General features: G+C 38.7%; 21 protein-coding genes and 2 non-coding genes across 33 annotated transcripts in view; 13 read left to right on the top strand and 10 right to left on the bottom strand.

Annotated features, from left to right (window-relative positions):
• The window catches only part of LOC117305343 (tyrosine kinase receptor Cad96Ca-like), a 15,352-nt gene extending 6,798 nt beyond the window's left edge, over positions 1-8,554 (bottom strand). The window contains exons 1-8 of the mRNA XM_033790206.1: positions 8,512-8,554; positions 8,225-8,256; positions 6,047-6,319; positions 5,441-5,749; positions 4,942-5,156; positions 3,690-3,873; positions 3,180-3,290; positions 1,358-1,542 (exon numbers count right to left, since the gene is read on the bottom strand). Coding sequence (XP_033646097.1) covers positions 1,358-1,542; positions 3,180-3,290; positions 3,690-3,873; positions 4,942-5,156; positions 5,441-5,749; positions 6,047-6,305 — 1,263 coding nt within the window. The 5' untranslated portion in view covers positions 6,306-6,319; positions 8,225-8,256; positions 8,512-8,554. The remainder of the gene's footprint in view (positions 1-1,357; positions 1,543-3,179; positions 3,291-3,689; positions 3,874-4,941; positions 5,157-5,440; positions 5,750-6,046; positions 6,320-8,224; positions 8,257-8,511) is intronic.
• A 40-nt stretch (positions 8,555-8,594) lies between these two features.
• LOC117305389 (monocarboxylate transporter 12-like) lies at positions 8,595-11,709 on the bottom strand. Its single transcript, XM_033790260.1, has 4 exons — positions 11,505-11,709; positions 9,956-10,099; positions 8,787-9,336; positions 8,595-8,679 (listed from the first exon to the last, which is right to left on the bottom strand). Exons 1-4 carry the CDS (start codon positions 11,707-11,709, stop codon positions 8,595-8,597), a joined length of 984 nt encoding a protein of 327 aa, XP_033646151.1.
• A 1,800-nt stretch (positions 11,710-13,509) lies between these two features.
• On the top strand, positions 13,510-20,826 carry LOC117305355. 2 transcript variants are annotated; one of them, XM_033790223.1, is made up of 6 exons: positions 13,510-13,579; positions 15,455-15,910; positions 16,171-16,524; positions 17,413-17,583; positions 18,114-18,179; positions 19,393-20,826. In XM_033790223.1, exons 2-6 carry the CDS (start codon positions 15,517-15,519, stop codon positions 20,259-20,261), a joined length of 1,854 nt encoding a protein of 617 aa, XP_033646114.1. In that variant the 5' UTR covers positions 13,510-13,579; positions 15,455-15,516; the 3' UTR covers positions 20,262-20,826. The 2 variants fall into 2 exon arrangements, with proteins under 2 accessions (XP_033646114.1, XP_033646115.1); XM_033790224.1 differs by lacking the exon at positions 13,510-13,579 and adding an exon at positions 15,141-15,250.
• Positions 20,827-22,945: 2,119 nt separating this feature from the next.
• On the top strand, positions 22,946-35,285 carry LOC117305207 (fibroblast growth factor receptor 3-like). Its single transcript, XM_033790025.1, has 15 exons — positions 22,946-23,175; positions 24,824-24,868; positions 25,798-25,948; positions 26,767-26,894; positions 27,528-27,719; positions 28,518-28,673; positions 29,494-29,651; positions 30,473-30,668; positions 30,833-30,943; positions 31,526-31,695; positions 32,290-32,412; positions 33,115-33,226; positions 33,932-34,028; positions 34,332-34,431; positions 34,537-35,285. The coding sequence occupies exons 1-15, from the start codon at positions 23,130-23,132 to the stop codon at positions 34,579-34,581; spliced, it is 1,830 nt and encodes a 609-aa protein (XP_033645916.1). The 5' UTR covers positions 22,946-23,129; the 3' UTR covers positions 34,582-35,285.
• A 327-nt stretch (positions 35,286-35,612) lies between these two features.
• LOC117305277 lies at positions 35,613-51,516 on the top strand. The gene is made up of 13 exons (XM_033790119.1): positions 35,613-35,711; positions 37,651-37,906; positions 40,567-40,905; positions 41,633-41,980; positions 42,561-42,917; positions 43,852-44,097; positions 45,069-45,131; positions 45,696-45,758; positions 46,918-47,118; positions 47,809-48,177; positions 48,552-48,881; positions 49,878-50,692; positions 51,372-51,516. The coding sequence occupies exons 2-12, from the start codon at positions 37,708-37,710 to the stop codon at positions 50,117-50,119; spliced, it is 2,757 nt and encodes a 918-aa protein (XP_033646010.1). The 5' UTR covers positions 35,613-35,711; positions 37,651-37,707; the 3' UTR covers positions 50,120-50,692; positions 51,372-51,516.
• An 8,910-nt stretch (positions 51,517-60,426) lies between these two features.
• Positions 60,427-67,760, top strand: LOC117305303 (putative ammonium transporter 1). Its single transcript, XM_033790153.1, has 11 exons — positions 60,427-60,460; positions 61,543-61,632; positions 62,768-62,995; positions 63,657-63,745; positions 64,710-64,844; positions 65,345-65,572; positions 65,906-66,044; positions 66,455-66,549; positions 66,657-66,783; positions 67,030-67,197; positions 67,500-67,760. Exons 1-11 carry the CDS (start codon positions 60,442-60,444, stop codon positions 67,625-67,627), a joined length of 1,446 nt encoding a protein of 481 aa, XP_033646044.1. The 5' UTR covers positions 60,427-60,441; the 3' UTR covers positions 67,628-67,760.
• A 2,432-nt stretch (positions 67,761-70,192) lies between these two features.
• Positions 70,193-85,913, bottom strand: LOC117305285. 3 transcript variants are annotated; one of them, XM_033790128.1, is made up of 15 exons: positions 85,758-85,913; positions 83,054-83,216; positions 82,211-82,540; positions 81,578-81,925; positions 80,783-81,130; positions 79,718-80,071; positions 78,532-78,768; positions 77,527-77,589; positions 77,119-77,181; positions 75,901-76,101; positions 74,842-75,210; positions 74,092-74,421; positions 72,280-73,095; positions 71,481-71,600; positions 70,193-70,732 (listed from the first exon to the last, which is right to left on the bottom strand). In XM_033790128.1, exons 2-15 carry the CDS (start codon positions 83,157-83,159, stop codon positions 70,689-70,691), a joined length of 3,729 nt encoding a protein of 1,242 aa, XP_033646019.1. In that variant the 5' UTR covers positions 83,160-83,216; positions 85,758-85,913; the 3' UTR covers positions 70,193-70,688. The 3 variants fall into 3 exon arrangements, with proteins under 3 accessions (XP_033646019.1, XP_033646021.1, XP_033646022.1); XM_033790130.1 differs by having other exon boundaries at positions 75,901-76,095; XM_033790131.1 differs by lacking the exon at positions 79,718-80,071.
• Positions 85,914-89,234: 3,321 nt separating this feature from the next.
• LOC117305108 (ephrin type-B receptor 3-like) lies at positions 89,235-97,464 on the bottom strand. Its single transcript, XM_033789855.1, has 12 exons — positions 97,403-97,464; positions 96,581-96,862; positions 95,639-95,947; positions 94,873-95,468; positions 94,418-94,601; positions 93,622-93,732; positions 93,172-93,356; positions 91,422-91,544; positions 90,762-90,873; positions 90,181-90,277; positions 89,650-89,749; positions 89,235-89,468 (listed from the first exon to the last, which is right to left on the bottom strand). Exons 1-12 carry the CDS (start codon positions 97,458-97,460, stop codon positions 89,421-89,423), a joined length of 2,205 nt encoding a protein of 734 aa, XP_033645746.1. The 5' UTR covers positions 97,461-97,464; the 3' UTR covers positions 89,235-89,420.
• A 740-nt stretch (positions 97,465-98,204) lies between these two features.
• On the top strand, positions 98,205-125,331 carry LOC117305107 (cubilin-like). Its single transcript, XM_033789854.1, has 33 exons — positions 98,205-98,377; positions 99,591-99,687; positions 100,066-100,194; positions 100,678-100,934; positions 101,226-101,394; positions 101,955-102,124; positions 103,025-103,208; positions 104,317-104,525; positions 105,142-105,307; positions 106,135-106,322; positions 106,574-106,754; positions 107,176-107,363; positions 107,865-108,039; positions 112,695-112,867; positions 113,254-113,455; positions 114,011-114,234; positions 115,009-115,171; positions 115,318-115,499; positions 115,867-116,029; positions 116,641-116,819; positions 117,101-117,266; positions 118,519-118,709; positions 119,452-119,614; positions 120,149-120,339; positions 120,488-120,659; positions 121,016-121,206; positions 121,487-121,655; positions 122,402-122,583; positions 123,086-123,257; positions 123,589-123,770; positions 124,095-124,290; positions 124,633-124,820; positions 125,087-125,331. The coding sequence occupies exons 1-33, from the start codon at positions 98,288-98,290 to the stop codon at positions 125,246-125,248; spliced, it is 5,814 nt and encodes a 1,937-aa protein (XP_033645745.1). The 5' UTR covers positions 98,205-98,287; the 3' UTR covers positions 125,249-125,331.
• Positions 108,072-111,828, bottom strand: LOC117305106 (transmembrane protein 79-like). 3 transcript variants are annotated; one of them, XM_033789851.1, is made up of 4 exons: positions 111,609-111,828; positions 110,594-110,803; positions 109,679-110,084; positions 108,072-108,205 (listed from the first exon to the last, which is right to left on the bottom strand). In XM_033789851.1, the coding sequence occupies exons 2-3, from the start codon at positions 110,795-110,797 to the stop codon at positions 109,713-109,715; spliced, it is 576 nt and encodes a 191-aa protein (XP_033645742.1). In that variant the 5' UTR covers positions 110,798-110,803; positions 111,609-111,828; the 3' UTR covers positions 108,072-108,205; positions 109,679-109,712. The 3 variants fall into 3 exon arrangements, with proteins under 3 accessions (XP_033645742.1, XP_033645743.1, XP_033645741.1); XM_033789852.1 differs by lacking the exon at positions 108,072-108,205 and having other exon boundaries at positions 109,632-110,084; positions 110,594-110,823; XM_033789850.1 differs by lacking the exon at positions 108,072-108,205 and having other exon boundaries at positions 109,632-110,084.
• An 834-nt stretch (positions 125,332-126,165) lies between the features above and the next one.
• On the bottom strand, positions 126,166-132,254 carry LOC117305377 (ethanolamine kinase 1-like). Its single transcript, XM_033790248.1, has 7 exons — positions 132,066-132,254; positions 130,608-130,867; positions 129,892-130,032; positions 129,302-129,444; positions 128,345-128,589; positions 128,045-128,118; positions 126,166-127,188 (listed from the first exon to the last, which is right to left on the bottom strand). The coding sequence occupies exons 1-7, from the start codon at positions 132,189-132,191 to the stop codon at positions 127,116-127,118; spliced, it is 1,062 nt and encodes a 353-aa protein (XP_033646139.1). The 5' UTR covers positions 132,192-132,254; the 3' UTR covers positions 126,166-127,115.
• Positions 132,255-140,781: 8,527 nt separating this feature from the next.
• On the top strand, positions 140,782-156,607 carry LOC117305388 (RNA polymerase-associated protein CTR9 homolog). The gene is made up of 22 exons (XM_033790259.1): positions 140,782-140,839; positions 142,017-142,115; positions 142,364-142,603; positions 143,025-143,142; positions 143,433-143,522; positions 144,006-144,262; positions 144,804-144,911; positions 145,724-145,843; positions 146,029-146,235; positions 147,194-147,322; positions 147,526-147,709; positions 148,568-148,656; positions 148,914-149,099; positions 149,428-149,571; positions 150,663-150,755; positions 151,752-151,868; positions 152,916-153,133; positions 153,748-153,883; positions 154,654-154,794; positions 154,968-155,107; positions 155,558-155,764; positions 155,917-156,607. Exons 1-22 carry the CDS (start codon positions 140,786-140,788, stop codon positions 156,605-156,607), a joined length of 3,768 nt encoding a protein of 1,255 aa, XP_033646150.1. The 5' UTR covers positions 140,782-140,785.
• Positions 156,608-159,079: 2,472 nt separating this feature from the next.
• LOC117305167 (aryl hydrocarbon receptor nuclear translocator-like protein 1) lies at positions 159,080-174,108 on the bottom strand. 3 transcript variants are annotated; one of them, XM_033789966.1, is made up of 16 exons: positions 173,842-174,108; positions 171,588-171,758; positions 168,680-168,736; positions 167,637-167,794; positions 167,044-167,126; positions 166,733-166,825; positions 166,287-166,404; positions 165,505-165,666; positions 165,052-165,185; positions 163,934-164,040; positions 163,459-163,565; positions 162,987-163,137; positions 162,327-162,400; positions 161,136-161,244; positions 160,309-160,406; positions 159,080-159,486 (listed from the first exon to the last, which is right to left on the bottom strand). In XM_033789966.1, the coding sequence occupies exons 2-16, from the start codon at positions 171,608-171,610 to the stop codon at positions 159,164-159,166; spliced, it is 1,797 nt and encodes a 598-aa protein (XP_033645857.1). In that variant the 5' UTR covers positions 171,611-171,758; positions 173,842-174,108; the 3' UTR covers positions 159,080-159,163. The 3 variants fall into 3 exon arrangements, with proteins under 3 accessions (XP_033645857.1, XP_033645859.1, XP_033645858.1); XM_033789968.1 differs by having other exon boundaries at positions 161,136-161,241; XM_033789967.1 differs by having other exon boundaries at positions 167,044-167,123.
• A 136-nt stretch (positions 174,109-174,244) lies between these two features.
• On the top strand, positions 174,245-181,393 carry LOC117305065 (KRR1 small subunit processome component homolog). Its single transcript, XM_033789778.1, has 7 exons — positions 174,245-174,310; positions 175,931-176,118; positions 176,696-176,830; positions 177,140-177,406; positions 178,197-178,445; positions 179,804-179,959; positions 180,171-181,393. Exons 1-7 carry the CDS (start codon positions 174,280-174,282, stop codon positions 180,267-180,269), a joined length of 1,125 nt encoding a protein of 374 aa, XP_033645669.1. The 5' UTR covers positions 174,245-174,279; the 3' UTR covers positions 180,270-181,393.
• LOC117305064 (NADH dehydrogenase [ubiquinone] 1 alpha subcomplex subunit 9, mitochondrial-like) lies at positions 180,855-187,248 on the bottom strand. The gene is made up of 10 exons (XM_033789777.1): positions 187,163-187,248; positions 186,299-186,472; positions 185,756-185,853; positions 185,077-185,168; positions 184,200-184,341; positions 183,744-183,846; positions 183,346-183,413; positions 183,120-183,196; positions 182,620-182,782; positions 180,855-182,161 (listed from the first exon to the last, which is right to left on the bottom strand). Exons 1-10 carry the CDS (start codon positions 187,206-187,208, stop codon positions 181,994-181,996), a joined length of 1,131 nt encoding a protein of 376 aa, XP_033645668.1. The 5' UTR covers positions 187,209-187,248; the 3' UTR covers positions 180,855-181,993.
• A 150-nt stretch (positions 187,249-187,398) lies between these two features.
• On the top strand, positions 187,399-189,302 carry LOC117305066 (thioredoxin-like protein 4A). Its single transcript, XM_033789780.1, has 2 exons — positions 187,399-187,572; positions 188,082-189,302. The coding sequence occupies exon 2, from the start codon at positions 188,163-188,165 to the stop codon at positions 188,589-188,591; it is 429 nt and encodes a 142-aa protein (XP_033645671.1). The 5' UTR covers positions 187,399-187,572; positions 188,082-188,162; the 3' UTR covers positions 188,592-189,302.
• A 215-nt stretch (positions 189,303-189,517) lies between these two features.
• Positions 189,518-192,392, bottom strand: LOC117305149 (transmembrane protein 246-like). Its single transcript, XM_033789935.1, has 2 exons — positions 192,193-192,392; positions 189,518-191,522 (listed from the first exon to the last, which is right to left on the bottom strand). Exons 1-2 carry the CDS (start codon positions 192,223-192,225, stop codon positions 190,311-190,313), a joined length of 1,245 nt encoding a protein of 414 aa, XP_033645826.1. The 5' UTR covers positions 192,226-192,392; the 3' UTR covers positions 189,518-190,310.
• A 966-nt stretch (positions 192,393-193,358) lies between these two features.
• Positions 193,359-245,530, top strand: LOC117304937 (cytoskeleton-associated protein 5-A-like). Of its 4 annotated transcripts, XM_033789580.1 has the most exons (46): positions 193,359-193,435; positions 203,234-203,341; positions 203,823-204,016; positions 205,520-205,646; positions 206,084-206,335; positions 206,895-207,024; positions 208,168-208,268; positions 208,747-208,860; positions 209,659-209,763; positions 210,195-210,284; positions 211,113-211,277; positions 211,506-211,634; positions 212,299-212,457; positions 212,860-212,955; positions 213,634-213,744; positions 214,115-214,207; positions 214,580-214,765; positions 215,847-215,944; positions 216,402-216,585; positions 216,922-217,167; positions 217,478-217,576; positions 217,932-218,045; positions 218,508-218,636; positions 219,473-219,667; positions 220,069-220,266; positions 221,815-221,934; positions 223,952-224,059; positions 224,639-224,788; positions 225,550-225,753; positions 226,296-226,431; positions 226,663-226,856; positions 227,721-227,863; positions 230,148-230,171; positions 232,031-232,240; positions 232,827-232,926; positions 233,866-234,042; positions 234,502-234,689; positions 235,729-235,804; positions 235,903-236,091; positions 236,734-236,895; positions 237,472-237,570; positions 237,878-238,070; positions 238,254-238,420; positions 239,684-239,725; positions 241,576-241,608; positions 244,662-245,530. In XM_033789580.1, the coding sequence occupies exons 2-46, from the start codon at positions 203,285-203,287 to the stop codon at positions 244,782-244,784; spliced, it is 6,210 nt and encodes a 2,069-aa protein (XP_033645471.1). In that variant the 5' UTR covers positions 193,359-193,435; positions 203,234-203,284; the 3' UTR covers positions 244,785-245,530. The 4 variants fall into 4 exon arrangements, with proteins under 4 accessions (XP_033645471.1, XP_033645474.1, XP_033645472.1 ...); XM_033789583.1 differs by lacking the exon at positions 221,815-221,934; XM_033789581.1 differs by lacking the exon at positions 239,684-239,725.
• Positions 245,531-248,685: 3,155 nt separating this feature from the next.
• On the top strand, positions 248,686-253,816 carry LOC117305270 (collagen alpha-1(X) chain-like). The gene is made up of 6 exons (XM_033790104.1): positions 248,686-248,885; positions 249,358-249,759; positions 250,057-250,218; positions 250,938-251,201; positions 251,378-251,452; positions 253,105-253,816. The coding sequence occupies exons 2-6, from the start codon at positions 249,363-249,365 to the stop codon at positions 253,287-253,289; spliced, it is 1,083 nt and encodes a 360-aa protein (XP_033645995.1). The 5' UTR covers positions 248,686-248,885; positions 249,358-249,362; the 3' UTR covers positions 253,290-253,816.
• On the top strand, positions 250,541-250,612 carry Trnad-guc. The gene has a single exon. It is a non-coding gene; the product is annotated as a tRNA-Asp (tRNA).
• On the top strand, positions 252,672-252,743 carry Trnad-guc. The gene has a single exon. It is a non-coding gene; the product is annotated as a tRNA-Asp (tRNA).
• Positions 253,817-254,745: 929 nt separating the features above from the next.
• LOC117305010 (protein SPT2 homolog) lies at positions 254,746-260,311 on the bottom strand. Its single transcript, XM_033789689.1, has 6 exons — positions 260,130-260,311; positions 259,353-259,476; positions 258,016-259,017; positions 257,397-257,559; positions 256,664-256,741; positions 254,746-256,227 (listed from the first exon to the last, which is right to left on the bottom strand). Exons 1-6 carry the CDS (start codon positions 260,187-260,189, stop codon positions 256,134-256,136), a joined length of 1,521 nt encoding a protein of 506 aa, XP_033645580.1. The 5' UTR covers positions 260,190-260,311; the 3' UTR covers positions 254,746-256,133.
• A 22-nt stretch (positions 260,312-260,333) lies between these two features.
• On the top strand, positions 260,334-274,886 carry LOC117305008 (protein lin-9 homolog). The gene is made up of 14 exons (XM_033789688.1): positions 260,334-260,451; positions 262,092-262,189; positions 262,597-262,707; positions 262,931-263,148; positions 263,560-263,685; positions 264,281-264,444; positions 264,980-265,113; positions 265,568-265,650; positions 266,024-266,156; positions 266,664-266,744; positions 267,204-267,329; positions 272,285-272,464; positions 273,626-273,720; positions 274,466-274,886. The coding sequence occupies exons 1-14, from the start codon at positions 260,427-260,429 to the stop codon at positions 274,566-274,568; spliced, it is 1,677 nt and encodes a 558-aa protein (XP_033645579.1). The 5' UTR covers positions 260,334-260,426; the 3' UTR covers positions 274,569-274,886.
• Positions 274,887-276,178: the final 1,292 nt, after the last annotated feature.

Below are 276,178 nucleotides of genomic sequence, written 5' to 3'. Positions count from 1 at the left end.
TAACTCTTTGTTAAATCCACCCATGGGGTAATATAATGCTTGAGCGACTTCCCCACCAGCTGGAAAAATTATTGGGATGGCGTCATGTTTTAGAAGAAGAATTTTTCTCTTCATGTCAAAATGTGTAGTGTATTCCGGATTCTCAAAGCACGACGGCTCGAAGTGTTTGCTGCACAGCGCTGGAAAAGACGTCGGACCGGACAACTTGGCAAACTTACCAGCAGCAATACACCTGGTCGACATTGCCGGAAAAATGCAAAAAAATACTGTTTCAAAACGTACAAACTCACGACTAGGACTTGAATGTACTTGCACGTACGTGTGTTCGATGTTCGATCGAGGCAACGTCTTCCTCGATTGACATCACAAAAGGGGTAGGCGGAGTCACCCCCACACAACTTTATCTAATCTTTTAAACATATAAATCGTTAAAAACAATTACTCAAAAAATTATTTTATTGTTCAGGAACGAATACTCTAATGTTTGAAGAAAATAAATTATATTTCCAGGTGCCTTTGAAACGAGTTATGAATTGAAACAGAGAGTTGCACTATTACCAGAAACAAATTGCATAGGGAAACTAAAACAAGGAAGAACATTTTCTTTTAAGACATGTACAGTGTATAGGCCTTTACAAAAAGTCATATTATTTTTAAAAGTACGTTTAGTCCTACATAATTTAAAGGGTATGTAAACGTTTGATAATGACTTGGAAACTTGGATAGTATAATTAAAGCACTTTGAGAAATGATTCACTTCGAAGAAGTGTTGTTATGAAAAAAATATCACTTTTTATCCCCCAATATTTGAATCTGAGAAGCGTTACCGTGGTTACCAACAGCTAATTACTAGTCACAAGCATTGTATAATGGCATGCAATTTTGGCCAATAACATGTGAAAGTAAGCAAGCTTTTTTACTCAAAATAATTATTAGCATAAAACCTTTCTCGGTAACGAGTAATGGGGAGAGGTTGAAAGTATAAAACATTGTGAGAAACAGGTCCCCCTGAAGTGACGTAGTTTTCGAGAAAGAAGTAATTTTCCACGAATTTGATTTCGAGACCTCAGATTCAGAATTTGAGATCTCGAAATCAAGCATCTGAAAGCACACAACTTCGTGTGACAAGAGTGTTTTTTCTGTCATTATTATCTCGCAACTTCGACGACCGATTGAGCTCAAATTTTCACAGGTTTGTTATATTTTTATGCATATGTTGAGATACACAAACTGTGAAGACTGGTCTTTGACAATTACCAATAGTGTCCAGTGTCTTTTTATAAGAAGCTCTATGAAATTGGCCCCTGCTCACAGATACAAAATCACAAGACTAGTAACAGTTTATTTTTCTACGTACCCCCACGCACGATAAGTAATCCATGCCATTTGCTATCTGAGATGCAAACGTGAGGAGCTGGAAGGGAGAAATCGGTTCAACATCAAGGTCATCCTCTATTGACTCCTTCCAAGATAACTTATTCTTCTTCAGGAAGTCTTGAAGATTTCCTCCAGGAAGGAATTCAAGAATCAAGTAGAAAGGATCTTAGATGAGGAGGGCACGAAAAAGAAAACACGATAAAAATGTGATTTTTAATTTCGTGGTTAGCGGTGATAGAATGCAATTAGACTTGATTCAAGTCCCGTACTCGTTCTTATAAGCATATCGCGCCAACTACACGACTAGAAAACAAGTCATTATGGCAGTGAGCGCTCACCGTCAATGTGGTCCCAAGAATGGAAGAAGTTGGGGAATGCAGAGCATCACAAAACAATAGTTTTCTTGCGATGGCATGTGAATGGGACTTGAGTCAAGTCTAGAATGCAATAGACCTTTGCACTTGATGTTATACCAGTAGGGCGCCCTCACCTTGAGGAAAAAAGGAGGTTGTTCATTGGCCAATACTGTGTGCCACGCCTACAAATCTGTGCGTTTCGATTGTTTCGTCATCATTTTATACCTCTAAGATGGCGGCTGGATGACGTAAATGCATAAGGTCCATTGATCTCTACTATATTGACAATAGATATCAATGATAAGGTCTGTACAGATTATTACTACAATTTTAATGATGTAATTGGACTGAGTCTATGTGTGACGTATATTTAGTTAGCAGACGATCAGCAAGTACTTTGTAGAAACAGACATGGAGCAAGTCTTTAAGTGAGTTTGTGCGTAAGTGTAAAAAGCCTATGAACAGTGAGTCGACTTGCATCAAGTCTATGAAAAATTGCTATGACTTGCAGTAAGTTTATGGTTGCTTCGCACGCGACTTTCCAATGAAAAATAAGAGGAAGTTGAACGAAAATGAAAGTGGGCATAGGCCTATACGAATAAATTACAAGAGTTCAAATGTACGACAAATATTTCGACAATAATTGCATGAACAGTTGGAGAAGAAATTGGGCTACAACCTTTTTAAAGGTTTCGAAATTTTACTGGGGATTTGTTTTGTTTCCTAGGCAAGATTTAATTTAAAGGCAGTGGACACTATTGGTAAATACTCAAAATAATGATTAGCATAAAACCTTACTTGGTAGTGAGCAATCGGGAGAAGTTGATAGTATAAAACATTGTGAAAAACGGCTCCCTCTGAAGTAACGTAGTTTTCGAGAAAGAAGTAATTTTCCACGAATTTGGTTTCGAGACCTCTTAGAATTTGAGGTCTCGAAAAAAAGCATCTGAAAGCACACAACTTCGTGTGACAAGGGTGTTTTTTCTTTAATAGTAAACTCGCAACTTCGACGGCCAATTGAGCTCAAATTTTCACAGGTTTGTTATTTTATGCATAAGTTGAGATACACCAATTGAGAAGACTAGTTTTTGGCAATTACCAATAGTGTGCAGTGTCTTAATGAACAAGGGAAATTAGAAATTAGAAATACCAGCTAACTTATACCCAATTCAAGACATTCGTTAAAGCTCACCTGTTCAAGCAAGCTTCCTTGACCATTAGCTGTGCATCGGTGCCTTAGAACAAACTTATAGCGCTCTATACATGACTTTTATTGAGTGATTGATTGACTGATTGTTTGTTTGTTTGTTTGTTTGTTTGTTTGTTTGTTTGTTTGTTTGTTTGTTTGTTTGTTTGTTTGTTTGTTTGTTTGTTTGTTTGTTTGTTTGTTTGTTTGTTTGTTTGTTTGTTTGTTTGTTTGATTGATTGATTAATTGAACAAAATACCTGTTTCTATACAGTATCCCAACATGGAGACGACATTTGGATGGGCGGTCAGGGTTTCGTGGACTGTAATTTCCTTCTTGAAATCTGCCTCCACATCAGTAACAGATGACCCTGAAACGAGAACAATTCAAAGATGGTCACGATGAACCTGTAAACATGAGACCTGTGATACTGGGATCCTGTGACCCAAGGCCCAAGTAACCCTATGCACGAGGTAAGTTTCGTATGCATAGACGTTTGGACGCATTTAACCCATCCTAAGTTAGGATGAATTACTCGTGCTAACTCGAGATAGGATTACTCCTAATAGCGTTTCTTGAAATCGGCTGCTGGGATCCTGGGATCATGGGAGCCTTGAATCTCAGGCCACAGTGTCCCCTTAGACAGAGGGATCCCAACCGTCGATTTCACCAAACTCTCCCTATGTTAAGGGCCCTTTTAGAAACCACGGCTTCGGCTTTGGATTCGGCTTCAAGCTCCAAAATGTCATATTAAAGTTCGAAAGCTTACTTTTCAGAATCTTGACTGCTACGGGTGTTGTGATTCCGACTTCAAGAATGTCCTTAGCGATGGCCTTGTACACCTGTCCAAAGTTCCCACAACCCAGAACCTCGAGGAGCTCGATGTTCTCGCGAGGGAACGAGAAGTCAACCTCAGGATGCTGTAATCTACTCTCCTCGAATTCAATGGTTCCCTGAAATAAAGGCTTAGCAAATTGTATTTATTGAATTCAGAAGAGGAAATGTATTTCCTTCCTTAAAGACACTGTACACTATTGGTTATTGTTGGTTATTGTCAAAGACCAGTATTCTCACTTGGTGTATCTCAAAATATGCAGAAAACAACAAACCTGTGAAAAATTTGAACTCATTGGTCGTCGAGTTGCGAGAGAATAAAGGAAGTAAAAACACCCCTGGTCACACGAAGTTATGTGCTGTCAGATGCTTGATTTCGGGAACTCAAAATCTAATTATGTGGTCTCGAAATCAAAGTCTTGGAAAATTAATTCTTTCTCGAAAACTAAGTTACTTCAGAGGGAGCCGTTTCTCACAATGTTATACTATCAACCCCTCCCCATTGTTACCAAGTAAGGTTATATGTTAATAATTATTTTTAATAATATTAAAATAATGAATAGGGTAGATGGCCTTAGCTTTCGATCCAATCCGGACCTTCTTCAGAGGCATAAGACAAGTACAAACAAATACATATCCATTTATAGAAAAAGAGAGGGGGAAAGGGATTAAGGAAAGGATCCAGAAAGAAGCGGGAAAATAACAGCCAATCAAAGTTCCTATTTCAGAAACAATATTAGGGGCTATGAACCAATAGGAGTGAAGTGGCGAGGACAAAGGATGTTTAGAATGAAAGGAAGGGTTACTGGAATAATTATTTTTGATATTTTGATTATTTTTATAATTACTTTTGATAATTACTCAAAATGGAGTGATAATGTAGTATAAAACATTGTGAAAAACGGCTCCCTCTGAAAGTAAATGTAGTTTTCGAGAAAGAAGTAATTTTCCACTAAAATGTTTGAATTTGATTTCGAGACCTCAGAATTAGAATTTGAGGTCCCGAATCAAGCATCTGAAAGCACACAAGTGTGTTTTTTTCTTCTTTTAATATCTCGCAACTTCGACGAACTATTGAGTTCAAATTTTCAGAGACACACCAGGTGAGAAGACTGATCTTTGAAAATATTACCAAGTAGTCCAGTTTTTTAAGAAAAAATTGCAAAATCAATAATAGCCTATCGTACCCAAGATGAAAACTCGCTGTCTTGGTTAACTGTTGGAATCTCCTGAGGGGGTTTTGGTTGGCGAGCGACTCTCCAAACAATCATTACGGCGAAACAGAGACATACGGCAACAGAAACGGTAACGATGACGTAGACTTTTACGTAAGTCGATTTATCCGTTGATGTTGTTCCTTTACCGGGCTGCGTAGTTGATGCTTCTGGTATGAAACTTGTATCTGAAAAACAATTTGAGGTTGTTAGTGCTGAGAAAAAAACATGGACTCTTCTTGCTGTTGCTTGTTGCTGTTGCGGGAGGAAGTGGTAATGACGTAATCGTTTACGTTAATTGAATTATCCGTGTTTCTTTACCGGGCTGCTTTGTCATAACGTTAATGAAATTGCCTTTAATTTTTCTGTAATCAAAGTCGTACCCGAGCTAGCAATTTGAGATTGTTGGCTGAGAAATCATTTACCACTTTGCTCTTGGTTTTTTTGTGAAACTGCAATAATAGAGGCTTACCTTTATCGATCGGATCCAACGGAAGCTCTCTCACGACGTAACTATCATTGTCTAAAAATGACGTCATGCATCTGACGCCCTCAACGTCCACTATAGTGCTCGTGTGCAGTGTTAGGCAACTTGAGGTCGTCCACATGTATGGGGCTGTACTTCTAGACAAGGAAACGATATCTTTGCGGCTCTGCACATCACTTATGTTAAGCAACCACGTGATCTTCACAGCTGGATTTGCTCCCGATGCAGTGCAGTTGAACTTATAAATCAAACCGGAAGTTAAATTAGCATCAAGGGTCACTACATCCGGTGGATCTGGAAGTGGGGAAGAAATATGACTGGTTACATAGCGACTAAAAACTTAAAATGGTTTTTGAAGCTTTGCATGGTGTAAAGAATAAGAAGTAACTATAAATACTAAATAGTAAACTTGCGGGCAACCATGTATAATTGTTGGCTCTGACGTTTCGCACAGTATACTCTGCTGGTCTTCAGGAGAATGCTGGATACTGGTGGTGGTTGAGCTTAAGTATGTCTTGAGGGATGTCTCAAATATTACTTTGATCTGGCATTTTTCTATGCTTGGAATGCATGTACGATTAATTTACTTACGTAATACGTTCAGTTGAAGTGTTTTGTTGACGTTTGCAAGTACCCCGAACGTAAGACAGTTGAGAGTCAAGCCGGAGTAATTTCTGTACAGCGTTTTATTAAGGTATATTTGTTTGTGGGAATCCGCACCCCGTAGGTCCAATGGTTTGTCGTTCAGAAACCACTCCAGGTACCCATATTCTCCCAGTTCATCAACAGTACATGAGAACGAGGTTGTTTCTCCCTCGATCTCGTGAGGCGTGGTTCTTGTCAAATTCATCTCGAGAGAGTGAACTACAACGAGGATTAGAATAAGAGAAAAAGAAGGTCTTTCGTGTTTTTAGGGTCTGAGTTTACTTTGCTTCTCAATGACATGTGTCCCAGTTTTTAAGCCGGTAATGTTGGTTCTATTACCATTCGTTTTTATAACAAATACAAATACAAAAGAAGAAAAAAAAAACTTAAAGGCAGTGGACACTATTGGTAATTGTCAAAGACTAGCCTTCACAGTTGGTGTATCTCAACATAAGCATAAAATAACAAACCTGTGAAAATTTGAGCTCAATCGGTCATCGAACTTGCGAGATAATAATGAAAGAAAAAACACCCTTTGTCACACAAGTTATAAATCTGAGGTCTCGAAATCAAATTCGTGGAAAATTACTTCTTTCCCGAAAATTATGGCACTTCAGAGGGAGCCGCTTCTCAAAATGTTTTATACCATCAACCTCTCCTCATTACTCGTCACCAAGAAAGGTTTAATGCTAAAAATTATTTTGAGTAATTACCAACAGTGTTCACTGCCTTTAAGGCAAACGTACAATACAAACATACACAAAATATTAAGAAACTGTTTAACACCACGATTTAGTCAGTTTAAAATAAGCAACAAAATATGGCATCACTTTTGATTGATTGCCTTTAAACACAGGTGTTTAACTTTAACTGGTTGTTGTATATTTCTATAGTATTATACTATTATAAATACTCACCGACAAAACTGGTTCTTATAGAAAAGACAACGAGCAGCAGGAAATAATATCTCGCAGCCATCTTTGATTCGAAATGAATGAAAGCAAACTCTGACATATAAAACTTGTTTCCTTATTAATCATTCGTTTGTATCCCTTCGTTCTCAAACCAGTACTGTCTAAACCACTGACGCTATGGAATAAATATTCAGTTTAGATTGAACTCTTCGATTTAGGTTTCGAGACTGAAGTGAAAATAGAGTTCACAGAATATCCTGCCACACCGGTGACCAAACTAAAAATGTTATCAGCCAATCAATCACTCAGTTTATTTCCACAGTGACTAAATCGAAATCAATCTCAAATCAAAGGCAATGTAAATTTGAAGTTTGGAGATAAAAAGTTGTTTGATAAGATTAATTAAATAAAGATTAAGCATGGTCATTTATGAACCTGTAGTCTTGGTGCAAGACGTTTCTCGTTTCCCTTTTCACGCACACCGCGGCCAATTCACCAACAGCGCCCGCACCGTGAGTCGGTGCGGATTGAGTCGGTGCGGGCGCTGTTGGTGAATTGGCCGCGGTGTGCGTGAAAAGGGAAACGAGAAACGTCTTGCACCAAGACTAATGAACCTGTGAAGGGACCCATTAAGAAGCAAAGCTTGGTTCCCTGAGCATGCGTGTGCATTGAGCCGATAATTATTTGATGTCTTGTGGAAGACACCACTCCAGGTAGGAAAAATGTTCTTGAAAGGACAGGTGTATTCAAGATGGCTCAATGCTTTTAAGCAGCTCTATGACATTTAAAAAGTAGCTGAAGCACACAAACATTATGCTTAAAACATTTAGGAAACTAAACTACCATGACATGTGTACAATCTGTGGCTGGTATCCTGTTCATATAAATTTTAAGCGTTTTTTCTTCTTCAGCAACAATGAAATTGGGCCAAGATCAATGGTGAACCATTCTGAATGGTGTAATGACCTCATTATAATGCATGTCCTTTAGGATAGCTCGAATAAGTTGAACGTTTATGAATTCGTTCCTATGACCCTTGACCCTATTCTCTCTGTGATGACTTCTATGCGGAAGTGACCTTTGAGAAGACAGTGACCTCATGTTGTTGACAAGCTTATTTGGCTGACTTCTTATAGTTGGTGTAAACATAGTACAGTATGATACTAATTCCCGTTACTAGCATTGTGCCGCTATACACAAAGAAGGTAACCTTGAAGTCTCCAGTTATCTCGAACAGATATCCTGTAAAACGAGAAAATGCGTTATTTAAACTATGAATGTTCATTGGGTTGGTGTTTTGATCATTTCAACGGGCCTTCAATTATACGCCTTTTCAAGACACTAGATTATACCAAGTTTCCTCGTGACTTTCAGCAGCTGGATACCAGTATCAAGCAATATGCAAAAAATGAAAATTTGGTTGGTAATCCTACTTTGAACAAAGATGAAATGTCATGCTAAGCAAATGTTTGTGCTTAGCATGAATGAATATCTCACCTGATACAAATCCAGAGACGGGGTAAGACAGTCCTGTGATGAAGTTTTGCCACGTGTAAAGAAAGACCACTCTGTTATCAGCATTAGTCAGGTACCGGGTTAATATAATGGAGACTAGGAACAGACTCTCTGTCCCGGCCCCTATAATGGCAGTCACGACCATCTGCCCTACAAAGGATGCGATAAAAGGATCCAGCACATATCCAATGACAGCTAGACTTGTCCCAATCCCCATCACTGAACATTCGGATAGCACTTTTGTGTGCATCACCAACGTAGCGAAGGAGAGCCCGAGAAGGTTGCCAATTCCCCACGCTGTTGTATCGAAGGAGGACTGGTGCGCGTCTAGCCCTAGAGACAACGCGTTCGGAACCATGTAGATGACAATCCCAGCATAGCCGAATCCGCTGAACAGCTTTATCATAGTTATAAGTATGAACCGTACGTCTTTAAATACAGCTAATCCCATGGTTGAGATTAACTGACTGCAGCAATAATAAAGCCTCCTATCTTCCTCATCTAACCTGTCCAAGTCTTGATAATCCGACATCCTTAGGGCAACAGAGGGCGCTCGTTTGAATCTTGAGCTTGATGAGCGGCAAATGAGCAAACCGCATACCGTGAGATTGAAGCTCAGCCCGGCGAGGATGAGCAGAGCTCCACGCCAACCGTAGTATTCAGTCAGTGCTTGCGTTGCTGGACCGTAGACCATCATTCCGAACGGGGCACCCATCTTAGCAAGGAATGATACGAAGGCGTACTTCTCGTGAAAGTAGAGGGCCATCTGGGAAAACAGTGGTTCCTTCACACACGCTGCACCCGTACCTGATCAATCAAAGAGCCAGATTAATAGTTGAAGAAATCAAACACAAACACTTTCGGAAAAGATAACATTCAATGGGAGACTTTGGAACGCTAGGTGGCAGCAGACTTACCAGGTAAATTTCAATTGTTTACGTAGTTCTGAGCACACGCACATTACCGAGAACAATTGATTTTACCTGGTAAGTCTGCTGCCACCAAGCGTCCCAAAAGTCTCCCATTAGATAGAGTCTTAAAGCAAAATGGAGACTTTAACTACCAGCTCTTAAAAACATTCCTGTGAAGTGAATAGTTAAATTGTTAAGTAGGATTTGAAACTTTGCATGGTGGAAATAAGATATAGAAGAGTTTGCGGTAACACCATGTAATAACAATCTCTAAATGAGTTGGGGTGGTTCTGAAAAGAACCGTTGGATTAACTCGACGTTTCGATCAGTATGCTCTGATCGTCGGTGACAGCTTATAAATGATATTAAAATATCAGTTAATATGCTGCCACCTAGCGTCAAGATTACCCATTTTAAAGGAAAGGAGAACTACAGTAGCCGTAACTGTAGCCGAAGACTCCGTTTCGGACACGGCCTTTTTGTGAGTTTTTGAGTTAAATATTATTTTTGTTTACCTGCAAGTGCAACCATGGCAACAGCTAAGACGGGGACACTGTGACTCTGCGATGCGATGGCGAGTCCAAGACCACTCAAGATACCACCAGTTACAATGACTGGACGGACACCGACCCGATGGGAGACGGCCACAGGAAATGGTGCTGAATAAAACAAAAATACTTTCTTTAAAACAACAATAAAACCCTTTTCACATTACTACTCCTGGGGTTGCCCCCTGGAAATAACGGTCACCCTTTTCACACTGTGATTGCTTTACCCCTGGTCTGCCCTCTGTCTGCCCGGGGAATAGCCACCCACCCCTACTCCTGACAAAAAAAACCTCTATAAGTGTTCTTGGAACGTGCGACCAGAACCCCGTGAAATAGGGATACAGTGTGAAAGTAAGTGCGTCGGGGTAAACCATGGGGTAAAAAAGACCCGAGGCATCACCGGGGATGTATTCCACGGGGATACAGTGTGAAAAGGGCTTAACATAGACGATGTGACCTATGTTTACATTCAAACCGCCCTCTGTTGACAAAACACTATATTATACGTCATGTTTCGCCGGGCACCGAGTTGCGTAGTCGATCATTGTAAGATTGCGTACTCTTTCTAGCTGGCTGCCAAAACACAAAGGTTTTGCCCGGCGGTATGCGCGCGAATCATGTTATGGTTTTCGTGTGACGTCAGAGGTCACTACGTCTATAGTGGCGTCTTATCACTCCGTGGCGATGTACTGCTGGATCCACTGGGCGCGGTCGGAAGGCAGATTGTTTTACGGGTAAACTGTGTTTGGGCGGCACAGTTCTTATTTTTGAATAATGGTCTGAGAAAAGAATATGACGAGGTTTTCCCAGCCGACGATTTCACCAAACTCTTTCTAGCTTTAGATTTAATCTTTGGACAAGTTCAGTTCTGCATCCATAGACGTAGGACGCATTGAACCCATCTTAAATTATGACGGGTTACTCGTCCTAGCCCGAGATTAATCCTAGCGTTTCGTGAGTCGGCTGCTTGACCCACACCCTAATGATTAAAGCATTCTGAAAAAGTACACACAATGACAAATTATTTGTAGTTAAAAAAAAAAAGTAAGAAAATAAAAGTAGCTGTTGCAAACAACTTGCCGACCAAATATAATGGGCCGATGGTATAAATGAAAATTTAAAAAAAATAAAAAAATTCTTTCTCCAAGGCTTAAGACAGCAATAACAAAACATGCACAACAAAATTAATACACAATATTCAAATACAACCAACGGTTCTTTTCAGAACCACCCCAACTCATTTATAGATCACTGTAAAAAAATATATAAAAATAAAAAAAAAAACGTAAAAATTAAGGTGCTTTACCTGGCAACTAGGTAAAGTGCAGTAAATTTCACAGTGGAAGTTTTGCAAACAACCCCTTCAAGGCACAAGTTACAAAACTTCCACTGCACTGTACCTGGCACCATATAGCTTGCCAGTAAGCACCTTAAATTTTACGGGTTTTTTTTTATTTTTTTTTTTACAGTGTAGCCATTAAACATGGTGTTACCGCAAACCTTTCCAAAAACTTACACAGTAAAAACTGCATCGCATAATAGAGTGAATTAATCAGACCAATCGTCCACAGACTGGTTTTGTAATCCTGGTGGATATGAGTGATGAGAACACCGGTTGCTTTGAGGTTTCCGTAGAGTATAAACTGGGACAGGAAGACGGAAAATACAACGGGCCAACCCCAGCCTCCCTCCCGGTAGCCTTTCGTCTCCGTCACGCTCATTTTTCAAGAGCGTCGTAAAACCTTGATGATCAGCTTTCGAGGTCGCGACTTTAAGAGGAACAATACTCCGAGACGAGCTGCACCAATGATGGTTTTCTGCTGATGGTGAGTAAATGACTCCACTGCTCAAGAACCCTTATCTTGATCACTAGGGATTTTCTCCGTATTCGGTCACTTTGTGCATAACTCTCTCGGTTACGTTAATATCAAATCCAACGGAAACCAAGTTTCAAAGTCAGCATTCCAGGTAAAAATGTTATTCCCGGCCGGATGTGAGCCCCACACAGCTACAAATTTTCCATTTGAGGGCGACACTGAAGTTACTTTTTGTCAAAATTTGACAACGATTCAGATGTCTTATAAATATAAGTATTAACTCTTTTTATGAAAGACTGTCACACGTTGTGCATCGATTAGGAACCCGACCTAAAGTGTAACTCATACCAGTATAGCGATACATCCTATACCCATGTGTCGTCATCCTCGTGATCAGTGTTTGCATTCTAGGTGTTCGAACCCGCGGTGTCGGGTCTCGTTTGGGGAGGAGGTAACGCTTGAAAAACAATACCTTGCCGTATGGCGAGGAGGTGAGCCGGGGGTGGATGTTGGTTACTTTTTATAACCCTGACATAAAAGGAGGTCTTAGGTTTCTTTAAAGTATGTTTCAGAAATAAGTTTTTAAATTTTCATTTCTTGTTATGATTTCAGTCCAGAGGGCCCAATGCTGGAATCTCTTGAACGACCCTTCAAGTGTGTCCAAGGCCAAAAATTTTCGAATTATATTTCTTGTAGGAAGACAAAGGATATACCGACTGTTGTTTTGTGTTTTTCAACTTTAACTAGGGGAGAAATCTTCAAATTCGATCGGAGAACGTAGGTGACTTTTTATAGATTTTGTGTGAGTTCATAACTTCCCCCAACAAAAGAAAACAAACAATCAAACAAATACCCCAATACATAAGCAAAAAAACCAACACCTCAACAACTGAACAAGCATAAACAAACACTCAGTTAAATAGTTAAACAAAAACATAAAAACAACATAAAAAAAAAAAAATTAACATAAAATAAACACCCCATCAGCACCTAAACAAACACCCCATCAGCACGTAAACACACAAACAACCGTCAGACACCTATACGCAACACCCCAATAAAATTAGTATAAAAACAAACCCTCTTTTATTTGTAGACTGTGTAAACCAAAGTTTTCAACGGACACTGACAGTCAGCAAAATTGTCATCAGGGCCAAGGAAACAACCCCCAACTCCATTCCAACACTGCTAACTGGAACAGGACCAAATAGAGCTGCTAAGCACAAACATTTGCTTAGCATGACATTTGTTCCTTGATAAAAACAGGATTAACAACCAAATTTTCAGTTGTTGCATATTGCTTGTTACTGGTGTTCAGCTTTCGTTTGCTTATCCTGACAATCACGTGAAAATTTGGTTGGTAATTCTGTTTTTATCGAGGCAAAAATTTCATGCTAAGCAGCTCTATGAAATTGGGCCCTGGTCATTTGTCTGTAGTGAGAAATTGACAGAAGGCTGTATATTTATTTAAAGTGGTGACATTTATCAAAACATGTCACCGTACTTTTTGCCAGATGAGGCGTCTCATACAAAATTGACTATCCATACAGACATTTAATATCATGCACAAGTTTGACCTTTCGCCCTCGACCGGTTTACGTGTAGATCTGTATACTGTTTATGCACAGGCAGATATCCATGTGCAAGTTAATGTAGGCAGCTATACATGTACTTCTATTATTGTACATGTTCAGTACATGTTATTCATGGTTTGCAGTGCAACATTACGGCGTAGGCGTACGGCAACCATTTAAAAAGAGGCGTGGTGCTAAAGGTAGGTTCATATAATGACTCGATGATAATTTGCAGGGATATTTTCAGTTACTAGTGTTTGTATCAACAAAAGGTCATGTTGCCGAACTCTTTAATCTGAACGTTTATGCAGAATGCACAATAACAAGTTTTTTTCTGTCTGCGTATTTGTAGTAACCGTAGAAAGTATAAGCGTAGAAAGTCACTCATAACATGGAGCAAGAAATAAAATAGTACGGTGTTCAATTCAGTCATGAACATGTATCACAACAGTGTGTTATAATATAAGTTCGTTCTAGCACACATAAGAGTATGAGGTATGAGGTATGCAATTGTAGAAGACTGAAATATGTATCCATGTGGATTGTTATTTTCCCTTTGTCACAGTAAGCTGTACTGAACATTTTCCCCGTATAGACTTTGTACACATTTTCTTTGTGCAGGATCCCAATCTTTACAAAGTCTCTTATGGACAATCTTTTAGTTTTTGCCATTTTTAAAAATATGTCCACATGGTATCGAAAATATTTCTACATGGTCTCCAGGGAAAAGATGCAAGTGCTCCGAATTGCCGAATACAGTTACGGCTACGTCTGTTGCTAAGTTTGTGGATAAGGAAGTACTTTATACTATAACGCATGATGACGCGGGAAGCCGTAGTCGTTGATGTAAGCCGCTAATTCATACAGCCTACCAGCACTAAGTAAATATTGCACATCTGGGAAATCCCAGGTTTTTCCCAATACGTACATGTACACAGTGTTGACGCATGCGCGGGTGTGTCATTGTATCTGTTTAGTTCAGGCCATAGGGCCGGCTAGGGGTTAGAGCACAGATTCATCGAGCTGAAAGTCATGTCCGTTGGTTTGCACGAATTGAACACGACACTCACGAAATCTCTGCAGGGTCAGTTTCATTTTATCATTTTTTTATTAGACTACAATCATACTCATAGGCAATTTCTTTCTTCTAAAAAATCGGGAAAATTCGAAACAAGACCCAATCACAAAGCAGAGAAGTGCGAAATCCCAATCGTGTCATCGTATCATCGGGGACTAATAGTATTTCGTTATTATTATGAACTTGGTTTCAACTAAAAACAAATTTAAACACACCACATCTTCACAACCTGTGAATACAAGATTCTTGAAACTAGGCAAGGGCCAATGTTAATAAAAAAAATTAAAAAATAAAAAAAGAACATGGAAGTGGTATATGCAATTTGCGACAGATCCTTGATGAATTGGCAAGATTTCAAATACACATTAGCACATGACCAATGATTCAAAACCACAGTAATGGGCACGCAAGTTCACGGATGTAGCCTACCCGGAACAAAGTCACAAACAACAAAATAATACAGGCAGCCGTCAGAGTGCAAAACAGAATCTATAGCATTTATAATAACGTTTGGTCTACACTATTAAAAAGCACACCACAATGACACTCTGACTGTGCATGAAGGCACTGTAGTATTTCATGTTTTAAATTCAAGCTGCCCCGTCGATCGCCAACTAACTTTCCAACAAACAGGGCCCAATTTCATAGAGCTGCTAAGCACGAGTTTTGCTAAGAATGAAATTTCTCCCTTGATAAAAAACAGGATTACCAACCAATTTTCCGTTTGTAGCACATTGCTTGCTACTGGTATTCAGTTGTTGTTTGCTTGTCCTGAAAATCACGTGGAAATGTGGTTGGTAATCTTGTTTGTATTAAGGCAAAGAAATCATGCTAAGTAAATTTGTGTGCGTTGCAGCTCCATGAAATTGAGCCCTGTTCTTGTCAATCATAATTGTGTGTCAATTGCCGACCATGCCAATTAGAAAGGCTAATTGGACTAAGACCAAAGGGAAGAGTAAGTTAACAACTCATCTTTAATAACCCTTTTCCTCCGCAGTAATACTTCCACAGTTCCCGCCCTTTTGTTCTTCAGCAAGTATAGTTCATCAGAGAGTCAGGATGGCAATTTTACTTGCTTTCTGGGCCGCGTGTTTCCTTTCTATAACAAGCCATGGAAGGGTGGCTGCTGCCGAAAACCAACACATCTTACTTTCTAAGAACAGCAGCCATGTTCCCATCCCATGTGTTGGTCTCCCACCGGCCGAGAGACCGAGTCTTCTGTACTGGTTTATCGGTGAGACGTGGGAGGTAGCAAAGGAATCGCTGGTACTACGCTACTCAGCTCCGAGCGCCGGCCAGAACTTTACAGAGAGTGACCGCTACTCGGTCTCACATGGCTTTGGCCTGGTCATTGGACAACTCGACACGACCGACAGTGGACGATACTGGTGCCGAGTTATCCGGTCAGGTGCGGAGAGCATTGAATCAGTTGACGTCACAGTTGTTGTTAAAGGTAAAGACTTGTGTTCCGACTCTCAGACATGAAAGCACAAAATACTATGCAACTATTAAAGGTGTTTTTTCTTCTAATGATTGTTTTGCAACTTCGATGACCAAAAATAGACAAATGTTTACAGGTCGCCATTGTGTGCTTGTGTTGAGTCACATCAAGTGAGGTAACTGGTTTCTTGACAATAAAAATAATAATATAAAAAAACCTGCCTAGGCCTATAAGTAGTCTTTTACTCGATTTTAATAAATTTTAATTTTCAGATTTGCGTTCCGGTCCAGTGATATGGTGGAACCCTTCAACAAAAGCTTCAGTTTCCGAAGTCGATATAAAGAAACAACAGATACTAAACTGTTCGGTCGATGACGTTTACCCGAACCCTGATTTAACATGGTCTTTCATTGGTTGCTGTTGTAGTAATCAGTCAATGGAATTATTCACGTCCAATCAGCGGTCGACCTACGACGTATTCTCCAAAACTTATCGAGTGACGAAAAGGGCGCATTTTGGCGCCTTGGATCTGAAGTTGGACGATAAATGTGAGTTCAAGTGCGTTGCTAAGGGAGTAGCAATCCACAACGGGTCGTCCGCTACCGCTGTTGAAATCTTTGCCACAGGTGAGTTGAAGTGAAATACGGTGACTCAGAATAAAGGGCGCCACCTAGCGTTTGCCAATGGCGAGTTATATAAAACGTTGACTGATTTCACTGTCATCGCACATGGAACTTATCGCAAATACTCGGTACGCGCACAATAGACGTGGAATGAGGTGCATGCTGGTCTAGCTAGCTACCAAGTTGGTCGCTAGCTAGACCAGCATGCACCTCATTCAATAGTTGGCGCTTGCGCAATGGTATTTGCGAAAAGGTCTATGGAGGTGTTGTTGTCTTCTCTTAATTTTAATTTTGATTTCCTTATGACCTCGTATTGCATTCTCTGTTATGTTCCAATCTTGTTTTCGTATTTAACGTTTTTAATGTGTTCATGTACAAAAAGTTTTTATTCGGCCTTTGGCCGCGACTACATTTTTTAATTGTGAATTAACCGGAAATCACTGTGAAATGTTTCTGTTCATACCATGACCGAATTTCAAAGCGCTGCCAAGCACAAAATGTGCTTAGCTTGAAATTTCACCCTTGATAAAAACATGATTACCAACCAAATTTCCACGTGATTTTCACGACAAGCAAACAACAGCTGAAAACCAGTAAGAAGCAACATGCAACAAATTAGAATTTGGTTGGTAATCCTGTTTTTATCAAGGAAGAAATTTTAGGCTAAGCAAATTTTTAATTTTTTTTTTTTTTTACCCAAACACCCGATGTGTGTTAGCACTGTGTACTCAGTAGGTTCCCGAGTCATGTAAAGAAAAAGAAAAAAACAGTGCTAACACACATCGGTGTATGGGTAAAAAAATATATATATATATTCTTTATCCCCGATGAAAATTTAACATTTATTATAAAGCAAACTTTTGTTTGAAATTGGGCCCATGTCATTTATAGCTCAGCAGCCAGAATCCAAGTCGACCAGTACAACCACAATTTTCATCATTCTAGCGGTCATCTTGTTGGTATGCTTTATAGCATTAGCATACTTCGTGTGCAGAGTGTTTCTACCTCAACGACGCATCGTCAAGTACAAAGGACATGAACTACTGAGAAACCAACCCACAGGTAAACATAGATTCTGGTTTTGTCGATTTGTTTTAATTAAAAAAAGCTTTAAAGGGGCACTTGGATTGGACAAGTTGGCAGTATAAAAAACATTTGTAACCGTTTGTTATGCATATGGTTGGAAAGATGTTTTAGAAGTAGAATACAATGATCCACACAAATTTGCCTTAAAATTGCGTGGTTTTCCTTTTGCTTTGCGAACTAAAACTGTCGGCCATTTATGGGAGTAAATTTTGACTCCCATAAATGACCGACCGTGTTAATCGATGAGGTAAGAGGAAAACCACGCAATTTCGAGGCATAATATTGTGTGGATTACTGTATTCTACTTTTAAAACATGTTTCCAACCATGTGCATTTTATAGCCAATGGTTACAAACGCTTTTCAAAGACCAACTCGACCGATCCAATGCAACGTGTTCCTTTAATTCTTCCTGGTTTGTTTACTGTCTGTTATTTTACCGAATAAAATGAACCTTTTAAGTTGTTACCCTTTTAAACGATGTTGGTGTTACCCCCTCTCCTAATAGGTACACCGGACGAGAAGACGGGACTCTTCATGGAAATTAACCCAAAAGAAATGGAAGATATCACAGGTAAGGGTCCTGGGGTGGATTTCACAAAGGTAGTCCTAACTTAGGACCAGTCCTAGGTAATGCTAAGAGATAGGACCAGTCCTAAGTTATGATGAGTTACTAGTCCTAACTTAGGACCAGTCCTATCTCTTAGCATTGCCTCTATTTTTAAGTGAGATACCGTTAAGTCCGGACGTGTCGATCGGTGTGCTTTGTGTGTCTTCAAGAAAACAGAGCACACGTTTTGAAACGTATCTCTCACTTCCCGATCGTCTTAGAAACACCTTGTTCAATTTACCATTTATGTATCAGCTTTAATGCTTAATCTTTAGTTTTTGTTGAATATAAGCAAAGCGCGATTTTCACAAAAATACGTAATTTAACTCGGTCCTCTTGTGTTCGTTTCTGGTTTCAAAACACAAATTGTCAGGAAGTTTGAACAGAATTCTATTCCGCTTTTCCTCATTGTTTTTTTCTCATTTCGTCTCCCTTACTTTTGCTATACACTGTTATTCTGCTTGTTTAAGGCACTGGAGACCTCTGACAATTGTCAAAGACCAGATTCCAACTTAGTGTGTATCCAAACATATGCATAAATTAACAAACCTGTGAAAACTTAGGCTGGTCATCAATATTGGTCATCGAATTTGCAAGAGAATAATGAAAGAAAAAACACCATTGTTATATAAATTTCAGATGCATAATAAAAAGGCTTCAGTTGAAGTATTTTAATATTCGAGTGAGAAATCACCTCTTTCTCAAAAACTACATTACTTCAGAGGGAGCCGTTTCCTACAATGCTTAATACTATCAACAGCTCTCCATTACTCGTTACCAATTAAGTTTTTATGCTAACAATTATTTTCTGTAACTACCAAGAGTGTCAATGCAAAGCGCAGTGATACAGCTTTGTATAAAGAGCACTATATATATTTTCTTTTGTATTGTATTGACCTTGGCCCAATTTCATACAGCCTGGTATTAGGTAAGCACACAAATTTGCTCAGCATTAACATGAAATTTCTTCCTTCGATAAAAACAGGATTACCAACCAAATTGCCACGTGACTTTCAGGATAAGCAAACAACAGCTGAATACCAGTATCACGCAATATGCAGCAAATGGAAATTTGGTTGGTAATCCAGTTTTAAATCCAAATTGTTGTGCTTACAGGCTTTACGAAATTGGGCCCTTATAGCTCGTCTTTCATAACTTTCATTTCATTTCTTTTCAGCTGAGGGAAATACTCAATGGTCTTCAAGACGTAGCCTCGAAGACTACAGCGGTTTATTCCAAGGATCCGAACAAACAGGAGACATTGTGGGGGTGGTTGGTAGTGATAGTCAGGGCCTTTTACTTGCAACATCGAAAGCAGTCGTCCGCTACCCAAACAAACAGGAAGCTAGACCAGAAATCTTCACGAAAGACAAGTTTTCAGGAAATGTGACGAACATAGTCTTACACCCTCAAAGCGAAACTTTAATAGTGGTTTTAAAAACAACTGACAAAAAAGTCAAAACAAGTTTGCTATATGTTGACATGAACTCTGGCAATTACGGAGAGCCGGTCGAGTTGACTAAGTTCACCTCCCCAAAGGTCACCGTTGATGGCGCTGGTGCTATCTTTGTGGGCGAACTCGATGGTAAAAGATTGCTGATGTATGAAATACACAACAAAACCCGCGCAGAGTACACATTAGATATCGATAAAGAGCTGCAAAATATCGCGGCATACGGTTGGAAACATCTCTTTGTCGTGAACGGAAAAGACACCATAAATAAGTACACCTTTAAAAGAACTCCTGGTTGTCTCAACATGTTGAAAATCCGAGATTGCATAACAATTTCTCCTGCTCAAGAAACAGGGCTGGGTGAAATCGTAATGCACAACCACCAACTCTACGTGGTGAACGGTGTTCAAATACTCGCATACGATGTCGAGGTATTTGAAAAGCTTCATACATTCGAGACTGGCTTCCAAGATCTGCAAGGTTTATGCTTCTTCGGGTTGAATGGTGTGACTTTGTATAGCGATAAGCGTGTCCAGGTTTATGAGATTGAGAAGAAAAAGGAAGAAAATGGACATTCAAGTGCCACGGTGTGAGATTAAACACAGATAATTTGTTGACAATTTGTTGACTATTATCCAAAACAGTACAAGTTCATGTCACATTGACATCCTTTATGACAATTAATACCTTTTGGACACTTCGTAAACCCTGTAAGGTACTTGTAAATTTGTGAACTTTTTTTTTTCTGTTCCGAAAGTGTATAATGGCTTTAAGACAATTTGTTTAAGGAAAATTAAAATAAATAAACAATATTACCTGTTTATAGTAAGATAAGCTTACAACTAACTTTACACACTTGACTGAAAAACAAAAGCTCTTTATGATTTCAACATGTATAAAGCAATGTAAAGCATCTACAGAATTGGTAGGGTAACAAACTAGTAGAATAAAGAAAGACAATTCTCTATTAGAGAACAAACTCTACCTGGCAAGTAGATACACGCATGATGTAATACCGCAAACCAAATATTCATTGATTTCCTCAAATCCTCCGTACCAAACTTCGTTGTTTAGTTTTAGTCTTAAAGGAAGTGGACAGTATTGGTAATTACTCAAAATAATTAGACTTGGTAAGGAGTAATGGGAGATATTGATAGTATAAAACATCGTGAGAAACGGCTCCCTCTGAAGTAACGTAGTTTTCGAGAAAGAAGTAAATTTCCACGAATTCGATTTCGAGACCTCAAATTTACAATTTTGGGTCTCGAAATCGGCATCTGAAAGCACACTGAATACCAAATTCGTGTGACAAGGGTATTTTTTCTTTCATTATTATCTCGCAACTTCAATGACCAATTGAGCTCAAAATGTTCACCGGTTTGTTATTTTATGCATATGTTGAGATACACCAAGGGAGAAGACTGGTCTTTGACAATTACCAATAGTGTCCAGTATCTTTAAAGCCTTTTTTATTATGAAGTTCATACCATAACCATTTTTTCTGAGAAAGTATTTCCATCTGAATTGAAGTCATAGTAAGCCTTTTTAAACATGCAACAACTGGTTTTGGTTGTTCCAAACTGTTTTTAAATGCAAGCAATCTGATCAACTTATTGTACTACTGCGAATGTTGCATATTATTTTACAAAAACAATTGTTTTGTGTTTTTTCCCTTCCCCTTATCGTCGTCTCGAATTCTTGCCAAATAATTACTGAAATAATGATCGTCTTGTAGCCACTTTGTTTTTGTACATTCAACTCAGTCACAGAAACTGAGGTCGGAAGGACCCGAAGGAACTGTATTATAACGAGCATCTCACAATACTTTGTTATCAAAATAACCGTTACCCTTGAACTTTTTTTTCTTTGACCTTTTTACTCGGTTAAATACCGACTAAAAGCATTTGTACTAAATTCCCAACATAATTGATCGATTTGCTTTTTTAATACTGGTATTTGGCCTAGCCGTTATATTACTTAATACTTACCTTACCTACTCGTCTATGTTTTCTAATATGTATTGTTTGTATAATTGCTGTCCCTTTGTTTACTTCGCATACATGTTCTGCTTCAGAGTAATAATATATACATTGTTTAACCATGGTTAAGGCAGTGGACACCGTTGGTAATTACTCAAAATAATTACTAGCATAAAAACGTACTTGGTAATGAGTAATGGGGAGAAGTTGATAGTATTAAGCATTGTTAGAAACGGCTCCCTCTGAAGTGGAGTAGTTATCAAGAAAGAGGTAATTTTCCACGAATTTGATTTCGAGACCTCAGATTTAGAACTTGAGGTCTCGAGATCAACCATCTAAACGCACACAACTTCGTGTGACAAGGGTGTTTTTTCTTTCATTATGATCTCGCAACTTCGACGACCTATTGACATTTTCACAGCTTTGTTATTTTATGCATATGTTGAGATACACCAACTGTGAAGACTGGTCTTTGACAATTACCAAGTGTCCACTGCCTTTAACCATGGTTAAACCTCTACGTAGTTAGCTAGCGTAGCAGTTAGTATTTTTTATTTATTCGTCTATTTAGTGCTGTTATCCTGTTTTGTTCTGTAATCTTGTAACGGGCACATCCGCCACAAGCCTCGGCTTTTAGGATGATGCCTCCATGTGATATGAATGTGGAAATACATGTATTATTGATTGATTGAAGTTTCTCTTAATTGAACATAAAACATATTTCTTGTAATATCTGGACTTAGCGAGATTCATTTTGTTTACTCAAGGAAATTAAAACGATGAAAACATCAACAAATACATGTGCCTTTGTTTCAGTGGACTAGTTTAAAGACCCATGACACTATTGGTAATTGTCAAAGACTAGCCTTCACAGTTGGTCTATTACAGAAAAATTGGAGAGCCCAAAAAAATAGATATAGTGAAAATGGTCTCGAAACCAAATTAAAAATAATTAGTAAAAAAAATTACTTCTTTCTCGAAAACTTCATTACTTCAGAGGTAGCCGTTTTTCAGTGTCCTATACCCTCAACAGCTCTCTATTACTCATTACCTAGTAGGTTTTTATGCTAAGAATTATTTCGAATAATTACCAAAAGTGTCCACTGCCTTTAAAGCCAGTGTCCCTGACTGTACAACCAGAATAAATGAAACCAAACAAAAACCTTCCTCACCGAGGCTTTTTTCGACCAAAGAAACTCGACCTCGCGAAAATTTGATCCACCACTTTCGATGCAAGTCAAGTTTATAATTTCACTTCTAATTTAATATTTTCCCTCACTTCCTCGAGTGCTGTTTTACTTTCTTCTCTCTTTCTGTATTAATTATCAACAGAAAATGAAACAAAGTTTCTTTTTAGCTGTATTTGTTTTTCCAACATGGTTTTTGATACAAAAAATAACAAACGACGTAAATTCAACGGTACAACTTATTACAACAACTGCGTAAAAAGACCATTTCAAACAGTTTGACTCCGGAGGTAAGATGACCAATCACGGAAAACTGTTTCTCGTTTTGGCGGTTTCAATAGGTGAGTAGAAACTATACATGTGGGTGTGTTTAATGTCCGTTGTTGTACTTGATGTCCACAAAAGGGCAGTGGGCACTATTGGTAATTACTCAAAATAATTATTGGCATAAATACTTCCTTGGTGACGAGTAATGGGGAGAAGTTGATGGTATAAAACATTGTGAGAAACGGCTCCCTCTGAAGTGCCATAGTTTTCGAGAAAGAAGTAATTTTCCACGAATTTGATTTCGAGACCTCAGATTTAGAACTTGAGGAGGTCTCGAAATCAACCATGTAAACACACAACTTCGTGTGACAAGGGTGTTTTTTCTTTCATTATTATCTCGCAACTTCAATAATCGATTGAGCTCAAATTTTCACAGGTTGGTTATTTTATGCATATGAGATACACCAACTGTGAAGGCTAGTCTTTGACAATTACCAATAGTGCCCACTGCCTTTAAAGTCTAGTAAAAACAAATTCCCATCTTAGTCAGAGCTGGTTTTTCCTTTGCATTTAGGCCTTTGTTCAGGACTACGTGTACGTTACAGTACATGGCACTGGACACTGTTGCTAACTGTCAAAGACCAGTCTTCTTACTTGGTGTATCTCAACATATGCGTAACATAACAAACCTGTGAACATTGTAGCTCAATTGGTCATCGAAGTTGCAAGAAAATAATGAAAGAAAAAAAACACCCTTGTTACAAAATTGTCAGTGCCTTCAGATGTCTGAGAAAGGCCTGAAGTCTTTCTCAAATTCAAAAAGTTTAGTGAGAAAATATCTCTTTTCAAAAACTACGTTACTTCATAGTGAGTCGTTTTTTTGAAAGTTGTAAAGTTGTATAACTATCATCAGCTCTCCGATGCTTGTCATTTGTTGTGCCAATGTATATTTTCGTCAATAAAACCAGTAAATTAACCTGTGTTTAAAGCCTACCACCATTTGAAAAATCTTAAAGTGGGTAATGACCCCATTATCACAGTTAGCATGTGGATGTACGTAGATGATATGATATATGTTAAATTTGTATCGGGGATAAAGAATATTAATTTTGGTTTTTACCCATACACCGATGTGTGTTAGCACTGTATACTCAGTACTTTCCCGAGTCCTGTGAAAAAAATATCACAGGCATGTTACTCGGATGGGATTCGAACCCACGACCCTTGCAATTCTAGAGCAATGTCATACCATCATGATATGGAGAACTAAAGCGGGAGGTGTTTTTTCCATGTACATAATTGTACAACCACGTGGATTAATTTTGTCTAACAAGTCTTATAAAAAGGATATGGGTAATTTTTGTAACATAAAACACAATGTCCTCAGATGTACATTAAACTCACACAGTTTGAAGATAATGATGTTAGAAGGCTCCTCTAAAATATATTACTTGCTGGTAGATGTAGTTTTTGAGAAATGAGTAAACAATGTCACTAAAATACGTTTTCAGACTAAAATAGTTTTCGTGACTTGTTTTACTCATTTCTCAAAAACTACAGCACCTCAGAAAGTGATTTTAAGGGAAGCTTTCTACCATCATTATCTTCAAACCGTGTCAGTCTAATGTGAATCGGTAGACATTGTGTTTTTGTCCTACAAAAAAGAAATCAGACCCTTCAATTATGACGACAGAAACCCCTTTTTTTTCTTTTTCTTTTCAGGACTCATTGTTCAGCAATCCCATGGACAAAGGCCGAATCTCACAGGTATTTTTTTTGCTTTTTTGCTTTTTTATTTTGTAACTAATAAGTTTATTGAGAGATGTAACGTGTCAATTTTATTTTTAATGAAGTATTTTTTGTAAAGAGTTCTAGTACTTTTGCCCTCGAGAAAGACTTTGCTTGGGTCGAAACGTCAGGCCATTAACTATTTTTTGAGTTCTAGTACTATCAGTCAAATATGACTATATTTTTTAAATCGACAAATTGAGATTCATTCGAGGAGCAAAGTCAACATGAAAAACAAAGCAATCGAAAATGAACAATTCCTGTTTTCCAAAAATCTGTTCAAGGAAGTACATCTGTTGTGGTTCTGCTTAGTTTTTTTTCTTTCTATCATAATCCAACCTCGATTTTTTATATGAGGAAGGTCTATATAACACGGCATTGCAAACAACAGATTTCCAGCAAGATTTGCTAACTTCATACTAGCTAGTTTTAACCAAAGTTTTACAAACATTATAACACCCACCCACACACACAAAAAGATGGAAGTTGAAACTTCAGCTGAAATTATGCTTTCGTATTATTACACAAACTTAATTAATAATTTAAGGTTGAATGGCCGGACTATAACTGGCACCCCATTAGAACAATTTGACAAACATAGAGCACAAATGACATGTCATGTTTACAACTTGTGACTTGTATCCTGGGTCCAGTTTCATAGAGCTGCTAAGCACAAAAATTTGCTTATAGAATGCAATTTCTTCCTTGATAAAAACAAAATTACCAACCAATTTCAGACAACTGTTGAGCAATATTTCTGCTGACGCAGCTCTGTATAAATGGGCCCAGGTCAATTCCGTATGATAAATGAGTTTTCGGATGGAAAGAAATCAACTTGTCCTTTTGACAATTATTCATTGACTAAAAGTACTATTTTCTATGTGTGTGTTCTCTTTAATTTAACTCAGACCCATGCAGTGAGTTGCAGTTGACGATGAACACTTCGGTGTTGGAAGAGGGTCTACCTGTGCGGTTCTTTTGTAGCAGCGAGGGGTGTACCGGTTCAAAGATTTTGTACATTGATGGGGAAATACAATCATCGAACCAGCCAGATTCTCAGTGAGTGCCATGTTGAAAATTTACCCCCGGGAATTTGGTGGTGGGGCTTGGCCGGTCTTATTTCAGCTAGATGTCTTATTTAAGTAGATGTAGTGTTTGAGAAAAATGGAATCTCTCACTAAAATATTCGGACCTGAAGTCTTTTATTTAGGCATCTGCAAGCACACAGATTTGTCCGACAATGGCTTTTTTTTCTCATTATTTTCTTGCAACTTCGATGACCGATTGAGCCCAAATTTTGTATGTGATAGGAGTTTCACGAGTTCCCTTGATGGGAAGACCATCTTAACACACAAACAAACAACATTTTGTCAATCACGTGGTGAAAATAGCATATACATCTGTGGCCAGGATGAGGAGCCTCAAAGTTGGTAGAAAAAAACTCATGGCTTGTTTGTAACATTATCTCCCATTATGTATCTTAGCTTCCCATCCTATGTAATTGAACCACATCCATCTATTCAGTACTTGTCTTATTTATTTTCAGCTTGAACATTTTGTCGCTTTTATTACGAACTCGCTGTGTCATGTCTTATGTTCATCTGTCCTTTTGTCTGTTTGTCTGTCTGTCTGGTTGTCTTGTTTTCTTGTCTGTCTGGCTGTTTTTTACAATCTCATGCTTACCAAAACGGCCCCGTATAGAGTATACTCTATTCATTTATATGTATTATAAAGTGTTACTTAAAGATATGTGTTGCTTTTAGTCCGTAATAACTGTCGTTATTCTTTTATGAGAGTATGGAAAGAAATGTATTTTTGTAATCTTGAATTCTTCATCTTTGCATTTCACTGTTTTTTTTTTTTTACTCTCTCGACAGAGATAGTGAAACAGTTTCCCTTGATCTGATTCCAACTCGAAATCAATCTGGATCAGTGCTTGAGTGTAGACTGTTATCATTCATTGGCAGTCACCTCGGTAGTGCCAACCTCACTTTGAACATCAACTGTAAGTTTGAACCCTCCAGTTGTTTTTTCTCAATCAGTAGTAGCAAAAATAAGTCACTCTCAATTGTCAGTGCATGCTATTTTATTTTGATCATCATCATCATTCGGCAAAGACTTGCGTCCTCCAAATAAAACTGAAAGAAAAATGATGAGCCTTTCCGTCGGTTATCTTGAAAATGTGCCGTTTCTTTAGGTGTACGTGGCTGAACGGAGCCTGTAAGGCTTGGCCCAAAAGGAACTCACCGCTTTGAAAAAGCCCTAAACCTTCATCTGTACACACAACTCGACACAAAATACTCATTATTTTAAGTCATTAATGCTGAGAACTGACAACTGTCTGGTACGTTTTTGAGTCACTTAAGTGCTATTCACACGGCATCAATTTAACTGGGGTCCCTTGCTTCAATTTAGCATGGTTGTAAAATGTAGCAATGTTTAGCGGGATTTTGCAGAGCACTTGGACAGTGTAGGCTAAGTTGTTGTCCTTTCACACGAGGTACATTTGCAAAATCTTACAACCATGCTACAATTTAGCAAGGGACCTTTGCTAAATTACTCTCATGTGAAAGAACTTTTAGGCACGCGTCAGTGTAGACAAGCTGAAATATTTATAATTTGTTTCACTTTTTACTAGATCCGCCTGAAACCGTTTTCATGACGACAGAGTCTGGTGCCTGCAGGGGTACAACTTGTGGCATGACAATTGTCTTATGGGGGGTCTACAGTTTCACCTGCCAGTCTCTGTCGTCGAGTCAGGCTTACGGGTTCCGATGGGCCATAACCTCCAAAGATGGCGACGTGATTGACATTCCAGATTCAACACAGGGTAAGTAGGATTTGAAATTTTGGATGGTGGAAATATGATTAACATAAGGTTTGCGGCAACACCGCATGTACATAAGTAGGATTTGAAATTTTGCATGGTGGACATACGATATAGTAAGGTTTGCAGTAACACCATGTACATGAGTAGGATTTGAAACTTTGCATGGGGGAGATACAATCTAGTAAGGTTTGCAGTAACACCATGTACATGAGTAGGATTTGAAACTTTGCATGGGGGAGATACAATCTAGTAAGGTTTGCAGTAACACCATGTACATGAGTAGGATTTGAAACTTTGCATGGGGGATATACAATCTAGTAAGGTTTGCAGTAACACCATGTACATGAGTAGGATTTGAAACTTTGCATGGGGGAGATACAATCTAGTAAGGTTTGCAGTAACACCATGTACATGAGTAGGATTTGAAACTTTGCATGGGGGAGATACAATCTAGTAAGGTTTGCAGTAACACCATGTACATGAGTAGGATTTGAAACTGCACGGTGGACATACGATATAGTAAGGTTTGCACTAACACCACGTACATGGATTTGAAACTTTGCATAGTGGTAATACGATATGGTAAGGTTTGCAGTAACACCACGAACACGGATTTCAAACTTTGCATGGTGGCAATACGATAAAGTAAAGTTTGCAGTAACACATGTACATAAGTAGAATTTGAAACTTTGCACAGTGGTAATACGATAGAGAAAGGTTTGCAGTAACACATGTACATTCTGAGTAGAATTTGAAACTTTGCATGGTGGAGATACAATGTAATGTTCTTAATTACAGAATCACAATCTGAGCATGACGGGGGTTGGAACGGAGTGAGCAGAATCACACTCAGGGCACAGGCTAATTACAATGGGAAACGACTGGTGTGCAGCGTATTGTACCCTGACAACAAAACGTACCAGAAGTTAACAGTCACTGTTGCCGTAGAAAGGAGTGAGTGTAGGACTGTTCAACCTTGTTCCCATTTGTTTTTTTCGTAATCGGCGGGCACGACATGGCGCGCTGCCATATTCTGAACGAGGGTGAAAATCTTGGTAGTTATCCAAAACATCGAATACGTTATAGAAAAGCATCTACACCACCAGACATGTTGTCAATAACTATTTAGTTTCAATCGATTGTTGTCAAACCAACAACTTTCCAAAATCTCTCCTCTCTGACACACTAAACAACCTCGTACCCAAACAAGGACACATCCCCAGCACTGCTCATTAGTCAGCGGGTGTAATGGCAACAAGCCACTTCGGAATGTCAGTGGCGCATGTATGTTACTGCTGACTACGGGTTTCGTCTATCTCACGCAACCTTTTGACAATACCCGCTGGTGTTGTCAAAAGGTTATTGGAGATAGACAACATGCGTTGTCAGCAGTAACAGACATGCGCAGCTGGAACTCCGAAGTGGCTTATTGGGTAGGGTTGTTTATAACAGAAAAGTGGGACTTTGCACCATCCCAGGCCATAATCTCAAACCTAAAATCTTGGAGGTTCGAATCCCGCACTAGCCAAATATATTTCTGTTGGTAAAGCACTTTCACCACAATGCCAAATTCAGAGGTTCGACTGCACTTTCTTTCAATGGGAGACTTTCTGGGACGATAGAGGGCAGCAGACTTACCGGGTAAATCCATTGTTCTCAGAATTATGCGCATGTTCAGAACTACGTAAACAATGGAAATTTACCCGGTATGTCTGCTGCCACCTAGTGTTGGAAAGTCTCCTATTGGTTTTTCAACTCATGTTAACCTTTACAGGTATTTTGATACTACTCTCTGTGGCGGCAATACTAGCCCTGGCCGTTTTCTTAATTTGCGCATTCGCTGTATACGGTGCATGCAAGACCATCAAATTCAAATGGAGCCCTGCCCGTGACGTCACAGATCTGAGTCGTCTAAGCGTCATATCAAAAAAGGTAGGGATTCTCTTTTGGAGATATCGGGTTATGTTAATAGCTTAATCTAGTCTCAATATTTGTCAGATTACTACTACGCTTCCCATTTTTGATACTTTCCGCGTAAACAAAAACTGCCAGCCAGTCAAAACAAATTACAAAAAACATTTTCCATTTTTCAAATCCCGGTCTCACTCATCGACACACAAAATACACTTGAGCAGTCTGAGTGATGTTTCAAGCTTTGCATGGTATTTAGTGGGGAGTAACTTGTACAACTTGTTGATAAACATTGTGTTTAAAGGAACACCTTGCCTTGGATCGGTCGAGTTGGTCTTTGAAAAGCGTTTGTAACCGTTTGTTATAAAATGCATATGGTTAGAAAGATGTTTAAAAAGTAGAATACAATCATCCACACACATTTGCCTCGAAATTGTGTGGTTTTCCTTTTACTTTGGGAACTAACAATTGACTCCCATAAATGGCCGACCGTGTATATGTCGACGAGGTAAAAGGAAAACCACGCAGTTTCGAGTGATACTTGTGTGGATCATTATATTCTACTTTTAAAATATCTTTCTAATCATATGGATTCCATAAAAAACGGTTCCAATCGCTTTTCAACGACCAACTCGACCGATCCAAGGCAACGTGTTCCTTTAATCTAGAGCTCCTTTAAAATGACTTACTCTGAAAGCAACGGTAGGTATAGTCTTAAAGTTTAAAACCTTGCTCGTCTTAAGTATAGTCCTGGAGCAAATTGTTGTGGAAATGTGAGGTAGTCGTAGCGATCTGAAAACTCGATCACAAGTTTGAGTCTCTTTATTTTTTACCGATTTTAGAGGCTGTCGAAGAAATGTTCGGTGTCACTGGACATTCTCAACCAACCCAAGACGTTTAGGGACAACTTTCCCCGGGAGCGAATCAAGATGCTGAATGTTCTTGGCGAGGGGTCGTTTGGTGTGGTGTACATGGCGATTGCAGATGGCATCTTAGAAGATGGCAAGAAACACACTGTAGCTGTGAAGATGCTTAAAGGTAGGGCTCAATACACTCTCAAAACTCAATACTCAACACTTGTCATTTTATGATTCAAAGGAGGGCGCTATCAGAAGAAGTTGATAAGATCCCAATTCTTATCATCTTTCTTCTTGAAATCAACAGTATCATTCTAATATAGAATTTACAAACTGCTTCCACAGCTTCGGTGTCATCTAATGACGTGTCAGGTTTCATGAAGGAACTGGATGTGTGTAAGACGCTTGAACAGCACCCACACATCATAGAGTTGCTGGGTTGCTGTACGGATAAAGGTAATTTGTATTTTATCAGATTGTGGTTAAGTCGTCTCTGACATAAGTCTCAAGTTCTTAAAGCAATAGTCATTGAAAGGTGGGCTCGAATCTCATATGTTTGTGCGCTCGTCCATCAGACCTAACCATAAGTTGCTTCCCTTCATCCAGGTGTATTATAATGCAGATCTTTGCACAGGGTGAGAGGGGAACCCATTTAGTGCTTACATCATGTCGTGGCCGAGCGGTCAAGCGCACTTGTCTCAAGCTCTGGTATTCTGGGGTGGATTTCACAAAGGTAGTCCTAACTTAGGACTAGTCCTGGGCAATGCTAAGAGATAGGACCAGTCCTAAGTTAGGACCAGTAACTCATCCTAACTTAAGACTGGTCCTATCTCTTAGCATTGCCTAGGGCTAGTCCTAAGTTCTGTGAAATCCACCCCTGACTAGCAGAGTGTGGGTTCGAGTCCCAGTGGTGAAACATGTGTCTTTAAGCCATACTGTTAAAACCACGATGCTTCGTCCTTCGGGTGAAACGTAAAGTCGTTGGCTCCGGGTGTTGTGTAACATTCTTTTCATAATCTTTATCGCTTAATCTCAAAGAGCCTTTCTGCTTGATCTTCGAGTTCGCATCCAAAGGAAACCTTCAGAGTTTTTTACGAGATAAGAGAAAGTCCTGGTCTGCTTCCTCGCCCTGTGATTTGACCTCTGACCTCATTCTGAAGTTTGCTCATCAGATAGCTAGTGGCATGGAGTATCTATCGTCCATGCAGGTGAGTCGGGGACTTTTGGTCGCATTCCTAGTTTCACGTTTTGAGCATAAACAAAGTGAGGGGACCAGACCAGTTTTCTGGTATGTTTAAAAAAAAAACAGTTTGTATTTCTCTTGAATGGAACGTCGCATTGCCAGTTACAATAGTATGAGCTTTGACAGGAAGTTACAAACTTGCAAGCATGGGGCCTGATTATTTTGCAAACAAAATTATTTTCTACAAAGTCACACATTTTTTAGGAAACTCCATCTGCTTTGTCAGAATTGGGTAAACATTTCTCCTGACGATGACTAGAGCACGTCGAAACGTTGAGACCAATTCAAGAACTGACTCCGCGGTAGTACGGTTAATCACGATCCTATACGCTAAAATAGTAGTCCCAGCGGATTTTCTGTTCCTTCGATCCGCCCGGGTAGTAGTTAAAAGGCAGGACAGTTCTTTTCAGAACTGAGAAGTCTCCCGAACATCCGAACATCTACTCCGCGGTAGTAGAATAAAGCAAGACAGTTCTGTAAGAACGAACTCTACCTGGCAAGTATATACACACATTGTGTTACCGCAATTATATAACATTTTTTGTTCGTCTTCCTTTAGATTATCCACAGGGATTTAGCGACACGTAACATCCTACTGACTGAGGATCTGACTTGCAAATTGTCAGATTTCGGATTTTCACGAGACGTTCTTTTCGAGAACCTATATGAAATGTCCTCAAATGTGAGTAAACGTCTAAAGATTAAGTACAGATGACCGAATAAATGTTGGAAAAAAATGTCCATCCTCGAAAAAAATATTGTGTCTGAATTATACAAAAGACCCCAAAATAGTCTAGGTTGTTTCGACCGCAATAAGTACCGACCCAGACCACTCTATACGCCTCGCTTAATATGTATGCATGATGTACGTCACAATGCAAATTCAAAACGAGGCGATGGGCGCAGCCACTGCAAGTGATGGGGGACGTGCGCCCATAGCCTCATTTTGGGTAAGAATTATGACGTCATGCATAAATATTAAGAGAGGCGCATGCTCAGATGCACAAACGACCTCTGTGCAGTGTGAGACTTGTGGACGGTTCTTTTTCACAGTTCTCGTCAGTATAGTACGCGAGCAATTTGAACGTGAAAAAAAATGTGTCATTTCTAGGCGACGTCATCACTTTGGGCTTATTTCATGCTCACGTATGATGTCTGCACATACGTACCTATCGTGAGAAAAGGTAATTTTACGTATGCTTACAACGTGAGATTTTTACAGCAAATTGTTTTGACGTTCACGTTCTTGCTCAGATAACGCGCGGCCAAACCTCCCTAAAACTGGGCATGTGTGCGCACGCTCCGAGCCGCATAAAGGACCGTAAGTCTCCCATTGGTTAAAGCTAACAATGTGTTATTCTTTGACATTCCCCATCCATGCCAGGGTGATGTCCCGATCCGTTGGATGGCCATCGAGTCCATCGTAGAGAACAAGTATACAACAATGTCAGACGTATGGTCCTATGGAGTATTACTGTGGGAAATATTCACCCTGGGTAAGTTACCGAAAGGTCAAAGTTTACTCTAATTTATGAGTCCATAAGATCCAAGGGGTTACGGCTCAGTGTTGTGTTTAGATAGACTGAGTCAACAATTATCAACTTCCAAACAGTTGCAGTCTCACACAGCCAACGTCGGTCCAAAGGACACTCCCAGTGAGATCGACCCCACTATCGTCACTACGTTAGAAATGTGCTATCAATGTCTCCTCAGGGGTCGATTTTACAAAGGGTTAACTTAGGACATAGTCCTAGGAGATGTTTAAAACTTAAGGCTAGTCCTAAGTTAGGAAGAGTAAACTCGTCCTAACTTGAGATAATACCAGTCTTAACTCTTTGTGAAATCCAACCCAGGCACCTTTTGGGGGTCAGTATAGAATTGACGGTGCTTCAGAACAGCCATTGATCTTTAATACAGTTTTTAAAAGTATATACAATTATTTTATTTTTATTTTATGTTATTACCTTCCACAAAAACATAAAAAATTACATTGGTGCAAAAGGGAAACCCCGAACAGGCACACAGGCCCACTAAATCGGGACCCTTGTTTACTACACATCAAAACCGAAAGACAAGGGACAAGCACAACTACAGGCAAGCAACCGAAGAAAACAAAGAAAATAATACTATAAAAAGCAAAATTCTGCGCAATTTGCTAAGATATTTCTTTTTTTCTCCCCCTCCCCCAATTGTTGTGACAGGTTCACATCCCTACCCGGGAATGGACGTCAATAACGTCATCAGAGCTGTACAGGATGGGCTCCGCCTACCAAAACCATCTCATTGCAGTGATAAACTGTAAGTTTCGTTCACTCTAAAAACTCCTTGGCTCAGAATAATTGACCCGAACGGCGATGGCGGGATCTTTCCATATTATTTAGTATACTTTCTCATATTTTGGAAAGTGCTTCAGAGTGACATATCATCCCAATGAGAATGAGAAATTATCTTAGTTATTCCTCAAAATAATTTGTTGCATACACAACACTGGGTGAGAATACTGGTTCTTGACGATATGTACAAACGTGTATATTGCCTTTAATGGTTAAGAATGTTTAGCACTGTTTTAAAAACCATATTTTTATGATTGTTTAATTAAAGGTACGATTTGATGAAGAGTTGCTGGTCACCAGAACCCTCCGACAGGCCAGACTTCTTCAAGTTATTGGAGATGACGCAAAAAATGGCAACTTCTGCTCATGTGAGTTCAGTATATTATTTCGCCCACAAATAAATTATAAAATTACTACTCACAAATAGAAACTGAAAAATAATTTGAGGTTTGTCTGTTTTTTTTCTTTTATAGAGCTTTCTTCAGATGTCGAAGTTTGTTCCAGATCAATACGAATGAGGCTTCTAGAAATCCCCCCCCCCAACAGAAAAAAAAAGTTTTGCATTTTGATATGCCTTGTTCTTTGGCTGATGTATAATATAAGTATGATGAAACTTTGCATGTTGGAAATACGATAAAGAAAGGTTTTCTGTAACACCATGTAATGATTATCTGTAAATGTGTTTTTTTTTTTTTTTTTCTTCTTTTTTTTCCTGTAGTCAGGGTATTATAGGCTCAGCGTTCAGGTAGAAAACAGGAAAGGCCAAAAACACTTGTTCGTTATAAAATATTGGTCAGAATTATATGTAAAAATTAGGACAAAACCTTTGTATTAAAAAAACATATGGTGGGCCTTTGTTAGTGACTCAGCCATTTGCAACAGAAAGTATGTCGTTCCTTTAATAATTGATTTTCCCTTTAAACCAATATGAACAAATTGGATCTTGCTTTACTGAAAACAAACTATATCAAATAAACTTGGTCATTTTACAAGACCTGGGATGCCCTGGCTAACATTGGGTATTATTATAAGTTGCCGCGCTCCGAAATATAATGTTAATAATAACAAACGATATAATAATCAACATAAAAGCAGTATCTATAAGTAATCATTTAGTGTCATTTACGTGGGCGCCTCCCTTGCTCATTAATAACATGTAAAATGTATATTAATTTATGATAATGTATAATAATATTATCAGTGGTTATAGCGCCCTCATACAACCCGATTTTGTTTTTCACTCTGCATTTCTTTCTTTTTAATATTTATAGTCATACAATTATTATTAAAACCATTGGACACTTTCGGTAAACAGTATTGTCCAAGGCCCACACTTCGTGTATCACGACTTATATATAAAATAACAAACCTGTGAAAATTAAGGCTCAATCCGTCATCGGAGTCGGGAGAAAATAACGGGGAAACCCACCCTTGTTTCCGCACGTTTCGCCGTGTCATGACATGTGTTTAAAAAAAAACTGTGCACGCCAAAGTCGACGCTTGGTGGCTCTTTTGTGTGCGGTCACAGGCTAGGTCATTTTAGGCGGAATTACATGTAAGGGGAATTCCCGCAGCCGCACTGAACATTGATCTCAACGAAATGCACGATAAAAAGACGAGTCTCGACATGAGTTTCAATACGATAAGGGTACGTGTTTTTGAATTTATTATAATTTAAATGAATTTGCTCCCTCAGTGGTATAAGTTTTAACTCTCTGTAAAAAAAACTTGTATTCGACTGAAACTCAACAGTGTTGTATTCATCATTGACACAGACACGTTAGTTAGATATAAATACCACGGATATAACTGCTACGGAAATGGTTTTCATTTTCAAACGGGTGTTTATCAAAATGAACATGAATGTATACCCGCATGACTGTGAATGTACACACGCATATTCCATTGTAGCTAGCTCAGTACTACCTCAACCGTTGTCGCCATGTCGTGTAGTCCTTAGACTTGGTTCAAAGGCCGTGTCCGAAACGACGACTTCGGCTACAGCTACGTCTAGATCAGCGCGTCTACCAGTGTTGAAGAATAGGCAGACGCGGGCGATCTAGCCGTAGCTGTAGCCTTAGTCGCCATTTCGGACACGGCTTGCAAATTAACCTCCGTCGTCATTGGCCAACGATTGCGAGTTAGAGCGTGCGTGTGGGGGTGATAGCAAATCTGCGGGGGAATTCTGCGTGGCTGATGCAGAGAAATAAACCGCAGTTTCAGACTTGAATTCAAGTCTAAATAGAGCTATATGTACAAAAACGTGGGGTGAAAATGCAATTGCGACTGTTATAGTGTTTTTGACCTTTGTGTAAATGGATATAGTTTTAGTAGCAAATACAATTTCTAATAACAGTGGCGTGCCCCTCTTTGAATACAACACTAGAGGAATGGACGATTATACGATAGGCTTTCCAAAAAGAGGCAAAATAGGCCTATGACCAAAATGGTTTGATTAAATAAAGTCTTAAAATCGACATATGGAATAATCGGGGGGGGGGGGGGGGTGGGGGCGTAGGCCAGCAACAACAAAACATTTGGCAATGATTGTTTTTAACTGGTATGCCTTCGTTTTTGTTTTGTTTTTGTTTTTTTTGGGGGGGGGTTTGGGTTTTGTTTGGTTTTTTTTTGTTTTGTTTTTTTGGGGGGGGGGGCGTGGTGTGGGGGTGACGGGGGTGTACGGTTTTGTGATGCAGTTCCACAAGTTTGCCCAGTTATAGGCTATACCATGTAACATAGTTACTATTTGATTGCAACTAAGATTTTTACGTAGAGTTTTGGAAACATAAGTTCAGGGTCATAGTGTTGTTACATCTATCTGAACAAGTATAACACTTGCCCCCCCCCCCCCCCCCCCCCCCCCCCCCCATTCCCCAATAATACACCTTCGTTTGGTAGTTTATTATTTAGCATTTATTCAAAACAAAAAGTAACATTATTTAAACAATGTCCACTGTGTAACTTTCCCGAGTTCTGTGGAAATCCCACAGACAAGTCACTCGGTGGAATTCGAACCCACGACCTTTGCATTGCCGGAGCAGATGTCTTACCACTTGACCAGCCCTGTTGCTAAGTGGCAGTTCGATTCATGTGTTAACAACAGGTACAACAACGATTTAAATAAAAATCTAATAAATAATTTAAACACCCCCCCCCCCCAAAAAAAAAGAGGACTTTGTAAAGACCCGTTTTTAGGGAGATGGGTACTTTTTGTAACACAAAACACAATTTCCACAGATTTGTATTAAACTTACACCGTTTGAATATAATGTAGATAGCTTCCCTTAAAATATTACTTGCTGAGGTGCTGTAGTTTTTGAGAAAATTAGTAAAACAATGTCATGAATGTCATGAACTATTTTCGTGACTTCTTTTACTCATTTCTCAAAAACTGCAGCACCTCAGCAAGGTATTTTAAGGGAAGCTTTCTACCTTAATTATCTTCAAACTGTGTGTGTTTAATGTAAATCTTTGGACATTGTGTTTTGTGTCCTTCAAAAAGTATCCCTACCCTTTAAGTAACGTGTCACACAAGTTTTGCAACATCTCATGCAACTCAAATAATATTGTTCTTTCTCTTTTTGCAGGATATCAGCCAGATTACGGTTGCATAAATCTAGCTCTGAACAGGCCTACTCAAAGACATGAAAGTGGTTTTATTTTGTCTCATCACCCTACCGCTGACAATGGTAGTGGTGTGCTGTGCTTCAATTTCAACTGTGGATGTGACAAATGACATAGTGGAACAGTGGAAGAGTGGCAATGACAAAGGACAGGAGCAGAGGGATCAACCTTTAATGGAGAGGTATCTGTCGGTTGGTCGTCGGCGAAAGAAAAGAAACGGTGGGTCATTTCTTTCTCAATGCGTCGTTTGAAACATCATTACTCACATACATTCATCCGTCACTTCGGTGATATAGCATACATAATGAGTATTTTGTGTGACGTCACACAATGTTGATTTATTTATAATATCAAGCGAACTATTCGCCAGTGGGTTCATATTCGGACTAGGACACAAATTTTTCACAAAGTCAAAAGAAAATACAACATACACAACAGAATTAGCAGTTATGAAAGTGAAAACAAAAACTGCAGAAGATTTCACGAAACGTTAGGATTAATCCTATCTCAATTTAGGACGAGTAACTCGTTTTAAACTCGTTACTTTCCCCCTCGTCCTTTCGACATATCAGTCACAATAAATCAACCGTCATATCAATGATTTAATAAGAAGAAACGATAAATAAATAGTAAACTTGCGGGTACAACCATGTGTAAATCTCTTAGGGTGAGTGTTGGCTTAGAAAAGAGCCGTTTTGGTCTCGATGTTTCGAACAGCTCGTCTTCGGGAGAAGAATGATACAATGTTGACATAGTCAGACCTGCATGCTTCGTTTTTGAAAGGGCAAGGGCACCAAGGCATTTTCTTCTTGGTTAAATGGTACCCTATGAGGAAATTTGAAATTTTCTTTGTAGTATTTTAAGGGCACCAAGGCAATTTGACCAGGGGGCAAGCGCCTTCATTGCCTCCGTGAAGTATCAGGCTTGGTAAGGATTAACTTTTTTGGGGCTCGATGTACTTTCATGCATGAAATTAATATAATGTGCTACATTATGTTCAGTCACCCGTTTCAATGCTGCCTAGTTGTTTTGCCAAAAATACATTAACAACGGTGAATACTGGGTCGTGCAAGTTAATCGACTATTACCATGGAAACCCAATTAGCTCTTTTGAGGTTTGGTGGACACAGCAGGAGTGCATTGTTTGGTTTGGGTGTACAGACAAATTGACCAAAACCTAGTGTCATGTGTATAATGGCTTATTGTGTTGTTGCCAATTTACAAAGTACAGGACACAAAAGACATGCATTAATGAAAGTGAAATATTATAATGTGGTGCATGAGTTTACTATTTCGTTAAAACAAACTCATGTCCAGCTCTGGCCTTCTTTGACAAAGCAAATCAATCCACAACCGGAAAAAGGTAAAATAAATGTTTACAATCTGCCGACCTTGGTGCAATGGAGAGGAAAGGGAATTCCCCATTAATTAACCTTTGCTGTATGGCGCGCCAAAGTATATATATGTGATATTACATCAATCGTCTTTTATTTATTTATTTTTGATTGCGCTTAGACAAAAGACAGGAACAATGAATTCACGCAAATACTAAAGGTGTTTTGTATTTTATCTGTTTGTTTATGAAGTGTATTTAACAATTGTTAGTATTTAAAGAAGAAAAAAACGACGGATACAAACAGTTCTATTGACATAGTGACCTCTGACGTCACTCGAAAACCATAACACGATTCGCGCACACACCGTGTTTTGGCAGCCAGCTAGAAAGTGTATGCAATCTTACCATGACTGCTACGCGTAGTTTTGCCCGGCGATACATGACGTATACAGTGTTTTGTCAACAGAGGGCGGTTTGAATGTAAACATAGGTCACATCGTCAATAGAGTGAAATTTATAAATTTGACTGTGCTGTAGCAGGGTGGTTCAGTACCCCATGTGGAAACCGAGTACTACACAAAACAAGATGAAATAAAACGCCCAACAGCGGAATTCTCAAGACTAAAAGTGCTTGACTCGAAATTTTGTGAACTAAAAACTAAACCATAACAACACAAATAAAATCGAAAGTCAACCCTAGCAGTGTGAAAGTTTGCTGTTTTCACATGCACAAAACTAAATAATGTGCTTTCATTTGCAGTCACCTTTTTCAATGCTGCCGATAGTTATGCCGATAGTTATGCCGAAAGTAAATTTAAAATGGTGATAAAAACTAAATCGTGCAAATTCCGTTATCATGTATATTTGGAACATTATTGTGGGGTCACATACGAAATATAAAAATTAAAAAACAGTTCTTTTCAGAACCACCCCAACTCATTAGAGATAGTCATTACATGGTGTTACCTCAAACCTTTCTATATCGTATTTCCACCATGCAAAGTTTCAAATCCTACTTATACGAAATATTGTCAAGGAAAAAAAACAGTAAAAAGACCAAGGAAGAATGATCAGTAGCGCCTATACGCTTTATCAGGTCCAACCATGCCAATAATTGTATGCAAGAGGTTTCTATTTGTAGAAGCAATACATGAACAAAAGACATGAAACAAGGAAAGGAAAATAAAACTATTTATATTATAATTTGCATATTGAGTTTGCTTTCTTTGAAACAATCATTTCTCAACCCACGGCAGGAAGAAGATGTTTACATGACTGATTGCGTGCTATAATAACAAATGGACTTCCCCATGACGTCATCCTTCTCTAGTTCACAATCTTTAGCACACAAGTATGGCGCGCCGCTTGTGTAAAAAAAAAAAAAAAAATCAAAGATCGTCATGTTTGTTTTATTATTTTTTTAAATATTTTTTAAATTGTTAGTTTTTGAAAACAATGTTTACAATGAACCTACCTTAATTATTAAGCTCTTTTGCATTTATTTTTATTTTTATAGTCTTGTCTCTCGGTGTTCATTTTACAGGTGATATCACACACTCATACAAAGACGCCCTCTTTACCAGCCCCAAAACGGCATACTTCCAGAAGAACCAAACGCAATACCTGCGATGTCCAACTTGGCGACTTGGGGAAAGACTAAGCTCAGTCTTCTGGTACAGGAGACCAACCCTTGTAGCTAAGTTCTCAGCACCGAATGAACCGGGGAAAAACTTCACAGCTGAACGGTACCAGTTGATGGATGATCAATCGGGCCTCATCATTTACAACGTTACTGATGACGATGGAGGACTTTACGATTGCCGAGTCGTACCAACAGCTACGAAGAGAGAAAGGCAGGGCCTGGTTAATGTCGAGATCCTCGGTAAGAGATCTTCGTAAGAGTCTTCGTTTTACTATTTCAAAAGTTTCTTTTACTCATAGATAAACAGCTGGTTATGGTTGCCGAGTCGTACCTATACATAGAGTTATATATAAGAACTAGAGAGCGCACTGGCCTATATACGCGCCCCGGTATGCGAGCAGGCGGTCATTTTCTAAGTTGACAAAATAGCTGTCTCACAGCGTATGTTTGTGCGGCCATTTTGTAAGTTGAACAAACAGCATCGCTAGAGCATTCAATAAAAAAAAACTCAAACGTGTATTTCATATTCAACGCGCGTGCAGAATGACGCGCTTGTCATCTTGCGGTCCCGTGGCGTTTGTGCACGAAGCATCACTCGTGCGCCCTCTAGTTCTTATATATAACTCTATGTACCTATACAGCTAAGAAAAAGGAAAGGCATGGCCTGGTTACTGTCAAGATCCTCAGTAAGAGATAGTCTTCGTTTTACTATTTCAAAAGTTTCTTTTACACATAGATAAACAGCTGTTTATGGTTGCCGAGTCGTACCTATACAGCTAAGAAAAAGGAAAGGCATGGCCTGGTTACTGTCAAGGTCCTCAGTAAGAACAAGTCTTCATTTAACTTTTTCAATTTTTGTTACTCATATAAAATAAACACCCTTTTCTACACTCCCGAGGAATAAAGTGCAGAAATCTTGTTTGCACATTATCAATTTCTTGTTTTTGTGTTTCCTCCATCTCTCCAGACTCTACATTTCCAGCAGATGCCGTTACCATGGACTCAATAAACATGGCGTTGTTGTCACAGAACGTCGACCGACAAAATGGCGGTCGAATCAAATGTCCCCATTCAACCACAGATGCCTCCGCAACCTACTGGTCCCTTGATAAAGGAGAAGGAGTCGATACTGATATAATTGGTGCCGAATACTCGAATGAAGACACCTTGGTACTTGATAAATATAAAGGTGACTACCAGATCGTGAATGGCGGAGACTTGCAGATACTGTCATTACAGCTTCCTCACCGTCGATTTTGGTGTCATCGTTTTCTTAACGGCCTGGCAGTAGGACACGTTGACGTCACTGGAGTAGGTAAAAATCTTCAGGTATTTTCGAAACTGTTATAATGCCACTACGGGCTCCATCCTTATTTATTGGAAGCCCATACTGAAAACGCACGTTTTGAAGAATGCCGACGGGAGCTTGGGCAGCAGCCGAATTCGTTTCGCCATCAATTCGAAAGGGCACAGTCTCGAGATAAGTTTTAAATATAGCACTTAGGCCTAAACGTGAAAAGGTAAAAGTGCTCAAAATGAAATTGGTAATAATCTAATATTATCTCATTTTGTTGTTTGCAAATAAAAACCTCCTTTATGTAGTTTGTGTAGCACTGAGGCGATAACGTCTTTATGAGTAAAATGCAATTGATTGAATTTTGACATCCTTATTAGTTACTGACGAGAAAAGTCAGAAGAAATCTTTCAACTAGTATTTTCTTATTTTTCTCAAACATCTCTTACAGAAAGCTAGTGTTTGTAACTTGCTTTTTCAACTGTACCTACTTTCCTACGTTCGTTACTTTCCTTTACTTTCAACGCAAGTGATTTTTGAAAGTGAATGCAAAAGTTCGTCTATGGTTAAAATAAATAATCATTTCTTTTTCTCTTCGTAGTCTCCACAAATAATCAAGACCGGCCGATTATAACCGGCTGTGAACCGCTGCCTGGAGATGGATGTCAAGTGAACTTTAACCCTGATAATGATCTTCAACTCAAATGCAGCGTACTCAATGTCTACCCCAAGATAACCTTGCATTGGCAAGACGTCTCTACGTGCGATATAAACTTTAAGGAGGAGTCTTTGGAGAGTTTTGATGATGATGCCAAGACGTTCAACCAGTACCAGCAGCTCACCGTCAAAGCAGGGAGCTTCTCTGATGATTGCCTGCCGAAGTTTGTTTGTAATGCGATCGGTGCAGCCATCCCACTTCAACCTTTCGGTGCAGAGGTCGCTCTACAAGTTGTATCAGGTACAATAAGTAGGCAAGCATGCAGTCACCATGCCTACTACATTAGCTTGACAGATTAAAGGATACTTTAAAGCCAATATTTCACTTGAAAATTCTACAAAGTAAATTTCAGGTTTTTTTCATCGGTATTTTATTCTTCTTCCATGGTTTGAATGTATTGTTCTTTCCTTCACAATATTTCGTCTGTAATAGCACAATGGTTTCCACATTACATGATATAAATAAATTTGCACGAATTGGTTTTCTGGGGTTGAACAAAGAATTGACTAGAGTGGGATTCGAACCAACGACCTCCGGATTAAAGTGCCGGCGCTCTACCAACTGAGCTATCTAGCCCTATATTGGCGGTGTCCCTATTTTGTCAATATCTTTGTGTGGGGGTGCCAGTCAGAAGCCATACAACCGTTAACTGCCGTGTAGCCGGGGATCACACCCAAATTACGATACAACCTGGGAAGCGGCAGCCAGGGGATCACCTTTAGGGGATGCGACTTTTTGTTTCAGATATCAATATAAACCACAAGGGAAACTGACTGGGTAAATCTTGAAATGATTTTTTGGGGTTGAACAAAGAATTGACTAGAGTGGGATTCGAACCAACGACCTCCGGATTAACGTGCCGGTTTTCATTACAATTTTGTATTTACTTACGATTAAATCAAGCAATTCTGCCGTCTGTTAAAGGGTCTATGTAGTAGGTACTTTTTCCTAACACAAAACACATCGCCCGAGTTATGCATTAACCTTGCACAGTTTGAAGACTATGATAGTAGAAAGTTTCCCTTGAAATTTGTCTTACTGAGGTGCTGTAGGTTTTTGAGAAATGAGTAAAACAAATAATTTATGAAATAACGTTGTCTTTAGGAAAAAACTTTGTTAGCCTCATTATTTTTATTTTTTTTATCTATAATTCTGTTTTATTATTATCTTACAGGTGCGACATGGATCATCTTTATCTTGTTATTTTTTTTCGCAGTAGGTCTGTCTTTGATTATCATGCTTATTTTAGTAATAAGGAGACGTAACTTTCTTAGAAAGATCGTGAGATCTCCAAACGTCGAAGCTTATACAGTGGAGTCTGATGACTCAAAATGCCAATCACCTACATTTACCGAAAAGACTGAGATCGAGGTTGAGATCGAACCAGAAGACAAAGGATGCTACTTTGTAACACTTCAAGGTACCGTAGTAGTTCATTTTATTAGTGCCTGTTCACTTGCAATATGGAGTTAGGCCACTAAAGCGAGGCTTGATGGTCTAATTAGTCAGGTCCCCTATGTTCCTATAGTGCCATATATATATGTAACATAAAAAGAACCAGACTGCACATCAAGTCACATCGGCTGCGTCGATGTTCATGACTGTGTTTCCTTTATATGTTTGAAGAGCAAAGCATTTTGGGAAACAAGACTCGCATCTTTCAAATCGTACTCTTTTAATGGTTCAGTAACTTTCAAAACCGTTATTTTTTTTTCTAAATGGGTTATTGAATAATTTTCAGATGTGGCCTGACAAATCAAAACCTATAGCAGAGTCGACTCTTCTTAAGACTCTGCTTAAATACTCTGCTAGAGTCGAACATTTAATATCATGCCATTATCTCATACCTTTGGATTGGTAAGCGGTTTGCAACAGCTAAATTTATTTATTTATTTTTTTTTTTTTTTCTGTTATAGAATCTTTAACTTGGTTTATTTTCTTTTTCTTTTTGTGTTATTATTACAAATAAGTGTAGGTTTGGCTTTAAATTACAGGGCAGCTAACTTATTGACTGTTCTAATTGTCTTCATGTTTACTAATTGTCTTCATGTTTACAAAGGGTGGGACGGCTGTGGAAAATACCACACAAATTCAACAAAGTCGTCAGGACACGTTTTATTTGCTTCTTTTTGAATATAAATTTTTGTAGTTTTTTATATTTTGTCGATTTTGTTTTATACAACCTGAAATTGTCTCGTTTCCTGTTAATTTATTTTGTATTGGTCTATGGGCTCCCAACCCATAAACCAACTTATAGGCCGGCCTGAAAAGCACAAAAAGTAACAACATGCAACGGCCTAAACCAATAACAACTCTGACTGCATTAGTCTATTTGTACAAGCACCAATTGATACAATTTTGTTCGATTTGTTATTTCCTATTTCAACACAGACGAGAGGCAAACTATTAAAGACAAAGCATCACAATCTGAAGGTAAAAAACTAGTCGAAAATGGTAAGTGAGCAAATGATCTTCAAACAAAGTTGAATTATCGATTATGATTGGTCGATTATTAGAAACAAAAGTTAGAAATAAACCAGTATAAAACGGCCTATTCCATTTTCGTTTGTCTTACAAAACTAACAATACAACATCTTACTGCACATTTAACAACAAAAAACGGTGGAAAATAGTACTGCTTTGTTTTTGGTTTTGTTTTTATTTGCAAGATGCCTACACTTCCATTAACTATAATTGCTCGACAATTCTTTTGCAGAAATAGGGATACTCTGTTTCAATCTATGATTCGTTAAAGAAGTGGACCTGTTTGTGGCTGAAAATTATGTTGTTATTTTGAACCCCCAACTGAACCCCAAAACAAATTAATTTAACTTCTGAATTTTAAATATTTTTGTTTTATAACTTGATCCATTTTCGGCTTCTGGGCTATATATGACGCAATACAATGCGAAATGAGGCAGACACAATTATAAATTTCAGGTGCATGTTTAAAGCAATAGTGTTCTACAAGTGTGAAATAAAAATAATGCTCTCTGTTTTATTCTAATTTCTTTAAAGATGAAAGCCAAACGTTAATGCCCCAAACATCGCAAACTCAAGAACTGAATCTAGACGATCATGGTAAGTAGAGGAATTGTTTGTCTGATCTAAGTATAAAAAATGAGAGCATAGAGCTGGCCATAATAATCTTTAAGGGAAGGTACACGTTTGGTGATTACTCAAAACAAATATTAACTTAAAAAATGACTTGGTAACGGACATTGGAGAGCTGCTGATGGTAGTATGAAACATTGTCAGAAACGGCTCCCTCTGAAGTAGCATAGATTTTTAGAAAGAGGTAAATTCTCACTAAAACAATAAAAGACTTCTAGCTAGAAGTCTTTTATTCCTATCTGAGAACACACAAAATCGTCCAACAAGGGGGGTTTGTCATTCATCATTTTCTCGCAACTTCGATGACCAATTGAGCCTTAAGTCCCACAGGCCTGTTATATTATGATGGGGGACACCAAGTGAGAACACTTGTCTTTGACATTAACCAAACGTGTACAGTGTCTTTAAAGCAAGACTTATTTCCGAAACAGCAAAACATTTGCAGTTGTGGCCCGAACTATGTTATTGAAACGTAATAGTGAATTGTTTCGCACGACATTGAAATAACAATTGTGTTCACATAACTTACATGGTATGAGGATGGACTTTGTGGAAAACTTCACCAAACTTGCAATTTGTCTGAGAAAAATTAGTACAAAATCTTGATGATATCGCAAAACTAAAACGTACTTACTGGGGTCTGTTACAATTTGTGTACATCTTTTCACTTTTGATTTTTTTTTGGAAGAGTGCCTTCATTCCAATCCTCTAGTTTTCAAGAAACATTGTCATAACAAGGGATGGTTACATCCTTGGTTAGAGTAAAATCAATTCATATCCTCTGGCTTTTTATCAAGAAACATACCATTGGGACGGTATATCATTTATATTGGAAGAGTACATTTCTGTTCCAATCCACTAGTTTTCAAGAAACAGTGTCATAACAATAAATTTTTACACCATTGGTTTTGGATGAGTACACTTAATAGGAGACTTTCCAACGCTAGGTGGCAGCAGACATACTGGGTAAATTTCCATTGTTTACGTAGTTCTGAACATGCGCATAATTCTGAGAACAATGGACTTACCCGGTAAGTCTGCTGCCCTCTATCGTCCCAGAAAGTCTCCCATTCCAATTCTCTTCTTTTTCAATAAACATTTTTTTATCATTTTCATTCTCTCTCAGTGACAGAACATGTTGAGATCCACCCGTCAGGTTCTAGTAGTTTCTCCCCCCGTCGAATGCTAATCCAAGCCCAAAATATTGTTGTTAACATTCACAATCATGTCATTAATAAAACACCCACAAAGCGGAATCGAAGAAAACCAAAGCAGAAGAAAGACGGAAAGGGGGGCGCATCCTATCAAACAATTTCCGTGGAAGCTGGTGAGTAAATACTTTGTAAATTATAATTAAAACATTTTGGTTTTTTTACGGACGGCTCCTAAAGTGGAAGATACTATAAATAAATGGTAAACTTGCGGGTACAACCAAGTGTCAATCTCTTTAGTTTGAGTGTTGGCTGAGCCGGTTTGGTCTCAAATAATGTTTTCATTTTAAACTCGTGTGACCCTTAAGCCTGGTTCATACTTCCTGCGAATGCGAATGCGAAGCGAATTTGACGTGAAATTGACGTCACACCCTCCTTTCGCAGCGATTATCGCAAGGGGGTAGAGCAGAAGGCAACGGCTGCGAATTGTTCGTTGCGAATTTGTGACGTCAAGATTCGCTTCACATTCGCAGGAAGTATGAACCGGGCTTAAGGCCATGTCTTAGCGAAGCATCGACTGTTTTATCACTTTAATAGTTCTTCTTTACTGTTCACCAATTCTGATCTTCAAACAAAGATAAACATTACTCAAGGAGTGCATTTTGGCGACCCCAGTCAGAGACATTGGTCATCGGTTGAGCGTTTTCGCGAGTTGCGTGTTCGGTTGAGCGCGGTGACGATGCTGTTCAGACCAACCGCTAACCGACTTGTGGACTCAGTTTGGGCTTTGGTTAGGGTCGCCAAAACGCACTCAACGTTGCCATCTTCCGTGACCGTGAAAATAATTTTTCTTTTAACAATTTCAGTTCCAGAGTCATCTCCATCTGATCAACATAACTTGGAAGTTGAGATGCACGAGAACTCACTTACAAGTCCACGGCAATTAAACATGGCGGATTCAACACTTCAAGAAGGGTACGAAGCTGATGAGTCAAATCTTCAAGACGTTTCTGTTATTCAGGAGACTCCGGATACTCGTGATGACCCTCAAGAGCATTCCGATCAACAGACGTCCCCCAAAGAGGTTACTTGTGAACCTCTGCAGAAAGTAGAACCCCATCACAACATAAATGAAGCTAATTCTGAGCCTCATCTGACCGAAGATAATGCGAACCTTCAAAGAGAGGATCCTCCAGAGATATCAGTTACTGAAGATGAAGCTGCTTGCCCAACAGGTATTGTAGTTATAAGTGGGGATTCTAATTATTAAGAGCTCGTGACAGTTGTCGTCAAATGTCTCCCACTGAACCCAAAAAACTGTAGATATTCTTAGGCCCTTTTTGAAACCACGGGTTTGGCGTTGGATTTGGCTTCAGGCTCCGTCCTCTCGTCTGAAGCCCTGTACGCAAAACACGCTCAATATTGTCAAAACAACTGCGGGGCCAAGCTAGCTTGAGTCATAGTCGTAGACATAACTGCTTGTATTCGCCAAATTGGGACATTTGGCCTCATTCTTGAGTCTTGAAGTGTGACGTCAGATATTCAGGCTAATTATGATGCTTTAATATTATTGAATTTATAAATTCATAAAAATCTAAATTTTTTCCAGATGCATTTAATGGAGCATCATCTGAAATACAGACAAGCACAGCCTCGGATAACACATCTTCACAGAAACAAAATGACGTAATACAAGACGAGAACCAACAGAGCAAAGCACCTGAGCAATCACCAGCTGGCTATGGAAAGATCGCTCCGAAACGTAAAAAAACTCATGGAAAGACGCCTTATCAAAAGTCAAAGAATGTTCAAAGTGAGATCAAAGATTCTTTGAAACCAAAAGGAGTGGTCAATCAAGCTGCGGGAAATTCTAAGCATACAACGGGAAGAGATACTGGCAACGTAACTGATGAAGAAACAGAGCTTCGATTAACTCCAGGTAAGCATGCACATTAACAAAATAATTCCCCTTGCATGTAACGGGTGATAAGATTAAAAAGTTAATTTCATGAAGCCTGTAAAACCCAGACTGTGGTTTTTTTTTCCTTCAGAGTTTGCTACTAGTTTGCCCAATTCCATAGATCTGCTAAGCACCAAAATTTGCTAGCGTTAAATTTCTTCCTTGATAAAAACAGGATCATACCAATCAAATTTCCACGTGATTTTCAGAATAAGCAAACAACAGCTGAATACCAGTAACAAGCAATATGCAACAAATGGAAATTTGGTTGGTAATAGATAGATAGAATGGTATATTACAAACAATTCCTCACAGCACAAAGGCTGAATTACAAAAAAATTACATTAATTTAAAAATTGAAATAAAATCGGAGGCAAATTGGTAAAAAAAAAATATGTGGAATAGTTAGCCATTACCTTAAATCAACACATTGCATATTGCACATTGAAACTGAATTAATTTAACTCAATTTCCCTTTTTTTTTTACAAGGAAGAAATTTCATGCCAAGCAAATTTGTGTGCTCAGCAGCGGCTCTATGAAATTGGACCCTCGGCAGGACTGCATTAAAGTGTCAAAAAAAATTGCACACGTTTCTGCCTGATTAATAAAGAACTCCCCCAAAAAAATATTGCTTTCTAGAAAAACAGTTTCACAGAAATTAATAATTCAATATTTTTAACTGCTGTAAGTCTAGCTTTCATTCGCTTGTATTAAAGGAACATTATGGAAACAAGTTTTTGCTAACAAAACAGGTGCTGGCAGTGTAAGCACTTTATGTAATCCACCATACTGACAAACCTGTAGAAGTTTGAGATAGTTCGGCCATATGGGTCACAAGAAAATAGTGAAAACCCGAAATGTAGATCTGTGATCTTAGACAAGTTTTGATTTCTTACCAGTTCTATAACATTCCTTTAAAAACTCTGGAGAATTTTTGTATTGATATGTGTATTGTGACTGGTTTTTATCTCCAGATTCCGGTTATTCGGGCAGTGCACATTGTGGTCCTGATGGTAATGATGATGCTGTTGCTCCTGAAGAAAGCTCCGAAGAACAATCTGCTAAGCCACAAGTCCCCCAACCCGCTCTTAATAACGACTTCAATACTGAGTCAAGTCCTACAGATCCACTCCTCGATCCAACTGTCAATCCAAACTCCGAAGATGTTCAACATCCACATAAAAAGATCCAACTCAACAACCTGAACCAATCATGAAACAGCCGTCACCTCATCCCAATCCTTTTCCAAACGTTACCCCTCAAGAACCCTCTAGTGACAACCCGTCTCAGAAAGAACAAGACGCTCCTCCTCTTTCATTACCTTACAACGCCCAGATTCAAAGTGACCCATATTACCCTTCCCCGGGTTCGAACACGATAACTCGCTGGCTTGATGACACACCCAAAGCTGGCATCCCTGAACCATCGCTCCAAACAAGCCCTCAAGCTCCTCTTGCAGACCAAGATGATGCACCAAAAACTGGCATCCCTGGATCAACGCTTCCAAGTCCCCAAGCTGACCAAGACGGTCATGTTCGCGCCCAAAGACCGGTAGTCTCTCCCCAATCTGACTACTGTGAACCATCTCCTGGTGTTGGTCCAGAATCAAATGGAAGCAGATACCCAGATCGCTTTTCAAGCGACGATGAATCCATGGTTTCCGAAAGCGGTAATGAGGTAGCGGATGACACGCCGCATAATGGCGTCAGTGATGACGTAGGTTACGATCAGCAGCACGAAACGCCCTCAGTGGAGATGGATGAAGGAACTGCTGATGACATTTCACAGGGTTGGTATCAATTCAATTTAATAACATTATCTGGAATAATCGTATCTAATGGAAGTGAGGCACTATAGGGATTTGAAAAGTGCTTAAATGTCACCTACTTAAATGTGTGTCACATTCAACTTTGTTTTATACTAGACTGAGTGTGTGAATTGAATGTTTAAAGGCAGTGGACACTATTGGTAACTGTCAAAGACCAGTCTTCTCACTTGGTGTATCTCAACATATGCATAAAGTAACAAACATGTGAAAATTTGAGCTCAATTGGTCGTCGAAGTTGGGAGATAAGAATGAAAGAAAAAACACCCTTGTCCAACGAAGTTGTGTGCTTTCAGATTCTTGACTTCGAGACCTCAAAATCTAATTCTGAGGTCTCGAAATCAAATTCGTGGAAAATAACTTCTTTCTCGAAAACTTCGTTACTTCAGAGGGAGCTGTTTCTCACAATGTTTTATACTATCAACAGCTCCCCATTACTCGAATACCAAGTAAGTTCTTATACTAATAATTATTTTGAGAAATAACCAATAGTGTCCACTGCATATCTTTAACAATGTAATTTGTTTCTTTCGCACGACCTTTTCATTTTTACTGACGATTTAATTTGATGAGCTAGGTTCGATATCTCATTTTTCCGTATTCGTTGGTCCCATATACTTAATTTTGTTTCCCTAAAATACAGCTTCTCCTCCAGATATAGAAATGAAAGAAGACGAAATTGTTGAACGTCCAAAACGTGACCCCAAGGAGCGACAGTCAAAGACCAAGGTTTTGCTGAGCAAACAAAACCCTCTTAAAACTGGCAAGTTGTTTGAAATGTTTTGTACAGCTGCTGTTATATCTTTTAGTTTGGTAGCAGTTCGTATAGACCTTTATCACGGTGTGGGCATCTTGATTTTACTCCATTCCAACTCATTGTAACCAAACTGAGGCTGGACGAAATAATAGTCTGGTGCCATGTTTGCGCAATGACTGTTAGGATTCATTACTGTTATTGGAAACAGGGAACATGACCAAGATGGTGACAGCGTGATAAAGGTCTAGTAGATAAGTTGTTAAATCAGCCATAAGCCATAGCCGAGCAGACAGACTAAAGCTGGACCAGCAGGGGGAAAAGATAAACTCATTTGTTTGCCTAAAGTTGAAATAAGCGGGGCACAGTGAACAATACATGTTATTTTGACTGGTAGCCTTTCGTGTTGACAAGTTTGTGCGCTTCAGGTTTATAAAATTTGACACAAGTCATGTCATTATCACTTTTTGCTCAGCTATCTTTTGGATAACATTTGCCGCACAAACTAACAGATTGAAGTGTTTAACATTCAATGCAATGGTTGGATGCATTAGTTTCGCGCTCCATACCTATGTGGGGCGTATATAAAAGCAGCATTGAGGATCATGTTTTGTGTGTGTTTTCTCTTTTAATCACAACATATTTTACTGAAGTGGTATCTTTCTTCCTCTTCTTTCTTTTTCCAGAAAACTTAAATGCCAAAAGACCGAAAATTTCTACCGGTTATTGATCATGGTGTTTGACAAGGGCTGTTTTTGTTAAAATAAAACAACGGATGAGCTATGAGTTCTTTACCAAACGGTTCGCGGTACCTCATGGGAAGCAGTCAGCTAAAGGTTACACTTCGTGAAAGATGCGAGTCAGAGACCAGACACGTCCTGTATGACGTCACAACGGGAATTGACATAAACTTGTATGGTTATAGATATCCTCTTGTCATTGCTTGCATTTTAAAAATTACTGATTTTTTAAGGAACGTTACAGAATTGGTAAGAAACAAAAATCGTGAAGTTCACAGATTTACCTTAAACTTACACGGTCTAATGATGATGATAGTTGAAAACATCCCTGATATATTTCTGTCTGAAACGTCATATTTGATGAGAAATAAATAATCTAACTTCGCGTTTGGAGTTTATCGCTCAGTGAGCGTTTTATTCATTTTTATTTTGGCATCGATGCAATGCAAAATTTGTAATCGTTTTTTCACTGTCCTCTCGTGACCCAGATGGCCGATCGATTTCAAACTTCTACAGGTTTGTCAGTTTATGTGTATGGTGGATTACATCAAGTGCTTACACAGCCAGCAACTGTTTTGTTAGCAAAAAAAACAATTCTGTAATGTTCCTTTAAGTAGTTTTATCCACACATTGTGCTTTGTTGTATTGCATGCCTAATGTTGGTGTGATGCACCTCGATACAGATTTTGCGCCATATAGAACGTGTTTTCTATTATCATTATTTAATAAACTTGGACATGATTGAACAATTACTAATCGTACATTATAAAAAGTTTTTGATCCTATGTAATATTATTAACCAACTTGACTTTCATCGCATGTGAAGTATACTGTTAACAAAAATGATCTAATAATGGTGGTTCTTAATGGAATTGAGAATTCCTTAAAGGGTCAAAGACAAGAGTTACTTATGGCTTTGGAGTTCTTAAATGGGCAAAGTGGTCAGCGTCATCGATGGAGGGGTTTGGCTTACAGTCTACGATGATGATCTAAGAATGGTGGTTCTTCATGAAATTGTGAATTCCTAAATGGCCACAAGGCAAGAGATCATTATGGTTTGAGAATTTCTTAAAGACCACTTTTCTGTCAGTAAATAAGTTTGAAACTAAAATAGGGTTGCTAATTGAAATAGTAATCTGCTTTTAATTGACTATAATTATCTACCGTAGTTGCAGCTGGTTATTTTTAGTATGGTAATTATGCCCCCTTTTTATAGGCGTTGTGCAATATATCGGTCAATGAAATGTGAAGTGAAGCATTTCATGGAACAATATTTCAAGACAAGTATTTCACCATTACCTTCTGTAATTTCTGTAGTTTCTGTAAATCTGTGAACTTTTTTTTGTACCGTAAGTGTCCAATGGCTCTAAAGAGACAAACAGTTTTATAAACAATTAAAAACTTTTAAAAAGGGAATTGCTACATATTATTTGTAAACACTTCTCTTAAGAGAAAAAAAAGAAAACCTTTTCCAAAGGGAAAGGTAAACTTGTGTAAATAGACAAAAACTGAAACCCCTTCCAAAGGGAAAGTTACATTTTTGTAAATACTTCTCTTTAAAGACAAAAACTGAAATCTTTTCTTTGCGAGACCACGACTCTGGGCTTGAGTTGCGGCTTAGGCTTCGTCAGTCGTCTCCATTGGTATATGGAGCTTCAGACAGACGTACAAAGCCAGAGCCGGGGCCCAAAGCCGTGTTCACGAAAAGGGCTTATGCTTGTCTGACTTACTGACTGTAGTGTTATGAAGTTAATGTGTAGTTGTAGTTGCCGTGGTATTGCCATTACACGGAAAGGGCTTATGCTTGTCTGACTTACTGACTGTAGTGTTATGAAGTTATTGTGTAGTTGTAGTTGCCGTGGTATTGCCATCACTTTATGCACGAGTACAGCACTTATTAACCTCGCCTCATTGCCTTTTCGAAAACATGATTTCAGCTTCGGCTCAGGCTCTGTCCGCCTGTTCGAAGCCCCAATGCTGAAAAGTACCGTTTTTCAAAAGTACTCGTGGGCTTGAGCTGAATTCGAAGTTTCGTTAGGGCTATTGTTACCAACGAAGAAGTAAAAAATTTAGCTGCATTTCCTCCACTTTTACCAAAAAATTGCTTGAATTATATATTTTTGATAGACTATATTATTACTGTATGCTATAATTAAGCGCCCTTTCCGACTGAAATATCTTAGGTATTATAATGATAACGTTTTGAGTTAAAGTTCCATTATTATAACGGATACATGAACAATTATTATGAAGTTTAAATAAAATTATAATTATTACAAAGAAACTTTATGCTAATCATAAAATCATCACACAAAAATGTTTTATTGCAGCTATTTATACTACAAATATTTATTTGGTCCTAAATTCTGAGCAGTTTGGCCAAAATCATTCAACGCATCTAAATCGTGAAAAGAATAGAATATACAGCAATGGGAGACTTTTTGGGACGATAGAGGGCAGCAGACTTACCGGGTAAATCCATTGTTGTCAGAATTATGCGCATGTTCAGAACTACGTAAACAATGGAAATTTACCCGGTATGTCTGCTGCCACCTAGCGTTGGAAAGTCTCCTATTGTACTTAAGGTGATCGGAACGGCTGCAAATTGCAGTATTTTATTATTATTGCGGTTTTAGCATAACACCATCGGTGTAACCACAGTGTATCACTAGTAAGAAAAAAAAGTAACACCAAAATATATATTATTTATCCCGATGCAGTCTGTCTTGACCAAAACCAAAACATCTTTTAAGCAGATCTCCAGCTGTCTGGTAACCAGACGTCTGGATGCAGCATGAAATGTTCCGAGAACAAAATAAAATACAAAGTAAAACATTTGATGTGAAATTTTGTGTGAAGTTGAAATAATAATGTACAAAGCAAAATGTTCGTTCCATTGTTGAATAAACTTTTTTGAAGAATGCTCTCATATTTATACACAGTCATTTGAAACCTCAGAAGATCTTTCCTTCTAAGTTATCAATGTTGTAAAGTATTTCAAGGTAGTGTCTTACACTTGTAAATTGGTGATGTTCTTTGCAGTAGATCATATTAAAGCTTTGACTCAAAAGTCAGAACATTATCTTCTTGAGTATTTGTAAGTTTTTTTTTTTTTAACCAGAGACTTTACCCAGTCCTTCTGTTGTTTGTCTTAGTAGAAAGATGGGGAGAGTACATCTTCTGGAACTTATACTTTACTTCCATACCTCATGGCTATTAATAACCATAGATGAAACCAGTGAATGTGTTGTTTTATCTCTATGGAAACAAACCTGCCAGCATCAGATGTGACTGCCCAAACCATGGAGCAGTTGTGGAGCAGGCCGAGTCCACTGACCCTACGTTAGGACAGATGGGTGGCGTTTTTTACTTGCACTTTTTTCACTTATAGAGGATGTTGTGTTCCTGATCGCGCACGTTGCACCTTACAGTACGACCATATAAATAGAACATAAGCACATGTAAACAAAAATGAAAAGTTTGAAGCCGTCAACCTTATACTTTACCGCTGACACATCAGAGCTACATATAAACAACCGTGGATGAAACCAAAAATTGTTGTTTTATCTCTATGAATACAAAAAGGACATTAGCACCTGTAAACAAAAATGGAAAGTTAGAAGCTGTCACCCTTATACTTGACCTTTGAAACCTCAGGACTACCTATAAATAACCATGAATGAAACCACTGAACCGGTTGTTTTATCTGTATGAAAACATAAAGAAACATTAGCATTAGATACCTTGCCTAAACATACCACAGTGACTGTCTTCGCATTCTATCTATAATAAAAACTAAAAGAAACATTAGCAACTGTGGGGAAGAATGGTTAAGCTGTGAAAAAATGGTTAGCTGGTCTGACCTTACCCATAATCCTTTACCTTGATACTTAACCTAATATACTTTACGGCAGGCAATGTACTTCCAGTGGTGTCACCTCTTCCTGAGCCCATCTGCCCAAAGGTCAAGTACCAAAGCCACCAGCAGTAGCTTTGTATGCAGGAGTGTGCTTAAGATCCAATATTATTAATAAGTTAAGCATGTTTTACCACGAGTTTCTTTATTACAATATATAAGTTAACATGACAACATCAGTTCGTCAGCTTCAACTTCCCAGAAATTGCCATAGAATAAAAAATAAGAAAAAAGCATCACTGGCCACGACCAACATGCTCAAAGAAACAAGAGACCATCAGTTACAGTCACCATGGAAAACTAAAGGACAACATCGACAAGAACCTGCACAAGAAGGGGCGGGGCTTGATGGGGGAGGAAACGGGTTAGATGGTCTCTCACCTTTAAGATGTCCCCAAGATCTTGTCCTACATTTGTAGATCACCACATCGTCAGAAAAACCAATACCACACACTCCAAAGAAACCTTCAACTTCACGGACAGCCAGAATCTTCATTACCACACAATCCATAGACACCTTCCTTCAACACGTTGAGCAGAGATGTTTAGAAGAAAAGCCTGCAAAGTGCAAAAATGGGTAATTCTGGTTACTATAAATTGTTTTCCAAATTAAACTTCATAAGAAAGTTAGAAAACTATAAATGATATGTTGTTCCATATAAATAAACTTTGTTTATTTGTGTTAAGATCGAGTTGTATTTATAGTTGACAAAATATGGGGGGGGGATAATATACGCTCCTGAATTGCAAAAAATTGTGGATAAAATTACAAATGGCTTTTTTACAGAGAGGTTGGATCTTTGAGTGAGATTTGAAAGAAAAACTGTTTTGAAAAGAAAGAAAAATTGTCACACAAACTTAAATCTACCTTTTTGGTTTGTATTTTAGTTTGACTCGCAACAGTATGGGATTTTTGTTAAAATCATATTCCATGAGGCTGTATCAACCTTTTTTGTGGGAAGGATGTGAACAATATCCACTTAATCCCTGGTCTGTACCAAAATGTCAAACATGCTAACCCATGCAACAGAGAAAACGATATTATTAAAATACAATTCTATTGATTCCACTCAAACCAGCCCTTGCCTAACAAAAATATTGAAGAAGAATTTGTGTATCTTGTTATCGTTGTTTCACTCATTTTTAACAAAAGGAATGTCTCATTTGAGTATTAGATACTTATCTGTTTTTACGATAGAATAAAATAATAGGTGGCAGGGTGCGGAAATTGCTCAAAAATTGTCATTATTTTTTTTTTTTTTTTTTTTTTGCTGCCCCGCATATGGCGTCCGGTCGTTTGACTATGCATGATTTTAAACCAGAAAAATAACATTGAAGTCAGCAATACTTCCAAGGAAATAAAATAAAAATGCAAGGTCTAAATATTCTAATAGTTTTATTGCCAAACCCGGGCAAACGGCTTTCACCACATACCACCCTCCACACAACACTCATCCCGACCACCGTCGCCACACCCCCATGAAAAACACAAACAAAAGACACATGTCATACCTAAGTAAAATTCGGGCCAGGTAATAAGTTATACTTCTATTTTCAAGTAACTCATTAAGCAGTGTTTATTTAAACAAAGTTTATCTTACCTCGAGCTCGGAGGCGGTGGGCGGTGTCCCTCGTTGGGGTCCATCAGCAGAGGCTGTGGGCGGTGGTCCCTCGCTGGGGTCCTTCAGTACAAACCCTGCTGTGCTCACCCCGGTCCAAGACCTCTCAACAACTACCACAACTTCTTCGACAAAGTGTCATAAAATGAGTTAAATATTATTGCCTCTTTAGGTATGGTTCAACTCTATTGTCCCATGACATGAAGTATTGGAATGAAGTTGTATCCAGTTGGAGAAATGCGAGTTATTGTGTGAGGAAAGCGACGTCCAAATCCAACAAGATGAAGGGCCCGGCCATGTTGTTCGTCAATCAATTAACACACTGCATGCTACACGTACAAAAAGCACATCGTACGACTTACTGTATGTTGTATGTAGCGCGTTCGAATAACTGCGCCTGAAATGTAACTCATTTGCATATCAATAGAAACCTTCGCAAAGTTAAGGTGCAAATAAGCCCCGCCCATTTGCTCTGCCAGACCGTGCACTGATAACAGCGCCCGCTTGTGTTGTTAGGGTTCGTGTATGTGGTGTGTGTATTTTGGGTGGAAGACTTTGGCGCCAAGCTGGTATTTTAATACCAACTTTACATGTGAATAAATATTTCAGATTGCTTTTAAAACAATTAGTGACAACACAAAGTTATATAATTGTTCTATTCATTGCTTTCTTCAAATCAAGGCTCAACACACAATTAATGGCTAACCGTGCAAATGGCAAAAAAACAAACACTTCCATAGGCCAACTGAGAACTCTGCGTCAACCGGGTAATCACTTGAGACTACGATTTCGAAAGTTCACCACAAAAATGGTAGTAAGTTTTGAGTAAATTGCGAACAAACATTGTATAAAATTGGGCGCAATTCGCGCTGTGTGCCATTAATTTTTGTTAATAGGTAGCAAACTTTGTTTCCTTGTAGGGTAATGAAATATGAAGACAAAAATTGTGAAATATAATTTTTGTGTGAAAAGAATTAACATTGAGGTTTAAAAGATAAATAAGTTCGATGTAGCGTTCTGCTAGTTCTTAAAGCCATTGGACCCTTTCAGTACAGAAAGGGAAAAAATTTTTACAGATTTACAAATAACTTAAAGGGTCTAATTTAGGCGGCAGCTGAGATTGGATGAAGTTGCTAATTAAAGTTTCAAGGCATTTCATAACAATTGAAGTTAGAGCTACAGGGCGGTAGTCATTAAGGCAAGTAACTGGTGAACGTTTTGGCACAGGAATGATGGTCGATTTTTTAAAGACATTTGGAACATGGCAAGTTTTCAAAGACCAATTGAATAATTTACATAAAATATTGCATAAAAAGTCATTACAAGATCTGAGAAGTCGTGGGGTGATGCCGTCTGGTCCAGGTGCCTTGTTGAGTTTTAGCTGACGTAGGACACGACGAGTGTCTGTGAGTGTTATTTCAAATGGGGGAGGTAGCGTTTCACTCATATCCGGTTAAAACCAAGAAGAAAAGAAATGAGATAATGGTTTACAACAACAAAAACATCTTCCCTCTCCTCAATGGGTAGGATAGGGGTACAATGCACCCATGAGATAAGACCACGCTAGCACCCAAAGAAAACTTGAAGAGGGCCACGACTACACCACGCATGTCTTTCATGGTAACGGAACATTCAACTGCACACAAAGGGGTGATTTCTCACTGCAGGGTTCCCGGAAACTACTATTAACTGCCAATGTATCATAGATGGTCAGAGTGGCACAATGTAAAACGGCCCGTCTTTAAACTAGAAACCCCTGTGGAATAAGTGGACCATCCAATCTTGTTCAGCTGCCTTAAAAACAAATAAGAAAGCTGAATTATAGCAGAATTATTCCTGCACATTATCGCGGGTGAATATCGCGCAAACAGGGTCATTGAGAAAAACATCTTGCAGTGAGCTGGTAGGAAACTTGAACTGTGCTCTCTTTTTTTCGTAGGTTTTTAAGCTTTAAAGGTAAGCCTTTTAACTTCTATTATTTGTATGCTCATTAACAATTGACAATGTACTCAATCAGTTTCCCTAAACTAAAAAATTGCATCCCCTTATCGGTTGTTTTATCTCTCTGCTGCCACTTCCCAGATTGTATCAAAAACTTGGGTGTGAAAAAAAGGGAGACCGTCAAGATTAAGGCTAAAAATAAATAATAATAGCTCAGTTTGTAGATTCCCGTTGTTGCGGGAGATTCCGTGACCCCCCAACCCCGCCCCCCCCCCCCAATCCAACTCCCCGGGAGGTTGACCCCCCAACCCCCCCCCCCCCCCCCCCCAATCCAACTCCCCGGGAGGTTAGAACTACCTCCATGCCGTGTTCGAAACCCGTTCGAAACGACTACCGGCTACAGCGCTACGGCATAGATCAAACTTATTCAGATAGCACGCCCTCTTTTCAAGTCAACGGTAATATTAATTCAAGAATTTTTTGTCCTGTTTGGCCAACTTTAAAATATGAGCTCTGGTGTGCAATTAACCTGTGAACATATGCAATCTTTACCAATGTTGTGCACTGGGTTTGGTGAGTTTGGCAAAAAGGCAATTTATTCGTGTTTTTTGTTATTATGTGATAGTATGGGCGAGGTTTTTGTGAACTTGTCTGGTCCAGCCATGGAGGATCACGCCCTCATCGATCTCAAGTCATCACTTGACTCTTTAGTGGCCAACTCGGATACTTTCTTTCTTCTGGTGATGGCGTGTCTCATCTTCTGTAAGTTTAAACTTTATTTTTCATCACAAAAAGTGTTTTCATTTTAAAGCCATTATACACTTTCGGTACAGAAAAAAAAAAGGTCACAGATTTACAAATAATTTACAGGGTTTACAGAAGGTAATGGTGAAAGACTTCTCTTGAAGCATTGTTCCATAAAATGCTTTACTTTTTGAGAAAACATTAAAACAATATAAATTCTCGTCAGCGAGAATTACGGATTTATTTTAAACACGTGTCATATGACACGGCGAACCGCGCGGAAACAAGAATGGGTTTTCCCGTTATTTTCTCCTGACTCCATGACCGATTGAGCCTAAATTTTCACAGGTTTGTTACTTTCAATATTCATCAACAAAGAGATTTAAAATATCGTTCGTTTCGCAATAAATAGAACTGAATATGTCAATCGCTATTTTATGTAACTTTTCAAACAGTGACCTTGTACAAGTTTTCACTCAGAAAACAGCTTTCAGTGATCATTAAAAAACAAAACTTTTAAATTTAAAAACAAGTGGAGTAAAACTCATTTCATAAAAACCTTTAATACGCCTTTCTTAATATTCATGCATGACGTCACCAATCTCACCCAAAATGAGGCCGTCGGCGCAGCCACTACACTGGTGGTGGCGTGACGCGCGCGATGGCCTCATTTTGGGGGTTAGAATGGGAGACTTTCTGGGACGATAGAGGGCAGCAGACTTACCGGGTAAATCCATTGTTCTCAGAATTATGCGCATGTTCAGAACTACGTAAACAATGGAAATTTACCCGGTATGTCTGCTGCCACCTAGCGTTGGAAAGTCTCCTATTGTGACGTCATGCTTGAATACTTTTAGAGGCGTATAAGTTAAAGAAAAAATGACAATTAGACAGAAATTTTTCTTGTTATTGATTCATGTTTAAAAGAAATGTTTTAGGGGGGAAAGAACCAAGTTATCATTTTGATTTCTTAACAGTCAATGATCTGCCCTGTGCTTTTACACTCTTTGAGTTTAAGTAATAATGTATCAATGCAAACAACAATATAAAATGTAATTTTTGCAAATTAATTCATTTGATTTGATGTGATTTGTTGACAGTTATGCAATGCGGTTTCGCTTTCTTGGAGGCCGGGTCTGTCCGCAGTAAGAACACCACCAATATTCTCATCAAAAATCTACTGGATGTCTGTAAGTTTCAGTCATAAACCATTGAGTAGGTTATTTAAGGATATTTTACGGAGAGAGTGCACTCTGGTTTATTTTAATAAACTCTTTATATGAAGAAAAGTGGCACTCTTTCACAACTCTTAGGTAAAGTTCCCGTTCATGACACGTAAGTTATATCGCCTGACAGGAGACACAAAATCTGATCCTATTTATAATTATAAATATTGCACTGTTTTTATAACTTTTGTTTGCTTTTGAGTTCATTTCGAAACTCTTGAATTCATGTGGAAGTTATGACACACATTCCCAATCCAAGAACTGACTCCGCGGTTGTACAGTTAATTACGATCCTATAGACGATGTGACCTACGTTTACCTTAAAACCGCCCTCTGTTGACAAAACACTGTATTCGTCATGTTTCGCCGGGCAAAAAGACGCGTAGTCATGGTAAGATTGCATACACTTTCTAGCTGGCTGCCTAAACAGAAAGGTTTTGCCCGGCGGTACGCGAATCATGTTATGGTTTTTCGAGTGACGTCAGAGGTCACATCGTCTATAAGCTAAAGTAGTAGTCCTAGCCAATTTGTATATATTCCGCCCGGGTAGTAGTTAAAAGCAGGACAGTTCTTTTCTTTACAAAACTGAGAAGTCTCCCGAACATCCGATAAATCTACTCCGCGGTAGTAGAATAAAGAAAGACAGTTCTCTACTAAGAAAAAACTCTACCTGGCAAGTAGCTACACACAATGGTGTTACCGCAAACCAAATATAATGATATTGATACCTCACCATGCAATGCCTCAAATCATATAAAACATTCCAGTTAAAGGCAGTGGCACTATTGGTAGTTGTCAAAGACTAGCATTCACAGTTGGTGTATCTCAACGTATGCATAAAATAAAAAACCTGTGAAAATTTGAGCTCAATCGGTCATCGAAGTTGCTAGATAACAATGAAAGAAAAATAACCCTTGTCACACGAAGTTGTGTGCGTTTAGATGGTTTCTCACAATGTTTTATACCATCAACCTCTCCCCATTATTCGTCACCAAGAAAGGTTTTATGCCAATAATTATTTTGAGCAATTACCAATAGTGTCCACTGCCTTTAATTATCCAGTTCCTGTATAAAACATGACCCCCGCTCCCTTTTCCAGGTATCGGTGCCGTGGCGTACTGGGCTGTGGGTTACGCCTTCGCCTTTGGTCCCGGCAATGCCCTCCTCGGTCACCGCTACTTCTTCTTTGAGAACATGCCTTCAAGTTTGTACTCTCACTGGTTTTTCCACTTCGTCTTTGCGGCAACTGCTACGACAATAGTCTCAGGAGCCATGGCAGAGAGAACTGAATTCGGCGCGTACCTCATTTACAGCTGCATCATTACTGGTAGGCCTGGTCTTGTTCCTCATATCAAATAACAATAATGAATGCTAATAATATAAAAAAACATACCCGAGTTTTGGCATCAAATGGCGACCAAAGACATGTACAAGATACAAGGGCACACATTTTGAAATAATCCCATCCCTTTACAACACGCTATTTTCCCAGTTTTTTCCTCTTTCTGACACAGAAATAAACTCAACCCTAAAATCCCTCTAAAAGCATACCCGAGTTTTGGCATCAAATGGCGACCAAAGACATGTACAAGATACAAGGGCACACATTTTGAAATAATCCCATCCCTTTACAACACGCTATTTTCCCAGTATTTTCCTCTTTCTGACACAGAAATAAACCCAACCCTAAAATCCCTCTAAAAGCATACCCGAGTTTGGACACCAGAGACCTTATCGCAAATACCAATGCGCAAGCGCAGACTGTTGAATGAGGTGCATTGTGGGATAGATATGGATCAAATTTGGATACCAGCTAGACCACAATGCATCAATTTCAAGCTTTACGCGCGCGCCCCAGTATTTGCGAAAAGGTCTATGTACACGATGCAGGGGCACACTTTTTGAAAATAAAAGTTCATGGTATATTCTAAACTTTAACGACCATGGCCAACAATATCAAGTTTTCGTTTATAATTTCTACCCTACAGGATTCATCTATCCTATTGTTAGTCACTGGGCGTGGTCAGCGGAGGGGTGGCTTGGTGCTGGGCCTGGCCAAGAAGGAATAACGTATCAGGTAAGTTTACAAATAAAAACATGATTTCGAAAAAATGTTTCTCAATTGCAATATTTGGGGTACCCTGGTTTACCTTCGCTCGGCCCCAGCGGCCAATCCAGGCCCGCTTGGTAATCAGTTTCAGCACGGATTCTTGTTCAGGAAGTACGTCATGCGTGAAGAGTGAGTGTGATGCATGACGGAACTGGGCCCAATTTCATGGCTCTGCTTACCGCCGAATTTTGCGCTTACGATCACGATTCCCCGCTTACGTGCAAGGGCCGAATTTCTGCGCGAGCCTTGTAAGCGTAGAATGCCTAGTAAAGTGGAGAACGCACGCGCAGAAGCCCAAATTCGCCGCTAACCCGTGAAATACGCTTGCCGTAAGCACAGAATTCCCTGCTTCCGTCAGTGCCGATTCAGTGCTTACGGTAAGCAGAGCCATGAAATTGGGCCCTGATCATTTTCTTTCTTAACCAATGAACGTGTTTTATATGTTTGCACATCCCAGCGCCTTTTGATAAGGCAAGGCGCTGGGGCCGAGCGATTGGTTTACACTGGTGAATTGTACCATAATCATAAAGTTTCATAATCATAAAGTTTCACAGTGTGAAGAAAACAAATCACGCTCTTTAACGCGGTATTTGGCTCCATCTTTTTCAAAAAGGTAGTTATCATGCTCAGTAAGAGATGTCTTCAAGTCCAAATTTAACTTTTTGGCCCTTTATTATGGTAGTATGGTTTTCATTCGAGTTGTTGTGCATACAAAATCGAACTCCTAATTTAGTTTAAATAGACAAGAGTTTTAACGTGTGAATTAATAAAATCGCGCTCTTTCACGATTTGTCACTGACAGTTTTATCTTAAAAAGTAGATAATTATCATGGTCAGTAATAGATGTTTTTTGTATTGGTATGATGGTGGATTTCTTTTAATTTGTGCAAATAAAATAAACTATGAAGCTCTTTTTATATTTTTCTTCTAGGACTTTGCCGGGAGTGGAGTGGTTCACATGGTGGGGGGAATGGCTGCTCTGGTCGGCGCAGCTATGGTTGGTCCGCGTCATGGTCGGTTCGACAAGGACGGACAAGCAGTGACTATATATGGCCACACCGTCCCGGTAAGAACTGTCCATATATTTGATTCATTATTTTTCATTTGTAATTATGGCAGCTCGGCTGTAGGTACACATAATTTCAGTAGCAACAACTTACGATGACGTTTGGCTGGCAAACAAACTGTCCTTTGTCCATGCTTAGCAAATTGTTTATAAGTGTACCTGATTATATTGCATGCTTTTTCACAACACACGGTACCAACGGCTTTATGTCTCATCCGAAGAACGATAGTTTGGCTTGTAATACATGCAAACCTTCAAACATTACTGAAGCCCGGTTCATACTTCCTGCGACTGGGATAATGTTGACATTACAATTGAATTTGATGCATTGTGGTCTAGCTGGTATCCAAATTTGATCCATATCTATCCCACAATGCACCTCATTCAACTGTCTGCGCTTGCGCATTGGTATTTGCCATGAGGTCTATTGTATTTGCAGGCAATATGAACTGGGCTTTAGTCACTTTTCCCCTTTTTGTTTTTGCATCTTTTTTATACAGCTCGCAGCTCTGGGTGGCTTTATTCTCTTCTTTGGCTTCTTTGCTTTCAATGGCGGCTCCCAGGCGAGTATCTCCCAGCCTGGAGACGGTGAGGTTGTGGCAATCTCTATTGTCAACACCATCATTAGCGGTGGGCATGGTGCTCTGGTAGCCATGCTCATTAAAAAACTTGGTTTCAATGGACAGTGGAGTTTGTTAATTACACTCAATGGTGGACTGACTGGAATGGTAAGAGAGTCTTCATGTCGTGCTTGTTATGTGGTGACTTTATGGTGTTATGGAAATCTCAGGAAATCTTAAGTGGGTTATGTTTTGCAACAGACTGACGACTCCCTTAAAGTCACTGGACGCGTCTGGTAATTGTCAAAGACCAGTATCAAAGACCACTTGGTATATCCGAACATGACTACAATAACAAACATGTGAACATGTTGGCTCAATTATTCGTTATCGAAGTTTCAAGAGAATACCAAAAGAAGAAAAAAACCTTGTGGCATATGCTTTCATGTGTTTTTATTGTTTGTCTTTTTACCTTTTTGTCTATTGTTAATTCGAAAATAGGTGGCGATATGTGCTGGCTGTAACGCACTAGCACCGTGGGGCGCCGCCATCGTTGGCGTAGTGTCAGGCGTTGTCTATGTCGTCTGGAGCTATGCCGTGTGCAAGCTAAAGATCGATGACCCTTTGGACGCTGTAGCAGGTAAGGACGAACCAAAGGTCACAGAAGTTGAAAGGTCATGCTTTATACAGCGTCTCAAACATTAACACGTATTTGTTACTCCACTGACATTGTTTTAACTTTGTGTTACTTTGCTTTTTTGAAGAAAACTTGTTCTCGTGAAAGGAGGAACAGACATTCAGGAAATAATATTGTTGAATGATCCAGTCTAGGGTATCAAGGAATATAACTCACCGGGACGTTACACCTGTACTTAATTAATAATTTTTAGGTTTGATTGATTGGAACTTCCCTTTTTATACATTTGGTTTTTCCCTAGACTACTCCTGGTCAAGATTGTTTTAGTGTCCGAAGATTTAAGTAACAACTTTTCTAAATTCTCAACAAATTGTTCCGGTTATATTTTTCTTTGTTTGTGTTTTGATCTGCAGTTCATCTTGGAGGAGGCTTATGGGGGGTGTTTTCCGTACCAATTTTTCGATTCGGAGAAGGTGTCGTTTTTACATGGAGTCAAGACGCATTTGTTGTAAGTTCAACTTGATTTGAAAAACACCTTTTGGTAAAGTTTAAAATAAAACAAAAAAGATTGGTGGAATATAATGTTTCCTTTTTTTCACTGATTGATGTTTGCAGGCTTTGGGTTGGAATGCTTTGGGTGCTCTGGTCATCATGGCGTGGACTGGAGTACTGACAACCATTTTGTTTGGAACTATGAGGATCTTTGGCATTTTGCGAGTGTCGCCGGAAATAGAGGCCAAAGGTGAGGACAATAATTCGAGACTTTGGAACGCTAGGTGGCAACAGACTTATCATGTAGCTTTCAATTTCAGGGCAAGCGCACGAAACCGAAAATGATGGACTCACCTTGTAAGTCTGCTGCCACCTAGTGTCAGTAAAAAGTCTCCGATTTTGTGGAGGTGTGAGCTTTTAGAAAATGGTTGTCGAAGACAACAATGCACCTGCAATTAGACTCTTACCAAGTCGTCTGTTTTTCTTTTCTCGAAAGGTCTCGATATTGCCAAACATGGCGAGTCTGCATATCCACTTTCAAGCTACGGTCACGGCTGGTCATCGGAGGCTGATCTCATTGAGGTCAAAGTTCGTGGAGCGGATAACAATGGGAACCTAAACGAATCACCAACAGCAAGCTCTAGCAAAGGCTCGCCAGCTTCAAGTAAGTTCATGTTTTCATTTGAGGACGAGGTTGATCTTCCCTCAGCTCTATCTCATGTTTACAGAATTCTTGCAGATTTTAGTTTTATTTAGTAGAAATTATTTGAACTTTGAAGAACAAAACTTCTGATTTACATGCTATTTGGGAGCTGTGTTTCAAAATATTATATCTAGCTTGGCTGAAGATTTTTTAGTGGTGCCAGATTAAAACAAATAATAATAATAAATAAATAAATAAATAAATAAATAACAAATATCGCCACTTTGTTTCAATTTCATTTTTTTATCATTTGTTTATTTCAGGTGAGCGTGATATTAGGAAAGAAAGCAGCATTAGCGGTGTTTTACCGGTCCAAGTATTTCAACTTCAGCCCAAGGAGCAAGAACTTCCCGTCGAAGAGGTTGACAATAAGAATAGCGATGCCAAATAAAATCTGTTAGTAACGTATGCATGTATTTCGTTTGAGCGGGTCACATAATGACCCCTTGCGTAATGACGTTAATAGTGGGTGCATTCGTTTAGCTTCCCTGGGTCGACCCCGGTGTGTGGCGGTTTTTTTTCTTCCCAGGACGAACGTGGGTTACTATCTACACACGTTCGTCTTGGGGAAAAAAACCCGTCACACACCGGGGTCGACCCAGGGAAGCTAAACGAACGCACCCAAACAAACACCCTTGGTTGGCATGGCCGGCCGAATGTTCGTAAAACACTCAATCTTGTTAACAGATGTTTTAACAAAGTTCAACATTTTCTGCAAACTTTCAATCAAATAAAATACCTTGAACATTTTTTGTAATAGTAGCGATCTACAGTATTTGGGGGATTTTAATTTATGGCTTTCCATAGTTTTCCAAGCTCGGGCTGTAACACTGCAAATTAAGATGTCTATCATTGACATTAAGATGTCTACCAAGAAGTGTGCGTGCACATTACTATTGCTTTACCTTTTGGTGATGAGTTTTCAAGGGGCATAACAAAAAGAACTGTATGTGACATTTTTGGAACAGCCATTATTTTTTTATTTTTTTTTACCATTTCCACCTGATGTTTGTATGTTTTGCTTTGTCGTTGCTGTTCTTGTCAATTTTTGTATTTTTTTTATTTTTTATAATTTAATATTTTACACTTATCCTATTTTGTAAGGCGCATTAGGGAATATGTAGTTCTTAATAATGATAACTATTGTTTATTACCTTTTTCGAGCCATTTATGCATTTTAGAATGCCTTGCACTGTCCAATTTTGTCAGGGCATTGGAAACAAACGTCTTTTTATTATACGTTTGTAAATTTTAGATGCTGTTTATCTTACAAAGACTAAATTTACCTTTTCTTAAATATTTAGCCTTAAAGAAAGACTCTGCTAGGGTCGAAACGTCCGGCTATTAACTTTTTGGGGCTTTTAGAAAATACATGTAAAGTCTAAAGAAAAATATAAAAATCATAGAAGTCTTTAATGTCTTCAGTTCCTGCATTTTTTATTCTTTACCCTAATTCTTAAGCGCCCACAACTTTAAAAGATCTGGGTACTTTTGTAAGACACAAAACACAATGTCCAAAGATTTACATTAAACTTACACAGTTTGAAGATATTAATGAATAGAAAGCTTCCAAATAAACTGTACATTGTACATGTATTACTTGCCGAGGTGCTAACAAATTATACGAAAATTATTTTAGCATTTAAAACGCATTAGCCAGTTATGGTAGTTATGTATACGTACATGTACATTGATCGTTTAGAGAAATGAGCAAAACAATTTCACGGATATACATGTAATTGTCAAATTAACCAGTTGTGGTATACATGTACATGTAGATAAATACAGTCAATTAACAGCAGATTGCTATTTCAATTAACAACCCTATTTCTCAAACCTATTTGCTGATGTAACCCGGAAAAAGGGTACACTTGGAAAATAAATGAATAAAACTACACGTACATGTAAATAAAAATGCTAACTCTGGGGGCACTCACTTGAACAAATGACATAAACCAAGATCGGATAGGGCTAAGATGCGAGGAGATGCAAAAAAATAGGAACAGTGACTCAAAATGTAGGTTTCTCAACAAAATAATAAAAAATAGCTTTATTTACTATAAATCAATCAACAAAAACAGTATTAAACAATAAAAACCTCTAGACCAAAACGAATGGACTTGGACCTCGCACTTTAAAATTACTCTGTTTGAAACCTCAACTTAAACAAAGGAAACCTAAACCAAGAACTATTAAAAAACTCAACTAAACCAAAACTAAAATACAAACACAGTTAAACCAGATTAAAACTAAAAACCAGTGCCAAAGAAAAGTTACAAATTAAAATCAAAATGGCGTTAGGATACCGAGTCCAGAATAGCAGAAAATACTTGAAACAGGCAAAATTACATGGTGAAGAAATCAAAACTTGAAGAAGAGAGCTAGAACACATCCCTGCGCTGCCAGGCTGCTATCTGATTATAATTATATACAGTGCACTGTATGGGTGAATACACTACCAAAGGATTAAGAAACTGTTTACCAACATGTAACAAAAGACTTCTAAGAAATAACAACCTACATGTACAGGGGTGCAATAAAACAGCTGAAGGGACAATGTAAACAGGAAAGGGCAATTAACTAGAACCTGGAATTAACTAACTTGAATAATAACACAATGAATTTTCTACCCCTACTACTGTACATGTACACTGACAAAAGTGGTCTTCAAGGAATACCTACACTGGATCTCTTGCACTTACTTTGCCCATTTAGGAATTCACAATTCCATGAAGAACCACCATTATTCGATCATCATTGTAGACTGTAAGCCAAACCCCTCCATCGATGACGCTGACCACTTTGCCCATACGTAGCTCTTGTCTTTGTCCATTTAATCTCTTAATGGAAAAGAAAGACATTCACTCTCTTGTTGTGTCAGTTTTGCTCTTTTGAGAGTGAAAGTCAGTCTGTGTCACTCTTTTTGGGTGTGTAAGAACGAACTTTACTCTAAATCGAGTTGAAAGTACCCGTCTTTCACTCCAAAAAGAGTTGTCCGCCATATGGCCCATTGCAAGAGGGTTATGGCGGACAAACAAGTGGTTGTTCACTCCTTTACATTGAGAGAGTAAGAATTCCATGAAGAACCATTATTATTGTGAACAGCATACTGTAAACAGTAAGGCGCTTCACATCGTACAAAATTTTAAAAAGTGCACAATGTAAGGATCAAACTTCTAAAGAGTTTTAACTTTAAAAACATATACTTAAAAAATAAGTAGTTTGTAAAATACAAGCAATGACAAGAGGATATCTATAACGAGTGAAGTTTATATACTTCAAGTCCCGTTGTGACGTCGTACACGACAAGTCTGGTCTCTGACTCGCATCTTTCACGAAGTGTAACCTTTAGCTGACTGCTTCCCATGAGGTACCGCGAACTGTTTGGTAAAGAACTCAGAGCTCATCCGTTGTTTTATTTTAACAAAAACCGCCCTTGTCAAACACCATGATCAATAACCGGTAGAATTTTTCAGTCTTTGGGCTACAAAGTTATCTGGAAAAAGAAATAAGAGGAAGAAAGATACCACTTCAGTAAAATATTTTGTGATAAAAGAAAAAACACACACAAAACATGATCCTCAATGCTGCTTTTATATACGCCACACATGGGTATGGAGCGCGAAACTAATGCATCCAACCATTGCATTGAATGTTAAACACTTCAATCTGTTAGTTTGTGCGGCAAATGTTATCCAAAAGATAGCTGAGCAAAAAGTGATAATGACATGACTTGTGTCAAACTTTATAAACCTGAAGCGCACAAACTAACTTGTCAACACGAAAGGCTACCAGTCAAAATAACATGTATTGTTCACTGTGCCCCGCTTATTTCAACTTTAGGCAAACAAATGAGTTTATCTTTTTCCCCTGCTGGTCCAGCTTTAGTCTGTCTGCTCGGCTATGGCTTATGGCTGATTTAAGTTTATCTTTTTCCCCTGCTGGTCCAGCTTTAGTCTGTCTGCTCGGCTATGGCTTATGGCTGATTTAAGAACTTATCTACTAGACCTTTATCACGCTGTCACCATCTTGGTCATGTTCCCTGTTTCCAATAACAGTAATGAATGCTAACATTCATTGCGCAAACATGGCACCAGACTATTATTTTGTCCAGCCTCAGTTTGGTTACAATGAGTTGGAATGGAGTAAAATCAAGATGCCCACACCGTGATAAAGGTCTATACGAACTGCTACCAAACTAAAAGATATAACAGCAGCTGTACAAAACATTTCAAACGACTTGCCAATTTTAAGAGGGTTTTGTTTCCTCAGCAAATCCTTGGTCTTTGACTGTCGCTCCTTGGGGTCACGTTTTGGACGTTCAACAATTTCGTCTTCTTTCATTTCTATATCTGGAGGAGAAGCTGTATTTTACGAAAACAAAATTAAGTATATGGGACCAACGAATACGGAAAAATGAGATATCGAACCTAGCTCATCAAATTAAATCGTCAGTAAAAATGAAAAGGTCGTGCGAAAGAAAAAATTTACATTGTTAAAGGCATGCAGTGGACATTATTGGTAATTTCTCAAAATAATTATTAGTATAAGAACTTACTTGGTATTCGAGTAATGGGGAGCTGTTGATAGTATAAAACATTGTGAGAAACAGCTCCCTCTGAAGTAACGTAGTTTTCGAGAAAGAAGTTATTTTCCACGAATTTGATTTCGAGACCTCAGAATTAGATTTTGAGGTCTCGAAGTCAAGAATCTGAAAGCACACAACTTCGTTGGACAAGGGTGTTTTTTCTTTCATTCTTATCTCGCAACTTCGACGACCAATTGAGCTCAAATTTTCACATGTTTGTTATTTCATGCATATGTTGAGACACACCAAGTGAGAAGACTGGTCTTTGACAGTTACCAATAGTGTCCACTGCCTTTAAACATTCAATTCACACACTCAGTCTAGTATAAAACAAAGTTGAATGTGACACACATTTAAGTAGGTGACATTTAAGCACTTTTCAAATCCCTATAGTGCCTCACTTCCATTAGATACGATTATTCCAGATAATGTTATTAAATTGAATTGATACCAACCCTGTGAAATGTCATCAGCAGTTCCTTCATCCATCTCCACTGAGGGCGTTTCGTGCTGCTGATCGTAACCTACGTCATCACTGACGCCATTATGCGGCGTGTCATCCGCTACCTCATTACCGCTTTCGGAAACCATGGATTCATCGTCGCTTGAAAAGCGATCTGGGTATCTGCTTCCATTTGATTCTGGACCAACACCAGGAGATGGTTCACAGTAGTCAGATTGGGGAGAGACTACCGGTCTTTGGGCGCGAACATGACCGTCTTGGTCAGCTTGGGGACTTGGAAGCGTTGATCCAGGGATGCCAGTTTTTGGTGCATCATCTTGGTCTGCAAGAGGAGCTTGAGGGCTTGTTTGGAGCGATGGTTCAGGGATGCCAGCTTTGGGTGTGTCATCAAGCCAGCGATTTATCGTGTTCGAACCCGGGGAAGGGTAATATGGGTCACTTTGAATCTGGGCGTTGTAAGGTAATGAAAGAGGAGGAGCGTCTTGTTCTTTCTGAGACGGGTTGTCACTAGAGGGTTCTTGAGGGGTAACGTTTGGAAAAGGATTGGGATGAGGTGACGGCTGTTTCATGATTGATTCAGGTTGTTGAGTTGGATCTTTTTTATGTGGATGTTGAACATCTTCGGAGTTTGGATTGACAGTTGGATCGAGGAGTGGATCTGTAGGACTTGACTCAGTATTGAAGTCGTTATTAAGAGCGGGTTGGGTGACTTGTGGCTTAGCAGATTGTTCTTCGGAGCTTTCTTCAGGAGCAACAGCATCATCATTACCATCAGGACCACAATGTGCACTGCCCGAATAACCGGAATCTGGAGATAAAAACCAGTCACAATACACATATCAATACAAAAATTCTCCAGAGTTTTTAAAGGAATGTTATAGAACTGGTAAGAAATCAAAACTTGTCTAAGATCACAGATCTACATTTCGGGTTTTCACTATTTTCTTGTGACCCATATGGCCGAACTATCTCAAACTTCTACAGGTTTGTCAGTATGGTGGATTACATAAAGTGCTTACACTGCCAGCACCTGTTTTGTTAGCAAAAACTTGTTTCCATAATGTTCCTTTAATACAAGCGAATGAAAGCTAGACTTACAGCAGTTAAAAATATTGAATTATTAATTTCTGTGAAACTGTTTTTCCAGAAAGCAATATTTTTTGGGGGGAGTTCTTTATTAATCAGGCAGAAACGTGTGCAATTTTTTTTGACACTTTAATGCAGTCCTGCCGAGGGTCCAATTTCATAGAGCCGCTGCTGAGCACACAAATTTGCTTGGCATGAAATTTCTTCCTTGTAAAAAAAAAAGGGAAATTGAGTTAAATTAATTCAGTTTCAATGTGCAATATGCAATGTGTTGATTTAAGGTAATGGCTAACTATTCCACATATTTTTTTTTTACCAATTTGCCTCCGATTTTATTTCAATTTTTAAATTAATGTAATTTTTTTGTAATTCAGCCTTTGTGCTGTGAGGAATTGTTTGTAATATACCATTCTATCTATCTATTACCAACCAAATTTCTATTTGTTGCATATTGCTTGTTACTGGTATTCAGCTGTTGTTTGCTTATTCTGAAAATCACGTGGAAATTTGATTGGTATGATCCTGTTTTTATCAAGGAAGAAATTTAACGCTAGCAAATTTTGGTGCTTAGCAGATCTATGGAATTGGGCAAACTAGTAGCAAACTCTGAAGGAAAAAAAAACCACAGTCTGGGTTTTACAGGCTTCATGAAATTAACTTTTTAATCTTATCACCCGTTACATGCAAGGGGAATTATTTTGTCAATGTGCATGCTTACCTGGAGTTAATCGAAGCTCTGTTTCTTCATCAGTTACGTTGCCAGTATCTCTTCCCGTTGCATGCTTAGAATTTCCCGCAGCTTGATTGACCACTCCTTTTGGTTTCAAAGAATCTTTGATCTCACTTTGAACATTCTTTGACTTTTGATAAGGCGTCTTTCCATGAGTTTTTTTACGTTTCGGAGGGATCTTTCCATAGGCAGCTGGTGATTGCTCAGGTGCTTTGCTCTGTTGGTTCTCGTCTTGTATTACGTCATTTTGTTTCTGTGAAGATGTGTTATCCGAGGCTGTGCTTGTCTGTATTTCAGATGATGCTCCATTAAATGCATCTGGAAAAAATTTGGATTTTTGTGAATTTATAAATTCAATAATATTAAAGCATCATAATTAGCCTGAATATCTGACGTCACACTTCAAGACTCAAAAATGAGGCCAAATGTCCCAATTTGGCGAATACACGCAGTTATGGCTACGACTACGACTCAAGCTAGCTTGGCCCCGCAGTTGTTTTGACAATATTGAGCGTGCTTTGCGTACAGGGCTTCAGACGAGAGGACGGAGCCTGAAGCCAAATCCGAAGCCAAATCCAACGCCAAACCCGTGGTTTCAAAAAGGGCCTAAGGATATCTACAGTTTTTTGGGTTCAGTGGGAGACATTTGACTACAACTGTCACTAGAGGGCAGCAGACATACCGGTCCTTTGCTCGCGAGCTCTTAATAATTATAATCCACACTTATAACTACAATACCTGTTGGGCAAGCAGCTTCATCCTCAGTAACTGATATCTCTGAAGGATCCTCTCTTTGAAGGTTCGCCTTATCTTCGGTCAGATGAGGCTCAGAATTAGCTTCATTTATGTTGTGACGGGGTTCTACTTTCTGCAGAGGTTCACAAGTAACCTCTTTGGGGGACGTCTGTTGATCGGAATGCTCTTGAGGGTCATCACGAGTATCCGGAGTCTCCTGAATAACAGAAACGTCTTGAAGATTTGTCTCATCAGCTTCGTACCCTTCTTGAAGTGTTGAATCCGCCATGTTTAATTGCCGTGGACTTGTAAGTGAGTTCTCGTGCATCTCAACTTCCAAGTTATGTTGATCAGATGGAGATGACTCTGGAACTGAAATTGTTAAAAGAAAAATTATTTTCACGGTCACGGAAGATGGCAACGTTGAGTGCGTTTTGGCGACCCTAACCAAAGCCCAAACAGAGTCCACAAGTCGGTTAGCGGTTGGTCTGAACAGCATCGTCACCGCGCTCAACCGAACACGCAACTCGCGAAAACGCTCAACCGATGACCAATGTCTCTGACTGGGGTCGCCAAAATGCACTCCTTGAGTAATGTTTATCTTTGTTTGAAGATCAGAATTGGTGAACAGTAAAGAAGAACTATTAAAGTGATAAAACAGTCGATGCTTCGCTAAGACATGGCCTTAAGCCCGGTTCATACTTCCTGCGAATGTGAAGCAAATCTTGACGTCACAAATTCGCAACGAACAATTCGCAGCCGTTGCCTTCTGCTCTACCCCCTTGCGATAATCGCTGCGAAAGGAGGGTGTGACGTCAATTTCACGTCAAATTCGCTTCGCATTCGCATTCGCAGGAAGTATGAACCAGGCTTAAGGGTCACACGAGTTTAAAATGAAAACATTATTTGAGACCAAACCGGCTCAGCCAACACTCAAACTAAAGAGATTGACACAGGGTTGTACCTGCAAGTTTACCATTTATTTATAGTATCTTCCACTTTAGGAGCCGTCCGTAAAAAAAACAAAATGTTTTAATTATAATTTACAAAGTATTTACTCACCAGCTTCCACGGAAATTGTTTGATAGGATGCGCCCCCCTTTCCGTCTTTCTTCTGCTTTGGTTTTCTTCGATTCCGCTTTGTGGGTGTTTTATTAATGACATGATTGTGAATGTTAACAACAATATTTTGGGCTTGGGTTAGCATTCGACGGAGGAAGAAACTACTAGAACCTGATGGGTGGATCTCAACATGTTCTGTCATTGAGAGAGAATGAAAATGAGATAAAAATGTTTATTGAAAAAGAAGAGAATTGGAATTAAGTGTACTCATCCAAAAACCAATGGTGTAATAATTCATTGTTATGACAATGTTTCTTGAAACTAGTGGATTGGAACAGAAATGTACTCTTCCAGTATAAATGATATACCGTCCCAATGGTATGTTTCTTGATAAAAAGCCAGAGGATATGAATTGATTTTACTCTAACCAAGGATGTAACCATCCCTTGTTATGACAATGTTTCTTGAAAACTAGAGGATTGGAATGAAGGCACTCTTCCAAAAAAAAATCAACAGTGAAAAGATGTACACAAATTGTGACAGACCCCAGTAAGTACGTTTTAGTTTTGCGATATCATCGAGATTTAGTACTAATTTTTTTCAGACAAATTGCAAGTTTGGTGAAGTTTTCCACAAAGTCCATCCTCATATACCATGTAAGTTTTGTGAACACAATTGTTATTTCAATGTCGTGCGAAACAATTCACTATCAGTTTCAATAACATAATTCGGGCCACAACTGCAAATGTTTTGCTGTTTCGGAAATAAGTCTTGCTTTAAAGACACTGTACACGTTTGGTTATTGTCAAAAAATAGTGTTCTCACTTGGTGTATCCCATCATAAAATAACAGGCCTGTGGAAATTTAGGCTCAATTGGTCATCGAAGTTGCGAGAAAATGATGAATGAAAAAAAAACCCTTGTTGGACGATTTTGTGTGTTCTCAGATAGGAATAAAAGACTTCTAGCTAGAAGTCTTTTATTGTTTTAGTGAGAATTTACCTCTTTCTAAAAATCTATGCTACTTCAGAGGGAGCCGTTTCTGACAATGTTTTATACTACCATCAGCAGCTCTCCAATGTCCGTTACCAAGTCATTTTTTAAGTTAATATTTGTTTTGAGTAATCACCAAACGTGTACCTTCCCTTAAAGATAAACATGGCCAGCTCTATGCTCTCATTTTTTATACTTAGATCGGACAAACAATTCCTCTACTTACCATGATCGTCTAGATTCAGTTCTTGAATTTGCGATGTTTGGGGCATTAACGTTTGGCTTTCATCTTTAAAGAAATTAGAATAAAACGGAGAGCATTATTTTTATTTCACACTTGTAGAACACTATTGCTTTAAACACAGTATCCCTATTTCTGGAAAAAAATTGTCGAGCAATTATAGTTAATGGAAGTGTAGGCATCTTGCAAATAAAAACAAAACCACAAACAAAGCAGTACTATTTTCCCCCGTTTTTTGTTTTTAAATGTGCAGTAAGATGTTGTACTGTTAGTTTTGTAAGACAAACGAAAATGGAATAGGCCGTTTTATACTGGTTTATTTCTAACTTTTGTTGCTAATAATCGACCAATCATAATCGATAATTCAACTTAGTTTGAAGATCATTTGCTCACCATTTTCGACTAGTTTAAGCTCTTCAGATTGTGATGCTTTGTCTTTAATAGTTTGCCTCTCGTCTGTGTTGAAATAGGATATAACAAATCGAAAAAAATTGTATCAATTGGTGCTTGTACAAATAGACTAATGCATTCAGAGTCGTTATTGGTTTAGGCCGTTGCATGTTGTTACTTTTTGTGCTTTTCAGGCCGGCCTATAAGTTGGTTTATGGATTGGGAGCCCATAGACCAATACAAAATAAATTAACATGAAACGAGACGATTTCCGGTTGTATAAAACAAAATCAACAAAATATTAAAAATTAAAAAAATTTATATTCAAAAAGAAGCAAATAAAACGTGTCCTGACGACTTTGTTGAATTTGTGTGGTATTTTCCACAGCCGTCCCACCCTTTGTAAACACGAAGACAATTAAGAACAGTCAATAAATTAGCTGCCCTGTAATTTAAAGCCAAACTTACACTTATTTGTAATAATAACACAAAAAGAAAAAGAAAATAAACCAAGTTAAAGATTCTGTAAATGAAAAAATCAAATCAATTTAGCTGTTGCAAACCGCTTACCAATCCAAAGGTATGAGATAATGGCATGATATTAAATGTTTGACTCTAGCAGAGTATTTAAGCAGAGTCTTAAGCAGAGTCGACTCTGCTATAGGTTTTGAATTGTCGGGCCACATCTGAAAATTATTCAATTACCCATTTAGAAGAAAAAAATAACGGTTTCGAAAGTTACTGAACCATTAAAAGAGTACCATTTGAAAGATGCGAGTCTTGTTTCCCAAAATGCTTTGCTCTTCAAACATGTAAAGGAAACACAGTCATGAACATCGACGCAGCCAACGTGACTTGATGTGCAGTCTGGTTCTTTTTATGTTACATATACATATGACACTATAGGAACATAGGGGACCTGACTAATTAGACCATCAAGCCTCGCTTTAGTGGCCTAACTCCATATTGCAAGTGAACAGGCACTAATAAAATGAACTACTACGGTACCTTGAAGTGTTACAAAGTAGCATCCTTTGTCTTCTGGTTCGATCTCAACCTCGATCTCAGTCTTTTCGGTAGATGTAGGTGATTGGTATTTTGAGTCATCAGACTCCATCGTATTAGCTTCGACGTTTGGAGATCTCACGATCTTTCTAAGAAAGGTACGTCTCCTTATTACTAAAATAAGCATGATAATCAAAGACAGACCTAAAAATAACAAGATAAAGATGATCCATGTCGCACCTGTAAGATAATAATAAAACAGAATTATAGATAATGAAAATTAAAAATATGGAGGCTAACAATGTTTTTTCCTTAAGAAAACGTTATCTCATAAATTATTTGTTTTACTCATTTCTCAAAAACCTACAGCACCTCAGTAAGACAAATTTCCAAGGTAAACTTTCTACTATCATAGTCTTCAAACTGTGTAAGGTTAGGGTTAGGGTTAGGGTATAACTCGGGCGATGTGTTTTGTGTTAGGAAAAAGTACTTATTACCTAGACCCTTTAACAGATGGCAGAATTGCTTGATTTAATCGTAAGTAAATAAAAAATTGTAATGAAAACCGGCACGTTAATCCGGAGGTCGTTGGTTCGAATCCCACTCTTGTCAATTCTTTGTTCAACCCCAAAAAAATCATTTCAAAATTTACCCAGTCAGTTTCCCTTGTGGTTTATATTGATATCTGAAACAAAAAGTCGCATCCCCTAAAGGTGATCCCCTGGCTGCCGCTTCCCAGGTTGTATCGTAATTTGGGTGTGATCCCCGGCTACACGGCAGTTAACGGTTGTATGGCTTCTGACTGGCACCCCCACACAAAGATATTGACAAAATAGGGACACCGCCAATATAGGGCTAGATAGCTCAGTTGGTAGAGCGCCGGCACTTTAATCCGGAGGTCGTTGGTTCGAATCCCACTCTAGTCAATTCTTTGTTCAACCCCAGAAAACCAATTCGTGCAAATTTATTTATATCATGTAATGTGGAAACCATTGTGCTATTACAGACGAAATATTGTGAAAGAAAGAACAATACATTCAAACCATGGAAGAAGAATAAAACACCGATGAAAAAAACCTGAAATTTACTTTGTAGAATTTTCAAGTGAAATATTTGCTTTAAAGTATCCTTTAATCTGTCAAGCTAATGTAGTAGGCATGGTGACTGCATGCTTGCCTATTTATTGTACCTGATACAACTTGTAGAGCGACCTCTGCACCGAAAGGTTGAAGTGGGATGGCTGCACCGGTCGCATTACAAACAAACTTCGGCAAGCAATCATCAGAGAAGCTCCCTGCTTTGACGGTGAGCTGCTGGTACTGGTTGAACAACTTGGCATCATCATCAAAACTCTCCAAAGACTCCTCCTTAAAGTTTGTATCACACTTAGAGACGTCATTCCAATACAAGGTTACCTTGGGGTAGACATTGAGTACGCTGCATTTGAGTTGAAGATCTTTATCAGGGTTAAAGTTCACTTGACATCCATCTCCAGGCAGCGGTTCACAGCCTGTTATAATCGGCCTCTCTTGATTTGTGAGGACTAAGAAGAGAAAATGAACTTATTATTTATTTTAACCATAGCGACTTTTTGCATTCATTTACAAAATTCACTTGCGTTGAAAGTATTCGTATAGTGGGAAAAGCACGTTACAAACACTAGCTTACTGTAACAGGTGTGAGAAAAATCAGAAAATACTAGTTGAAAGATTGCTTCTGACTTTTTCCTCAGTAAAATAATAAGGATGTCAAAACTTAACCAATTGCATTTCACTTTGTTTTACTCATTTCTCAAAAACCTACAGCACCTCAGTAATTTGGGTGTGATCCCCGGCTACACGGCAGTTAACGGTTGTATGGCTTCTGACTGGCACCCCCACACAAAGATATTGACAAAATAGGGACACCGCCAATATAGGGCTAGATAGCTCAGTTGGTAGAGCGCCGGCACTTTAATCCGGAGGTCGTTGGTTCGAATCCCACTCTAGTCAATTCTTTGTTCAACCCCAGAAAACCAATTCGTGCAAATTTATTTATATCATGTAATGTGGAAACCATTGTGCTATTACAGACGAAATATTGTGAAAGAAAGAACAATACATTCAAACCATGGAAGAAGAATAAAACACCGATGAAAAAAACCTGAAATTTACTTTGTAGAATTTTCAAGTGAAATATTTGCTTTAAAGTATCCTTTAATCTGTCAAGCTAATGTAGTAGGCATGGTGACTGCATGCTTGCCTATTTATTGTACCTGATACAACTTGTAGAGTGACCTCTGCACTGAAAGGTTGAACTGGGATGGCTGCACCGATCGCGTTACAAACAAACTTCGGCAGGCAATCATCAGAGAAGCTCCCTGCTTTGACGGTGAGCAGCTGGGTCTGGTTGAACGTCTTGGCATCATCATCAAAACTCTCCAAAGACTCCTCCTTAAAGTTTGTATCACACTTAGAGACGTCATTCCAATACAAGGTTACCTTGGGGTAGACATTGAGTACGCTGCATTTGAGTTGAAGATCTTTATCAGGGTTTACTTGACATCCATCCCCAGGCGGAGGTTCACAGCCTGTTATAATCGGCCTCTCTTGATTTGTGAGGACTAAGAAGAGAAAATGAACTTATTATTTATTTTAACCATAGCGACTTTTTGCATTCATTTACAAAATTCACTTGCGTTGAAAGTATTCGTATAGTGGGAAAAGCACGTTACAAACACTAGCTTACTGTAACAGGTGTGAGAAAAATCAGAAAATACTAGTTGAAAGATTGCTTCTGACTTTTTCCTCAGTAAAACAATAAGGATGTCAAAACTTAACCAATTGCATTTCACTCCTTCCTCAAAGACGCTATCGCCTCAGTGCTACACAAACTACACAAAGGAAGTTTTTATTTGCATTATTTACATAATAAAAGAATTTAGATTATCATTAACTTCGTTATGAGCACTTTCACCGTTTCCTGTTAAGTGCTGTATTTAAAAATTATCTCGAGACTGTGCCCGGCTCCCGTCAGCATCTACCAAACCGTGCATTTTCCGTATTCTTACCTACTCCAGTGACATTAACGAGTCCTACTGCCATGCCGTTCAGAAAGCGATGACACCAAAATCGCCGGTGAGGGCGCTGTAATGACAGTATCTGCAAGTCTCCGCCATTCACGATCTGATAGTCACCTTTATATTTATCAAGTACCAAGGTGTCTTCATTCGAGTATTCGGCACCAATTATATCAGTATCGACTCCTTCTCCTTTATCAAGGGACCAGTAGGTTGCGGAGGCATCTATGGTTGAATGGGGACATTTGATTCGACCGCCATTTTGTCGGTCGACATTCTGTGACAACAATGCCATGTTTATTGAGTCCATGGAAACAGCATCTGCTGGAAATGTAGAGTCTGGAGAGATGGAGGAAACACAAAAACAAGAAATTGATAATGTGCAAACAAGATTTCTGCACTTTATTCCTCGGGAGTGCAGAAAAAGGTGTTCAATTTGTGAGTAACACAAATTGAAAAAGTTAAATGAAGACTTCTTACTGAGGATCTTGACAGTAACCAGGCCATGCCTTTCTTTTTTCTTAGCTGTATAGGTACGACTCGGCAACCATAACCAGCTGTTTATCTATGAGTAAAAGAAACTTTTGAAATAGTAAAACGAAGACTCTTACGAAGATCTCTTACCGAGGATCTCGACATTAACCAGGCCCTGCCTTTCTCTCTTCGTAGCTGTTGGTACGACTCGGCAATCGTAAAGTCCTCCATCGTCATCAGTGACGTTGTAAATTATGAGGCCCGATTGATCATCCATCAACTGGTACCGTTCAGCTCTGATGTTTTCCAGCTGATCAGATAACCTGATCACAAGGGTTTCACCCCTATACCAGAACACTGAGCTTAGTCTTTCCCCAAATCGCCAAGTTGTACATCGCAGGTAGTGCGTTTGGTTCTTCTGGAAGTATGCCGTTTTGGGGCTGGTAAAGAGGGCGTCTTTGTATAAGGGTGTGTGATCACCTGTAAAATGAACACCGAGAGATAAGTATGTAGTTTCGAAAAGGAGTTGTTTGCATTGCAAGGTGCGCCAGTGCTTTTCATAACCAAAACCAAATTTAAAACAGGCGAGAGAATTTTATGTGAACATACAGTTGAAGTTTTAAATGTCAGCTTTACAGAATATTGTTTGAATCGTTTGTCTGATTAAAGTTGGATAAAATATACTTCTTCCCTTTTGTGCAAAGTTCATAAATAAACTGTTTTTCACTTTAGTGGCTGCTTCTGTTACAATAGTGATTTGCATTATGTCGTGTTGTCAACTGCTAGGGTCGCAACGAGACGCCCAGGAAAATTGTGTTTGCTCAATTATTAAAACATTATCTGCATCTCATTATAAATCAACATTGTATCAAGCCACAAAAATTAATTATTATGTAAACTTTGTACAACTAGGTGAATTAGATTTATTGTGATCAAAATATAAAATAAAAAAAAATAAAAATGTATTTGTGTGAATAATATTTATTGCCTCACCGTTTCGTTTCTTTCGATCATTTGTCACATCCACAGTTTTTGGAGCACAGCACACCACTACCATTGTCAGCGGTAGGGTGATAAGACAAAATAAAACTACTTTCATGTCTTTGAGTAGGCCTATTCAGAGCTAGATTTATGCAACCGTAATGTGGCTGAATTTCTGCAAAAAGAGAAAGAACAGTACAGTATTATTTGAGTTGCATGAGACGTTGCAAAGCCTGTGTGTTATGTCAGTTATATATCCATGTCATTTATATATCAACTAACAATTCTGTGTCAATTGTGTTGAGAACTGTTGAATACAAGATTAACTAGAGATTGAGAGGTGTTCGGTTTCAGCATGGAGGAATTAATTTATTCCTCCATGGTTTCAGGGAGTAAAAGCCTGGATTAAAAAACAAATATTACACCTTGCTTTGTTCTCCAGATTTGTAATAAATGATTCAAGTTGCAAAAACTGTCAAAACAACATGATTACGTCATCTAGTAAAAGTGTATGTTTGGTGACGTCATCGGTTATATTTTTTAAAGCCAGACCTTTGCCAGACTTGTATGCTGTGATGGTCAAGCATCAAAGGATGTATATTTCAACCTAAAAGGTAATAAATAACGCCTTTTCAAATCATTTTACTGTCACTCCCGGTTTGAACAGGTTCAAAGGTAAACAAAAGTTCACCAACATATCCATTTTTGTAAAGTACGGAAGCTCTTTCATTTGATGTATAGATTGTCAAAATAGCTTGTGTGGTTTAGGAATTGTGAACTTATGAAATATTGACGAATGTAGAAGAGATTTACCTTAAGTAAGGGGCATGTATGATTTAAACGCCTTGAACGAAGACTATTCTACATTAAGCTTTTTCGCGCTCTATGGACGGTCCCTGGAGCGCGACTCTGCTGCACCGCTAACACTACACGTTGTGTGTATGCCTACGTGCAATGTTTATGCACATACCAATGGGGGATTTACAATGTTCTTTAGACGTGAATTTTGACATTTCCAACCTCTCTTTTGAGCCGGAAGACAAAATAAAAATGGGGTCATGTCTGTGAGACGTTTATGGAGTTTTTCAATTAATATTCTGATGATGTATTGATTGTAATAATCCCTCGTGTAGATCAAAAGTTATAATTATTTGAAATAATAAAGTTTGAATTTTCATAACTCAAGAACAAATGACGTCATCAAGGCATCACTTCAACAGTTTCTTCTCCTAATGAATATCTAACTATGTGTACAGTTTCAAATTCATACGATCTTTGGATAGATGTTTCTGTTATAGGGGACAAGGGACGTACAGAAGAAGAAGAAGAAGAAGTATCAATAAAAATTAAAAAACGAACAAAAATAAGAGGTGTTCCGGGCTGTTGGCCCGAACACCTAATAATAACGCACTTCAATTCATATCGAGTCAGTGTTGTTAATTTTTGTGTTTGTTTGTTTTTTGGTCTGTGGCTGTGCACATTCCGGTTTGAAAATCCAATGTTATAAAATTTTAATATAATACAGTGATTATTAACACTTAAGGGGCCTTCCATACCGTCGTCGAGATCATTGATAACTACTCCTAGAACTATGAGTTTCGTTCCGCTATCGTCTCCACGATTCCCCCCCATGAACCTCATTCATAATTATATATAGAGGTAGCCCCACTTGTGTGGCCAAGGCTAGCTAAATCCTAAGAATAAGGATTCAGCTAGCCTTGGCCACACAAGTGGTGCTAATATAGAGGGTGAATCTCACAAGACACGCAAATCATTTTGCCATTTAAAAGGTCTATTAGCCCACCTTGTTGAGCTGTTAATGGCTCCGCTTGGTCTCATCACTGTCACCATTACAGCCCACCTTCGATACATGTCTTAAAGTTTTCAAAGGTCGCAAAATGCGTGGTAGTTTGATTGCAAATTTGTCCCATTTAAAAAAGTCCTATACTACTCCAACATACCTCATTTTATTCCTTACATTTGTGGAATTACTATGACACATAACAGGTCTCACTAAACGATGACTTTGTCCAGATGTAATGATTTAAAAATTGGTCCAAAAAAACGTGTAAAAAAATTACATTTAACATGACATGTGTTCTTGGGCGCCGCCATGTTTTAATGATTCTCTTCTTGTTTGACGTGAGAAGTCAGGGCACCAGGCAAATCTTGCAAGTCATGAATATCCAAGAGGTAATGTCACGTGACGCGGTATGGCTACGCTGATTTATCAATTTGCGTGGTGTACAAGGTAAATATGAATATGTAAGAGGTGACGTTGCGCGGTGGTAGTTTCCATAATATAGCTCATCTCTACGTCACACGCACATGCCTAGCGATCATGACGTCACGATCAACAGGAGCCTTTAACAGCTAGCTCAACAAGGTGGGCTAAGTAGGCTAGGTACGACCCGTGCTGAGATCAGACCGATAAGCGGAGCCATTAACATTATTAACAGCGCAAAAGGTGGCCTAAAAGTCTATGTACTTTTTTCTAACACAATTTCACAAAACACAATGGACGGCTTATCATTAAACTTCACAGTTTGAAGATAATGATAGTAAAAAGCTTACTGAGGTGCTGTGGTTCTTTAGAAATGTTAAAAAATGATAAATGATTTTTGTTTTTTATCAAATTAATTATGATGATCGTAAGTGAAGTCATATTATTGTGACGAAAATGTCCCCAAAAATTTGTGAATTTCGTCAGTCTTACCTTTGAGCTACTCTACTTAAGATGTACTATATTTTCAGCATTTTTTCCATCACTTTTACTGGATTTATTTCCGATGTAAACATCCACTGGTGGTGTGTAGCGATGACATTTTATCCACGTGTGCTATGTTTGTACACATGTCAGATTATGTCAGATTCATGGCGAGCTCCGCTCATACGCCGTTGCTGCTTCTAGTCTAGCATGTTCTAGAAGCTTCTCTTCTAGTCTTGGTTCCAAGACCATGGGGTTGCGTGGTCACACACAACCAACGTTCCCATTATGCACGGCAAAAACTGTACACGCTTGTAATGAACGAACGCTAGCGGGCGCTCTGTTTCTCTGAGATCCGGAAATAGACCTTTTCGCAAATACTGGGGCGCGCGCGTAAAGCTTGGAATTAGGTGCATTGTGGTCTAGCTGGTATCCAAATTTGATCCATATCTATCCCACAATGCACCTCATTCCACAGTCTGCGCTTGCGCATTGGTATTTGCGATAAGGCCTGAGAGAAACAGAGCGCCCGCTAGCGTTCGTTCATTACAAGCGTGTACAGTTTTTGCTGTGCATAATCGGCACGTTGGTTGTGTGTGACCGCGCGACACCAATAGTCTTGGAACCAAGACTACTTCTCTTGTAGACCTTTTCGCATTGCGCAAGTGCAGACTGTTAAATGAGGTGCATTGTGGGATAGATATGGATAAAATTTGATAACCAGCTAGACCACAATGCACCACGCGCCCCAGTATTTGCGAAAAGGTGTGCATAGGCGGAGCTTGATGCTCACGTTTTGATCACATGCACAGATCTTGGGCATAGCGTAGAGCTCTGGGGCCAATTTCATAGAGCTGCTTAAAGGATCACGTTGCCTTGGATCGGTCGAGTTGGTCTTAGAAAATCGTTCTGTAACCGTTTGTTGTAAAATGTATATGGTTAGAAAGATATTGTAAAAGTAGAATACAATGATCTACACGGCCGTGATAGTTCGCGACGTAAAAGGGAAACCGTGCAGTTTCGAGTGATACTTGTGTGGATCATTATATTCTACTTATGGCTGCTATATATAAGCTTACTCTATGTATATAAGCCACATAAACACCTTATTTTATGAGTGTAAATTTACAGTTTTTTGTACTGATCAAGCTTTTATGGTTTTGGTGCACATTGGAATGAAACTTTTCCGGTGGTTAAATGAAGTAGAAAAACGAGGCAGATTATCGTCTGCACATTCAGTAAGGCTCATTAATATTCATGAGATGATGTCATACTAAACTGCTCACAAAAAGTAAGGAAACTTTTTTCAATCCGGTATATTTGTTATTATTTATTACTCTCTTTGTATATGGTATAAAGATATATCAATGCAAAGCTGAACTGTTCCTCTTTAAGATGATACCACAGTTGCAATGATTACATGTTGCTGGACTTGACCACGTTAATGAGAATGAGACAAAGTCACAAATCAAATGTGCCAAAATTAGCAATTTTGTGTTACTGTGTGAACAATCAAATTGACACTGTAATTCAAACAAGCAAGACAACATACTGATCTTAATCCACTTTATTGAGACAAGAAGTTTGGTATAGAGCAAGACAACTTACTGATCTTAATACACTTTCTTGATACAAGAAGTTTAGTAACGAGTGGATGATCCGAAGGCGTTGATGACAGCCTGGCACCTTCTTCTCATGCTGCACACAGGTCTTGTGATGCGCTGACGTTGAGGGATCGCGCCAGAACCACCAACACATCAACTGTGGCTGACCTCAAACTTGTCCCACAGATGTTCCATGGGATTCAGGTCTGGACTGTTGTTAGCAGGCCAATCCATCCGGTGCACCCCAACATTTTTGCAGGTATAGTCAGTCACCAGCAGTCGGGCTCGAATGGTGCGAGCGTTGTCATCTTGAAAGATGGCATTTGGTCCAAGAGTCTGCAAGTATGGGACTGCATTCGGCTGTAGAATATCGTTTTGCAAATCAAACAAGGTGTTTTTCATTAGATGAGGGTTAATTGTGTCCGATGAGCTCACTGATGCAAATCATTGCAAATCATTGTGTAAACCATTAATGGTTCTGAAAAGCTTGAACGATTCGATTATTGAGCATTACCTATTGACCATTCACAGACAACGGTAATTTTGGCACATTTGATTTGTGACTTTGCCTCATTAGTATTCGTGTAACCAAGTCCAGCAACATGTAATCATTGCAAATATGGTATCATTTTAAAAAGGAACAGTTCAGCTTTGCATTGATATATACCATATACAAAGAGAGTATAAAATAATAACAAATATACTGGATTGAAAAAAGTTTTTTACTTTTTGTGAGCAGTTTATACTTATCACTGAAAATAAGGTTTGTTTAAATGCATTCTCGATCTTTGTGAATGGATTTCTTAGGAACTAAGTTTGCTTAATTAGTAATTCTTTTATTTAATGGAAAGGACAAATATCAGAGAATATTTTGGCACTTTCATTCAGAGTCAAACTGATAAATATGTGATTCTGAGCTGTTTTGTAACAGTGATGTTGTGTAAACCATAAAGCTATATGTAGGTTTATAACACCCCTTACAAGTATTCTGCCTGCTCATTGGTTTAGAGCACGTCACATGACATGTCTTAGTTTTGCTAGACGACGGCCGTGTGATAGTGCGTCGGTTTGCCGTGCGCTAGTCCGAAGACTAGCACACGGCGTGCAGTACCCAAACGTCCGTTGCGTGTACGAGGATGATAAATTAATAGTCTGTAACATTTCGGATTGCACGACACTACATGCAGAGCACAGTAAAAGATTGTGCAATCTGTATTCGCGTCATCCGTGGATTGTAGCATTCAGGTCTGTAACTTAATAATAATAGTACAATATTTATAAATGTTTGGGGTGTTATCAAACAAATATTGACTGCTTTTACTCGTGCAATGGTTAAAACTATGACTCCCTTGGTGATCCCCGTAGCGTTCTATTTTCTAAAATAGAACGCTCCAGGGATCACCTCGGGAGTCATAGTTTTAACCATGGCACTCGAAGCAGTCAATATTTGTATAATATGGTGTAGAGCTATATATATAGCTCTATGGTGTGAACCAGTTTTGTTCTCGCTGAATTTTTGGGGCGTGGCGTAATTACTATGCGTGAGAACTTTTAATTCTGTGCATAATATATAACCATTTAAAGGCAGCGGACACTATTGGTAATTACTCAAATAACTGTTGGCATAAAAACTTACTTGGTAACAAGCAATGGAGAGCTAATTAATGTCTTAAACATTGCAAGAAACGGCTCCCTCTGGAGTAACGGTATAGTTTTCGAGAAAGAAGTAATTTTCCACGAATTTGATTTCGAGACCTCAGAATTAGATTCTGAGGTCCCGAAATCAAGCATCTGAAAGCACACAATTTCGTGGTTTTTTCTTCCATAATTATCTTGCAACTTCGACGACCGATTGAGCTCAAATTTGCACAGGTTTGTTATTTTATGCATGTTGAGATTCACCAAGTGAGAAGACTGGTCTTTGACAATTACCAATAGTGTCCAGTGCACCACATACAATTATTATCTCAGCACACTGTACATAGTGACAATTAAAAATCTTATGGAAGGTATCCATCCATGTTGACAGTTTAAAACTAAGATTTGTTGTAGATTCTGTCACTGGAGCTCATGTTATGTACTTGTCGGGTTGAAAGTTTGACATGTTCACGTACACCTGCGAGGAGAAAAAAAATATTACATAACAACAATTTGAAATGGGACACATTTTTACTTAGAAAACTATCCAGCATATAAAACACTATTATTTGCCATGTATTTCATTAAAATCAAACTTGACTTTTTTTTACAGAATAATCGATAGTGCCCTTTAAGTAAAACGTAATTGATGACGTTACCGGTGCGTCTTCGATCATCACGTCCAGAGTTCTCTTGAGGCTGAGGAACGTTGGACGTGTACGAGGGACTTCTCGCCAGCACTCCTTCATGATCGAAAATCTGTCAATTTATAACAGAAAGTATAAAATCCACAATTATTTCGCTGTAATAGAACATAGAAAAAAGGACAACCAATTAGGGAACCGGTGGCTTACGATTCAACCTTTCGATCAGTATAGTCTGATGGTCTTCTGGAGAATCAATCAATCAATCAATCAATTAATCAATCAATCAATCAACCAATCAATCAACCAATCAGTTTATTTATCAAAATCACAATCATTACCAACTCAAAGGCAATGTAAATTGGAAGTTAAGAGATAAACAGTTGTTTAATACGATTAATTAAATGAATAATAACCAGGACATTCATGAAACTGTTGAGGGACCCATTAAGAAGCAAAGCTTGGTTCCCTGAGCTAGCAAATTCATTGAGCCGATAATTACTTTGCTGTTTTGTGGAAGATACTAATCCAGATGCTTAGACTTACAACTGTTTACTGCAATGTCTTGGCTGTGGTAACCTGTGACCCTCAACTAAGCAATCGATGATGTCATTGTACGACATACCACGGTAGGGATGAGCACCTGTTTACGAAGGAGGACACAATGTCAGGCTTTGGAACGCTAGGTGGCAGCAGACTTGCCACGTAGTTCTGAGCATGAGCACATTACGAGAACAATGGATTTACCTGGTAAGTCGGCTGCCACCTAGCGGCCCAAAAGTTATCCATTAGGTAGCATCGATCATCTTCAACTTATAACTGCATGTTTATTTATCACAACAAGGAAGACACTGAGAGATGCGAAGTAAAAACCATGCAAATCATTAAGTTGTGACATTGTGGAGGGACCCTTTACTTGTTAAATAGGAAATTGTTGCGGCTATAGATGTTGCAGTTTTTGTTTGTTCTATTATGCTGCTGCTCTGCTGCTGTTGACTGCTGTTGGTTTGCTTGTGATCTAATTGCTGCTTCTTTTGCTGTATAAATATTGCTGTTGCTTGCTTTACCGAGTTAAAAATGTTGCTGTAAAAGTTGTTGAGAGCATGATGACACGACAAACTACTTACCCAATGTCACAATCTCCCACAGCAGGACCCCAAATGACCACACATCGCTCATCGTGGTGTATGTGTTGTCCACGAGGCACTCCATAGCTAACCAACGGACTGGCACCAGTCCCTTCGCAGAATAAATAAAAACAAGTAAATCGAGAATTCAGTGTTGTAGTTTTAAAATTAAAAATTATGGCGACATAATTATGGACTTGGATGAAACGGGGCCAGTCCCTGTCTGCATGGGGTGGGGGGGGGGGGGGTACGCCCTAAGTGAGTGACGTAAACAAGTGAATAACTAGACATTTCCATCATACAGCCTTTGAGTGGATTTCATCGAGAAGGGCACGAGTTAGACTGGTCCCCTGTCTTTATCCGCAAGACACTGGTACTTGCTTTTCAGAACCAGTGATTTCATTTGATACAATCATTTCATTAGGTAAACGCAGTGACGTAAGCTATATCTGTGTTTTGATTGGTCCGAGGTGACGTTTGGCAGCATGCACTTGCGGTCGTGGTCTGCAGTATGGATCTAGGTGAAAGGTGAAATGGACGGGGAATGACCTAGGCTAGAGGCTACCCTCTGGCGTTATTCACGAGCCTCGAAGTGTGACGTCAGATGTTCAGGCTAGGCACCGGGGATGAGGCAACCGTTGAGGGCGCAGTTGATCTTACCTTTGACGCCATTTCATACTGCTCTGTCGCCGACACGTCACGTGCCAGTCCAAAATCAGACAGCTTGCACACCAAGTCAGTAGTCAGTAGAATATTACGAGAAGCCAGGTCGCGGTGAATGCACTACAAGAAAAACAATAATCAAACAAAAATAGAACTCTCTGAAATGGCGGGAAAAATCTTAGAAATGGCGGGAAATATTCTTAGAATTGGCGGGAAATGTAACGCCAGATCGCGATGAATGCACTACAAGAAAACAATCATAACAAGAACGGATCTCTCAGAAATGGCGGGAAATATACTCTTAAAAATTGGCGGGAAATATTCTTACAATTGGCGGGAAATGTAACGCCTGATCGCGGTGAATGCACTACAGGAAAACAATTCTTTACCAAGAATGAACCTCTGAGAATTGGCGGGAACTTTTCTTATAAAAAGCGATATGTAACACAACTAAAAGCAGACACTTGTTCCCAACTCAAAACTCATCTCAAAACACATCTATTTCGGAAACAATAGCCTTCAAACTTGTGGTTGTCTTGTGTCATTGTGTATCAGCAGAGTTCTTGTTTTGGCGCCAGGAGTGTCATCATTGACAGACATGGCGCACTAGAAAATGATCAACATTATTATTATATTTGGTTATTCCATCTACACATGTTTTCAATCAAAAACTTAACCCTATCCAGGGAGGGGCTTCTTTTTTATTTACAGTAAATTGGAGGAGGGGATTGGAGGAGCGACACACTTTTTTACCACTAAATGAGATTTATTTGTAGCGTTGTTTAGATTTGATGTCAAAATAAAAATATCATACTTTTTTAATGATTCATTTCGAAATATTTCAAAACTATGCAAAAACGTACGGGAAAAAAATATAATGTTTGGCACATTGTGCCTGGGTGCACCCTTCCAGTCCAGGTAGGGTTAAGGAACATTTTTTATGAAAACATGGTGTGCCTTTTTTACCTTGGGTAAAATACTTAATTAGCTGTTCCGACATTAGTTATATTTGTCATTTCAATATTGTATTATCTTTGTGTGAGAGTATTTTCTTTCTCGGTGAATGTATAGCGCGTGATTTGTTTCGTTTTTGTTTTCCACTCGAGGTTTTCGAAACTATTTTGATTTTTCTCTCATTTCATGTGAATGCCGAACGCTCTGCAGGCTTAAAACAAATAGCACATTTCCCTTTCATTGATTTTGATTAACAAAAGTGCACATGTGAACGATTGGACTTTGAAAGATCAAAACAAGGAAGAACATTTTTTAGTTTCACGTTCAATGTGGATTTGCCTTTAAAAACAAAACAATCTATGCACGTATCGGCCTACATCAGAGCAATGGGTGAAGCGAACCATCATGAAGACTGTATGGGCGTTCACAAAGAAACGTTTACCCATTCTAGTATAGGATTTTTCAGCTTGCTAGTTGGTTTTGCTATAACGACACTAGTGCATTGTAATACACCATAATTACCTTAATTTTTTATCATACAGGATTTATGATTTTTACTCGACTGCTTTTTTTTCTCGGTCAATACTGCTCAGATCGTTCTACATCAATCCCTTTGTTCCATACTTTGTCAAGATGGTCTCGGGTAATCCATGAGTGTCAGGGTTATCCTGATTCCTTTTAATATAGTAATGATGTGGTTTGATCTTCTCCATTTTTTGAGGGTTTTGTACCTAGGTTTTGTCGAAATAATAAATGAAAACAATTACTGCTAGTAAACAAAATTCTGTATTACCCCCTTAAACGATAAGTAATCCATGCCGTTGGCGATCTGAGATGCAAACGTGAGGAGCTGGAAGGGAGATGCTGGTTCAACATTAAAGTCAACTTGTCTTGACTCCTTCCAAGATAACTTCTTCTTCTTCAGGAAGTCTTGAAGGTTTCCTCCAGGGAGGAATTCAAGAACCAAGTAGAAAGGATCTGAGATGAGAACAACATATGGATGTTATAATATTCATAAAGTATAATAACAAGGACCTAGGGTTGGATGGGTGCGTTCGATTAGCTTCCCAGGGTCGACCCCGGTGTGGCAACCCCAAGTGACCCGATCCACACGCGGGGCACTCGGGGCTGGCCCGAGGTGCACTGACGTCAAAATGAAAATGAAAATGAAACATGTACAAACTACACTTTATTTTATCATGTCCATAAAAATATAAAAAGAAGGAACAAGACAATGCAATACCTCTGTCTGTGCAGTAACCCAACATGGATACCACATTGGAGTGCTTGGTCAGAGTTTTGTGAACCGAGATTTCCTTCTCGAAATCCGCCAAAAGATGGCAAGAAGATGACTCTGAAACGTGAAAAATCGAAGTGACTCAGAAATCAAAAGAAGACCTTGGGAACATGGGATCCTGGGACTTTGGGACTCTGCATAATAATAGGATTCAGGTTCCCTGTGACTCTTAGGTCCTGGGCAAAGGTCCTGGGATTCTGAGACTCTAGGCGTTGGGACCGTAGGGCTTTTCAACTTTTGGATTCTTGGACCCTCGTGATTCTTGGACCCTGCGAATTTTTTATTCTGGGGCATTAGGACTCTTGGACCTTTGACTCTTGGACCTAGGATTTTGGGACCGTGAGTCTTACACCTTTGGATTATTGGACCCTGTGATTGACCCTGCGACATTGGGACTCTTGGATCCTAGGCCTGTTGGACATTGGGATGATTAGACCCCTGACTTTGGGACCCTGTGACTCTGGGAACATGGGACTCTTGGACCCTGGGGCTCGTGGAACCTATATGACCACGGGACGCTCGGACCCTTGGACGTGGATCTCTTTTTGATCCTGAGACGTGTGACTCTTGGACCCTGTGATTACTGGACGATTTGACCCAGGGACTCTTGGACCTTGGTACTCTAAAACCTTGGGGCTCTAGATGGACTTTTGGACCCTGTGACTCTTGCCCCCCGGGATTCGTCAAACCTGTAATCATGGGACGCTCAAACCCTGAGACTCCTTTTATTTCAAAAGCTTACTTTTCAAAATCTTAACTGCAACAAGTGTTTTGGTTCCCACGTCCAGCAGGTCCTTAGCGATGGCCTTGTGCACCTGTCCAAAGTTCCCACACCCTAGAACCTCAAGAAGCTGGATGTTCTCACGAGGAAAGGAGTAGTCAACATCGGGAAGCTGAAAACCAGTCTCCTCTAATTCCACACATTCCTGAGATTTTGGGAAATAAATGATATCATTGATTTTCGGAAGTGTACATTCTATTAGTTCTTCCGACCATTTTGATAAATACTAGCTTCTTGGTCGTTGTGAAAGATATTTTTGATTGCCAAAATTTGTCTGCGTTTGATACCGAATTAACTTTATGATCTATCCGAAAAAGCCCTTATGGGGAATGGTCGATCACTCGATTCCAAACCATGGATGCTGACATGAAATATTAGTTATAAATCAAAAAAGAAAAACTGATAATAGTACGAACCGCTGACGTCCACTTGGTGGCTTTGTTTATTTGTGGTGGAGGTTGCCGAGGTTTTGGTTTGTGATGGTACCTCCAAAAAATCACTATGGCAACAAAGAGACATACGATGACGGAAATGGTAACAATGACGTAAACTTTGACGTCAACTGAACTATCTGTTGATGTTTCTTCATCAGGCCGAGAAGTTGATGTTCTTCCATCAGGCCACGTGGTTGATGTTCCTTCATCGGGCAGAGTAGTTGATGTTCCTTCATCGGGCAGAGTAGTTGATGTTCCTTCATCGAGCCGAGTAGCTGATGTTCCTTCATCGGGCAGAGTAGTTGATGTTCTTTGAATGAGCCGTGTAGTTGATGTTCCTTCATCGGGCAGAGTAGTTGATGTTCCTTCATCGAGCCGAGTAGATGATGTTCCTTCATCGGGCAGAGTAGTTGATGTTCTTTGAATGAGCCGTGTAGTTGATGTTCCTTCATCGGGCAGAGTAGTTGATGTTCCTTCATCGGGCAGAGTAGTTGATGTTCCTTCATCGAGCCGAGTAGTTGATGTTCTTTCGTCGGGTTCAGGCTGCGTAGTTAATGTTTCTGCAATAAAATTTGTACCTGAAAAAAAAATTGAGAACGTTGGTGCTGAGATTTATAAATACTCACGCTGTTTTGTTTTGGCTCTGCATGGCTTAAGCTCCTTCCCATATAATATGTAGGAAGGCAGTCACATCTTAAGCCGTAGCCAATGTCGTAGTGTAGTGCAACATAGCAACAAAGGGACGTACCTTTAATAGTATTCGCATTCAGCAGAAATTCTCTCACCACGTAACTATCATTGTCTAAAAATGACGTCATGCATCTGACGCCCCCATCGTCCGCTATTGTGTTTGCGTACAATGTTATGCAACTTGAGGTCGTCCACATGTACGGGGCCGGACTATGCCGCGAAACGATAACTTCGCGGCTCTGCACATCATTTATGTTAACCAACCACGTGATCTTCACAGCTGGGTTTGCTCCTGAGGCAGTACAGTTGAACTTGTAAATCAAACCGGAAGTCGTGTTAGCCTCGAGGGTCACGACATCCGGTGGATCTGGGAGTAAGAACGATTCATAGACAATAGTTGCATGAAAATGAAAACGTGAAAAACACTATACAAATTCCGTTGGTTTTAACCATGTACCTAATATGTTGGGTAGGGTAGCCTAAACTCTGTACCTACTGTTAGTTTTTATGCTATAAACTATTTCGAGTAATTACCAATACAAGGGGAGACTTTTGGGACGCTTGGTGGCAGCAGACTTACCAGGTATAATCCATTGTTCTCGGTCATGTGCGCACGCTCAGAACTACGTAAACAATGGAAATTTACCTGTTGGTAAGTCTGCTGCCACCTAGCGTCCCAAAGTCTCCCATTAGTGTTGCACTCAATAATAAAGTTGGAAAGTTAGTTGTATTTTTTGTTTTTACCCATGTAAGCACTGTATACTCAGTACTTTCCTGAGTCAAGTGAAAAAATAACACAGGCATGTTATTTGGGTGGGACTCGAACCCACAAACCGTGGGAGCAGAGTCTTACCAACTAGACTACCGAGATTGGCCGGTAGCTAGAGACAGTTCGAATCCTATGTTTTGGCAACAGGTACCGCAACGATATATAATAGATGTTAAATTACGATAATATAATAGATTTTGCATTGTGTTCAACGAAGTGCAGGTAGCTTACGAAGTGCGTTCAGCCGCAGTGTTGTATCGGTGTTTGTATATTCCCCAACCGATGTGCATGTTAGAGTCTTGCCAGAGTTATTTCTGTACAGCGTAAGATCAAGGCATATTAAACGAATCCTGTCTTGTGAACCAGAGCAGGGCGTCGAGTCCAGGGGTGTGCCGTCCAGAATCCACTGCAGGAATCCATACCCCAATCCATCAGCGGTACACGTGAACGAGGTTGTTTCTCCCTCGATCTCGTGAGGCGTCGTTCTTGTCACGTTTATCTTGAGAGAGTGAACTGCAACGAGGAGAGAGGGAAACAAGAAAATCATTTATCTGCACCTCATAAATTACTTTATCCACGGTTTGGAGTTATAGTTTCCTGAAAACAAAAAGTTAAAGACACTGAACACTATTGGTAACTGTCAAAGACCAGTCTTCTTACTTAATGTATCTCAACATATTATGCATAAAATAACAAACCTGTGAAAATTTTAGCTCATCAATTGGTCGTCGAAGTGGCGAGTAATATGAAAGAACAAAATCCTTGCTACACGAAGTTGTGTGCTTTCAGATGCTTGATTTCGAGACCTAAAATTCTAAAGCTGAGGTCTCGAAATCAAATTCGTGGACAAATACTTCTTTCTCAAAAACTACGTTACTTCAGAGGGAGCCGTTTCTCACAATGTTTTATACTATCAACCTCTGCCTATTACTCGAAAGTAAGGTTTTATGCTTATAATTATTTTGAGTAATTACCAAGTGTCCACTGCCTTTAAAGAAAGATGTTAACATTCTCGTAGAATGCATTCTCATGGTTTAAATTAAACAAACTCACCGATGAAACGAGTGCGTAGTGCAAAGCAAACGAGCAGCAGCAAACATCTAGCAGCCATTCTTGAATCGAATTGAATTAAGACAAGCTCTGAAAAACTATGTTGTTTTTATTAAATGTCGATTTTACCACTTAGATTATAGCTGAGTAGGTAGAATTACTTACATTTGAGCACCTGACACATTATTTAGTAGGTTTGGAAAGTGAAACAATGGTTGCAACACCTTGATGCGCTTAAAACAGCCAGCCACTTTAAACAAACAAAAAACACAGTTGCTGTAGCCTTGTGAACAAGTCGTTATGTCGCGATAATAGCGTTCTGACTCTCTCCGCCATCTCACAACACTATGTTCTCGCGAGATTGCTGGCCCCGCAAGACGCAAAAATTCCCACAGATTTTGCAAGGGAAACCAGAACAGAATCTCCGGCCATTTAAACCTGGCAGTTTCCTGTCAGATGTACCTTTGACCTCATGTGAGTTGGGAACCATTTTTACAAGTCTACAAAGGTGTGAATTGCATCCCCGTTAGAGAAAGTGCAAAATCTCCATTCCTAATGCATAGTCTCCCATTCTACCCCAACCCCCACCCCCAACTCTCCCCGCCCCCTCCAATCCTCCTCGTCAGCGAAGTCGACAAGCTCTCTTTTGAATACAATTATGACAATGATGATGGTCCACGGGGGAGGGGGGGGGTAGTTCGATTCCAGGGCTAGAGATTCCTTTTGTTGTATGTTGTCCTTTCAAAGGCTTTGTCAACACAAACAATGACTACCGAAAGAATGTTCGGGGTTCACATACCTGGAACGTCCCGATGCATGGTGGCTAGAGAGAAGCACTATTAAAGAAGACTGTCCGCCGTGAGCAGCAGGTCCAAGCATAGAGCGATAATGGGGGTAGCAGAGAGGAGCGTTGGACGGTATACCATCCTCGCAATCATCACCATCATGACGCTTGTAGGTACGGCGTCTACGGCGAAGGTAAGCTAGGTTATGGGAACTGCTACAAAATGATGGAATAATATTTTCATATCCTACCTGTCACTTAATCACTACATTTAAAACAAAAGGAATATCACTCTAAAAAATGTGAAGCTTTTTTATTTCAAGCCATGCGATGTCAGCAACGGAGGAATACGACCTGGTCTATTTTATTTTGTAACGGATGAAAACGTGGTGGCAGGGGACAGAAACATTTAAAATGGACTTGAGCCAAAGGTTCTTTTGAGCAAAATGTTTTCATTAACACCAAAAACGGATAACTTTCCGTATGGCGCCACCACTTTTTCACTCATTTTTAGAAAAAGTGATATCTCATTGAGGTAAATTAGATACTATATTATTTCATATCGAATGAAAAAGTGGTGGCGCCATACGGAAACTTTTCCCCAAAAACTAGCGCACTTTATTTGTCGAGCTCATGTGCATGCTCTTCACAATGCGCTACGGGATCGGGAAGCTAGTGACAACTGGTTATTATGGGGGGAAATCTCGGAATGGAAACGTGGGTTGGTATTCGAATAATTATTCTTTTGGGCCTATGTATTTATTTCCACCTAGCTTAACTGTATTCTTGGAACATGTGCATAAAGTTATTATTATTGCATGTATAACAATAATTTACTGTTAAAAAAAATAAACATTTAAACCTTGAACAAAGGAATGTCCACAGAGTGAGCAGGCGTAGAGCCAAAAACCGGAGTGAATCTAGCGTATTGGCATTAATTGTTTGGGGGCTATAGGGAAGGGGTTTGTTAAGACCAAAGTGAGGGACGCAACAAAATCTCGGGTGACTATTGACTTTTTAATTGACCATTAGCTATAGACGGTAGTGCAATGGTGTCATTTTCGGACGACTTCAGGTAATTAGCAGTAACTTTGAATAGTTCTGATTTGATTAATTACACATCGTCATTGATTGTGAAAGAATTTGTAAACGAATACAAGAATCTTAAATACAATCCTCTGTTTAATTGGTAACCAATGAAGCGATCTTAGAAGAGGCATGGCATTAGTAATATTACTACCTTAACTCTCCATGCACGTCGAACTAGACAGGTAAAACAAAAATCAAAGTTATAGGAAATAATTTCAGTCGGATACAGAGCATTTCAAGAACCAAAACGAAGTTAACTAAGCCTACGAAAGTGTAGTTTTGTTTGAAGTATTAATTATCTGGGTTTTTTTTTAACAGAGTATAGGAAATACTAAGCGATTGTTTTCCCCGAGCCATGACGTCACTTGGGATGTGGAATGGGGAGAGTGTGGTCGACAATGTGGACTCCATAGAGGTAGTTTAAAAGTTCTAAAAATCAAAATAATGTTAGTTCATCTGTTAAAAAAATAAACAAAACCTAAACAAAACAAACTTTAAAACAAATTTTCACTCCTCATAAAATTAACAATATTCCACAGAAACTGTTCAGAAACTGTCTATAGAGGGCGCTCGAAAACTTGATACACAAAAATAAACTACTTGCAGTTCATGTCAGATTATTCTCAAGCAGTTGATGGTAACCTGGGAGTCTCGCTCCCTTTCCTATCACTCTGTTTATTGTAATGTGTATCTACAACTCCTCTAAGCACCAGACTAAACCTGCGGGTAAATTTGATTTTTAATTTTCATGTTGGAAACATAAATTTTGTGATTGTTTTTGTGTGTTTTTAAGGGGAGGTAAAGGCACGGGCTGTTTGTGTGTCGGAGTTGAACAATCATGAGTTGGGGAAGGCAGCCTGTCATGGCGTTCAGAAACCAGTATTACCAGAAAAGAGACAGTGCAACGTTCGTGAGTGCGAGAGTAAGTTCTTCGTCGAATTGAATGTAAAGGCAGGTGGATGAGCAGAGGGCCTTTTTATTTTCTGTTTGTTATTTCTTTCGAAGGTGGGCCGCCAAGCATTTTAATTCAAATTGGCCAAAAACAAGGAAAAATTTCCGTATGGCGCCACCACTTTTTCATTCGAAATAAAATAATATAGTATCTAATTTACCTGATTGATATATCCCTTTTTGTAAAAATAATTGAAAAGGTGGTGGCGCCATATGGAAAGTTATCAAAAAATAATTCTTCAGTTTAAAGTCGCCACTTACTTTAGTTACACGTTCTTAAAAGAAAGATAAGTTAATCTTGAAAGTTGAAATACACCGAAAATTGTTGTCTTTTTGATAAAAATAGTTGAAAAAAGGATGTGGCCTCAATTCAAAAAAGGATGAGGGAGGGGATGGTTAACTTGTATTTTGTTTTATTTGGCCTAATGTATCTGACTTGAACTTGTTTCCCAAGGATTTGTATCTAAGCGAGTGTTTGAGAACTCAGTGGAAAATTCAACGGCGAAGGAAGCGTTTTCACCAAAGCATTGCGATCGAGTTATCCAGGCTGAGACCGGTGAAGTTACCTCTCCAAATTGGCCCAGGAAATCTATTCAATTCCTCCAGTGCCAACTGACGATCTTGCTTCCTCGGGACAAAAGGCCGAGGCTGACGTTCGGCTCTTTTACCCTTGAGGGTGGAATGGAGTGTACTGAAAATAACTATGTTGAGGTAGGTTGGGGGATTTGTTTGTTGGTTGTGTTTGTGTTTAATTTTGGTTTGCTTAGCAGCCATACAAAAATGTGGGGGGGGGGGGTTCCCAAAAGTGCAATTAAAACGAAACCATGCCATGAAATTAAAAGAAACTGATACTAACTAATTTAAAAATAAGGTAGGGGGGTCGTATCGCACCTGTCACATTGAAACTTCAAAATTCAAATAACTGAACACAATTGAATGATTTTTGAATCACAAATTTAGTAGGAGAATAACATGCTTAGTTGGGTTCTTCATTTATTTCAGATTTTTGACACTGGAACAAATCGTTCAGAGGCACTTTGTGGTGATCAACCAACTTTCACATGGACGGCCGATTCAAACGAGGTCAAGATCCGATTTAGTGCAGAGTCGGAAGAGGTCTTCAACCGCTTCCATGCCACCTACGTCACCATCCCAAAAGCACCCCAAACAGGTCACTTTAGCTTTTGTTCAGTTACGGGCTGGGTACTTTTTGTAGATCACAAAAACACATTGTCCACATATTAACATTAAGCTTACACCATTTAAAGATAATGAAGACAGATAGCTGTCCTTTCTTGCTGAGGTGCTGAAGTTTTTGAGAAATGAGTAAAACAACTTCACGAAAATTATTTTAGCAAGTACAATGGATTTACGTGACTCCTGGAAAATATATTGCTCTGTGATTTTCACTTTTTGTTCCCAAAAACTTGAAGGCTGATGAAGCTGAAACTTCTTCTACGGGTAAATTATGTTATTTCCCCCTTGGGGGTTGAACAAAAAATTGAAGAGAGTGGGATTCGAATCAACGACCTCCGGATTAACGTTTTCGCGCTCTACCAACTGAGCTATCTAGCCCTATGTTGGCGGTGTCCCTATTTCATCAATACCTTTGTTCGGGGGTGCCAAATAATATTACATACATCAAAAACCTCGACTTATTTTACTCTGCAAACTCTGCTCAGTATTTTATTTAAGGTATAACAAAAATTTAACAACTTTTTTGCTTTTTAGATTGTTCGTCTGTATTTACCGGTCGAATGGGTCGATACTTCTCCAGCGAGTTCCCCTCAAGCAACAACGCCCAGTCGTCGGAATGTGAGGTTCTGTTTCACACCAGCCCGAGTAACAGGGTCAGCTTATCCTTCCTGTTTTTCACAGTTCCATGCGAGGAATATGTAACTGTAAGTTTCTCCTAAGACAAAGGCTTGGTTACTATCGGGGTACGGGAAGGGGGGGGGGGTTCCTACTACCGGTAGTCGTGTTCTTCTCTGGAAGTCTGATGCTCTTATCCTAGAGGTCATCCTAACGTGACCAGTCCTAGGAACCGCGTCGGCTTATCCTTCCTGTTTATCACAGTGCCGTGCGAGGAATATGTAACTGTATATATCTCCTAAGACAAAGTAGAAGAGTGTTGGAAGGGGGGGGGGGGGTCCTACTAGTCATGTTCTTCTTTGGAAGCCTGATGCCCTTATCCTAGAGGTCATCCTAACATGACCTTGACATCTTTTACTGAGGCTGACACTGGTCCAAGTGGTCCATTTCTCTCCAACACTATGCTTGACAGGTGGGCGCAACTCTACTAGACAGTTGTGTTTACTGCCATAGTGAGCCATCTAATTGTGCCCTTTTCTGGATGCCAGATGCCCCGATGCCCTCAACGTGACCTTGAAATCATCCATCAAATTAAATTGAAAACTGGAGGATGGGAATGTTTGTCTTCTCCAAAAACAAATTATGTGAAATTATTATTTCCTCTGACATCAGTTTTATGGTATTTTTTGGTCATCCCTCCAAAATCATATTTTTCTTCTTGACGCACAAGTTTAAGTGTTGTAAATGTATCTCGCTAAAAGTTCCTGGATGAAGACGCAAAACCTTCGCTGCTGATATGCATCATTTTGCGCAGAACTTATCTCTTGTGAGAAACACAGGATGCAACAATAGAACAGTATTTTTTTAAACAATAAAAACATGTGATACAATGTTTCAGTACGGACATGACAATTTGTTGAAAAATAGAACATTGCGCTCTTTGTGGCAACTTTAATCTTACTTTCACCTTTGACCTTTGTTATGATTAGCTGAAGAATACGCTCACAGATGATTCGAAGAGTTTCTGCGGTGCTTACGAACATTTCTCTTGGACGTCTTCTGGGAACGAGGCCGTCTTGATTTATGAGAAATCAAGGAGCGATGAGGAGTTTGTGATTGACTTTGAGTATGAACCACTCGAAGTTGAAACTCATGGATTCACAGAAATCATAAGTATGTTTAATTGGCCAAGTTTTTATTATTATTTTTTTACCCTAACACTGATATGTGTGTGAGCACTGTATGCTCAGTACTTTTCCAAGTTCTGTGAACAAAATCACAGCTAGTTAACCCACGACATTTACCAATCAAGAGCAGGTTCCAATTTCATAGAGCTGCTAAGCACAAAAATTTGCTTAGCATGAAATTTTTGCCTTGATAAAAACAAGATTACCAACCAAATTTCCACATGATTTTTCAGGATAAGCAAACATCAGCTGAATACCAGTAACAAGCAATATCCAACAAATGGAAATTTGGTTGGTCATCCTGTTTTCATCAAGGAAGAAATTTCATGCTAAGCAAATTTTTGTGCTTAGCAGCTCTACGAAATTGGGCAAAGATGTCTAAACCAACTAGTCCACCGATGTGGCTTGGCTTCCAAATACCCGCTGGCAGTTAAGCTTTTCAACTGTGAGTAAAGCCCGCATCATACTTCCTGCGAATGCTCTGTTTTCACTGCGAATAAGTTGAGCACATCTCAACTGTTATGAAAATAACGTTGCGGTACCCGCTGCCAAAGCATAGGAACTGCCTCTAGCTACCGGGCAACCTTGATAGTCTAGTTGGTAAGACACTGCTCTAGAATTGCAAGGGTCGTGGGTTCGAATCCCACCCGAGTAACACGCCTGTGATATTTTTTCACAGGACTTGGTAAAGTACTGAGTATACAGTGCTAACACACGTTGGTGTATGGGTAAAAACCGAAATGAATATGTAATGAAAATGTTCATTGAGAATTTGTGACATAAAGAAAAAACACTTTGGATTCCCAGGGGGTAGGCTTATGAACTAGGCTTTAGGATGATTAGTCTCCCAAATTATGAGTATTATATGATTTTTGACCTATTCTAAGCAAGAACTCCAACAGTGTTCTAGCCTTCGAACAGGCTCTCAAGACCAACCTTTTCCCCTAGTCTTAGCTCTGGCCAACAGCGTCTTTGTTCTCTCTTGTTTTTCTTCTTTCTTCAGCGCCTTGTATCCTTTGACAATCCTTTGGCGCTTTATAAGTACAGTTTTTATGATTATTTTATTATCTCTGTGATTATTTGCGTTATTTCAGACTGTACTCGTACCATCACTGGGGTGACACGGGGTACCATCACCTCCCCCGGTTACCCAGAGGCTTACCCTGATGATGCCGACTGCCACACCCTCATAGTGGGCGAGCCCGGCCAGGTTGTCACAATCTCATTTCTGGATTTTATGCTGGAGCCTTCAAATGATGTCAATGGCGAGCCAATGGAATCCTGCCAATTTGATCATGTGATGGTAGGTTCTGCACAATCATTTGATTAATGTTCATAAATGCATCACTGTTCCATGAAATTGAAAGACCTTTCATAATCAGGGATGTGATTTCTCCATTTTTAAACAAAATTCCCTTTTGTTTTGCCATCCAAAAAAGAAATATCCGTCTTTGTTTATCCCCCCCCCAAAAAAAAAATCAGCCTATCACATCCCTGCATAATGCTGAAACCAACTTTCGACCTACACCCCCACCCTTTAAAACTTTAAACACCTCAAGCCATCACAATCCAACTGCATGTTTTGTTTGAGAACTGCAGTAGTAAACTGATCATGCTTTACATGGGATCGCGCATACCACCATAATCAGAGTCCAACAGTTTGGGTGTTGAGTTACTGAATGGTGTTGGACCGAGGACTGCACTAGTAAACTGAACCCAAAACCTTATGACTAGACCCTCAGAACTTGAGTTCAATGGACTTTACCACCTCGCCACGACACACCACAACAAGGGTAAACTATTTTACAAATCCCATCCCCCTTTCCTCCCCTTCCCCACCCCTTCCCTTTCCCCCAGCTCTTTCCCTAATAAAAGTACATCATCGCAATCATTTTTGGTACTTAAATTATCACTTTCAGATTGTTGATATAACGACGGATAAGACAAATCTTTATTGCGGTTTGCATCAGCCATTCTCCTGGACCTCGGATTCTAACCAGGTGCTTATTCTCCTAAACACTGACGACTCGGAGTCGTACACGGGTTACCATGCTGAGTTCCTGATATACGATGAACCAGTACCAGGTAGGTGTCGCTTTCGAGACCTCGAGCACAAATAAATATTGTTCCCGGCGCACATCAACCATAACTGGGAATTTTTCAAACGAAATAAAAAAACTATACCTGATTCTGGAGTGTCTTCGCCTAGCGATCAAGTCAGCTAAAATCAAGCTCTGGTGTTTTGGATCAGAAGAGTTAGTGTGGGTTTGAGTCCCAATCTTGACACTTGTGTCCTCAAGCAAGACACTTAACCATTCCTGCTTTGGTGCTTCGGATTGGTCAGAATGCCATAGGTCCTGAGTGTTGTGTAATGTCCATTTAAGAACCCAGTTGAACTTATCACTAAGAGAAGGGGTTTTCCCCAATGCTTCCAACAACGGCTGCTGAGTGATCTGCAGCATCTTATTAAAGGTAGTGGACACTATTGGTAATTACTCAAAATAATTATTAGCATAAAACCTTGCTTGGTAACGAGTAATGGAGAAAGAAGTAATTTTCCACGAATTTGATTTTGAGACCTCAAGTTTAGAATTTGAGGTCTCGAAATCAAGCATCTGAACACACAGGTTGGTTATTTTATGTATATGTTGAAATACACCAAGTAAGAAGACTGGTCTTTGACAATTACCAATAGTGTCCACTGTCTTTAACAGTACGAGGTGTTGCTTCATGTGTCTCACAATTCAAAAACTTTTCAAAACAACTGTCTGGAAATAAATAATGATAATCAGGTTGAGACGCCTATAGATAAGGACCTATATTAAAAAATATTATGACTTTTTATTACAAAAATGTTTATTATTCTCACTGTAGAATACTTTGCCTTTTTGTTTCCCTTTAAATTGTTTCAGATTGTGTGGATATTACAGTGACTAACGACACATCAACCCAAGTTAGCTCCCTCCTTCATCCCAACTCGTATCCTAGCAGCAAAGAATGCTCTATGAATATTCATCAGAAGCCTGACTTGTTTTTCATATTTGACCTTCTGACCTTTGACCTGGAGGAATCAGACAACTGTGAGAAGGACGCCCTTCAGGTATTAAAACAATTGCTTTTCCTATAAACCCAAATCTTAACCTCACAGGTGCAGCTTAAAAAAAGTTATTTTTTTTTAAACTTATCTTGAGGGCTGCCATACGTTATCTTGATTCATAGAGTGTAAGCCAACCAAGACAGTTAAACCATACAGACAATAATACACCTGTTATTCATTTAAGTGATGTGCCTGCACTGCATCATTGGAAAGAAAAAAAATCTGAAGAGGGGAATTTCTTTTTCATTTTCTAGCTGATGGATTTAACGACCAAGAGGACGGATCGATTCTGCGGACAACTATCATCATTTTCCTGGACATCGGATAGCAATGAGGTACAACTCTCCTTCAGCAGTGATGAGATGATCCAAAGAACTGGTTTTCAGATATCCAGCCGGACCATGGAGCTACCGCAAAAGAATTCACCAGAAAGAGGTACTTACAGTTGGTGTATTTTCCAACATAAGCATAAAATAACAAACCTGTGGAAATTTGGACTCAATTGGTCGTCGAAGTTGCGAGAGAATAATGAAAGAAAAACACCCTTGTCACACAAGATGGGTGATTTCAGATGCTTGAATTCGAGACCTCAGCTAAGGTCTCAAATTCAATTCAAAATTGAAGTGAGCAATTACCTCTGTTTTTCTCCTCCCACATCTAAAAACTGAAACTTTGTTCTTTTCATTTTGCGCTATATAAATACTGTTTTACTATTATATTATTGTCTTCTTCTAATGGGGTTCTTGGCTAGTATAGTGATTAAGTTTTTTTTTTTTTTAGAATCCTTAGATTCACAACCGGAAGTAATAAATGAAATGAAATCAACACTTTTGTGAATGGATTTACTGCTTTCCAGATTGCAGACAGCGTCTCACCAAGTCCAGAGATTTTATCCGGCTCCCCGTTTCCCCCGGTATCCCACCTCTTGGTAGAGCAGATTGTTTCCTTCTCATTAGCGTCCAGCCGACCGATCGAATCATTCTAAAAGTTGACACTTTCGCCATTGAGCCACCACCTACAGGCCAGGAGGCTGACTCTGTTCAGGTAGGTTACCTTTTTTCTTTAAAGGCACTGGACACGAAAGAGATTTTAAGATCTTAAGAGATTTGCAAGGGGTTCCCAAGAAGTTCCAAAGCATTGGACATTATTGGTAACTACTCAAAACAAGTATTAACTTAAAAACTTACTTGGTTACAAGCAATGGAGAGCTGTTTATAGTATAAAATATTGTGAGAAACGGCTCCCTCTGAAGTAGCGTAGTTTTTGAGAAAGTAGTAATTTCTCACTAAAATATTTGAATTGAATTCGAGACCTCAGCTGAGGTCTCGAACTCAAGGCATCTGAAACCACAAGAACAATCTCCTCCCACACAGGTACACATGTACTCCTGGATGAAGTGAAGCAATTATAGTCAAGTGTCTTGACTGGGATTTGAACCCACACTGGTTTTAACCACAGTCCGATGTTCTAGACTGCTCAGCCACACAACATTTAAAACGTCTTCACCCAACTAAAAGATTTGTCCAAAACGTCTTAATTTATTAGATACAAGATATTTCGTTACAACAAGCTCATGAGGAAAGATTAGAAGGAGAACTGCCGTCATTTACTTGGACCAGCTCAAGGAATGAGCTGCTTATTCTAGCGACACAGCACAGCAGCGATATAGCCTCAGTCCGCCTCCATGGGACCTACCATACTACTCCAAGACCACTGCAGGGTAAGAACCAGGCTAGTTTATAGTTTAAGCCCAGTGCATGCTTCTTAAAAAGAGCGAATGAGCAGAAAATTTGTGTGAATCATTTTCTTGCCTTGTTGGCATCAGAATTGTTTAGTTTTATTTTATATGAGAGATCCCCTAAAAAAACATCACATTGAGTAATTACCAACAACGTGTTAGCTAGCGAGCCGTGCACGTCGTGTTAGCACGGCCAGTTGGGCTGAAAACACGGGCAAAAATTTGATGCACGGCTTGGATGAAGCCGTGCTGTCTAATAATTTCAGTGAAAATTACTGAACTTCTTTTATTATTTTTTTGTTGTTGAACAGTTTAAACAGCAGTGAGTAAAATTAAATTTGGTTTTACCAGATTTCCTTCTTCTTTGTGATAAAAAAATGAAAACGACGCAACCATAAAACAATCACTCAAAGTTGCCTCAAAAACGCTGACCACATTGCGACCACACAAAACACAACGCACAAACCACACACAACTCGACGGCGGCAAACATGACGATCTTTTTTCCTTCTAGAAATTCAAGGGCACATCGTTTGTTCGTTGTAGAGTTTATTTGAAACATCAAGACTTTTTTTTATTTCAATGTTTGCATCTCTTGGGTGTTAATGCAGTTGACGAAACGATGTTTATTTTCCGCTCGAAAGGTTCAAAAACTGGTTCATGTTTCTTTTCAAATCTCAAGTCGGTTTTGCTGTAGGGGGGTATAGACCTCCCAAATTTATTTTTAAATGCATGGTACGTTTTTTTTGGCCCAGTGGAACTACTTAAATGGCACTGTCTTTCGTAACTGTTTGTTCTTTATTCTCCGCAGACTGTTTACAAATTGCCTTTGACCCAGTTTCAACAATTAAACAACCTACATGTATAAGACTTAAACCTTATGAAACCTAAACACATACTAAGGAAAATATTAATTACCATGATCAGTCAGTTTAAATTGAGCAAAACAATTATGGTACATGTAAATCACTCTTGGCATTTTGATTGGTTGCAAATACTTGTGTGAATCATTATTTTACATTTATTAATTGATTTGTTTAAATTATACAAAAGTTATTATCAGCTTCTTGACCTTAGGCCTATAGTTCTGAAATCAAATGGACAAGAATGGATAGAAAATTAACATTAGTAAATGATGACTCTTAATTTCTTCAATACCTCTTTATTTTTTTTTAGTCTTTAAGCAAAAATTTGTATCAAGAGTAACACATGGCAAAAAATATTTTGTTGACAGCAAACTTGTACTGCATTATTTGATCGCTTTTAAATCATTTCAGGCTAAATGGGTCCAAGCGCAGCTCCATGGTCCAAGTAACTGCTTTGAACTGGCCTATTGACCCAGACACATTTTATAGAGTTTAATAATGTATAGTGGACGTCGATCACCTTTACAATATCTGTGCTTTAAAGCCTCTCAAAATAGTTTACTTGTAACAGAAATAGGTACCAGAAATGCCTCCAGGGCCCTTAAAGAGGGGTGGGGGGGGGTGAGACAGACTTGGCGCTCGTGTTGTGTGCTATGCACTCAATGTTTCTATTTTTTGTAGTGATTTTAGGTTGCACTCCCACTTTTTCAGTTTGCACTCCCACTTTCCAAATTCCTGGCTAAGACACTGATTACCAATAGTGTACAATGCCTTTAAATACTGTATAGATCATTCAACAGTCAACCCATAACTTGCTCCGTATACAACCAAACAGTACGTGCAATACATAAGAGATGACATGTTCACCCACATCGTCAACGCATAACCAAACGCTCGACCGAAATGGTCTCCTACAGTCAGGTACCCGATGTAAAATATCGCCCTGGCAGTTACAAACATGCAGATGAGTATTGGTATGATCTTGAGGTGACTGGGATCCAGATGGGTGCTCAGGACGAGCGTGACGGCAACGTGGACTGACGTCTGCTCCAGGGTATTCTGGAGGGCTCGTTGGTTTAAACGAACTAACTCCTCAGCGTGTTTTGAGGTCGTTTGAACGCCCGCTGTGTCCATGTTGGTATAACGAATATTGCCAACGAGCTATTAAGAATGAACAAACAAAATTAGCATTTAGATCATTGTTTCTAAAGGTTTTTACGAAGTAGTTAAGTACTTTATTAATTCTATAATATAAAAAATGTAAATATGTATTTTAATTCAGTCTTTGGACTGCGACAAACAGATGTTTTTTACAATAAACCAGTTATAATAATAATAATAACAATAATAATAATAATAATTGTTATGCCACCGTAAAATGTATTAAATTCTTTATAAGTCATAAAACTTTTTTTTTTTTTTTACAATTTGTAAATCATTCTTAGAGATATTAAACAGCAGCTAGCGCTGAAAACAAACAATGTTCATGTTGTGTGTGATCAACCAAACATGAAACAACAAACCTGTGAAAACCTTGGCTCAATCCGTTTTGTGAGTCAGGAGAAAATAGTCCAAAACCAGGCACATTTAGCAAGCAAACACGTATTTTTTTAAGTATTTATTCACTTTTCTTAAATATGTTACAGATTAAACATTTGAATAAAACTTACTTGAACACCAACCACAGTTGGTAAGAGAGAAAGCACCAGCCATCTGAGAGTGAAGGCTAGTCGATTGGTCAAGGTTGGGTCAAAGGTCACATCAAAGAGGTCATATTGCCACAAGATGTAGGTCATAGCGACCAAGAAAATACCGGCGATGAAAACACGACGAACCACCTCCGCTTGGAGATCAGCCTTGTCTTTGGACGTCATTGTGACCTATAAAAAAAAAAAAGAGTCTGCTTTTAATTATTTTAAAGGGAAGTGTCTTTTGGGTTCTTGAACCATGCAACTTTGTTTTAATCCTATATACATGAAGAGGCATAACAAGTGAAAATTACGTGTTCAAAGGTTGGTCGCATTTTTGAGATATAGGTGAACTCCAGAGCGAATATTTCCATGCAGGAAGAATAGACCCTATAGGAATACATGTACATTAAAGGCAGTGGACACTATTGGTAATTACTCAAAATAGTTACTAGCATAAATCCTTACTTTGTAACGAGTAATTGGGAGAGGTTGATGGTATAAAACATTGTGAGAAACGGCTCCCTCTGAAGTGACGTAGTTTTCAAAAGAGAGAAGTAATTTTCCGGGAATTTGATTTCGAGACCTCTGATTTAGAATTTGAGGTCTCGAAATCAAGCATCTGAAAGCACACAACGTTGTGTGACAAGATGTTTTTCTTTCATCATTATCTCGCAACTTCGACGACCAATTGAGCTCAGGTTTGTTATTGTATGCATACATGTATGTTAGATACACCAAGTGAGAAGACTGGTCTTTGACAATTACCAATAGTGTCCAGGGTCTTCAAGGAGAGTTTTCTGCTAGACACAGGTTTACGAAACTGGGCCCTGGGAAAGGACTCTGGTTTAATCAAGAATCAGAGTGGTAAAAAAAAACTTTCACACTCACAGTATAAACAGTGGCTGTGCTAAAGTGCGGGCCACTCCATAAAAACTGAACACTTTTGCTAACAAACTTTATACAAATTAGACCATGGTTTTTTAAGACTAACTACCTTTTTAAGGTACTCCTTCCAAACAAACTGCTTTCATAGACTGCCCTTCAAACCACACACCAAACTGACCGAGTCTTAGAGCTGGGTCATGGTATACAACAGGGTCTTTGTATGTGATCCTGTAGTGATATAACAGTACAGTGGATAAAGTACACTATTTATTTTCTATGGAGCCAAGTATTTGAGCAAACACGAAGCTGGGTGTTCGGCCAACCATGGTTCTGGGTATGTGGAGCTGGAGGTCAAAAGGGCATTTCGGTTACAAAGTTCACTGAAGCAGTATGCTGAAGTTGTGGTTTTTAAAACTTAATCCTTTACTCTTTTTTTGATGGGGGGGGGGTCTTTTTTCTAAGACTATATTTTATTTCTGATAAATATGTTTTATTCGTGGACATTAATAGTTTGTTTAAATGTGGTGGAATTGAAGCGTTGGCAATCTTTGTGATCAAGTTTGTGTGAATGTTAAGTTGGAGTTTGAAACTATAAAACCAAGTTATACAATTCAGAATTGTATGAAAACAAACAAATAAAAACGTCCCCACTGGCCTTAGGGGACTGGGCTCAAGGGGGAACTGGGTTCGATGGGGCGATGGGGAACTGGGCTCGATGGGGAACTGGGCTCGATGGGGAACTGGGCTCAAGGGGGAACTGAATGGGCTCAATGGGGAACATGGGCTCAATGGGGAACTGGGCTCAAGGGGGAGCTGGGCTCAATGGGGAACTGGGCTCGAGGGGGAGCTGGGCTCAATGGGGAACTGGGCTCGATGGGGAACTGGGCTTGATGGGGAACTTAGCTCAAGGGGGAGCTGGGCTCGATGGGGAATTGGGCTCAATTGGGAACTGGGCTCAATGGGGAACTTGGCTCAAGGGGGAACTTGGCTCAAGGGGGAACTTGGCTCAAGGGGGAACTGAATGGGCTCAAGGGGGAACTGGGCTCAATGGGGAACTGGGCTCAAGGGGGAGCTGGGCTCAATGGGGAACTGGGCTCGAGGGGGAGCTGGGCTCAATGGGGAACTGGGCTGAAAAGGAACTGGGTCCCCCAAAAATGTTATCAAACAAATTTATCATTTCTTTTTTCTTCCGCAGCCTGCAGCCGAACTATCCTTGAAGATGAAGGGGTTGTTCAATGGCCGGATGACTTCTCGTCTGATTCCACCGACTGTGAGCTTACCTTCCATACGCATCCATTGAAACGTGTCATCCTAACATTCGACAAACTTCAGGCCCCAGGAATTGACTGCTCAGACTTCAAAATCGAGGTAAGTGTGTCCGAGCGAGGCTATTTGCAGAACATCCCCGGCTCATTTTAAACAAACAAACTAACAATTTATTTGCTTAGTGAGATAGCAGAGGACCAGTCATTAACAATAACCATGGTATTTTTGTTGGTAACCAATCTGCTTGGCAATATTTTTTTCTTTTTTTTCTTTTTCTTCAAATTATTAAGCTGAGGGGGGGGAGGGGGCAATAATATTTTATTTATTTGCTGTTAATTTATTATTTAATATTATTTGGGGGGGGGGGGCAGGGGGTGGGTGGAAGGTGGAAATCTCACTCCCAGCGTTCTCTTGATGAAGTCCAATGTATCACCAAGTATATCAGATCAAAAAATAGTAAATCTAATGATTTTGTTTTTTATGTGCAGATTTTTGACGTTGAGCCGAGTCGCACCCTGAGCTACTGCGAGACTCAGTTTGAGCCATTTTCTATCATCTCAACGTCCAATGAGATACGGCTTCAGTTCAAATGGACCAATAGTAGGCCTCTGTCCATTTTGAGACGACAAGTACTTGATAACGTGGTTGTCATGGTGAGACACTTTGTGATGGAACGACCCCTACAAGCTGGTGAGTTATAAACAGAAATGCACCATTTATTGTAAAAAGGGTCCCTTTTTCCAATTCTGAAAACTAGGGTCATGCAATCTTTATTTTTTATTATAAAACTATTTTTTAAAAGGTATTTAATGTGGTCGCTAGCGACCCATCTTTGCATGAACAAGTTAAAAGAGAACACTAATGACTTAAAATACTGTTTTCTTTTTTAGTTGAGCATGTTGAGCACCGGTTGCTAGTGACACGTCGTTGCTTGCAAGAGCTAAGATAAAACACTAGTGGCTTATTAAATACTGTTTTCTTTTTTAGTTGAACACCGAGCACTAGCGACCGGTCGGCGCATGAAAGAGTTACATGTAAGAGAGAACACTATATTTCTAGTGGCTTATTAAATACTGTGGTTTGTTTTTTTGAGCACCGAGCACTTGCGACCGGTCGGCGCATGAACGAGTTAAGAGAGAACACTAGTGACTTGTATCCTTTGGCAATTTGGTGCTTTATAAATACTGTTATTATTATTATTATTATTATTATTATTATTTATAAAAAAAACGTTTTCTTTTTCAGTTGAGCATGTCGCAGAGTACCACAGGGTTTATCGACAGCTTGAGGGTGAGTTCTCGTCTCTAGATCACGGCCGAGCAGTTTGGATGCTCGGGAACTGCTCAGTCCTCATCGAAGTTCCGTCTGACATGCAGGTCTTGATACACCTCCAGGATTTCTTGATTGGAGGGCAGCATAAAGTGTTCGACGACAAGACATCGAAAAAATGCAATCCGGAGTTTGTGCTGGTAAGGAGAAGATTCAAATGTTGGTTTTTCTTTTTGTTTTTTTTTTGGTTTTTCTTTGTTATTCAGTCATAATTTGTTTTTCTTTCTTCCTTATATAAACTTGCCATGCCTTATATAAGCTTTGCAAGTACAACTACAATAATGTGAGATAAGCCTAGTTACTGGATTAATGGGGTGCCCTAATTCGACCAGCATAAATGCGTGACGCAGCTCACTTGATGTTACATGGTCATTCTTTCATCATGTAGTGTTTCAGCTCCTTTTTTAAAGGTCGTTTGGGTTCATGGGGTTACTTCTCCCAAGCAGTGATCATAAAAAACTTACTTGGTAAAATGGGCACTAGAGAGCTAATGATTTTGTAAAAGATTGTCAGAAACAACATGCTTTGCAGAATTTTATTTTTATGAGAATTGCTTCAGACATGAAGGTTTTTTCTTAGGCAAGCACACAATCTTTGCAGCAAGGGTTTTTTTTTTCTTAAATTTTTTTTCCTGCAATTTTGTTGCCAATTGATTCAAAATGTTCTGCAAAATGTTATTTAATTTTCTTCTATTTTAATTGTCTGCTTCTGTTTTAAGCCCGGTTCATACTTCCTGCGAATGCGATGCGAATTTGACGTTACAACCTTTCGCTATATTCGTAAGTGAGTTGAGCAGAGTTGAACTGCTGCGAATTATTCGTTGCAAATTTGTGGCGTCAACATTCGCTTTGCATTCGCATTCGCAGGAAGTGTGAACCAGGCTTTATTCGATGTTCATTTTCTCTTTTAATAAGATCGAGGATGTTAGCAACGGCCGTGAGAATATCTACTGCGGAAACTTCAAGTCTTTCTCGTGGCTGTCGGATACCAACGCTGTCCTGGTTACCTTCTTCACAAACCCAGTCGTTGTGTACCACGGGTTTAGGGCCAAATACGAGGCTGTTCAGAGAGTGGACGGTAAGTCATCCATTGAAAAAATTGTGACTTTGTTTTTGAAAAGTCGGCAGGTTTCAATCAAAGTTGAAACCAACTATTCTTTAAGGTGTTACCGCAAGCAAACCTTTTAATTCAAATTCTGCAAATCCGTTTTTTTTTTTTTCAAGGTCCAACTGATCATTTTTCTGAAGACACCGGTAGATTTACCTCAACAAATTTCCCTGATCAGTACCCTTCTAACTTGGAGCACAGCTGGGTAATCCACAGTACTCCAGACCACATCGTGTCGTTGGTTTTTGATTCGTTCCAGCTGGAGGACTCTGATGACTGTAGCAAGGACTTTGTCAAGGTATGTTGGGTGTCATGGCCGAGCACGGAACTCAAGCTTTGCTATTTCTGTTCAGCAGAACGTGGGTTGAATCCCGGCTGTTTTTTTTTTCTTTAGGAAAAATAAGTTTGTTTTTTTTATTAAAAAAAATAAGGATTAAGAAAAAAAGGGGATTTTCTGGGTTTTTTTTTTAAATCTTTTTCTTTTCCAAAAAAAACAATACTTTTTAATGATCTCGGAATTTTTTTTCTTTTTTTCTCCAGCTTTAAAATGTGTCAGGTTGCCATTTAAAGGCCCCCTCCTCCCTTTTTGTTCGAAATGCAGGATTTTTTTAGTTGACCTTCTAAAAATAATTCTAAAAATAATTCTTTGCTTCTTCATTTAACAGATCGAAGACATGTCAAGTGGATTCAGCTCAGTCCTCTGTGGGACTCATGGTCTCTTTGCTTGGACTTCGTCTGGCAATGAGGTCATCGTTACCATAGAAACAGATGATGACATCCCAGCATCCGGGATTTCGGTGGAGCACACGTGGGTGGATGTTTCCGAAGGTAAATGGAGACTACCTTTGCGGGTGCATTATCAGTTTTAAAAGAAGTTATATTTAGCTTAGCAGGAATAAATTGGGAGGAATAAACAGTAAGCAAAGGCATTTTAATTGCATAGCCAATTTTTGTATTTGCTCATTTTGTGATGATGTTCTTTAATATCCATGGGGGGCATGGTTGGCTTGTGCGTAATGCGCTCGCCTCTCACCAAGGTGACCCCGGTTCGATTCCCGGCCTGGGCCATATGTGAGTTGAGTTGTGCGTTGGTTCTCTGCTGTGCCACAAGGGTTTTCCAGAACATCCGTCAGGAAAAATCAAACACTTTTGATCTTGGCTGTGCCCCGTGGTCATAATGGGTTGATGTGGCTGGCTGCCAAAGCACCCTTGCATGCCTGCTTCTCGAACATGTTGTAGCCGCATCCTTCGCAATTCAGCTCTTAGCTGCGAGTAAGGATGCTTAGCCTCCCAAATTATTATTATAACTATTATTATTACAATAGACCAATGCATGTCCCAATGCGCATGATCTGTAGGCTTCCACGTTTCATCAACGATGGCGGCCAGTGCAAGCGGTCCGTTAATTATGACTGACAATTTCAAACATTTTGCGGCAGGTTGTTTTCTGCTCCTGAGGGGTGAGTCAGGGACCATCAAGTCTTCAGAATTCTTGGAGGAGCATGAACATTGGGAGGGGTCGTGTCAACTCGTCATCCACACCTCTCCAGACAAACGTCTAAGCATTTTGGTGGAGGGGATGGTCATTGAGAATGACTGCGGGAATGCCGGTTTGACTGTGAGTATGATGTTGGTCGGTGTATAGTGTAGTCACTTTAAGTCGCGACTGCCACTTTAAGACTTGCGCCCACCCTATTCAGTTGTTGTTATGTGTTGGAGAAGTTCAGGTGTCACAATCCAGTTAGTTCCAGATTGGAGCATTGAAGTTTTGAAAAAAAAATGTTTAGAACCCGTTCTTCTGCATAATGTCTGTGTGGGATAGGACATAACAGTCTGTTTCCGTTTGATCAATAAAAATTGTATGTATTTATATATTTGTTTTGCTTGCTTCCTGTCTAGGTCGTCGACATTGCAACCTTGCGCAGAAAGGTCATCTGCGAGGTCAACAATAATTTTGTTTTCACGACCGACTCAAACGAGGTCGCGATCGGTTACATCAACTACCAGACGACACCTCCAGACTTTACCATCAGTTGGCATTCCCTACATCGTGACGTTGTACCTGGTACGTTAATCTCCGAAAAGTAGACCATCGTATATAGCTGGGTTTTATTCATACAAGAAAAATATTAACGTGCAAATAATCCCTGACATACTGTAAACCAGTTTAAACAATTTTCACAAGTTTTTCATTTTATGTTTGAATGGTTGATCTTCCCTTGGTTTTTCTTTTCCTGGGGCCAATTTCATAGAGCTGCTTAAGCAAAATATTTGCTTAAGCACGAAAATAGCTCCCTTATTTTACACATGTTACTGGCCAAAATTTCCTGCCATAAACATTGCTTATGACTAGTATTAAGCTATTGTTTACTTAGCATTACAATTGAGTGGAGTCTTGGCCGGTAATCCGATTTTACTAAGCAATGAATTTTTTGCTTAAGCAACAATTGCTCTATGAAATAGGGCCCTGTTGTTTTCTGTTTTGCTATCCATCGCAAAGGAACTTTAGCAATGATATGCGCTATACAAATGCGGTTTATTATTATTATCTATTATCACACAAAATATAAACACTGTCTCCTACTATTTTGTGAGCTCTACCAATGCTGTGTTACCTTTAAAGAAAAGGTTGTTGATCTTTTACCCTAGTTGTCTCTGAACTTTTCGAAATTTCAGCAGAGTGAACCAACATCGTCCATGTGCCAGCTCTGGCCATTTCTTTGACCGAAGCATTTGCATGTTCTACGAGAAGTTCCATAGTTAGACAGATATGAGTAAAGACAAAAGTGTTTTATCACTTGTTAATATCTTTAACTTTTCAAATTTCAGCGGAGTGTACCAACATCGCCCTTGTGCCAACCCTTGCCATATCTCTGACGGAGCGTTTGCGTGTTCTACGATTAGTCCTATATATAGTTAGACAGATATGTGTTGTTAACTTGTAGAGTGTCACGGCCGAGTGGTTAAGAGCATCGAATTCAAGTTCTGGTGCTAATTCACCGGAGTGTGGGTTCGAATCCCGGTCGTGACACTTGTGTCCTTGAGCAAGATACTTTACTATAATTGTTTCTCTTCACCCAGGGGTATAAATGGGTACCTGCGAGGGTAGAGGTTGATATTGTGAATGACAAGCTTTCGGAGCGCCACGGCAGCTCGGGGCTGTATACTCCCTAATGGGAGCTGAGAAAGATTAAAGGGATGTTTATTGGCCCAATGACCAGGGGACTAATGTAAAGCGCATTGATACGGTTTATTGTGAAATGCGCTAGTTAAGAATTTGTTGTTATTATTATTATTATTAACTTTTCAAATTTCAGCGGAGTGTACCAACATCTTCCATGTGCCAGCCCTTGCCATATCTCTGACGGACGGCTTACCCACATTACCCGTCCTACCGGCAGACAGTGGCTGTCAGATCCTCTTCACTCTCCCACCAGTACAGACTGTACTTCTTGTCATTCATGAGCTCTCGATACCCGATGCCGACTGTGAGAAACATTATTTTGAGGTATATTATAAATTTATTTATGTTTATTTCATAAAACAACATTCAAACGATTGTACAGTTTGGCAACCAGTAGATTGAATTGCACTGGTACAAATACATGAAATTACTTTTAAAAGTAGCTTAAACTGGATACAAAATTATGCAATCAAAGGTACTTGTTTTTGATTGAAAACCATCATTCAAAATCCATTCATAGCAAGCAGGGTGTTGGGCAGGTACATTTCATCAAGTAAATGTTGGAGATTAATTCAGATATTTCTGGATTGTTTAAGACTAGCGATTATGCGCACAGTGAAGGCGCTAGGGGGCAGCAGACATTACCATTATTATGGCGTGTCATGGCCAAGTGGTTTGGTTCATCGGCCCAAGCTGTGGTATTGTTAGCAGCAGATAGTGGGTTCGTATCCTGGTGATGACACTTGTGCCTTTGAGCAAGGCACTTAACCATGATTGCTTCAGAAAAAAGTTGAGAAGGTACTGCACTCTGCTCTGAAAGCCAGGCTCTTAGTGGACGATTCCCATGCCTACATCCTTACAAAGTAAAGGGAATAACCCTGTCTCCTAATTTCAACAAATCAAAATGGAAACTTAGTTCTGAAGGTCAGTTTTCTATGGCATTATTTTTAAATAAACAAAATATTAAGTTGACGGTAAATCAAAGAATCTGGTTTTAAAAAAAAATGCTTTAATTGTGGTGTTTTTCAAAAAAAAAAATCTCCTCTTCTCTTTCCACATTCTACAGATTGAAGATTTGGCCACCCTGCGCTACGATCGTTACTGTGAGGTAAATCGTACTTTCTCGTGGAAAGCCGACAGCAACGAAGTCATTGTGAAATTCTCAAAGACTTCTTCGACGATCCGTATTGTCTTGGACTTTAACAGTATCAGATACCCCAAAACATCAGGTGAGATGAAATTTGTTTGCTTTCATTGAAATACCTGCAGGGGTAGCAGAAAACTTTGACACAATTTGAAGGCACTGGACACTATAGGTAATTGACCCCAAAATATCGTAGCATAGAAACTTACTTGGTAACAGGCAATTGGAAGCTGTTGATAGTATAAAACATTGTGATAAACGGCTCCCTCTGAAGTAACATAGTTTTCGAGAAATAAGTAACTTTCCACTAAAATGATTGAATTTGATTTCGAGACCTCAGGCATAGACTTTGAGGTTCTGAAATCAAGCATCTGAAAGCACACAACTTTGTGTGACGAGGGTTATTTTTTTTTCCATTATTATCTTGCAACTTGTAGAAGACCAATTATGTTCAAGTTTTCACAGGTTTGTTTTGTGCATATGTTGAGATACACCAAGTGAGAAGACTGATCTTTGATAACTAGGTGTCCAGTGTCTTTAAAAAATAAATAAAATTGTATCAGGTTACCAACCATTATACCACATTGTATGTAATGTTTTAACTGGTTCCCTGGTTCAGATTGCAGTAAGGTCCTGACCGCTGTCGAAGGTGACATCCAGTCTGTCGGCTTCCCTTCGGACTACCCACTAGACATGGAGTGTCAGACGCTGATACACGCCCAGCCAGACGCCAGGGTTCAGATTGTCTTCAGTGAGTTTGAGTTGGAGGAACCAACTGAGGCGGGAAGCTGTTCAACCGACTACCTCAAGGTTTGACAGTCTCCCTTTAAGATTTTAGCATCAACTGAAATACTTTCAAATATTTTCTTTTTGTCCACTTCTTAAAATTGTTTTTTTATTTTTTTTATCTTCAAATATACATTTTTGACTATTCTTGATTTGATTCTCTACCTTACAGCTGAGTGATTTGACGACAGGTGAGAATCTGACCCTGTGTGGCCAACTTGGTCCGTTCATATGGTCCTCCATCGGGAGTGAAGTCCTTCTGGAGTTCGTCTCCGATGAATCAAACACGTTCCCAGGATACGCTGCGTATTACACCGTGTTGCCATGGATACCCGACGCTCCAGGTTTGTTTAGGAGCGGACGTTGACAAATAATAGTACTGGGTTCTTCTATAGCCCTCTATCACAGCCCTATGGCAGAACTGCCTCTCCTTGAATCTGCAGAAAGTTCCCCGAATATAAACCAATATTTCCATGTGCTGATGAACAAGTTTGAAAATCTCTCTGATTATGGAAACATGTTCCCTTAATTATGTTGAATGAAATGCTAAGCAACAAAAATGCTAAATGTAAAATAAACATGCTAAGCAGAATTAGGTTACCAGCGAAAATGTTATAGTTAAGGTTGTTACGACTGGTACCTACTCATACTGTACTTAGCATCACTGTGATAGTCAGTTTCTTTGTTCTCTGTCATCAAGGTTGTAACGTAACGCTGACATCAGAGACTGGAATCATCCAATCACCGAACAACGCCTCCAGTATCGTATTATATGACAACGCCCTCAATTGCTATCAATGGATCGTGGTCGAACCGTCTCAGTACGTGATTCTTTCGTTCAGTGTACTCAAGCTCGAATCCGATCCACAATGCTCAAAGGATTTCATTGAGGTAAGACGATGATTAGAGCAACTGTAGAAACGTTAAATGCAGTTCAAGAATTGACTCCGCCGTAGTGCAGATAATTACGATCCTATAAGCTAAAGTAGTAGTCCCAGCCAATTTTTTTAGGGTCGTGGGGGACAGACCGCTGCAGGCCCCCACGACAAACATGTGTATTTTTGTTGTTATTGGAGTTTGAGTTTAATGATACAAACTTGTTGTCATTCCAAAAACATTGAAATTGCAACCTTACTCCCCTGACCTGACGAAATCTTTATTTTCTATCCAGATTCGTGACGTGATCACCCAAGATGTGTCTGTCTTTTGCGGCAACAAGAATCCTTTCACTTGGATCTCGGAGGGAAATGAAGTCATCGTGAAATTCCAAACTGATGACGAGAATCGTTTCCAAGGTTACAGGGCAACATTTAGAGCTCTAGAGAAAGAGATATTTTCCTGTAAGTATTTTGAGGGAAAAAAAACAATCATGAGGGTCATAGGGGGATCAGGTCGGCTCAGTATTTACTACCCTGCCTTTTCTTTCCCTGCATTTTACCTCAATGGACCCGGTTCGAAACCCATCTTACACCGGAGCTTTGCGTGTTGATTGGGGTTTTCAGTTCTTACCTGAGGGTGTGGGTTTTCCCCTTTGGGGTTTCCTTCAACGTCTAAAACTGAACATTTTTTTCTTGTTTTCTTTTCACCCTGCTACTGGTGGGCTGTTGGATTTGTAATGCAACAAAGAGTCCCTAAAAGCAACACTCGGGGAATTTCATAGACTTCATCTCCAATGCCAAATTTCATTGCGATGCGTAACCAGAAAATATTCCTTTTAAGAATTTCCTGCTTTTTTAGCAGAAATGAGCAGGATACCAGTCACAAATTGTACATGTAACATAGCAGTTTGGCTGGTAACCTTTTTCTTGTAAGCACAACAATTTTTATGCAGCTCTATGAAATTGATTGATTGCAATAGGCGTCATCGGCCGCCATATTTGGTGAATTGTGCACGCCTGAAGAGCTACACATGTACCATTGGCTCTTTTCCCTTGTTAATACATCAAAGATTGCAGTCGATGACGTGTATTGCAACCAATCTATTCGGCTCTGGCCAAGGAGATTCGCCCATTTTCAGGATTTGTCACTTTTACGATCGGATTCTTGGGGTAAAAATAATCAGGCCTCAATCTGTTTCTTATCTTAGCGTGTGACTCGACGCTGACGTCACCAGATGGGAGCATCTCATCCCCCGGCTTCCCGTCACGGTACGACAACGACGTCCACTGCATTACTAAGATCATCGTCGAAGACCACGCCCTGATCAAGTTTGTCTTCTGGACGTTTGAAGTTGAAGAGTGGCCGGATTGTTCCTATGATTACTTAGAAGTAGGTTAAAGGGTATGGGTACTTTTTGTAGGTGACACGAAACACAAATGTCCACAGACTTACATTAAACTTACACGGTTCAAAGAAAAACTTACTTGCTGAGATGCTGTATTTTTTTTTTATAAATAGGTAAAAAAAATTCACTAAAATAATTTTAGAAATGTTGTTAAGCTTAGCTACTTTTTGTGATCAAGCAGCAGTATGAAATTGGACACCAGGAAGTGGCAACGAAGGGATCACCCAAAGTCACACATCTCAATGTCTTTCCAGCTCATTTCCAGCTGTCCCCGGGATCCCAGGAACCCGCACCATGACAAGCTATGGCGATCGTGCTTTTTCATTCATAGCTCCTTTGGAACAAGATACCCACCCACGTTCAAGCAGCTCCTTCATTGGACACCTTTAAAACATTACTTAATTAAGTTATAGCGCTTAGAAAATATTGTAATTAGCGCTGTAGAAATGTTGCAATTATTATTATTATTTTGTTATACTTTTCTAGCTGAGGACGCAGGGTCTCGGTGCCCCACAAACATTCTGTGGGAGCAAGTCGCCATTTTCCTGGCTGTCCGCTGGTAATATCGCCATAGTAACCTTCCATAGCGATCACATCATAACGAGCGGAGGTTTCAAGGCGGACTACGAAACGATATCGAAACTGGATCAGCTCAAAGGTCAGTGTTTTGAAACCATATTCTAAAGATTGCTTGATGATGTTTATAAAAAAATATATATTGCAGATCTTGTGTCTTTTTTAATTATTTTTTTATTTTATTTTTGTACAATTGATAATGTAAAACCTCTGATTATTCAATATTTGATTAAGTTATTATATGCTACTTAAACAATTTTCTCAGTATTTTATCTTATGTATCAATTTTATTGTATGTAAATGGTTTTATCAAATATTATTTTCAATAAATCATTTTGATTCAATATAGGTTACTGTAAAGTTGGCTCCTGAAATGTTTATCTTAATCGTTTCCAAAATTGTTATTTTGACAGCTTGTGATGAGAGTCTGTTTGCACGAAATGGTTCCCTGTCTTCTCCCCACTTCCCTAAGCCGTACCCAGGCAATAAGGACTGTCGAATAACCATCACGGCGGAGCCAGACTATGTTGTCCAGATATACTTCACTGAGTTTGAAGTGGAATTCCATGAGGAATGCAAATACGACTATGTATTGGTGAGTACTGACCATGTGACGCATGACATCACAAAAAAGACTGCGACTGATTTCACGAAACAGCGATTTCACGTAAAAGCACTCGCCTCTCACCAAGGTGACCCTGGTTCGATTCCCGGTCGGGGCCATATTTGAGTTGAGTTGTGCGTTGGTTCTCTGCTGTGCCACAAGGGTTTGTGCCTTGCATGCCTGCTTCTCACGTTGTAGCCGCGTCCTTTTGCAATTCAGCTCTAGCTGTAAGGACGATTAGCCCCCTAAATTATTGTTATTATTATTATTATTATATGGGTTCCTTTTTAAAGTATACCCACTTTTACTCTTCAGATCAAGAACTTACCAGACGGAGTGCAGGACAAATATTGCGGAACCTTAAACCCATTCACCTGGGTGTCAGAAGGCAACGAGGTTGTAGTGGAGTTCCACAGCGATGCTAGTACAATGATGAAAGGATTCTCAGCCCATTACGTCACGTTCCCAGCACCCATTCTACCCGAAGATACAATCAACCAACCAGCTAAAGGTACGCCACTCAAGTTTAACTTCACAATTATTATAACCAATTAATAAAACACAAGGGCAACTGACTAGGTATGTTTTTAATGATTTCGTGGTGGAATAAAGAAAAATTACTAATTTTAAAATAGTTAACCCGCAGGTTTAAGTCACCTTCTAGTATTTTTCTTTGTTGAGCCAAAGTTTATTAAGAAACATTTAGAACCCAACTGCAAGTTCCAAACTAACACTTTGCCAGTTTCAAGACGAATGTATATTCCGACCTTCTACTTTCTCAAGTCTTCTCTGTAGCTTTTCTTTTGTTGTAGCCTTGCAAATTATTTGACTATGTTTTGTTTTTCCTTCGCAGTTTCCAAGTGTAACTCAGAGATGTCAGCACAAGAGGGCGTCCTAACCTCCCCGAATTTCCCGTACAAATACGACAACGATCAGATGTGCCGTACGGAAATTGAGACGGAGGTCGGCACACGTATAAATGTGACTTTCCACTTCATGGATATTGAGGAACATCGTGGGTGCCAATGGGATCATGTAGAGGTGAGTGGAGGGGAACTTTGGGTTTGACTGGGTAAGGGGTACAAATGTGGCTAAGGACTGAGGGTGCAAATGGGATCATGAAGTGGTGAGTGATGGGAAATGTTGGGTTTTACTGGGTAAGAGGTACACGTGTGGGTAAGAGCTTAGGGTGCCAATGGGGTCATGAAGTGGTGAGTGAAGGGAAATGTTAGGTTTGACTGGGTAAGAGGTACATGTGTGGGTAAGAGCAATTAACAGAACGTTCTCCTTTCTTGTCCCTTTCTCAGATATTAGACGTTAATTCTGGGCGGAAGTCGGAGCCATTTTGCGGAAGTCTCTTCGGTCAAGTCAAATCCTGGCAGTCGGACTCCAACCACATCGTCGTCATCTTCGTTAGTGATGACATCGTGACTCGAATCGGATTCTACGCAACTTATACAGTGAAGTAAATGACTTAAGAAACTTAAAGGAACGTTACAGAATTGTTAAGAAACCAAAATCATGAAGATCACATATTTACATCAAACTTACCACGTCTAATGATGATGATAGTAGAAAACATCCCTTCAAATATTTCTGTCTGAATTCAATGAGAAATAAATAATCTAATTTCGCATTTTGAGTTTATCGCTCAGTGAGCGTTTTATTCATTCTTGTTTTGGCATCGAAGCAATGCAAAATTTGTAATTGGTTTTTCACTATTCTCTCGTGACCCAGATGGCCGATTGATCTCAAACTTCTAAAGGTTTGTCAGTTTATGTGTATGGTGAACTACATAAAGCGCTTACACTGCCAGCAACTGTTTTGTCAGCAAAAACCAATTCTGTAATGTTCCTTTAAAGAAAGATTAACCTTAACTGATCATAGACTGTGAAACAGTTTCTTGTCGTAATTTAACTCTACATAGTACTCATTCCACTAAGTTATTTTCTTGTGATAAGAATCTTCAAGATTCATTTATTTATCTTTATATTGTTCCTGCAATAAAAATATAAATGAAATTGAAAGTTCATGGTGTGTACAGATTGTTTAATTCTTCATAACTACAAAAGGATTACCACTTAAAGACAGTGGACACTATTGGAAGTTTTCAAAGACTAGCCTTCACAGTTGGTGTTTGTCAACATATGCATAAAATAACAAACCTGTGAAAAATTTGAGCTCAATCGGTCATTGAAGTTGCGTGATATAATAATGAAAGAACAATAACCCTTGTCACACGAAATTGTGTGCGTTTAGACGGTTGATTTCGAGACCTCAAATTCTAAACTTGTGGTCTCAAAATCAAATTTGTGGAAAATTACTTCTTTCTCGAAAACTATGAGCCGTTTCTTACAATGTTTTTAATTATACCATCAACCTCTCCCCATTACTCGTCACAAAGAAAGGTTTTATGCTAATGATTATTTTGAGTAATTACCAATAGTGTCCACTGCGTTTAACAAAAAGTCCGAAAGTAGGGGCCATGTCATGAAATAATATTCCCCAGCTCGAGTTTGGTCATTTTCAAAAGTTATGGCTTTAGGAATGGTATCGGCTATGCACTGTCTGCCTTCTTAAAATTCCGCTCCAAAAATTTGCTTTGTCAAAATTATTGGTGGGGCCGGCCAGAGACGGTACCCAAACCGTGGTTTTGAAAAAGACCACAGTAAAACTAGAACAGTAAAAATGACTGTTGTCTTCTAAAAATTCTCAAAAATTCAAAATCTAAAAGTTTAGCCAGCCATGTCAAGTTATGTGTTGTTGATTACTACCATGCCTAAGCAAGACAGTAAGCAGAAGGTGTCTCCCTCTAAAAAAAAAATATAATATAATATATATATTTTTTTTTTAATCTTAAGAATACCTGAGATTCCCAGGACACAATAGGAGGGGGGTACACCAAGCACCTGACAATTATACATAAACAAATGGTGTTTACAAAATATTACAATCCATGAGTATGTCTCGTGCGCAATAAATTTACTCTTGGTGTTCATCCTCATGGGAAAATTTCAGCCGAAAACAAATGTGTAATTTATTTATTTTTTAACTAACTAACAGGCAGTGATCATTAAAAAAGTCGCTACTACTACTTAGGTAGTTACCTTTAAAATCCTCGAGAAAATTAACAAGTTTTAAGAATTGTCAATTGTACACAACTTGGAAGTACTGAGCGAAAGTTTTTCTGTAAAAAAAAACGTGATCCTAAAGAAAAAAGCCTGGAACTTAATTATCTATTTCAGTCCTTATAGAGTAAAAATCTTAAGCTGTGTATTTATTGTTTTGGGATGGGGTGGGTTCTAGGGTGGGATATCCTCTGTAGAAATTGAATTCTTACTCTGGTAGCTGAAGTGCCAAGAACCTGTCCTTCCTAGTGAAGTATTCATCAAAACGGAGCTTTGCGTAGCTGCAAAAACAAAAGAGAAAACATATTCAAATTTACAAATGAAACCAAAGTATCCATCCACTTACTCCTGGGTGATGAGAAACAAAAGCACCTAGCACTAATGACGTCACTTTTGCTTAAAATACCCGACTGTCGGACAAACATGCCACACAACCCAAGTGTTCACTGCGTCATCGACGCCCCAAACTGCACTAGTAGTGTTGTTAGTCGCGAGTAAACATAAAATTTGGTACGCGTTTGGTAATTGTCTAAGACCAGTGTTCTCACTTGGTGTATCCCAACATAAGCATAAAATAACAAGCCTGTGAAAATTTGGGCTCAATCGGTCATCGAAGTTGCGAGAAAATGATGAAAGAAAAAAAAAACCTTGTTGGACGAATTTGTGTGCTTTCAGATAGGAACAAAAGACCTCTAGCTAAGAAGTCTTTTATTATTTTAATGAGAAAATACATCTTTCTCAAAATCTATGCTACTTCAGAGGGAGCCGTTTCTCACAATGTTTTATACCATCAACAGCTCTCCAATGCTCGTTACCAAGTTAGTTTTTAAAGACACTAAGACCACTCGGACACGACACTATTTAAGATTTATTTTAGGCCTCGTCCGATTCAAGCTGCTTTGGCTACTGCAATACTATTAGCTGCAGCCTTCACATTTTAGAATGGGCCTTTTCAGCAATCTGCCCAAAGCCAAAGCCAAAGCCATTAATTCCCATCAGCCTTAGACCATCAGAATTGGCGGCTACAGCTACGGCTATGGCTGGATTGCCATGTCATCATGCATTGAAGTATAGAACATCCTTAGCAACAGCCATAGCCGGCAGTCCTGATGAGGCCTTATATTCCTTCATACTTACTCTAAGTAGTCAAAGTCAATGGTGGAGATGTGAGATTGGATTAGTCCCCATATCCCCCAGAAAAGATGGGCAGCCTGCCAAGACAGAAAAAAAAACGCATAATAGGATTGAAAATGTGAAACACACACAATGGATTTGAACCAGTAACACCTTAAATATTCTACTTAAGTCTACTTTTTCAAAAAGGAATTACATAGAGATAACAGATGTGAGTTGCCAGGCGAAAAAGATGTTTTATTCTGGCCTCTATATGGGAAGATTCCTATTACTGTGATAATGATAGTTTCATGAGCCTCTTACCAGGGCAAATTTGTTGACTTTGACATATAAAACCTCGAGATCCCGCTCAGTGACTTCGTCTGGAATGTTTTGAGCTTCCCTCCAAGCGACCAGGAACGCTCTCAGCCACTTCAGTTGGAGGTCTTTATCTGGGTACAGGCTGTAGTCAACCACCTCGATGCCAGCGAATTCCGCAAAATGGTTGCCTATGTCAAAGGCTTGGTAGTTGAAGGAGGCATATTCATAATCTATAAATTTTAGTGTACCTGCAAGGGAGGGGGGGTGACACAAGAAGACCAGGTTTATCAGAAAAGCAAACTTAAGCACCAGGGCCCAATTTCATAGAGCTGCTAAGCACCCAAATTTGATTAGCATGAACATTTTTGCCTTGATAAAAACAGGATTACCAACCAAATTTCCAAGTGATTTTCAGGATAAGCAAACAACAGCTGAATACCAGTAACAAGCAATTTAAGCAACAAATGGAAACTTTGTTGGTAATCCTGTTTTATCAAAGAAGAAATTTCATGCTAAGCAAATTGTTGTGCTTAGCAGCTCTATGAAATTGGGCCCTGGTCTTAAAATAACCCACAGCACCCAGAGCGATTGCCTTGGTGCCCTGTGTTTTTGCTTTGTTGATCATTACAAGGAAGGAAATTCAGTTTCAGATGTGGGAGGAAAACCCAGAAAATGATTCCATGGTAACCCACCCAATAAAGTAGGGACTGAATATCCAATCAACATGGCTCGCCCTCGGTATGATTCGAACCAGGGTCCTAGAGGGGGAAGGCACGTCACACAATCCGTTTGGGACTGAAAACCCAATCCACATAGTGCCCCTAGTGGGATTCAAACAGGGGTCCTGGTGGTCGAAAACAAGGAAAAATATTACTTTGCCAACTGGACCGCCAAATTTTCAAATTGGCTGTAATAAAAAGTTTACCCTCTCCTCCTCGGACTTACAAAAGTTGCACTCACCTTCAGTTTCATTAAAAACAATATTGCCCAGCAGTGCGTCGTTGTGGCAGAAAACGACAGGTGTTTCTAGACAAAGGAGGGCGCTCTTTATTAGACTGACCTCCTCGTGGAGCTGGGATTGAGGAACAATGCCACGGATATATCTGTAAAAAAAAAGATTTTGAAATCACTTTTTTTTTAAAGTCTGACCTGTCTGGTGTGAGCATTTCGGGGGTGGTGCAGTGTGCTAGTTTTTAACTGATCAAGTTGTAGAGGCAGAAACCACTCAACTTGAATTTAGGGGAAAAAAAACCACAAGATTCAGGGTGTGAAGCTCAGAATATTTACAGGACCCGAATTTGGCACTTGAGAAGATTGTTCTCATTTCTAAGTATTCTTCAATACTCAACAGAATTGAAAGATATTTATCAGACTGTGGAATTCAAGGTTCAAACAAAAACACAGGACAGCCCAACTTTTACAGTCGTGATTTTACTCAGGACTACGATCCTGTGAAAATGTCAAGCCCTAGACACACCTGTCTGTCCCAAGTGGGCGTGGCTTAATTGATTGACCTGTTTAGAAGCAATGCAGTAAAAATGAAGTATTACCTCTCCTGTTTATTTGCATCCTCAAACTTTTCTGGTAGAGTTGATAGCCATCTCTCCATCGTTTTAAAAAGGCAAGGAGGTGGAACAGCGCCCTCTTGTGGCTTGATGGAGTGCATTTTTACCATCTCTTTCACCACAAGCCTGCGAGATAAAACATCATTTATTATTAACAGTTCGCAGAGCTTTCAAAAACAAAGTCACCAAATAGATTTTACTGTAAGCTCACCATCAATGTTACTGGTTGTGTTGCAGTAGTATGATCTCACATTCCACCTCTATTACCCAGGTTCGAATCCTTCCAGCGGAGGGTACTTTGTAAATTGAGTTTTCAGTCCCTAATATTAGCTGGGCCCAATTTCATAGAGCTGCTTAAGCAGAAAATACTGCTTAATAATTTGGCTTAGCAAAAATGAGCAGGATACCAGTCACAAATTGTACATATGGTAGTTTGGCTGGGAACATTTTTCTGGTAAGCATAATTTTGATGTGCTTAGCAACTTTTTGTGTTCAAGCAGCTGAATGAAATTGGGACCGATTGTGTGTGTTCTCCCTGGAATCTTGGGTTTTCCTCCATCTAAAATTGACAAGTCCTTTCGTTTTCTTCTCTCCATCGGGTTCTTGGCTAGTACAGTGATTAAGTTCACATTTCTAAGAGTACATGGCTTAACAACCAGAATAAATAAATGAAATGAAAATGAAGGGAAATGAAATTTCACCTGAAGATACGTTCCTCTTGAACCATTTTGGAATCAAGAATGATTCCTGGTAAATACTCGTAGCAGAGACCGTTGTTAAACGCTGCGTACAGTTGAGGTCCACAACCAGCTTTATGAAGAAGGAGAAACGTCTTGATTTCTGCCTCCCGATCGACGAGCAATTCCGTCTTCTTCCCGTAGACTCGGACGAGGGCCATGGTGTTCTTATCTTCCGGGAGGTAGCCGCCGATAAGTTTGTTTGAGATTCCAGCAGTAAAAACCTACGGAAAATAACAACGAACTAGCTTGTTGGTGGGATTTAATTGTAAATTTCTCGGTGGTCCACAGAGATGAAAAGCAGGGAAAAGCCCTATTCACACGACACCAATTTAACAGTGGTCTCTTGGCCTTGCTTTTAATTTAAGCATGGTTGTGATTTGAAATGAAGCAATATTTGACTAGATTTTATACAAGGGACCCTTGACATTACCAAAATTGTCGTCCTTTCACTGGAAACATTTTGTAAAATTAAGGCAAGGGACCTTTGCTTGTAATTACTCTTGTGTAAAAGGGGCTTAAGAAACCACCGAGCCAACCTGATCCCTGATAAATGACATGATGGAACTTTAAGCTAATGACACTAGTAACATTTATCGCAAATAGCAAAATATCAAGAGAGGGCGCTGTTGAATGCACACAAAGATATAGGTCATGATACATGCACACAACTTTCATGAAAACATACACCGCGGTAGCAAATGCCCCGTCTGCATGCCCATAACGCATGGATTGTGGTTCTGGATCGCGATAACCTTATTGTTGTGTACAGCGTTTTGACATACTGTTTGTGTACACTAACACAGTTTTAGAAAAAGAATCAAATAAAACATTCGAAAAGAGAGATACAGTAAAAAAAAAAAAAAAAAAATCCATCCACTTTAGTTGTTACTGTTAGTGTTAGTGTTACTATTTTGTTAGTGTAAGCAAACTTTTAGGTAAACAATTGGTAAACTGGAAAAGTGGCAGTCAGACTCAGAATCAGATAAGTACATTTGGACAATCTTCCAACCAATTAACTTCAGTGTATTTATTAAAACGAGAAAGGGAAATCTATTTTAATAACTATTATTAGTAATTATGGTTATTCATTACAAGTTGTACTCCTGTACTGTAGCTGTACATACATATGACCGATTTATGTTCGTCCAACTTACTTCTAGAAACTATAATAAGGCTCCCGAGGAGCCTTATAGTTTCTAAAAGTACATCAAACCATACTCCTGTAGTTGTACATGTGTTCATCCAATAATATAGAGTTAGAGAACTAAACAACAGTACAGCGCAACAGGCATGACAGACCAAAAGCATGTAGGCCTACCGGTATATTATATTTTTTTAATTAATACTATAATCGGATAGGCTGTTTTATCATGGAGCAATAAACTAGATTGCTCCATGGTTTTATTAACAACGAGTTACCTTGAACTTTATGTCTTTCTGGTTCCATCCTGGTTTAACTGTTTCAAATAGTTTCAGAGCACCTTCCTCCAATTTGTTCTCATCTAGAGTCAGGTCAATTCTTAAAACATTACTAGTAGTTGCCATTTTGCCAAAAAAACTCTCGCTAAACAAAGACAAAAATGCTGTAAAAATGACTGTGTGTTAATCTTTTTCCGTTGTGGGGGGTAGTGGGATGGGATGGGCAGCGCAAACCAACTTGTAAAAATCCCTAGGCACCAATCAGAGTATACATAATTACTGTTATGCATAACGTCTAGGGACCATACTTTAGTGTGTAGTATAGCCTGGTTTGTCACCAGGCTGAAGTTATCCGCGTTTCTGGCCCGATTTCGGGCCAGATTTTCTACAGCACAAACCGAGGACGAGCTGGCCGCACATTCCGGAAACTAGGAAAATATAACCCATGCAGTAAAAGGTGGTAGCATTTTGGCCTTCCATCCTTTCTAACTTGAACGAATTTTTTAATTGTGTAGAGTTATGATAATTTTTTCCCCCGAAATCTGAAAGAACATATCAATAAACAAATCAAGAGGTAGACTATATTATCTTTGCATATATAATTAGTAATTAGCCGCCTCAATTAAAACTTCATCGTCGAACCTCAAAAACAGCTGCCAAAAAAACTTGCACTCATACTTCATGTTGCGTAAAAGATGCAATTATCTTCAATAATCTAATAGACCATACCTCTGGGCACACTTAATCAAGCTAAATCGGTTCACTAATTAGTACCTAATTAGCCAGTTGAAAACACGCCTTTTTCTACTATACGTTAACCGTATAGCACCTGCACAGTCATCTTAATTTTAAGAATGCCTTCACGGTAAAGTAAATGTACCCCTCATGTTGGATAAAAAGTGGAATTTTATTCCATTATCTAATAGAACATACTTCTGGGCACACTTAATTTTGGAGGAAGCTAAATCGGTTCACTAATTAGTACCTAATTAGCCGTTTGAAAACACGCCTTTTTCTACTATACGTTAACCGTATAGCACCTGCACAGTCATCTTAATTTTAAGAATGCCTTCACGGTAAAGTAAATGTGCCCTTCATGATGTAGAAAAAATGGAATTTTATTACATAATCTGATAGACCATACCTCTGGGCACACTTAATTTTGGAAGAAGCTAAATCGGTTCACTAATTAGTACCTAATTAGCCGTTTGAAAACACGCCTTTTTCTACTATACGTTAACCGTATAGCACCTGCACAGTCATCTTCATTTTAAGAATGCCTTCACGGTAAAGTAAATGTACCCCTCATGTTGGATAAAAAGTAGAATTTTATTCCATTATCTAATAGAACATACTTCTGGGCACACTTAATTTTGGAGGAAGCTAAATCGGTTCACTAATTAGTACCTAATTAGCCGTTTAAAACGCGCCTTTTTCTACTATACGTTAACCGTATAGCACCTGCACAGTCATCTTAATTTTAAGAATGCCTTCACGGTAAAGTAAATGTGCCCTTCGTGTTGAATAAAAAGTGGAATTTTATTATCAAATCTGATAGACCATACCTCTGGGCACACTTAATTTTGGAGGAAGCTAAATCGGTTCACTAATTAGTACCTAATTAGCCGTTTGAAAACACGCCTTTTTCTACTATACGTTAACCGTATAGCACCTGCACAGTCATCTTAATTTTAAGAATGCCTTCACGGTAAAGTAAATGTGCCCTTCATGATGTAGAAAAAATGGAATTTTATTACATAATCTGATAGACCATACCTCTGGGCACACTTAATTTTGGAGGAAGCTAAATCGGTTCACTAATTAGTACCTAATTAGCCGTTTGAAAACACGCCTTTTTCTACTATACGTTAACCGTATAGCACCTGCACAGTCATCTTAATTTTAAGAATGCCTTCACGGTAAAGTAAATGTACCCCTCATGTTGGATAAAAAGTAGAATTTTATTCCATTATCTAATAGAACATACTTCTGGGCACACTTAATTTTGGAGGAAGCTAAATCGGTTCACTAATTAGTACCTAATTAGCCGTTTGAAAACACGCCTTTTTCTACTATACGTTAACCGTATAGCACCTGCACAGTCATCTTAATTTTAAGAATGCCTTCACGGTAAAGTAAATGTGCCCTTCGTGTTGAATAAAAAGTGGAATTTTATTATCAAATCTGATAGACCATACCTCTGGGCACACTTAATTTTGGAGGAAGCTAAATCGGTTCACTAATTAGTACCTAATTAGCCGTTTGAAAACACGCCTTTTTCTACTATACCTTAACCGGGTAGCACCTGCACAGTCATCTTAATTTTAAGAGTGCCTTCACGGTAAAGTAAATGTGCCCTTCATGATGTAGAAAAAATGGAATTTTATTACATAATCTGATAGACCATACCTCTGGGCACACTTAATTTTGGAGGAAGCTAAATCGGCTCACTAATTAGTACCTAATTAGCCGTTTGAAAACACGCCTTTTTCTACTATACGTTAACCGTATAGCACCTGCACAGTCATCTTAATTTTAAGAATGCCTTCACGGTAAAGTAAATGTACCCCTCATGTTGGATAAAAAGTAGAATTTTATTCCATTATCTAATAGAACATACTTCTGGGCACACTTAATTTTGGAGGAAGCTAAATCGGTTCACTAATTAGTACCTAATTAGCCGTTTGAAAACACGCCTTTTTCTACTATACGTTAACCGTATAGCACCTGCACAGTCATCTTAATTTTAAGAATGCCTTCACGGTAAAGTAAATGTGCCCTTCGTGTTGAATAAAAAGTGGAATTTTATTATCAAATCTGATAGACCATACCTCTGGGCACACTTAATTTTGGAGGAAGCTAAATCGGTTCACTAATTAGTACATAATTAGCCGTTTGAAAACACGCCTTTTTCTACTATACGTTAACCGTATAGCACCTGCACAGTCATCTTAATTTTAAGAATGCCTTCACGGTAAAGTAAATGTGCCCTTCGTGTTGAATAAAAAGTGGAATTTTATTATCAAATCTGATAGACCATACCTCTGGGCACACTTAATTTTGGAGGAAGCTAAATCGGTTCACTAATTAGTACCTAATTAGCCGTTTGAAAACACGCCTTTTTCTACTATACCTTAACCGGGTAGCACCTGCACAGTCATCTTAATTTTAAGAGTGCCTTCACGGTAAAGTAAATGTGCCCTTCATGATGTAGAAAAAATGGAATTTTATTACATAATCTGATAGACCATACCTCTGGGCACACTTAATTTTGGAGGAAGCTAAATCGGCTCACTAATTAGTACCTAATTAGCCGTTTGAAAACACGCCTTTTTCTACTATACGTTAACCGTATAGCACCTGCACAGTCATCTTAATTTTAAGAATGCCTTCACGGTAAAGTAAATGTACCCCTCATGTTGGATAAAAAGTAGAATTTTATTCCATTATCTAATAGAACATACTTCTGGGCACACTTAATTTTGGAGGAAGCTAAATCGGTTCACTAATTAGTACCTAATTAGCCGTTTGAAAACACGCCTTTTTCTACTATACGTTAACCGTATAGCACCTGCACAGTCATCTTAATTTTAAGAATGCCTTCACGGTAAAGTAAATGTGCCCTTCGTGTTGAATAAAAAGTGGAATTTTATTATCAAATCTGATAGACCATACCTCTGGGCACACTTAATTTTGGAGGAAGCTAAATCGGTTCACTAATTAGTACATAATTAGCCGTTTGAAAACACGCCTTTTTCTACTATACGTTAACCGTATAGCACCTGCACAGTCATCTTAATTTTAAGAATGCCTTCACGGTAAAGTAAATGTACCCCTCATGTTGGATAAAAAGTAGAATTTTATTCCATTATCTAATAGAACATACTTCTGGGCACACTTAATTTTGGAGGAAGCTAAATCGGTTCACTAATTAGTACCTAATTAGCCAGTTGAAAACACGCCTTTTTCTATCGCGTTAACCGATGGCTCTTGTATACAGTAATCTTTAACAGCGGGTACAGTTCTCCCGCTTTGGCCAACGGAGGGCGCTATTTTCCACATCGAACAAATTAATAGTACAGTGCCGATGACTTCACGATTCCTTTGTCGCGCGGGTTTGTTTGACCTCACGCTTTAAGATTTTTGGTTTGTAGTGTTTTGGGGAAAAAACATTATACCATGTTTTAAGGTAAGAGACCCATATATTCTTTTCTTCTGTTTCCTATGGACTGCACAATATTATTACAAATAATGTAACAACTCTGAGCATTCTCTAGCCGCATATTAAATTTTTGACTACACCCACTGTGCATGTACACTTTATGTTGCGTAAAAGATGAACTTTTATTCCATAATCTGATAGATTAAACCTCTCGGCAGGTACGTGTACGTGTACAAATCTCAGCCTAGTTAATATAATGCGAATAATAATTTCACGAATTCGTTGTTGACGTTAATATGCAGTACTAAGTACACGCGTATAACGTATGGGCAAACACAAAGCCAATAGTTACATCTTATTGGTAATTAATAAATAAAAAAAAAAATTTTGATTTAATTCGTTGGTGTGTTCAGCATTGCATAACAACGGTAGTACGAAATTATGAAATCTTCCATGATTAAATTACTTGGGCTGAGCTAATTAGCCAGAGTCGGGTGCTAAACTGATCCAGCCAAGGGTGTGTGGAACAGATTATATGAAATAAAAATAATAATATTTTCATATTATTTTCAAATTTATATGGAACTCTTGGCTTTGTATTTGCCCATACATTAAGCGTGTCGCTGTTGCCTTTATAGGCAAGTAGCAGTCTCTGACGTAGTTGGTGTGGGGCCCAAATTTGCTCACTTCAGTCTGGTGCTCATTCATAAACCAGTCCCTGCCCTAACAGATACCCACTTTACCCCTTGGCAGAGAGAAGCTCAAGTGACAGGGACACATAGTTTCATGACTGGGGTTCGGAGCCACATCCCACTGGCTTAACGCCCAGAACTTGAGTCGGATGCTTTTTATATCCGCTCGGCCACGACATCCCATTAAATGCAACATAATGGGTGTAGATTAAAAAATTAATAGGGCCTTTTTAGATTTCACGACATAGCTGAGCCCAAAATATTGATTGGAAAGAAAAGCGCTTGTCAATTTTAATTCTTCAATTCAACTCACTTTATTTACAACATCTTCCAAAATAAACCACCAAAAAAAGATTCAGATGAAAACTAATTACACGCAAACAATGAGTAATTTTTTGTTTTAACATTCAAAGCAAATTGAAATATGATTGTACCTTTCATTAATTGGTTTGTAGTTTTTGTTGCGTTTTCATTGTTAATAAAACAAAATTTAAAACTCCAAAATACAAAGCAAATAGTTATTTACAAAGGTCACATACTGAAAGACAAAAAGAAAAACGAACGCCGGGTTCAGTCCCGCATGACAACAAATCCATCTCGAAGATCTCCAAAATGTAACTTAGATCTTGTTAGTTTTTTAGCCTGTTAATGCATCTCTCTCAATCAACAACAAATTTAAAGTAAATTAGGTATGTCTGGGACCTACAAGGCGAAAATAAAAAGAAACCCAAACATCATCTTCTATTACTGTTTAATTTATGAAACCTGTTGCCGTGATACACCCCTCATAACTAACATAAAAAGTACAAAGAAAGTTCTTCATAGCTATACATTTTTATTCTTCCTGATATTTCTTGTTGAAATTTTAGAAGAGTATCGAACACTACGATGATTTAGAAAATCCAATGCAATTTTTTTTTTTTTCAAATAAAAGACCCTATCGAGTACATTAGTATATAGCTGCCGAAAAACTTTCACTTCAGCTCATTCCAGCAAGCGCTGCATAAAAAGTTCCGCAAATGTAGAGTGTTAGAGTGTTATTCCTTTAATCCCTTTGGTGGTCATCTCCAGATAGAGACAGCATGATGCCATTGACCGCTTAAGATCACTCATCACTCGTCTCATGGAATGCAGCTTGAGCGGACCACACCACATTACGCAATTGAATTACATTAAAGTGAAACAACCCAGTCAGGGTGTGTTTACGTTGAATTACTTGGGCACCTTAACTTAGTTTGACGACCATCTCCCAGGAGCACTCAGGCTACCAGTTCAAAGTATTAAGTTACACTAATTATAGTAAAGGAAATATTCAGTGGTGCTTTGAAGTGGTCTTAATGATTCAATACTAAAAATTTACTATTTGTAAACCATTATGTAAAGTGCAGTTTGTTTTAAGGCGCTATTTACCTTATTTCTATGATATAAGAACACGCTTCAAAAGAGACAAACCCATACCGCATTTAAAGTGGTATCAGATTATGTAATAAAATTCCATTTTTTCTACATCATGAAGGGCACATTTACTTTACCGTGAAGGCATTCTTAAAATTAAGATGACTGTGCAGGTGCTATACGGTTAACGTATAGTAGAAAAAGGCGTGTTTTCAAACGGCTAATTATGTACTAATTAGTGAACCGATTTAGCTTCCTCCAAAATTAAGTGTGCCCAGAGGTATGTTCTATCAGATTTGATAATAAAATTCCACTTTTTATTCAACACGAAGGGCACATTTACTTTACCGTGAAGGCATTCTTAAAATTAAGATGACTGTGCAGGTGCTATACGGTTAACGTATAGTAGAAAAAGGCGTGTTTTCAAACGGCCAATTAGGTACTAATTAGTGAACCGATTTAGCTTCCTCCAAAATTAAGTGTGCCCAGAAGTATGTTCTATTAGATAATGGAATAAAATTCCATTTTTTCTACATCATGAAGGGCACATTTACTTTACCGTGAAGGCATTCTTAAAATTAAGATGACTGTGCAGGTGCTATACGGTTAACGTATAGTAGAAAAAGGCGTGTTTTCAAACGGCTAATTATGTACTAATTAGTGAACCGATTTAGCTTCCTCCAAAATCAAGTGTGCCCAGAGGTATGGTCTATCAGATTTGATAATAAAATTCCACTTTTTATTCAACACGAAGGGCACATTTACTTTACCGTGAAGGCATTCTTAAAATTAAGATGACTGTGCAGGTGCTATACGGTTAACGTATAGTAGAAAAAGGCGTGTTTTCAAACGGCTAATTATGTACTAATTAGTGAACCGATTTAGCTTCCTCCAAAATTAAGTGTGCTCAGAGGTATGGTCTATCAGATTTGATAATAAAATTCCACTTTTTATTCAACACGAAGGGCACATTTACTTTACCGTGAAGGCATTCTTAAAATTAAGATGACTGTGCAGGTGCTATACGGTTAACGTATAGTAGAAAAAGGCGTGTCTTCAACTGACTAATTATGTACTAATTAGTGAACCGATTTAGCTTCCTCCAAAATTAAGTGTGCCCAGAGGTATGGTCTATCAGATTTGATAATAAAATTCCACTTTTTATTCAACACGAAGGGCACATTTACTTTACCGTGAAGGCATTCTTAAAATTAAGATGACTGTGCAGGTGCTATACGGTTAACGTATAGTAGAAAAAGGCGTGTTTTCAAACGGCTAATTATGTACTAATTAGTGAACCGATTTAGCTTCCTCCAAAATTAAGTGTGCCCAGAGGTATGGTCTATCAGATTTGATAATAAAATTCCACTTTTTATTCAACACGAAGGGCACATTTACTTTACCGTGAAGGCATTCTTAAAATTAAGATGACTGTGCAGGTGCTATACGGTTAACGTATAGTAGAAAAAGGCGTGTTTTCAAACGGCTAATTAAGTACTAATTAGTGAACCGTTTTAGCTTCCTCCAAAATTAAGTGTGCCTAGAAGTATGTTCTATTAGATAATGGAATAAAATTCCACTTTTTCGGTATCATGAAGGGTACATTTACTTTACCGTGAATGCATTCTTGAAATTATATTACTGTACAGGTGCTATACGGTTAACGTATGGTGAAAAATGGCGTGTTTTCAAGCGGCTAATTAGGTACTAATTAGTGAACCGATTTAGCTTCCTCCAAAATTAAGTGTGCCCAGAAGTATGATCTATAAGATTATTGAAAAAAAAAAACTTTTTTTGCATTATGAAGGGTACATTTAATTTGGGGTGAGTGCAAGTTTTTTATCAGCTGTTTTTTATGGTCTGTATTATGAGGTCTTAATTGCGGCGGTTAATTACTAATTTATTACGCAACCAATTATTCCTATTCAACCTCTGGATTTGCTCATTGATACATTCTTTCAGAAATGTGAATCCAATTTAATTTTGGTTACACATGATTAAAAAATTCGTTAAAATCAGAAAGGATGGGAGACCAAAATTCTACCACCTTTTACTGCATGGGGTCTATTTCTTCATATTTCCCGGAATGCGCGGCCAGCTGTACTCGGTTGCTGCGTTGAAAATCTGGCCCGAAATCGGGCCAGAAACGCGGATAACTTCAGCCTGGTGGTTTGTCTCAAGGCTGCCAGATTCTTTTAGTCACAAATGAGTACTTTTTTTACAAAAAAAAACATACAAAAATACAACTAAACAGACATTTCAAAAGGTTTATTGTATAAATATTTCTCTCAGAAGTCATCTACAACAAATTATGTTCATATTTCACATTTACAGAAGTTGCTAAGCTTCATCAAACGATTCTATCACGATCGTGCCCGTCAAATGTGCTATTCTCGCTCGTCCCCATTAGTTTTTGATAGAAGTTTCAATAAAATACACCTGGGAACGAAATAGTCTGAGTAACTTCTAAGATGGCCACCGTGCAGCTGCGTTATGTGGAGATTCCGCTCCGGGACACGGACGAGGTTTGTTGGGATTTCCTCTGCGTGTTTCGTATAAATATCTAGCGTTTTGCAAATATGAAGTGTACATGAGTGTTGTCTATGGTTTAGTATGTTGTGAGGTTGGTGGAATGATGGCAATACGTGCAGTTAAGTTTTCGTAAGCAAGAAAATAATTCATTATTGTATTGTCAGAAAGTCCCATGCGTATTCAATGCGTCATCAATTTACAGAGCAGTGGCGGCGGCAACAACAAAATTACAAACTCATGAACTGGCAATTGCCAATGCAATGGCCATACGTGAGACAAAAGGGATAACTTTCCGTATTGCGCCACCACTTTTTCACTCATTTTTACAAAAAGGGGAAAAGTTTCCGTATGGCGCCACCACTTTTTCATTCGATATAAAATAATATAGGAACTTATTTACCTGATTGATAATGATATATCCCTTTTTGTAAAAATTAGTAAAAAAGTGGTGGCGCCATACGGAAAGTTATCCCAAAAGGGGATATCTCATTTAGGTAAATAGATACTATATTATTTCATATCGAATGAAAAAGTGGTGGCGCCATATGGAAACTTTCCGAAAAAAGTGCAGCGTGGGTTTAGAATTGGTTGAGTAAAATAAGTATGGGTTCCTATGTATTTATTTTAAACTGTGTGGGGGCATTTCTTGATCTATGAAATTGAAATGTAGATTATAATAATAATATTTTTGTACTTTGTTTATCATTTTAATGTTATTTATTATAATGTACATTATTCTGTTTTGTTTTCTGTTTTGATGGATATTTTAATTACCGGTGTATTTTAAAACTATTTATTTGTGTCACGTGATATTTTATTGTTGCTGTTTTAATTTCTGTGGTACATACTGTTCTACTATTTTTAAATAGTTACTGTATTTTAATGTACAAAACGAGAAAGTGATTTTCACGCTGGGCATGATGAACAAAGATTTGAATTGAATTAAATTGAATTTAATTGAATTTAATTGAAAAATGGACTGACTGATGTTTGTAAACGAACTTAAAGGATTTGGGTACTTTTGGGGTACTTTTTATGACACAAAACACAAGATAATGATAATCAAAAGCTTACCTATCAAATAATTCATTTTTAGGCCCCTATTTTTTATATACAAGACTTAAAGGTTGAAAATTTCTTCAATCAAATAATCTTTCTTGTTCCTCTCAGGTCATCGAGTTGGACCTCGATCAGCTGCCGGAAGGAGAGGAAGTCTTGAGCATCTTAAAGCAAGAAAATGCTCCTCTTCATACTTGGCTGGCCCTGGGGGTAAGAAAACCACTCTACTCAAGGTCTTATTTAATGTCTGCCCGAGCCAATATGGCTCATCAAGCCAGTGTTTATTTACTGGATTCTCATCATTCACGATGCCTTTCCATTGTAGGTTACTCCGCCGCTTTCGCCAGTACCAAATGGTACGCCTGGTGGAGAGAATCAATTATATTAAAATGCCTTGCTCTTGGACAACAAGCTTTGTTAAGTCTCTTAAAATTGTTGACCTGATTTTTTCGCTGCAGCTGGAGTACTACAAACAGAGCCAAGTGGACGACTTCGTCAAAATCTTTGCGTCTTGGCAGTCGGATGCCAACTTAGACTACCCCGGCAATGAGAAGGATCAGATGACGGCGTTGGACACGCTGGCCGCCTACTACGTCCAACAGGCACGGAAGGAAAAGAACAAGGATTCAAAGAAGGATTTGTTCACTCAGGCGACGTTGCTGTATACGATGGCTGATAAAATCATCATGTATGATCAGGTATGGAAAAAATCAAAGGAGGGCACTCAACCTCGTGCCAGGAATGATTGATCATGCAGTGCCATGTTTTTTTCTTTTCCAGCAAGCTCTGCATTGTTGTTATTTTAACCCCATCTGACTGCATTATCAACCACTGAAATTACACTATAAATATATTTGTGGCAAGAAAATAATACTGTCTGCTTTGTCCGCCATTATAAAACCACTCGCCTATGGTTGCTAAAGGTCACCAACGATGGTGGTGCTCAACTTGTTTATAAGCTTTCTCCAGAAGACGATCAGAGCATACTGAACGAAACATCCAGTTGAAACCAATGGTTCTTTTCAGAACCAAACCCTTCCATATCGTGTTTCCACAATGCCAAGTTTCAAATCCTACTTATAAACTTTTCCTTTTTTTTACTTCTTTTCTTTTTTTCAGAACCATCTTCTTGGACGTGCTTGTTTTTGCCTTCTTGAGGGTGATAAGATGGACCAGGCCGACGCGCAGTTCAACTTTGTCCTTAACCAGTCGCAGAATAACATTCCAGCTTTGCTGGGTAAGCTATCACGGCACTATCATTGTTTGCATCGCCATGACAATCAAGCAAACAGCTAGCACAAAACTGGAACGTAAACAGAAAATGAAGATCACTTAAAGCAATGTCAGGAAACTTGGGAGTAGATGATCTAGAAATGTCACTGATAACTTTGAAACTTTTTTTTTTTTTTTTCTAATCAAAAGTATAACTCACATTTCAGTAGTTATTATTATTATTATTATTATAATATTTTGTACACTATAACCAAATATTTCATTTCCCTGTATCGTATTTCCATCTTTTTTTAGGCAAAGCTTGTATATCCTTCAATAAGAAAGACTACAGAGGAGCGTTGGCGTTCTACAAGAAGGCTCTGAGGACAAACCCGAGCTGCCCAGGTGCGATCATATCAACTGTCTCAAAATGAATCTATAATATTTAAATGGGAAGTATACCTTTGGTATTTGGAATCGTTTGATTGTTTTAATTACATATACGATGAAACTACCCTGAGAAAATTTCATTTCAAAAGATGGTTGCATTTTTTAGATTTTGCCGAGTATCAAACTGGTACTCTGCGGCTGACAACATCAGAGCTTGGGTTCGGTGACCTCAACCGATCGACCACGACACGGGATTCATTCAGCAGGCCTGATACTTCACGGAGGCAACGGAGGCGATTGCCTCCGTTGCCCCTTGCCATTGCCTTGGTGCCCTTGAAATGCTCCAGTAGAAATTTACAACTTTCTCATAGGGTGCCCTTTGCCAAAGAGAAAATGCCTTGGTGCCCTTGCCCTTTCAAAAACGAAGCATACAGGCCTGCATTCAGTGATTAAAGAAATTTTTTGACAATTTCATTACTTTGATTGTATCAAACACAGCTGCTGTTCGCCTGGGTATGGGCCACTGCTTCAATAAGCTGAGCAAACCAGAGAAAGCACGCCTGGCCTTCGAGCGGGCCCTGGAGCTCGATCCGAAATGTGTGGGCGCCATCGTTGGCCTTGCCATTCTAGAAATCAACAGTAAAGCAACAGATTCTATACGGACCGGGGTTCAGCTCCTCTCCAAGGCGTATACAATAGACTCCAGTAACCCGATGGTTCTCAACCATCTCGCCAATCATTTCTTCTTCAAGAAGGTAATGTCCGTCGAGAAGCTTTTTCCAAATCTCGGCTCAGACTCCGTCTTGGGGCTCCATTTTTGTTTTGAAGCACTGCGCAAAATGAAATGCACACTGCCTCAAAATTAATGGGGGTACATCCTGGAGCATCCTAGGTTTGGAAAAGGCCCCAAGAGTTGCTTTTATTTGCCAACATTTCTTTGGCCAAGTGACTATCCAATTGGAGGAAAACATTTATTTCTCTGAGTTTAACACAATCCTCATGGTTGTTAGTTGCTGGTTTTTGATTATTGCAATAATATATTGGCTATTGGTTACGGCTGAGTCACTTCACATAACTAGAATTGAATAATAACCAAGGTTAATTTGTCAAACACAAGGTTTTATATGTAGCTAACCTGGATTCTTATTACCTGATCTAAAATAAAGATATATCATCATTACCAAGGATTAATTTTGTCATTAACCAGGATAAATTTATCAGTAGCAAAGTTTTATTTGTTAGTAACCTAGATTATTGAATCAGTCATTAACCAGGTTTTATTTGTAATTTAACCAGGATTATACGAAGGTGCAACATCTAGCTCTGCATGCATTCCATAATACAGACAATGAAGCTATCCAGGCCGAGAGTTGCTACCAGCTCGCAAGAGCCTTCCATGTACAGGTAAGAATTCCTAAAAATGAATGGCAGAACATCGCAATTTTATGGTGAAGGCACAAGCTGGTTTTCTTGCTAACCTGTGAAATATGCTTAATTTTTATCAAATTGTTTGCTATAGTTTGTGTTGGTCTCATTGTACAATTAAATATTCTTGCTGTATTTTTGCTTATCTCTTTTTAGCTTAATGTTTAAAATATGTAAAAAAATGTCTTTGAAACGTTTTGAGATTTTTTGTTATGTAAGACGCTATATTAAAAACCAATTGTTATTATTATAAATAGGACGAAAATTGGCTTTACCATTTAAGCAGCACTAAGAAATTAGCCCCGATGCCCATGTTAAATGACATTGTTTTACTCATTTCGCAAAAACTACAGCACCTCAGCACGTAATATTTTCAGGGAAGCTTTCTACTATCGTTATCTTCAAACTGTGTAAGTTTAGTGTAAATCTGTGGACATTGTGTTTTTTGTCCTACAAAAGTTACATAGACCCTTTAAAGACAGTGGACACTATTGGTAATTGTCAAAGACTAGCCTTCACAGTTGGTGTATTTCAACATATGCATACAAACACAAACCTGTGAAAATTTGAGCTCAATCGGTCATCGAACTTGCGAGATAATAATGAAAGAAAAAACACCCTTGTCACACAAAGTTCTGTGCGTTGAGATGGTTGATTTCGAGACCTCAAGTTCTAAACTTGAGGTCTCGAAATCAAGTTCGTGGAAAATTACTTCTTTCTCGAAAACTATGGCACTTCAGAGGGAGCCGTTTCTCACAATGTTTTATACTATCAACCTCTCCCTTCTACAGAATGATCATGACCAAGCTTTCCAGTACTACTACCAAGCCACCCAGTTTGCATCCACGGCTTTTGTTTTGCCGCACTTTGGTTTGGGGCAGATGTACATCCACCGCGGGGACAGTGAGAACGTGAGTGGCTTAATTAATTTTGGATTTTGTTTGGGAAGGAAAGATACTAGTAAATCTCACTCTGGGTGAAGTATTAATTTTTATCTAAATGTTGAGATCTGTTGCAAAGCTTCTCCAGATTACGTTTAAAAAAATCATACAGTTATTTTTCATTTATTGTTTCCCTTAATTCTTCAAAAACCCAGGCCGCCCAGTGCTTTGAGAAGGTCCTTAAAGCCCAACCCGGTAACTATGAGACAATGAAGATCCTTGGGTCGCTCTACGCAACATCCAGCGATGAGACCAAGAGGGAGACGGCCAAGGGTCATCTCCAGAAGGTCGTCGATCAGTTCCCGGAAGATGTCGAGGCGTGGATTGAGTTGGCTCAGATCTTGGAACTCACTGACGTACCAGTATGTTCTTTCACATTTTATAAAAATAATAATAATAATCGTGGCTTCTCAATAGCGCACATGTCTGTCACTCAGTGCGCTCCTGGCGCTGTATTATACAGTATTTCCTGCAAGATGTGGGACTACGTTTGAATTATGAGACCTAATTCTGATAGCACCATGTAATGTTTTATAAGGTGCTGTGGCGCAATTTGCTGCCGATCGGACCAGGAACACCGGGGCGAACCCCTTCTCTTTTCGATAAGTGCACTGGGTTCTTTTACATGCGTTACATAACACCTGGGACCAACAGCTTAACGCCCCATCCGAAGGACGTAGCAATGGTGAAGTGTCTTGCTTAAGGACACAAGTGTCACGGCTGGGGATTCGAACCCACACTCTGCTGATCAGAAACACCAGAGCTTGAATTCGGTGCTCTTAACCGCTCGGCCACGACACTTCCATATAAAGGGAGCTTGTTGTCATGATCAAGGTAGGCCTGTGGGTGTTCATGGTATTTTGAACTCTCATAGAGTTACATCAGGTGCGCGCACAACCTCCATAGGTATGAAATGGAGAGAGGGTGCTTGTGGGCAGTAACTGGGTGAGAGTTATTCCACGCCACATTCTTTGCTTTGATCATGACGATACAGCCCCTTTAAATGACATACATCAACAAAGTTTTTTTTTTTTTAATACAGGAGGCTTCAAATTGCTGACAGTAATTTTGAGTTTTATTTTTGAGTGCTTATTCAAGTATAAATTCTTGATTTTTTTTTAACTATTATTGATCAAACAGTTCTTGAGGCTGAGAAAGTGGTGCATTTTAACAGTTTCCTTCTCTTTGCCTAACACCATGTGAAGACGTCGCAATTGTGCTCCTAATAAAACTTAATAGTTCTTTTTCTTGAGAACCATTCAAACAGATCTGCACTGTCTTTTTCTGACTTGTTTGTTTTCTTCTGTTACATGTTTTTAGGGAGCCCTGACAGCTTACGGCACAGCAACTAGGATTCTTAAAGAAAAAGTCCAGGCAGACGTCCCACCCGAAATTCTGAACAACGTCGGAGCTTTGCACTTCCGTCTTGGAAATCAACCAGAGGCGAAGGTAGGAAGAAAGAGAGCTGGACAAAAACCACTGAGCCAACCTGATTGCCCTTAACAGCTTTGGAGCGAAACCAACCTTCAAAAATTTCCTCTCATTTCACCTTTTTCTGGTGAAGGTGGGATTTCATTTCAGGATTGCCTTTCTTTTGAAACACAAAGATTTCATCAGTCCTTTTTTCAAATGTGATTCTTTTTCTTTTCCAGCGCTACTACGAAGCGTCTCTGAAGCGCGCCCATTTTGAGGCGGAGCACGATGAGACGTATTACGGCGCAATCTCCGTCTCGGTGTCCTACAATCTCGCTCGTCTCTTTGAGATCATGTTTCAATTCGACAAGGCCGAGAAACTTTACAAAGATGTCTTGAGAGAGCATCCTAACTACGTTGATTGTGAGTTGGGTTTTTTTTTTGGGGGGGGGGGTTGGGGATGAAGAAGGTGGATGAATTTAAAGACTATTTTTTTGAAAATGGAAGTTTAATAATTGCTGTGTTAGTGGTTACTGTTTATAACATTATTTAATATGTATTATTGAGTGGTTATAGAATGGTTATTAAGTAGGATTTGAAACTTGGCATAGTGTGAGTATAACTAGTTGAGGTTTGCGCTAGCACCATGTATAAATCTCTTGGGTTAGTGTTGGTTGTGGAAAAACAAATGGTGGTTGACAACTCAACGCCTTGATCAGTATGCTCGGATCGTCTTCAGATTCCAGAAGCAAAACATTGATTGTACTTCCGCAAACCTCACCTAACAATGATTGTTGGTTTTGGGGGAAGGTTTTTTTTTTTTTTTGGGGGGGGGTTATGCAAGTCACCAGACACACAAGGCCTGAAGGCCACTTCAAGGTGTGGGCTACAACTATTTATTTTCCAGAGGCCATTGCCACTTACTCCTAGGGCTGAAACAGGGTTACCCCTTTTACAGTCTATACGAATGTAGGCTTGGGTATCATCAGTCCAAAGCCTGGCCGGTAGAGCAGAAAGCACTACCTCCCCAATTTTACGTAGCAAGTGTCACGACCGGGACTCGAACCCACACTCTGCTGATCAAACACCAGAGCTTGAATCCGGTGCTCTTAACCGCTCGGCCAGGACACTTGACATATGAGTCTTGAATATCAAACATAGATTATTATTTACTCGCCACACAACCTAAGCAATAACCAGAACTGCAAATCCCAAATGTTCATTGATTATTGCTTATTGGCTGATGGTTATAATTGATCAAATGAATATTTCCTTTTTTAGGCTACTTGCGTCTGGGTTGCATGGCTCGTGATCGAGGGCAGATCTACGAGGCATCCGATTGGTTCAAAGAAGCTCTGCAAATTAACCAGGTATTGGATCAGTTTATTCATAATTCATGTAATATAATTAAAGTGGGAAGAATGTGTCCACAACGTAGTAATGACGGGGTTGGTTGTAACAATAAAGTATTCGTAAAATTATATCAATAATTCAAAAACTCATTTTTTTTTTTTTTTTTTTTTTTTTTTTTTGAAGAGTAATTCAAAATAATTAGTAAAACAAAAGTAACAAAATAATAACAATATTTCAAAATAAATAATTTTAAAAATAATTGTTTGAACCCTAGGATCATCCAGACGCGTGGTCTCTCATTGGCAACCTTCATCTCGCTAAACAAGAGTGGGGACCGGGACAGAAGAAGTTTGAACGAATTCTCAAACAGCCGGCCACCGCGAATGATTCCTATTCCCTGCTGTCACTGGGTAATGTATGGCTACAGACGCTGTATCAACCCACAAGAGACAAGGAAAAGGTGCGTTTAGTTGGGGTGTAAAGGGTGAAATTGGGTATGTTATTGGTGTTTGGTAGGTATGATGTTGGCGTAAATGGGTATGTTATGGGTTTTATTTTGGGTTTTTTATGTTTGGGATACAACTTGTTGATAAATGGGTATTTTGGGAATTGAAACCGAGGACAGGGCTCTGAAATCTGGAATTGTTTGTATTTGAGGGAATTTGTGGGTACAACTGGGTACTTAATGGGCGTTTAAGGCACCAGTATTAATGGAGCAGCATTTAAAACGGGAACAATTGGGTACAACTGGGTATCATCCTAACATTAATATGTCTCGATTATTGTAGGAGAAGCGTCACCAGGACAGAGCACTGGCCATGTACAAACAAGTTTTACGTAACGACGGCAGGAACCTGTTTGCAGCCAACGGAATCGGTGCAATCTTGGCTATGAAGGGCTACATCCGAGAATCTAGAGACGTCTTCTCTCAGGTAAGTGGCCAAATTCAATAATAATAACAATATTAATTCTAACTATAATAATAGCCACTTCTTATATTGCGCATTCACAATAACGTCTCAATGCGCTTAATACATTAGTGCCCTGGTCAGTGGGCCAATAATATTTACAACCCTGGGCTACTGTAGCGCTCCAGTGGCTTTTTCTAACACGCCCCTTGCCAGAGGCAGCTCAGGGCTGTATATTCCCAGGGGAGCTGAGAAAGTTTAAAGGGATGTTTATTGGCCCTATGACCAGGGCACTAATGTAAAGCGCATTGATACGGTTATTGTGAAATGCGCTATATAAGAATTTGTTATTATTATTATTACTATTAGTCATGTGACTAATCACCTTAATCGGTGCTTTTACGCTTTTTACATTATTTTAGAAGTTCCTATCCTAAACTTTCATCTGATTATGATTACAGTTGGTAGAGTGGTGGCACGTTAATCCGAAGTTCATTGGTTCAAATCCCGCTCTAGTAAATTCCGCTCTAGTAAATTTACCCAGTCAGTTTCCAGAGTGGATTATAAATTGATAATTGTATAAGATCAACCTTTTTTATATTATGTTATTTAAAGGCACTGGACACTATTGGTAATTACTCAAAACAAATGTTAGCATAAAAATTTACTTGGTAACGAGCAATGGAGAGCTGTTGATAGTATAAACATTGTGAGAAGTAGCTCCCTCTGAAGTAATGTAGTTTTTGTAAAAGAAGTAATTTTCCACTAATTTGATTTCGAGGCCTCAGAATTATCAAGCATCTAAAAGCACACAACGTCGTGTGACAAGGGTGTTTTTTCTTTCATGGTTATCTTGCAACTTCGACGACCAATTGAGCTCAAACTTTCACAGTTTTGTTATTTTTATGCATATGTTGAGATACACCAAATGAGAAGACTGGTCTTTGACAATTACCGGAGGTGTCCAGTGTCTTTAATTGTAAGTAGAGTTAAGCGTTGGTTCTCTCTCCACAAGAATTTGTCTCCAGGTCCTCCCGTTTTCCTCACAGTTCTTTCACATTCGTCAAATTTCATCCCAGTCAATATTCTTTCTTGTTGTTCTTTTTTGTTTGCAGGTTCGCGAGGCTACAGCTGATATGTCGGACGTGTGGTTGAATCTAGCCCATATTTACGTGGAGCAGAAACAATATATCAGCGCTATTCAGATGGTAAGAAACTCTCATCATGTCCAGTATTTGTTATCGTATTTATAGAGCGCCTTTTCCAAAGGATACAAAGTGCTAGGGATAATGCAACCAAAAACCAAAAAGAGAGAAATGAATATTGAGCAAAAATACAAAAAGTGACAGAATCAAAAACACATTAGATGGAACGATTAAACAGATGTGTTTTTAAAAGTCCTTTCAAAAGAAGCGTTCCGGATATTTGTTGGGAGTGAGTTCCAGGTGCGAAGACCAGCGATGGAGAATGCACGTCTATAAAGTTTAAATTTATTGTATATTTTTAAAGTGATTTTGGTCATCTTTTTTACTATAGATATAGTTCCACGTTTTCTACAGTTATTTTTTGCATTTTTCCTGTTGCCTCTGCCTGTTTGTTTTATTCTAATGTGTGATCAAGGGTCCCTATTTAGTGGGTCTGCGTGTCTGTTCATGTTTCCCTTTTGTCCCACAATGTATTTTGATGTTTGTGCAATAAAGTTAATTAAAGACACTATTGGCAATTGTCAAAGACCAGTCGTCTCACTTGGTGTATCTCAACTTATGCATAAAATAACAAACCTGTGAAAATTTGAGCTCAATCGGTCGTCGAACTGGCGAGATAATAATGAAAGAAAAAAATACCCTTGTCACACAAAGTTGTGTGTTTTTAGATGTTTGATTTCGAGACCTCAAATTCTAAATCTGAGGTCTCGAAATCAAATTCGTGGAAAATTACTTCTTTCTCGAAAACTAGGTTACTTCAGAGGGAGCCGTTTCTCACAATGTTTTATACTATCAACCTCTCCCCGTTACTTGTCACCAAGTAAGGTTTTATGCTAACGATTATTTTGAGTAATTACCAATAGTGTCCACTGCCTTTAACTAAATTAAACTAAACTAAACTAGATCATAAAGGTGGATTGGTGTGAAAAGGGACAAACAGACAGAAGAAGAAACAACTAATCATTATTGTATTAATATTTCATTTTGTTTTATTGACAGTATGAAAACTGCATCAAGAAGTTCTTCAAGCACCACAACACGGAGGTCTTGACATACCTAGGCAGAGCTTACCTCAAAGCTGGCAAACTCAAGGAATGCAAACAAGCTCTACTCAAGGTTACACCAGTTATTTAAATCCATCCATTTTCAATTAATTTTTGTAGGGAATATTTTTTATTTATGAGTTCATATTTCTTTCTACTTGAACATTCCTGTAAATGTACCTCAAGTGTGAATGAAGTCATTTCACAGTATAATTGGAATTGGCTTTGTGCATTTGATCTCTTGGTTGTATTTATTTTTGTATTTTCAGTTTAAGGGCACCTGTTCCTGTGTTTGTTAGCATCATTTTTTAGTGGTCACAGCTGATCTGTTTCTTGATGTTAATTAAATATTATCTTTTGGTGTGTTTATTGTTGACTCCAACTGTCCTAAATTTTATAACATATTAATGTAGTTTATGGTTTTGACTTTTTCTTCTTCTGTAAGCCGTATTGACAAATTTGTGGTGTGCTTTACAAATGCTTTATATTACAGGCATGCTATTCTTCCTTTTTAATTTTTTTTTATGATTCTGTTTTGCCCTCGAACAAAATCAGACAACTATTATTAATGAGGCCTAAAAAGTATGTTTACACCATGTGTTCTTGTAGGTCTACCCTAGTACTGCATACACATGTTCCTATTGTAGGTTCTTGAGGTTATGCTACTGTAGGTTCTTGAGGTTTAATATGTATCATCAATTGTTACACTCACCTACGGCTGAGTATTCTTGCTGGAAGGGCAATCTGGAACGACGATGTTCTTTGATCCGAAAAGATCTTTTTAATAATAGTTCACACACACTCTATTGATTGTGAGAAGATGGCGTAGCATAAAAACGATGTAAACAAACAGCGCCCTCATGTGTTGATAAAAGTTAAGGGTACATAAAAGACGCTACACTATTTTTTACCAAGGACCACTTCTCATGCTAGATATTATTATTATATTTATTATTATTACTCTTTACAAAATTAATAATGAAGCATGAAAAGTCTATTATAAGAGCCTTCATAATGTGTACATAGGTTTCCCATTGTATTTTATAAAATGTTTCTATTTTTCAACGACCAATTCTCAAGCCTGATATTATTCATTTTGTATTATTGCTTACAAACACAGGCTCGTCGTGTTGCACCCCATGATTCCCTCGTTCTGTACAATATCGCCCTCGTGCTTCAGCGCATTGCCATGGCAGTCCTGAAGGATGAGAAGAGTCACTTGAAGACTGTACTGAGCGCCGTGTCTGAGCTTGAGACGGCGCAACGCTACTTCACGTACCTCAGTAAACATGGTGATCGGATGAAGTTTGATCTTGCACAAGCTGTGGTCGAGGCAAGGTAAGGGGCAGACCGCTAAACTTATTTAGAACTTTGGTTTCAGCTTGAAGCGTTTTAGATCTTTGGTCCCTTTCTGAAGCCGTTTGAGAACTTTGATCTGGCCCAAGCCATGGGCGAGGCAAGGTAAGGGGAAGACCTCCAAACTTATTTACAACTTTGGTTTCTGCTTGAAGCGTTTTAGATGTTTGGTCCCTTTCTGAAGCCGTTTGAGAACTTTGATCTGGCCCAAGCCACGGTCGAGGCAAGGTAAATTGACAGACCTCAAAACTTATTTGGTTTGTGAAGCATTTTAGAACTTTCATTATTTCATATTTGAGTTTTTGGAATGGCTCCCTAGAAAGTAGTAGAACTTATCAATACTAATCATTTTAAAAGTAATTCATTGCTGTTTCCTTTATTCATTTTAATGTGTGTAAAAGCACTTGTGGGTATATTTGTATAGTGTAGTTTCTTGTATTTTTTATTAATACTTTATTGTTCAGTGCATTTGAACAAAACTTAATTGGAATCTGCCCTTTATAAATGAATAAATTATTATTATAATTCAAATTAAATTTAGGTTTTTTATTATTGCTATTAATCTTTATATATTTTTTGGTTTCTTTCCTGGACAGGCAATGCTCTGATCTTCTGAGTCAGGCTCAGTATCATGTGGGACGTGCGAGACGTCAAGATGAGGAAGAAAGAGTCCTAAGACAACGTCAAGATCAAGAACGAGATGCGCTCAGACAAAAACAGATGGAGCAACATGTAAGGAACACCCCTATTTTGAACAGTTGGTATAGTCTTGGTGCACAAACAAACAGGGATGATTCTATTTTTTAGGGAGAAACCATTGTTTTGCAGGGTTACCAGTGAAAACAAAATCTCAGGCAATTATTTCTTTGAACCATTCTGTTTTTAAATATGATTTGAGGCATTGCGTGTAATATATATTTTAGGGGTTTGCGGTGTATATCTACTTGCCATGTAGAGTTTGTTCTTTAGAGAACTGTCTTGCTATATATTCTACTATTCTATTTCTATTTCTGGTCTTACAATATTAAACAGCTAAGAGTTGTTAACAGGAATGCTATTTAAACTTGTTTATAATGTGTTTGTTATCATTTATTTGTCATTTTGATATTTTTACACTGTTGAATTTTTCGTAGTTATGGATCCAAAAATTAAGCCCCAACCCAGTAGTTATAATTATTAACCTGAGCATGTGACGCAAAGATGCCAAAAAAGAGTTGGGTTGAAACGGTTAAGATCCTATGATTGTAGCGTGTATCAGTATAGTGATTAGGCATGGACGTTTAGTCTAAAAGTAAAGGTAAAGTCCTATTAGAATTAATTAAACTTGTTTTGGTTATTTTTGTCCATTATTGATATAATGTTATGCTCTTGTTTTGTCTTGGATTTGAAATGTTTTACCATTTTAAAACCGTGCATTTTCATATACAGTTCAATGCAAATTTGCCTCAAAATGTAATAAGCCATGAATATTATAATTATTTTGTTTATTTGTCCGATTCCAGATGGCACGTAAACAAGAAGATGAAGAGAGAAGTAAAGCGTTGATGGAGAAGAGAGCTCAGTTCATTGAGAAGACTAAAAATATTCTGGTGGTTGCAGAACCGGAACCAGTACGCAAGGGAGGCGGCGGACGACGGGGAAAGGTTGGAAAACAAACTTACTCAATAAATTGACTTAAAAAATGCTAATTTAATTATTTGTGGGTATTTTGTACCGAATTATTCATGAGACATAAATATTCATGAGATTGAATTATTCATGAGGTTGAATTGTTCATGAGGTTGAATTATTCATGAGGGTGAATTATTCATTCTAGAAATCCAAGGGTGAGATATCCAGCGATGGCAGCGACAGCGACATGGACACGAGAGAAGCCAAACCCAAGAAGAAACGAAAGAAACAACGAAGTGACGACGAAGGAGACGGTGATGGCAAACCAAAGCCCAAGAGAAGAAGGTTAGAAATAAACTTAAAAGAAAAATGTCAAGTTTGTACACTACAGGGATGTGTTTCCTCGGTTTTGAACCAACCCCCCCCCCCCATTCTTTTTTTTTTTTTTACATTGATATTATATAACTTGGTTCAGAGAATGAAAGATAAAACCATATGATATGAACCCCCCAGATTGCTGAGTAGGGCTTTCAAAACCATAAATAAATGTATCTAAGCAAGCTTCGCACTAGGAAGCATTAGGGCTCACAAGCTTTCATGCTTTGTGATCATCCCTATCACATCCCTGTACTGTGTATATCTACGTTTGTATAGGATTAAAACAATCAAACATTTCCAAAAACTAAAGGTATACTTTGCCTTTAAGGACTCTAGATTTCTGGAGTCTGTCGATGATTTTGAAGAGTGTCTCCTTAACAAAGATGAACTATCAACTTTCTTCTCTCTTTGAACCAGATCTCGCAAGACGAGAGACAGTGAGGAATCTGCTCCGCGCAAACGCAAGGATCGCAAGTCGGGCGATGGCGGAGGATCTCGCGGCCGCAAACGGATCCGAGAATCTCGGCTTGAAGATGAGAAACCCGGAAAGTTTAAGTCTAAGGCTATCGTTTCGTCCAGCGATTCGGACTCTGAAGGAGAGAGACTTCATATTGATGAGACGAGGTTAGTGCATTACAGGATTTTTAAATCTCGCTTATTATGCCAAATTAAACCAAAAAATGTTTTAAATTATCGTCCTGCCTTTTATATTTTTTGTTGAAAATGAGGTCTTGAATATTGAATATCTAATTTTGTGTCTTATTGTTTTGGTTTAGTGACAATGAGGAAGCTTCCAGCAGTCAGAAACCATCCCCGCCCAAGGGCCGCGGTCGCATCCGTCGTATCGCTTCAGACTCCAGCGACTCGGATGAACAAAAATCAGGATCAGAAGCGGAAGTTGAAAATCATACTTCTGGATCCGAGTCCGAGAGGGAAAGGAAACCTCGTAGGAAAGCGGTACAGTCAGACAGCGATGAAGAATCAGGGGCTGAGGGTCAGAGGTCAGGTAGTGAAGGTCAAAGGTCAGGCAGTGAGGGTCAGAGGTCAGACAGTGAGGGTCAGAGGTCAGGAAGTGAAGGTCAGAGGTCAGGAAGTGAAGGTCGGAGGTCGGGCAGTGAGGGTCAGAGGTCAGATGCTGAATCGGGGAATGAGGAGGCGGCCTCTGAAGGAGACAGATCTGGTGGGGATGAAGCAGGCTCGGACGGAGCGGCGTCTGGTGGGGAGGGGTCAGTTTCTGGCGGGGAGGAGGCGGGTTCTGGGGGAGAGGAGGCAGGGTCAGGTGTCGAAGAGGCGGGGTCTGGGGCGGAGTCGGGTGGAGAAGAAGGGTCTGGTGTAGAGGCAGAGTCGGATGGGGAGGAGTCCTTAGGGGCGGGATCGGGTGGGGAGGAGTCTGGAGGGGCAGGGTCTGAAGAGGCGGAGTCTGAAGGGGCGGGGTCTGAGAATGAAGCAGCAGAGAGTGACGAATAGCTGATTAGATGCTTGTATTCCTTTAGATAACTCTCATTGTGTAGTTCTATCATCGCCTTTGTTTCTTTGTAATGTGCACTTTAAGAGTGGGTGATGTACAAGATTGGCAGTTGAAATTAATGCCGTACAACCTTTCTCAGAGCAAAGTTACTTGTCTACACCTGTTTGTGAAAATAACTTCTTGTTTTCTTCCTCACCTGAACCTCTTAAGTGGCAGAATGAGGAGAAACTTTTCTCAATCAATCAATCAAGCAATCTTTGAAGTGATAAGACACTAACTTACAGTGGTTGCTCATAAGCAAAGTTTTGAAAGTGGCTTTTGGAGGAGATTGTGTGATATTCAAAGGAAGGTGATGGTACTGTATACTTAACAATTCCTATGAAAAATTATGTAAAAAAATCAAATTGTTGTGTTTTCCCTCTGAAATGAAGAAAACTGTACCTATGATAGCTCTACCAATCCCGTATAACATGATTAAAGAACACAGTTTGGCATCAATCAAACAATTCACAATTTCTGTTATTTTTTCTCCTTCATTTATTACATGTACCTTTTCATAGCCAAGTACTGAAGTCAAATAAATTTCAATTTACAGTGAGTTTATTTTGTATGCACTTTTTGGTTTTTGGAATAGTTGAAGTTTAAAAACACAAATATTACTTTGCTTTAAAGAGGCATGGTGAGGTACCACTGTAACATACACAATACTGTACTAGCTGATACCATGAATAAACGTCTTTTATATATACAGCTTTTGTCAAATAGTAGTTTTTAAAGTTAGTAATACTGTTTGTGCGTTTAAGCGTATATATAAACGGTTGACCTGCAAAAGGTCCAAAGTGAGATCGGTCTAGTTGAAAGGCAATTTAGGCTCTCGGTCATCGGAGTCAGGAGAAAATAACAGGAAAACCCACCCTTGTTTCTGCACGTGTCGCCGTGTCATGACATGTGTTTAAAATAAATCCGTAATTCTCGATATCGAGAATTGATAATTGTTTTCATGTTTTCTCAAAAAGTAAAGCATTTCATGGAATAATATGTCAAGAGAAGTCTTTCACCATTACCTTCTGTAAACCCTGTAAGTTATTTGTAAATCTGTGAACTTTTATATTTTTGTTCTGTTCCGAAAGTGTCCAATGGCTTAAAGATGGTTAAATATTGATTCTCAGGTCACAGTGTTGCCAACTTTCTCCTATTCAAACACACATGCCCAAACTGTGTCTAGATGGGGAAACATAGCCAGGTCCCTTTAATGTTAAAATGTAAAATCAGTAGCAATGTCTGCTGTGGTATACAGGAGACATGACCAAGATTCTGGCATCTGGCATCGCGGTGATACATCTTAAGTGAGGCACAGAAGTTTAACAAAAAAATATTGGTCACTGATTAAAAGCACATTCGTAACTTGAAAAATACAATTGCAAATTCACCTTTAACTTTACAATTTTTGAATACTTTATTTTAAAGAATCGGTTGCCATATAGAAACCATTTATTATTCATTACTTCTTAAAAAGTACATGCAAGACAATAATCTTGTTTTACATGTTTTAGATACATTAAATAAATATTAAACCTGTTGGTGTTCTTTATTAATAAAGTGAAGCTAGGCTTTCGTGCATTAACTTGTGATCAACAGAAAATTATAATAACACTTTACCACTTTTTTTACACAACATGTGCAGACATTTTAAACATTTTCACACGCCAACACAAGGTGATCTTTTTGTTATTAAAAATAAATACAGAAATTACTCATAAGAAAGCACCATACATTATTTTATTTTAAGACGGAGTTTATATCACACACAATATTTGGGCACTTTTGTTTCTAAATTATAAATGAGAAGCACCAAGAGAAGTGTTCAACCCTGAACATTTAATTTATCAACTGTTTCCAGCATAACAGCAAATACGCATTACGAATACACAGACCTCTAAAAACAAAGTCAAATATGCTAAGCAGAAATTTGTTATCCACCCAAAATGCCATGCCATGTAGTACTGTCACTGGTTCCCTGTATCTTATGCTGTGCAGATAAAAACTCACTGCTTAGAAAATCAATCCTGCTTAGCGATTAAATCCCTGCTTACAAAATTATGCACTTTACAAGGCGTCGTGATTGCGGATAACACTTGAACCCTGATGTTCCCAAATAAAATCGCCTTCACCACTTGTATAACATCTTTATCAGAAAATTATTTTTGGGCAGACTTATGGTGGAAGTTTTTTAAACTTTGGATGTTTCTCAATTTTTCAGCGACAGCCAAAAGCTGAAGTTTTTATCCACTCAGATTTTCCTTTTTGTGTAGCGTGCACAGTCAGGCTCCTACCATGATATTCTTTAATAAGGGAATAACAGTGCGAGGACCCGGTCTTCACTGCGTGGTCTTGACCGGGTTTGTGGCTAGCGCTGTTAACTTACAGAGCCGTAAAAAAAATTACTGCAGATGGACACAAAATTGGACATAAAGTGGTTAACTTCGTAACACCTGCCTCATAACGGCCAGGGCAAGTCCGTTAAGTCGACCGACCCACCCAGCCCAACACCTGCCTCATAACGGCCAGGGCAAGTCCGTTAAGTCGACCGTTCCACCCAGCCCAGCATCTGCCTGAAGAAGACTCATAATCAAGGCCATCATGGCCTCGTCGTCCCCACCGGGCGGGGCTCCTGGGGTAGACCCACCTCCTCCTCCCCCATCCGCATTGCCGTTGGCCGAGGGTACACTGTGGGTTGTGCTGTTGGTCGTCATGGAGATGAGTGATGACATTTGACCTAGGACAGGGTTTTCTGGGGGTCCCTTTGATGCAGTCGACGTCATGACCTGGCTTGGGGAGGGGGATGATCCAAAGTAACTAACCTTCTCCGTTTGAGGTACTGAAAGTAAAAAAACATTTTAAAATGTTTTTTTTTAAATCAGGTAAAATTAAAGCCATTGGACATATTTGGTTAACAGTATTTTCCAAAGGCCCACACTTCGTGTATCACAACTTATATATAAAATAACAAACCTGTGAAAATTTAGGCTCAATCGGTCATCGGAGTCGGGAGAAAATAACAGGAAAACCCACCCTTGCTTACGCACGTTTCGCCGTGTCATGACATGTGTTTAAAATAAATCTGTAATTCTCGATATCGAGAATTGATAATTGTTTTAATGTTTTCTCAAAAAGTAAAGCATTTCATGGAATAATATTTCAAGAGAAGTCTTTCACCATTACCTTCTGTTAACCCTGTAGGTTATTTGTAAATCTGTGAACTTATTTTTTTTGTTTTTCTGTTCCGAAAGTGTCCAATGGCTTTAAGTAAGAATCTATCAACAACGTCAAGCATTCTGCTAAAGACGATCAGAGCATACTTATTGAAGTGTTAAGTTGTCAACCACTGGTTCTTTTTAGAACCAACACCACTAAAAAGAGTCAAACACACAGTGGAACTAAAAATGTCACTTAGTTAAATATAAGGTATAATTCCCGACAACTTTAAAATTTGAAATCTTTTAAACTAAAAATAAAATCAAACACTTTTGAGCTCTGGCTATGCTCGGTGGTCATAATGGGTTGATGTGGCTGGCTGCCAAAGGCGCCCTTGCATGCCTGCGTTGAAGCTGCAATTCAGCCCTTAGCTGCGAGTAAGGATGATCAGCCTGCCAAATTATTAAAAATGACAAATTTCCTTTATTTTCTGCTGTCGCCTTACCTGAAGCTGCTTCAATTGTCCTTTCTGTCTGTGGTGTTGATCGAGATCCATTCAACATGACATCGCTAGGACTGTTCATCCCATACATAGAGTCATTCCTAGATACATCAAAAAATAAAAATACTTGGTCAATATTAACCCTCGCACTGTTTGACCCTTCATTATCATCCACTGTGGTTTGATTGATGAAACTATGCGAGCCTGCAATATGATATCATGTGGTGAATGCATCTAGACAGTACACAGTCAATCCTCCTACTATTGGACCATTCGTACAAAGAGTCATTCCTAGACACATAAAAATAATAATACAATGACTTGGTATTAAACATTTCAAAGTTAACCCTCCAACTCTAAAGATAAACTTTGCCAGCCTGCAATACGGTATCATGTGGTGGATGCGTCTAGACAGTACACAGTCAACCCTCCTACTATTTCACCATTCAATATCATCCACTATCGTTTTGAATGATAAACTATGCCAGCCTGCAATCTGTCATGTGGTGGATGCATCTATACAGTACACAGTCAACCCTCCTACTGTCTGATCATTCAATATCATCCACTGTGGTTTTGAAGGATAGATGCACTACGCTAGCCAGCAATCTGTCCAGCTAGCCAGCAATCTGTCATGTGGTGAGTGCATCTACACAGTACACAGTCAACCCTCCTACTATTTGACCAATCAATATCGTCCAATCCACTGTAGTTTTGAATGACAAACTATGCCAGCCTGCAATATATCAAGTGGTGAAGGCATCTAGACGCCAACCTCGCAGCCAAAATTATACTGACCATCAAAACTTTTTAACCTGAAGACGACTTACTTCTCATTTTCAAGGATTTCTTCTGCAATCATCCGTCCGATTCGACCTGCACCAACATGAGTGTTGACTGGTACTCCGGGAATAGACGGTCCCTTGGATGATGAGCCTGCTGATGATGAGGAGGAAAATAGGTCTTGATTTGGGATTGAACAAAGAAAATTTTCCAAGAGAGGCATTTGAACCAACATACTCTGGATTAACATGCAGGATGTGGCATGGACATTCTGTACCCCAATACGGCAATCTATGTACAAACTTCTTCGGATAACGCCCTCTTTTGAATCATCCTCCTCCAGCCCATGTCAATTTCCCATATGGGAGACAGAATCTCTGGCAGACAGATTTACCAGGGACTCCGGCGCTCTACTAACTGAGCTATCTGGCACTATTTGGCGGTCTCCCTATTTTGCCAATATCTTTGTTCTATGAAAATTGTTCAGTGAGGAGCCAGCAGGACCAGGGGTCGATTTCACAAAGAGTTAGGACTAGTCCTAACTTAGGACTTGTCCTAGGAGATATACAAATTACATGGATAGTCCTAAGTTAGGACGCGTAACTGGTCCTAACTCGAGATAAGACTAGTCCTAACTCTTTGTGAAATCCACCCCAGTTAGCTTTTCATTCCACCGGTCTACACTTTCTATAGCAAGCTTTCCACATAAGTTAGCCAGATGAACCACTAAATGGCATAAATTTGATGAACTAAATACTTTGTTGAACTAAGTTTTGGTCTCAAAGGTATGTTTTTAGACAAAAAAGGTTTAGCAGGACTAAATGATACTTGAACTTAAATGGGACTGTTTCCCTTTTGGAGTTGATAATAAAAACCTTGTAAAACAATTATCGGCTTAGAATTTTAACTGGTCCTCATGTGATTTACCTGGCCTTCAGCCAGCAGACCACTGTTGAGGGGGAACACTTAAGAACAGCTTTGGAAAACTTTGGGAAGCCCACGCCCTTCTTTGGAATGGCACCGCCCATCTTAACCCCTTAACGCCGGTATCAGGCCTCAATGCCCGGCTTTTACACGCATGACTGCATAGCAGCCTTTGTTTGCCCACAGCTGTACAGGCCACAGACTGCATTCCACGGCTTACCACATACAAAGTCCACAGCATTCCGGACTAGATTAGCGGCCATAGCCGCCTTCCACTTTCAAAAGGGACCACACCCATATTGCATCTTACTCACCCACATCACACACCATGTTTTCAACCAGAGAGCCTTTGTTCCCTGCATCATCGGCTTCTTCTTTGGCATCCGAACTTTAACGAACCACAAAGATCAAAATTAACACGATCACGCCAGGAACTTTTTCCAGCAACAATTCTAAATAAAATGAATCTGTCAGTTTTTATAATCATTTATGTTGACTTTTAAAAGCTTTTCTCAATAAAGAAACTCAAACTTCAGGACGCCTAGATAGTATTCTACATTGTCCGTATTCGTTCAAAGTAAACTTGTCCAGCTGAAACTCTTGGTGGCAGTGTTTTTAATCCCTGCAAGTGGACACCATACTACTAATTTATTTCACCATCTTCTTTCAAAACGAACTTATCCGCTGAAACTTTTAGCAGTGTTTTTTTTTTATTTTTAATCCCTGTATGGAATCCTTCCTACTTTATTTGACCATCTTCTTGAACAAATGTATCCCGCTGAAACTCTTGATGGTGTTCTGTATTTTGAATGGGCAACGATGAAATAAATGTTAATTAATAATTAATAATTTTGAATCCAGTTATTTGTGACATCCTCTGCTTTAGTCTCAACTACAAACACAGTTCTACATATCTAAAACTCAAGCCCAACAATGGAAGTGGAATGGTGAAGGGGTTCAACAACATCACTAACTTGATGAGTGTGTTTGTGCAGACGATATACTCGACATCTTTCGTCCACGGATTGCGGAAACAGAACATTTTCGTCCTCAGTTGAACAAAGACGCCATTCTTAGCTCTCAGGCGATACGCATTGGTCAAAATCTTCTCCTTTCCTATTAAGACTGAAAAGGTGACAAATCACAGAAGAAAGTGTGTTTGAAAAAATGCACTCAGAGTGTCTTGAACTCGATGAATCTTAGAAAGTTATGTATCTTCAGGTCAAGTGAAAAGAGAATTGCATAGTAAACCCTTATAAGGTGCCTAATAATTGGGTCTCTAAATTCATCACTGCAATAACCTATCTTTCTGAAAGTTTGTATAATTATACTCAGCGCCTTGATTACCTTGTTTGGTAGATACATGCGCTATATAAGACGTCGATATTATTATTAGTAGTAATTTTGAAGGGAAGATCATCTGAACAAATAATCAAAAAAACAAACCTGCTTTATGACTTTCCGCCATTTGATGAATATCGTCCGAGTGGAAATATTCATAGCATGAGGTCCCCAGAAGCTCCTGGGGCAAGTATCCCAACACTGCGGTGGCTCTAACAATCCATTGAAAAAAATGAAATATCAAATTTTTGATCTTACATGCTCTACCAACTGAGACCGCCAACATAGCTCAGTTGGTAGAGCCACGGCACTTTAATCCGGTCATTGTCAAATCTCGCTCTAGTCAATTTTTTTTTGTCAAACCTCAAATCAATTAACTTAAATAATTTTCTGACTGGCTTCTGACTGGCACCCCCGAACAAAGATATTGACAAAATAGGGACACCGCCAATATAGGGCTAGATAGCTCAGTTGGTAGAGCGCCGGCACGTTAATCCGGAGGTCGTTGGTTCGAAAACCCACTCTAGTCAATTCTTTGTTCAACCCCAAAAATCTTTTTAAATAATTTTCAAAACCTCACCTCTGATCCACGAATGTATACTTTCCATCGATGGCATGTCTGGATACAAACTCAGCAGGCTGTGCCAGATCACTTTCGTTACGCGACGGCTGTGGCATTTGAATAGGCTGTAACGGAAGAAAAACAAGGGTCAGGGTTCAAAGTTCAAAGAGTGTTTTATCTGCTTTGTTTAAAGGGTCTATGTCACTTTTGTAGTACAAAAAACACAATGTCCACAGATTTACACAAAACTTACACAGTTTGAAGATAATGATAGTAGAAAGCTTCCCTGAAAATATTACGTGCTGAGGTGCTGTAGTTTTGGGGAATTGAGTAAAAACATGTCATACAAATATTTTTCGTCTCAGGAGACGAAATTTTTTTTAATCATTTACAAACGTATTTTCATGAATTTTTTTTACTCATTTCACAAAAACTACAGCACCTCAGTAAGTAATAATTTGAAGGGAAGCTTTCCACTATCATTATCTTCAAACCCTGTAAGCTTAATGTAAATCTACGGACATTTTGAAAAAGTACCTTTTCACACTGTATCTCTTATCCCCCTGGAAGACAGCCCTGGGGAGACCCCAAGACCCCCACAGTTACACCCCCGCACTTACACACTGTCCCTGCCTAGCTCCCTTTTCCACAGGGTTCCAATTATATGTTTCAAGAAAACCCTGCAGCCGATTTCACGAAACTACGTAAGTCCACTTGCGCAAGTTGCGCCATAAATGTTGCGCAAGTGGACTTTAGGAGTTGCGTATAGTTTTGTGAAATCGGCTGCTGGGGTTTTACCAATACCCCTACTCCAGAGCATAATATATCTATATACGTTGTTCATTAGAATTCAAAACACGAAATAAAATAAAAAAATAAAAATAAAAAACCTCTGTGTCAATGTACTGCGAGTCACAGCCAACTGACTGCTATTGGAGTAACACCAGCCGTCGATTTCACCAAACTCATCCTAACGTAGGATTAATCTTAGGACTTGGTACGAGTTAAAGTCCGTATCAAAAAGCGTAGGATGCATTGAACCCATCTTAAGTTAGGACAAGTTGCTCTTCCTAGAAAACTAGCTATCTTCGAGAAATCATGAAATCGTTTCGTGAAATCGGGTGCAGAGTTCTTACCCTTGCAATAGCGACGAGGCAGCTCAAGTTACATCCATCGTTCTCATTCTCATTCTCCATCCCGCTGCCAAAGTTTGCCAGGGGCCAGCTCTTTAGGTACCCTGTGCAGTGTATGGTGATGTAATTCTTCCGATCTATAACAAATAGATAGAGCAATGTGAAACTGTTACATCTATGAAATAGACCTTTATCATTGGGTGGCCATCTTGAGTTTTTTCCCATTCAAATCAAGGTAACCAAACTGAGGCTGGAAGGAGAAATAGTCTGGTTCCTCTTTTGTGCAAGGAATATTAGCATCCGTTACTGTAATTGATCCATGGAACATGACCAAGATGGTGGCGGTAAGCAGAGCCATGAAATTGGGCCCCGATCTTCTTTGGGAGCCATGAACCAAGAGCTGGAACCGGTCTGCAAGACCGTTCCTTCTTTGAGAGTCCAAACAGTTGGCATTACCTGAGCCTTGCTTTAACTGCTTCTTGGATGACATCTGGTCTTCTTCCATCTTGGCCATCAACACTTGATTGAAAATCTTCATCCTACAGAAGAAGGACCTTCGCGCACCGGAGAGAAGCCGAGGAGGAGACGTGATCACTTCAGTCTTGAGCGGCAGACCAGCTGTTAATGGCAATGTCATAGAAAGACACATATGAAATAACAACAACAATGTGAAATGGCACGACCATGTTTCTGAGAAAGTTGTAGAGCCCGACCAGGGACCAATTTCATTGCTCTTCTTACAGTAAGCAAAGAATCAGCGCTTATGGGAGGCAGGGAATTCTGGGTTTACGTCAAGCGTATTTCACAAGTTAGCAGGGAATGTTTGCTTGTGCATGTGCGTACTCCACATTACTAGGCATTCTTCATTATACAGCTAGCGCAGACATTTGTCATGGTCGTAAGCACAGAAACTCTTTATTTAACACTCAGACTGATCTTGTTATATAACAAGGCATCAGGATGTTGTCGTCTCATTGACATAGCTGTGACGGGTGATATAAGGGTCTTCAAAAGAGATGGAAAAGACCCAGAAGTACCAAGACCGGATGGTCAGGGAACTTTGTAAGATTTGGCAGTTGAAAGTGAACGTAGTTCATGTGGTGGTTGGAGTGCTTGGCATCAAACCGAAAGTACTTGGGAAACATCTAGATGAATTAGGCACAACTGTGAGGGTACATCTGTTGAGAACAGCGAAGCTCTCTGTCTTTCTTTCGACCCCACATTTAAATCTCACTCACTTTTTGCATCGATGAATCGCTCCCTGGGAATGAGACCAGAGGATGATAGTTGCTCTTTGACCTTTGACATGTCTTTTGGATGCATGATGTCAAACAGGCTTTGGCCAATCAGATGTTCCTACAAGAAAAGAAGACAAAAATTGACATTTTAGATGTCTTTCTCCGAGACCAGTATTCTCACTTGGTGTATCCCAATATATTCATAAATGAACAAACCTGTGAAAATTTTGGCTCAATCAGCCATCACTCTAGTGCTCTTTACTAAGTTAGTTTTTACAAGTGGTTAAATTTTGGAGTAATTACCAAAGGTGTACGCTCACTCTCCAAAAAGACAGCACCACCCCCCCCCCCGCCCCGCCCACTCTATGTGCCTCTTGAAATTAGATTCCATCTACTCCAGTGATTTCAAATTAGCGGCGAAATGAGTAAATGATTTTAAGACGTACCCTGCTTATGTTCAGAACATGAGACACTGACTCTGAGACGTAGTTCATCCGACCTCGATCGCAGCTAACAACAAACAGGAATCCTTCTGCAGCCTAAATGGAAAACAAAAAGAAAAAGAATTTTAAAGACATTGAACACCTTTGGTAATTGTCAAAGACCAGTCTTCTCACTTGGTGTATCTCAACATATGCATAACTTTGTTTTGCACAGCAACTTTTTGTGCTTGAAATCCAGATTATTACCTTACTACTAAAAGTTACCCACATATCATGGACCCACCCCTATCGCCTTATTAGCATTACATTCTTACCTCCAAAATAAGTCTTTTCAGCTCGTCCTCGGCCAGGAAGGCTGGTTTGAAGTTTGTTTCATTAATGGAGCTCACAGTTCCTACTCGTACCATAAAATAAATACGACTAATAAGAAAGACTGAAACAACACTTAATGAAAATCATAATACAGCTCACTTTCCTACCCCCCCCCCCACAAACAAAAATAAAAAACTATAAAAACAAACTACAAAAAACAAGAACAATACATTGTACATACAAATAAATACACCTTTTTTTTATATAACAATTTAAGAAAAGTTAGTAAAATAAAAAATATAAATAAACAGATTTATAAAAATTTGTAAAAGTTTGTTTTCTAACACTTACTTGGAAATGTTATGAAAGAATGTTTCATAAATGATGAAATCTGCACATTTTTTCAAATCTAGGCCCGATTTCAAAATACTGTTTCTAAGCAAGAAATATTACTCAGCAAAATAACATCGGGGCACCAAGTTATAAAAATGTAAATTGCATGCCTCCTAAGTGATATTTATTTTGCCAAGCAATTTTTTGTGCTTGACAAGCTTGTTGAAACTAGCCCAACCACTTTAACAGTCTGGTACCTTACCTCGTAGTGATTTGACATGCTGTACAGCCATTCGCAGGATTGTTAGCTTGTCTAATTTAGACTTCATAGAGTTACATGTAGGCACCATACCGCACAGTTCTTGAATGTAAGCATTCATTTTCTCTCGACGCCTCTTTTCAATTTCACTATGGTTTTGTCTTTGAAAAATGCAAAAAACAACAACATTTAAAGTAGTCTGATAGATTACTGGTTGAGTTCATAATATGTTTTTTATTTTTTTATATTTTCATCTGAAATGTCATTTTCGAGAAAACTGTATCGGTAACCTTAAATGGGCAACAGCTGATTGTTACAACTGAAATTAAGGACAATGTGATTACTTGCTGAATATTGTGAGGGCAGAGATGGTTCTTGTGATTGATTTAGCCGAGTAGCGCATATTAATGTTGCACAGGCTGCATACTCCCCACCAGGGAGTTGAGATGGTTTAAGGAGTGATTTAAGGCCCAGTGACCAGGGGTAATAATGTGAAGCGCTTTGGGACGCCCTCCGGGTGTGAAAAGCGCTATATAAAAACGGGTTATTATTATTATTATTATTATTTTTCACAATTTTTTCCTCTGATTCACACAATAGACTAAGCCAAAAGAATTTAGAGTATTTTTGACCAGGTTTGATTGATTGAATTTATTTAGATTAAAATACAGTAAGAACACTTCACAATGCATGCACAACATCAAAAGGTTAAACAATGGAAGAAAGAAACCAAACTTGAACACAAGAAAGAAAAACTGCACACAATTATCCAAGGATAACCCCCCCCCCCCAAATAATTTTGAGCACACGCGGGTCCTTACAGAAAATAGAAATACACAAAAACAGACATGTAGCCAAGAGCACAAAGGTGATTCATAGAAAAACAGAGAAGACAGACAAAAGAAACTCATAATTTAAATAAGTAAATCATTCAAAAAATATTTTTAAAATAAAAAGCACCAATGAAGTGAAGTCATAAACTAGAAGAAAATAGAAGAAAAGCAGTTAAGAAAACTAAAAGAAATTGAAAGGAAGATTTCTTGTACCTTTTATCTTCCTCAGATGTGTATCTTTCACTCCCAATCTCATCATCACTCTCCTCTCTAAGACGTAAGATGGGAGGGGAAAATATAATAAGTGAAGACATTACACCTAGGCAAGGTCTAGGTTGCTTTTTCGAATCAATTCTCGATATCGAGACTAACAGACTGGGTTTTCCTGTTATTTTTCTCCCGACTCCGATGACCGATTGAGCCTAAATTATAGCCTAGGTTTGTTATTTTATTATTATTATTATTATTTATTCGGCAATTCACATAAAAATACAAAAATACAAAAATTTTATACGTAAAGGATAAAGCTTTTAAAAACATATATATATATAAGTTGTGATACACGAAGCTCAGGCCTTTGGACAATACTGTTTACCGATGTTGTGCGATTGCTTTAAGATAAGAGGAGTTTTACTGCAAAAAATAGAAACAGCCCCAGGGTTTAGAAATGACGTCAAGTCTTTCATTCAAGTGTGCTGAGAATAATAAGACACTTCAACATTATCTCTAAGATCTGTACATTTATCATGATATGCAGATAACTACAAACAACAGTCTGATTGAGAGGAGAAAGGCTTGCAGGTAACTATAATTAAAAAATGTGGGTACTTTTTGTAACATAAAACACAATGTCCACAGATTTACACTAAACTTACACTGTTTGAAGATAATGATACTAGAAAGCTTACCTAAACATATTACTTGCTGAGGTGCTGTAGTTTTTGAGTAATGAGTAAAACAAAGTCACGAAAATATGTTTAAGTACATGCTAAAATAATTTTCGTCTTACTGAGTGACTTGCTTTACTCATTTCTCAAAAACTACAGCACCTCAGCAAGTCAACATTTTTAAGGGAAACTTTCTACCATCATTATCTTCAAACCGTGTAAGTTTGATGTAAATCTGTGGACATTGTGTTTTGTGTCCTAGAAAAAGTTCCCTTTAAGAGGGGTTTTACTGGAAAAAAATAGCCTCAGGAGCTGATCGGTTACTGAGTTAAGATATGACGTCAAGTCTTCCATTAAAGCCATTGGACCCTTTCGGTAAACAGTGTTGTCCAAGGCCCACACTTTGTGTACCACAACTTCTATATCAAATAACAAACCTGTGAAAATTTAGGCTCAATCAGTCATCGGAGTCGGGAGAAAACAACGGAAAAACCCACCCTTGTTTCTGCGCGTTTCGCCGTGTCATGACATGTGTTTAAAATAAATCCGTAATTCTCGTTAACGAGAATTTATATTGTTTTGCTGTTTTCTCAAAAAGTAAAGCATTTCATGGAATAATATTTCAAGACAAGTATTTCACCACTACTTTCTGTAAACCCTGTAAGTTATTTGTAAATCTGTGAACTTTTTTTTTTGCTGTACCGAAAGGGTCCAATGGCTTTAAAGTATGCTGAGAATAATAAGACACTTCAGCTGTACCGGGTAAATTTATCATGATCACTACAAACAACTCTATTAAGAGGAGAAAGGCTTGCAGGCAGTTATAGGGACTACTTAAAGACAGTGGACACTATTGGTAATTACTCAAAATAATTATTAGCATAAAACTTTTCTTGATTACGAGTAATGGGGAGAGGTTGATAGTAAAAATATATTGTAAGAAACAGCTCCCTCTGAACTGACGTAGTTTTTGAGAAAGAAGTAAATTTCCACGAATTTGATTTCGAGACCTCAGATTAAGAATTGAGGTCTCAAAATCAAGCATCTGAAAGCACACAACTTTGTGTGACAAAGTGTGTTTTTTTCCTTTTTTCCCAAATATTATCTCGCAACTTCGACGACCAATTGAGGTCAAATTCTCACAGGTTTGTAAAATGTACGATGTTGAGATACACCAAGTGAGAAGGCTGGTCTTTGACAGTTACCAATAGTGTTCAGTATCTTTAAGAAGTAGAAGCTGGAGATATTTATTTATTCAAGATTCTATGAATAAATGTATGATGATTCTTTTTTAGGGTAGCTATTCTAAATGTAAATTTTTGCACAACATTAATAATTTATTTTTCCTGCTTTCTGAACAGGATTTTCTAGAAAATTGTTTTAGAAAGTGGTTCAAATTTGCTGAAAATTATTGAGTGTTTTTAAGACTGTTTACACTTTATTTGTATTTATTTGTTTACTTACTTTTATTTTTTATATATTATAAAAAAACTCATTCTTATTTTACTTATTATATTTAAGAATTAATTTGTTTACCATAAACTGACAAATCTGTACAGGTTTGAGATTGATCTGCCATCTGAGTTACAAGTAAATAGTGAAAAACCTATTACACATTAATTTGCATGCCATAGATGCAAAAACAAAAATTAATACACTCTAAACGCAAAATAAGATTATTTATTTCTCATCAAATAATATGACGTTTCAGAGAGAAATATTTCAAGGGATGCTTTCTACAACAATTATCATTAGAGAGTGTTCACAAGTTTAATGTAAATCTGTGATCTTCTTTCTTTCTTTTCAATTCTGTAACATTCATTTAAAGCCATTGGACCCTTTCGGTAGAGAAAAAAAAAAAAGTTCACAGATTTACAAATAATTTACGGGGTTTACAGAAGGTAATGGCGAAAGACTTCTCTTGAACTATTAGTCCATGAAATGCTTTACTTTTTGAGAAAACGGTAAAACAATATAAATTCTTGTTAGCGAGAATTACGGATTTGTTATAAACACATGTCATGACACGGCGAAACGCGCGAAAACAGGAGTGGGTTTTCCCGTTATTTTCTCCTGACTCCGATGTCCGATTGAGCCTAAATTTCCACAGGATTGTTATTTTATATATAAGTTGTGATACACGAAGTGTGGGACTTGGACAATACTGTTTACCGAAAGTGTATAATGGCTTTAAGAAACACGTGTAATAAATATTAACAATAAATGCAGCTTACCCGAAGAAATCCGAGCTCTCCATGATTTGATGCCTTGATAACTCCTACAGGTGTTTCAGAGGTTCAGTTAGCTAACACAAAAAACAGTTTCACTCCAAACCACAACGGGCATCCAATGCTGTCAGTCGGAAACAGTGTTAAAGTACCACGCTCTCAAGAGGTAATAGACACCTACATTGAAACCATAAGTACATGTTTCAAATTAAAGGAACTGCATGTCGTCGATTTCACAAAATTCTTCCTAATTTAGGAGTAATCTTAGGGCTAAGGACGATTTAAGTTCCCAATCCATAGACGGTATAGGACGCATTGAACCCATCCTAAGTTAGGACGGGTAACTTGTCCTAACTCGAAATAGGATAAATCCTAGCGTTTCGTGAAAACGGCTGTAGTATGTGAAAGATGAGTGTAAAAACTGTTGTTGTTCATTTTGTACTTGACAAAGCGTTTATGATTTTTACACTTATTTCTGTATATTGTTTCAATTGGGTTTACCACCCATCCATAGGGAATTCACAGGCCAATACAAAATTATTTCATTTTACCAAAAAATTCAAAAGGTAACAATCTGTAAAAATTGTTGGATCCAATCATTTCAACGATTTTTTACAGGTGGTAGAAAAGAAGTAAGTGTTGCTGCGTCATGCAGTTTACGGGGTCAACCGCTGCAATGATAAATAATTATGAGAAGATTGTGTAGGCGCGAATTCCTCATTTATTTTTGCCAAACTAACCTACAACGTCAAATTTGAGAATTTCATGGGAGCAGTCTTGCGCTTATCATTCAACGCTACATACCAATCGTATCCAAGCCCAAACGTTTGCGTGTTTAGTTACCACAGAGTACAGTTTATTGGTTGAAGTTGGATCTTTCCCACACCCAGGAAATAGAGATTAGAGATTATGGGTAAAGTTACAACAAAAATTGAAGTGTTGCATAGGTCTTAGGGGGCCTACTAACCTTGAGTTCAAGTCTAAACATTTATATAGAATGGTTTATTAAAAAATTGCATAAGCAGCCACATGCTGAATTGCAACAATTTACAATAAAAAGGGTAAACAATACAAAATTAAATAAAAAGTTATACAAATTACATTAAAATTTGACATTAGAAATTTCCTGATAAAAAAAAAAAAAAGGACATAACCAGTTTGGAAATAAAAAATATGGAAATTTGATGGAAATTTACTTGGCAGATTTGCTACCGCGGTGTATTTTGTCATGCACGACTCGCGCACGCATCACCTATACTTTGTGTGGGTTCAACAACGCCCTCTCTTGATATTTTGCTATTCGCGATAAACCATACAAAAACCTTCTGTTTTGTTCTGTTTAACTAACTTAGAGAAGATCTTCTTGGAACTGTACAAAAGTGAGCAAACACTATTTGCGACCCCCGCCTCCCCCCCACCCCCAGCCTCGCTACCATGGGCAGCGCGCCAGATCGATACCTCTCGTCACTTACCCCTGAGAGGGATGTACTGGAAAACAACGCTGATTGGCTTAGGATATCGGTTATGCATTAGATGTCAAGTGCGTGCGCGCGTAGTTTTGTACGTTCATGGAGCAATAAACTAGTACATTTGATCACGCCCACGTTTTTATGACACAACCCGTTTTTTAAAAACAAAAACAAAATCATTCTTTAAGACGAAAGACATGCGTGCGCGTGTAGAAAATATTGAATAATGAATATGTACGCTCATTATGGCTCATTTAAATGTGCTAGCAATAGCACATTAAATTTGCCAATTCCAGGAGTTATGATTGAGCAAGGCATGTTGGGAAAAAATGGCGCTGTGAGATCGATCACACCTGGGAAGGAGGTTGCCCCACCCCCTCCAGGCATATATATATAGCTCCATGGATTTCTTTTTAGACCCAGTAAACTGAGGGGATTCCAACTGGGGCGCTGTATCCTTTGTTATTCTAAAAAAATTGGCATCTTCCCAGAACAATTTTTTTTTAAACAGTGCCCCAGTTAGGCCTACTGGATCTGCTATTCTAAACCAAGAAATATGCACATGCTCTCTGTGCTCAAAACCAATTACCTTTTCAATTAATGAATTATATATGGACATAAAAACGGGATAAATTAAAATTTGAAACAACAAAATTTGTAATTACTTCACATCTCTATTAACATTTACTTCTCTTTTGTTTTCATCTCAAAGCGCATATATATAGACTTCTCTGTGAATGGTTCATTTTTAATATGTTACAAAACATGCAATATCCCAGATTTTCTCTCACCACATTTCGTCCTTTTCCACGATGACTTTGTTACCTGACGAAGCTAGATGCCATTTCACCAAACAACAAAAACAACTCGAAGATTTTGTTCAGCAGACCGCAGACCTGTCACCTACCTCCGTCACCTCGCCCGGCTGATAAGATTGCACTGCGGGATGGTTGAGACCATTTGAGACGATAAGATTAGATTTTGCTCTTAGAAAAGGAGTGGTTCTCCACGAAGGTTTCTGGCACCTTTTTCAGTGTAGCTGATTTATAACCAAGTTGTTTTATCGAACTCTGTGATCAATTATGCCATAACGGTCACGTCATGGTACGTATTGCATAACAGTAGACTCTCCACTTGTGTTTGTGTCCTCTTCAAGTACGTGGAAGAGATTTCCTATGGTACATGTACGGTGAACAACAATGTGTTGACGTTGAGGGGGCTATTTTAAAATGGCGACGTCCATGGCAGACAGAACCGCTGGTGAGTTTTTACGTTTTGTTTCCGATATTTTCATCGTGATGAAAGTTATTCTTTTGTAGAGGTTGGTGGGATGTAATAAGGAGTTGTATGTGTTCACAACAGCCGTGTGTAAAATAAAACGGGTTGTTTTATTTTGATATAAATCATTATTTGAAAAATAAAGTTCTCTCACTCGTTGACATCTCGTGGCACCGCATGTATGATGTAGTCGATGTGGACGGCCGGACTCGATCAAGCGAGCGAGTGTGGGGGAGTTGATGGGGGCGGCCGGGCCGCATGCACGCATTTAAAAAAATATATATATAAAAAAGTAAAAAGATAAAAAATATACCCTCTGCTTACCAGTTTTCACGCTATATGCCTTTTTCTTTGAATTGGGAAAAAAATAATGATGCCATATATCAACCGATGCCCTAATTATCTTCATTTGTTAATATGAAGTATGCAAACATGTATTAAAACTTGATGGACATTGAAATGTTCACACCACACACCGATCTTCAATGACTTCAACTGGCCCCATTTGTTTTGAGTTTTTCCTGTTTTCACGGCAAACGAGAAAGTATGGTTTCCCGGTGAAGCCATACATGGAAGAAACATCTGCAGTGACTACAGTACAAGTGTTCTTTGAGACTCTATGTATGACTGTATAGCCAGCAGTTGCCTTCATTTTATTCAAAATATTGTTTTATTAAATTTTTTAAATTACCATGGTAACTTGCAAAAAATTATTTGATTATCTGATTTTTTTTTTTTTTTTTTATATGTTTTTTTCTTAATATTTATAATAAAGCGTATAAATAAACAGTGATAATTGAATCAACGAGCTGATGTTTAAATTTTAATATTAATAATAGTATTGATACCAGGGTTACAAAATAAAAATCTCAAAAAATATTAGAAACTGATATAAGTCATATGGCTTCTTTAAGCCTCGGTATTTTTTTTCAAGAATGCTCAGCAAAACATTCAGTCACATGATTTTGATCATCATGAATTGTGAATTGAAATAGCGTTTGATGAAACTTTTTCGGTGGGCAAATATTTTTATATGGCCTCAACATTATGACATATTTTTGTACCTTGTAGAAATGCCTAAAATACCAAACTTTTTGCATTTACAAGTGCAAATGACTAGTGGAGCCTTACGTGTTTTTAAGTTTTGGTCAAGGGAGAGGAGACTCTTTGCTTGGCAAATAAAACCACACAATTTTTATCTTGGGACTGTTTACATCGTGCACAGAGAGGTAAAAGATTTGCCACGATTTTAGGGACACCTCGAAAACAGGACCTCCTACGATATAAATATAAAAAAATAAAAATAGTGTTTGCAAGTTCAGTCAGTTATTTTATCAACACTGAATTAGAGTGTTGATAATGATATTCTAATAGTAAGAATAAGATGCTACCAGGATAGTTTATTATAACATAATTTCCGTTATAAATTATTATATTTATTAATATTATTGTCATCAAATATATTTAAGTTTAAATATTGTCAGGGAACTATGGCAAGCTATAACTAACAATTTGTAATGATGTTGAAGAATTTATTGTTTCTATTTTTTTCTATTCATGTGTGAAGTAAGCCTTTCAAGATAGTTCCATTTTCTCAAACAGGGAAGAGCAAAGCTTCACAAGACCATCTTCTGGAGATCCCTCTGGGATGGGAAGAGCCAAAGTTTACAGCAGAAGACAATCCAAATGGTGTACTAGAGGAAAGCTCATTCGCTACGCTGTTCCCAAAATACAGGGAGAAATATCTCAGAGAATGCTGGCCGCTGGTTGAAAAAGCCCTGAAAGATTACGTGAGCACAAAATCTATCAGGGAAAATAGTTGCTATCCCAGTCACAGGCCTGTACTGTATGCTTCGTTTTTAAAAGGCGAGGGCACCAAGTCATTTTCGCCCTTGGTAAAGGGCACCCTATGAGGAAATTGTAAATTTGTACTACAGCATTTCAAGGGCACAAAGGCAATGACCAGGGGCATGGAGGCAATCGCCTTCGTTGCCACCGTGAAGTTTCAGGCCTGCAGTCACCATTATTTCCAAATTCATAGGCCTCCTTTGGTACAAAAAGTAGCTAATCACAATCAAATCAGCAGCAGTGGCTAATAGAGATTTCAAAAAATAATTAATGGCCAAACGTCTTGACCCTAGCAAAGTAGTCTTTCTTGAAGGCTTAATGGTGGTATTTCGACCTTTCGACCTTAGCAGGGTCTTTCTCGAAGGCTAAATGGTTGTTGTTTTCTTCAAGAAAGACTTTGCTAGGGTTGAAACACCGGAACAACATCAAATGTTTGTGTTTATACCATACGGGGTCCTTTTGGTTGATAAGCAGTTTTCAACAGCTTTTCAACTGTTTAATTTGTGTCTTTCTTCGCAGCATCTCAAAGCTTCTTTAGATGTCATCGAGGGAAGCATGTCTGTTACGACAACTCGCAAGACATGGGACCCCTTTATACTCATCAAGGCACGGGACATGATCAAACTTCTCGCTCGCAGCGTTCCTTATGAACAGGTAGGTTCATGCTCTCACCATATTTGTCTTGTACCCTGTGTGCAATGGTGACATTAGCCATAAAATCTTGGCATTCTGAAAAGGGACTGGACTAATTTGCTCTTTTAGCCTCGGTTTGGTTACATTGATTTTTATGAGAGAACGCAAGATGGTCGCACGAGCAAAGTAAAAACCCAAAAGTTTTTGTTGTTGCCACATTTCAAATGTCTGTACGTTCCTAAAGAAGTATCATAGTATATATCTCAAGGAGAAATGGGATGGGAAAGATACTTTGTGAAAACGAAAATAGTTCTTGCATTTTTTCCTCAGGCTGTTCGGGTGTTAGAAGACGGCATTTCAGCCGAGGTCATCAAAATCGGTCGCATGGTACGCAACCAAGAGAGATTCGTCAAACGCCGACAGCGTCTGATTGGCCCAAATGGCTCAACACTCAAAGCCGTTGAGCTACTGACAAAGTGTTACATCATGGTTCAGGGGAACACAGTGTCTGCGGTAGGTCCGTATAAAGGACTCAGAGACGTGTATAAGATCGTCATAGACACTATGAAAAATGTTCATCCAGTTTACAACATCAAGGTAATTAGATTTTCTTTAGGTGTAGATCTTTTCTTCCACGGTGAAAAAAAACGCCCCTTGGTGTCTCACCCGGTGTTTAAAACCAGGTGAGCAACCGGATGTTCTGGCCCAACTTCAAGCTGTTCCCTTTTGGGCTGTTACTGTTGAGTCCACAACTGTGGCTTCCCTCCAGGAACCAGGCGGGTTTACCGTGGAAGAAAGTATCTCTTAATTTTAAAATCTGGAATAACGAATATAGTTTGTTTTTATCCTCAAACCAATGTGTGTCAAGCACTGTATAACACTTTCCTTAGTTTTTTTAACCCCAATCTTTGCATTGCTAGAGCAGATATCTTACCACTAGACCACCGAGGTAGTGGCAGTCTTGGCTCTGAAAAGAGCCAGTCTGGTCTCAACGTTTCGAACAGTATACTCTGCTCGTCTTCAGGAAAATCAGGAGAAGCGCCGAGACCACACTGGCTTTCTTTAGAGATAACTCTCCCACAAAAGATATTTAATACATGGTTATACCTGTAAGTTTACTATTTCATCATCATCATCATCGTCATCATCATAGCCGTCCACCCGAGGTAGGACCCGGAGATGGCTTCCCAACTAAGAGTCTCCATAGGTCTCTGTTCCTTGCTAGGTGTCCTGCTGCTGCCACAGATGGTATGTCAGTCTCTTCGTGCTTGATGTCTTCCAGCTATCGTTTTCCCGGTCTACCTCTGGGTCTGCTACCTGCAATGTGACCTTGCAAAGCTTCAAACACCACTTAAATGTGATGTCTGTTATTTCTCTCTGTCTCTAGACGCTGATGATCAAACGAGAACTGATGAAGGATGAGAAGCTTAAACATGAGTCTTGGGATCGTTTCCTCCCACAATTCAAATCCAAGAACCTCAAGAAACGGAAACAACCGAAGAAGATCCGTAAGAAGAAGGAATACACTCCGTTCCCTCCTACCCAACCTGAGAGTAAGGTTGACAGGGAGCTGGCAACCGGAGAATACTTCTTGAAGGAAAGCCAGAAGAAAGCTCGGGCAAGGGAACAGAAGAAGGTGAGCATCTTCTTTAAAGGATTCGGGTACTTTTTCAAAGTGTCCACAGATTTACATTAAACTTACAGGGTTTGAAGATAATGATAGTGGAAAGCTTCCCTTCAAATATTACTAGCTAAGGTTGTGTAGTTTTTGAGAAATGAGTAAAACAAGTCACAAAATAATTTTGGTCTCATGAGACCAAAATTATTTTAACATGTAAAATCCTCTTAACCAGTTATGATATTATACCAAAACCATAGCATAACTGGTTAATACGTTTTTACATGCTATAACTGAGACAAAAATTATAACTTTTACTCATTTCTCAAAAACTACAGCACCTCAGTAAGTAAAATTTCAAGGGAAGCTTTCCACTATCATAATTTTCAAACTGTGTAAGTTTAATGTAAATCTGTGGACATTGTGTTTTTTGTTAGGAATAAGTACATATATACCCTTTAAAGGCAGTGAACACTATTAGTCATTACTCAAAATAACTGTTATCATAAAAACTGACTTGGTAACAAGAAATGGAGACCTGTTGAAAGTATAAAACATTGTGAGAAACGGCTCCCTCTAAAGTAACCTTGTTTCGACAAAGACGTAATTTTCCACGAATTTGATTTCAAGACCTCAGAATTAGATTTTGAGGTCTTGAAATCAAGCATCTGAAAGCACACAACTTGGTGTGACAAGGGTGTTTTTCTTTCATTATTATCTCGCAACTTGGACGACTAATTGAGCTCAAATTTTCATAGGTTTGTTATTTTATACATATGTTGAGATGCACCAAGTGAGAAGACTGGTCTTTGACAATTACCAATAGTGTCCATGTCTTTAAGTTAATAATAATAAATTAGCATATTGTAAGTTGCAGTTTCCTGTAAACATTCAAAGGTGCTGGTCTTGTAGATTTTAAGTTTAAAGTACTGTCAAATTTCGTCCTGGTATGTTATTGTCTATTTAGGTAGCTAATTTGTTTTACTTTCTACCAAAGTCTTGTCATTTTTTGTATTTTATCTTTGATTTATTTGTATATTATGTTAGGAAATTATTTTTTCCAGTGTGAACACATTGATGGGGATAATCTAAAAGTACTTTTAGTGTTTTATATTTTGTTGTTGTTTTTCTGTGCCCTTATCTGCCAAGTGTCGTCGTTTAGTATTTTATCTTTGATGTGTTTTTATACAATGTTATGATCAGCTGTGTTGATCAGCTGTGTTGGATGGGTTCACCATCATTAAATGTGGTTTAAAAACAATAATAAATACATAGATATTTTGGGACCTCTTTATTAAGATTATTTCTCATTAAAATTTGAAGAAACAAAGAAAAAAAAACAGGAACTAAGATTTGAAACTTTGTTTTCTTTGCAGGTGAAACATGCTGAAGCCGAAACGAAACGCAAGGAGAAACGAAACCAGTCGTTTGTCCCACCCAAGGAACCCTCGGTGACAAAACCCAAGACACATCCCAAAGCAGACACCCAGATTGATATGAAGGCACTGAAAGCTAAGATCAAGAAATCACAGGTATATGATCTTTCATTGATTTTCTGATCTACCACGAGTTCTTACAAGAAGTAAACTTCTGTATAAAATATTGATGCTTAACGTATAGGATTATGAATTGCACAAAACAATCGATTGTGATACAGTAACTAGAGGACAATACATGTACATGTACTTATACTTTACTTCCGTCATTGTGTTCTTATCCATTTGTTGTTTTTTTATAATCCAGAAAACACCATTTCGAAAGCCAGAGGAAGTGCCTAAACCAAAGTCAACGAGGCCGGAAAGAAAAACAAAGAAAGGGGTGAAGAGGAAGCAGAAACCGTAATTTTCGACCTCCCCCCCCCCCCCTCGCCACCCAAAACATCACCCCCCCCCAAACATATTGTCAGAGCCCTGTTCCGTCAAACCTCAAAAACAAAACTTGGAATTTAGAAATTTCAACGACGAGCTACTTCTCTTTTCCAGCCTCAGTTTCGATGGAGAGAAAAAGAGGAACACATCTTCCTCTTGACAAAGCTATGCTTAAAAATTTTCTTCCTTTTTAAAACCATTTGTTCTACAAATTCAGTGACTGTCCCAAATTTTAAATGTCGTACAGAAAGTACATTGGGCTACTTTTTTTAAGACTTGCCTCCAAAACTGTACTTATCAATTTTGTTGTTGTGTACGTTCATAGTAACCCCCCTTAAGTAACAACAATCAATTCGAATGCCTGTTAGATTTTTCGGCTATTTTTGGTTTTCAATTAATGTGTCCCCGCTGTTCATTCCAACTTTATAAACATGAGCATTTATAAAGGAAACATTTAAATCATACACAACTTCCAACTCCCTGTACTCTCTGCACGACTGTGAAAATGTTGAACAAATTTCGACAGCCCTAAAATAAATCAAAGAAACTTGCACAGAAGTTCATCTTCAACACCAGTGTTAACTTATTTATTCACTGTTCTGTAATCACTCTGTAATTTTAAATAAAGTTCTGTACAAATAATGAGTGGACTGATCGAGAGGTTTTATTTCAAAGAACATTTGTTATTTTGTTATTTTCAGATTTTTGTTAAAGATACCAAAAACGATTCATGTCCTCGACAAGAACGCTTTAGAGTTCTAACCTTTGGGAACCATTGATGTTCCTTTTGGAAAACTTTGTGCAGCCAAGCGGGGCGTTCAATTAAGACATGTTTCCAGTATTTGAAGGCTTCAACAGACCTGGAATTACATGGAGGTGATGGCCTCTGTTGCCCTGCTCTTGGCTGTGGTGCCCCTTCAAAAGTTTCTGACACTTTTAAGATTTGCTCTTTGCAGAATGAAAATGGCCTTGCCCTCTCCACGATGAAATTCCAGGCCTGCTTCACCAAGCAAACACCTTTCAGAACATTTTTTTTTTTCCCAATCGGAATGAAACTTTTCAAAGTTCCGTGCTGCCCCAGAAGTAGGAGCAACCAACTAAAATCAAACACAACCCAAACAAAAGTGCTTCAATAGCGCATACACTAGCCCTAATATAATTGGTACAGATGTATACTCTTCTGCCTAATTGACCTGTGCAACAACATTCCACAGGAGACCGTGGAGACAATGTCCACAATTAAATCAGCTTTTCATTCAATCAGGCCTTTGGCTGTTCATAGATCAAGCGTGATATTCTTCCCATTTCAACCCAATTCTGTTTTCTTTGCTCACATAAAATCCGATTTTTATTTAAGTCGGGAAAAGGTCTTCAAAAACCCATCTTGACTTTAGCCAATGTACTTGTAAAATATTGTTCAGGGAGTGAACAAAAAGTACCCTAATCCTTTAAATCAGGCCTTCAGCGATTCATAGATCAGGTATGTTATTCTTCCCAATTCTGATTTCTTTGCTCCCAGAAAATCCGACTGTTGTTTAACAGTCAGAAAAGGTCTTCAACAAACCATCTTGGTTAGCCATTTTACTTGTAAAATATTGTTATGGGGGTAGTGAAATATCATGCCTGATAAATGGCAACTATCAATATTAACATTTACAATTTTGTCGTTTAGTTTAGAAACTTAATCTTGGATTGAATCTATTTGACGATCGGCGCAGCTTCCACCTCGTCTATACCAAGATCAAAGTAGCGGTCAGCACGGTGTCTACGCAGGCCTTTAATGGCGGCTAACTCGATCTGGGTTGGGGTGATCCCGAGGTCCTCAAGCCCTGGAGTTCCTGGGGTAACTCTTTCAGAGGTGTGTTGCTGTGGAGTTGGGAAAAGGAAAGCCAAACAAAATAATTAGATTATATGGATTTTAAGGGAATTACATGGTGAGGTATTAATGTATTTATTCAGTTTTTTGGTAACGCCAAGTGTATGTATCTACTTTGCTTGGTAGATTTGGTCTTTGAGAATCTGTCTTTTAACAGTATAATTCGGAATTCGGCAGACTACTTCTGAAAAGACCTGTCCTGCTTATTAACTACTACCTTGGGAAGGTTGGAAATCGGCATGGACTACTTCATCAGTCAAGGATTGAGATTGGTCTTAACTGTGTATCACTCCTTCTTGCGAAGCAAAGTGTGATGTCACAATACAGATCACTATGGTAACACTGACAACTCATCTTCAGATGAATCTTTCCGCTTTGGGAAATCGAGCCCAGTAGTTATTTATCTCCAAACGATTCGGTAACAAAAGGGTTAAGTCGGAGTTCTCACCAGTTCTAACATGTCTCTGGTCATCAAAGGTTCGAATGGAGTTTTCTCCATGATAGCGGCCGCTAGGCGTAGCAGATGTCTAGGTACTGGGTACTTGATGTAGGGACGTCTGGTGACTCGATAGATAAAGTCAATCAAGTCCGATAAGATGTAGCCGTTCGGCCTGTCAAAACAGAAACAACATTTTTGATCTCGTTAAAGTGTTTGGGTCTTTTTTGTAGGACACAAAACACATTGTCCACAGATTTAGATTAAACTTACACGGTTTGAAGATAATGATGGTAGAAAGCTTCCCTTAAAATATTTCTTGCTGAGGTGCTGTACTTTTTGAGAAATTAGCAAATTAATTTCACACAAATAAAGGGAGACAAACATTATTTTAGCATGTACAAGGGATTTCACGACTTTCCTGAAAACATTGCTCTGTGATTTTAACTTTTTTTGTCTCAGCACCTTTAAGCTGATATCTGCAATGATCTTTGGGTTAAAGGTCAACTTACCCAACAAGTTCAAAAGTCATGCCTGCTGTGTCTGGATTCCTGACGACCTCAATGACGGCTTGACCTACGTCCGCAACCTTCAGGAGGAGGAGAAAAGAAACAAAAAGTACAGATGATTCTGCAAGGTGAATCTGTCATCCTACTGGTACCTGGTACAAACATCAAGTGAACGAAATACAAATCGTACGCACTTATATTAGACAAAAAATATTTCACAATGTCTTACGTAAACTGGTCGTTTAACTGACTTGTAAGCCGAGAGGAACATCGGGACACCACCAAAGAGTCTCTGGTCTGTGGGGAAAAAAAAAAAAAATAAAAAAAATTATATTTAGTAACTAATAAAATGTTTGTTGATGTTTGTTTAGTTCTAGACAAGTAGATCAAAGAGCATGACTTTTTTTATTTGGAGAATACTACAGCATTTTTAGGCGAGATAAAACAAATTTGCACTGACACGATAATGTTTTATCAGGACTTTAACGTCGCTCTTGAAGGGCAACTTCTTTGAAGAAAATTTTGTATTGAAACCTTACATAAGACGCCACAGCAACAGCACAGGGCACAATGCCAAATGCTGAGGGTGCTTTGAGTTAATTTGAGGCCTTTCTTATAACTACTTACTAGCAAAGTGGTTGAAATAACGGTCTTCTCTGCCAAAGATCTGAGCCGGTTTGAGAATGGTGGCCTCTGGGAACTCTTCCTTCACTGCAGCCTCTCCGGCCGCCTGTTGTGAGCAAATTTAAAAAAAAAAATTAAACAGGAACCAGGACTCTCCGACTGTTCTTCTGGTTCTTTTCCCTCACCCTTACCAGGAATGAAAGTAAAACAAGTCCTGAAATTTGCTTACTGGCCAGAGTTCCTCCTTTTGCTAGACCTAGAACCTCCCAGACAATACAGTTTAGGAAGTTCACCCACTCTGTTAATCACCAGAAATACAAAACTACAGGTTTGGACACAGTGGGGACTGTCCCTTTCTCCCTTTGATGTCTGTGTTACTTGTTTCAAGAAACTTTTAATACTCCCTTGGCTCAATCTTTTATCCCTTTATAGATGAGTATCATAATCTCGTCTCCTTACCTTGGTTCTGAGAAACTTTGAGGGTGAAGACATATCAGCACTGAGAGCCGACATGTGAATCAGTCGATTGACTCCAGCCTTCTTAGCGAGACGGGCGATATTACGAGCCGCCTCAATGTTGGTATCCTCAAAGGTGAAATTCCTTCAGGACGAGAAGACAAACAAGATAAAATTCATCAGAGTGTTTCCCAAGAACAGAAGGGGCAGAGGAGGGTAAGGGTTGCGTTTTTGAAGTTGTAACCAATAACTAATAATAACAATAAAAGTATTTGTAAAGCGCCAAATTGCCAAGGATACAAGGCGCTGAAGAAAAAAGGAGAACGAGACAGAACACAGACAGAGACGACCAGTTATGAAGAGGGAAAAAGGTGGGTTTTGAGAATAACTGTTTGGGTTGAATTGGCAATTGGTAAATCACTGGCCAATGACCGAAACAGTTATTGGTTACAGCCGCGAAAAAGCACCCACAGCAATTGCTGTGGTGCCCTGTGCTCTTGTCGTGGTGCCCTCTGCAAGGTTCCAATAAAACCTTACATTTTCCCCATAGAAATGCCCCTTACCAGAGGAAAAAAACAGGATTACCAACCAAATTTCCATGTGTTGCATATTGCTTGTTACTGGTATTCAGCTGTTGTTTGCTTATCCTGAAAATCTCATGAAAATTTGGTTGGTAATCCTGTTTTTATCAAGGAAGAAATTTCATGCTTAGCAAATTGTTGTGCTTAGCAGCTCTATGAAATTGGGCCCTGGTTGAAACCTTTCTTAAAATTGATTGAAGAGAATGATTGTTACAGTTTGGAAAACCTTGTGAAACGGCAGGGTGAGCCGAGGAAAGACCAACCCAAGGAAGGAGAAGACTGGAATACTAAGCTCTTACCTTGTCTCATAGTCTTTGCCTACCAGGTTGATGACAACGTTACAATGTTGCATTATGTCCGATATTAAATCGTGATTCCGCAGCTCACATTGCTGCAAAGAATTAAAACCACAAATTACAATTTATTTTATACGTGCAAAAAGTAGACATTTCCATCCGAAACATGAACAACATTTGGGCTATCGACCCAAATCAGCTACCAACTGATAGCAGGGTTACCAGGCTGCAACTGGGTTACCCCCTTCACAGTCCGTTAGGATGTAAGTATGGGTAACATCCACTTAGAGCCTGGCTGGTAGAGCAGAATACACTGACTTCCCAACTTTTTACATATCACTTATGGTTAAGTGCCTTGCTCAAGGGCACAAGTGTCATGTCCTGGAATCGAACCCACACTGACTGTGCACTCTGCTGCGGACAACACCAGAGATTGGTCTAGTGAACTAGACCGCCGGCCACAACATGCCATAAGAATCCCGTCAAAAAGCCAACACACAACTGCTGCGTCATTTGTGACCAAGGGTCGATTTCACAAAGAGTTGGGACTACTCCCAACTTAGGACTAGTCCTAGGATATATTGAAAACTTAGGCTTGTCCAAAGTAAGTACTAGTAACTCGTCCTAACTTGAGATAAGACTAGTCTTAACTCTTTGAAAACTCCCGCTGAACCATACTCACTCTGAAGAGTATCTGACCCAGGTCACCCATGACCCTGTAGTGCATCAGGTTGTAGTGATCGCAACGGTGGGGGATCATGACCTGCGACCCTTCACGACCTGCAATCCATAACACACCGTTAATCAAAATCATTAACAAGATCACCAGTTAAAGTCGTTTAAATGTGTTTTTTTATCTTGATCAGCCAAAATAACTGAATGGTTTCATTTGACTTTACCTAAGTCCGGAAGATTTAGAATAAAGGATTATTTAAAGATAATACCCTTAAAAATCAGACAAAGGTTTTAGTGTATAAAGTTTTGAATGTCCCTCAGTGCTGTTGAGCTTGATTCACCATCTTTAATAACAAGCCGAGCCCAGCGATCGATTTCACAAAGGGTTAAAGTAATTGCTATAAAGTGTCATGTCAGAATACAAATCACTATGGCAAGATTAACAATTCATCTTTTAAAATAAAGTCTCAGCCCCTTGTGGAAACAAGTCTCAATGGTCCTTAAGTTATGATGATCTTATGGCCTTAGTTTTGCAGGGTTAAATACTAACCAAGTCTGCTGACGACATATCGCCCAACGAACCCGTTGGCTCCAAACACTGCTGCAACGATACCGCTGAATGAGGATCTCCCCCCTCTACCCTTTGGTATAACAGCATGGTGGTAGGTGCCTGCATTCCGTTGGTGTGACTCTGTTACACATGTAACTGAACGTAGTACGCCTTCTGGTGGTTGAAAACGAAATGAAAAATGAAATTGGCAAAATCTCAAAAAAATTGAGTGTGTTTTTACTGTGTTGTGAAAATGTATTTTCGAACTAAACACAGTTACCCCCCCACCAGTTTGTTTTACTTCCCAACCAAACATGCTCTTTGCCTTGATATTATTGTAAATTGTTCACTTAAAAATGTTACTTTTTACTGGTAAGTTTACTTTTATTAACTTTTTAATTGCGTTTCTTTCACAAAAAAAGGTTGAAATGAACGAATCAATCGTGATGGTAGTTCGTTGCGATAGCGTAACCCTCATCGCAACTATCATCATGGCAAGTAAACATTTTTTTAAATGCGTAACCCTCATGTCATGTCGCAACTATGATCATGGCAAGTAAACAATTTTTTAAAATGTAAAAGTTGATCAAATACATGTTTAAAAATTATAAACCATTTTAAAATAAAATATAAGTAAACAAATTTTTAACTTTTTCAGAGAAATTCCATTTTCAGTACTTTTTAGCATTCAAGGGATACAGTAGTTTTTACCGACTTAGCCGGGTCAGTGAATATTTTGATTAATAATTGTACTTGAATTACCTTGATCACATACTTTAATTTCGCAAAGTGTTTATCGACACTGAATTAATTGTGTGCAGAATTATCAGGGTAAAAAGAAGACATTTAATCATTGAAACTTACTTGGAAAGGCGGACGTTTTTCGAAGAGCTCCTGTGAGCGCCGCCATCTTTGATCGGTTTCACTGCATGGTTCTCATTGATTTCTGCTGCGGTAACTTACCAAGAAGTTACTCTGGGAACCCGTTAAATTTAACTACGGAGTCTTGAAAAAAACATCGAATACGAAATTACAAGTAGAAATGGTATAGTACCCAGTAGCTTTTCCTAAGGATTGAGCGATTCTTTGTGACAGGGGATCTGACTACAGTAGTGCAAGAAATTTCTCCAAAACGTAAATTGTTGTTGCAAATGGTCTGAAAAAAAGTACGAATTTGTTTGTATTTAAAACAAATTCCTGGACCGAAAAACAGAGAACCCAGAAATCCTTTTCTTCATGCTGTATTACGTGTTGCGATTGTGACTGGCAGACAAGTAAGTATCTACTCAAATTATTTCGTAATTATACTTTAGAATAGAAATTCTATGATTTGAATCAAATTAAATATCATGAGTTTCATTTAATTTTCATTGGGATCACATTTTTAGTTTGTTGTTGTTAACTAATGGATTTGCTGTGTATATGACTTTATCAAGTAAGGCAGACAATTGTTTAATGTACAAGTTCAACAAGTACATTTGTATTTTAGTAATTAATTTAATGATATTATTATTTCTATTTGTGAAATTTAGTGAACCATTTTAAAAATTTAATGTTTGATGATTGTGATTGCAAAACTCAGAATTTCTGGGGCCCATTTGTGAGAGAAATGAAACAAACAAAAGATAAAAGTATTTCTCAGTTAATACTATTCCATGTGAAACTGTTGCTTTTTCTTCCTTGTAATAACAATAACCAAATTTTGTTTAATTTGTTTATTAATTTGTTATTGAATGAATTGATGAATCTATTTTTAAGATCGAGTTTGCTTTTGTTTTTACAGACAAAACATCTTTGTTATTGTTGAAGAATCTCTCTACTGAAACACCCCTAAAGAAGAACTGGAACCTCCCATACTGCCACCATGTCTTACATGTTAACGCATCTCCACAACGGCTGGCAGGTGGACCAAGCCATTACCTCAGAGGAGGATCGCGTTGTCATCATACGCTTCGGCCACGACTGGGACCCCACTTGTATGAACATGGACGAGATCTTGTACAAAATCGCAGATAAATGCAAGAACTTTGCCGTCGTTTACCTCGTCGACATCACCGAAGTTCCAGATTTTAACAAGATGTACGAATTGTACGATCCCTGTACGACTATGTTCTTCTTCCGCAATAAGCATATCATGATTGATTTGGGAACGGGAAACAACAACAAAATCAACTGGACTCTTGAAGATCCTCAGGAGATGATTGACATTGTCGAGACTGTGTACAAAGGGGCGAGGAAAGGGCGTGGTCTTGTGGTCTCGCCAAAGGATTACTCAACCAAATATAGATATTAACCCCTTGAAGTTATCAGAACACACTTACACAATTGTACAATGAGACCATGCTTTGTCCATCTGGAGGTTGCTGTACAAAAGTTTCCCCATGTGATGTTGAATCTCTGTTTTTAGTCTGGGATTCTGGTATAGTCAAAACAAGTCATTGTTCCAAATATTAACAGCTTGGGTGTTGATTTACTGTATGGTGTTGGCCGGTGGACTGCACTAGTAAACTTATTATGCATTAATGCTTTACAAGGCATTTGGGGTGGAAAGTCAGGCCTTGGGTTTGGGGACATGCCTCTAGGTGCCTCCCCCCCCCCCCTCCTTCCCGAAAACAACCCACACACATACATGTAGTGTCCTCAAATGAACACACACTCTCCCCCCCCCCCCCCCTCCAGTCATCAAGATGACTGCCCCTGACCCTGATGAAGGTTTGCAATTTTTAAACCAAGTTAATTGTTGTAGACAGGTGGATTTGGGGTTTTGCAAGGACTTCTCCAAACAATTTATTAGAAATGCTCAAAGAACTTCAACATTGTTCTAGACCAGTTTGTTTATTTTATTTTACACAGTAAGACACATTGTTCAAATACTTTATTGGTATACTTAGTAGCATTTGATTACTTATTTGTTATTTAGTTTACTCATATAATTTCATAAATAGAGTTCTGTTTTGGTTTAGCTGATTTTCGTTTGTCAATAAAAACATTCAAAAAACATTAACTTCTAAGAAAACAAATGTGGTATGTTATTTTTAGTTCACAAATTTCAGGCCTCAAAACAACTCGTAGTACCCACAGCATTGCAATAAGGTTTATCGCGATTCAGAACCGCAATGCATTGTGGGGAAGGAATATGGGGCAGTTTCTATGCAGTTTCTACGACTCGCGCACGCAACGCCTATACCTTTGTGTGGGTTCAACATACCCTCTCTTGATATTTTGCTATTCATGATAAATCTTATGGTGCCCTTTGCAAAGTTCTAATAGGTTTTCCCTCATAGAAGTGCCCCTTTACCAAAGGAACATTGCTGTGGCCCTTCAAGACCGAAGTTCAAGGCCTGAGACTTAAAGTGCATGGAAAATGATAGCTTTGAGGGACGGAAACACATACACTTTATAAAACAAGCCCTACTGATTCCAAATAAAATATTACTTTACCATTATCTGTGTATTTGCACTGGAAAAAGAAACGACAACCCTAGCACTCGCATGACCCCCTCCGCCCCCGTAACGTAAAAGTAGGACATTGAGATAATGATATTAAACTGTGCCAAATTACATGATTGTCTCATCAAAGGCACAATCTTATCACCTACCTACTGTAATATTTGTAAGTTAAAGTAGCAAGAGATAAACCAACCACTTAATTGAAGAATTGTGGTGGTTTCTTTTCCCCTTTTAATCAGAGTTAAATCACTGATACATGTTCATAGTGCACCCTCTGTGGAGATAATTAACATTTCAATGGTCACAAAGTGTCAAACACTAAAGTATAAATGACACCTTGGGAGAAAATCCCTAAATTTATATATATTTAAAATGTTGCAATTACAAGGCATTATATTGATCATGAGTTAAACTGAGTGCATGATTTAATATTAAAAATACAAAATGACCACAACAGCAGAGGTAAATATAAGGCAACAGTTGCCAAGCGACACAAACTCACTTCTTCCGTGACTTGACACATACATTAAAATTATGCAGTCTGACCAGTGTTTGAGTCTCATCATTCAATGAGGAAGGCATAAGCGTCCTGACTATTCACACCCTGATGTAACGCTGAAAAATAACCGATATGTGAGAAGAGGTTTGGAACGGCAAGGTACTGCTTGAGTTTGGTCTTTTCACGATAAGCATCCAAGGCAAAGTCTAGGGGAACCATCGGAGTACACCTGATTGTGTTTAAGTAATCCACCAGCCCCTGAATCTGAATTCGGGGAAACACAACTGCAGGAAGGCAGCAGGAAGTACCTGGTGTTAACTTGGTGAAGTGTTTTGAAAGGCCGTAAAGACGAAGGAAATAAGGCCGACCAATGAGCCAAAAGGCCAAGAAGAAGTAGCAGAAACTTAGAATGAAGACAATGTTTAGAACTAAGGCAAGTTTCCGTGACTTTGTTGGGAATGTTTCGTGACCCGTGGTAAGGTGGTAAATTAGGGATAAAACCGAAGCCCCGGTGAGGGAGAGTGCGATCCACTCATAGGCAAAGTACGGGCTCCGGTGAAAGTCTGCTAAATTGTCTGGAAAGTTCAGTTTCATCCACACCCAGTCATTCTCGCCGTGCGTGTATTGTCCTTGTAATGTTTTCCTCTCTAGTTTATTTTTAAGGAGATAGTCCAAGACTTCATAGAAGTTTGAATGTGGCAAAGCATCATCTTGGAGCAGTAAGACGTAGTCAGCTTTGAAGGTGGCCGCAGATTCAAGGCAAAATGCGTAATTCTCTTTCTCGCGTTCTTTGCTCATCTTCTCATGTCGAGTCCGATTCCGTGGAAACCGTCTCACATGGAAATATTTTGAAAGATAATCGGCTTCTTTATGTTCGACGCCATTCTTCTCGACATTGCAGATGAACATAAACGTCTTATCTTGGACGCCATGAGTCCTAATCGCCTCATGCAAACGCGCCATAACCTGCGTGAGGTACTGCGTTCCAACCGTCTTAGACTTTTTCTTCTGTCTCTCTACGCTTACGACGCCAATGGCCAACTGCAATCTCGCTGTCCTCGGTGACACACGTTTCCTCACATTCTCCAAATCTACCTTTGATAGATAATCTTCTGCTTGTTTGATTCTGCGCTGGTTGTATTCATAAACTTTCTTGTGGATGTCAACGGGACTGCTGAAGTATTTAGAGTAAGGCAGATTTCGACAAAGCAGGGGGAGTACGATGACAAAAGTGACACCATAGATCAGAGCTGCCTTTAACAAAACGTACCTCACCTGGAAAGAAAATTAAACTTGTTATTAATTTCATCATCATCGTCTTTATGTACTGTGAAGAAACCTCCCCCAGTATTGCTAGCAAAATAATTAATGTAATTACACCTGGAAAGAAAATTAAACTTGTTATTAATTTCATCATCATCGTCTTTATGTACTGTGAAGAAAACTCCCCAAGAATTACTAGCAAAATAATTAGTGTAATATCAAAATTAGAACTAAATACAATCACTAACAGGATTTAAAAAAGTTATTCCAGTCCCTTGTCAATACGATGTCACCCTCTGCCTCACCACAGCTCTGGATTAACAGTTCACGTGAACTAAAAAGCAAGCCATTATTTTAATAAAAACAAATAAATTAAAAATAAAATAGTTGCATGTCTTTTTTTAAAAGTTTTAACATGAAGGAAGAAATAAACAACAGGCGCAGTTTGTCACTCATTTTGGGTTAAATAATCCTTTAAAACAATTAAGTCTGACTTTCATGGTTTCCGCATACAAATAAAGTACCTTTCCTCTAGTCCATCCCGATCCCCCCCCCTCCCCCCGAGAAAACACCCATTATCCCAGCCACAGGACCCCGTCCCACACTCCCGGCCCCGCCCACATCCCAAGCCCAGTTTAAGTTATTAAAACATAAAAATAACAACACCGCCATCTTTTCTCACCTTCTTTGACCACAGAAATGAAAAAGTCAACATGACGAATGGCCTCACAAACGGCCATGCAACGTAATCAAAATTATGCTTGAGTACTTAAGCTACTGTACAAAAGCAATGGAATTACAACATTTCCTTCCCTCCTTTCCAGTGAAAATGCCATCAAATCCTCGATCTTTGTTGTGGAGATCTGTAGCAGACGAAGTGGAGAGGACGACGACATTATTAAGAATAAGCGCGTTTAACCGCATGGTGGCGCTATTTATTTTAGTAGAAGCGCTTGGATTTTCTATTGTTTCAAGTAATAAGTTTTGTTTGTGGGCGTTCCACAAAAATGATAGGTTCATTTTGTACATCGCACTAATAAAAAGTGACCTATATGAAATTTTGTTTGTCAAGCTGTTGAACTAAAATTGGTTACTCATCATTTTACTGGTTGATTTTCATTAAGAAATATTTTAGCTGTCATCACAATTATTATTAGTCAAGTAAAGTTTTTCTCATGGAGCATGTGGGATGCAAGGACCCAGTCTGGCTGATTGGCTCCGCCTTTGTGACTTATTCTTCTGACCATGAGAGAGGCTTGCCAAAAGTTTTGAGGCAGCTATAGAACCGAACCCTCATCCCATCAACCCTACCCCCCCCCCCCTCAAAAATGTACATTACCAATCATGGAGAAATCAAAATAACCAGATTGATGTTTTATTGCAATGTTTATGTTGATTTTGTTCGCTTGTCAAAACAATGAAACCAACCACCACTTAAAGATCCCTTTAAAGAAAACCGTTATTATCCTATTTTAAAAAAAAAATAATAAAACTTAAAAATTTGAAAATAAAATGAGAATGGAAAAGGTTTAGTTTCAGTGACTGGATTTTCTTGGCAAAATGATGGGTGGGATGGATGGATGGGGAAAGGAAGCACAGTAATCTTTATTGTTTTACTTTATCATTGGTCAATTTGAGATTTACAAAAAATACAGAAATTATTTCTCATAATAGTTTAAAAAGCTAGGCAACAAAATATACGGTAAACGGGTAAAACAATAACAAGAAAAGCTCAACCATTAATTGTAAATAGCGCCACCTCGTGGCAATAATTGGTTAACGAACAAAAATTAGGTCATCGATTCGCAAACCAATCACAACTGCAAACTGGATCACGTGGCTGCATATCCTTTTGAAAGATGATCCAAAACAACGTAACGTTTTGAAGTGCAGCTCAGTCTGTCAATAATTATCGTTCTTCAAAGGTAAGAAATCATTCATTTTTTGATAATTTTGAAGTTGTTTGTACATTTGGAGTATTTCTTCATCCATTTTGGATGCATTCAATTATAATTTGACTTTTCGTTGTGGTTATTTAATGACGTTTTGCAGGATTTTGCGGAGTGGGCGATGTGTTTCGTCTGGTATGTCTGACACCCAGCCTTCTCTTGTCCGGATAGTGTAAATTTAACAGTTTAATTTTAAATTTAGTTTTAATTTAGTGTAAATTTAACAGTTAATCCTGACAACTTAAACAGAGGAGGTTACCAGACTAGCTCCTCCAACCACATTTTTTTTTTTTTTTTACAAACTTTATTTCAAAATACTGACTGGCTTTGTGGCGTTTTGTAATTGATAACCTGTCTTCATACATTAACAAGCGCGCATATTTATTTTGCCTTTCTGTGTGTGTGTTTCCTTTGTTTTGTAAAAAAGATAAGATTTAAGAACGAGGTCGAGCCCGAGACTACGAGAGGAGATGAGAATGAGAATGATCCCTCTCCCCTAGACCTCGTCATGCCCCTGGTCGGAAGCCTAACTAATCACTTGGTGGTAAATTTGTTGTTGTTTATGTATGGGACATCTCACCATCAATAATTTGATATTGAATGAGGTATGCAGATGAGGTTTTTCGAGTTCTATCTAAAATGTAATATTTTTTAATAGAATCTATTTAAAAAAATGTTTGCATGGAAGTACGCTATTAAATTAATATTTTGTTATTAACAAAAAGGTGCTAGACTACTTTTATTTTAAATAAAGCAATCCAAGACTGCAAGAGCAAGAAGGGGTCATTGTCTTGGAATTGGCGGTTACAGCTAGGACTGTTGTGAAGCCAGGGTGCGAAGCTAGGGTTTAAAGGCAGTGGACACTATTGGTAATTACTCAAAATAATTATTAGCATAAAACCTTACTTAGTGACGAGTAATGGGGAGAGGTTGATGGTCTAAAACATTGTGAGAAACGGCTCCCTCTGAAGTGACATAGTTTTTGAGAAAGAAGTAATTTTCCATGAATTTGATTTCGAGACCTCAGATTTAGAATTTGAGGTCTCGAAATCAACTATCTAAATGCACACAACTTCGTGTGACAAGGGTGTTTTACCTTTCATTAATATCTTGCAACTTCGACGACCCATTGAGCTCAAATTTTCACAGGTTTGGTATTTTATGCATATGTTGAGATACACCAAGTGTGAAGACTAGTCTTTGACAATTACCAATAGTGTCCACTGTCTTTAAATTAAATGCTACATGTACTTGATGTCCTCTGCTTCAATCAATGCATGATGATGCACTGCCGAACCAACTGTGTGGCTGCTACTATTCGGACACGGCCTCGCTCAGTCGAGCTCAAAGTCAAATGAATCTTCAAACCACATGGAAAATATTAAATGTTTTACTTGACTTTCAAAATTTCTTTAAAAATAATATGAAGAAAGCAATGTTAATTAAAGCCAACTTTTGTTTAAAGCTTTTAAATTTTTGAAGAGAAAATGAACCAATGAGACAGTAATTTTGGCTGCATATATGAATAAATATAAACTTGGTATAGAAATGTGCTTAACTCCACCCCTATCTTTGCATGTGACCAATTATCCTTGTTGTACATTTTACACACGGTCTTGACCATGATTTCTGTCAAAACTCTTCCTTTTTTTCTTCAACTGTCAATCTACACAACTTTCTGGCTTTTGTTTTACCTCGAGTGAACACCTGTTCACGGTGACTCGCTCCGCAGCAACAACACCCCAGCTTAGAAAAAGACCTGGATACAAATATATCCTTTACTCTCAAACTCAGGATATTAAATTAGGCAACTGCGTTACTCATAACTTTTTCACATACGCTGAGTATCCGGTGATGAGCGCAGTAGTGTTTGATTGCGTCTGCAATTTAAGAGTCTCTCTTGCACTCTAGGCAAAAAATAAAATAAAAACATGTTTAGCGTCCCCGCCCGCTTCCTTTTTAGAGGCCTTCTCCTTTATGTTATTTTATTTTAATGGAAAAAAAACATATAATTTAACCGTCTCAGCAACAAATTAAAAGGTTTCAAAAAAAATAGCGGAGCCGCAAGTCTTAAAAAATGTTTTGTGCATCCATTTAAAAAAAAAAGGGGGCCCTCATTCCTTTTTTCAGAAAGGGAGGACGCTAAACGTGTTTTTTATTTTATTTGGCCCTATATTATCACCACCAGGGCCCATAGTAGCTAAGCACGACAAGGCTTGCTAGACTAATGTAAGGTTACCAGCCAAAATATAATGTCACATAATGTGATTTGTGACTGGTATTCTACTTAGTTTTGCTTAGCAGCAAATTGTTATGCACTATTTTCTGCTTTAAGCAGCTCTGTTAAATTGGGCCCAGAACCCTGTTTCATAAAACTGCTACTGACAGCACAAACAATAGCTAAGCACAAAATATTTCTGCTAACCAGAAACATGGGTACTGTAACGACTAAGAGCATAAAGTAGTGCAAGCCTCAACAACCTACAAACTAGGGTTGAGATGTTTGATCAGTTGACTGTTAACGTTAAAATCATAGAACAATGTTAAAATTCATGTTTCCATACCTTCACAGTTACACAAAGCAGACGGTTAATAACAAGTTTTTAAATTGGGACCTTCCTTTTCTTCAAAATGTTAGCCCCAGATGTTATCCAGGGAGAATGATTGATCCATTTTGTTGGCCGAACTGTCTAATCTTAATCCCCCACGAAATGTGTAATACATTATTTCAATCCCCTACAATAATTGTTAACACATCTTTGTTAACATTCTACGTTGTAGGCCTCCACACCTGTTGTTTGTAGTTTTGTGACGGAGTGGCAATAGATAGTGTTTTCTATTTTTTAATCCTGACCGATCTTGGAAAGTGTGTTGACAAAGTTACATAATTGCTTCTTTTACAGATAATAATATAAGTCATACTAGGTATTTGTAATGCTTTAAACCAATCTAAACAGATGTTCAAGGCGCAGCAGAGACAAAGATAGGCTCACATGTAGTTCGGATTTGAATTGACAGAAACAGTTGAAAGGTTAAGCGGAAGTCATAAGTTCTGTGTTACCGTTCAGACAAATATAGTAGATGCATAGCACAACCCTTGAATCAACCAACAGCACCCACAGAAATTGGTTCAATTGACCTTTCACCTTTATCACTGTGCAGCCATCTTGAATTTCTGCCATTGATATCAATGTTAACAAACCGAGGCTAGAAGAACAAATTAGTCTGGTTCCTAATCTTGAATTTCTGCCATTGATATCAATGTTAACAAACCAAGGCTAGAAGAACAAATTAGTCTGGTTCCTAATCTTGAATTTCTGCCATTGATATCAATGTTAACAAACCAAGGCTAGAAGAACAAATTAGTCTGGTTCCTAATCGCAAGATGATTATTAGCATGCATTATTGTTATTTGATATGAGGAACATGACCAAGATGGAGTCAGCATGATAAAGGTATATTTAAGTCTTTCAAAGTGCTCCATTTGCATGCAATGCAGTTGGTTGCTTTGTAACAAGTCCCTAACTCATTTTGAGTGCAGTGATGTAGCCATGGGGGGCGAGCCTGCCCAGTACTCACAACTTTTGCCCAGCACTCTGAGCAAAATACATCGTGCCGCCCAGCAAAGATTTCCCCTAGAATACGTCAAAACATTGTCCACTGCATTGATCTGAGACACAACTAATGATATGTTTAAGGAGCATCAAAATGTCACAGAGAAAGAACACAGTCAGTTTCTAAAAGGTAATTGATTCAAAATGTTCAACTTATAGTATGGCCCCTTCTGGCAACATGCCTAAAGCTTGCACTTTATCAATAATGGCCCCATAATTAAACATGAATAGTTTTAATTTTTGTTTTTGGGGTTTTTCACCCATTACACCGATGTCTGTTAGCACTGCCTACTCAGTACTGTCCCGACTCCTGTGAAAAAAATTAACAGGCATGTTACTCGGGTGGGATTCGAACCCACGACCCTTGCAATTCTAGAGCAGTGTCTTACCAACTAGACTACCGAGGTTGCCCGGTAGCTAGAGGCAGTTCGAATCCTATGTTTTGGCAGCGGATACCGCAACGATATAATAGATGTTAAATTTGCATCGGGGATAAAGAATATTAACTTTTGGTTTTCACCCATACACCGATGTGTGTTAGCACTGTATACTCAGTACTTTCCCCGAGTCCTGTGAAAAAATATCACAGGCATGTTACTCGGGTTGGATTCGAACCCACGACCCTTGCAATTCTAGAGCAGTGTCGTGCCAACTAGACTACCGCAACGATGTAATAGATGTTAAATTTGCATCGGGGATAAAGAATATTAACTTTTGGTTTTCACCCATACACCGATGTGTGTTAGCACTGAATAATTTTGTTGATCCATTTCACCTTGGTGGATTTCCCCAAAAAATTGAATACAGCCTACCACTAAAATTTGTCTAGCTACAAGCCTGGATACGTGTATTGTAAAATGATTAGCTCCAAGATTTCTTTAACAGTTTGATTATGTAAACATCTGTGGTATGTCTGGACTGTGGTCAGCAGCAGCTACCTGACCATTCATTCATTCCTGGTAACCCCACTCCAGTCTATATTTATACCAGTGAATCATGCAGGGAACCATCCTTGTTAGCGTCACATTATGTATGGAGCTGGAATGCCAACTCATAACACATTGAAATATTATTCTTCAGGACCGAACCTCTCCATGTTTGCAGTACATTATTCTGGGAGCAGTTTTTTTTTTAAGACAAATTTCTTGACAAATAAACAACGGGGACATTTGTTGATGTTTGCATTTTTAGTCGAAGCAGAAATATTTTGGCATGACCTAAAATATTGTTTATTAGTTTTTGTCTGTGATTATACTAGAGTCATCGTGATGAATTTGGCAGACAAAATATTTTGAAATTTATAATTGACTGTTAATTTTCTTCTCATCACTCCCTAACAGGGGGTATAGAGCATGTTCTCTACATTAAATGACTGAGGACAGGTCTACAAACTAAAGGATTAATCTTAGGACGCAGGACAGGTTCAGTTCCGTATCCAAATGCGTAGGATGCATTGAACCCATCCTAAGTTAGGACGGGATAGGATTGATCCTAGCATTTTGTGAAATCGGCTGCAGGTTCCTTTAATATGTCATGTATGTGGTTCAGGAACAACAGCAACAGTAAACTCAATTATTGTCGCTCAGCAGGTGCATTGTATAGTTAGCACTAATCCAGAGGATTAAAACGAAACACAATGGGCATTGATTTGAACTGGCTATACAATTTGAGTGATTATGTTCATCATGACCTCTCATGAGGTCACACATGTATGTAGATCAGGTTTTCTTTAGTTAGTATTCTCTATGGTACAATGTATTGTTCATATCCTTCCCACGTTGCGTTTTTAAAACAGGTTTACATTACATTTTGTAGATGTAAAAATACATTGTATTGTAGAGTTAAGGTTAATGTAGATCAGAAGTTGAGTTATTCTCCAGACTTTTCAGTGGAAAAAAAAATGTTATGTATAAATTCCTCAAAATCTGTAGGATGTTTCAAGCGATGATGATTGTGCGTTTAAACAGTGTATGAAGTGTTCAGTACTGTCAAGAGAAAGTAATCTCTTTACAGTAGATAACAATGTATGTAAGACAGTCAGTTGAGCGACAGGATGTCTTCAACCGACGCCTTCTCGGGAAACTCTGATGGTCGTCAGACTCAGAGAGATGTCTCTTATTATAAAAACAAAAATTCAGCAAACTTTGTTTGAAGATCAGTTTTTGTTGGTGTCGGGGTCTCCCTTTTAAAACAATTTAAAAAAATTTTTTTTAAATGTGTTTTTGGTATTTACAGCAAATTTTGAAGCCCTTTTCAAAATTCACAATGCCCTGGTTCTATTTTTATGGCAGGGTAACTGCTATTGTTGACTAAAGTCATTGCCTTGATGTTCCTTGAAATTGTCCAACAGAAATGTGAAATTTCCACTTTCCAGTATAGGTACCCTTTCCAATCAATTAAATTCTTTATTGTCCACTCTTTACAAACGAAAACTTGCCTTGGTGCCCTTGGTGTCCCTGCCTTTTCCAAAACAAAGCATCAGGCCAGATACTGGATCATTTCAAGGGGCACCAAAGTTTAAATGGGGCATTTAGGTAAAATAACAGGCCTACAAAAGCCTCTGATAGTCAGTCTAAAATGGGCTCAGACTTCTGGATATTCTTGTAATGTAGAATAATTACATTCTCTCTACATGGTGTTCAATGTGCGATGAAGAACAACGACATTACACAATTGATACACAATGCAATACGAAATTACATCATCATAAAAATGCCAAGTTCTGGTCACTTGAACATTTCAAGGGGCACCAACGTTGACCAGGGGCATGTGAGACAATCAAAATAGCAGTTGCCTCTGATTATTGGTGTAAATTGGGCTCAGACATCTGGATGTTCTGATTACATTCTCTTCACATGGTGTCTAATGTGCAATGAAGAACAACGATAGTACACCATTGGATCATGATACACAATGCAATACAAAATTACATCATCATAAAAATGCATGTTCTACGAATTCATCCCTCACTGTCTCTCACGGACTGACGGACGAAGCTTGACTGAGGAGTAATCGACTGCTTCGCAAGTATGACTCACCGACTTCGTGGGCTGATAATAAATGCAGCCAAACAGAATCTCCTTGAGGAATACAAACAAATATTCACAGAGAGCTCTGTGTGTGTGATAGAAGTGTCACCTTTGTTTCTAGTGTGCCTTTATTATTGGTGTTTATATTTTTAATTATATATGAGGGGCGAGGGAGGGGGGGGGGTGTGACAGAGTGCGAAGGGGTGAGGGTATGCTGGCAATAATAAGCTTGGAAAGGGTAATGTGTAGGCTTTCTTGCAATGTTGTTGTCGTCCGACGGAAAAGAAAATTAACTGCAGGCCTTGATTCTAGGTTTCTAGGTGTGTGCTATTTTATTTATTAATGCAGGGAAAATGTTTGGAAATTTATTTGAAGGTGATTGTTTATTTTACAGGAATGAGAAATTTCAGACTTTTGTTTGAGTTCAGATTTTTGTTGTACTTTTGTGTAGTCTACCTTGTGGAAAACAGAGCAAAATCTTAATTTCTATCCATGGGAAAGTTGTGAATGGGTTTTATGACATGTTCATTCTTACAGACTGTGAAGGAGGTTACCCTGTTTGATCCCAAGGAGTGGCAACGTGCCTCCGGCGGCAGTTGATTTTGGTAGTGACATGTATCCCTAATCTGGGGTGCGTTCCACTCGCGCAAACGACTCGCAACTGTTCGATTGGTGCGTATACGCGATGTCAATATGGCGGCGCCCTGAAATGAAGATGGCGCGCACCATACATAGTTTTTTTAAACTTTATTTTGCTGCAATAGTCCTCTTTTTGACATCATTACATCAAATAATTGACTTTGTTATTCCAAATCTGCATTATCATCCAGCGAAAATACAATGTAATTATGTTTGTAACAAAGAAATAATACCGTATGCTTGTCCGCCATTTTAAAAATCACTCGCCAACACCTCAGAAGTATGTTCGCCTAAAGTTGCCAACGTTCGCCAACGTTCCACTTGAAATTGTTGGCGAACGTGCGCAACTGTTGGCAACGTTTGCGCGAGTGGAACGCACCCCAGTTCAGTGTAGCCCTCTCTCTGAAGTGGCCACCCAACCTTGAGATGTAAGGTGATCGTTCTTAAAAAATTTTTTTAAAAATGCCAGTTTGGACTTGGTCTTAGCCTTTATGAAGCAGGTGTTAAATGTTTGCAATGAGCCATTTACTTCAAAATTGTCATGCAAAATAATAAGAGTTCAAGTCGGAAATGAATTTGATCTTTTTATCCCTAATCTGATTGCCATTGGATCTCTACTCTATAATGAGTTTAAAGTATCTACTCCTTTAGAAATTCTGAATCCCACATGCTGGTAAATCCCTGTGATGCTGGGTCGACCACCCTTGACTTTTGTAGGCGATCCGATAACGTTCATCAGCTGAGATTGAAAGCAGTGTCATCTCAGAATGTCAGGGAGTGGAGACATTATAATTTTTTAATTTCATTTCAGCAAATCCAACAGCGCAAGTGCCAATGACGGGATGGATAAAAACATTAAATTACATAAAATTGCACATTAAAAATACTTAAACAGACAAAATAAGAAATGAGGTGCCAAATAATCCAGCAAATAGTAGGTGCTCGAGGTGCACGAGAGTGAATCCTCACACAGTAAAGAAAGAGCACAAAAAACAGACAAAGAATATAACAGATTAAGCCATATTAAACAAGCTAATTTTCAAACTAATCTTAAAAGTATCATCACTAGAAATATTACGAATTTGAACTCATTCCAGGGAGTGGGTCCAGCATGCGAAAATTACCTACATGCAGTGATAGTGACTGAGAGTTAGGCATTCTTGTGGTGTTTGAGGAGCAGGATGAAGACTCTTCGGAGAATTTGTGTTGTCATGGTTGTGTCATGTCAGATGGGGAAATATTTGTGGCTGTTATGTTGAGTACTTTATGAATTACTTCAGCCTTGGACATTTTCTACTGCAGCAAGAGGGTTTACAAACACTTGTACACTGCAGGGTTTTCCCTTTTAAAACCTTTTTCAGTGACTAACCAAGCCAGCAGGGCTGAAATCTAATGTAGCTCTTCATTTCACTGGTATGTCAGCATTTGCACTTGCCCATAATTCATAGTTTTAAAAAAGATGCTTTTGAACATGTCCTTACATGTCTAGGTGTTTTAACTCACATTTTGGTCAGTGGACCACTGAAGTGAGAACCCAGCAATGTGCTCAGGCTCTAGGAACAACTTCTTCCAGCAATTTTGTTAAGTAGGATTTGAAACTTTGCATAGACCTTATCGTAAATACCAATGCGCAAGCGCAGACTGTTGAATGAGGTGCATTGTGGGATAGATATGGATCAAATTTGGATACCAGCTGGACCACAATGTACCTTATTCCAAGCTTTACGCGCGCGCCCCGGTATTTGCGAAAAGGTCTATGGTGGAAATACGATGAAAGGTTTGCGGTAACACCATGTAATGACTATCTCTAATGAGTTAGGGTGGTTCTGAAAAGAACCTTTTTTTTTTTTCTCTTTTTTTTTTCCCTTTTCCCAGAAGATCGAAACATCGAGTTGAAACCAACAGTTCTTTTCAGAACCACCCCAACTCATTAGAGATAGTCATTACATGGTATTACCGCAAACCTTTCTATATATAGCAGTTTTGTTCATCTTAGCAAAATAAACTAAACAGTATTTTATGATTTGTGTCCGCTGATTGATACTGTTGAGTATTTTACTGGTTAACAGGGAATCTTTGCTTTGACAAATGCGTATTCCAATTTTGTTTTTCCCCTTGGAAAAAATCGTAAAAAATTTGTCATCAATAAGGTCTTAAAAGTCTATAAGAGCATCATGTGTACACAAATGTACATTGTAGGCCAGCCTTTGTGCTCGATACAATTTTCCTATTTCTTTCCAAGGACCAAATATCATGCCTGCATGTAACAATTAAAGGCCATTTTGCTTCCAGACATGACAATATAACTTAACTAATTAAAACATCTGTAAACAGCGACTGATTGAAACAGGTGACAGGATGCTAAGACTAATTAATATGATACTTCCTGACGATTGTTTCGTTGTGTTTTGATTCAATCCTGATTTAGATCTTATTGTTGACATCTTCATCACTTTGATCATCTTCATTTTTTTGTTTTCTATTCCTTCCAGATCAGCAACTCGGAACTCAAAACGAGATTTGAGTGATCGTAAATTTCAACTATGGCGGATGATTCGGAGTATTTGAAGTTGCCTATCGATGAGCAGTGTGTTCACAAGGTAAGCAAAGACCGTATTTGAACTGAAGAGTTTTTTTTGAATTTGCCAAATTTTGTTAATATGTGAGAGAAAAAAGAGTGTAAGTTTGTACACAAGCAGGCAAGTTTGATTAACAGTTTGATTTATAAGTACATGTAGGATTTGAAACTTCAGGAGAATGCTGGACTTTGTTGCTGGATTTTTTTATAAAATTCCAGGCATGATACATCACGGAGGCAACGAAGGCGATTGCCTCCGTGTCCCCCGGTCATTGCCTCGGTGCCCTCATAGGGTGCCCTTAATTAAGGAGAAAATGCCTTGGTGCCCTTGCCCTTTCAAAAACGAAGCATACAGGCCTGAAATTCTGATGCAATTTCAGACCTTTTTTTGTCGGCATGAACTCTCATCCTGAAAGATGTGGTGACATTGGAAAAAAAACCAATTGATTTATTCTATCCTCAAAGTGTTTTGCATTTTTCTGATTTGGTTTTCTCTACTCCAGGTATGGAAAGCCAGGTTACATGGTTACGAAGAAGCAGTGAAGATCTTTGGCCGCATCACAGAAGAAAAGAGTCCGGAATTCTCAAAGTACGCCGGACTCCTCAAGAAGTTTGTAACAGACTCTAATGCCGTCGCTCAAGAGAAGGGTTTGGACGCAGTTATAGCATTCCTTGAAAGGGCTGCCCTAGCGCCAAGGTACAGAAAGAAAAACACTTTAATTCTTAGGTCACTAAAGAATAGTAAACTTGCAGTTACAACCATGGTTTAAATCTCTTCTGTGGAAGTGTTGGCTCTGAAAAGACAGAAAATAGTAAACAGAAAATGCTAATCAATATTTGCTGCATAACCAGCTCTATGAAATTGGTCCTTGATCAGGAAAAATATTCTTCCCATTTGAATCCGAGTCCTGATATTTTAGCTACTTACCTCATTCTATGAAGCGTACTTTTTATTGTTTTTAGCTTTTAAGCAGTATGAAGTTGAGCCCAGGTATTCACTGCTAGGTTAATGACTCACCGCTGTTCAGAGCTCTACATCGAGTGCCAATTAGTTTTGCGCATGCGCGAGATTTTCAGAAAGTCCAACATGAGATGAATTATTCATAGCAGTGACCCCATCGCTGTTTTGTGCATGTTTCTATGACTTTAACAGCGAGACCGAATGACGTCAACGATGAGTTTTGTTAGACTGTTGTGAGTAAAATTGAATTTCCCTGATATTAAAACAATGTTTGTTGTAGAGGAAAATTATTATTTTATCAAATTATTCCGTTTATATAGCAGCAAACCCTCTCTGGAATTATCAAAATCAGTGGGATTCCACCGACGTTTTTCTGACGCGGCCTACATGTTTCACATACAAACTTAACAAACGCATACACTGCACAATGTTTATACAATGTGCACACGTCACAAAAAGCGCAATTGCCCAATGCTTGTGTACATTACCCTTGATAAAAATTCTTCACCAGAACGTCGTCATGTGTTACAAAAATAATCAGGGAATTGTTTTCAAAGGGTTTGCTTTCTCAATTTTGAGTGGAAAACATCAGTTGTTATATATTTCTTACGTGTGAGGTCTATTTCTCAACAAGAAAATTCACATTACGTAGATTTTGAAGGATCAATTCGACTCAAAATCCGACCATCGCAACTAACTTCATTGCATATTCATGTTTAGTTTTCCATCTTGGCTTTTAATTGGTCAAAAATCGCGATGACCCCAGATCGTTTTCAACGGTTGAAAGGCTATGTTTTGTTTACGATTTTGACTCAAGAGGGCGCTCGTCAACAATTTCCCACATGCGCAAAACTAACTGTCAGCGAGTAAGCAGCGGTGGACTGGGTTCGAAGCTGGCTGTTGTTGAACATTTGCCTGCCCCCAAGCGTGGTCACTAGCAAGCACTTCGGAGTTCCAGCTGCGCATGTCTGTTACTGCTGACAACGGACTTTGTCTGTCTCCCGTGACTTTTTGACAATACCAGCGGGTATTGTCAAAAGGTTACGGGAGATAGACAAAGTCCATGGTCAGCAGTAACAGACATGCGCCACTGACATTCCAAAGTCGCTTATTCTCACACTGATATTCACATAAGTAATTACCTTCCTTTTTTTAACCAGAAATGTGCCCATAAGTAGTACAACTTCATCTACTACCATATTTAAAAAGATCATCACCACTGTAATTGTTATTTTCCAGAACTTGTGGAGAAGTAGTGTCAGCCATAGTCATAAAATGTCTAAACTCACCAAGGACGAAGACAAGAGAAAAAGCCAGTGAAATCATCATGATTTATGTCGAACTGGAGAAGCAAGAAGTCGTCATGGTTCGTCCACTTTTTGTCAATTTTTTGTCCACTTTCTCTTCAACTTCTTCTTCAGACCATGTAACCCGAGACATCACATGTTTCAAACAAGAGCCATAGAGCCTGGACTTCCTGTAGGCTTGATTTGTACACAGCCCAATGGAAGAACACGTCAAATCTTATATTTTATGTCGGTTGCACTATCAGATGTGTATCAACTCAAAACTTGTTTAGGTGTTTTTTTTATAACTCTAAGTGATGTGAAAAGTATGGCACAAAATCTTAAATTTCTCATTTGGCCAATGTAGTAATTTGCCTGTCAAAAATGGCCCTGGATTGTGTATGGTCACTCCTTTTTTGTAAACCAAAAGTTACGTAGTCTTAAAATTTCTTCACATTTAAAGTTTGACAAAATTTCTGATCTGGGTTTGAATTTCACCTCAAATCTTCTCTTACAGGAGGAATTACTTAAAGGTTTCACGAACAAACAACCCAAGATCGTCACCGCCTGCTGCAGGCTCATCCGCGAGGCCTTACGAGACTTCGGGTCAAAGGTCATACAGCTCAAGCCTGTTGTCAGGTCGTTCGGCAAACTCCTTGAGCACAGCGATAAGAATGTGCGGGAGGAAGCTAAGCTCTTAGCCGTTGAGCTTTACAGATGGATCGGTAATGCTCTGAAGCCCAGCTTGTCTAACATCAAGCCAGTACAGGTGGGTTTAGTCCTGCAGTGATGCAAACAAGTAGTTAATAGCCCTGGCCCAATGTTATGGCTGTGCTTACCGTAAGCAGGGAATTATGTGCTTACCTCAAACGTATTGTGCGCTTGAGTACTGCTTGATACTAGGCATTCCACGCTTACACAGCTAGCACAGAGATTCGGCCCTTGTACGTAAGCGGAGAATGGTGATCAAAAGTGCAGAATTCATAAGCCATTCGAGTTGTTCTCTGCGCTTGAGTACTGCACGATACTCGGCATTCCACGCTTACACAGCTAGCTCAGAGATTCGGCGCTTGTACGTAAGCGGAGAATGGTGATCAAAAGTGCAGAATTCATAAGCCATTCGAGTTGTTCTCAAAGAACAAAATCTACATGGCAAAGTACACACGTTGTTACTGCAACCTAAATACACATTGATACCTAACCATGCCATGCCTCAAAAACTGTATGCCTTCCAGAGTCTTTCTCAAAGGCTAATTAATTAGTGAGCTCTGTGAATCAATTTGTTACCGATATTATCTATCCCAAATTTCTCGTGTCTTCTCCAACAGATGAAGGAATTGGAGGAAGAATTTGAGAAGCTGCCGGGCAAACCTCCCAAACAAACTCGCTTCCTTAAGTCACAGCAAGACCTTAAGGCCGCTGCAGAAGCAAAAGGAGATGATGAAGAAGAAGAAGATGGTAGGTTTTGGGGGTCAGACTCGTAAAATTACATCTTAACTGATAGATGATCAATGATCTTATGCTATCGGCAAGCAAACTGGGGTCGATTTCACAAAGAGTCAGGACTAGTCTCTGGAATTCCTTGCCAGACGAGCTGAGGGACACACCTGATCTTTCTACTTTCAAACACAACCTCAAGTCTCATCTGTTTAATTTGTCAGCTGACTAGCTTCCGGCGCCTTTGAATGGATCTATTCCAGATACTGCGCGCCTTATAAATTTTATGTTATTATTATTATTATTAGTCCTAACTTAGGACTAGTCCTAGGAGATATACAAATTGCATGGATAGTCCTAAGTTAGGACAAGTAACTGGTCCTAACTTGAGATAAGACTAGTCCTAACTCTTTGTGAAATCCACCCCAGATCACATTAATATAATCAATATCAGTGTTGTAGCTAGACCACTTTTAGTCCACCAAGGGCTCTCAACCAAATTATTCATGTTTAGATATGGGGCCATCATTGCTGAAAGGCAATCTAGGGGAAATCTGTGCTGGGCAGCACAGTGTGTTTTGCTCAGAGTGCTGGGTGAAATTTGTTTTGTTATGGGCAGGCTAGCCCGGCACCGCCCACTGTGGCTACAATACTGAAACATTACTGATCAATATATTGGTTGATTACATGCATGATTTTATGCCATCTGTAGTCAAACAATAACATCAGATAATTGATTGATCAATGATAAATGACAATTCATTTTATGCAAATCAATGAAATGAGTGTGGGTTCGAATCCCCAGCCGTGACACTGTATCCTTGAGCAAGACACTTAACCCTTGCTTCGTCCTTTGGTTGGGATGAAAGCCGTTGGTCCCATGTGTTGTGTAACGCATGTAAAAGAACCCAGTGCACTTATCGAAAAGAGAAGGGGTTCGCCCCGGTGTTCCTGGTTGTGGCTGCTTAATGCGCCGTAGCACCTTGTAAACCCTTATAAGGTGCTAAATAATTGGGTCTCAGGATTCATCACTGCAATAACCTATCTTTCTGAAAGTTTGTATATACTCAGTGCCTTGAGTACCTTGTTTGGTAGATACGTGCGCTATATAAGACTTCAATATTATTATTATTAAGATATAATCAATTGATTGATCACTTCTAGATGACGATGAAGTAGATGCTGGTCCAGCTATTGATCCATTTGAGCTCTTAGAGGCAGTTGACATCCTCAGTAAGATACCCAAAGACTTCTACGACAATATGGTAATTTACTGTGATTTCATTTTAATTTACTCTATCTCCAAGCCCAGAGGATTTCAGTTGAAAACCGTTATAAGGTGCCACATAATCGGGTCTTAGAATTCATCACTTCTAAAAACTTGTATATACTAAGTGCCTTTAATACCTTGTTGATAGATACGTGCGCTATATAAGACTACAATATTATTGTTATAATCATTTCAACACACCTTTCATAGAGCTGCTAAGCACAAAAATTTGCTTAGCATGACATTTCTTCCTTGATAAAAACCAACCAAATTTTCACGCGATTTTCAGAATAAGCAAACAACAGCTGAATACCAGTAACAAGCAATATGCAACAAATAGAAATTTGGTTGTTAATCCTGTTTTTATCAAGGAAGAAGTGTCATGCTAAGCAAGTTTCAGAAATTTTGTTTGCCGTGACTCTCATCCCCTGATAGTTTGATAACATCTCGTTGAAATCTTCTTAATCTTCTAGGATGAGAAGAAGTGGCAGACGCGCAAAGAGGCCCTGGATGGCCTCCTACCTCTCGTCTCGAATCCCAAGATAGAACCCGGTGACTTTGCCGACCTCATACGCATCTTAAAAAGGGTAAGTACAATAGGTTTTATGCCTCCATTCAGAATTGCAAATGTTTAAAATTAAAATTAAATTGTGGTTGGCTGGGTCAAAAGAAATAACCAAAAATTGAAAGTCTGTTTTTAGATGTGAGAGGAAAACACTTGCTGGGAAAAACCAGCACCATTGGGCAAGGATAATACATGTTAACTGATGAAAAAAAGAAGGCAAAGTACCCAGCTGGCCAAGATCATCAATTTCATTCCATAACCACAGAGTACAAGTTGTTTGTTTAAGCCAGGAAAAGCCATTGAAAACTACTGATGTTGGAGAACTTTGATCTGAAACATCTCTTTCATTTGAGGCATTACTTTTCAGTGTATAGATTAAATTATGAAACCATTCAATATTTAAAAATTTAAATTTGGGCCGGGTCAGTGAAAACCATTTTTCACATGAAATATTTTTAATGGCCCCTTATGCACTGTTCTGATAATTCAAACCTAAAGGCGGTCTCAGGTCGACCTGGCATCAACAAAAAACAGTCGGCGACCGACTTTTCAGGATCACACTGCGCCTGAGCTAAGTCCATCTGGAACTTTCAGTGGACGCTTTTCAGTAGAACAATTTCAACTTGTACGACGTGATCCCGACAGTTGGGAACCAGTCGCAGGCGCACGATTTCTCAGTTGTTGTGACCTGAGCATATTTTATCTGCGCGTTGCCGACTGTTTGTTGCGGGTGCAAGAAAATTGAAGTTCGCCCTGAGGCCGACTTAAGAGTGATTACACAGGGACTTCAGAATAACAACTTTTTCCTTCCTTTCCACAGACTATCGCTAAGGACACTAATGTCATGATCGTTGCGCTCGCTGTCAAATGCCTGACTTGTATAGCCAATGGAATCAGAAAAAAGTTCTCACCGTACGCTGTGCTTGTGAGTATCAAATATCAATTAATTATCAAAATATGTTATTGTGCCAAAGGATGCATTGGTAAGAATCGTTATTTTTACTGAGGTAGTGTTTCTGAAACTGCATGACTGTAAGTAATTCATTCTGCAAGAATGAACTTGAAAAGCTTTGGATTTGGAGTTATTTCAGGAGTTAAATTTTTGTGGTGAAAGGATGTCAGCAATTTATTTGAGACAGAAGTTCTTTTATAATAATAAATAACAATTACAACATTTGTAGAGCCCTTAATTGGTATAATTTTTGTAAGTGCTATTTGATTGACAAAACATGGATTTTAAGTAATGATTTAACTCTTCACAAAGAGTTTTTTATGTCAGAAGTTTTATAGTGGCTTTTTGAGGCGTGTATTTCATTTTGGAAATTTAACTCAATTTAAAACCTCTTTCATCATCAGTGTATATCAACTATTCTGGACAAGTTCAAAGAGAAGAAGATTGCTGTAGTGACTGCACTGAGAGAAGCCTCTGATGCCATTTTCCCATCGGTGAGTAATCTGGTGTGTTCTGGATTGAGCCGGTTCCAACTGGTTGGAGCCAGTTTAAACTGGTTGGAAGTGAATTGAGCTGGCTCAGACAAGCTAGATGTTATACAGTGCATTGTTTTGGATTGAGCGGGTTCCAACTGTTTGTAAGCAAATTGAACTGGCTCAGACGGAGTAGATGCAAACAGTAGGATTTTCTGGATTGAGCTGGTGCCAACTGGCTTTAAGTGAATTGAACTGGCTCAGACGGAGTAGATGCAATCAGTAAGGATTTTCTGGATTGAGCTGGTGCCAACTGGTTGTTAGTGAATTGAACTGGCTGAGACGGAGAAGACGCAAACAGTAAGGATTTTCTGGATTGAGCTGGTGCCAACTGGTTGTAAGTGAATTGAACTGGCTCTGACCAGCTTCAATCTTGTCTTGACAGAAAGGGTTTTCTGATGGTTGGTTTATCTGGTTGGTATAAATTGGGGCTTACAATAGGGTGGTGAAGTGTGCTTGCTAGATTGAACTGGTTCTGACAGGTTCTTAGCTAAGGCGGGATCTAACTAGTTATAAGTTGTTAAAACTGGTTCTGTTGGGTTTGAAGCTTGCAAAAAATAGTTTCCACCCTAGCAGAGTCTTTCTCAGGGTGAAAATGTGTTTGAAGCTTGACAGCACAAATGCCATATACCCAACAGGAAGTATTCTGGTTCTGTCTTGTTCAAACTGGTTCAGACCGGCTCTTACCAGTTTGATGCTTTTCTGTAACTCATTGAAAGTAAGTCCTAAATCAGGATTCTCCTTGTTCAAACCAGTTCTAACCAGTTTCATGTTTTTTCCTTTTTTCAGACATCTCTTCAGAACATCCTTGAAGATGTCTTGGCAGCGTTGGAGAATAAGAACCCCTCCATCCGTGCCGAAACCACCCTCTTTCTAAGTAGAGCATTCCGTATTTGCACAGTTACGATGCTTCCAAAAGCTGTGCTTAAGCCACTGGCTATTCTACTAGTAAAGGTAAGTATCGGAAGAAAAGTGAGGATTGTGGAAGTTTTTGGTTATTTTTCAGATTTGTTTATTCTGCTTTATGTCTTCTTGGTGAAATATCCTAGACGCAATAACCACATCATAAAAAATCTGGAAGAAAAACCTCACCTTAAATTGTTCAAAATTGCCTCTGACTTGTATACCAATTTTGATTCTGACCTTTTTATTTCTCCTTTTCTCTCTCTTGCTGTCTGACAGAAACTATCCGACACTTTCCCAGAAGTCAGAGAAGGAGCGTCACTTGCTTTGGCCACGGCGCAGAAAGTCGTTGGAGAGAAACCGTTGGCGCCGTTCCTGAGCGACGTGGAAAAGATCAAACTAGACAGGGTATGGACTGGGACATTCAAAATGATTCATTGATCTTTCAAAATAATTGGAATTTATTTATTTATTTATTAATTTTTTTTTTTTTTTTAGACAGGGTAGCCCTATGGGCCCTGTGTGTAAACAGTTCATAAAGAAGATTTCAAAATCGTTTTTTAAGAGCATGACAAGTATTTACAAAGGTGCTTAAAAAAAAAAATTCATTAAAAACCTTTGCCCAAGAAATATCCCGATGGCTTTCTATCGTGCAAACGTCAGCTATAATGCGATCGATTGAAGAGATAGCTCTACTCATGTCGATAATCTTTTGTACTTTGGCCATTTGTTAATATAAAGCGTTTACTTTTTTTAACCTCAGCAACAACTTTGTTAATATAGATTAATTATTGGTTTCAAAGTTTATGTGAGAAACTTGGTAACTTTAAGTGTATTTTATATGCCTCTCTTCATATTCATGCATGACGTCATAATTCTTACCCAAAATGCGGCTATGGGCGCACGTCCGCCATCACTTGCAGCGGCTGCGCCTATCGCCTTGTTTTGGGTTAGATTGTTACGTACCTCATGCATAAATATTAAGAGAGGCGTTTACGAATCCAACCTGATTCTGGTTGCAAATAAATGATCCTTACACCTTACCTTACCTTTTGTTTTCTATCCCTCTAAGATCACTGAGTGTGCGGAGAAGGTAGAGTTAGCCAACGGCACCACCGCTAAGAAATCCAGCAAGCCAAAAGCAGAAGAGAAGAAGCCCCAGGCTAAAGCCGCACCAGTCAAGGCAGCTCCTAAAAAGGCTGGAGCTAGACCAAAGTCAGCTGGCGCAAAGGTAAACTGTCCATCTGATTTCATTTGTCACCTCTTGTCTTCTTTTCATTTATTAATTCTGGTTGTGAAGCCAAGAACCAACCCAGTGGAGAAACGATCCAAAAACAGGTTCAGTTTTACTTTATGTGGGAGGATAACCCTTTAGAAATATCCCAGGGAAAACCCATGGTATCAGGTAGGAACTGAAAACCAAGTCCACATAGTGCCCTCTGCAGAATTTTAAGCCTGGTCCTATAGGTGGAAGGCTGAAAACCTAATGTACAAAGTGCCCCAGCGGGATTCGAACCAGGTTCCCAAAGATAGAAGGCGAGGAAAGATACCACTATGCCAACTCAACCACCCTTTCTGTTTTTGGTTACTCCTAATACCTCAACTATCCTGATATTATTTTATCTTACTTTAGGCCGGAACCTCCAAGGCAGCTGCCAAGAAGACTGGTAAAAAGAAAGCTTCATCTTCGGACAACGCTGAAGAAATGAAGTCGGAACCTTTACTCGCAGTAAGTTTGGTTTTTAATAACGATGTGCTTCAAGTTCAAGTTCAGAAAATAATGAGAGACCTCAGCTGAGGTCTCGAATTCAAGTTTCTGAAACTACGCAACTTGTGTGACAAGGGTGTTTTTCTTCCATTATTCTGTAGCAACTTCGACGATCAATTGAGTTAAAATTTTACGAGGTTTAGTAATTAATGCATATGTTGAGATACACCAAGTGAGAAGACTGGTCTCTGACAAGATAAGACTAGTCAAATCCACCCTGTGTTTTGTAGTTAAAGGCAGTGGACACTATTGGTAATTGTCAAAGACTAGCCTTCACAGTTGGTGTATCTCAACATATGCATAAAATAAATAACCTGTGAAAATTTGAGCTCAATCGGTCATCGAAGTTGCGAGATAATAATGAAAGAAAAATAACCCTTCCCACACGAAGTTGTGTGCGTTTAGATGGTTGATTTCGAGACCTCAAGTTCTAAACTTGAGGTCCCAAAATCAAATTCGTGGAAAATTACTTCTTTCTCGAAAACTATGGCACTTCAGAGGGAGCCGTTTTTCACAATGTTTTATACTATCAACCTCTCCCCATTACTCGTAATCAGAAAAGGTTTTATGATAATAATTATTTTCAGAAATTACCAATAGTGTCCACTGCCTTTAATTGCTTTCCTGGTTGACCCACAGGATGAAGAGGTAGTTGATAAGGCCACAGCGGCGTTATCCGCAGCTGTCATCCAGCAGCTTGAGAGCAGTAACTGGAAGGAGCGACTGGCTGCCATGGAGGAATTCTTAACGGTAAGCTCAGAAATCTCTAAGACTGTAAACCGTTCAGGAACTGGAAAGTGCTCACCGCTGACCGCTGACCGCAAGGCTCAGCGAGCTGTAGTAGGAGCCGGTCAATTGTCGGCAGAGTCAGTGAGGGCGGCAGATGCAATGTTTCAACGATGGCGATACTGTTGAGACGCTGGTGGCAGCAGACATTATGGTCCTTTTTTGCGGTTCTGCCCCTAAGCAGACACTTGACTCACCCAGGAGTAATTGAGTACCTGCGGGGGTGGAGTTTTTTGATGTGAATGATTTGTAACCCGTGGGCCAATTTGATTTTCCTTGTTGTTAATGTTTTTATTTTTTTTAAATTATTATTATTAATGTTTTCCCTTTATAGAAAGTACATAATATGGACAAGAACGACGTCAACACGCAAGTCTTCGTCAGGATCTTGGCCAAGAAGCCCGGTTGGAAAGAAGCCAATTTTCAGGTAAATAAAATTCAAACTGATTGTCTTCAGCTACAATAACAAAGAAAATATCTGCATAGGAATAAATAAGAAGAGAACCAGTCAGAGTCGATTGCATGCTACATAGTCATTTGGCTGGTAACCTTCTTTTTCTTAAGTAAAACAAACCTGTTCAGACTGGAAGAAATTGTGATTGTCCCAATTTGCAAGATATTTGAAACCTCCATCTACATTATACTATATGCTCTGTTTAGAAATGTATAAATACTTTTTGTCACTCTACCTGGCAAGTAGATACACACATGGTGTTACCGCAAACCAAATATATATATTGATACCTCACCATGCAACGCCATAAATCCTATATACTTTTTTTTTCTCTCGTTTTTCAAGGTTTTAAACGCTAAGATAACTATGGTTGGTGTTCTAGCTGAGAAGGCAAACTTCTCACGGCGGACAGCAAGCTTCGTCATCTCCGGCCTCGTCGACAAGATCGGAGACATTAAGTCAGGGGCAAAGGTCAAGGAGTCCTTGACCGCCGTTGCTGAGGCAACACAATTAGGATACATCAGCGAAGAGGTACAAAAGAAATATGTGATTGCTTTAATTTTGTCCCCGAAACCGTAGAGTACTTGGCCCTTTTGTTATAGAATAATTAACCCACGAGAACATTTACCTACTAATAGCCATAGAAACAGGTAACCAGTTTCAGTCTGTGTTCATTGTATAGAATTTTAGCTGGTAGTCTATACAAAACGATCTTTCTGTGCCAAGCCCATTAAAGGCAGTGGACACTACTGGTAATTACTCAAAATAACTATTAGCATAAAACCTTTCTTGGGGAGAGGTTGATGGTATAAAATATTGTGAGAAACGGCTCCCTCTGAAGTGCCATAGTTTTCGAGAAAGAAGTAATTTTCCACGAATTTGATTTTGGGACCTCAGGTTTAGAACTTGAGGTCTCAAAATCAACCATCTAAATGCACACAACTTTGTGTGACAAGGGTGTTTTTTTCTTTCATTATTATCGCGCAAGTTCGATGACCGATTGAGCTAAAATTTTCACAGGTTATTTATTTTATGGATATGTTGAGATACACCAACTGTGAAGGCTAGTCTTTGACAATTACCAATAGTGTCCACTGCCTTTAAGTACTAATATCCATGAGATAACCCTGATTTCACATTGAGTAGAGTCAGTATTGTCATCTAGTTAAGCCCGGTTCATACTTCCTGCGAATGCGAATGCGAAGCGAATCTTGACGTCACAAATTCGCAACGAACAATTCGCAGCAGTTGAGCTCTGCTCTACTCCCTTGCGATAATCGCTGCGAAAGGAGTGTGTGACGTCAAATTCGCTTCGCATTCGCAGGAAGTATGAACCGGGCTTTACTGAGTAACAATTTATTGCTTTGTGTAATTCATAAACAAAGATGATAAACCAATGTTTCTATGAGAGAGATAGGCTGTCGCAAGATTGGTGCTTATATCCCCTTGTGGGAGTTTGCCAAGTTCCATTGACTTGAAGATCATCTAAACAAACAAACAGACAAACAAACAAACAAGATAAGCATGTCTATGAAGTTGTCACAGGATGAACGTTTCAGTCAACTCTTATACTGAGAACATCTTATAAAACTTAGCCTTTGTCTCTCTCCAGATTGTTAGATATGCATTTACTGAACAGAAGAACCCCAAAAACCAGGCTGAGACACTCAACTGGCTCGCCCAAGCTATCCAAGAATTTGGCTTCACCACGTAAGTTCAAGATTTTCAGTCTTTTGTCCGAATTAAGACTTTTTATGTCGGCCTGGTGAAGAAAATCAGACAATATTTGTTTCAACAGATAAAGAAATCCTGCTCTTTGGTCTACTTGTCTAGTGCTTTGGATACTGTTTCCAAAAGCTCCTTGAAATCTATAACCCTAGGGGTTACCAAACGGTAGAAATGACATCATTTCAACATACCTTTGAATTTGTACCCAAGTTTCACACATTTTTGTTGGTAATGACTCTCACCCCTGTTCTTACGAGGTTTGGTTTTTTGTGGCCATAAATTTTTGGAGTAATTGCTAAACTTATACCCTACCTTATTGTGCAATATGAACTTATTGTCAATATTATTGATGTGAGCACACGTCAAAAATAAAGCATCTGTGAACAAAAATTCTTGAAGAACAAAATTTGATTGTTTTTTCCCCATCTTTTTCTTACAGACTAAATGTCAAGCCGCTCATCCCATTCATTAAGATGGCTCTAGCGGCCGTCAACCCACAGGTCCGGTCTGGTGCCATCTCACTTATAGGTGTCATGTACATGTACATGGGTGGGGTACTACGCTCGCTGTTTGAGAGCGAGAAGGCCGCTCTGCTTGCTCAGATAGACGCCGAGTTTGAGAAGGTAAGAATTAAGGCTGTGTCGGAATGAGCGGCTACATGTATGGCTACGGCTATACTTCCGCTTCATTATGTTTGGGTGTCTCAAATTCAAAAATCTGAAAGCACACAACTTGTGCGACAAGGGTTTTTTCTTCTTCCTTTATTCTCTCGCAACTTCGACGACCAATTGAGTTCAAATTTTCACAGGTGTGTTATTTTATGCATGTTTTTGAGATACACCAAGTGAGAAAACTGGTTTTTGACAATTACCAATAGTGTCCAGTGCCTTTAAAAAGAGAACGCTGTTATAGAATTCCTTAAAAATTTAGATTTTTTGTTATTTTTTGTAATTTTATAGGTTGGAACCAACAAACCTCCAGCCCCATTCAGGGGATTGAAATCCAAGGTTCCTGGAGGCAGTGCCGGGGGCGATGATGATGATGAAGATGAAGATGAAGAGACAGAAGAAGACGCAGCAGGAGGAGGGGGGATGAACCTTAATGACTTGGTCCCGAGGACGGACATCTCGGGGAAGATCACATCAGGTCTTATTGAAGAGCTAGGTGATCAAAAGTGGAAGATCAGAGGAGAGGCTCTGGATAAGGTATGTACAGGATATTTGATTGGTTGATACTTGAGGGTATTGTGGGGTTGTTGGTGTTCTGTCCAATCAAACTCTGTTTAAGATAGGACTACTTTAAACACATGATGTTTAGTACGCAATATTGGATTGGTCAATATTTTAGGTTATTGCGGGGTTGTCGGTGTTCTGGCCAATCAAACTCTGTTTAAGATAAGACTACTTTAAACACATGATGTTTAGTACGCAATGTTTGATTGTTCAGTATTTTAGGTTTCTGTGTAGTTTAAAAAAAAAAATGCTTAAAAAATTTTGTTGGAATTATTTGTGGCAGGTCACAACCATCTTAAAAGAAGCCGGACACATCACGCCGAATCTCGGGGAGCTTGGAGCAGCCTTGAAGGCAAGGCTAGGAGACTCTAATAAATTACTGGTGAGTGTTTTAGCCTTCAAGAAAGACTCTGCTAGTGTTTTTTTTTTTTTTTTTTTACCCATACACCGATCTGTGTTAGCACTGTATACTCAGTACTTTCCCGAGTCCTGTGAAAAAATATCACAGGCATGCTACTCGGGTGGGATTCGAATCACGACCCTTACCATTCAAGAGCAGCGTCTTACCAACTAGACTACAGAGATTGCCCGGTAGCATAGAGGCGGTTCGATTCCTATGTTTTGGCAGCGGGTATCGCAGCGATATAAAGATGTTCCAAAATGTATAACTCTTCAACAATATCTCCCATGCCTGTGCCTCCTTCTAACTTCATGTTGTTATTTGTTCTCGTGTTTAGCAAACAACTGCTGCCAATATATGTACAACAGTAGTCACTGCTATGGGGCCACCTGTGAAAAAGTACGTCACAAGTCTTGTACCTGGACTCTTTGTTATTACAGCGGATGTTAAGGTATGTTGTTAGATTGTAATTTTTCCAAAGATTCACCCCCTTCCTACCTGACACATAATTTAAAACTATAAAAAAATCTCTAGATACTGCTAATTTTCACTTAGCAACATTTTCTGCTTGAACATATTGTGAGAAACGACTTCCTCTGAAGTAACATAGTTTCTGAGAAAGAAGTAATTTCTCATTAAAATATTTGAATCGGAGAAGGATCCAAGACTGAAGCCTTTTTTAGGCATCTGAAAGCACATAAGTTTGTGCAATAAGGTTTTTTTTCCTTCTTTCATTATTTCCTTGCAACTTTGATGACCATTGAGTTAAAATTTGTGCATTTGTTGGGATACACCAAGTGAGAATACTGGTCTTTGACAGTAAACATGTCCAGTGCCTTTTCTTGGACTACCTTGGGCAGAATTGTGTTTCCTTGTTCTTGACAATTCACTTAAATTTTTAATTTATTTTTAGCCAAGTGTACGAGCAGCTGCCGTGGCTGGACTGAATGCGTTTGAGGAGCAGGTCGGTTTAGCGCCATTCATTGAAGATGAGATTCTGAGTACGGCGCTGGCCGTGGACAAACCAAATCTTAGAATAGAGGTGAGAATATATTAGATGTTAAATTTGCATCGGGGATAAAGAATATTAATTTTAGTTTTTATACCCATGTGTGTTAGCACTGTACACTCGGTCCTTCCAAAGGCATACTCGGGTGGGATTCGAACCCATGACCTGTGGGTAATTCTAGAGCAGTGTCTTACTGCGAGGTGAGAATGTTGTATCCCGGTGAAGTTTCTTACCTCTGTCTTCAAGAAGTTTACATAAAAGTAACGACCAAAAAAAGATATTTTACTTTTAGAATAAGTGGAGCTGTTGTATTAGACCCCTAGCTTTAGCCTTTTTTGAAAAATGGTGGACACTATGGGAGTGCACTGCTTGGTTTGGGTGGTTATGATTCGATTTATCCAACCCTAATAGTGTCATAGTATTGTGTCCGCCAAGCCTCAGAATGGCTTATTGGCTGACATCGCTGAGTACGTGTCGCACACAGCTCTAATCCAATGATTTAGGTTAATTGACGTCGTTGGTTTGGTCTTTGGACGTCATACGCATTGGGTTTATCATAACGGGCGGAAAAAATATCAATTTGATTTTGGTTTACCCTAATACACTAATGTAAGGGTAAGTAATTTTAAAGAAAACTGCTGATTCTAGTTGTTAAATCCAACTTTTAGGACAATGTTTTTCATGTATGGTTTTTCACTTCTTTCTCCTGACTCACACAAGGGATTGAGAGCAAATTTTCACAAGTTTGTAGTTCATGTAGATGGTTGATGACACAAAACTAAAACACTGTCTGTGACCATTTCGTCAGCTCTACCAATCTTGTATAACACCTTCAAACAAGCGTCACCTACTTCACTTTCTTTGAACAGGTCTTTGGTTGGCTGGCGGAGAAGCTTGCCAAGTACCGGACTCTACCGTCAGATCTTGCTCTGTCGGTTCCCTTCCTGTTCGCTGCGTTGGAGGATCGTAACGGTGATGTCAGGAAGCAAGCTCAGGCTGCTCTCCCACTCTTCATGATGCATCTTGAGTTTAATAAGATGATGAAGATGACTAGCAAACTCAAGGTTGGTTCTCATCTCTTTAAGATATCTATGAGGAGTAAGAGAAGGTTCTTAGTGGATATGTTGACGAATAACTGACCATATCTTCGTTGCTTGGTTTTTGTCGACCTAATTCTGATTTATGGACAACATTATCAAGACAGGTTCAGTAAAAAAGTCACGATAATGGTTGTTGATGGAAAAAGTATTATTAAGGGCAAACATTTGGGGATAAGATCGTCCAAAAACACAACTCTGCAAAGTATGACTCTATCTTTAACAATGAAATATTTTTTCAGAGGCATTAACTCGTCCAATAAAAGATCAAGCAAAGAGAACAGATTTATTTTAAACATGCCAAATCTCACACACGCAACTTACACTTAAACCTTCAATTTAAATCTCCATATTGATCCATTTGCTAGCCTTCCTCTAAGACCAACGTGTGCGGAATCATGGAGAAGCAGCGACCCAACATACCAGAGAAACCAGGCAAGCCAGCGAGCTCAGGAAAGAGCAGCAAAAAGAAGAAGAAGGTGGTCGAAGAACCATCCCCGGTCTCAGAAGAGGAGCCAGAAAGACCGGCAGTAAAGGGGAAACGACCAAAGAGCGCACCGGCAAAGGTACGTAGAGGAGGAAAAAAAACACACTTAAAAGCACTTAAATAAATAGTAAACTTGCGAGTACAACCATCTTTTATCGCAGTGTGGTCTCAACATTTCAAACAGTGTAATACTCTGCTCGTCTAAAGGAGGTTTTTTTTCAAATTCAATTTCAAAAAATTGCGTCTGTACTGTCTCATATCTTTCGTCCTTTTTTTTTTTCGGGGGCGGGGCGATATTACCAATACTTTTGACGTTACTAGAGCTTTTTTCTGCTCCTGGAGAAGGTCATTTTAGATTTAAACAGGACTGTAGCCTTAGGGAGTTCCTCAGAGTTGGGTACATTCTAGGGCCAAAAGAACGTTCCTTTGGACTCACGCTCGTGTTCCATTTTTTTCAGGGGCGGGGCGATATTACCAATACTTTTGACGTTACTAGAGCTTTTTTCTGCTCCTGGAGAAGGTCATTTTAGATTTAAACAGGACTGTAGCCTTAGGGAGTTCCTCAGAGTTGGGTACATTCTAGGGCCAAAAGAACGTTCCTTTGGACTCACGCTCGTGTTCCATTTTTTTCGGGGGCGGGGCGATATTACCAATACTTTTGACGTTACTAGAGCTTTTTTCTGCTCCTGGAGAAGGTCATTTTAGATTTAAACAGGACTGTAGCCTTAGGGAGTTCCTCAGAGTTGGGTACATTCTAGGGCCAAAAGAACGTTCCTTTGGACTCACGCTCGTGTTCCATTTTTTTCGGGGGTGGGGCGATATTACCAATACTTTTGACGTTACTAGAGCTTTTTTCTGCTCCTGGAGAAGGTCATTTTAGATTTAAACAGGACTGTAGCCTTAGGGAGTTCCTCAGAGTTGGGTACATTCTAGGGCCAAAAGAACGTTCCTTTGGACTCGCGCTCGTGTTCCATTCGACTGCCAGAATGTTTTAGACCGCATGATTGTGCCTAACGAGAGCAATCCAGCACGAGTGAATACATTGAGTGAATACGAGTGCATTAGTAATTTGAACGTTCCAATTGAGCATTCCAGTGGTTTAATGCAACGCTCCATGAGCACGCGCTGGAATACGTATCCGATACGATTAGAACGTTTCTACCATTTCAACTTTTGAGATGCTCCCGTAAACAAAAGTTGACAATTTGCCTACACTCTTTGACATGTCTTACTATGCTTGAAGAAGCTTTTAAGTGTGGAATGCTTTTGGAAAGCAGATTTCCTCATTATTAAGTCCGGAGGAAGGAGTCAATTTAAGAGTTGCAGTTTATTTTTATTAACTTGTCGTAGCATGTTATGTGTACAATATCTTGTGTGGCTAGTTTATGTTCACGTATTGTATCTCCACTGAAATATTTCACTGTTATTCAAGTGCGCTTTAATTGTTCTTTGTTTTGAGTTTTTGTGTTCTTCTCTGATTGCCCCTTCTCATTTCTTCCACAAAACTTAGAATGTTTTGCATTTACCCCCTTCGCAACTTCCCCTTTCGCCTCTACCCCTTCGCCTCTCCCCCTCAATCTGAATACACGTTCATTGTTCTCTTCCGTTTCTCGTACTCCGCTCTCAGCCCGATTCTAGTTCAGTAAGTAGCTCCGCTTCGTCAGCCAATGAGAACGGGAGCTCTGCCACCAGTGCCCCTAGCACTGGAGCCAAGAAATCCAAACAAACCTTGGTTGCCAAGGGAAAGGTAGTCCGCAATTTTATTTCCACCTTGGTGGGACACTAACTTCAACAGTTTTATAATCCCTGCATGTACCAGGTTTTTCTTTCATTCCTTTCTGGTTATTTTTATATTTCAATGTACTAACTGCATGCTTTGTATTGAACAATGTCGGCATTATTTTGTAACTAACCACGAGAATAAAAGAATTTGGGGACTCTGGCTGAGGCTTGAAACCAGAGCTGTCGACTCGTCGTGGTTCGGCAGAAAGTTCCCTGGATATTTTTTAAACTAACCACAAGACTAAAGGAATAGGAGACTTTTGAATGCTAGGTGGCAGCAGACTTACCAGGTAAATTTCCATTGTTTACGTAGTTCTGAGCATGCGCCAATTACCGAGAACAATGGGTTTTACCTGGTAAGTCTGCTGCCACCAAGCGTCCCAAAATTCCTCTATTGAGGGACTCCAGCTTAGGCCTGGGTTGATAAGCTTGAAACCAGGGCCCAATTTCATAGAGCTGCTTAAGCACAAAAGTTTGCTTAAGCAAAAAATTCATTGCTTAGTAAAATCAGATTATCGGCCAAGATACCACTCACTTGTTATGCTAAGTAAACAACAGCTAAATACTAGTCATAACCAATGTATATATGGCATGAAATTTTGGGCAGTAACATGTGTAAGATAAGGGAGCTATTTTCGTGCTTAAGCAAATTTTTTGCTTAAGCAGCTCTCTGAAATTGGCCCCTGAGCTGTCAACTCTTCACGGTTCTGCAGCAAGTTCCCTAAAAATAAACCAACTTTTCAATTATCTGATGAAAAAAAAATTGAAATACTCTTTTATTGCGGTAAGTTTGTCTAGGTTGTTGAATGTAACTTCCAATATCTCTGTGATTGCTGAACAAAAAAAATTCAAAAGTTTTCTGAGATTTGACCTTGTACTAAAGATTAAATATTAAACAAAACACTGAAATTTCATTTCATTTTAATTAATATTTAACCAGTTTAATAATCTTGGGTCATGTATTATCATAACTTGACACTTGAAGAAAATTTTCTTTAACACACCTAACAATAATTTTATTTCTAACATTTTAAAACTCACTGATTTAGAAAGTATGCAACTTATATTTAAAATGTGAGGCAAAAAAAACCCAAAAAACAACACTATTTGTACAGTAGATTTGTATTTTACAGATAACCAGCTACAGTGCACATACTTAGCTAGTAATTCGCTAGCAACCAATTACATGTAGATTACTATTGACTTTATTTTGTTAAAGGCATTGGACACTATTGGTAATTGTCAAAGACTAGCCTTCACAGTTGGTGTATCTCAACGTATGCATAAAATAACAAACCTGTGAAAATTTGAGCTCAATCGGTCATCGAACTTGCGAGATAATAATGAAAGAAAAAAACACCCTTGTCATATTACTTCTTTCTCGAAAACTATGGCACTTCAGAGGGAGCCGTTTCCCACAATGTTTTATACGATCAACCTCTCCCCATTACTCGTCACTAGGAAAGGTTTTATGCTAATAATTATTTTGAGTAATTACCAATAGTGTCCACTGCCTTTTAAAGGCAAAATATACTGTTCGGTTGTTTTAACCCTATATCAATATAGATACACAATAAAACTAACCTGGAAAATTTTCAATACAAAAGGTGGTAGCGCTTTTTTTAGATATTGCCAAAAATCCGGAGCGGTAATGTCCACGCATGAAGAATAATCCAGAATTGTAATAATATAGACAATCTGAGAAACGTTTTCAACAGTAACGTTTCTCAAATTCAAATGTTTTGGGGATAAAAACTTAAATTCTTTTTCCATAACCACGTTACTTCGAAGTGAAATGATTCTAAAAATTGCTTTATAATATCGAAAGCTGCTCTACTTCTAAGTAAAATTGTATTTTCATTTAATATATAAGTGATTACCAAACATATTATTCCCTTTAATGCCAAAAGAAGAAGAAACAGTGAATTTAACTTATTTGTCTTATTCTTAGAGACTTACATTTTTATTTTTCATTGAAACAGACCAGTAAGTCGAGTAAGAAAGGCAAGGGAGATGACGAAGACATTGGTCCTCCGCTCATTATGAACAACGGCAAAGACAAACGTCTCAAGGATGAACAGGAACTCAAGGTAAACATGTTTTCTTAATCTATTACATGGTAGGCTAGGAATTTGCTTTAAGAGGGCAAAGTCGTTTTACATAGGAACTTTCACCAGAAAATCTTAATAGTCGTAGAGCTTTAAAATTCTGATAGCCGAGTTATCAAGAATGGGGTGGAATCTTGGTCATGAATCTTGTGCTAGACTTTAATTGCTTCTGATAACCCAGGAGTAAATGGATTTCTAACTGCGAGGGTAGAGATTGTTGACGTGAACGATAAGTAACCTCTGGGTGAAGATACTCAAACAGGAGTTGAGACGGTTTCAGGAATGCTTGAGGCTTGGTTGAATCTCGCGTGAATTCCAAAAGTGAAGCGATTTTCCTGGCATCTTATTTTGAAAACGGTGCTGCATGATTGTTCACGTCATGTAATGTGCTTTGCATTTTTATTTTGTTTTGCATTAAGTATGAACTGTGCTTTAAGCCCCAATGAACAGGGGTAGAAATAATGTAAAGTTCTTTGACGCAGTTTTTAAAAGTGCCTAGTAGGACCTATGCCTTTTATTGGTGATTTCTTATCATTGATTTTTTTTTTCTTCATTTGGAAGGTTTTGAAGTGGAATTTCACGACGCCAAGACTGGAATACATCGATCAGCTGAAAGACCAGATGCAGCCGTGTGTCAGTAAGGCCATACTGACCAGCCTCTTCCATGCCGACTTCAAATATCATATACAAGCACTCACCACCTTCACAGAGGTAAGAACGCCCCTCTTATAACAGAATGGTTTGATCTGGGGTTGGTGCTTCGCTGGTAAAGAGGGGTAGTCTACTTTGGAAAAGGGGGTAAGGCCATACTGACAAGCCTCTTCCATGCTGACTTTAAACATCACATACAAGCACTTACCACCTTCAAAGAGGTAAGAACACCCCTCTTATAACAGAATGGTTTGATCTGGGGTTGGTGCTTTGCTGATAAAGACGGGTAGTCTACTTTGGAAAAGGGGGTAAGGCCATACTGACAAGCCTCTTCCATGCTGACTTTAAACATCACATACAAGCACTTACCACCTTCAAAGAGGTAAGAACACCCCTCTTATAACAGAATAGTTTGATCTGGGGGTTGGTGCTTTGCTGATAAAGACGGGTAGTCTACTTTGGAAAAGGGGGTAAGGCCATACTGACAAGCCTCTTCCATGCTTACTTTAAACATCACATACAAGCACTTACCACCTTCAAAGAGGTAAGAACACCCCTGTTATTACATATTGGTATGGTCTGGGGTTGGTGCATTGCTGATTAAGAGGGGTACTCCATGTTAGGAGAAAGGGGTAGTCACAGTTGTTGCAACCTGATGTACACACCACAGAAGTTAAAAAAATCCTTTGAAGTACAAATCAGAAATAAAGATAGCAAAGTTACGTTTGTTTCATACGTTTGAAATTCACTTTGCTAGGCTAAATATTTATTAATTTTATGATTTTTTTTTTTTTTTTTTCCTGATTTTTTTTCTTTCTTAGAATCTTGACACCTACAAAGATGCGACGATGGCGTCCCTGGATGTCCTCCTCAAGTATCTAACAATCCGATTCTTCGATACCAACACCACTGTCATCATGAAGACGCTGCAATACATCAAAGCTGTCTTCACCGTCATGGCAGACGAGGATCTGAGTCTACGAGAACACGAGGCGTCCAGTTTCATCCCTTATCTCATCCTCAAGGTGAGTAACAAATATTTAGCAGAACATTTTATTCAGCTAAGCAGAAATGAGCAGGATACCAGTCACAAATAGTACATGTGACTTGTATTTTGGCCGGTAACCATATTCTGATCAGCATAATTTTGTTGTGCTTAGTTACTGTTTTTGTTCAAGCAGCTCTCTGACATTGGGCCCTAGCTTTTACAAGATCGCAATGGCCATATCTTTACCAGCTTTGCAGTCAAACTTTTTCAAATATGCAAATTATATTAGCTTAATACGCAGAGTAGATTTCTGATGTTTACTAAGGGCTTTGTGAAATCGTTGTGTCCATAGTAAAACATTGTATCTCGTTTTTGCAACTAAAATGCTCCGTACGAAAACATTGTATTGCGGCACGTACTTGTTTTTTGTGTATATCCAGACTATTTCCAGCGGATACACTGATTTGACAATTGCAAACTAAGTTGTACGTAACGTAAGAACTATTTTATGAGATACAACGATTGTCCAATATTTCTGCAAATAATAGACAATTATTTCTGGGGATTTTCCTTTACCAGGTTGGTGACAACAAGGAGAATATTCGTAAGGATGTCCGGGCTGTCATGCGACTCATCACCAAGATCTATCCAGCCAGTAAGATGTTTGGCTTTATCATGGATGGACTCAAGTCTAAAAACTCTCGCCAAAGAACAGGTAAAATTTCTCTTCAATGGTATCATTTCTTTAGGGAAACCGGGGAACCAACCAATAAGAAGATTGAGTTGACCATGGGCGTCATTCCCGAGCCATGTTCATAATTTGTTCTGCACCCTTACATCGATGTGTATTAAAGGGAAGGTACATATACAGCTAAATAACTCGAGAGGGATTCAAGATGAAGGAAAGTCGTGACTCGGAAAAACACTTCTTTTTTCCCCCTTGTAGAATGTTTAGAGGAACTTGGTTACCTCATTGAAAGCTACGGAATGAACGTCTGTCAACCCTCGCCACCGAAAGCCATGAAGGAAATCGCTGGCCAGATTGCAGATAGAGATAATAGCGTACGCTCTGCTGCCCTCAACACCCTAGTGCAAGGGTACCAGGCAGTTGGAGAAGAGATCTATAAATACGTTGGACATGTAAGTAGGATTTCCAGATTTAAGTTTTTTTTTTTTTTTTTTTTTTTTTTTTCACAATTTCTTGAAAGATGTGATGGGCCCATTAGGGAAGAAATGCACAGTTTATATTTTGTCCCATCCTTTAGATTTTCATTTGTGGTGATGAAGTTTTATTTTGTGTGTTAAAGGGAAAGTATACGCTTGGTAATCACTCTTAAAAATAATAGATACACGTATAAAAACTTACTTGCCCAAAATTTTTTGTGGCCTGACGTTTCAACCCTTGCAAAGTCTTTCTCGAAGGCCAAAACAAAACAAATTTGGACGAAGTACAGCAGCTCGAGATAGTATAAAGCAATTTGAGAGTCATTTCACTTTGAAGTAATGTGGTTTCGGAAAAATCAATAATTTTTGTTTTCCTCACCAAATTTGAATCTCAACGTTTCAATCAGTATGTGCTAACCATCTTTAGGAGAGTGCTGGACTCTGTTGCTAGATGCTGCTTAGATGGGTTTAGAAGATTCCTACATTGTTATTTGCCAGTTTCAGCATGCATACAACAACAAACCTGTGAAAATTTGAGCTCAATTGGTCGTTGAAGTTGCAAGTGATAATGGAAGAAAAACACCCTTGTCACACAAGTTGTGTGCTTTCAGATGCTTGAATTTGAGACCTCTCAAATTCAATTCAAATATTTTAGTGAGAAATAACTTATTTCTCGAAAACTACGTTACTTCAGAGGGAGCTGTTTCTCAAAATGTTTTATACTACCAACAGCTCTCCAATGCTTGTTACCAAGTAAGTTTTTATGCTAACAATTATTTTGAATAATTACTAGTAGTGTCCAGTGCCTTTAATTTGGACTCTAATTTTATTTATTTATAGTTGAACGACAAGGACATGGGAATGCTAGAAGAGCGAATTAAACGCTCTGCCAAGAAGAACACCGGAGCACCTCCCAAGGCCGCCCCTGCCGCCTCCCAGCAGAAAGACGACAGGAAGCTTGACCCCAAGAAGGGCGTCTTGCCGTAAGTCACACTCTAAAATTATTTTAGACGCCAATAAATCAAAGTATACCCATAGAAATACTGTAGATAACAAAAAGTACTAATCGTTGAAGATAGCTGTTCATTTTTAAGTTCCTCTGAAAACGTTTTCGAGGAAGAGAACGGAATAAACCTGTAAAATTTGTGATAATCTCCTGGTCATTTAAGCTTAAGTATGAAATTAGGCCCTTGGGGTTCATATACCGTTCCTTTTTCATTCCAACCTTATCGATGATACACAACTGCATTATGATAACAATTATAACTTCCGAACAGTCCGATAAATCTACTCTGCAGTAAAAGAATATATAGCAAGACAGTTTTCTAAAGAACAAACTCTACCTGGCAAGTAGACACACATGGTGTTACCGCAAACCAAAAATACATTGATACCTCACCATGCAATGCCTCAAATTTTATATAATTATAACTTCCATAGTAAATAGTTAAACACCCTTAAACAAACTGTTTTTGTGCTGTTGTGCCTAGTTTTACTATAGTACAAACAATCCTTTGAGCAAAGAATCATTCAAGATAGACGTTAACAAATTGATTGACTTCCTCGCATACCCCACTTGTGTTGTGTGTACGCACCTCGCACAACTCTCAGCCGATGATAGTTCTTCCCTCGACATCATTGAGGGTGCTGTTTGACCTTGCGTTTTCATGATAGAATTCTTTCTACTGGTGTACACTTTGCATCTGTTAGTCGCTTTAAATCCCTTAGTTAGTACGTCTCTATCGTAGTGATTGATGCTGTGTGGTATTTAATAATAATAATAGTCTGTTTTTATAAAGTGCTCTATACACCCGAAGGGCGCTTCAAAGCGCTTCCACATTATTACCCCTGGTCACTGGGCCTCAAATCATTCCTTAAACCATCTCAGCTGCCTGGGGAGTATACAGTCCGTGCTTCGAGTTACTGCGCTCTAAGCTTATCATTCACATAAACCATCTCTGCCCTCACAGTTACCCATTTACACCTGGGTGGAGAGAAGCAATTATAGTTAAGTGTCTTGCTTAAGGACACAAGTGTCACGACCGGGGTTCGAACCCACACTCTGCTGAACAGAAACACCAGAGCTTGAGTTCAGTGCTCTTATCCGCTCAGCCATGACACCCCAAAACATTACCATCTAGCATTCTTACTACAAACTCATTTAAGATATGATCCCTGTGCATTTCCCCTTGTGTTTTATTTACAACTCTCGTTGAGCTTATAACCGAATGGCTTACTCACCCCGATTGGTCCAGACTTCATATAAACCATAACGCACACATGCAAAGCCAATCACCGTATCATCAGCTAGATTTTGAGAAGATACCAAAGTTTTACATTCCTGAAATTCAGTCACTTGAGCTGCTTCAGAAGAATGTCTACAACCTTACGTGCGATTCTATCAGAATCTATTTGCTTCAATCCAGGCGTGGAATTACAAGGAGGTCACAGAGGTCATGGCCTCTTACTTGGTCTTGGTTCCCCTTTAAAAGTTCCCCCTAGATGTTAAGATTTTCCAATGGAATGGCCTTTTGCAAAATGAAAATAGCCTTGCCCTGTCAAATGAAGTTACAGGCCAATATTTTAGAATGGTATCGTGTAATATTAACCAGTTTTTATATAGCGTTTTTCACACCCGGAGGGCGTCTCAAAGCGCTTCCAACATTATTACCCTTGATCACTGGGCCTTAAATCACTCCTTCAAACCATCTCAGCTCCCTGGGAAGTATACAGCCTGTGCAACATTAATATGCGCTACTCGGCTAAATCAATCACAAGAACCATTTACCCCTAGGTGGAGAAGGCAATTATAAAGAAGTGTTTTGCTCAAGGACACAAGTGTCCCAATAGGGATTCGAACCCACACTCTGCTGTGTAAGAGCGTTTTATAAGCGATGCAGTAATAACTGGAATCCTTTTTACAAGTGACAGGGTCTAGACTAATCAATCTGAGGTACCCGCCACCTGGTCATATTAAACATGCAATAGGCCCATTGCAAAACGCGCAGCACACTTACACGCGCCTCTGCTGTTTGCCATTTTGGGTGTCAAAAACATGCACAAAAGGACATGTGTTTACGCACCTCCCAACAAAGCGCATCTACCATTTCTGCCTTTTTGGGGGAGTCAATTCCTTTTGTTGTGCACGCTTTGACACCTAAATGGCAGACAGGAGACACGGTTGTATGTGCGCTGTCCGTTGTGCATAGGGTGTATAGTTACTTAACATCCTGTTCCACTTTCCCCTCTCTTCTTTGCTTCACTTAGTCCCGGTTGGAGAGATCAGTACAGGTAAAGATAAACTTTATGACCTTGCACAAAAAAAAAAAAAAAAACCAAGGCTTGTCAAAATAATATGTTATTAATCAATGCTAGCAGCACAGGGCAACGTGTTGCTCCTAAGTTATTAGGTTGTTTTTTTTTGGGTACAATATGCAGAGTTTGTTTATTGAGCAAAACATTTGGAAAAGAGAAATGGCCATAAAGCACTTTCGGGAATTTTCAGTCATCAACTCTCATCCCTAGTTAAGAAATAAAAAAGGAAAATGCAACTTTGTTTCTTCTTTGTTTTCAAATGTCAAGCTTACTTAGAAACATATTTCTTATTGCGGTGGTTTTTTATTTGTGGTGTATTTGCTCTAGGTACATACTTTTTGTAATATGGTTTTTTACCCAAGCATGTTTCTGCTTCCTAATTCTTATTTAAATATCTCTTTTAATGTTCTATGTACCTGGTCTTAGAATTAGCTGCAGACAGAGGTTGCCGTGCTATCAAGCTTGTGTGTATCTTTTTCTTTACTCCTTTTTCGGTTTGGCACAAACTGATCGCCAGTTTTGTGCGATTGCAAAGCCTTTAGCCTACACTTACCGAGGTAGAATATCTCAAGCTTCACCTTGCAGATTATTTTATTGCGCACTTCTGGTGACGTTTTTGTGCCAAATGTCAAGCTTTATTAGAAATAGATTTCTCTTGCGGTGGTTTTTGTTTTGTGGTGTATTTGCTTTCGGAACAGACTGTAATATAGTTTCGTGTCAACTCTTTCAGTGCCCTTCTTGAAGGGGTGTTTTGAGATTCTTCAAATCTCAAGAAGAAAAAAAAAGTCTTTCTCACCAAACAAAATTTGTCTTGCTGATTTTGTGTCGCCTTGGTTGTTACCACTTCTGATAATTTCATCTATAACCATAACTTCATTAGTGTAGATTTTGAGCCCTGAATGATGTGATATCAAGACGGTTGGGTTGTATGTTTCGGTATTTGTTTGTTCGTTCATTCCTTCCTTCGGTCGTTTGTCCGCTCGTTCGTTCGTTCGTTCGTTCGTTCGTTCGTTCGTTCGTTCGTTCGTTCTTTCTTTCATTCATAAGTTCATTTGTTTGTTTTGTTTCCTGTGTCCTGCTGTGGCATGCTAGTGTAGCCTCCAACTTTGCATGGCTTTATTTAGTCTAGTCAATATACAGGCAGGCAACTTTCAAGCAGAACGGTAAATTCCCGCTTTCCTGTTTGATTTTCAGGCCATTGCAAACTGAAGAACACGCTACAAATATAATCTTGTAGTTTCCTTCTTGTCTGGTAATTGCAAGTTGCATGTCTGAATATGTTTTAATGTATATGATGTAGTGTCACCCCTCAAGCCAGCCCCTCCCCCCTCCCACACCTCTTGAAACACCCACAAACGGGAGACTTTTTGGAACTCTAGGTGGCAGCAGACTTATAAAGTAAATCCATTGTTCTCGGTATTGCGTGCATGCTCGGAATGACGTTAACAATAGACCTTATTGCAATTATGAAATCAAATTCGTGGAAAATTACTTCTTTCTCGAAAACTATGGCACTTCAGAGGGAGCCGTTTCTCACAATGTTTTATACCATCAACCTCTCCCCATTACTCGTCACCAAGTAAGGTTTTATGCCAATCATTATTTTGAGTAATTACCAATAGTGTCCACTGCCTTTAAATAATAATTGTAGGAAAAGGACAGCAAATGGATATTCATGGTATTTGCGAAAACGTCTATAGAAATTTACCTGGTAAGTCTGCTGCCACCTACATGTAGCGCTCAAAAGTCTCCAATTGTGTAGATCGATTTCGCCTGTTTTCTTCACCACTTTTTGTCTTTAAATTAAATTTCATCTTAAATACTCTGTCCACCAGGAACCCAGGCAAGATGCAGCGGCCAGGCACCGCCCCGGCTGCCGTCAAGAACGGACCCTCTAGTAGGAGTTCCAACCAGCCCAAAACATTCTCCTTAGACCTGGAGAAGCTTGGATTGGAATCCAGCGAGGCGGAAAATGAGATGCCTGAGCTCGCTGATACGAACGTAGATGAGATAATGACAGAGCCAGTAGTACTGCCTAAGAGAAGGTAGAGTTACAAACCTCATACATATTTGGGTCCTACTACTTGCCGTCAACTCGCCGTCAACTCACTTGCGCCGTCAACTCGCCGTCAACTCCTCCACCATTCATTTAAAATCCACAAAAGAAGCATAGAACTGTAAAGTATCGGCTTAAAGAGAATTTGCGTAAGTTTTAGGTCATATTTCGGAATAAAAATTGATTTTTTGTTCTCATGAAAAAATTATCTCGAAGCAGCAAAACTGTCGGCCGCCATCTTGCTTTTTCACATTGATTAGTCTTGGCCAAAGATGTCAATGATTGATACTTTTTTTTATCACCACAAAGTCGTTTTTGTGAATGAATTTTTACCGAAAACCATGAGAAAAGTAGTTTAGCTTAGACTTAACAGTTCCGTGCCCCTTTTATAGATTTTTTATGAAAATTTAATGAGTTGTCGGAATGAAAATGAGTTGACGGCGAGTTGACGGCAAGTCGGCGAGTTGACGGCAAGTAGTAGGACCGACATATTTATTTTATATGAACACTTCACTAAAACAGGTACTGAAGAGGTGTGATATATTCATATTTTGTTTTTACAAATTTTTTTGTAGGATTCAAAAATCTCCGATCCCGAACATAATGCAACTCAATTTCATGGTCTCGCAAGTCGCAAGCAACGATCTCGCCGTCAGTATCAAGTCCCTAGCAAAGGTGAGAAAAACAAAATAGTTTGTAGAGGGAAAAATATATATGTTTTTATTTTGAATAAACCTTAAATGAAATAATGAATGAATGAATAACTGCTGGTTTCACAATAACTAGAATTTACGTATTGTCGTCTAGCTACTGAGTCACAATTTCTTGATTTGTGCAATTCATATACATTAAAGCCATTATACACTTTCAGAACGGAAAACAAACAAAAAGTTCACAGATTTACAAATAATTTACCGGGTTTACAGAAGGTAATGGTGAAACACTTCTCTTGAAATAGTGTTCCATGAAATGCTTTACTTTTTGAGAATACATTAAAACAATTATCATAACACGGCGAAATGTGCGGAAACAAAGGTGGGTTTTCCAGTTATTTTCTGCTGACTCCGATGACCGATTGAGCCTAAATTTTCACAGATTTGTTATTTTATATATAAGTTGTGATACACGAAGTGTGGGCCTTGTTACTTGATAAAAACAGGATTACCAACCAAGTTTCTACTTGTTGCATATTGCTTGTTACTGGTATTCAGCTGTTTGCTTATCCTGAAAATCACGCGGAAATTTGGTTTGTAATCCTACTTTTATCAAGGAAGAAGTTTCATGTATATTTGGTTTGCGTGTGTATCTACTTGCCAGGTAGAGTCTACCTGGCAAGTAGATACACACATGGTGTTACCGCACATGGTGTTACCGCAAACCAAATATACATTGATACCTCACAATGCAATGCCTCAAATCCTAAGAAATTTCATGCTTAGCAAATTTTTGTGCTTAGCAGCTCTATGAAACTGGGCCCTGGGTAGGCCTACCCATCTAAACAAACAGATAATATAATAATAATGACAGCACATATTACATAGTTTATACACGTGTCCCTAAGCGCTCTGGAGCAAAACACAACAGAATACAAATACACACGTTGTCTCTACACAGCTTGATGAAGTCTTGAAGGAGCCCGAGCGCAATAAGATTCTGAAAGACCACGTGGACCAGCTCCTCGTCGCTACCTCCTTGCAGATGAGGATGGCTTTCAGTAAACACATGGGTGATCCGTCAACCTCGAGGGAGGTGGTCTTGATGTGTCGGTGTATGGTGGCGCTTCTCATGTCGGTAAGAGAGTCTTGAGTAATGCAGGGATAAGATTTTTCCGTTTGTAACCGGATATCCGTTTTTTGTTTCCCCCCCCCCCTTTTTTCCCATTAATAAATGATTTATAACTAACATCAACTTCATAAGAAAATGAAGATACAACCATATGGACCACCCCATCTAGACTTTTATCATGCTGTCATGTTCCCTGTTTCAATAACAGTAATGAATGCTAACATTCATTGCGCACACATGGCGCCAGACTATTATTTCGTCCAGCCTCGGTTTGGTTACAATGAGTTGGAATAGAGTAAATTCAATACCAAAGATAAATGTATGTAAGCAGGCTTCGCACTCGGAAGCTTTCGTTAGTGATTAATTTGAGTAATTACCAATAGTGTTGTGTGCCTTTAAAGACCGCCTTGAGTAATTCCACACTTGAGTTTTTCAAGACTTTATTCTTCAAATCTTCATCCTCAGCTCTTTCATAGTAAGCCACTTGCCGTAGAAGCCTCCAAGGATGTCTTGAGTGATCTCCTGAATGGGCTCATCATGGTGTTACTCGACGATCGTCTCATGGTACTCGAAGGAGGCCCTCAAGTGATGAGATCTGTCAATGTTCTTCTGGTTAAAGTGGTTGAGAACGCCGATCATAGTAGCACTATGGGGTAAGAACACCTGCGCGACTTGTGTGACTAGTGTTTTAGTCGTGACGTTGATTGATTAGTCGATTCGCCACTATCGTTATACAAGTACTTGATTAATTGTGCCGCCACGACTTATTCAAAAATAGTCACGACTACCTGTTTGGTCAACCAATTGTGTCGCTAACGACTATCCACAACAACATAATTACTTAGAAAACACAATCACACATCAGTGACACAATCCTTCAATCCTTTTAGCTTGAATTTTACTATATTGCGCCTGCGACAAACGTTGCAACGATGCATCTTGAGAATTAAAAACTAGTTGTGTCGTAGTCGCGATTATTTGAGGTGTGACTAGTCAAGCAGTAAATTTCATTAGTCACCCAGGCCTAGTAAGAAGACCTGGGGCCAATTTCATAGAGCTGCTTAAGCTAAAAATTTGCTTAAGCACGAAAACAGCGTGTTATTTTACACATGTTACTGGCAAAAAATGTATGTCATATACATTGATTGTGACTGGTATTTAGCTGTTGTTCACTTAGCATAACAATTGAGTGGAGTCTTGGCCGGTAATCTGAGTTTACTAAGCAATGATTTTTTTGCTTAAGCAAAATTTTGTGCTTAAGCAGCTCTATGGAATTGGGCCCTGGGTGGTTGGGTTGGGGTAGTGGTATCTTGCCTTGCCATTCCACCTCTGGAACCCTGGTTCAAATCCCACAGAGGGGGAACACGTGGAGTTGCAGGGATGTGATTTCTCTGTTTTTAACCGATCTTTTTTTTTTTTTTTTTTTTTTTTTTTTTTTTTTTCCCTCTCCTCTCCTCTTCTCTTCTTTTATTTTCCTTTTGTATTTTACAGTTTTGTAGTTTGTTAATGTATTTATGTACTGAAATGGTTCCTTTTTATGTTTTGTAATTCTTATGTATTCCAACTGACTGTTTTAAAAGCCATAATGAATTTCCTGTTTGGGGGATATTGAAGTGAATTTAAAATGAATTACAAAAGATTTCTGAAGAATGTAGAAGTTTTAACAAAGATTTACTTTTCTGTTTTTCACAGTGCTCTTATTAAGCTATTACAAGACTGTGCAGCGCGGGAGAGCAGTGCTCCTAAATTTGTCCAACTTGTGATGAAGGTAATTATTGTTTTGTCCAAATATATATTGATACCTCACCATGCAATGCCTCACATCCTATTTTACAAATTTGTCTTCAAAATGTTTTGTGAATTTAGTGTTTGTGGCGAATGGTCCGTATGATGCCAAACATCATCGACAAGTTAAAGGTAGATGGAATCCTCCTAGACCTTCATCACTTCCTCAAAGCGTTCCCCTCAAGTAGCTGGAGCGACCGACCTAGTGACACCCCTCTCAGGACGGTCAAAACAATACTCCACTCACTGGCCAAAATCCACGGAGACAAGGTGAGATTAGGAATCAAAATACTCCACTTTGAAGGCTCTGGACACTATTGGTAATTACTCAAGATAATTGTTAGCATAACAACTTATGTGGTAACGAGTACTGGAGAGCTGTTCATGGTATAAAACATTGTGAGAAACGACTCCCTCTGAAGTAACATAGTTTTTGAGAAAGAAGTAATTTTCTACTAAAATATTTAAATTTGTTTTGAGAACTCAGAATTAGATTTTGAGGTTCTGAAATCAAGCATCTGAAAGCACACAACTTCAAGTGACAAGGGTGTTTTTTCTTCCAATATAATCTCGCAACTTCAACGACCAATTGAGTTCAAATTTTTCACAGTTTTTAGAGATCACGTCGGGGATGAAGAATATTAATTTTTGGTTTTGTACCCATCCCGAGTAACATATGTTGAGACACACCAAGTGAGAAGACTGGTCTTTGACAATTACCAAAGGTGTCCAGTGTCTTTAAGGTTACTCAACACCCAAATGTTTGATCTCTAATAAGATGAAGATTACTATGCCTAGCCTAATGTTAAGAGTGTGTGATAGTGGGTACAGTATCAAATCCATCACAAAATCAAATCAGAACCAAGATTTGGATTTTGACAATTTCTTGTTTTATTTATTCCTCTTTTGAAGATCCTGACGTATCAGACTTTGATCACCGACCCGGAGAGCTCGGAAATGGACGGGTACCTAAAGAGAGTACTAAGGAGTAACTGGATATCGTCACAGGGTAGTACAGGTTCCACATCAGATTCTGTGAATGGATCTATGGACAATGATCGGGCCAATTTACAGGTAGGGTCTCCTTTAGCGGTCTTGTTTCCCTGACTGTTGGTTGGAAATAACTGTAGAAAGAACATTATTATTTTTTTTAGCACCAGTCTAACTTAATTTGTTTGTATTGACTCACTTGAAAAATCCTTTCTGTATTTTTATTTTTTAATTTATTTTTTCCATTTTTTATGTATTTATTTTTGTTTGTTTTTCTGTTTCTATTTCCTTTTATTGCAGGTTGTGTTTAAACTGTTGGTTTATCTACTCTTATAGTATTTGTTGCTGAGGGATGGGAGTGATATAATTGAATACTGATTGATAGCTTTTTCTGCTGTTGATTGGTTTATTGATTGGTTGATTTATTGATTGATTGATCATTGACTTATTGACTGATTGGTTGATTGACTGAACTTTTAATTTTTTTATAGAGGTATTTATTTTTAATTATGTATTTATTCATGTATTCATGTATATTTAATATCCATTTATATATTTATTTCTAACTATGTACTAAGTTTACTATTAATTTATTTATTTTTCTTAGTTATGTACTTATTTATCTGTTATTTACTTACCTACTGTTATTTTTCTCGATAGAATGGGGCCAAAACAGCAGCACGTAAAGCACCTCCAAGAACAAACGACATCCTAGCAGAGATCTTCAAGAAGATTGGCTCCAAAGAAAACACCAGAGAGGTAAAACAATCATAATTTGATTTACTTATTCATGTCGTTCTTACCTCACGAGTGTGTGGTAGGAAGGGGGGGGTTGTCATTCTTTGACAAATGATCAAGCTTTTTCATCCACAATATCAACCTCTACCCTCGCAGGTACCCATTTATACCCCAATTGAAATCTTTTCCAAACACAATACAAACCTCTACCCTCGCAGGTACCCATTTATACCCCAATTGAAATCTTTTCCAAACACAATACCAACCTCTACCCTCGCAGGTACCCGTTTATACCCCATTTGTACCCATTTTTATCCATCCTTTCCAGGGTTTGGCAGAGCTCTATGACTTCAAACAGAAGTACCCCGATGTCGACATAGATCCCTTCCTCAATAAGACTTCTCAGATATTCCAGAGTTACATCGAGAGGGGGCTAAGGAGCATCGCTCTGGAGAGACACGAGAAGGGTGGTGTTACTGCTCCGTCGATTCCCAAACCTAGGAACAACAACGAGGAAACGGGTAAGAAAGAACGAGATCTGATAGACAGGGGTTTCCCTTCACTTTTTTTTTCAACGGCTGCCGGGCAAGTCAACCAAAGAGTAGCCGCATTCTTCGCCATTCAGCTCTTAGCTGCGAGTAAGGATGATTAGCCTCCCAAATTGTTAATTATTATTACTATATTATTCATTATCATATATCCAGAGACCTCAGACTCGACAGTTCCGCAGTCCGACGAGGACATCGCCTCCGCTAACGTTCTCCGGGAACGCATCAAGGTCCTGAGGGCGAGATGCGGTCTGGACAACGGACCCGACCTTCCTGAAAATAAGAAGACTGACACTATCTCCGGCAATCAGGAAGACACTTTGGTAAGTATAGAACCGTAACCAGTCCATCACGACCAAAGTTACTATAATTTGGGAGGCAATTCTGGTTGGTTTTTGCAGGCATGTTACTCTTCCTACGGATTTCTGAGTTTGTTGCCCTTTGAAAAATCTGGAAACAATTGTGATTGAATAGCCTGAAATGTCTTTTAAAGACACTGGACACTATTGGTAATTGTCAAAGACCAGTCTTCTCACTTGGTGTATCTCAACATAAGCACAAAATAACAAACTTGTGAAAATTTGAGCTCAATTGGTCGTCGAAGTTGCGAGATAATAATGAAAGAAAAAAACACCCTTGTCACATGAAGTTGTGTGCTTTCAGATGCTTGATTTCAAGACCTCAAAACCTAATTCTGAGGTCTCAAAATCAAATTCGTGGAAAATTACTTCTTTCTTGAAAACTATGTTACTTCAGAGGGAGCCGTTTCTCACAATGTTTTACACTATCAACAGCTCTCCAGTACTCGTTACCAAGTAAGGTAATAATGCTAATAATTATTTTTGAGTATTTACCAATAGTGTCCACTGCCTTTCAAGCCTGCACCATTTTTACATGTTGGTCAGCCCTTGTTCCCATTAAACTGTTCAGGCTATTATTTCAAAGGGCCAAATCTTATGCCTGTTTTAACCAAACAGAGTACCAAATTTGACAACTTTACATTTCACAGTAATGCTTGATTTTTGAGTAAGGGCCCACCCAATTTTATAGAGCTGGTTCAAAGTTGCTAAGCACAAACAAATAATGCTTAGAGTAAGCGTGAAACTCATATATTGGGTCTGTACGCTAGTCTGAGTTTCGGTTACCAGCCAAAATACCATGTTACAATTGCCATTTGTCACTGGTATCCTGTTTGGTTTGGTGATTCTTTTTCGTTTAGCAGAAATTTTAAAGTAAATTGTATGCCTAAGCAGCTCTATGAAATTATACCTCAATTGTTTATACTCACTGTCCACATGTTTGACTTTTTGATGTGATGTAATTGAATTTAAGAGCATATTTTGTTTGTATCTGTGTTTAACTTTGGGGTTGAACAAAGAAATATTTAATAGCATCAGAATTAATCAATCCCGCTCTAGTAAATTTGTCTTTGTTCAACCCCAAATTAATTCAAATTTACCCAGTCACTTTCCCTTGCTGTTCGTTACTTGGTTTTAGATAATAACTTGTAACATGTGAGCTGGAGATGTGTATTTTTAATGAATCAAATTACTAATTAACAATTGGCTATTGTTTTAATACCAAAGCTTCACTCTGAACATCTTTCATCACATCATCAAACTAACGAGGTAAACTCATTAAAAAGTTTCTAATTAATGACAAATTTAGTCAAGGTGGAGGATGAAAGACAGACAAACAAAGACAAATAAAAGACAGACAGACTCACAACAGACAGAAAGACATAGCAAAGAAATACTAATTTTTGACTCCCATAAATGGCCGACCGTGTTAGTTCGCACAGTAAAAGGAAAACCACGCAGTTTCGAGGCAAACTTGTGTGGATCATTGTATTCTACTTTTAAAACATCTTTCCAACCATATGCATTTTATAAAAAACGGTTACAAACGCTTTTTATTGACCAACTCGTCCGATCCAAGGCAACGTGTTCCTTTAAGCTTAAAAAACAATTTTACCAAGAGCCTGAAAATGTATAAACTGCACTTTTGACCTTATAGTCCTGAGTCGACAATCTAAAGACAGACAGACAGGAATCCTGAACCACCATTTTTGCATCTTGACAGCATCTTGAACTAGTCACAAAATAACGTCACTAAGCATTTTTCATTTTTTACAGAAGCACTCAAGTCTGTCACTATAAACCACTGGTTACTTTGAAAGTTGCATGACAAATCTTGTTGACAATTCACCACATGCACCGACGGAAACACTTTATACAGGAAAAGTCGTAGAAAAACTAATAACTGAAACCAAATTCCCCTTTTTTCAGGTGCTAATATCATTGCATGTATTAAAGATGCAGCATGCCATCTTAGCTAGTTTCCATACTTTATCTTTTACTATTCATTCATTTTCTTTTCCAATTTATTGCCCAAACTAATTTTAATATATTTCAGGTGAGGTTTGCAGTAGCGCCACGTGTAACTCTCTTTTGAGTAGTGTTGGTTCTGAAAAGTGCTTAAAGGAACACGTTGCCTTGGATCGAACGAGTTGGTCTATAAAAAGCGTTTGTAACCGTTATAAAATGCATATGGTGAGAGGGATGTTTCAAAGTAGAATACAATGATCCACACAAATTTGCCTTCGAAAATGCGTGGTTTTCCTTTTACTTTGCGAACTAACACGGTCGAACATTTATGGGAGTCAAAAATTTGGCTCCCATAAATGGCCGACCGTGTTAGTCATTTTACTTTGATAACATCTTTCTACCCATATGCATTTTACAACAAACGGTTACAAACGCTTTTCAAAGACCAACTCGACCGATCCAAGGCAATGTGTCCCTTTAAAAGTAGCAGCCAGCAAAGGCCTGAATAAGAAAGCTGAAAAATGCCACACAGCTAAAATGGCAGCACACGCATGAATTGTCTGAGAGCAGATGCGCACAGATAATTTAACTAAACTGCATTCTCCAAGTTCTATTTCTGAGTAACATTCGCGTACAATTTACTAACCAGCTTATCAACTAGCCTTTTGTAAATTAACCCCAAAATAGTTAAAGGCACTGGATGCCTTTGGTAATTACTCAAAGTAGTTGCATAAAAACTTTCTTGGTAACGAGTAATGGAGAGGTGTTGACAGTATAAAACATTGTGAGAAACGGCTCCCTCTAAAGTAATGTAATTTTTGAGAAAGAAGTAATTTCTCACTAAAATATTTGAATTGAATTCGAAACCTCAGCTGAGGTCTCGAATTCAAGGGATCTGAAAGAGCACAACTTGTGCCACAGGGGTGTTTTTCTTCCACTATTCTCTCGCAACTTCGTCAGCCAATTGAGTTCAAAATTTCACAGATTTGTTGATTTATGCATGTTGGGATACACCAAGTGAGAATACTGGTCTTTGACAATTACCAAAGATGTCCAGTGCCTTAAAGGGGCAACAATAACTGAGAATTTAACCATAAAGCTTTTATTTTTTTACCCAATTTCTGTTTTTGCACGCTCCTAACCAATAACAGCGCTCTGGAAGGCATCTGTATAATCCAGAACGTGTAAGTAAAATAACATCGATGAAGTTCAGAGCTGCCAACTACGCCTGATTCTGCAGAAAGTTCCCTGAAAATAACCCAATCTTTCCACGTTTTGAAGGATTTTTGTAACACAAAACACAATGTCCACAGATTTACATTAAACTTAACCGTTTGAAGATAATGATAGTAGGAAGCGTACCTTAAAATATTAGTTGCTTTTTGAGAAATGAGTAGCAACACAATGTCATGAAAATCTGTTTCTACATGCTAAAATAATTTTCGTCTCATGATCACTGAGACAAAAATTATTTTCATGACATTGTTTAACTCATTTCTCAAAAACTTCAGCACCTCAGCATGTAATATTTTCAGGGAAGCTTTCTACGATCATTATCTTCAAACTGTGTATGTTTAAAGTAAATCTGTGGACATTGTGTTTTTTGTCCTACACAAAAAGTACCCAGTCCCTTTAATGAAACAAAATTTGACATCTCTACTATCTCCCTGAATGTTGTACAAAATCTCAAGATACAAGATACAAATGATTGCAAGATACAAATGTTGGCAGCTCTGAAAACGGCTAACAATTTAAATGTTTTTGCTTTGCATTAGTCATGTAAGGTTTACAATTGGAAATCTCTCTGATCGTGGAAATCTTTCTTCCTTATTCTGTTGAACGTAATTCTAAATATCTCACTGAATGTTGTACAAAATCTCAAGATACAAGATACAAATGATTGCAAGATACAAATGTTGGCAGCTCTGAAAACGGCTAACAATTTAAATGTTTTTGCTTTGCATTAGTCATGTAAGGTTTACAATTGGAAATCTCTCTGATCGTGGAAATCTTTCTTCCTTATTCTGTTGAACGTAATTCTAAATATCTCACTGAATGTTGTACAAAATCTCAAGATACAAGATATAAATGATTGCAAGATACAAATGTTGGCAGCTCTGAAAATGGCTAACAATTGAAGTGTTTTTGCTTTGCATTAGAAGAATACTTTGTATTTTGTCCCGTTCCTCCTTTCTCTTTTAATTTTGTGTTTTTTATCATTAATTTGAATTGAATTGAATTGAATTGAATTGAATTGAATTGAATTGAATTGAATTGAATTGAATTGAATTGAATTTGTCATGTTAGTTGTATAAGGTTTCAAAATTTGATTATGTTTACTGTCTTTAAAGGATTTGGGTACTTTTTCAAAATGTCTATAGATTTACATTAAACTTACAGTGTTTGGTAATAATGATAGTGGAAAGCTTCCCTTCAAATATTACTTACTGAGGTGCTGTAGCTTTTGAGAAATGAGTAAAACAATGTCATGAAAATACGTTTGTAAATTATTAAAATAGTTTTTGCCTCATGAGACGAAAATTATTTTCATGACATTGTTTTACTCATTTCCCCAAAACTACAGCACCTCATCACCTAGTATTTTCAGGGAAGCTTTCTACTATCATTATCTTCAAACTGTGTCCGTTTAGTGTAAATCTGTGGACATTGTGTTTTTTGTCCTACAAAAGTCACATAGACCCTTTAAAGATTGTGTGAGTGTGTTCTGTTTTAATATCCGAAGGGCCCAATAATGGACTTATTGAGGTCTTTATGTTCCTTTTTGCCTCTGCTTGCTTTCTTGACCCTGATCGTTGCCTTCTCATCTGCCTTTTTTAAATGAAAATTTGTATTTCTTTGATGTTGGTTGAGTAATTGTTTTTCTTCCCCCTACTCCTTCCCGGTACCCTCCTTCCTGGTACCCTCATTTCTTTCAAGAAAGTACTCTGTTTCACACTCTTGGGGGGGGGGGGTGTTGTCAGAGTCTCTTCTTATTTGTGTCTTTCCCTGGTTATATAATGTATTCCTCAACATAATGATGTTAGATTCTGTGTGTTTCTGTCCATTTTGTATTTTCTTAAAATGCTCCTTCATGATTTTGAATTATTATGTAATTTTTTTTTATATATTGTACTTTGTGTGTTGTTTTGAATTAATAACAATGATAATCATAACTATAATAATCTCTGTGCACAGGCATGAAATTGCATGATTGTTTTGTAAATACGTTTTATAAAATTTATGACTACTGAATGATTTGTTGTGGTCGAGTTGTCAAGCTCTCTGGTTTCAAGCTCTGCTGGTATTTCTTATCAGCAGAGCATGGGTCCCATCTTGATATTTGTGTCTCAAACCAAATCTGTTTTTTCTTCGTCCACCGGATGGGATACAAGTTTTGTTTGTTGTGTAATATATAAGATCCCAATCAGAGAAGGGGTTTGCCCAGTGTTTCCTTGTTTGATTGGCTGCCCAGTGTTTCCTTGTTTGATTGGCTGCCCAGTGTTTCCTTGTTTGATTGGCTGCCCAGTGTTTCCTTGTTTGATTGGCTGCATATTGCGCCACAACACCTCCTAACCATTACATGGTGCTTTGTAAATAAATAGATCTTATATTTCAATAATAGCTAGCTCCACATACTTTGTACAAATAAATAGATAATTAGTGCATTGAAATTCCCTTAGATGTGATAAAGGCGTATATAATGTATTTGCACACATTTATTTCATTGCTGCCCTAACATGTACATTTTACAAAGTTTGTTAATTGTATTGAAATTATGAGTAGTGTACAGTATTACTTAGTATCTTAGGTTTAGAATGATATAGGTTTACAATGATTTAGATAGTTATATATTAGGAAGCTTTTAAAGTAGGACAACAATTAGGTTAAGGTGAAGCAGAGGCTTTTGTGCTGTAACCTATTGACAGACAAGCAACAGAAAATACTATACAGTAGACCGTACATAGGCCTACATGTACTTACTGTTATAATTAAGAATTGCACACAAAGAAAATGGTAAACCACTTTGTAAATAAATATATAAATTTACAAGAGCAGGATTTGAACCTTGGATCGTTAGAAATGGCTGGCACTCCACCAACTAAGATATCAAACCTTATGTTTGAGGTATACCTATTTTGGCAGCTTTTTTGTTCGGGGATGCCAGCGTAGCCAGAAATCATGCCCAAGTCTCTCAAAAATAATAATTCTCACTAAATTTATGACTTTCTTCAATCAGATTTCTCTGGGCTCCTCCTCCTCATCGATGACCACGCCCTCTCAACCCTCGTCCGTACCCGACACCAACGTTGAGGATCTCAAGAAAAGATTACAGCGCATCAAAAGTTCCCTCAACAAATAGAAGATGGGAAAACCTGACGAGTTACCGTGGCAACTACAAATAAACCCTTCACCGAGATACAAAGCGTTGTACAAAATGTGGTTCAGCTTAGACAGGTTACCAGCCAAACAGCAATGTCACATACATTGTTTGTTGCTGGTTCCCTGATGAATTCTGCTCGGCAGAGAAACTTGCTTAGTTATGATTTTCCTGCTTACTAGCTTTAAGAAACTGAGTGATGGCATCAAATACTCATACTATAAGCTCTTTAAAAAAAATGCTAAGAACATTTTGCTTAGCATAAACGCTAACCAGCCAAACTGCCATGTATAATATATTGACTGCAACTGGTTCTCTGTTTATTTATGCTTAGCAACCAAATTTGGTAAGCGATTTTCTTTCTACGGCTAAGCAGCCAAAGTCGGTTCCCTTTATATAAAACTCCATCAATTATACGAAGAGCGTTTGAGGGAAAATCAGAAATAATAAGATAAATGATTCATGGGCTTTCAATCCTATCCTCGCTCAAAATTTCTTGCTACTGTTTGTCATCGTTATGGTCGCTATTGCATATGCAAATGTCTATGTAAATTTATTCATTACCATAAATATTCATAGCTTGTGTATACTATTTCATTGGTTGTCTGGTAATCATGGCCTTGATTGTTCCAGTGTCTGTCTTGTTTATGCAAATAAAGGACATGAAGGAGTTGATGAAAGCTGTTTGCGGGGAAAACAGCACATGATTGAAGGGAAGATATTCTTCACTGACTCTTGTGACATTATTTTTCCAGTGTGTTAATCAACCCCTTTTGAAACCATTCAATTGCTCTATACATGCGTTAACTGTACTGTGTAGCTGCTATTACCATATTGAATGGTAAGACAGTAGGAGGGTTGACTGTGTACATGCATTAATCAAATGATAACATATTGCTGGCTGGCATAGTTTATCTATCATTAAAAACCACAGTGGATGATATCGAATGGTCAGACAGTAGGAGGGTTGACTGTGATAACATACTGTAGCCTGGGTTAGTTTAGCATCCATTCACATCACGGTGGATGATGTTGAATGGTGGAACAGTAGGAGGGTTGACTGTGTACTGTGTAGATGCATTTACCACATGATATTACACTGCAGGCTGGCATAGTATCATTCAAAACCTCAGTGGGTGATATTGAATGGTCAGACAGTAGGAGGGGTGACTGTGTACTGTGTACATTGATTTCATCACATGACTGTGGGCTGGTCCAGATTGTCTGTATCATTCAAAACCACAGTGGGTGATATTGAATGGTCAGACAGTAGGAGGGTTGACTGTATACTGTGTAGATGCGTTCACAACATGTATCATATTGTAATTCATCTATCGTTTAAAACTACAGTGGATGACATTGAATGGTCCAACAGTAGGAGGGTTGTTGGACCCCCAAAGATGATATCCTGCTGTCACGTACTCCACCCCACCCCTCCCACTTTTTTGTAAATAGAAAGCACTGCTGGCCTTTTCTTTAAATACCATCACCTCATATTGTTTCTGATTGTACAAAGGAGACTTTTGTATTTTTCTATTTGCGTTTGCCGTTCACAGTTTGATTTACCAACAGCTTTAAGTTTTGAAGAGTACATAGGATGGGAGAATAAAAGAAGAAAGTTGTTCAGATCTAAAAGGTCACTTTTACAAATGTACAAAACACTTAAACCTCACTCCTATAAACAGGGCTTAAGGAGAAAGCTTGTTGTGTGATTTCCCTTCCCTCCCCCAATTTTTTTTTCAATTGGATTGGATTAACAGTGAGTTTTAAATCATGTTAACTGCGTATGTTCTGCAATTTATTGTTCATTATTTTACCAATGACAGAAAGTCAATAAAGACACTGGACACTATTGGTAATTGTCTTCTCACTTGGTGTGTATACTTTAACTCATCATATGCACAAAATAACAAACCTGTGAACATTTGAGCTCAATTGGTCGTCGAAGTTGCGAGATAACTATGAAAGAAAAAAACACCCTTGTCACACGAATTGTTGTGTGCTTTCAGATGCTAAAAATATAATTCTGAGGTCTCGAAATTAAATTCGTGGAAAATAACTTCCCTTTTTTGAAAACTACGTCACTTAAGAGGGAGCCGTTTCTCACAATGTTTTATGCTATCAACCTCTCCCCATTACTCATTACTAAGAAAGGTTTTATGACGATAATTATTTTGAGTAATTACCAATAGTGTCCACTGCCTTTAAAGGGTTTAGTGGAGTTCTGGCGTCGGAGCAAAAGGTCATTTGAAGGTCAATCAAAACATACATATTCATTTCTTTATTCAAATCTTTGACCTTTAATTAATGCATAATTTACATAAATTGTATATCCACAGTATTATTAATCGCTGTATTTAATTACTGCACTGTCCTCTGTATCAAAATAAATAAATAAATTGTAAATATATGTAAGAAAGAAAACTATTTGCTGTGATTTGTGACATCGGTGTAAAAATATGACAACTAAAATAAATGCAAAAGTGCTGCTAGGACCAACAGCATAAAGTGTGTGATTGTCTTTATTGCTGTCTGCACATGTGTTTTCCATAGGTGAAGGAGCGTATTAAAGACAGTGGACACTATTGGTAATTGTCAAAGACTAGCCTTCACAGTTATTGTATCTCAACCTATGCATAAAATAACAAACCTGTGAAAATTTGAGCTCAATCAGTCATCGAACTTGCGAGATAATAATGAAAGAAAAAACACCCTTGTCACACGAAGTTGGGTGCGTTTAGATGGTTGATTTCTAAACTTGAGGTCTCGAAATCAAATTCGTGGAAAATTACTTCTTTCTCGAAAACTATGTCACTTCAGAGGGAGCCGTTTCTCACAATGTTTTATACTATCAACCTCTCCCCATTAATCGTTACCAAGTGAGGTTTTATGCTGATAATTATTTTGAGTAGTTACCAATAGTGTCCACTGCCTTTAATTCCTTATCTTTCATTGTCACAATGTTTCCTGTGAACTCTGAGTCACATGAGAACCCCATGGGTTTGTAAGTTGTCAAGCAATAACGACCACCAACCCACACTCAATTTGTTTTAAATCACTGACTGGCATAAATTCCCCTTTCCGGTGGACCTTGTTCAAACACAACTCCTCCGAGGCCTTAGAGAAATAAAACCATGTTACGTCTTTAATTCTAGTGCGATACATTCATAATTCTATGGCGGTTTTGTTTTCATAATTAATGTCCTTATCTATTCCCTATTGGTAAAGTTTTAAGGTATATTTTCAATGTTTTAAATTTTCGATGAGAGACCGTCGTTCATGTCTTAAAGTTTCTATACAAGAGTGCACAGAGTGAAGTATTGACAAGGATACTGCAAGGGTTGTTTTGGGATGCATGCCAAAGTATACCAAAGTTTGATTCAAACTTTGGTATACGCGCCATAAACCCATCTGTGCCATCTCCCTCAAGACCAGCATCTTAACCTTGCTATGACACCGCCTCCACTTGATTCTGGTTCCAGGAAACTTGTCACTACCCCGATATTGGACATCACACACCCACCATACGCCCCCGCCCCACAATAATTTCACAAAAATAATCAGCCAACTCCACTCCCTTGTGGACCCTTCCGAAATATCTGCCCCTTCTTGGTATACCTTTAGAGACCAGGGTCCCCCCCCCCCCGCCCCCACCCACTCAACTCAAAACCAACCCGGAATTCGCCCCTCTTTTATAAGCAAGTTGCAGGCGCAATATTTCATTTCAGATTGGTTTTCTTGTTCAACATTCTGGACGACAAACAATTTTATTTTATTTTGGCCTGATAAATTACTATTGTTATTTCAAAAATAATTGAAGCCTATAAAAGGGGCGACAAGCAAGTGCAAGCAAGCCAAATATTATTTCATATCCGGTCGGACCAGGGTTAAAAGTTGCCTGTGTCGAGAAGATATAAGTGAAACTGCTTTTTGCGGAAACCTTAATCGAGTTGTAGCTACCGTCGACATCGTTCGAGAAATCCAGTCATCGCGTGTTAAAAATACGCAAGAAGGAGTTTTATTTCGATATTATTGGCAGAAAAGGTGGTATTTTCTTCAAGAAGCCATACCCTTCTTTGCTTGGTAAGTATTTGTCGAGACGCAAGCTTAAACATAATCATAATTTCGTTAGTTTCATAAAGAGGTCCAAAACAATTACGTGAAAGTTTCGTTGAAAGAAGAGTTGGGGTATTTTGGTTTAAATCAACCTTCACTATAACCTGTTAGCACTGTATAACAGTTTGTTGGTAACTTATTGTTATTTTGCACATAAGGGTTATGAAATTTAAAGATTTTAATTTTCTACATCTTTGTTTCACGATACTTCCATGTATGTAGCTAGGCGTATTGTCATAGACTATTAGCTAAGTTGCCATTTATTCAATCGCTTTGTTTTGTTTTTCCTTCGGGGCTTTGGGGCCGGAGGTATAACCCCCCCCCCCCCTTCATTTCTGTTATTAAAAGGAATACGAATAGGCCTACTAAATGCATGTTTCGCTATTTAAGGACTTCACTTGCACTTCTTTCATTTCAACTTCTTCCTTTCTGTCACCAGATATCATGAAGTACACCCTTTTCTCAACTCCTGTCATGCTAATTTGCATGTCATTTCTAATTGGCTACTGCCATGCCGGCGTCGACCAACCACCAGACGTAGCTGGCTTAACAGAGAACACCACTCAACCAATCACCGAGCAAGAGACCCAGCAGCAACCAGAGCAACCACCCCCTGAGCAGACGTGCTACCCCCGGGAGAAACTACCATGTGCTTCGCCCATCGTCATCGGGATGCCCGGTCCGCAGGGCCCGATCGGTACGCCAGGATTCCCGGGGTCGCAAGGCCCGTCTGGATTCCCGGGTAATCCTGGAAATAATGGCAATAATGGGCAGCCTGGTCCGGCTGGGAGACCTGGGACGAAAGGTGAAGCGGGGGAGCAAGGAGTTCCTGGTATCAATGGTGAGTAAACTGTTTTTGAATTAAACAACAACAACAAATACAACAACAAATACAAATACAGCAACAACAACAAATACAACTCTACCTTGCAAGTAGATACACACATGGTGTAACCGCAAACCTTAATATACAACAACAAATACATTTTAACAAAACACGTCTCCCCAGCCGAGAACAAAATCCCAAGAATGAAAGGATAAGAGAGACCAAAATAGCACCACGGCAAGGACATTCATCACAAAAATAAGTTATTAATTAAGTTTGTATAATTAACGGTCTTTCTGTTTTAATTCACAGGTCCTCCAGGCGGTTCTGGGTTTACCGGACCGACAGGAGATAAAGGTGAAGCAGGATTAAAGGGTGATACGGGATCGATGGGTCTACCAGGGAAACACGGTATAACCGGAACACCCGGCCCACCTGGAGCATCGGGACCAGCTGGGATAAATGGATTTGATGGTAAATTACGAAACAAAACTACAAATTTATGAACATTGAATGAATGTGTAGCTCATAGGCCCTATTTATTATGTTTTAAAGTGTTGTTTGTAAAAATGCAAACAAAATGTTTTTTTTTTCCTGGGTCAACTCAACCATGACTATGTTTGTCACTCTTCGTCAGTAAGTCACTGATGAACATTATTTTACGTACTTTGATGCATCTTAAAAAAAATGAGATGGACAATAATTATATTCGCCTTGAACAAAGACTAGCAGTGCGTAATGTATAAGCCTATGCTACTTTGCTCATAGCGTAATGAAATTCAATTATTGTCGCCAATCCTCGGTAGTATAGTGGTAAGTATCTCTGACTGTCACTCAGGAGACCGGGGTTCGATTCCCCGCCGGGGAGGATAGGTGTTTTTTACAACATAATTGTATTCCTTTCTTTTTTAGCATTGAAGATAAAAATAACAAAGCATTATGACAAACTTATTGTTGTTTTTCCATTGTTTTTGTTCAAATATTTCTTATTGTTTAAATATTTTTATTGTAAATTTACTTGTAATTTGCCCGATGTCGCGATTTAAAAAAATTTAAAATAATAAACCATCGATGTATGAATGAATGAATATAACTCATAAAAATATCACTTCGAAACTCCATACAGTTATTTTGTACAACAAACCATTATTTTATGAATACATACTAGTACTTTCAAAACTCTATAATTACAGGTATAAAAGGAGGCCGAGGTTTCCCTGGAGTGAAGGGCGAAATCGGGGAGTGTAAAGCCTGCCCTCCCCCGCCCGAGACCGACCCTCCCAGAAACCCTAACAGTAACGGGAGAAACTCCCGGAGAAAAGTGGCATTTTCTGCTGCCAGGACAACCAGTCTCCTGGCAACCAACGGACCAATCATAATAACTTACCAGAAGATCTTTACCAATCAAGGCGGACATTTTGATGAAGAGACTGGGATTTTCCACTGTTACGTTCCTGGTAAGAAAAGCTCAACTTTGAGATGTTACGTTGAGAATGCAAAAAAAAAACAACAACAACAAACATCAACAACAACAAAACCATAAAGTACTATTAATTAGCCAAATTTGGATGTGACTTTTCTCTATTTTTTCTTAGACTTTATGCTTAATCAAAGTAATTAAAATTTCTTTCAGGAACTTACTTCTTTTCCGTCAACATCTACAAGTCATCCAATCAAAATTTCCCTCTTGTCCAGCTGCTTAAAAACGGTGAGTCTGTCTTAGTTGTCATGGAGGTAGAAATTAGAAGTTTCGCCATCACACCCGCCCCTATATAACCCAAGCCCCGCCCCGAACCAACCCTGCCAAACGTCCAGGCAGTGCTCGACTTCCACAAAGCCAATTATTACCATAGTGATCTGTAGTGTGACATAACACCGTCCTGTGCTTAGCAATTAATTGATCATTCTAAGCTTTATGTGAAACCAACAGATGTTTCATAGGAGGATTATGGGCGGAACTGGAAATTTCAAAAGAGGGCGCTGTATCAGACGAAATTCTACAGAATTCGTCGCCGTATTGGGGGGGGGGGCGGGTCGGTCTACGTTTATTTAAAAATTCAGTGTGTCACTCATGATAGGTGATGCTTATAACCTTGATCAACTATTTAGTGAAAATGGGAAGAAAAAAACCCTGTTGTTTCGCCCCCTCAATTACAGCCGGAGTCAGATGCAATTGTGTCCGCCATGCAATCTGGCCGCTCCGGACACTTTTGCAAATGCAAACGTGTCCGGGGGGCTATGCAATGACTGTACTCATTGTATGTGCGCGCGTAAGCGAGCGTGCATGCACTGAACCTACGTAATGTATATGCAGCATGAATATTCACGTACTTTATGTTTTCAGCAAATACCCAAACGGCCGAACATTTCCCCATGTCATTCATGACATGCGCTTCCTTAGCTTGTAAAAAAATGGCGAACGTGTTCCGGGCGACTTTACTGCAAGGACGGTTTTGCACGGGGCTGACACAACTGCATATGCAAATGTGTCCGGGCGGACACAATTGCATTATGCAAAACCGTCCGGCGGACATTATTGCATATGCAATAATGTCCTCCGGATAGTATTGCATAGAGGACATAATTGAATGCGACGCTTGCTCCAGCTGAGCTTGTTCATGCGTGAACTTTGGTCGTCACAGTGCCATGCACAAATTTTCCCCATGCAATGCGTGGTCGTGATGCCAGACCCGTATCTGGTTGGTTTTCCGTTTGTAAAAATGCAAACAAGCACAATTTCATTGCCTGGCTTATCTCAAACCTGAATTGTCAAATGTTACGTTCTTTATCACCAAAACACTGTTAAACATTACATTCATCTTAAAGTTGTGTGATGAATCAAGCAAACACCTTGGACAAAGACTAACATTGCGTAACATACACGCTACTTTGTTCATTGCATAACGAAATCCTCCCTCCTCCGCCAATCCTCGGTAGTATAGTGGTAAGTATCTCTGACTGTCACTCAGGAGACCGGGGTTCGATTCCCCGCCGGGGAGGATAGGAATTTTTTACACATATTTTATCACGTTTTTTACCAAAATAACATGGAAATAAAAAAAACAGTGTGTCAAATTTTGTTTAAAAATATCTTCCCCCTCTTTAATATTTGAAAAACCTACAATTGTTGACATTTTTACAAATTCAAAATTATTTACTTTATTTTAGACTGCATTTTATATTGTACAAGCTACAGTGATTAAGTTCACTAATGAGGCATCCTTGGTACCAGAAATATATAATATTAAAAATGTATAAAAAATATTGATAAAGATTGATAAAGAAATTTGAACACCCTGTATTCAAACACACTCAAATCCTGCAAATCTTGGCTAATGCATTTTTTTCTTGTACTTCTAGGTGACCACACTGTTGGTGTCATAGACTATGGCATCACAGATACCGAAGATGGTGCTAGTAACAGTGTCATCCTAGATCTTGAGGATAGTGACCAAGTATATCTGCAATTGTACGATGGCCGAGAGCTGTACAGCAGCCATTACAGATTCACAACTTTCTCTGGTTTTCTTATCTTTGAAGCTTAGGTCAACGGCGGATTTCCTTTTGACCCAGTTTACCTTGGCCCATGTTCATAAAAGATGCTAAGCAGAAAATACTGCTTAGCAAGTTTCTTTGCTTAGCAAAAGAAATGAGTGAGGCACCAGTTGTAACAATGTAAACTTTATGAAATTTTGGCTGAGAACCAGTTTCTGGTAGCAAGTTTTCTGTGCTTAGCAATTGTTCAAGCTTTAAAGGTTTTATGAAATAAGGCCCCGACATCATTATCATAAAATGTTGATTGCGCCATTTTGGGAGTCTATAGATGTCCCCATGGTTTATTTTTATAACAAGTGCGGCGGACGGTGACTGCTCTGTGTTCTGATGTTTAATTTCAATTCATTTATTGCGGTTGTGAAGCCAAGGGCTCTCATAAAAGCGAATTTAATCACTGTACTAGCTAAGAACCCAATGGAGAGGAGACATGGATGGAAGTTTCAGGCCTAGATGTCAAGGAAAACCCACGTAGTCAGGGCCCAATTTCATAGAGCTGCTAAGCACACAAATTTGCTTAGCACGAAATTTCTTCTTTGATAAAAACAGGATTACCAACCAAATTTCCGTTTGTTGCATATTGCTTTTTGGTGGTATTCAGCTGTTATTTGCTTATCCTGAAAATCATTTGGAAATTCGGTTGGTAATCCTGTTTTTATCAAGGAAGAAATTTCATGCTAAGCAAATTTTTGTGCTTAGCAGCTCTATGAAATTGGGCCCTGATAGGGACTGTAAACCCAATCCTCCTAGTGCCCCCAGCACGATTCAAACTCGCCGGGTCCTAGAGGTCGAAGGCGAGGAAAGATACCCCTCACCCAACCCCCACCCAATGCCTTGTAGCATTTTTTGTAATTGTCTTTTTAAATTGTTTTCTTCGGAAACCCTATTGTAATATTGTGTTTTGGAAATTGCTTTTTACCTTTGTATCTAGCGCTTTGAGGCCTTTTTGGCACTTTGGCGCTTTATAAATTCTTTTTGTTGTTATTATTACCCCCAAAAAACCATGTTCTGATAAACCCTTGTTATTTATACACTATAGGGTTAGGGTCAAGGAATAACAAACATACAATAATTGAGTCTACAATGCAATTAAATATATAAACACAGGCTTTATTCTCGTTTGCACTTTGTTTCTTGCACATGTTTCACAAAATGTGATGGCACATAGAAATTGATTTCATATTGATGTTTACACACGGGCCATTTCCGAAAAGTGGCATAGGCTCTGTCCATCTGTTCAAAGTCTTATAACAGGAAAAAATGCATTTTCAAAACAACTGACGAAGCATGAGCCAATGCTGTCCGTCAAAAAGGGCCATATTCCCTAGCACAAAATCTGTTTACTGATGATTCTTTATCAATTCATAAGGACTCATTTTTTTATTACAATTTTAAAGTCAGATGGAAGTAGGCACATAAGTCAAAACAACACAGATTATGTTTTAACTCTTCACCATACCACAGAGGTGCCTTACATTGGGTGATTTTCTTTTCTTTTTTTTTCTTTTCGAGAAATTCTCTGGCAGGGTTCAAATGTCAGGCAATTAACTATTGTTTTCCATTAGTTTTTCTGGGAGAAATAGTACGAAACAGGTATTTTGTTTTGTTTTACAAATGCATACCATGAAAAACATTGGAAAAAGTCAATTCAAGACAAGACCTTTACTATGACCCTTTCGGTTGAACTGAAGTAGTTCCAATTTTTGTTTTCGTTTGTGGCTGATGTCAGGGGTCGAAATTAAGTGTACTTTCATGAATCAAGAATTTTTAGTAGCCCTGATGAGATTTTGGGTTGAACTGAAGTAGTTCCAATTTTTGTTTTCGTTTGTGGCTGATGTCAGGGGTCGAAATTAAGTGTACTTTCATGAATCAAGAATTTTTAGTAGCCCTGATGAGATTTTGGTAGCCCGGAAAACACATTATGTCTTGAACCATGGCACAAACTTTACACTAAACCATCAGCACAACTCATTGCTGTTTGTGATACTGATTTTTGCATTTTTTGTCCACTAGCCCGCGGGGGTATCAAACTGGAAAAATGAGTAGCCCGGCTGTAAATCCGGTAGTCCGGGGCTGGCGGGCTAGTGGCAATTTCGACCCCTGCTGATGTGGATATTTTTATACAAGCCGCATGTGGCTGTTATGGTCTCTTATGAGTCGATCAACCTGCTAAATTTAGTCTCTTATAGCATTTTATTTCTTCTAACATGAAACACCCATCCAAGCTTATTTCTTCAGTTTGTTTACGTGATATTCAATGTTTTGCACTTTTCTGTAAAGATTTAAATAAACAACAACAAATTAAATAGTTAATGTTGATGCAAGCAAGTAGAGTACAAGTTAAATGGCATTTGATCAAAATAAAGATGGATGATTGTGGTTTATTTCGAAATTTTTAAGAAATAATTTTGTTGTTGGATTTGAAACCATGTGTGCATATTTTTGCTGTGTGAAGTGCTTTAGCCAGTGTTGCAATGATGGCACAAAACTTATCCTCTCTGGGAGAAAAACGATCAAAATCTACAATACTAAAAGGCAAAATAAAAAGTTCCCAAAACAACAAAATAAAAATGTTGTGATAAAATTCACACAGAAATTTTGCGTTGTTAAAAACCAAGAAAAAGGACTTTCGCAGAAATAAACTTGACAATGACTTTGAATAATTACAAAATTATTGTACTTTCCGTTTTTGGCAAGAGCAACCTCAGTTCATCAAAATAAAATAAATAATAAATGGAAATAAAATAGTCACTGCGATGTTTACTTGTTGCCACAAAGACAATGTGTCATCGTGAGACATGGTAGACAGAATGGCAGCATCAACTCAACATCTGCTGTTACCTCTTCTTCTTTTTCTTCTGAGCGAGACGTTTATTCTCTTCTCTTTCTCGTCTGATGTCTTCAAGATCTTCTCTCATTCCGATGCGAGTGCTGTGGAAGAAAGAAAGAAGGAACAATGAAAGAACATAATTGACATAATTGAAGATCAACAAAAAGGATAACAAGAAAAACATCTTAAAAAGCAGGACAGTTCTTTTCAGAACTGAAATGTCTCTCGAATTCCGAAATTCTACTCTGCCGTAGTATTAAAGAAATCTCCCGAATTCTGAAAAAATCTACTTTGAAGTAGAAGAGAAGTCTCCCGAATTGGAGAAGGATTCAAACTCTGCAGTAGTAGATATAAAGCAAGACAAATTCTCAAAAGAACATAATTTAGCTGGCAAGGATATACACACAAGGTGTTACCGAAAAATAAACATACAAGAAGAGCATCTTTGAAGATCAACAAAAACAAGAAGAACATAACTGATGAAAAAGTAAAACAATAAAGTCTTGAATTTTGTAGGATGTAAGTCTTAAAACTTACCTCATCCTTTCTTCTTTCTGGATATCTCGGTAACTTGTCTCCATGCTCTTCAGCGCATAGTCACTCTCATACCCGTACCTGGTGAGATAAACAACACCTGACTAATGTACTTAATGTTGAGACCAATTAAAGAACTCACTCCGCGGTAGTACAGTTAATTACATTCCTATAAGCTAAAGTAGTAGTCCCAGTCGATTTTCTATACCTTCCACACAGGTAGTAGTTAAAAAGCAGGATAGTTCTTTTCAGAACTGAGAAGTCCCCCCGATAAATCTACTCCGCGATAGAACAATTTATAGCAAGACAGTTCTCTAAAGAACAAACTCTACCTGTGCAAGTAGATACACTCATGGTGTTACCGCAAACCAAATATATACTGATACCTCACCATGCAATGCCTCAAATCATATGTACTTTATAACGGAATCACATATTCAGATGACAAATAACTCTGACAAGGTGACACAATGTAAGCAATCTCTTTTGTGAAGAGTGATGGCTCTAAGAAGTGTCAGTTGACTTGTAATAATCTTTTGAACCAATTTGTGTGCATTTGGGCAGAGCTTGCTGATGATGGACACGACAGGCATGTAATGGCCACTTTATTCCCCCATTTATCAAGCTTTATGAAGTCTTAAGACCATTCAAACTCTTGAGGAGTATGCAGCACCGGGTCTTAATTTTAGAGTATTGGGATCGAAAAGATCATCTTATGAAAAATGTCAAGTCTTACTTTGATTTGTCGTATCCAAATATCTCCTTGATGTAGTGGGATACGTCCTCCCCTCCTTCTTCTTCAAGGGGCGTGTCATCGATGAAACCATCCTCTTCGTAGTCGCTGTCTTCATCGCTAAGGAGACGCCCTCGCTTGGCTTGGAAAGATGGAGCAGCCGACACTTAGGAAATCAAAATAAGGTTGAAATAGAACGACATGAAAGCAATGTTGGGTGAGGAGAGATGTCCAAGATAATTTGTGGAGGTTTTTTTGCTCCCAAACCTTTGGTCATTGCCTTGATTGGAGCTCCTTGAAAATGTCGTGTAAAAAATGTTTCTTAATTTTGCTACAACATTTTGATAAACTCAAACAGCATCATTGGGTTTCTTTGTTGTACACGTTCAAGACTGTTTTAGTAACATACTAGCCACGGAATTTCATCTTTTAGAGGTCATTTTCATATGCAAGGGGCAAATCCTTTGGACGATAAAAGTCTATGGGAAACTTTTCAAGGGGCATCAAGGCCAAACCAGAATGAGCCAATGATCAACCTTCTGTTTGGAAAGAAGTGATTGATGGTGAAGGCAAGATTTAAAAACAGGAAAAAGAGTTGCCATTAACAACAACCATATATCACCTGGTCTTTTCCTTTGCATCTGCTGGCCCATAGAGGGAGCCCTTCTGTCCAAACCTGGCTGAGGTCTGCTGCTAGAGGGCACTCTATCATAGTACTTTTCCATTTTACTCTGACGTTTCGGCTCAGGGCGTTGATCGGAAACTGGACGGGGTCTGTGACCTGAGGAGGGCGCTTTATCTAAATACTGATCAACCGTGGACTGAGTCAGAGTCATGGGTGGTTTTTTTCTCTCCGGAGTCTGCTGTTGCATTCGTCTCTCATGATTATTTGGGATGCTTTTTGAAGAGCTGCCGGCACTTTTGTGTTTCATGCCACCATTTGGCACGGAGGAATGTTTTGTCTTCGCGTTGCTTGTCTTGGGTCTTGAGGTAACTGAGTCTGGCTTCTTGAATCCTGGCGTAGCTCTCTGCAGTTCTGACATGACCTTCTTTCCATTAATTTTATATGATTTTGTTGCTCCGTTCTTCGACGAACCATTTGATTTTTCAGCAGGGCTACTTTCCTCACTTCCTCTTCTTTGTGCGAGAAACTCTTGCCTCCTCATTTCTCCAAGTTTCCGAGCAGCGGCTGCTTTCTTAAGATCCATCTCACTAACTTTCGGTGTACTCTTTATTTGCTTGGACTTGGAGGTCGAGTCAGTAGTCTTTTTGGATTTTCCTTCCGACGATTTCCCCTTCTGTTGGTTAGCTGCCAAAGCCAATAGTTGCTCATAGCTCATTGGTCCCTTTGAGGAAGCAGCTGGCTTCTTAGGCTTTTTCGGCAAATCAGGAGCCCTCTTACTAACCACTTTGACATCATCCTCGTCTCTAGCCCTCTCAGAAACTTTCTGAATTTTCTTCATGAAGGATTGATGTTTAACTTCATGTTTGCCGTCCTTGTAGTTTTCTTTGGGTGTTACATCTCGTCTGTGCTCCTGAGGTTTCTCCGTTGATTTCTTCGACTTACTTTTAGTTTCTGCCCGTAGTTTAAGGAGTTCCTTTTTCTTAGACTCCTCTTCCAGCACTGCATTTCAAAAAGATCACAAAAGAAAAGGGTGTATCAAATAAGATTGAAACTTGAAATTTTAATATTTTTCTGATGGCTTTCTGCAAGATGTTCTCAGTGCAAAACCTTTTGTTGTAGACAAGACCTTCTTGATGTTCAAGATGCTGCATGAAGTCTTCTTCATGACTTGGGTTATGACCCTCATTGATTATTTCAAACAGCTATAAGGTTGCTGACCACCAGTAATTTTGTCAACATTTCCAATCACAAATTTACCAATAACTAAGTAAAACATTCTGTATGCGGTTTGACTCGGACAGTAAACATGGACTTTTTAAACATGTTTTACTTACCTTTTTGTTTCTGGTCATGTTGTTTTTTCTCTAGTCTTGCTTTTATCGCTGCACGATCTACTCCTGAACGTTTCTCTTTTTTAGGTGGTGGAAGGGACGTCGTATACCGCTTGTTAACAATCACCTGGGGTTTAACAGAAAAAAATTTTGTTTAATACCTTCTACTTCTGCTATAATAAAATACAAAGATCTCAAATTTATTTCTTCTTCGTGTGTGACATGTGTAAGACTGGTTTACATCCAAGAAAACTTAGAAATGTAAATTTAGAAATAAACAAACATTCATTCAATGGGAATAAAACTGCTCTAAAGTCTAAAACACTTCATACTTTACTACGCAACAAGGTCTCTATATTGCGAAATTAGCTTGGCATTTCGACAATTCGATGATGAACTGGGCTTAATAAAGATGTTTGATTTGAATTATTTAATTTTAATATTTATTAATATTATTGAAAAACAATTTTTTTTCCATTTTTATGAAACCCTTCTAAGTTCTATATCATTTTTATAAACAAAGAAATGTAAACAAACAAAAAATATTTTTTAGTTGAAGGAAAACAAAATGGCAATTGTTGGATAAACAACTTCAATAAAAAACAAAACCTGAATTTAAATTGTTGGCAATTTCAAAATAGCATGCATTTTTTAATTTGCATTTTTTCAGTATGATTACGTCATCATGCGAAAAAGACAGACGTTTTCGTTGATCAGCAGAAAATACACATTACATTGTGACATTGCATGCCAATTGAAAATGAAACAACAATAATTTACCTCAATTTCTGCCTTTTTCTTGTTCTGGGCGGCAATATCGAGCAACTTTTGAAAATCCATGATGGCTGAACTGTTAATCCTTCTCCCAAAAAGGACAACATCCCAATCGTTTTCGTCAGAAAACAGTCATATTCTTGCCTGATGTTTCGCACACGAACATCCGGAACTGACGAGTGATATTCGGGAAAGTTCGATGACCTCGTGTCCCACTTTAACTTCGGGAATTTCCGGATTTATTCGTCAGCGATTTCCATATCCCAGGATTCATGGGTAATCTTTAAAAAGAGGCGCGTCAAGATGGCGGATGCTGCTGCCTTGGAAAGTAAGCAAAATTTCGATCTTTTTCGAGGTGGATTTTTTCCAGAATTAATTTGCATTTCAATCTAAAACTTCGCAATAATTTTGACGGATAGTTAATGTGTCTTTTGGCTATATTGATATTTGTACTTGGTGTTATTTTATGTGTGAAAACTGTCGGGAAATTTGTACGGGTTGTGAACTGCGCAAGAAATAGTCTGGTGTACGTGTCCACACGATTCGCCACATGTAGACGTCGTGCAATATTCAAAATGTCTGCATGGCGCTTTTTGCAAAAATTGTTGACCTCCTGAAAAATAGCTCTCGCAATTACCAAATCGACCAAACTCTCATAATTAATATTTTGTCATAATTAAGTCCTTCGTGTATCTTAGTGTTAGTTTTGTGTTTTAATCATGCAGAATATTTGTTACTTTGTCTTTGGTTTTTCAATTTCATTTTGTTTTGTTGAACTTTTTATTTTGAAGTTTTGTTGATGAATTATTGAAGAGTTTAAAAAAAACAAATGGATCTTTCCGTATGGCGCAACCACTTTTTCACTCATTTTTTACAGAAAGGAATATCTCATTGAAGTAAATTAGATTCTATACTATTTCATATCGAATGAAAAAGTGTGATGGCGCCATACGGAAACTTTCCCAAAACATAAACTGATTCGTGAATGAAAGTGCTCATTCAAATTCAGTTAGAAAACAAACACATGATGACAAATAATTATGTAGTCAATTCGCGCAGGACCTTGTCTGTCTCTCTGGACTCTGCCCAAATATTTATTATAATTTTTAATTATATGCTTTCTTGATTACTTCTAAATTCTATTTCATTCAGCGTATCACATTCACAGTGGAGGGTCTTGCTCAAGGATTTAAAAATGCCGGTAGCGAGATTTTAATTAATTTGGTGTGCTAGACCGCTCAGCCACAACACATGCATATATAAATCCAAAGTTTCTACATCAAATTCTTTGCCAATTTCATTAGATCAGAAAAATAACATTTTCATAAGTTTTCAATAGCCATTTTAAAAGCTGTGTATGGTCATAGATTGGTAAAAAATACTCCTAAAAAAATTATAACCATAACAACTAAATTTCTTTTTGAGGAACCACTTCAAGTACTGTTCATTTATTATTTTGTGATTGGTTGGGTGAAACGAAGCAATTAAGTGTCTTGCTCAAAGAAAACTATATTCGTGATCGGGATTAAATTCAATTCATAAATACCTCAGACAGTTTCGCTATTCCTATTGGTTGAGAGCGCGTCACGAACGCACGCATACGAACATCGTACATGTACAATCTGAACATACCATGGAGGTGGAAACAGAGCTCAAGCACTCGGAAATGGATAAGTTTTACAGAGTTTCTTACTTTATTTCGCCTTTTAACCAAAAAGGTATTTATGAATGGGAATCAAAGTGTGTTGAATCGGTTTTCAACTAGTGGTTTAAACCCGCCGAGGCCTTGTTCTTGATAATTTACCTCGACTTCGTCTCGCTAAAATTATTAAGAACCAGGCCTCGTTTGGATTAAACCACTAGTTGAAAACCTCTTCACCACATCACATTGATTCCCTTATTTAAAATTTGTATTTTTTTATTTCTATGGTTCCTTAAATTGTTACTAAATTATTCTTATTGTTTTAGACTCCTCTGTGGAGGCTCTGATGAGCCTCCGTAGCGCTGGTAGGAACCGGCCGTCACCTGTCAAAGAAAATGTACCCACACCTCCAAGAAGGGGCAACGTAAGTAACACTTGGTTCTCTCCGAGCGCAAGCTAGCGTAGCAGGCCAATATGCGTAAATAATAGACTTTGGAACGCTAGGTCGCAGCAGACTTACCAGGTAAATTTCAATCGTCATCGTCTAGCCTTCAGTTGATTTGAAACATCCTTTAGTCACATTGGTAGTTTTAGTTTAACTTTCCTTCTCAATTAAAGAATATTTTTCAAACTATTATACTGTTTTTCTACTTAGGGACCTTTCTACACTGAACTTGGTTTATTTGTGCCCCTTATTTATTTCAGCCCCAATATATTTTCCTCTCAGTTAGAGAATATTTTTCAAACAATTACACTGTTTTTCTACTTAGGGACCTGTCCTCGCTGAATTTCTCTCCATTTAATTTATTTGTGCTCCTTGTTTATTTTCAGCCCCCGAGAATTCGAAAGAGAAATCGCCTCATCTTCAACGACGATGAGGACACATCAATGTCCCCCATCAGGTCATCCCCAAAGAGGACTAAATCCACCCCAACAAACTCTGTAAGTCTACCCAGATTTAAAGGGTCTATGTACTTATTGTACGACAAAAGACACAATGTCCAAAGATTTACATTAAACTTTTACTGTTTGAAGATATTGATAGTAGGTGCTGTAGTTTTTGAGATATGAGTAAAACAATGTCATGAAAATAATTTTCGTCTCAATTATGTTTATTCTTCTCTCCCTTTGTTGTTGTTGTTGTTGTTGTTGTTATTGTTGACAGCCTGTCAAGGCGGTACAGCCCCATGCAAGGAGCCACTCTATTCCATCCACACCACAGAAGACTTCTTCGGCAACCTCCTCAGCGATTCAGAACATCATCCTCAGCACGCCGGCCAAGAAGGCAGCACAGAAGATCGGCGTCCGTCTTAAGAATCTCCTCAAACTTCCCAAGGCTTACAAGTGGTGTATCTACGAGTGGTTTTACTCAAATATTGACAAGTAAGAACACAAACCGAGTTTTCTTCTGAAAAATATTGCCCAGAGATTGCTGGGAGAGCATTATATACCTCATCCTGTCCCCCATTATGGGAGTCACAAATGTACACAAAGGAATCAACTCCAAAAAAGGTGGAAATGGTAGACATGAATTTTGTTGAGGTGTGTCCCGTGTGCAAGGGGTTACAGTTGTGAAAACACGCTGTGTATGATTATCATCTCGTCAGGAACTGTTGAAAACAACTGGGCCCAGTTTCATGGCTCTGCTTACCACATAATTAATCGGTTAGGACCCATAGAACAATGGCAGTAGGGCGCTGTAAGCTCAGAATTCCGTGCTAAGCAGAGCCGTGAAATTTACCCCTGACTATGTCGACAACTTCTTAATTTGTCATCCTCTCTTTGCATTCTCAGAGCACTCTTCAGCGGAGAGAACGACTTTCTCATCTGTTTGCGAGAATCTTTTCCTCAGTTAAAATGTCGGAAACTGACGAGAGTAGAGTGGTGTATCATTCGAAGACTTATGGGTAAACCACGGAGGTGAGTATATGGTTTTCTTGAGAAATTCCTGGGAAATTTTGTTGACCTGTTCACACTTGAGGTGCTAACCCCGGTTAACTTTTGAGAAATATCTCCCCTTGCTTGAGACTAGGGTCTCGGAAACTGACGAGAGTAGATCGGTGTATCATTTGAAGACTTATGGGTAAATCACACGGGTGAGTAGAGGGTTTTCTTGAGAAATTTCTAGGAAATTTTGTTGACCTGTTCACACTTGAAGTGCTAACCCCGGTTAACTGTTGAGAAATATCTCCCCTTGCTTGAGACTAGGGTTAAACGAGATAGCGTGTTGTGTTGTGGCCGAGTGGTCTAGTTCACCGGACGCAAGCTCTGGTGTTGTCAGCATGGTCTGAGTACGAATCTAGACATGACGGTTGTGCCCTTAAGCAAGATTGTAAAAAGTTCCGAAGGTAGTGTATGAATTCTGCTCTACCAGACAGGCTCCAAGTGAATGATCCAATGCCTACATTCTTATAGACTGGGAAGGGCATCACCCTGTTCTAGCCCCAGGACTAGGTGGCAATGAATTCACGTTTGCTAGACGTTATAGGTAACATTTTAATAATTTAATCATCAGATGTTCCCCGGCGTTCTTCGCTGAGGAGAGAGCGGCGTTGGAAGCCAAGAGAAGGAGACTGAGATTGCTCCAACAGCGGAAATCCAGCGAGCTCGACGAGACAGAATTGAAAGATCTTCCAAAAGAAATACCTCTACCACTGGTCATCGGAACCAAAGTCACAGGTAATCATAAAGTTATATATAAGAACTAGAGCGCCCACTGGCCTATATACGCGCCCCGGTATGCGAGCAGGCGGCCATTTTGTAAGTTGACAAAACAGCTATCTCACAGCGTGTGTTTGTGCGGCCATTTTGTAAGTTGAACAAACAGCATCGCGTGAGCGTTCAATAAAAAAAACCTCAAACGTGTATTTCATATTCAACGCGCGTGCAGAATGGCGCGCTTGTCATCTTACGGCCCCGTCGCGTTTGTGCAAGCAGCATCACCAGTGTGCCCTGCAGTTCTTATATAGAACTCTATGCTCTTGTCTTGGTCTTGGTGCCCTTTCAAAAAATTCCCATAGACTTAAAGATTTCCCAATTGAAGTGCAATTAAATGGAAATGGCCTTGCCCGCTCAAAGATGCAATTCTAGGCCTGGTTTCTTTTTGTACGATGAACACCTTTAACTGAAATTCTAGGCCCGTTTTTCTCATGCCCTTTAAGGATGATCGGATGTACCCTAACTTTAACTTAAATATATTTGAATTTTTAAATAGCACGATTACGGCGACCCCATGATGGGCTCTTCACCGGTCAGATTGATGCTATTGATACCCAGAATGCTACGTACAGAGTGACCTTTGACCGGCATAACATTGGCACACATACGATCCTGGACACAGAGGTTTTAGTAAGTATAAACAACTTTGTTCCCGCCCTCCAATAATTTATAATGGGACATTTGGGACAATAGGGCGCAGCATGCAGACATACCAGGGAATGTTGTATATTGTACGTAGATCCTTTTCTAAAGCCTGGTGTTTGGTATGGGCATGGGCACAAGCTTCATCCAATCCACTTTTGGGAAGATTCATGAGAAAAGGACACACTGATAAAGGTTGAAGCTGTTGATTTCACCAAACTCTTCCTAGGTTAGGATTAATGTTAGGGCTTAGGACAAGTAAAATTCCGTATCCATAACTCGAAATAGGATTTATCCCCAAATCTTGTCAATGTTGTGTCTTAATTGGTAGACCCCAAATAGTGTTCCTCAGGGAACACTTCTTGGCCCTCCAAGGACATTTGCCCATTATCTCCTAAAAACTGACAGTAGCTAATTTTCATTTTTATTTTTTTTATTTCAGGGCCAAGAGCCTCAGGACACAATGCCTTTATCCACCTTCCTACAGAAACAACGGCCGAGACCGACTATGTTCTCACCACCAAGGTACGGTGACCTTTGAACCTTCATCCAAAAAGACAACCTCTTTTTAAAGTTTTAATGATATTCTATTATGTTAGGATTTCAAGTCTTAAGTAGGATTTAAACTTTGCATGGTGTAAGTATAACTAAGAGGTTTGCGGTGACACCATGTGAAAATATTTTTTTTGAGTATGGTTTGGTCAAAAGAGATTTTCACATGGTGTTACCGAAAACCTCTCTTTACTCTTAGTCTTGATATTATTTCTATTTTTGTTAAGATGTAACGCTTTGTGAAGTGAGGGTTGTAGCAAAATTGTTCTCTTATAAAATGTGTTTCTGTAGTTGTTATTTATTGAATTTACCTATGACTAAAAATCTGGGATTTGTCAAAATGCAGGATAACAATGGAAGGGTTACACTCGCCTAGTCTTGGGAACGATCCCATGTTGGGAATGTCGCCCCTTAGGGGGAAGCTTCAAGGAGATGAGAAGACGCTCGGTGGATTCCCTGTCAAATTCCTGGTTCTTGTGGTAAGATAAGAGTCATTTTTAAGATTTGGGCCCAATTTCATAGAGCTGCTTAAGCAGAAAATATTGCTTAATATTCTTCTGCTTACCAAACTGAGTAGGACACTAGTAACATTTTGTACGTGTAAAATGTTATTTTAGATGGTAATCTTATTCTGGTAAGCATAATTTTGTTGTGCTTAGCAACTTTTTATGCTTATGCAGCTCTTTGAAATTTGGCCTTTGCCCAGTTTCAAAAACGGTGCTTAGCAGGTTTTCCGGTTAGCCAAAATTTTATGGCTGGTATCCATTTCTGCTAAGCAAGAACATTCTTATGGGCTGCATCGTTATGACGAAGTACAGGAGCATTCTTACACAAGTGAATACTCGTATAATTATTTTTAACATTCCAATAGGACGTTTCGCTGGTCTAATTTAGTGGTCCGTGAGCTCGCCCTGGAATATTTCTCCGATCCAATCAGAATCATTCCAGTTCTGAGTTATTTGTTATTTTTTATATTTTTCATTCAGACCAAAGTATCCAAGATACTAAGTTTCAAGAAGGAACTTTTACAAGAGCTGAAAGACAAGAATACAGAGGCTGAGAGGATGGTGAGTAGAATTAACCAGGTTATGGTTAGATTATCAACTGGTTATGGTTTGGCTATAAACTGATTATGGTTAGATTAGATTATCAACTGGTTATGGTTGGGCTGTAAACTGATTATGGTTAGATTAGATTATCAACTGGTTATGGTTGGGCTGTAAACTGATTATGGTTAGATTAGATTATCAACTGGTTATGGTTGGGTTATAAACTGATTATGGTTAAATTATTAACTGGTCATGGTTGGGTTATAAACTGATCATGGAAAAATTATTTTCGTATGTAAAACGTAAATTTGTGACAATGTTTTAGTCATTTTTCAAAAACTACAGCACCTCAGCTAATAATATTTTAAGGTAAGCTTCCTACTATCGTTATTTTCAACTTGTGTAGGTTTAATGTAAATCTTTGGAAATTGTACCCAAATCCTTTAAACGGTTGTGTTCTTTGTTTGTATTTTGTAGCAATCTATGAACCAATTATCAGCATTGAATTTCAAAGAGAAATATGCAAAGTGTGTGCTGCAATTGGAGCATCTTAACGAAGATCTCAACGGGTATTTGAACGATGTCCAGAAATATTGTCAAGAGGTAAGAATTGTCGTTTTTTGTTCTCTTTCAATTTTCAACATCAGAGTAAAGGCCGAGTCACAATGCAGCGATAACGAAAAACAATCATGACGCAAAGAGAACGCATTCGTTCAATTGCTCCACGCAGAATACGCACATGCTCATTCAACCAATAGAATGCATTCTCTTTGCGTCAGGATCGTTATCATTTTCATTATCGCCGCAGTGAGACTCGTCCTTTACTACTACCCGAGTAATATGCCTGTGATTTTTTCACAGAAATCTGGAAAGTACAAAGTATACAGTGCTATACACACATCAGTGTGTATGGGTGTAAAAAAACAAGAAAACAAATTATGGCACTTTTTATACCAAGGAATTTTGCTCTTAGTGGATATTGGATAGTAAGAATATTATGCGGGTTCAGAATAATGTGTGAAAATTGATTTGACATGGATAATAGCGTGTGTGGATATTCAGAATGTGTGGTGGATATTGAAAATAGTGTGTGGATATTGATTTGACAAGGAGAATAGTGTGTGTGGATATTCAGAATGTGTGGTGGATATTGAAAATAGTGTGTGGATATTGATTTGACAAGGAGAATAGTGTGTGTGGATATTCCGAGTGTGTGGTGGATATTGAAAATATTGTGTGGATTTTGATGAAATTAAAAACACTAGTGGATGGTATTTAACTTTGTGTGGAATGATATCAGCAGAGTTGCCAACTCTCCAATACAAATGTTTTGTGCAGGAAGTTTACTGAAAGTAAACTAATCTTTTTATGTTCTGATAAACCCATGTGTTGTTTAGTTCGAGGGTGCAAGGTGGATAATAGTGAGTAGTTTTTTCTAGATACCAGCGCTTTATAAGATTTATTATTATTATAAGTTTCTATTCTTTTGTTTTAGAGATGTTTTAAATTTCCATTGGGGATACAGAATATTATTTGGTTTTACCCTTAAAGACATTGGACACTATTGGTAATTGTCGAAGACCAGTCTCCTCACTTGCTGTATCTTAACATATGCATAAAAAACTTGTGAAAATTTGAGCTCAATCAGTCATCAAAGTTGCGAGATAATAATGGGGGAAAAAACCTTGTCACACGAAGTTGTGTGCTTTCAGATGCTTGATTTCGAGACCTCAATTTCTAAATCTGAGGTCTCGAAATCAAATTCAAGGAAAATTACTTCTTTCTCGAAAAGTACTGCACTTCAGAGGGAGCCGTTTCTCACAATGTTTTATACTACCAACCTCTCCCCATTACTCGTTACCAAGTAAGGTTTTATGCTATTAAATAATTAATTTGAGTAATTACCAAAAGTGGCCACTGCCTTTAATATGTTTGATGTTTGTTGTACCAAACTTTTCTAATGAAAAGGATCAATGTTTGACAAATGTTGAGCGCAATTTGTTCTTGCATTGTCACTGAATTTAGTCAGTCACTTGGTGAAAACTTGCCATTCCTTTTCACTCTGTTTCGCCGTGTGAAATGGAATAGTCTAGATTTTACCTTGTGACTGTGGCAAAGCAATGACATGCATTAAACTATAGTGGATGATAGTTATTGCATGAAACGAAGAGTGAAAAATAGTAAATGGCCTGACGTCTTGACCCTGGCAGAGTGTTTCTCGAAGGCTAGTTGACGACACAACACACATAAACACTCCAGAAGACGATCAGAGCATTCTGATCGAAACGTCGAGTTGAAACCAACGGTTCTTTTCAGAACCACCCCAACCCATTAGAGATAGTCATTACATGGTGTTACCGCAAACCTTTCTAAAACACATAAACACGTGAAGTGGAGTGAAATGGAAATACAAGGATAGCAAGAGAGGCAAAAAGCACACAGAAATAAGGAAGGGGTAAACAATGAAGAGGGAAACATGGGTGGGGGTGTCGGACGAATGGGATGGTTTGACCATAAAACGTATTTAGTTTGCATTTTTGTAGTTGTTCATTGAAATAATAAAATACTTTCCACTTTTGTGTACCGAGTCTTTATTTATTGTCTTTAATTTTGTATATGGCAACAGGGGTCAATTTGGTTTTCTTTAAAAAAAATGGTAAAATTCAAGCAATTGGAAACAATTTGTTTGTCTGTCTAGTGTGTTGAATTTGACTTGGGAAAAGACTTGGCCTCAGGACCTTTTTGTGGTGAAGGATGCTATATAAAAGTAATTTTTTATCAATTGTTTTATTATTAAATAAAAAGGTATGCAATCTTTCAGAAGATCAGCGGAGTGTACGAAGTTTTGTGTGCTAGGCAGGTTTTCAAAAACAAAGTTGGGTATCCATATACAGAATGATTAAAATCTTATTTGAAAAACACGAAAACTACTTAAACTTTAAAGAAAAGGACATTTTTATTAGACTACCTATATGAATGGACTGCTGCAATAAACAATAGATTCTTTAAAAACAGTCTAAACAGAAAACAAAACAAATTTGCAAAATTTAGAATTTTAAATTGACTTTTGATTAACTCATATTTCTTCAAATCAAATTACAAATTATTTATTACAACTATGAAAAACAGAAGATCATTCAAGGTATAATTTCAATGATACTTTAAACCATGCATAATTAGCCCATCATTGATTACAACAAAAATTTGAATTTATTTATTGAAATATTAAAAATTATAGCTATTTGATACTGAATTGAAATAATAATGCACTGGGGGAAATTTAAGTGCATCCAACCCCCTTAAAGAATATAATTTAAAAATGTAAGACATACCTCACCTATTTCAAAAAAATGGATTTCAAATAATTAAGAAAGTCTAAAAATAATTGTCCGTGTTTTGCATTATGCAGAGTCGCCCCTTTCCCGCAAAAATATTCGTACGGGAACAGCGTGCACGATTGTGATTGGTCAATACCGAGACCTACTCAAATTTGATTGGTCCTCAGATTCGACTTTTCACGACCAATCGCGTCAAATCAACCCGCCTTGTAACCTTTCTGAGCATGCGTGGTCCAATTTAAATGCCCAAATTTCAATATGGCCTCCGCGATTTAAAAACCACCAGAAAATTCCGAGGCCTTTGTTCTGCGACTTGGAAATAAGACGCTCAAGTCAGACTGGAAATCATGTTTATATTGGTGTTAAAATGAGCCAAATTGGACAAGAATCATGGAAGATTCACCCACGGGTGACGTTCAATTTGCTTTCAACGGGAACCAATCGTTACTCGCCGTGAATTCTGAGAATGGTACGGGTGTGGCTCGGCGTGCAGTTGTCGTCAACTTGGCCAAGAAATCACCACGAAAACGCAAGAATTATGTGCCCGTGAAAGTCGTGAAAATACCAAAGCATGAAGAAGAATACTTAAATGGATATCACTGGGACGACGAGGATGAAGATTACGACGATGGGAAGGAGGATTTCGGGGGAAAATCACCGGTAAATTTCATGTGGAAAATGGTGCAATCGTCGTGTGTACATGTTACATGTACATGCACGGCCACACTGTTGTGTAGGGATACATATAGCGTTGTGTACACAATAGATAGCGAAGCGTTGTGTGTGTTCATTGCATTGTCAATAGGGTTCGCGTGTGTCAATTTCACAACACGAAACTTGCATTGTGGTTTTGGGTCTATCAATTTCATGTATTTTGAACATCTCGTTCGTTTTAAATTGTGCTGCATATAAGATTTTTACAATAATGCAAATCTACAAGTACTCCCAAGTAGAAGTACTGACTGAACCACAATGATCTATATATTTTTTTATATGGCGATTAATTTTCATTTTGAAATAAATTTTTACAAAACATGATTGTAAAAAATGTTGTAAACTGTCTGTACTGTCATGACTATGTATCGGACTGGGTGCCATATTTTCATTCATTATGAATTGAAATAGTAGTCTTTATTTCAAAAAAGTTTGGTATTACTTTTGGTAAGTGGCAGTATTTGAGGTTGATTGGATACAGATTCCTAAATAAAGCCTGATGTTTCATCGGTTGCGAAGTATGCAAAAAGCGAGAACACGCAAAAACTGATGTTTGTACATCTACCTAGTCTTTAGACGCAGCTCCAAAGACATAATTTACAACGTAAACCTACTTTTTTATTTGAGTTTCAAGAAATTTGATCAAACGTCTGGTTGCGTAGAAGTTTACGGTATTTAATTTTTAAACTCTTTTACAAATTATTATAACTATTCACGGTTTTTTACAATTTGTCAATGGCGCCTCGATGGGGATGTCTGAAGTTAAATATTTGGCATGGAGGTAATTGCCTTGGTAGCCTAAGTCCAGGCCTGCTTATACATGTACATGTAATACAATACAGTCTGTACATGTGTACACATACTTTTGAGCAGTTCAAAAGGGAACAGAACATGCACCTGTTTTGTGTGGTAAACAAGGTGCTTCTATGCCAAGTAATAATTTACATTTTCTGATCATATCTGGAATGCCGATTCAGAAAAATCTATCCTGATTTGTTCATGTCCATCTAAACTAACTGTTTCCCCCCCCCCCTTTGATTACTATTTAGTCCATGTTTTGGACATGTGCAACTCGCTTTTTGGAAACCATCAAATCTGTCCATGCTCCTGCCCCTCGTCTTTGGAACAGCCTTCCTCACAACCTTCCTCACAACCTTCGCTCCTTCAATTCAAAACTTCTCTTAAAACTAGAACACGTGAGCCTCCCCAATGCCATTCTGCACGACTCTTTCGCGCGCGCCAAGCATTTGTGCATGCATGTCGGACTTTATAGTGTCGGCCTTTTGGTTGTGCAATGGGTTGTGATTGGTCAATACGCAATGGGGCGGAGCTTAATGAATAATGGATCGGTCTATTGCCTACAATGGGACAGTTTAATTTTGTTTTTCTTTCTTTTAATTGTTCCTCATTTTTTGTTGCACAGTGAGCCCCTACTTTGTTAGGTGGATATTTTGCACTTTACAAGTATTATTTCATTATTTTTATTATTAATATTATTTTTTTTAGATTGCTCCCGAGCAGGGATTACCGCCCTTGTCCGAACCCACGGCAGATCGGTTACAATGTGACCAAGAAGCAAGCCAGATGGTACACGATGCTAACCTAGCACTGGGAGACCAAGCCGTCAAGAACCCTAAGCTGAATGACCTGGTAGCAAGTCTAACGTCGTTGATGCTGCAAATAAAGGTAGACAATACTAACGAAAATAGCTGCGTTAGTCAGATAAACAAGGAAGGTAGTGGTAGCACGTAGAGACTACCTAATTAAATAAAAATCTGCATGAGCATTCGCAGGAACAACTACTTGCATCAGGGCCCAATTTCATAGAGCTGCTAAGCACGAAAATTTGCTTAGCATGAAATTTCTTCATCGATAACAACAGGATTACCGACCAATTTTCCATGTGATTTTCAGGATTTAAGCAAACAACAGCTGATTACTACATGTACAAACAATTGCAACAAAAAGAAATTTTGTTGGTAATCCTGTTTTTATCAAGAAAGAAATTTCATGCTAAGCAAATTTGTGTGCTTAGCAGCTCTATGAAATTTGGCCCTGATGAAGTAGTTGTTGCTATGAAAGGTATTGCAAATTTATAGGTGTGTATCTGTAGTGTCGGGTTCCCCGTGTTCACAAAGCTTTGGGTAGTACTTGTTGTTCATTTTTTTCAAATGGGTACCAGAGTATTTTGTGATAAAAGTCTGAGGCCTAGTAAACAGATGTTTTTACATATACGACACTACCTTGCAGTAAAAGTTTCACAAAATGCATATACTATCGAAAACTGCTGTAGGCTTCTAGCCAAAGGTTTTTATTGCCATTAGCCTAATGTTAAAGGGTACAAACTATTATGTACTTTTTCCTAACAAAAAACACAATGTCCACAGATTTACATTAAACTTAAACAGTTTGAAGATTATGGTAGTAGAAAGCTTCCCTTGAAATTTTACCTACTAAGGTGCTGTAGTTTTTGAGAAATGAGTAAAAGTAATAATTTTTGTCTCAGTTTTAGCATGTAAAAACGTATTAACCAGTTATGCTATGGTTTTGGTATAATATCATAACTGGTAAAGGGGGTTTTACATGCTAAAATAATGTTGGTCTTTTGAGACGAAAATTATTTTGTGACTTGTTTTACTCATTTCTCAAAAACTACACAACCTCAGTTAGTAATATTTGAAGGGAAGCTTTCCACTATCATCTTCAAACCCTGTAAGTTTAATGTAAATCTGTGGACATTTTAAAAAAGTACCCGAATCCTTTAAGAGTGATTACCAAATGAATGCCTTCCCTTGAAATGTATCTTGAAATAAATTTAAATGTTATTTTTTTCTGTTCCTTTGACAGTCGTTAGCCAAGAATGATATGAATTCGTATGGTTTCAAATCGCTGAACGAATCTTTAGATGAAATTAAGAAGAAAATTGATCCCTCAAACCTCAGGTGAGTTTTTCCAAACAAATTCTAACACATTCTATTTCAGTACTAAAACCTGGATGTCTTGGATGCAAAAATAGTTAATGGTCTGATGTTTCGACACTAGCAGAGTCTTTCTTGAAGGCTTAATGACAAAGCAACATGAACAGGTAACTAAGTGAAATATTATCAGTGAAGTGGAAATACATGAATGGGGTTCAAAAGCATACAGAAAAAAAGCAAGGGGTTAACAATGGGGACAAAAGGGGGGTTGGAGGTTGAAGGGAAGGGACTGGCTTGACCACATGCAAATGGAAACACAAAGGACATTATCAAGGGTGGGAAAAGGTGGAGGCGACCCTGTATTGTCCCAAATACACCGCTCTATTTATTGGAAGTCATCATCTAAATGTTTTGACTCTGATAAGATTAATGTGCCTAGGTTTATGCTCGGGAGTGCGGTTTGGGGGGTACAGTACCAAATCCGTTACAGTACTCCACTCTATAAATCTTTGCCTGTTCCGATGAGCAAAATTTTAAATCTCCCCGATATGGAAACTTTTTCCCCGTTTTGTTATCTCTCTGAATGTTGTACAAAATCTCCCTGATTGCAAGTTGGAAATGTAAGCAGCTCTGAGAATAAGGCAATGCTTATATTGGCTGCTGATTTGTTGAAAAATCGACCAGGAAAACCTTTAATTATAATAATTTGAAGAATAATTCTTGTTTTATTTGAGTGATTCTTTAAACTTTTACTCTTGTTCCCTTAAAGATGTTTTCAAGACAACGTAGAAATCCACATTGCACACATCCAGAGTGGTATGAGCCAGATGGGGAACCTTCATGCCTTTGCAGAGAAGAACACCGACTACTGAAGAATCATACCCGGAATCCCCTGCGCTACTTGACCGGATCAGGTGACCTTTGACCTTCAAGTTAACCCCAAACCCACACTAGATCAATTGATACAGAAACGAAGAGCGACTAGTGTTCGTTTGTTTGTTTGTTTGTTTGGTTTGTGATGGCAGGAAATTTGCATAACTTCACACCAAGTTCACAAGGTTCAGTATGCAATTTGTTGTCACCTTTGACCTCGCCGTAACTCCTGACCTGAACACAACCAGGGCCCAGTTTCATCAAGCCTGTTAGCATAAAAAGAAAATTGCTTAGCACAGAAAAATCTTGCTTAACAGAAATTGGTTACCAGCCAAATTTCCTTAAAGTTGTTGCAACTGGTGCTCCACTCATTTTTGCTTAGCCAAGAAATTTGCTATGGAATATTTTCTGCTTGACAGCTTTATAACTTGGCTGAACGAATCTGAATTCAACATTCAACACAATTGAGAGAGGTTTAAAGATATTATTACACAATGTGGTACTGTAGTCAATTTGAAAACACAAAACCACCGGACTTGTCCGGTCATGAGTTAAAATCACTAGCCTCAGGTTTGCAGTTCCGTTTTAATTCTGAGCCTTGTACATGTACGCACACTGCGCTAGATGGGCCAATAACATTAGGGAGGTGGACCTACCCCACTGGCGTCTTGTGAATATGGTTTATAAGATTTATTTAATTATCTTCAACTTTCTGCATATTGCCTTGTACCACTGCCTAAACTTAAAAATGCTATCGTCTGCATATCCTGGCTTCCTTTGTGTGAAGTTCTTGACCTGTGCAGATGATCGAGGTTGACTGCTGCCAAAAATGTATGGCTACGGCTATGTAACAATATTAGTTATTTTGTATTTTGTTCATGAACAAAACAATAAAATGTACCATAAATATTGTAAATAATGTGAATAATGTCAAAAAAATATAGATGTATTTTGCATAGAAGTGGAGATTAAGCTTGGGCGATATCGATTTATTTTATTCACGATATATCGCCGACAATATATCGCGATATTCGATATAATCGCGATTAATGAAATTTGACATCATCAGTCTTAAAACTCCAAGTGAAAGTTGTAGAAGAGACAGTCCTAGCATAAGAGAGGTGTTCTAATGACCTATTCTTCTGGTTTTACTCCAAACCTATGGGGTGCAAGATGTCTCAGCTAGCAAATACATCGCAATATTTTATCGATATATCGCGATTATCGCGATACATCGCGATATATCGCGATATATCGATATTTCGATTACAACCAAATCCATCCGGTATCGAAATCGTGTCCAAATTAATATCGCGATATTCGATAATATAGTGATATCGCCCAAGCTTAGTGGAGATCATGGAGCGAATGTATTAGGATTGTACACGGCCAATAATTAATGAAGCAATAATGCCATCGCAGACGCCATGTTTGGAAGGAATTTTAATCAACTTGCCCAAGTCCAAGTCCAAAATCATGAAACCATCTGCCAAGCAGAACAGTGCTGACAAAAACAGTCAAAGACATTGAAGGCAAGTCTAGTCTGTAAAGATTTAATCAACTTGCCCAAGTCCAAAATCATGACTTTGCTGTGCCAAGCAGATTGTTG

The sequence above is a fragment of the Asterias rubens genome, chromosome 22, assembly GCF_902459465.1.
Source record: "Asterias rubens chromosome 22, eAstRub1.3, whole genome shotgun sequence".
Taxonomy (NCBI): Eukaryota; Metazoa; Echinodermata; class Asteroidea; order Forcipulatida; family Asteriidae; genus Asterias; species Asterias rubens.
This window is presented reverse-complemented; position numbering and strand designations above follow the sequence as displayed.

Excerpts from the sequence above, each read along its gene's own strand:
- LOC117305285 (XM_033790128.1), bottom strand. The coding sequence starts at position 83,159 with ATGAAAGTAGTTTTATTTTGTCTTATCACCCTACCGCTGACAATGGTA. Across the intron at positions 82,541-83,053 it reads TGATCGAAAGAAACGAAACG|GTGATCACACACCCTTATAC; the intron begins GTGAGGCAATAA and ends TTCATTTTACAG. Across the intron at positions 77,182-77,526 it reads GCTTAAACTAGTCGAAAATG|ATGAAAGCCAAACGTTAATG; the intron begins GTGAGCAAATGA and ends ATTTCTTTAAAG.
- LOC117305207 (XM_033790025.1), top strand. The coding sequence starts at position 23,130 with ATGACCAATCACGGAAAACTGTTTCTCGTTTTGGCGGTTTCAATAG. Across the intron at positions 28,674-29,493 it reads CACTGTTGCCGTAGAAAGGA|GTATTTTGATACTACTCTCT; the intron begins GTGAGTGTAGGA and ends TAACCTTTACAG. Across the intron at positions 34,029-34,331 it reads TCTCATTGCAGTGATAAACT|GTACGATTTGATGAAGAGTT; the intron begins GTAAGTTTCGTT and ends GTTTAATTAAAG.
- LOC117305277 (XM_033790119.1), top strand. The coding sequence starts at position 37,708 with ATGAAAGTGGTTTTATTTTGTCTCATCACCCTACCGCTGACAATGGTA. Across the intron at positions 41,981-42,560 it reads CGTTGACGTCACTGGAGTAG|TCTCCACAAATAATCAAGAC; the intron begins GTAAAAATCTTC and ends TTCTCTTCGTAG. Across the intron at positions 45,132-45,695 it reads TAAAAAACTAGTCGAAAATG|ATGAAAGCCAAACGTTAATG; the intron begins GTAAGTGAGCAA and ends ATTTCTTTAAAG.
- LOC117305149 (XM_033789935.1), bottom strand. The coding sequence starts at position 192,225 with ATGTTGACTTTTTCATTTCTGTGGTCAAAGAAG. Across the intron at positions 191,523-192,192 it reads CATTTCTGTGGTCAAAGAAG|GTGAGGTACGTTTTGTTAAA; the intron begins GTGAGAAAAGAT and ends TTTTCTTTCCAG.
- LOC117305303 (XM_033790153.1), top strand. Across the intron at positions 63,746-64,709 it reads AAGAAGGAATAACGTATCAG|GACTTTGCCGGGAGTGGAGT; the intron begins GTAAGTTTACAA and ends TTTTTCTTCTAG. Across the intron at positions 64,845-65,344 it reads TATATGGCCACACCGTCCCG|CTCGCAGCTCTGGGTGGCTT; the intron begins GTAAGAACTGTC and ends TTTTTTATACAG.
- LOC117305355 (XM_033790223.1), top strand. The coding sequence starts at position 15,517 with ATGGCAATTTTACTTGCTTTCTGGGCCGCGTGTTTCCTTTCTATAACA. Across the intron at positions 15,911-16,170 it reads CGTCACAGTTGTTGTTAAAG|ATTTGCGTTCCGGTCCAGTG; the intron begins GTAAAGACTTGT and ends TTTAATTTTCAG. Across the intron at positions 16,525-17,412 it reads TGTTGAAATCTTTGCCACAG|CTCAGCAGCCAGAATCCAAG; the intron begins GTGAGTTGAAGT and ends TGTCATTTATAG.
- LOC117305010 (XM_033789689.1), bottom strand. The coding sequence starts at position 260,189 with ATGGATTTTCAAAAGTTGCTCGATATTGCCGCCCAGAACAAGAAAAAG. Across the intron at positions 259,018-259,352 it reads ACATGACCAGAAACAAAAAG|TGCTGGAAGAGGAGTCTAAG; the intron begins GTAAGTAAAACA and ends TTTGAAATGCAG. Across the intron at positions 256,742-257,396 it reads TTTGGATACGACAAATCAAA|GTACGGGTATGAGAGTGACT; the intron begins GTAAGACTTGAC and ends TTATCTCACCAG.
- LOC117305107 (XM_033789854.1), top strand. The coding sequence starts at position 98,288 with ATGGGGGTAGCAGAGAGGAGCGTTGGACGGTATACCATCCTCGCAATC. Across the intron at positions 99,688-100,065 it reads ACAATGTGGACTCCATAGAG|GGGAGGTAAAGGCACGGGCT; the intron begins GTAGTTTAAAAG and ends TGTGTTTTTAAG. Across the intron at positions 121,207-121,486 it reads GCTCAAAGGATTTCATTGAG|ATTCGTGACGTGATCACCCA; the intron begins GTAAGACGATGA and ends TTTTCTATCCAG.
- LOC117305167 (XM_033789966.1), bottom strand. The coding sequence starts at position 171,610 with ATGGAGAGCTCGGATTTCTTCGG. Across the intron at positions 168,737-171,587 it reads GAGAGCTCGGATTTCTTCGG|AGAGGAGAGTGATGATGAGA; the intron begins GTAAGCTGCATT and ends CTTACGTCTTAG. Across the intron at positions 161,245-162,326 it reads AAACATGGTGTGTGATGTGG|CAGGCTCATCATCCAAGGGA; the intron begins GTGAGTAAGATG and ends CCTCATCATCAG.
- LOC117305008 (XM_033789688.1), top strand. The coding sequence starts at position 260,427 with ATGGCGGATGCTGCTGCCTTGGAAA. Across the intron at positions 262,190-262,596 it reads CACCTCCAAGAAGGGGCAAC|CCCCCGAGAATTCGAAAGAG; the intron begins GTAAGTAACACT and ends GTTTATTTTCAG. Across the intron at positions 265,114-265,567 it reads TCCTGGACACAGAGGTTTTA|GGCCAAGAGCCTCAGGACAC; the intron begins GTAAGTATAAAC and ends TTTTTATTTCAG.
- LOC117304937 (XM_033789580.1), top strand. The coding sequence starts at position 203,285 with ATGGCGGATGATTCGGAGTATTTGAAGTTGCCTATCGATGAGCAGTGT. Across the intron at positions 214,766-215,846 it reads TAGGATACATCAGCGAAGAG|ATTGTTAGATATGCATTTAC; the intron begins GTACAAAAGAAA and ends GTCTCTCTCCAG. Across the intron at positions 230,172-232,030 it reads GGTTGGAGAGATCAGTACAG|GAACCCAGGCAAGATGCAGC; the intron begins GTAAAGATAAAC and ends TCTGTCCACCAG.
- LOC117305388 (XM_033790259.1), top strand. The coding sequence starts at position 140,786 with ATGGCCACCGTGCAGCTGCGTTATGTGGAGATTCCGCTCCGGGACACG. Across the intron at positions 146,236-147,193 it reads TGGAACTCACTGACGTACCA|GGAGCCCTGACAGCTTACGG; the intron begins GTATGTTCTTTC and ends ACATGTTTTTAG. Across the intron at positions 153,134-153,747 it reads CAAGCTGTGGTCGAGGCAAG|GCAATGCTCTGATCTTCTGA; the intron begins GTAAGGGGCAGA and ends TTTCCTGGACAG.
- LOC117305389 (XM_033790260.1), bottom strand. The coding sequence starts at position 11,709 with ATGAGCGTGACGGAGACGAAAGGCTACCGGGAGGGAGGCTGGGGTTGG. Across the intron at positions 10,100-11,504 it reads TGCGATGCAGTTTTTACTGT|CACCATTTCCTGTGGCCGTC; the intron begins GTAAGTTTTTGG and ends TGTTTTATTCAG. Across the intron at positions 8,680-8,786 it reads CTCGGGCTCTCCTTCGCTAC|GGCAGATGGTCGTGACTGCC; the intron begins GTTGGTGATGCA and ends CATCCTTTGTAG.
- LOC117305106 (XM_033789851.1), bottom strand. The coding sequence starts at position 110,797 with ATGACGTCCAAAGACAAGGCTGATCTCCAAGCGGAGGTGGTTCGTCGT. Across the intron at positions 110,085-110,593 it reads CAACTGTGGTTGGTGTTCAA|CTCGTTGGCAATATTCGTTA; the intron begins GTAAGTTTTATT and ends CATTCTTAATAG.
- LOC117305108 (XM_033789855.1), bottom strand. The coding sequence starts at position 97,460 with ATGGCTGCTAGATGTTTGCTGCTGCTCGTTTGCTTTGCACTACGCACT. Across the intron at positions 95,469-95,638 it reads GAATGCGAATACTATTAAAG|GTACAAATTTTATTGCAGAA; the intron begins GTACGTCCCTTT and ends TTTTTTTTTCAG. Across the intron at positions 89,469-89,649 it reads TGATGATCGAAGACGCACCG|GTGTACGTGAACATGTCAAA; the intron begins GTAACGTCATCA and ends TTCTCCTCGCAG.
- LOC117305065 (XM_033789778.1), top strand. The coding sequence starts at position 174,280 with ATGGCGACGTCCATGGCAGACAGAACCGCTG. Across the intron at positions 176,119-176,695 it reads AAAAAGCCCTGAAAGATTAC|CATCTCAAAGCTTCTTTAGA; the intron begins GTGAGCACAAAA and ends CTTTCTTCGCAG. Across the intron at positions 179,960-180,170 it reads CTAAGATCAAGAAATCACAG|AAAACACCATTTCGAAAGCC; the intron begins GTATATGATCTT and ends TTTATAATCCAG.
- LOC117305270 (XM_033790104.1), top strand. The coding sequence starts at position 249,363 with ATGAAGTACACCCTTTTCTCAACTCCTGTCATGCTAATTTGCATGTCA. Across the intron at positions 251,202-251,377 it reads TTTCCACTGTTACGTTCCTG|GAACTTACTTCTTTTCCGTC; the intron begins GTAAGAAAAGCT and ends AATTTCTTTCAG. Across the intron at positions 251,453-253,104 it reads TGTCCAGCTGCTTAAAAACG|GTGACCACACTGTTGGTGTC; the intron begins GTGAGTCTGTCT and ends TTGTACTTCTAG.
- LOC117305064 (XM_033789777.1), bottom strand. The coding sequence starts at position 187,208 with ATGGCGGCGCTCACAGGAGCTCTTCGAAAAACGTCCGCCTTTCCAA. Across the intron at positions 185,854-186,298 it reads ATATGTCGTCAGCAGACTTG|GTCGTGAAGGGTCGCAGGTC; the intron begins GTTAGTATTTAA and ends TATGGATTGCAG. Across the intron at positions 183,414-183,743 it reads TTATTTCAACCACTTTGCTA|ACCAGAGACTCTTTGGTGGT; the intron begins GTAAGTAGTTAT and ends TTTTCCCCACAG.
- LOC117305066 (XM_033789780.1), top strand. The coding sequence starts at position 188,163 with ATGTCTTACATGTTAACGCATCTCCACAACGGCTGGCAGGTGGACCAA.
- LOC117305377 (XM_033790248.1), bottom strand. The coding sequence starts at position 132,191 with ATGGCAACTACTAGTAATGTTTTAAGAATTGACCTGACTCTAGATGAG. Across the intron at positions 130,868-132,065 it reads AGAAAGACATAAAGTTCAAG|GTTTTTACTGCTGGAATCTC; the intron begins GTAACTCGTTGT and ends TATTTTCCGTAG. Across the intron at positions 130,033-130,607 it reads CAAGAGGAACGTATCTTCAG|GCTTGTGGTGAAAGAGATGG; the intron begins GTGAAATTTCAT and ends TTTATCTCGCAG.